Genomic DNA, 251,619 nt, shown 5'->3' on the forward strand with positions numbered 1-251,619 from the left:
GTGATATGGTTGATGAAAAGGAAAGTGATATACAGTATTGCAGAATTGCATGGTATGGATGAGGTAATAAAAATGCAGAAGTATATGTACCAAAGTCTGATATTACACTATAATAATATATCGCACTAGATATGCATAGATAGAAAAACAGTGCAAAGTAACTGCCGTGTAGTGACTGGTGGATAAGTATTGTGATCAGACAGTGATGTTGATGTTATAAAGTCTGACTGCAGATGGGATGAATGACCTGCAGGTGTGCTCCTTCTTGCAAGGTGGGTGTCTCAGTCTGCTGCTAAAGGAGCTGATTAAGCCCCCCACAGTTTCATACAGGGGGTGAGGGGGTTGTCCATGATAGATGTCAGCTTGGCTAACAGCCTCCTCTCACCCACCTCCTTAATGGAGTCCACAATGGAGGACTGTCCCGGGCAGAACTGGCCCTCCTGATCAGTTTGTTCAGTCTCTTCCTGTCCCTCTCTATGCTCCATTTATTATCTATCTGAAAAGTCCCCTTTGACTTCAAGTAAGATGTTTCATATCGCTCACAAGGAAGATGCAAATCCAAAAATCCATATGATAGGATGCTATTCTGTCTTATACCTCGATGATGTTGTCCTGCTAGTCCATGTATTTGTCTGTGTTTTTGATGCCATACTGCATGTAGGGAAGTGCAAAACATTGACGCTGTCTACTGGAGATGTGATCTCCCCTTATGTTTCTGTGATGTGTCACATTTGCCTCCCTTTTGATACTGTCTGATCAGAAAAGTTCAATAAAGTTATTGAGGGTGGGGGAAAATATATTTTGTTACCCATTTCCCTTCAGAGAAAGCAGCAAGCTCCAGGACTGAAAAACAGAGCCAATGAAGAAACTGCAATTCCTGTAACGGCCCTTGAGGCTGGCTTCATTAGTGAGTCAACTGTAATACAATATAAGAACATCAGCTAAAGAGAATTTGTACATTCTTTATTAACCCACCCATTTAGATCATGTAAAGACTCAAAGTTAAGTATAATCCGGCGTTGTTGTTGCTTCGATTTAGGTACAGTTGGATGGCTGTTTGCTAGCTGGGTGTCACCTTAGCTTCGAGCAGCTGAATTTGTCATCTTGGCTGTGCTTGTGGTGTTTGTGCCATTTGGAAATTAGTCATGCAAACAACCTAAGACAACCTAAAAACTTTTATATTTACATGTGAGCACTTAATAGCAGATGTCGTGTCTGTGCTCATCACAGGCTTGTTGGCCTGTTTTTTTTAGCAGCCAGTGCATGGAGGTTAGGATTGTTGGCTTTTCCTCTGCACTGAAAACTGCTGATTGTAGTGATGAGAGTATTTCTTTAGTAACCGGATTAGTTCCACGAGGGTTCCACTAGGTTTTTAGTAGGATAAATAAACAACTCCTGTCAGCTACCACGGAATTCTCAGGGAAACAGTTTCATAAACTATTTAACTGGCCTGCTAATGCATTAGTCTTGGGTGTTGACTGTGACTTTGATAACACATCCCTTGCCAACCAATTGCTCCTCTCCAGCTCCACCCTCTCATCAAAATATGGTCACTTCAGGCTCAAAAACCCCCCAAAACAATTCCAAACTTCAGAAAAGCAGTTCACAAAACAAAGAATGTTGCTTAACTTCCATTACACACATGATTGTAATTATTTGTTTTTGACAGATAGATGTTGTCTTTGCAAAAACTTCTATGAGGTTTGACCTCTGCCTGCTTTTCTTCATTGCAGGAAGTCACTGATGGAGGTGTAAACAATGATGACGGTGGCAGGAAGAACCTCAAACTGTCTCGCTCCTGCTCATAGCAGGTCCAGCATGTCGCTGCAGGTTCAGCATGTCGCTGCACCTCCGCAGGCGGCTCGTGCCAGCACACGCTGGCTGCCAAAGATACTTGTTTATATGCTTTCCATTTCGGAAAGAAAATAGTTCCTTTTTATTTTCGGACATAGCAAGAGTAAACAAGTAGTTCCTTCAGCTCTGCGCCACACCCTCTGAGCACAATCCACAGCTCTTAGAAGTGTTTTTACGCTGATGGGTGCCGGCCGAGCAACTTATTTGTTTCAGATATTTTCCCATGGCAAACAGAGCGAACACAAAGACTTCGTGGTGGCCTGGGGAAACCACAGGGTAGGCGTACATGAGCCTCCATACTCACCCTCTTTTGAAAATGAAATTTATGGCACCTCATAAAAACTCTATTCATGCTTATAAGCACTAAATATAAACCAGTATAAAACAGCAGGGTTCCACTGAGGCCTGTTAAACTTGACCTGATGGAGCATTGTGTCCGGCTGAAGGCAGGCCGTCGGTTGACCGGAATGCCCGGCCTGAACACGAGTCAATCCCAGAGCAGAGCTGAGTGGGATGAACTCTGAGGTAGCTGACCTTCTTCTCGCTCTGACTCAGGGAAACACAAGGCCTTTGTTTAGGTCATTTGTTGACACAAGGGCAGGAAATTCCCTCTCCGCAGACCTTACAAGGCCAAGCAATCGCACTGGAGTTTCTACAATACTACCCAATCTGTGTTGCAGTTGTGCTGGTTTACACCCAGAAACCCCTTAGGAACAAATGATACTCATGATTTATGATCGGGTTTAGACTTACGCCAGTGATTATAATGTTGCATGATTTACTGATGGAAGCTAAAAAGTAAATAGATGGAGTGATGGCTGTTATGTAAGGCTGCATCCAGATTTGGGACCTCACTCATTGTGTGTGTTAGCCACTGTGAGACCCACGGCTGGCACCGAGGGCTCCAGCAGCACCCCTCTGGGTCCCTGTGGTCTGCGCCTCCGCACATAACAGCCACTTAGGCCGGCATTTTCCCAGGCTGAGACAACACACCACGGTGGCAGCGCGAGCCACAGAGAGGGCCTGATTAAAGAGTAGGGACAATGGAGGGAGAGAGACCGTGGTGGCATTTTCCATCTCCGCCGCTGTCTCCTGGGGGGACCAAGTATGTGCCGTGAAACGTTTGAATTATCCCAGAATCTCTGGAATTCAGACAGAGGCACCGCGGAGAGGACCCTCGACCGGGGATCAAAGAGCTTTGAGAGGAGTGCGGTGGACTGGTGGTGAAGTCGAGTACATAGGGTATGAATGTGTGTGAGTGTGTGTGCGTGCTTGTGTGTTTCAGAAAACTGACTTTGAACAGATAAAGACGATGTTTGAACTTGAATCATATTTTCCTTTATGGCTGCATGTCTAAAGATGTCTTTAAAAAAGGCATTGATCATTGAGCAATGAAATACAGGCATGTGGTGTGTGAGTGTGTTGCAGTCCTTTTATCCCTCATGGGATCAGATAATGCAATCATAGCCAATCATTGGGAGTCTAATACAGCGGGCGCCCCTCTTTAGTTTGGAGACGCCACTCTCCTCTGTGGTGGCAGAGGAAGAGGAAGAGAAAAGCGAGAGGGGGAAACCTCGTCCCTCTCTCCCTGTCTATCTCGCTCTGTAATTATCACTTAATGTTCTTTGCTGATCTGGAGACGTCTGTCTCTTTCTGCCCTTTTTTTTTTCCTTTGCTGGAGAGGAAATGTATCACAGTCTGAAATAAATCTGCCAGCCTTTTTATTATTGTATATTTAGCACCAGAACAGAGTAGTAAATGGAGCTGTCCCAGACCACAAGCTTCCGGTAGCGCAGGGCCTCAGCGCTGGCTGGCTGGCTGTCTTTGCCACAGCCAAGTCCAAAGATCAAAGCCTCCTGTACTATATACAGTTAGTTAGTTGTCCTCAAGCATTGACCTCAAGCAAGTTTTCATGTCTGAGAAAGACGGCATGTTTTTGTGTATGAACGACATGCAGAGTGTATAGAATTAGATCACTACAGAAGTATGCCCTTTAGCAAGACAGTTTTTTTCTGAACATCTGTTGTGTGTACTTATGAATGTGTGTAGGAGATTTTGTGTCGATCAAAATATCTCCGTACTGTATGTCAAACTTTGACATGGCATTGTCTGGTGTTTTTCTGATGTCATAAAAGACAGCCTGCGCTCTTGTAAAAGTTTAAAGTTGTGGCCTTGGAAGTTGTCTCATGGCATTCGATGAGCACAAATAGCATCATAACTGGTGACCAGTTCAAAGTGTGTTCTAGACACTTTTTTGTAGGTAGTGCTATTGAAAAGACTATGTCAGTGGCTTTTGCTTGTGTATGCTGGTGCTGGTTAAGCTAGCAGTTATGCTAGCCATGCTAGTGACCAGTATCACCTAATCCGCAGGGCAGTTAGTTTCACAAGGTCTGCTCTGCAATGCAACTAAGTGTGTGAAAATTTGGTTGCTAGCTGGTTGTCTAGCAAGCAGAGGAGGTGAAAAAGATAGTGAACAAATAATAAGCTAAAAGTAAAAATACAGTTTAAATAGCTTGCTAAAAGTGATGAAAAACTACGTAAAATGGTTAGCTGAAATTAATGGATAAACAGTTGAACATTGTTAGCTAAAAGTATTAAATATAGAGTTGAACATGTTAGCTAAAAGTATTTAGAGTTGACAGTTAGCTAAAAGTATTCAATAAAGAGTTGACACAGTTAGCTAAAAGTATTAAATAAAGAGTTGAATGTTAGCTAAAAGCATTAAATATAGAGTTGAACATGTTAGCTAAAAGTATTTAGAGTTGACAGTTAGCTAAAAGTATTCAATAAAGAGTTGACACAGTTAGCTAAAAGTATTAAATAAAGAGTTGAACATGTTAGCTAAAAGTATAAAATATAGAGTTGAAATAGTTAGCTTACAGAATTAAATATAGAGTTGAACATGTTAGCTAAAAGTATTAAAGAGTTGACATAGTTAGCTAAAGTATTAAATAAAGAGTTGAACATGTTAGTTAAAAGTATTCAGAGTTGACAGTTAGCTAAAAGTATTCAATAAAGAGTTGACATTGTTAGCTAAAAGTATTAAATAAAGAGTTGACATAGTTAGCTAAAAGCATTAAAAGAGTTGAACATGTCAGCTAAACGTATTCAGAGTTGAACATGTTAGCTAAAAGTATCAAGTAAAGAGTTGAAAATGTTAGCTAAAAGTATTAAGAGTTGACGTAGTTAGCTAAAAGTATTACGCTAAATAAACAGTTGAAATAGCCCGGGCTAATAGGCAAGAATGTAAACGTTTGCTAAAAAGAAGAAATGACGGTTCAAATAGTTATAATTGGCTTTATGTGATGGATAAATGATACAAAGTTGATACTCTGCCACTCAGAGTGGTAGGTCTTTATTAAGAAACGGTGCAAATTAAGTCCCAACCACAATGGCAGGGCATCAGCTAGCAAACGGTTGACAAATGCCCCAAAGCTGTTGTGGTGGGCAAAACTTGAACAAAATTCACTTTTTGACCAGAATACATGACAGTGTGAGTTTATCAATCAGATGATCTAATCCATTAGTAATACTGATCATGAAGGCTTAAGTTTGGCGTCACTAAGGAAAGAATGCAGACAGAATCCAGATTTTCGTGTATTCATTTTTTTCATCTCTAGTAAAAGTTTAATGATAAAAGCCACTTTAGAGAGCAGTAAAAGATACTGACTCCCTCAGGAGATGAAAATCATTTTGATCATAACCCTCATCCCTCCTCCATCAAAGTCCTTCCTTTCTTTTCCTGCACACTCAGGGTAATCCCCTTCTGGGAATGCTAAAAATTACCCAGCAGTGCGGTGGCGGCAAGTTTTTATGCTGGTTTTTAGGGGCTTATGGTGGCTCTTACGAGCTGCCGTCAGAACGAGGTGTCGGCCGGATGCCTCCCTGATAAGGTCGTAATCGGAGGTGTAAAGTTATATGAGGGATTTGAGAAAGTGAGAGGCTGTCAGGGAGCAGCAGCCGGGGGTTTCTGTGGTACATAAAACAGGGATGGAGCAACATCTCATGGGTTTATGATTGTGTTAGCTCTTCTGTAACAACCGGGCGTCCAATTAATCCCAATCTCTGAGTTTCAATCTGAAGGGGAACAGATGCAAGTGGTTTTTGAGTACATCATCGTAGTGTGCAGTTTCCTTTCCTGTCAGAATCGCATGTTTCCACACTGACAGCCTTTTTCAGACTCTGACTAAAATAGCAAGCTGATAGAGGAATTAAGCATCACATGACTCCATGCTATAAAAATCAGTCTCCTCCATAAACTTGAATGATAGTCAGCTTCCACGTCAAAACGCTCGAGCAAAACTACTTTTACAGTGGCTAATATTAGCTGAGTCTTAACCCCCCCCCCCCGGCCATCGAATCAGGCGCAGTGGCTTGCATGGCTGAGGGGACACAGTGGATTACTCTTTCATTTTTCACTTTCCTCCTCTCTCTCTCTCTCTCTCTGCGGCTCATAAAAGATTGCGTCCTGTGTGTGATGTGGCGGACGAGTGCAGTCAGAATGAACTGATTACGGACGAGGGCCGGCGTGCCTTTGAGTCATGGCACCGAACGACATTCCTGCAGCACTTAAAATAGTAACAGTTGGCTTTTTTTCAGGTTTGTTTTTCTCATTGGAGGACTTTGGGGCATCCTCTGGTGGCTCGAATCATAACCAGATTCTTTCTTTTTCTTCTTCTTCGCCCCCTCCCCGTTTCTTTCATTTTCTTATTGCGAGGTTGTTTAATCTTGTGAAGAAAATTGGCTCAGCGTGGGAAAGACAGAATTCTTTCAGGGATGGGTTTTGTTGTTTTAGAGTTGTGCGCATTGTTTTTTTGTTTTTTTTTTCAGCGCAGAGAAAAAGTGCCAGTTTGTGCCAAAACCTCATGAAGTACAGATAAAAAGGGGTTGAGTGAGAGGGAGGCCGCAACACCGCGACAAAGATATGGGCTGTCGAAGCAAAGAGCTTTACAAATGACGATCTCCAGGGGGAAAAAGGGGGGAGACAAAATAAGGGAGGAAGGGAGTGGGAGAGGAGGAGGGGAGGAAGAGGAGAAACAAATGTGGATGGATTGGTGGGAGGAGGAGGAGGAGGAGGAGGAGGAGGAGGAGGATGGGTATCGGGGGGAAATAACGCAGAGCAGTGAGGAGGGAGGGGAGCAGATGAGAGGGGGAAACATTCCCCCCTGCCCACATTAAAGACATAAAAAAGAAAACAAACAGAAAAACATGTCTGACATAAAGAGGCTGGTTTCCGCGGCGACAGCACAATGGCTGCCTGTGGCTCTCGGGGCCCTCGCCGTCCCGTCTGGGGCCCGGCACCAGCGAAAGTCACCGCAGTCACAGGGCCCATCAGCGTGTGTGTGTGTGTGTGTGAAACATGGTGAATGTCATCATGGGCCTAGTACTGTGGGAACGGCCATGAAAGGGACCCCACTCGGAAGCCACAAAAGTTCCTTTCTGCTTCTTCTCTTCGGCTTTTAGCCTCTTTATTTATCTGTGTGCAGGGGAGCCGGATGAGGAGGGAGGCTCTCTCTCTCTCTCTGTGCTCTCTCTGTGTGTCTCTCGCTCTCTGACAGGCAGCATGACCCATCACTGCAGCCCTCCTGCCCTCCTGACACCTCAAATCACAGCGGCCACTATCTCAAACATATATACTGACTGTGTCTAACCCTGTTTCTCTGGAGGTTTATTCACACCTCATATCGGCTCAATCACATCATTAAAAACACAATGCAGCTCTTTGGAAGCGGCCTATAGGAACAAACCTGTCGTCTCAGGAATGCCTCGTGTATCCAGGTTATTCTGAGTAAATCGTGGAGACGGCCAGACAGGCCGAGCCACAAGTCCCGAGCATTCCTCATGTGTCTGAAGAGAAGATAATTCCCTCATGGGTCCAGCCTGGACAGTGCCAAGCAGCTCCAGTGCCAGTTCCCATGCCAATCCAATCCAGCCCGAGCGACTGAGCGCCCGGTCACGGGCTGACGAGCAGAAAGGACTCATACCAAAGAAAAATCAAGTGATTTTTCTGGGTGCATGTCAGTGACACTTGCATACAGCCGGGCAACATGCAGGGCTCCTTTGACCACAATTGGCCTTTCATACATTCTCTGCAGGAGCACCAGACTGTGAACAAACATTTGATTTTGAAGAATGCTGATTCAATAAATCTGAGGAGTTATTTCTGGGTATAAACTATTCATTTATTTCTATTATTGATATATTTACCATTACCAGTGTCATTCTTATTCATGGCGTCACAGTTACAGATGCAAACACAAATTTACAAAAGAAAGAATCTGAATCAAAGATGTGCAAAAAATGATCATGAATAACACTTCAAAGATTCTGTATGTCCTCTTTCATTGTCATAAATATGTCATTTAAAAAAGTAATTGTCAATAGGCTGAAAACAAGTTTTTTTCCCCCTTTATTATAAGACACCATATTTTGAGGCATATTAGGTAAACATGCTCTAAACTGAGGCTAGCTTATTTTTTACTTTCTGTTTAATTTTAGTCTTTAAAAACAGCTTTGTCTTTTTATTGCCACGTTTTATATCTTATGCAAATCATTTTGTCAATCATCAATTGCCTTCTGTTTTAATGGGGCTATGTAATTTGCCTTGACTGGGACAAACATGCACATCCTTTTGGCTGAATGAATTGCAAATATTAAACAATGAACTTTTGGCTGTACAGGTATTTGAGCAAGATGAGCTTGAGTATTGTTATACCACTTCTGCCAAACTATTAATATGGTTGCAATGCTCTAACAAAGACAGGGAGAAACATAGATATAATGCTCTTTCTTGTACTCCTTGGATGATTTTTCTGGCTTCATTGTGTTCAATAGCTTGAGGATGTAATGTGGAAAAATGGATGCTACAAAGAAGATGTGTTGTTTTTTTATTGCTCAGAACTAATCTAGACCAGAGTCTTTCTAGACAGCAACTAAAGGTTACAGCCTAATACAATGTTTCATTCAAGCAATACATATAAATACTTCAAAGTTTCCTACAATCAGTCAAACATTTACTTTTTTACCGTTAATTTTCTGTGTTTTATAACATCAAGTCAACTGGCAAGTCTTAACAATGACTGTTCCAACCTCAGGGGATGGTCATGGAAATTTCTCAGTAAGAAACTAATGTTTTTCATCATCTGACACCACATGCATGCAGAGATAGTATGACTAGCTGTGTGCCAAATCAGGGGCTGCAAAAGACGTATTTGAAGACCGATTGCGTCACAGCAGCGCGTCAAAGGCTGTTCCATTCCGAAAGCTCCTTCAGATGTGGCCAACAAATATGTCCTCCTTTTCCCGGGTCACGAAGGATCCATCATGTGCATCCTTCGTGGTCCAACGTATTCCGCGATTCCTTGCGCGTCAATTCAAATGAGATGGCGGACTCTCAAGAATTTAATTGTTAAACAAATGAAAAGGGCCTTGAAACTTAAACAATCTTAAAAATAATTGGTAAAGTAACGCGGCGTTACTTATGTTAGCTAGTTATCCAGTGAGCCTTTTGCTAGGTGGCAGGAGCAGCGCTTTGTGACGCCTGGTGACACAAACAGGAAGTCCTCCCTAGACCAGACAGCCTCATTTCAGTTGGGTCTTAGCAGTCTACGTAGGCTACAAATGACTCATCCTTGGTAGACTGCGTCCTTCGAAGGTCGCAGCCCCTGAATTGAGACACAGTTACTCTGTGTATTCAGCAGGCTACATTCTTTATACACTGTTGTAGCCTTAATTCAAGGAAAAAATGTTGCTGAAAGTTGGTCGTCTGTTTCTTTTGTCCTTAAAAAACAGAGCACACATGATCAAAGCGGACCGTGCAGTGAGACATATCTGATCAGTTATTCAATTTGACGTGAAGGCAGAGAAAGTCACAAACAAAATGTCCCACTGAGCCGGTTCCATCTCACAGACTTTCAAACAATAGCAATAGTCATGCATCGGATACAATAATTGCAGCTGAGTGTTTGTGCCTTATAAATTGTGGGTATACACTGTCCACATTCATGTGAAGGGGTTGCGTGTGTGCTCCTATGAATCAGTTGGTGTCCCATGTGTGCGTATGTCCCTGAGCGTTCACACGTTCATATTCGAGCTGCGCATGTGTGCGTGTGTGTGCAAATTGTAAAAGTATGAGCTTGTTAATTTCAATAAGGGACGCTGCCTTGTTGTGGTTTGGAGGGATGGGAGGGAGAGGACTTGAAGTGGCCGACCAAGATCGCCAGAAATCTCCCAGAATTCCATCCCACCAACCAGTGCCAGCTTTCTCTCTCTCTCTCTTTCCCTCTCTTATGTTTCTCTTTTCCCTTCAACACCCCCACAATGAAACCATTTTCATAATTAACGCATTTATTTATTCATTCATCTCCTTAATTAGTTTCCATTTTGTGCTCGAGACTTGCTTCATGCTGGAACAAAAAAGTATGACTGACAGCAGAGTGATTTCATTTTTAAAGAATGGTGATACAGAGAGGAGAATTATTCTTTGAAGAGGAGGGTGGGTGGCTGATAAAAATAACAACAGAGAAGAATTCTGACTTCTTAGATGTCTCTTTTCTTTCAGACTCTTTCTTCCCTGTTTTTCTGATGCTCAAATAAGATCCAGATCTGAATTAAGGACTGATGGGTAATGAAAGGATATGTAGACGGGGGGTTTGTTTGGAGGGATTTCTCCTTTCTGTTCGTCCTGACTCATACTCACCACAGTATAATCCCCCCTGGTGATGGTCACACTGATTACTGACACTTGGCTGTTGAAAACACACGCACACGCACATGTTATAAGTTAGATTATTACTTTACACGTATGATATGATAAAATGTAGGCGGGCAGGGCACGGTTACATTTAATGAAAGTGAGATAAACAGAAAAAGAAAGGCTGTTGGAAAACATCATCTTAAAAGAGACCAAGAAACAGAAACATCTGGAGTAAGAGAAATAAATCAGAATACACATAATTTCATTTACAGAAAGCTTGTTGCAACTTACATGATCAAAATATGTTTTAAAAAAAAAAGACACTTTACTTCAGAAAACAACTAGCACAAAGTTGCTGCACTGCATTGTAGTATGTTTAAAGGAACACACCCTTCCAGTCTGCCAGGCAGGAAGAGACACACTCAGCTGGGCATTGTGTGGAAGGGGGCATGCCACTTGGCCTCTCTCCGTCTTTCACACAAACATATGCACACACTGCTCCGTTAGTCAACGGGCGCCTGGGCTTCGGGTTACCATGGCAATCTGTACCAGCAATCTTCCCACGGTGGCAGCGGAACCGAGCGCTAAGTGTTGCAAGGAACCGTGTGTGTGTGTTTGTGTGTGAGTGAGTGTGTGTGAGCGTACAAAGAGCGCTATCTTGTCCGGCGAAGAGCCCAGATGTTCAGACACTCACTGGGCTGATTCCTCTCTTGACCTCTCAGTACCTGCCCTCGTGTCTGCACACACTGACACACAGCAAGAGAGATTTTACAAAGTTAGGGAGAGTTTGGGTTTAAAATTACGCACCCAACATCTATGTAATTTTGCTTTGTCATTCAGGGGAATTTCTTGTCATAATTTCAGAACAAAGACTTCCAAACTCACATTTTTAAAATCCAGTATTTTACAGTTGTGGTTGGAAAATCTTCATGGACTGAAAATTGCTAATTCTGTAATTCCTAACCAGGGTACTTGTACAAAGCTGAAATGGATACACACTTGAAATCGTTAGCTAAAAGCAATCACGAAAGAGTCGCAGTGAGCTAAAAGAAACACAAAAAGTTGCAAAGTGGCTATAAGTAGTGAATAGGCTAAACAGTTGAAATTGTTAGCTTAAAATTGTTCATAAACAGTTGAAATAGCTAGCTTTTAGTCATGAAAGACAGTTAAATTAGCTAAAAGTAACCACCTGTAGTCAGCCAAAGGTAGCTAAAACTTATAAAAGTATAATCCAAAACTATTGAGCTAGCAAAAAGTAGTTCATTGTTAAAACAGTCATAGTTAGCGAAAAACAAAACAGCTAGCAGATTGTTAGCCTAAACCGGTGTATAAACAGTTGAAATGTTAGCTTAAAGTAATTCATAAACTGCTATAATATCGAGCTAATACTAAAACTTGTGTTGAGTTAGCTAAGAACTTATTTAATATGCCAAGGTTAGCTAAAAGAAGCTAATCAAAAACATAATGTAAAGGTAATGCAAAGCAGCTGAAATTGTTAGCTAAAAGATAAACGGTAGACACTTTGCTGTTAGCTTAATAGCTAGTTGTTCAGACAGTAAAGCTATGGTTAATATGATGACAATGTCTAGCTCTGCTACTCTGTACCTCTGCCTACATGTAAGTACACTATATGTGACAATTAATTATTTTTATCGTGCTAACACTGACGTGGTGATGAAGGTGTAGCCGACTTTAACTCGTCTGGTAGGGCTGTAAGGTGGGGCCTGTCTGATTAGGATTAAACCTACTGGTATAAATTATTTTTCACCTCAGTAAGCACTTCTACCAAAATATTGCATACTGTTTAAGGATTAAAAGAAGTATTAAAAAACATGTTTCCTTTTTACAGATATTTGACGCTGGCAGAGGTCATAGGTTAGGCCTAACTATCCTTTTATCACAACAGTAGTGTTTTCTCCCTCTATTGATCGTCTATCACTCTCACTCCATTCTCCAAGTCACTTACATGATGTTGTGGGAGTCGAGCTTTATGCACTGTCACACACTCACTTTTCACACTCCATCATTCCCACACTGCTCACCTCTCTCCTTCCCTCCCTCCCGCTGCCATTGTTCTACAGAGCAGTGTAATTAAAGGAGCAGAGAGAGAGAAAGAAAGGAGGATAGAAAGAAGGAAGGACGGAGAGCAGGATGAGATTGGAGGCTAATTGACTGAGGATGACTGAGCAAAGGGGGTGGAAAGATGGGGCTGAGGGGGGTAGGGAGGGAGGGTGACAAGCCGGGGAAGGCCAGATTAAAGGGAGGGAGGAGGGACAGGGAGGAGAGGCGGGGGAGCCAAAACTGGCAACCCTGCCCCAACTGCCAAAGTCCTATTTTGTCATTGGGTGGCTGTGACAGAGAGAGGCAGCCAAGAGAGAAATAACAGAGAGAGAGAGAGTGAGTGACTACGATTGGATGCCAGTGATAGAGTAAAAGACTAAAGCAGCTTGTGAATTTTCTTAGTTGCCATGGACCCTTGGGGGTCGATCAAGTGGCAGTGCTGACTCACAGAGGAAAGGACAGAAGACACATGAAGAAACAACAAGTGACAAGAAGTAACTAAGGACAACAAGGCTTTTATAAGTAACAGCGCAAGAGAAACAGAGTGAGGGGCACACAGGGTGAGCGCTTCCTACAGACACAAGACGGTCTTCAGCGTGTTGCCTCCACACGGCAGAGAGAGCGGCTGACAACATTACCCAAAATCCTTCAGGCCGTCACCTATACATCCGTCCGTCAGTCCAGCCAGTGAGGAAGACATGAAGAGACCTCACGACTACAGCTCCCCGGACTCGGACACAGACGAGTTTATTGATGTGGGGCAAGAAGACAGCTTTTGGTGAGCATCCGCCAACCACACCTGAGGTCGTATACGCATGACCTTAAATCACACCTTAAAGGATCATTATACAGTATACAAAAATTATCTAAAGACAAGCTTGCTCTGAACATACTAAGGTGTTTTTTAACCAAAATGTTGCCTTATGTAAAATTACAAGTTGACAGACTGCAGAAAAAATCCTAGGCGTTCATAAATAATGCAGAATGAGTGCATGAGCTCAAATGTTTTCATTTTTTTCACATTTTATTACAAAGTATTAAACGTGATATCATTGCAGCATGTTTTGACACATTTTCCAGCAAACCTGGGGTGTCAGTATTTTGTTTGACTTCAGGCCTCTGTCAGCAAAACTCTCATATTCACATATCCACGTTCCCTTGTTTTAAATGTTTGATTATTATTCTTTACAATGTGAGTAAATGCAGAGGTTGGTAATAGTTATTGCTCACATGACGTGCATAAAACTAAGTAAAAGTAAAGCCTGTCATGTCTGCAGCAATGACACAACAGTGAAAGTGTCATTTCAAAATAAGAGTAAAATTTAAAAGAAAATCTCTTCAAACGTGAAACAAGTTTTATAAAGTCTTGATTCATTGAAATTTTTGAGCGGATAATTTATAAATGCAAATTATTATGACTTAAAATTAAGGTTTTAATTCTTTCAAGTTCAGGAACGTTTAAATGCCATGTGAAAACTGAACGGTCAAATGAACACCAGACAGACAGAGAGGACAATCCCACATCAAATATGCTGAGGATTTTGTAGTAACTGTGCAGGAAGATTTGACACGCTGTGTGTGAGTGAATATAATGAAATAATTCCTTTTATACTTCAGCATGACATTCGAACATTTTTATGTATTGTAAAATTGAAATTCAATATAGGAAAAAAAGAAAATACTGATGTTTTGGAATGCTGATAAAGTTATATTCGAGAAACGTGATAAATTAATCACAGTTTGTTCATTGTTTTAAGGCATTTACATGAAGGAATATGCTGTGAAATACAAACTACAAAGCTGTAATGCAAAATACAGACTGAACAACGTTTCTATTTTAATGACAATAACCCTTTAACCTTTGACAATAATCTCAAGATGTTTAAGTGCAATTGATTATGAACCGTGTCTTCTTCTCTCTGGATTAAAGAAAATGTTGATTAAAGGGAATAGTCACGAGAGTGTATTTGTAATAGTGCATGTCGAGTGTACAAAAACACATTCACATACTGGTTACATCACAGGCACTAAAAGGCGCATTGGATAAATCAAATTGCTGTGAGACACGCAAACAGAAGACAGTGCCGCCTTTTCATGTCAGCCTCATCAAACATGAACCTAAACAAAAACACACAGCTCTACTGGCAGCCTTCATGTAGAAATCTAATAGAAACTCAATAAGTCTCTGGTGGGGCAGTTTGAAGGGAGCTGTCAGGCGCTTTCAGGACTGTAAGAAGAGCGTTCGCAAACAAACACAATCCATATTGAGTGACTGTACACGGAGGAGCTCAGATCCCAGGCTGCATGTTGGAGCCCCATGCGAGCGAAAGCATCGCCCCGAGGCTATATAATCATCTTTCTAAAAGCGCTTTCGCTCAGATGGAAAGAAGAACAGCATGTCATTTTACTGAGACTAATGTCCAGAAACGCATTAAACCAAAAACAATCTCATCTTCCCTCCTCTCCCGGGCACTCCTCTGCCTTTCTGTGCCCAAAAAACAAATTAGATTGAAGCGAGCTGATGTGCCATCCTGCCTCTGTCTCATATTAAGGAGGGTAATAATAACAATATGCAGGAGAATCAAAGTTACTATGTTCCTCTCTGTGCCAATGTCTCATCTCTCTCCCTCTTTTCTCTCTCTGTGTCCATGGTGCAGCCCAGTCACCGGGTCCATGTCCCCTGGCAGCGCCTCGCAGATCCTGGCCCGAAAGAAGAGAAGAGGGGTGAGTGGATTATAGCCTTGGATCTTAATCTCTTTAGTCCTGTCGTTTTTGTTGGCCCTGACCGTCCCTCTGCTCCTCTGGTTGTGCAGATCATAGAGAAGAGGCGCAGAGATCGCATCAACCACAGCCTGTCAGAGCTCAGGAGGCTGGTGCCCAGCGCTTTTGAGAAACAGGTAACAGCTCACAGACCAAGAATCTTTTTAGCAATATTCAATTACAATAACAGAAGTAATAATTCAGTTTTAAAAGTCTGATGCAATTCTCTAAAATGTTGCTCTGTTTTTCCTGCAGGGTTCCTCTAAGCTGGAGAAAGCAGAGATCCTGCAGATGACTGTGGACCACCTCAAACTTCTGCACGCCATGGGGGGAAAAGGTGAGATTTTAGTTTGCTGCTTTAAAGAAATAATCAATTTTCTTTTCTTTCATTTTTTTTGGACATGGACACAAAAAGCGGTTGCAATTATTCTGACAAATATCTTCCATAAAGTAGACAAATAAAAGTAGAAAAATAAAGCACTGTTCTGGAAAGGTCAGCCTTTGTCAGGGTGTGAAAATGGTTGTGCTGTCGTTTGAGGAACTTGTTTCAAGGCTTGTTTTTTTTCACTTGAGTTGTCCATGCTTTAAGCAATTAAACGAGGAAATAGCACACTGAATAAAGCCTTTTTACTTGTTTCCACAGTAGTGCTTTGTTTTTTCTCCTATAAAATGTCCAGGCTCCTCCTTCCAGGCTTTCTTTTCTTCAAATATAAATAATTACTCTCCTCTTGTTGTCTTGTCTGAGCTCACTGACAGCATGTAAAACTAAACTCTGTTCCTCTCTCAGGTTACTTTGATGCGAGGGCCCTGGCAGTAGACTACAGGACCCTGGGCTTTAGGGAGTGTGTTGGGGAGGTGGTTCGGTACCTGAGCTCTCTTGACGGCGACTCCCCGGACCCTATAGGAGCCCGCTTGGTCTCCCACCTTTCCCACTGCGCAAGTGAGCTAGACCCTCTCCTCCTGCAGTCGGCCCCGGCCTCCGCCTTGCCCTTCCCTCCTTGGCCCTGGCCCTCCTTCCCTCAGATCTCCCCCGCCTCACCGGCCTCCCCCTCAGCTGCATTCCCCGCAGGGCGTAGGGATCTAGCTCTGCTGGGGAGCTACCCGTCACACGCCTCCCTTCGTCTCGGCCCATTGGCCGGCTGCCAGCAGGGTGCACCGACGCTCCTCACACCCACAGCCCTTGCCACAGTCCACAGGGTGCCCTCCCTCGCTGCGTCGACAGTTCTGGCCCCCTCTAGACCGACACAGCCGTCCCCTCACAGTGCCACCAGGGCCTCGCCTCTTCCTCTCCACACCCCTTCCTCCTCCTCCTCCTCCTCTTCTACCTCCTCCTCTTCTACTTCATCATCTTCAGCCCCGCTGCAAGTCTCCTTCAGACCGTTCGCACCTCTGGGGTCTCCCACAGCCCAGCGCAGGGGCTTAAGCGCATCATCCAAGTCGGCCCAGGGATGGGGGACTGAGATCGGAGCTTTCTGAGGGTCGACTCGGGTTTCTGTTTGTAACGAATGAACTCTGTACAGTGGACATGGCTCCACGTGCACCATGTAGCGAATATGATACCTTTGGAGAAACAAGATGATTGTCTCTGCTTTTGAGGGACTCTAAAAGCCATATCAGACTGTGGGTGAAGTTTCAGATAATCACAAACAATCATGTATGTCGGAGTAATGAAGGAATGTGAAAGAGATTTGAATACGTTCATGTTCAAACACACAGTGTCAGCAGAGCCATATATATAACTCTCTTTAGAGTGACGCTGCCTTTTTACTGATCTTTAACTGTGATGTTTGTGTTTTTTTTTCGAAACATTTATTACATTTTATTACATTTTCCAGTTCTGAAGAATGTTTGGGAAAAATCTCTATAAAGACAAAGTGCCTTTACCTTTGTTCATGTTTTCTCTGTGTGTTTTTTACCGTGTAAGCAAGAAGAAAAATGTGCTTCTTTCAACACAAGTGACAAACGATTGTTTGAAAGCTACACGTATTATTCATGTTCGCCATGTCTGCAAACACAGCTCACATGTTCCCCAGCCGTAACCCCCTTCAGTATGTAAGCTGTCTCCAGTGATGGCTGATGGGAGCTGTGGTCTTGTGGCTGCAGAGGATAAACATGGTGGGAGCTGGTGATGTTTTTGGGATGCCGCGGCGAGGCAAACAGACCCATCACTTTGCCCTCTAATTGGCAGTCCCCTGTAATTAACTTTACCCTCATATCAGTCTATGTATCTTCCTCTCCTCTGCTGTCTCTTTGCCATTCTTTCTCTCCAATCTTGTGGTACACCAGCGGATATCTTCTCTCCCTGTTTGTCTGCGCCACTGTCTCCTCAACAATGGACAGCCAGTTAAGAAGAGGGCGCGAGGGAGGGATGGAGAGACTGAGAGAGGGGAAAACAAAGAGAAAAGATCTGAAGGGCTTGTGGTTGGGTGACTGATTCGGCGTAGACGTTCAATAACAGGCTGCGAGGGAGGCAGGAGACAGGGTTAAGAGGAGATGAGAGGGATTGTGAAGGTTTAAAAGGACAGGAAGAGAAGAGAGTGTGAATCACCGAGAGTGGGCCAGCACGTAGAGGGCGCCCAGGAAAACCCCCCTGACAATGATGAATGACAGTTCCAACGAGTTGTTTCTCAAGAAGATCAGCATAATTGTGCCGTGCTTCACCAAAACGGCTCCGCGGGGATGAGAGAGCCGAGAAGAGCTTGTGTGTGTTTACTGCTGCAGAACGCTTTGATCTACTTCAGGATGCAATGTCTGTGGTCTGCGGCCCAAAAATGTGTGTGTTCCGCAAAGTGCATATTGTTTATTCGAGTGAGTGTGCTTGTGTGTTGCTTAAGCCAGCCTTCATGTGCTCGCTGCCCCGTGTGTGTGTGTCTGTGTGTGTGTGTGTGTGTGTGTGTTTTGTTTATGTCTTGTGTGAGTGTGTGCGTGTAATGTGACTCTTCTGGGCTGGCGTCAGGACTGAACCGCGGTGGCGGCGTGGCTCTCGTGCAAGGCCGGCCGGCGGTCGGACGGACGGTATGGTGGTGGAATGTTTGTGGAGGGTGCGTGCGTACACACACACACACACACACACACACACACACACACACACACACAGGCGCTCAGACGACACACACAAACACAGACACACACACACACACAGGCTGGCTGGCTGGCTGGCACTATTCTAGCCTCTGAGCAGAGGAGCCAGAGTCACCACCACAGCTTCCAGGAAGGACAACCACAGTCACACTGCACTGCGTTTCCCACGGGGGAGGGGAGGCTGGAGGGAGGAGAGAGGAAGGAGGGAAGGGAGCGATGGGGAAAGAAGGAGGGAAAGAAGGAGGGAAGTGTGTGTGTGTTTTTGTGGGACGAGGGTGTACAGAACAGACAGGCGTTGTGGTTCGAGCTGAATGAGGAAGAGGAGGGTTCAGTGCACAGGGAGGAGGCGGAAGTATGAAGAGTGAAATCAGGAAGTTAGAAATGTCTTCTCTGACGTGTAAATAAACTCATCCATGCATCTTTTTTTGGGATCATATTGTGTGCAACTTAATGTGCTGCCTCTGTTTGTGTGTGTGTTGAACTGTGACTAAGTACATTTAATACTTTCTGTACTTTTTACTCCACTTCATTTATAAGACAGCTGTAGTTAGCAGTTACTTGACAAATAAAAACTGAGATAGAGATACAATTAAAAGTATGATTTTTGCGTTTAAGACATACAACTACACGGTGCTTTGTTACTATTTGTTGGACAAAACAAGCATCATTAAGGTGTCGCTATTATTTGTATTTTCACAAACCTTCATGTTAATAACCATAAATTGCATTCCTATATTAATATATTTTTTAATGATATAATATCTGGTCGTATAATAGTAACAGTAAAAGGGAACATTTACCTGCATGAAGTCCTTTTACTTCATTTCCCTGATTACGCAGCATCAGTACTTTTACTTAAGTAAAGGATCTGGGAACTTCCTCCTGTGCTGTTGTACAAACTGAATGTAACATCTGGTTGAGGAATAAGTTAAGTTAGTTTCTTGTATTGTATCAAAGCAGCAACCTCTGGTGTTGAAAAATGAAGCAAATGCGGAAGTGCAAAAAACTGCAGTTCCTCGAGTGGCCATTTGAGGCTGGCTCCAGAAAACAAGAAATAACATAACAGCATTTAGAGCAGAAATAAACATGTTTACAGCCTGGTACAAAAAACGGTTTTGTAATTCATATTTAATTTTGCTGTTCAAGATAACTGTACGGGGGGTGAATTTTTATATGAAGCCTTAAATCTTAGGAGCCGGGTCACTTCAGTGACAGGTGGATCTAGCTGTCTGTCTGCTAGACGTCAACACAGGCACACAGTCATTGAACTTGACTTTGTCGGTTGTCGGTTTACTGCGCTCGCCATACCTGTCTTGTTAGCTGGTTCAGTGTTTATCATACATTTTTTTATTCATTGGCCAGTAAGTAGGAGTCAGGATTGTTGTTGGCTTTTCCTGGGAGAGATTACGGCCGACCGCAGTGATGAGAAGACCGGTTCTTTTAGGTTAGCTGGTACGTGTTGTTCACCCGCCACTCTCTCATCGGAGATATGGGGAAGAAGCGAGCACCGAGTCCGCTACTTCTTTAGTCTGATAAATAAACAAATGCGGTCAGCCACCAGCACAACAAGAATTTCCTCTGTGGGAAAGTTAAACTACCTCATTCACCTGGTAATGAATCAGCCACGGCTCATCCAAATACAGTCACTTCTGGCTCCAAACGGCGGCGGCCATATCTCGAAATCGAGGTTTCATTTATGCAGTCGAAAAACCAATGGGTGATGTCATAGTGGCTGTGTCCATTATTTATACAGTCTATAATTGTATCAATATCACCTAATGCAGCCTCATCTCTGTTTACAATATCTGAGTTTATGTGTGTGTTTGCATGCTTAAGGCACACACATACCAGAGAGGTTCCCAATAATGAGCAGGAGTGACGTAGGTGTAGAACTGGCAGGAAGGATTCTCAGTACAGGTCCTCTGACATGCCTCTGCATCATCCGTTAACAGATCACTGAGGTCAGAACCATAGAAATCTACTCCGATGAAATTGTTCTTAGCCCAGTATGAAGGAGGAGAGAAACAGGGTGAGACTTCTACAACAGTCAAAGTAAACTGACAGGATAGAAACATTGATATAGATCAAATTTCTTCTTATATGTGTGAACAAGGGGAAGCATTCAGCAGCTAAGAGACAGATGCTGTCATTTCAGACCCGGCCAGCCCCACCTGTCTGCCTCTCTGCCTGTAAAGTCACATCACCTGCCCACCCCCCTCACTTACTTGTTCCCCATTGCTTGATTATCTCCCAGTACATTTAACGAGTCCACTGTCACCAGCTCTCTGCCAGGTTGTCTTTGTGCTTTGTTAGTTTTTGGACCCTGCTCGTATTATGGATTTTGCCTCTGCCTGACCCCTTTGATTTTATTTGTCTGCCTGGACTTTGTATCCTTGTATTTTTGTTGTTGTAAGTAAAGACTTTATTGATTCTACCTTGTGCTTGGTTTTCGTTTGCCTCTGAACTGTGACAATTACAGATAGGAAAATGGAAAAACTGCTAAAACTGTCTTGACTCAGAAATTGCTGCAACTATTGAACAGACTGTATATGTTGAAGAATAAGGTTTAATGTGGAACAAAGGAAAACAGCGAAGTTAGCTTTTATATAAACCCATAAACATGTGTGTTTCTCTGTCATAATGTGTGTTATATTCGATAAGTGGTACATACTGTTGTCTTGCTGACAGGAGCGTGCGGGTATCCCCGATGTGACTCCATCTTTGGCTTTCAGCACCATTTAATTTGGATTGTTCTTCAGGTAACACGTAAAGTTACCGCTTGACACATCATGAAAACAAAACTTTATGTTATGTTTGACGTTGGAATATAAGCTCATTCACAGTCTTGCCAGAAATGAGATGAAAGGATTGACATTTGTTAGCTTAGCTTAAAGAGTGGAGCTCAGAAACAGCTCAGAAAGAGTTGTAGGTAGGCATTAAGTTATAGCCTATAATGTACTTCCACTTTTTGTGCATTTAAAGTTAACACTACTGCTACTGACTTATGTTATTAAAAATATCTAATCATGTTGCATACCTGTTATAAGAAAAGTAGGTACATAGTGGATGAGCAGTGCACAGGGCGTGACAATGTTCAGGAGAGGCAGCAGGCACAAAAATAACTTTGTCTCACATGCTGTCAATACACAGAGAAAACTGTGAAAAAACATGCAATGCACCACAGCCTGCAGGATGCTTCTAAAACCAATGCTATGTTGTTTACTATGAGTGTGTGTTTACCTGTGTCAGATTGTGAAGTGAATATTTAGTGGGAGAATCCAGACACTAAATGATTCCCTGTATTTATCACAGGACTCCTTGGCACAGTCCAGGTGAATTTAAGGTGGCACTTGTATCTAAAAATAGATCTAATAATGTTATATTGGTAGTGACTGGTATGCCATCATTTTTTATTTTTAATCAGACTAAACTAGAGTGAGAGTGAACACTAGACAGTTGACTAATCTAAGGCCCTGTTTACACCTGGTATCAACATGCGTACTGAATGATGAGATCACAAGTGGACAGCCCTATGTACAGTTATTAACACAACCAATGTGCATTGAGCGTGCACTGTGAGCTGATCACTCTTTCAATTCCCACTTAAAGTCTGTTTGTTAAATTGCTAAAGACTAAATTGCTACAATGTTGCATTTTGCCTCGAGTTTGGTTTGTGTTCACACTGTAGCTTTTAGCAGCAGACCAAAAGTTTTGATGTGTGAGGAAACTGCTCTCTGATTGGTCGGAATTTTCACATGGGCAAACCCCCTGAAGTAAACAGAGAGAGAGCACACTCCTCAATCACACTCAACATGATCGCAGACTTTAATGATTAATGTCCGAGTTTTTTTTGGTTTTTTTTACTTTTAACCATCATTGTTCCACAGTTCACTGAGCAGTTTGAATACCTCCGTATTCTTGTGCTTTTCCACAAACATTTGTGAAATTTTTGGTCAGCCCATAAATCTATTTCCTCGTCGCTCCCCCACGTCTGTCCTCTACTCATCTTGCTGCCTGGCTGCGTGGCTGTCTCTGCAAGTGTCAACATCTGTTAACTACCCACAATGCAAAGTTTTTTGGTTTGCTTCCTGTATTAGGTCCTATTTTAGGTCCGATTATGTTCTCACCTGTTCAAACCAGACCGTGGTTAATTTGTAAACGGACCAAGTCCCGACTTTCCTAGCAGTCAATGGTCTGATGGTTTGATCCCATAGACTGTCTAAAAAGATGGACGACATGACAGCTCTCTAAAAGTGAAGCCGAAACATTTCGGGCGCCCTCTGCTGACTGGCTGTAGTATAGGTCATAAAGCCCGCCTCCACCATGTTAACAGGTGGGACATGGGTCAAACTATAAAATCAAAATACACGCCCGATACATTTTTCTCAAACATGGTTTCTGTCATTATAGCTAGTTATTATCATGCTGATTTACGTCCAAGTGTTCATTTTTCGGATAAGTTTATTTTCAATTAGTTATTTGATGCTGTCAAAATGATGATTGACAGTTCTGTTGACAAATTCGGCTCCTGCAGCCAATCAGTTCCGGGTGAGCAGAGCGGAGGACGATCCGCGAGTGGAAACGTAACTAAAACAATCACTACAGTCATTGAAGTTTCCATACCTGTGAACGTTAACCTCAGACCAACACAGAGAAGCTGTTCTGCTGTTAAACACGCCGGCGTGCGGGATCCTTGCTGTTTTTTCGGTAAGTTAAGTGTGTGTTTGGGTTAGCAGAAGTGGCTACGGCCGCTTCACTCGCCGATCTCTACTGCGCAGTCTCTGGCTCCATATGAAGTCGCCATCGCAAGATGGCAGCGCCTATCACAGGGGCTATTTTGGCATCAATTACATACAATGGGAGCAGATGGAGACGCGTTGTCCATCTATATATACAGTCATTGTTTGATCCACACCAGAGTTCGAATGCATGTTCTCACGTGTCCAAATGAACCGGACTTTCCAAGTTAAGTCTGAAAGTCCGGAGCAAAGCTGTCAGGTGTCAAAGCACCCTCAGACCACATTCAGAGGGGGTCTGGGTCACACGGCACAGGAAAGGGATGTGATCCACAAGTAGTTTTCCATAGTTTATAACAGTGCAGCGCAGTTAAAGGACTCAATTTTAGAGAGGACGCAATTTTTCCAGTATTTGTGCAAAGCCCACTATAAAGCATAAACTACATCTCCACATGCATGGAATGACATGGTCAAGATATGTGACCCGTGAGCAGTTCATCATAGTGTATAATTATTAACTACAAGGCTGTGTATGACTAACTGTAATCATATCAGTCTGCAGACAGTAGATTTTCAGTCTGTTTACAGAGGGAAAAAAGGAAAAGAGATGAAAACAGAGAAAAGAGAAAGCAACTGAGGATAAGAGACGCAAAAACTGTAGGCTACGACAAAGATTTAAAAAATTAAAGAAGTGTATGCCCACAATTTATAAGGCATAAATACTCAGCTGCAATTAATAGTTTGGCAGAAGTGGTATAACAGCACCCAAGCTCATCTTGCTCAAATACCTGTACAGCCAAAAGTTCATTGCCAAATATTTGCAATTCATTCAGCCAAAAGGATGTGCATGTTTGTCCCAGGCAAGGCAAATTACATAGCCCCATAGCTCCATGTACATGAAGTGAACATTGAACACGTGATGAAGCCAGTTGTAACCCAGTACACATGTTAATACCAGATGTAAACAGGGCCTGCGATGTGATCGTTTCTCAGCACGTAGTTAACCTATTCATTTTAAGTGAAATACACTTCATGCCTGCTATACACTGTGAGGAATTATAGTTTACGTTTCTGCCATTTCTTAGAGGCCGGTTTAAGCTGGTTTCCATTGCCTTCTAATTACAGCACAGCACTGACATGAAATTCAAAGTACTTTGAAAACAAAGTGACATCATCCCCTTTTACCTGTGCTCTGGTGTTTCAAAGCTTCCATTGAAAAATGTGAAGAATTGACAGAAAGGGTCATTTGTGCAGGCTCTCTGACAGCCCTCATAATCTGATGTAAACAAGGTCTGGTAGTCTGCCCCAGTAAAGTCCACATCGATGTACACATGAGACAAACAGAGTCAAAGGAGAAGTTCTGTATTATTAAACCTGGGCCCTATTTGTACAAATGTGTGTGTCAAAATGACTCATAGGAACAAAAACGGTCCAGTAGATAGCCTCTGCCATAGCCGCGATACAGCTGCAATGGCTGTAACATAATCCAGGTGCAAATGCACGCGATCAAGTACGTCCACTAAAAGTGCTTGTTTTTGCCGCTGACAGGCTCAGAATGTTACTCCCGGTGTCAGACAACATTACGGAAATTATCCCGACAAAGATCTTTTTTTAAAGAGTACAATCCTTTTTGTGCAACCAGAAACGGAGACATTTCTATGTAAAGAAATTAGATGCATGTTAATATGTTAGGTCAACTTACTCGATAGATAGTTGCATGTTAGGTCCCTGTGGTCTTGGCCGCTTCCTCTACCTCTACTACCACCCGCAGGATTTCAGAGTGAAACTTCTCCTTAAGCGAGACTTCTGTTTCTGGTTACATAAAAAGGATCATGCACTTTAAAAAAAAAAACTTTTTTAGGCATAACTTCCGCAATGTTGTCGAACACCTCGAGTAACAATCTGAGCCTGTCAGTGGCAAAAACAAGCACTTTTAGTGGACGTACTTTGATTGGGTGCATTTGCCCCTAGATTATGTTGCAGAGGCCATCTAGTGGACTGCTTTTGTTCCTATGAGTCATTTTGACACACAAATTTGTACAAATAGGGCCCAGGTTTAAAAATACCAAACAAATACCGTACCTTCAAGGTGATTGTCATTATGAATTACTATATAGCTACTAGTCTGAAATGGTTATATGCCTACCAGGGTCTGGGTTTCAAGCTTTAAGAGAAAACCCAGAGGTCACACCCATTAGTTTTTTTTGAGCTCTGTCCCCAGACTTGAGGTAGCAGGAGAAGCGCCTAACAAAGAGAGATGCGGTTTTGAGTCAGCAATCAAAAAATAAACCAGGCAGGAAGGCAACAGTTTTTGACAGGAAAATAGTACCTTAAAGTCGAGGTGACATGAAATCCTTTTAGATCACATCCCCGCAAATAGTGTGCATCTATTTGACAATATAGGCCAAAAAAACCACAGAAAATCAGTTTCTTCGTATTATTATATCAAAATCAGACCATTTTTTCTTCCTGTAAAACAAAATATCACGTGTGCTTATGTAAGCTAGGACCAACCAATTTCAAGCAATCAATCTGCAACATTTAGCCGCGGAGCACAAAGAACGCTCGGTCAGTTAGCTAGCTACTGCGCTGTGGAGAACGTCTGTCTACACCCACTTCTCGACGATCAAATCAAATCTCTCTAATTATATGTCCCGCCTGCACGTCCTGTTTCACTCGGAAATACATCACTATACGGAAGCTAGATACTCTTGAAATGCCGTTTCAGCTCAGAAAGAAAAGCTTCAGAATAAAATATTTCATTGAAAATATTGAATTATCAGACTCTGATGATTTCATTAGGGTCTTTTTTTTTAAACAATTTTGAAAGACTGCATTGAGAAACACATATTGCATAATGCAGATGTTTTCACAGATTAAAGCTGGTTATGAAACAGACTGAAATGAATTCAGATTACTCTATATGTCCTACAAAAACAAACCAGACCATCAGCAACAAGATTGATTATTTCTAAATAGTTATTTTTAATGCCTGAAACTGCTGGCGGGGGGTAGGTGTCGGACGGAGCGATTAACTGCACGCTGCCTTTGTTTACATTTTCCAGGGAAAAAATTTAAAGTGAGTGATACATATAACTGTAAAAGAAAGCAGGAAGAGATTTTTTGTTAAAATCCACCACTAATGTACAGGACAAAATCAGCAAAGAGATAAGATATACGGTTTTGTCCACAGGGGGCGCCAGAGTCAACACAAACCAAAGTTCCTCACAGGAGCTTTAAGTAGTTCAAATATTGTCGCTTTTAATTAAAATAAAAAGTAATATTTATAGTTATATTTATTTTCGGACCTTATGATGTGAAAGAAGTCGCAGGAGGGGTGCTGGGTGCACAGCAGCTGACAATGTTTTGGATCAGGAGAGTGGAGAGATTGTATTAATGTTCCGTAGAAATTTACATTTTCCTTAAGCTCTGGATTACATCCTAAAGAAATGGAAAAGAAATACATTTTACCACATAAGTAAAATAGACAAACATCAGCCACAAACAAACACAGCATATTGCATGGGGCTCTGTAATTTATGTCTAAGAAGCTTGGTATGTTGCAATGACATTTTTTTGGGCTGTACACAAAAGTGATGTGTATTACCATGACTCATGGAGAGACCACAGAGGTAGAGCAGACCCACTAAAATGAATTGGATTTTCATCTTCTCAGTTTTAAAGCCAGTGAGGACTCCTCGAGCACAGCATCAGTCGGAGAAAAGCTTCTGCAGCTGCAGGTTTGTTTTTTCAGTCCCCCCATTTGTACTCCTGAACTATTGAGACAACTGACTGTTTACTCATTTACCAACTAGTTGGCATCAAGCCTGGTACAGTCTGGCATTAAAAAACATAAAAACAACTTACAAAGACAATAAAAAAGAAAGGGTGTAAAAATCTAGCTTAGCATGCTTAGGCTGTTGTATTAAACATAAGTTTTAGCTAAGTGTGCAAGATCATGCTGTAGCTGTATGCAAACTCTCATAACCTGCTGCTGTGAACTCTCTGCTGTCACCACACGTCTCTCAGGGCTATCGGTGCTTTCAGAGTCCACGTGAACTTAAGGGAGTGACTTAAGGTTTTGCTGTTGTGGAGAAATGTTTATTTTTTAGGAATCATCAACAATTAGGTTCAACCATGAGCCAGTATTTTCCGGTTTCAACCCTCATTGGGTCTTCCTCAGTAATGTTGTCCATCTTTTCTATGGTCTGCAGCCTACGCTTAATGTTTACATCTTAAAACCTTGAAATCATTTGCAATACAATATTTGAGCTTCCAACCCTTCGGATGACATCGCAGTGAAACAGCAGCTGTGTGAATGGTCAATAAAGGTAAATACAGTTGAACAAGTGTGAAAATGTTTTCAGTGTAAAACAGGCTTAAATAATTTAGGAGCACTGGATGGGTTTTCCCACTGGAACAGCATCTCATCTCTAGCAAGTCAAGGACCTGCAACTCTTTCACACACACAGGATGAAGAAGGACGCCAGTGTTTGTTTACTGACCTCTGCTGTCTAAATAACATAAGTGCAGGAAGCAAGGAAGAACTGCAGTAACTACTGTATAATGACACTTGATATCTGTGGTATAACATTTATTTTGATTATATATTCATACTGAATCTTTCCATTAACATGTTCCTGTTAACAGTGGCCTAAAATGGGTCTTTGTGAATCCTGACTTTTAAACCACTTAAGCTTGTGACAACAAACACGAGTCTGTTTTATTGCTTTAAGTTTTTCATTTTATTCAAACACCTCTATGTCTGTGTGTGTACAGCACAGTTCCTCTGAGTGAAGCCGGACACGACGTTGCTCAGTTTGGTAACTTTAGGAGGAGAAGGCATAGTGATGACACGCTTGAAATAGCAGCGGCGCCTGGAACATACACACACACACATACACAAAAAAAAGCATCTTAAATCAGCACCATCAATACAGCTGTCATCAAACTCTAAAGTGAGGCACAGTAGTGTCTGATGATCATGTAAAGTGTTTCATGACTTCTATGTATTATACAGAGGCACTGAGAGGCAAGTGAGAAAAAAAATCTGGAAATGCATTTTAAAAGTAATACCGTACCAGTAGTCAGGGTTAAAAAAGCTTTCATTGACGTAGGTGTAGAACTGGCAGTTAGGATCCTCTGTACAGTTCATCTGACACGACTCTGCATCATCCATCAGCTGATAGCGAATGTCAGAACTTCGGAAATCAACTCCTACCAGAGCTTGCTCAGTCCAGCCTGTCAGCAGAGAGAAGGAGTGTTTAACTAACTAACATGTAATACATAAAAAATGAACTCAGAGGTTAGAAAAATAACCGCCCAAGTATGCTGTGTGATTCCAGTCACTGTTATATTATATCACATAATAACCAAATCTAAAATAAAAGTGTTCATGTATACATGCAGTGTTAGAGGAAATGGCCTAGGTTTGGTTTATCTTCTGAATTTAAATGTTGGCTTCTTATCATGAATAAAAAGATGAAACATGACAACAGCTGCTTTGGTACATTATGTTTTTAGACGTCTGGCACAGTCATACATCCATCCATTATCTATACCACTTATCCTGTTCAGGGTCGCGGGATGGTGAAGCCTATCCCAGCTGTCATTGGGTGAGATGCGGGGTACACCCTGGACTAATTGCCAGTCAATCACAGACAACCTTTCACGCTCACTCTCACACCTATGGGTAATTTAGAGTCACCAATGAACCTAACGAGCATGTGTTTGGATTGTGGGAGGAAGCCGGAGTACCCGGAGGGAACCCACACATGCACGGGGAGAACATGCAGACTCCATACAGAAAGGCCCACTTTGACTGACTGGGTCTAGACGACAGACATCAATTCTAATCTAATTTTAAAAGCTGAGAAGGAATAGCAATTCATTATATTGTTGTTGAGACATTACACTCAACACAAAATCATGCGATTACCCCAGTCATGAGAATAAATCATTTTATAACCATGAATCTCTGTATGAATTATTGTGCCAATCCATCCAGCGAATGTTGTGACTGCTTACATCGTTTAAAGGAAAAGAGAAAAATACACCATGAAGCCCATTTAAAGTAATAAATTGTGTCTGATGTGTTTTTTCTGATCAATATGTTTGATTACCTTGTAAAAATTGAAATTTAGTAATTAGTAGAAGTAACGTTAACATTAGAAGTCAGTCGTCAGAGTTTGCAAATTTACGATGGCGGTTACAGCTGACTCGCGCATCGCCGAGATGGCCGCCATAGATGGCACATAATGATATGCATGGCGTCACCCCGTCCATTAACGGGATTGGCTCCTTAGGTTTGTGTCGTCTCAAATCTGCCAGTCTGAAAACGTGTTGTTCAGCCTGTCCTTGGTACACTGCAGTTTAAAAGCAGACAGGCCCAGCCATGGAGATGACTGCTTATGTTGTCCCTGATATGTCTTGTAGCACATGAAAAACACCACATGGAGATGTTTACAAGGTTAAAGCTTGATTTTCACTGGAGGGGGTCTTCAAGTTATTGAATTAATCCAAGTTAATGAGTTGGGTGATCCATATACGGACAATAGTTCAGTTGCTCTGTGGTCTGTGATGGTCTACTGGGAGTGTGTCTTCACTGAGTTTAAATGTTGATAAGTGGTACATACTGTTATCCAGCTGACAGAAGCGTTCTGGTAGCCCAGATGTGACTCCAGCTGTGGCCCTGGTCACCATTTGATTTGGGTTATTCTTCAGGTTACAAGTGAAGCTTTCACTGTAATTGAGTACATTTAAATAAGAATGAATAAAAGTATGTCTTCATTTTGAAATAACATTAAATAGCTCGAGCAGATTGGACTGAAAAGGAAAATGTTTGATCAAAATCTCGACAGTTTATATGCTATCAGGTAAAGTGCCTGAACATCAAAAACATTAATACAACTTTTTTTTTTATATAGGACAAACTTTGCATTTCTTTTAACAAATAAAGTTACATAAATACTGAAAGCGTTTTGACAAACACACCTGACAAAAGCGAAGTAGGTGCAGGATGGATGAGCCGAGCATAACGCCTGACAGTGTTCAGCAGAGGCAGCCGGCAGCGCCAGCAGGTGGTCTCCTGGAATGGAAGTGCTTGGAAAAAGCTTGCCCTGACACACTGCAACAAACATAAGAAATAATCACCTTGCGGTATTTGTTCTTATGTATTGATGCAAAGTTATGCTGAGTGTGTGTGTACCTGTGACAAAGTTTTGACCCATTTGTACTTTGTGGGAGAATCCAGACACGACACCAACTTTCGCTTCGACTATAGAAGTCGTAGGTATTGTCCAGCTGAATTTAAGGTGGCACTTGTACCTGAAACAGAACAAGAAATAACATATTTAAAGAAATGTTGATTAATAAAACCAGACACCCACAGATACTACCAGAAACTGTGATGGTAATATGCATTTTTTATTTTTATTTTATTTTTTTATTTGGTGATGGTCTTATAGTCTTGGTTATAGTCTTCAGTTTAGGATTTCAGGATAACTTTTCTTGTTGCCTACAACTCCATAAGGTGTTAGAGTATCTCACATACGACAAGTTTCCATCTAAATTAAAATCATCTAAATTTACAGAAAAACGGCAAAAGATGTCAATTTCTGCTACCCTTATGCGCATACAATACGATATGATGTATAAATATAAGGTGTTGGTTGATGGTCATAAGCATTGAGTGGAGGGCACAGCAATATGACATAACTAGAGGAGCACCAGTCAAACCTCAAGTGGTTTAAAACATGTAAAAACATGATGTAGATATTAAAAGGTATTTTTTGAGAGAAACTTTAAAAAATATATCATAGTAAATCATTTAACCACATTTCTGGTTGTGGTCTCACAAGCATATTAACAAACAAAGTTGTTAAGCTACACACTCAAGTGTACAACATTCTTACATAAGCTCTTTGTGTTTAACATTTGCACCTGGCATCCTGTCTCCAGAAAATAAAAGTTTAATTTCCACTGTAATGGAATAAATAGTTTACCTGATATTTTCTGGTGTGAAGACATCATTGACAAAAGTGAAGAACTGACAGCCAGGATCCTGTGTGCACGCTCTCTGACACGCTTCATAGTCGGCTGTGAAAAAGAATCTGTAGTCTGCACCAGGGAAGTCTATGTTGTGATACACCTTAGACAGACAGGGCTCTGACAGACAGACAGACAGACAGACAGACAGACAGACAGGGCGTTAAAAGAAAAGTGTGATTGTGTATCACAAATCACAATGCTTTTGATTATGGTTTTAAGTTGCTTAGCACCTACGGGGCTCTGGGTTGCAGGATTTGAGAGAAAAGCCTGAGGTGACGCCCAGCAGAGGAGTCCGCTTATTGGGCTGTCCAGAGGAAGTGGACTTTAGGTAGCAGTAGAAGTGCCTGCAGAGAGGAACAGATTGGGGGGGTTTTTGTTTTAAAAAAGGGGCTGCTCCTCCGCTGCTCCTCCGCTGTCCTAACCTACGTCAGCAGCGTGCACCTGCTTTCAAACACGTTAAGGCCTCATAAGGTCAGTCCTTGTAACACATTGTCCACAAAAGCGCACACTGACCTGATGCAGTCAGCCACATACTCGGTTTTGACTTAGTCTTGTTCAAAAGATAATTTGAGTTTTTGCAAGTCCAAAAAATATGTCCCTTTTCATATAAACATATATGTAGCCCACTTAGTACTAGTTTGCTTGGTTTGTACCTCTGATCTCTGGTCCAGTCTGGCCGCACAAAAGTAAAGAATTGGCAGGAGGGGTGCTGAGTGCAACGTTGCTGACAGTGCTCGGCGTCAGGAGAGTAAAGAAACAGTATGTCTGTTCCTGGGAAATCCTCATTCTGCAGTAACTCTGGGTTACATTCTGAAGAATAATACAAAAAAGCAGACACATTTACAACGCACATTAAATACATCCTACTAGATATAAAGTAGTACATAAGACAAATGCAGTAAGTCCAGTAACTACATTATATATTGTAACACATATAAAGACATATTACCTTGACTGAAGCAGAGGCTGCACATTGAGAGCAGACCCACCAGAATCAAATATGTTCCCATGGTCTCAGTTTTTAATTTTAGAGTCAGGACTGAAGGTGATGAGCTGGTTCTGTCGCAGCAGACTGGCCAAAGGACTCTTTCTCATCCCCTGAATTTGTATGTCTGATCTGTTTGCACAGCCTTTTGTTGACACATAAGTTGATTGGCCCCTACTTACCTCAGTGCAACAACCTTTATGCAACCAGCGACAACAAAGCGAGGTGATATAGCGCTGCAATTTGTTAAAAAAAAAAAAATTTTGTTACTTTATTGCAGGTTTTTACATACAGGTTATCAATTTCTTCACTTATTTTCCTGCCACATTTATAATTTTCTTCTGTGTACAACCAAAGTAAATTAAGGTTTTGCTGTTCCACTCCGTCTACCTCAGCAGGCCGGGAGTCGAGCCTGCGATCAGCGCGTCGAGGACTGTAGCCTCTGCCTATGGGGCACCTGCTCTACCACCTGAGCTAAAGCAGCGGCCCCATCTATCTCCTTGACCCATTTACTCCAGATTTTTTTTTTATTCTTCTGCTCTGTTCTCAGCTTAAGCTGCAGTTTGTTAAATGAACGTGAATATTTAGTTCCAATATTAAAGGTCGGCATTAGAATATATCATATGCCTTGATTATTATGTCTTCTAACCTTTACAACATTTAAACTTAAGCCATAGCTGTGCTTCAAATGAGCTAAATTAGAAAGCCAGGCTGATCATTCACATGTTCATCCAGCATCAAATCAAATCGGACTTTGCCAGTGTTGATAAAAACATTAATCTAAAACGTTGGCCTCTCTGGTCTGTTGGCTGTATCAGAGTCCAGATTTACAAATCAACATTTGGACGTTTTAGCACCAAGACCTTCAGACTGTTTTTCTTTTTGCTGTGCTGACCGATGTTCCACCTCATAGTGCCACAGAAGTTCCTATATACATTATGTCAGTGATCATTATGTCATTAGGTTTTAATCCCAGGGTGGAGGATTAAATGGCTCTGTAAGGTTCTCATAACAAATAGTCCACAGGGACTCTCATGTAACCTGATGATTTAAAAATGTCTCATTATTGACTTGGCATGAAAACATTAGAAAACCCAGAGCTCATGTCCTGTTTGTAGATTGTGTTCAAGCCTAGGGAGTTAAAGGTTCAAAGAGCAGAATGAGGACAGTAAAAGCATCGGCTGTTTAGTTTAACGACCTCTGCTGTTAAAAACTGTAAAAGTGCAGGAATGAAGGTAGATGGGGATTTAACCTCAACTGCTGTGCCCAAAAATGGCATACAAACTTACTTTAAGGGGCCGTTTTTTATGTATAAATATCATGGAATATGAACCTACTGGTACATAGAAATATCATTGTCTTCTGAATACAGGCCTCTGAAGTATATTCTAGGCATAACTGGACTAAAAGAGATTTCCAAGGATACAGACTTTGATCTGAATAAAGCACCCAAAGCTGACTGTCAATTTTTATTTTGGTTTGCAGCATACAACATATCATTTGCAGATTAAGTCTCAAACAATCTGTCAAATATTAACCACAGTAAAAAGCAAATGCACATTCAAAAAAATGCACACAGCTAGAGTAGTGCAAAGCAAGAAGTGGTTACATATTACACAACTGAACAGGAAAAGTGTGTCGGCAGATGAGTGCTTGAATCTTAGACGTCCTTCAGTAAGTCTTGAGTCTGAGGGTTCTCCAGCCAGGTAGGAGGCCAGGTGGATTTGATGCTGGGTCTTTCCTTCAGACAGTTATAGTAACCTGCCAGTTTAGGGTAACGCTCCTCACATAACCTGTAGGAGAGAAAATTTGGTGTGACACTCACATAACAAATTAAATGTTTCTTTGTAATACACAGGTTACATGATTTTTTTCTTCAAGCAATTTAGTCATTTACAGTAATTTAAAACGCATACCCAAAGCGGAAGAGATAGCTGATGCTTGGATAAACAGCCACATCAGCCAGGGAGAAGTTCTTTCCAGCCAGGCAGCAGCCTGAGTCCTAGAAGACAGAACGAAATATTTAAGTCCTATTTAAATCCACTCATTTGCGGGTGGGCAAATCCGATAGACACTAGTGTCAGCTGCTGAACCGAGTAGTATCATTTGCTAGTCACAGATAAAATGTACAAACATGTTAGTTGTGACAGATGGTTATTCACACTAGCTAAAACACATTATTCAATGGGTGCCTTTAAAGGGGAGGGTTACTGTTGGTTATGTGCTGCACGAATTATTGGCTTGGCGCAGTGACTTCCTGGTTCAGCCAGCACATAAAGCAGTGCAAAACTTAGCGTATTTACACTTTTTACACCACACTTTAGGGGGATTTAAATAATAGGATACTTTGTTATAATTAATTGTCATTTTCATTATCGGTGGTGGAAGGCTGATTTGTTCAGCATTAGACAAACAAAGGCTAGCTGTTCCCCCTTGTTATAAGTTTGTGCGCTTAGCTAAGCTAACCAGCTACTGTTTGTAGCTTCATATTTACTGTACGGACACAAGTGAGGTATAAATCTTCTCATTAAACTTTCAGAAAGATTATATACTAAGGTAATTTCCTAATATCTCGTATTTTGTGTGTCTGAGGGTATAGTGGTTCATTATATTTTCATGTGTACCTTGCAGGTACCCTGCAGGTATCCCTCCCACAGCTTGACCTCAGCAGTGAGAGCCTCCTTGTTTCTCTTGATAGCAGAGTCGTGTCTCTCTCCCTCCGGGACCTTCCAGTTGTAGTAGATCACATTGGCTGAAAAAAGCAGACACAGATATTCAGCGGTGACGGCTACTCTCGGCCGTGTTAAAGATTTATCAATAAAATCTCTCCACACATTTTACAACATCTCCTCCCACATTGTGCTTTGGCTAACTGCTTTCTTTTCCTCTGCAGCTGTGGGTGGGGTCAGTTGGGACATTATTATGTAACATCTGTTGAAGGCACTCACAGTGGTAAAAAAAAAAGGAAGCTTAAAGCTGTCTAAAAAATGTCTACTTCAGGGAATGCATTTCTAACAATGCAGGAATGCAGCTTCCTTTTTTCCAGCTCTTGACAAAAGTATCCTGTCTCATGACTTGAGCTTTGCATGCAAGATAGTCTGAGCATGTGATCCTTGGTGGGATTAACATCTGACCTCTTAACATTGCTACCTGTTTAAAGGGGTGCACCATACAGTTAATGCATAGTTCTTTGTCTTAATTGTGTGTATGCACAGCTCATTAGTGTATGCCGTGTGTTTTGAACAACTCAGGCCTCTTGGGGAGGCGAAGCAGTTCATGTTGAGCTTCCTCTGAGGAGTTGGACTGAAGTCTCAGCGGTTTCAATGTGGCAGTGCAGTGTGTGGTGTTGCCAAGAGGACGACCTCTTCGTGGCAACAGCATCAGCTAAGTCATGTTGGTATTACTAAGAAAAAGCTTGAGTAGCGAAACGTAAATGTAAGGACCGTTGATTGTCAGTAACTTGCAGAATTTGCAGGGTTAACAGCATGTCTTGTCAGCTTTGCACATCAGGGTTGACATACCCATTTTGTCGTTGAGCGTAAGAGCTTCAAACATGCGCTGGTACATCTTTGCCTGCTCTGCTGGACAGTCGGGGATCAGCTTGTTTCCCTTGGACTTGAACTGACTCTGTTGTTGGAGACATGAAAAGAGAAGCTATTATGAGCAGCTGCATGAAGCTCCGGTTTCTGTTGCTGTGCGGCGTATGGTTTCAGACGAGGCATTGTTTAACACAGAGCACAAGGAGCCCGCCTAATTATTAACTCCTTGGTGGCAGAATGAAGCATAAAATTTTAACAAGGTCCAAGTCTTACCTCCAGGTACATGCAGGCTGCGTAGGACTCATTCAGGACCTTGTCTCCATGTTTGAAGGAAGGGAGCTGTAGTGAAGATAGAGCGGAATAAAAAGTTAAGGTTGCATCATTATTTTAATAGAAAAATAAATATAAATTCATGCATATTTGTAAAAACAAGGCTGACACTTTTATTATAGTTAATGGAGGGTTTAAAGTGAACTCACCTGTCCCCTGGGATTCATTTTCATGACTTCTTCAGACTTGTGCTCCATTTTCTCAAAGGAGAGCATTTTTTGGTTGTATCCCTGCAGGTTCTTCTCCTCCAGAGCGATCATCACCCTCCAGCATGGAGGAGAGCCGGAGCCCCACAGAAGAGTCATGTCCTTGGCCATGTTTTTAAGAGTGATCTGCTACAACTGGCAGCTGCAGAGGTTGTAAATGGTGGAAGGAGTGAAGGGTGAAGCGGGAATGTGCGTGTGTGCCTGGTTTTATAACAAGTTGTGGCCCTCTGCATCCGGATTGGAGGAATTTAGCCCCATCCCATTTCTGTGTTATCAGCAGAGCTCCGTGACTCAAGACAGTTCAGATAGTTCACACCCGATCCAAGCACATTAACCCCGCCTTCTGTTAAAAAAGGGCAACAGGGCGTCAAAATAAAAGTCTGCACATTTTAGTCACATTAAACAATTTAAATGTAAGTTATCGCTTTAGTTACTTATTTCCACATGGATTAGAAAAAGTCGTATGTGAGGTGCATTGACTTCTCTTGCTCTGCATTAATACTCTTTGGTCTCACTGGAAAATATATGGGTCAGAAAAACATGACTCCAAAACTTAAATAGTTATAACTCCTATAAATGCTATTCTAAACAATAATATAATAATAAATCTAAATAAATAATATATTCACTAAAATCGCTAAACAGGCGGTTTATTGTGAAAATGTAAAATCCTGCTGATTCTTTAAGTGTATATACATCTAATATATTAGTTGTCATCACAGAATTAAATGATGCTATTTCACAATCCTTTTATGACCTAACACTAACATGGCATTTCAGCAAACATTAACCTACTTATATAATGTTTCTGTATTGACCAAAGTCAATCTTATCTTGCTTCCTCATTATGTATTTCGAATGATTGCTGCCGTGATTTACTATTTTATGTTCATGTCATCCTGATATTTGACTGACAACTCATCGTGACTCAGCACTCTTCCCTCACCCCTGCACACACACAGAGAAAAACAGTTCTGGCACCATATTCAAATTAACAATGACATCAGAGCTGAATGCAACAGTCGACAGCCGTCTAATGTTAAAACTGATAATTACATAAAATGTGCAGTTTCTTTGTTCCTCTTCCTCTGAGTCAGTATTTAAGCTCCAGATGCCATGCACTCAACTGTTGCCATAAACACAACAGTAAATTAAGCTGTGAGCGGAAATAAACCGCGGACCTGTCGTGTATTTCACAACAGTTTGCATTCATTGTCTTCGATAGTTTGGTCTGCAGATGCGTTCAGAAAAAACATCTTGTTGAACAAAAGAAACGTGCAGAAATCACATGGAAAGCATGTGGTTATTCTGAAGCCTCTTCCTTCATGCAACATTTGAGAAAAGGATTGCATAATCATTTCTGCACATTTAAGGAACAATCCATGCAGAGCATTGACCCAAATTAATGTGTTTTTGCGTGAGCGCACTGTTTTGCCCTCATCCTCGCCCCTGGGAAATTGTCTCTTCATCAGACTGCAGGCTTCTTTGTTGAATTTGAGTGTCTGCTGAATGTGCTCAAGTCTGTTTAGCAGCCTTATGCTTGACTAGCATGACGTTAACCTTTTGTTAGCAGAGCAAGAAGGACAAAAGCAGTTGTGCTTACAAACAAGTTTATCATGTTACACTTCTTCTGCTTCACATGCATGTATCCAAACATAAAAATAAAAGATGTGTGGTTTTAACATCTATGATTGCTTCTTATTAGTGGATTTTAAGAACAAGTTCAGCTGCCAAAGATGGGTTATGTTATTGGAAATATGATGCAAGTCAACCAGATACATGTTTTCACAGTTCCTAGAGTAAATAGTCTTATTTCTCAGTGAGGTTTTGATAGTAGATAGTGAGCATTGCTGTGGCGCGAGTACTAGGTTTGATTAAGCAGCCCCGTGATGGTTATTTTATGTCTTCCAAAGACAACAGCAACTGCTCCTGTGATCGTCAGCTGATGGTGCAGAACAGGAGAAGCCTGAAGTCCATGCACGGGCCCAGGAAACATCCAGAACGTTCAACAGGTGTCTGATAAAAGGGCCAAGATTAGAAACACGAAGTCACTTTGCACAACTTTCAACTCGGTTAATACACTACAGGTACTCCTGATAATATGCAAGATCTGAACCCAAGCATGTAAAATGCCTCTGTAAAGCAGCTGCAGGAGTCCTATTTGTTTATTAAAATGATAAAGACCAACAGATTCGTGCACGGGATGCAGTATTGAACCAGTGTAATTATGCAAAGTCACGACAACACAGGGTTTTTCAGATACCTTTATGCAGGGCAATCTGGGTTTGGCACAATCATTCAAACAATAACAGCACAGGGTCATGTCCTCAAAGACGCTGCCCACGTCTTTTTTTTTTTACCTGATACTGAAAGTCTTTGCTCTACTTAGTGTCAATATTGCTGTTCATACAATATGTACTTTTTATTTTACTATGTAAGCTTAGATACATCTCTTTATTATTCTCACGCATTCAGCAGTCACATTAGTTTATTTTTTCTTATAAGCCTTCAGCCGGTACTATAAAGCAGGATATGCTGTTAGTGAGGCAACTTGATGATTGGTCTTTGGTTTTATAAGGACAACAGGTGGGTCACTTTTTACCAGGGTTATCTGATAACTTAACACACCTAACCGGCTCCAGAGCAGGTTATGTTTGAGATATGAGATCTACCTGTACAAAAGCACCTGGGTGGTGAACCTGCTTTGTAGTACAGGTTTCAGGTTACAATGTAGTGTATGAGGGCAGTATATAGCACATATTTACTGTAGTGGAAGGTATTCAGTACGGCTGCTGTTGTAGTAACCCGTGCGTTTATTAGTCAACAGGGATTGATGTTAGATGCCATTTATGTCTGCACAAAAGCTTCTATGTTAACAATACCACAATTTGCCTGCATCCTATCTATCTCAGCCTGCAAACATCACATGTTGCATAGTTTGACACAGCATGTGTTTTGTCAGATGGTTTCTACAGTCAAACATTTGACAGAAACAGGACAAAGAGAAAATCAAACTTAAGTATTAAAGTTAGCTTAACAAAAAAATATGACATCCTTTTTTATGTTTTTGCAACACTTATGAACAGTATTTAGAGCATACTTGTATTCTCAGCATTTCTTCCCTTTTTAAAGCCAGAAAAATAAAAGCACAGTATCACATTTTACACTGTTCTTATAGGAACCAGAAACCCAGCAGGCTGACGTGACAGTGAACACTGTGAGAGAATCTCAGACATCTTTGAGTGTGTCTTGGCCCTCTGGGTTCTCCAGCCAGTGTGGAGGCCAGCTGGCTTTGATGCTGGGCCGCTCCTTCAGCAGAGCGTAATACTCTGCAAGTTTGGGGTAACGCTCAGCAGACATCCTACAGAACACAAGACATTTGAGCTGCAGTGTCACAAACATGTGTCTTAGAGAAAATGCTAAAGGCTTCTCTCACTTACCCAAATCTGAAGAGAGTAGCAACAGTTGGAAAAACAGTCACATCTGCCAGTGAGAAGGACGGCCCAGCCAGGTTAGAGCCGGAGCCCAGCTGGAAAGAAAGAGGTGCAAAATAGTAAATAGATATTTGTACTTTAGTATGTGTTGAATTTGTGTTTACTGTACAAACACTACCTTCTCCAGGTAACCCTCCCAGAGCTTGAGTTCAGTGGTAAGAGCCTCCTTGTTTCTCTTTAGAGCTGAGTCATGCCTCTCTCCTTCAGGGACGAACCACTCATAATAGATAACAGCATCTAAAAAAATAAGAAAAACACACATTAAGATAGGTAGATAAGATACGGCTGGCAGTCACACAGGGTGTGAGTGTAGTATTTTTATACTTTAACAATTTATGGTTTACAGATCAACTTGCATAATTCATTTTGTATTGTTTATCTTCTGAAAGCGGGTCACAAGTGAGCAGTTTCATTAAAAAAACATTTAAGTCTCCAAACATATTTGTTTTTGCAGTGGATTAATACACATTTGTTGTAGAGAGTGTATTCTCTTTTATTCATGAGTTAATTTGTCTTACTGAGTTTTTCGTAGAAGGTGAGACCCTCAAACATGCGCTGGTACATCAGTGCTTGTTCTACCTGGCCGTCTGGGATCAGCTTGTTTCCCTGGGACTTAAACTGACTCTGAAATTAAAGGACAAAACACACACACAATAAAGAATTCTTACACTTTATAGTGTCTGTAAAATTGAATGTTGAATGGATAATTTTCAGTTGTTGGACACGCTCACTCACCTCCAGGTAAAAGCAGGCTGCGTAGGATTCATTCACGATGACATCACCATGTTTGAAGGTGGGGAGCTAAAACATCCAACAGGTTTAAATGTGAGCATGTAGGCTGTTCATGGGTTAACGGGTTTTAGCGTTATAATCATATGTGCTGTCTTAATGCTAATGCTACTGGGAGCTAATTAAGGCAAGCTGCCTAGCTGAACGAAGACTCTTGGGGAGGAAAAAGTGGCTTTCCACAATGTGTTTTGAGACAAAATATGGCGGTTAACCAATTTCTTTTTAGGAATTGTGCTTTGTTTAGTGTTTCTAAAACAGTAAGGTTAAAATTTTACAAATATTTAGTGAAAATAAGGGGTATTTAGTGTATTTGTTCCCTTTAGTTGCTAAAGCAAATCGCATAGCCCTGTACTTGCAATTGACACATTAATTAGGTCTTATTTACTGGTCAAATAGCCTAAATTACCCATAATATAATGGGACTTTTAAGGACACTTGAATTATTGTACTGACTTCGGCATGCTAATAGCAGGCCTACACCTAATGGAAAAACCTAATCCCTTTACTTTGTCGTTGTCGCCCTCTGCGGCTTGTTTGTGTGAAATGCATTTGTCAGTAGCAGGAATTCTTTAAGTTTAAATTTTCCGGGGAGAATGCTTGACGAATTTAATTTAAGCCGATTCAAAATACACATCAATATGATTCGTTTAAAGATTTCAGTTATGTCAGGAAGTAAAACGATTGCCCGGTCAGCTGGAAAACTTTACATAATAGCATGTTTGGTGGCGTCACCTTAGAGAATCACAAGTCTATTTAGGTTGTTGTGGGGTTGCAAGTTGCGTGCGCCATTAGTACAAGCTTTCAAAGTAGTTACACGCCTATCGCAACGACATTTGGGAGAGGGAAATGCAGTGTTTAACTTGCATTATTTTAAGGTTATGGTTGCTTCAGCTAGTCCCTACCTGTCCCCTTGGATTTATGTCTAACACTTCTTGAGACTTGTGCTCCATTTTCTCAAAGGAGAGCAGCTTTTGGTTGTATCCCTGCAGGTTCTTCTCCTCCAGAGCGATCATCGCCCTCCAGCAGGGAGGAGAGCCGGAGCCCCACAGCAGAGTCATGTCCTGGGCCATGGTTATAAATTTAAGAGCCTGGAGCTTGATTGTCACAAACACTGCCACAAAAGAGACTGACTCAGTGCGCAGAATGAAATGAATTTCTTCATTCGTTTCACAATTCAAGGAGATATCATACTATATTAAATGAGCGTGTTGCCACCTAGTGGTCAGGAGTAGATACTACACAGTATCCCCTTGCGTCTTTTCCTCAAACCCATATTTAAAAAATAAATAAATAAAATACTCTAGACGAAATTGTAAAAAAAAAAAACATTATTTAAATTATTTATTATTTCAAATTTGTCTTACTAACTTACTTAAGATTTAAAGTGACTTCCAGATAAACAATAACATGTTGAAGTTAATGTTTGTGTGTTTCGGATTTCCTTCAGGACTTCATAACCATTTGGGCTGTCCAGCCACTTTGAGGCTGGCTATAATGCTAGGTGGGTCCTTCAGCAGGGAGTAATATTTGGCTAGTTTCAGGTAACGTCCCAAAAGACAGCCTTAAAGAGACGAAACAAGGTAAAAATGTCACTGCAACAAGGCACTGTCGACTCATTATTCCATCATACACTGCAGAGTCACCGGCCCAGAAACGAAGGGCATATGCAACATTTGGAAAGACAATCACATTAGCCGAGGGGAAGTCTCCTGCCAGGTCAGAGCCCACCTGCACTAAGGATCTGTGAAGAGGATGTGTGTCAGCTCTTTCAGAGGCAGAAGATCAGGAAGGCACCAGGACCTGACGGTATGTCTCCCTCCAGCCTGAGAGTCTGTGCTGACCAGCTGGCCCCCATCTTCACCCAGATCTTCCTCTGAAACTACAGGCCGGTCGCCCTAACGTCTGTGGTCATGAAATCCTTTAAAAGACTGGTGTTGAGTCACTTGAAGGACATCACAGGTCCCCTGCTGGACCTTCTGCAATTTGCCTATCGGGCAAAAAGGTCGGTGGATGATGCGGTCAGCATGGGACTGCACTACATCCTGCATCACCTCGACTTCCCACAGACCTACACGAGGATCCTGTTTGTGGACTTCAGCTCGGCGTTCAACACCATCATCCCTGAAATCCTCCACCACAAACTCACCCAGCTCACTGTGCCAGCCCTCACCTACCAGTGGATTACCAACTCCCTGAGTGACAGGAGGCAGCAGGTGAGGCTGGGAAACATCACATCCAGCACCCAGACAATCAGCACTGGCCCCCCCCCAGGGGTGTGTGCTCTCCCCACTGTTCTTCTCCCTCTACACTTATGACTGCACTTCAGGGCCCCCCTCTCTTAAACTCCTGGAGTTTGCAGACAACACGACGGTCATCTGCCTCATCAGAGACACTAACAAATCTGCCTACAGACAGGAGGTGGATCAGCTGGTCCTCTGGTGCGGTTAGAACCACCTGCAGCTCAACCTGCTCAAGACTGTGGAGACAACTGTGTACTTTAGCAGAAGTCCCCCGCCCTAATCCTCAACAGCACCGTGTCTACTGTGGACACCTCCAGGTTCCTGGGATCTACTATCTCCAAGGACCTGAAGTGGACCTTCCACCTAGACACCATCAGGAAAAAGGCCCAGTAGAGGATGTACTTCCTGAGATAGCTCAGGAAGTTCAATCTGCCTCGGGAGCTGCTGATCGTGTTTTACTCCGCCATCATTCAGTCTGCACGTCCATCACTGTTTGGTTTGGATCTGCCACCAAACAGGACAAGAACAGACTGCAACGGACAATCAGGTCTGCAGGGAGGATTATTGGCACAGGCCTGCCCTCATTCCAGGACTTATACCGGTCCAGGGTCAGGAAACAGATCCTGGGCACAGACTGTTTGAACTTCTCAGAGAGCACAGAGCACTGTACGCCAAAACAAGCAGACACAGGAACAGTTTCTTTCTGCACGCTGCCACTCTGATGAACAGCTAACTCAGCAAGAGTGTCAGGGACAATAAATGTGTAATAGCCTAATCAACTGTACATGTGAGTTGTACAAACATCCACTGTGCATGAGAAATATGTTATTTATCGTCATTGCTTAATTCACCCTCTTATCATGTTCCCACTACATCGAAGGTCAAACCACATTCGCTGTAAATACTACGACCACCTCTGATAACCTGATTCACAACCAAATTTATTTCTGCACCATTGCACCAGTCTCTAAGTATTTTTTTTTAATGTATATATATATATAAATAATTTGTAAAATATATTTGTATCCATAGGTCTGTATATAGCAGTTTTAGATCTACTTTTTTAGCATCTGAATGTCTGTGTTATCTTGTCTAACCTGTACATTGTGAGCAAAGAAAACCTGGAGTCAAATTCCTCGTATGTGCCCACATACTTGGCCAATAAAGCTGATTCTGAAGTGCATGTTTATTTCACTGTGTGTGCTGTTTATGGATGTAAATTGCCTCTTTAAAGCAGCTGCAGGAGTCTTATTCATTTATTAAAATGATATAGACCAACAGATTTGTGAACGGGATGCAGTATAGAACCGTCGCAATTATGCAAAGTCACGACAACACAGGGTTTTCCAGATATCTTTATGCAGGGCAATCTGGGTTTGGCACAATCATTCAAACAATAAAAGCAGTGTCATGGCCTCAAAGACGGCGCCGGCGCCAATGTCTTTTTTTTTGGACTTGACACTTGCTCGACTTAATGTCAATGTTGGTGGTCATACAATATTTACCTCTCATTTTACTATGTGAGCTTTGATACATCTCTCAGATAACACTCACCCATTCAGCGGTGACATATTTGTTGTATTTTGTTTTATAAGCCTTCAGCCGGTACAAAAAGCAGGATATGCTGTTACTGAGGCAACTTGATGGTAAGTCTTTGGTTTTATAAGGACAACAGGTGGGTCACTTCTTACCAGGGTTATCTGATGATAACTTATGCTGCACACCTAACCGGCTCCAGAGCAGGTTATGTTTGAGGCTTCAGGTGACAATGCGGCGTATGCTGGCAGTATGAAGGTATTAAGTACAGCTGCTGTTATAGTAACTGGTGCATGTATTAGTCAACAGGGATTGATGTACGATGCCATTTATCTCTGCACAAGAGCTTCTATGTTAACAATACCACAATTTGCCTGCAACCTAAATCTCACAGCCTGCAAACATCACGTTACATAGTTTGACACGGCATGTGTCTCTCAACTGTCTTCTACAGTCAAAAATTTGACAGAAACAGGACAGAAAGAGAAAATCAAACTTTAGGATTAAAGTTAGCTTAAGCTTCTGCTTTTGCAACACTAATATATTTATAGCAAAATGTAACATTCTTTCCCTTTTTAAAGCCAGAAAAATAAAAGCACAGTATCACATTTTACACTGTTCTTATAGGAACCAGAAACCCAGCAGGCTGACGTGACAGTGAACACTGTGAGAGAATCTCAGACGTCTTTGAGTTTGTCTTCGCCCTCTGGGTTCTCCAGCCAGTGTGGAGGCCAGCTGGCTTTGATGCTGGGCCGCTCCTTCAGCAGAGCGTAATACTCTGCAAGTTTGGGGTAACGCTCAGCAGACATCCTACAGAACACAAGACATTTGAGCTGCAGTGTCACAAACATGTGTCTTAGAGAAAATGCAAAAGGCTTCTCTAACTTACCCAAAATAGAAAAGATTAGCAACAGTTGGAAAAACAGTCACATCTGCCAGTGAGAAGGACGGCCCGGCCAGGTTAGAGCCGGAGCCCAGCTGGAAAAAAAGAGGTGCAAAATAGTAAATAGATATTTGTACTTTAGTATGTGTTAAATTTGTGTTTACTGTACAAACACTACCTTCTCCAGGTAACCCTCCCAGAGTTTGAGTTCAGTGGTAAGAGCCTCCTTGTTTCTCTTTAGAGCTGAGTCATGCCTCTCTCCTTCAGGGACGAACCACTCATAATAGGCAACACAATCTAAAAAAATAAAAAAAACACACATAAGATAGGTAGATAAGATACGGCTGGCAGTCACACAGGGTGTATGACTTTGCTCTAAGTATAGTATTTTTATACTTTCATAATTTATGGTTTATAGATCAACCTGCATAATTATTTTTTATTGTTTATTTTCTGAAAGCGGGTCACAAGTGTGCAGTTTCATAAAAAAACATTTACGTCTCCTAACATGGCCTGGCATTGTAGTTTTTAGCAAAAATACTAATACTCAAGTAAAAAACATATTTGTTTTTGCAGTTGATTAATACACATTTGTTGTAGAGAGTGTATTCTCTTTTATTCATGAGTTAATTTGTCTTACTGAGTTTTTCGTAGAAGGTGAGACCCTCAAACATGCGCTGGTACATCAGTGCTTGTTCTACCTGGCTGTCTGGGATCAGCTTGTTTCCCTGGGGCTTAAACTGACTCTGAAATTAAAGGACAAAACACACACACAATAAAGAATTGTTACACTTTATAGTGTCTGTAAAAGTGAATGGATAATTTTCAGTTGTTGGACACGCTCACTCACCTCCAGGTAAAAGCAGGCTGCGTAGGATTCATTCACGACGACATCACCATGTTTGAAGGTGGGGAGCTAAAACATCCAACAGGTTTAAACGTGAGCATGTAGGGTTTTTAGCGTTATAATAATATGTGCTGTCTTAATGCTAATGCTACTGGGAGCTAATTAAGGCAAGCTGCTGAGCTGAGGAGGAAAAAGTGGCTTTCCTTAATGTGTTTTCAGACAAAATATGGCGGTTAACCAATTTTTTTGCTATGTTTAGTGTTTCTAAAACAATAAGGTTAAAATTGTACAAATATTAAGTCAAAATAAGGGGTATTTAGTGCATTTGTTACCTTGAGCTGCTACAGCAAATCACATAGCCCTGTACTTGCAATAGACACATTCAAAATCCACATAATTAAGTCTTATCTTGTTTAGCCTACTGGTCAAATACATTACTCATAATATAATAGGACTTTAAGGACACTTAAAGCCTTGAGCTGACTTCGGCATGCCAGTAGCAGGCCTACACCGAATGTAAAATCCCTTTACTTTGCAGCTCTGCAGCTTGTTTGTCTGAAAGACGAGTCTGAAGTTTGCTTTTGATTCACAGCTTTGGAATTTCCCATTCCACCTGAAAAGAGACATAACACCTTTAGATGGCGTGGTTCAGTCATTTTAATACTAAAAATGCACTGAAAAACCTAACAAATAGGGGATGAATTGAAAACAAATAGAAATGGTCATTATCTAATACAATCCTGAATTTTGATCACTTTAATTCTGGCGATTTTATTTCATATCAACATCAAAACCTTTATTTCATCTATGAAAACTGAAAAAGGGCAATTTCAGTGGGGTTTTTTTGGGGGTTTTTTACATCCCAGACCACATTAGACCAGGTCCAGATTAAAAACCACTATACTTAGACATGTCAAATCTGGACTAAATTAACAAGGAGACTCCAAAGATTACTTAAAATCCAGTTTTAGTTTTGTGAAACCTTTACTTTATTTGAGAAAACTGATTTAAAAAAAAAAATCTGGATCTGGTATAATGCAGACTGGATTGAAAAATGACTGAACCACGCCGTGTTATGTCGCTTTTCAGGGAAATTCCAATCAGAAGCTGTGAATCGAAAGAAAAAGCAAGAAAACTTGTCAGTAGCAGGAAGTTCTTAAGTTAAAATTTTCCGGGGGAAAAAAACCCTTATTGATTAACTTTATACAAGTCGAATTAAAATACACATCAATATGATTCGATTAAGAGATTTTAGTTATGTCAGCAAGTATAACTTATTTTCCAGTACGCTGGAAAACTTTCCATAATAGCATGTCACCTAACAGAATGTCTATCTGGAATATAACGTGGGGTTGCACGATGCGTGTGCTATTAATAAAAGTTACAAGTGTAATAAGCTACACCTATCACAACGACATTTAGGGGAGGGAAATACAATGTTTAACTAACGTTATTTTAAGGGTTATGGTTGCTTCAGCTAGTTCCTACCTGTCCCCTTGGATTTATGTCCAACACTTCTTGAGACTTGTGCTCCATTTTCTCAAAGGAGAGCAGTTTTTGGTTGCATCCCTGCAGGTCCTTCTCCTCCAGAGCGATCATCACCCTCCAGCACGGAGGAGAGCCGGAGCCCCACAGCAGAGTCATGTCCTGGGCCATGGTTGTAACTTTAAGAGCCTTGAACTTGATTGTCACTATCACTTTCACTGCCACCAAAAATACAGTTGATTTATCTTCATTCGTTTCACAATTCAAGGAGATATCATACTATATTAAATGAGCGTGTTGCCACCTAGTGGTCAGGAGTAGATACTACACAGTATCCCCTTGCGTCTTTTCCTCAAACCCATATTTAAAAAATAAATAAATAAAATACTCTAGACGAAATTGTAAAAAAAAAAAACATTATTTAAATTATTTATTATTTCAAATTTGTCTTACTAACTTACTTAAGATTTAAAGTGACTTCCAGATAAACAATAACATGTTGAAGTTAATGTTTGTGTGTTTCGGATTTCCTTCAGGACTTCATAACCATTTGGGCTGTCCAGCCACTTTGAGGCTGGCTATAATGCTAGGTGGGTCCTTCAGCAGGGAGTAATATTTGGCTAGTTTCAGGTAACGTCCCAAAAGACAGCCTTAAAGAGACGAAACAAGGTAAAAATGTCACTGCAACAAGGCACTGTCGACTCATTATTCCATCATACACTGCAGAGTCACCGGCCCAGAAACGAAGGGCATATGCAACATTTGGAAAGACAATCACATTAGCCGAGGGGAAGTCTCCTGCCAGGTCAGAGCCCACCTGCACTAAGGATCTGTGAAGAGGATGTGTGTCAGCTCTTTCAGAGGCAGAAGATCAGGAAGGCACCAGGACCTGACGGTATGTCTCCCTCCAGCCTGAGAGTCTGTGCTGACCAGCTGGCCCCCATCTTCACCCAGATCTTCCTCTGAAACTACAGGCCGGTCGCCCTAACGTCTGTGGTCATGAAATCCTTTAAAAGACTGGTGTTGAGTCACTTGAAGGACATCACAGGTCCCCTGCTGGACCTTCTGCAATTTGCCTATCGGGCAAAAAGGTCGGTGGATGATGCGGTCAGCATGGGACTGCACTACATCCTGCATCACCTCGACTTCCCACAGACCTACACGAGGATCCTGTTTGTGGACTTCAGCTCGGCGTTCAACACCATCATCCCTGAAATCCTCCACCACAAACTCACCCAGCTCACTGTGCCAGCCCTCACCTACCAGTGGATTACCAACTCCCTGAGTGACAGGAGGCAGCAGGTGAGGCTGGGAAACATCACATCCAGCACCCAGACAATCAGCACTGGCCCCCCCCCCAGGGGTGTGTGCTCTCCCCACTGTTCTTCTCCCTCTACACTTATGACTGCACTTCAGGGCCCCCCTCTCTTAAACTCCTGGAGTTTGCAGACAACACGACGGTCATCTGCCTCATCAGAGACACTAACAAATCTGCCTACAGACAGGAGGTGGATCAGCTGGTCCTCTGGTGCGGTTAGAACCACCTGCAGCTCAACCTGCTCAAGACTGTGGAGACAACTGTGTACTTTAGCAGAAGTCCCCCGCCCTAATCCTCAACAGCACCGTGTCTACTGTGGACACCTCCAGGTTCCTGGGATCTACTATCTCCAAGGACCTGAAGTGGACCTTCCACCTAGACACCATCAGGAAAAAGGCCCAGTAGAGGATGTACTTCCTGAGATAGCTCAGGAAGTTCAATCTGCCTCGGGAGCTGCTGATCGTGTTTTACTCCGCCATCATTCAGTCTGCACGTCCATCACTGTTTGGTTTGGATCTGCCACCAAACAGGACAAGAACAGACTGCAACGGACAATCAGGTCTGCAGGGAGGATTATTGGCACAGGCCTGCCCTCATTCCAGGACTTATACCGGTCCAGGGTCAGGAAACAGATCCTGGGCACAGACTGTTTGAACTTCTCAGAGAGCACAGAGCACTGTACGCCAAAACAAGCAGACACAGGAACAGTTTCTTTCTGCACGCTGCCACTCTGATGAACAGCTAACTCAGCAAGAGTGTCAGGGACAATAAATGTGTAATAGCCTAATCAACTGTACATGTGAGTTGTACAAACATCCACTGTGCATGAGAAATATGTTATTTATCGTCATTGCTTAATTCACCCTCTTATCATGTTCCCACTACATCGAAGGTCAAACCACATTCGCTGTAAATACTACGACCACCTCTGATAACCTGATTCACAACCAAATTTATTTCTGCACCATTGCACCAGTCTCTAAGTATTTTTTTTTAATGTATATATATATATAAATAATTTGTAAAATATATTTGTATCCATAGGTCTGTATATAGCAGTTTTAGATCTACTTTTTTAGCATCTGAATGTCTGTGTTATCTTGTCTAACCTGTACATTGTGAGCAAAGAAAACCTGGAGTCAAATTCCTCGTATGTGCCCACATACTTGGCCAATAAAGCTGATTCTGAAGTGCATGTTTATTTCACTGTGTGTGCTGTTTATGGATGTAAATTGCCTCTTTAAAGCAGCTGCAGGAGTCTTATTCATTTATTAAAATGATATAGACCAACAGATTTGTGAACGGGATGCAGTATAGAACCGTCGCAATTATGCAAAGTCACGACAACACAGGGTTTTCCAGATATCTTTATGCAGGGCAATCTGGGTTTGGCACAATCATTCAAACAATAAAAGCAGTGTCATGGCCTCAAAGACGGCGCCGGCGCCAATGTCTTTTTTTTTGGACTTGACACTTGCTCGACTTAATGTCAATGTTGGTGGTCATACAATATTTACCTCTCATTTTACTATGTGAGCTTTGATACATCTCTCAGATAACACTCACCCATTCAGCGGTGACATATTTGTTGTATTTTGTTTTATAAGCCTTCAGCCGGTACAAAAAGCAGGATATGCTGTTACTGAGGCAACTTGATGGTAAGTCTTTGGTTTTATAAGGACAACAGGTGGGTCACTTCTTACCAGGGTTATCTGATGATAACTTATGCTGCACACCTAACCGGCTCCAGAGCAGGTTATGTTTGAGGCTTCAGGTGACAATGCGGCGTATGCTGGCAGTATGAAGGTATTAAGTACAGCTGCTGTTATAGTAACTGGTGCATGTATTAGTCAACAGGGATTGATGTACGATGCCATTTATCTCTGCACAAGAGCTTCTATGTTAACAATACCACAATTTGCCTGCAACCTAAATCTCACAGCCTGCAAACATCACGTTACATAGTTTGACACGGCATGTGTCTCTCAACTGTCTTCTACAGTCAAAAATTTGACAGAAACAGGACAGAAAGAGAAAATCAAACTTTAGGATTAAAGTTAGCTTAAGCTTCTGCTTTTGCAACACTAATATATTTATAGCAAAATGTAACATTCTTTCCCTTTTTAAAGCCAGAAAAATAAAAGCACAGTATCACATTTTACACTGTTCTTATAGGAACCAGAAACCCAGCAGGCTGACGTGACAGTGAACACTGTGAGAGAATCTCAGACGTCTTTGAGTTTGTCTTCGCCCTCTGGGTTCTCCAGCCAGTGTGGAGGCCAGCTGGCTTTGATGCTGGGCCGCTCCTTCAGCAGAGCGTAATACTCTGCAAGTTTGGGGTAACGCTCAGCAGACATCCTACAGAACACAAGACATTTGAGCTGCAGTGTCACAAACATGTGTCTTAGAGAAAATGCAAAAGGCTTCTCTAACTTACCCAAAATAGAAAAGATTAGCAACAGTTGGAAAAACAGTCACATCTGCCAGTGAGAAGGACGGCCCGGCCAGGTTAGAGCCGGAGCCCAGCTGGAAAAAAAGAGGTGCAAAATAGTAAATAGATATTTGTACTTTAGTATGTGTTAAATTTGTGTTTACTGTACAAACACTACCTTCTCCAGGTAACCCTCCCAGAGTTTGAGTTCAGTGGTAAGAGCCTCCTTGTTTCTCTTTAGAGCTGAGTCATGCCTCTCTCCTTCAGGGACGAACCACTCATAATAGGCAACACAATCTAAAAAAATAAAAAAAACACACATAAGATAGGTAGATAAGATACGGCTGGCAGTCACACAGGGTGTATGACTTTGCTCTAAGTATAGTATTTTTATACTTTCATAATTTATGGTTTATAGATCAACCTGCATAATTATTTTTTATTGTTTATTTTCTGAAAGCGGGTCACAAGTGTGCAGTTTCATAAAAAAACATTTACGTCTCCTAACATGGCCTGGCATTGTAGTTTTTAGCAAAAATACTAATACTCAAGTAAAAAACATATTTGTTTTTGCAGTTGATTAATACACATTTGTTGTAGAGAGTGTATTCTCTTTTATTCATGAGTTAATTTGTCTTACTGAGTTTTTCGTAGAAGGTGAGACCCTCAAACATGCGCTGGTACATCAGTGCTTGTTCTACCTGGCTGTCTGGGATCAGCTTGTTTCCCTGGGACTTAAACTGACTCTGAAATTAAAGGACAAAACACACACACAATAAAGAATTGTTACACTTTATAGTGTCTGTAAAAGTGAATGGATAATTTTCAGTTGTTGGACACGCTCACTCACCTCCAGGTAAAAGCAGGCTGCGTAGGATTCATTCACGACGACATCACCATGTTTGAAGGTGGGGAGCTAAAACATCCAACAGGTTTAAACGTGAGCATGTAGGGTTTTTAGCGTTATAATAATATGTGCTGTCTTAATGCTAATGCTACTGGGAGCTAATTAAGGCAAGCTGCTGAGCTGAGGAGGAAAAAGTGGCTTTCCTTAATGTGTTTTCAGACAAAATATGGCGGTTAACCAATTTTTTTGCTATGTTTAGTGTTTCTAAAACAATAAGGTTAAAATTGTACAAATATTAAGTCAAAATAAGGGGTATTTAGTGCATTTGTTACCTTGAGCTGCTACAGCAAATCACATAGCCCTGTACTTGCAATAGACACATTCAAAATCCACATAATTAAGTCTTATCTTGTTTAGCCTACTGGTCAAATACATTACTCATAATATAATAGGACTTTAAGGACACTTAAAGCCTTGAGCTGACTTCGGCATGCCAGTAGCAGGCCTACACCGAATGTAAAATCCCTTTACTTTGCAGCTCTGCAGCTTGTTTGTCTGAAAGACGAGTCTGAAGTTTGCTTTTGATTCACAGCTTTGGAATTTCCCATTCCACCGGAAAAGAGACATAACACCTTTAGATGGCGTGGTTCAGTCATTTTAATACTAAAAATGCACTGAAAAACCTAACAAATAGGGGATGAATTGAAAACAAATAGAAATGGTCATTATCTAATACAATCCTGAATTTTGATCACTTTAATTCTGGCGATTTTATTTCATATCAACATCAAAACCTTTATTTCATCTATGAAAACTGAAAAAGGGCAATTTCAGTGGGGGTTTTTTGGGTTTTTTTTACATCCCAGACCACATTAGACCAGGTCCAGATTAAAAACCACTATACTTAGACATGTCAAATCTGGATTAAATTAACAAGGAGACTCCAAAGATGACTTAAAATCCAGTTTTAGTTTTGTGAAACCTTTACTTTATTTGAGAAAACTGATTTAAAAAAAAAAATCTGGATCTGGTATAATGCAGACTGGATTGAAAAATGACTGAACCACGCCGTGTTATGTCGCTTTTCAGGGAAATTCCAATCAGAAGCTGTGAATCGAAAGAAAAAGCAAGAAAACTTGTCAGTAGCAGGAAGTTCTTAAGTTAAAATTTTCCGGGGGAAAAAAACCCTTATTGATTAACTTTATACAAGTCGAATTAAAATACACATCAATATGATTCGATTAAGAGATTTTAGTTATGTCAGCAAGTATAACTTATTTTCCAGTACGCTGGAAAACTTTCCATAATAGCATGTCACCTAACAGAATGTCTATCTGGAATATAACGTGGGGTTGCACGATGCGTGTGCTATTAATAAAAGTTACAAGTGTAATAAGCTACACCTATCACAACGACATTTAGGGGAGGGAAATACAATGTTTAACTAACGTTATTTTAAGGGTTATGGTTGCTTCAGCTAGTTCCTACCTGTCCCCTTGGATTTATGTCCAACACTTCTTGAGACTTGTGCTCCATTTTCTCAAAGGAGAGCAGTTTTTGGTTGCATCCCTGCAGGTCCTTCTCCTCCAGAGCGATCATCACCCTCCAGCACGGAGGAGAGCCGGAGCCCCACAGCAGAGTCATGTCCTGGGCCATGGTTGTAACTTTAAGAGCCTTGAACTTGATTGTCACTATCACTTTCACTGCCACCAAAAATACAGTTGATTTATCTTCATTCGTTTCACAATTCAAGGAGATATCATACTATATTAAATGAGCGTGTTGCCACCTAGTGGTCAGGAGTAGATACTACAACGTTATCCCCTAATGGCTTTTCCTTATCATTAGACTTTTTGCCCATTCAAAAAACAAAAACACAATTCCAATTTCTCTTCAAAATTGTCTCTTTAATCAATTTGGCATTTAAATCAACTGCCAGATGTACAATCAAATAGTGAAATCAATGTTTTTGTTTCAGAGATCCTTTGGGTAACGTCTAACAGACAGCCTTAAAGAAGGGAAACAAGGTAAACATGTTACTGAAAACAAAATACTCAGCTCATTATTCCATCATACACTGCAGAGTCACCTACCCAAAACAAAGATCATATACAATGTTTGTAAAGACAGTTACATCAGCCAAGGAGAAGGCTCCTGCCAGGTAAGAGCCTGCAGCCACCTTGATGCAAAAATCAAATGGAAGAAACACCGCTTTTAGAGTAGTGTGTGTATATACTGTGTGTTTATTTTATTGTGTGTGCTACCATCTGCAGGTTACCCTCCCAGAGTGTGAGTTCAGTGGCCAGAGCGTCCCTGTTTCTCTTCATACATTCTACATCAGTGCTTGCTCTGCAGGGCCATCAGGGATCAATTTGTTGCCCTGTGACTTGAACTGATTCTTTCACAAGCAAAGAAATAGAAAACCAGGCCTATTTTTTGTACAGTTAAATATTTCATACATTCTACCTCCAGGTATAAACATGCTGCACAGGACTCATTCAGTTTGTTGTCTCCATGTTTGAAGGTTGGGATCTGGCAGTTTGAAATATGTTTGCACATTTGTTTTGTTTTACTTGATGATTTCTTGATTTGTTAATATTCTGTCCTCTAGGGTTGATTTCCAAGACTTCCTGGGATTTGTACTCATCTTTCTCAAAAGACAGCAGCTTGCGTTTGTAGCCCTGCAGCTTCATTCCCTCCAGAGTGATCATAACTAGCCAGCAGGGAGTGGATCCGGCCGCCCACGGCAGACTCATCGACGCGGCCATGGTCAGAAGCTAATTCAGTGACACTAAGTGACTCAACATTGAACTGCACAAGAATATTGAGCGTGCAGCGTATGGCACTTTTCGAATTAATCCAACGGTTGTGAGCTCTGAGCTGTGAAGAAGAATGACATGCACACTTGAAGATTCATTCAATACTTTTTGTTTTTTTATTGCAGAATGTGTATACACAGCATTTCAAGTGAAAGTTTATGTAACCGTGGTTTCATGTTCAGCTCACCACATGGTATTTACGCAGTGACATTTCTGAGTTCTTGTTGTACTGTTGGAGGAGCATGTATTTCAGCTGGGACTTAAATGATCCACAAACTGTTCAAGTTCATACAAAGTGACACAGAGCTCAGATGTCCAGATCTCCTCTCTCAGCACAGAGCCGCACTTTGAAAACACATATTTCAGCTCTGAACACTTTTTATTTATTTGATCTTTTATTACAATTCACAGAATAGCCTCCTTCCCCCCCCTTCTCTCACACTATAATACAAGTTTCTACAGAAATTACAAAAATAATACATCACATGAACCGCACTAAACATGCACACTGTAGTACTACAGTATTTAGTACCTGGCAGCTGAAAAGGGCATTTACACATTTGACGCAGAATTCTCTGCACGTCCTTCAAAATAGATCATTAAAATTGAAAAAATGTCTTCATCTTTTTGTCTTTTTACACTTAACAGAAAGTTCCTCTGAGATTCAAACGTCCTTTTTCTGTGTTTTGATCAGTTTCAGCTTGAGAAACTGTTAAAGTCGAGTAAGGTGCAAGATGTGAGATTTGCAAATAAATACAACAATTTTGCCAAAATAAAAAACTTCATGATAATCAACACTCATAAGGATATAACTTTGTCGATGAACGTGACACCTGTGAGTTATCTGAGAAGTAGGTGGAGCGTGAAGCAAGAGGGAGAGGTGGCATGAAGGTACAGCGTTGTCCCTTTTAAATGAAAGGCACACATCAGAATGAAAACCTTTCACGTTCCTACTAAACAACTCGTCACTTGTCAAACGTGCAGCTGCAGAAGCAAACATTTGCCTTTTTATAAAAGGATTATTCTTAGTAAGCCTCTTTGTTTTTAGGTCATCTCTTGGGATTCTGGATAAGAGAGCAAACACAACTTCCTCTTCAGCCTGTTAATCTTTGTAACTGAATTCACAGCTTAGATAAATGAAAAATGGTGACGTCACAGCTGCAGACACTCACAAGCAAATTATCCCTTTGGACTAATTTCAAATGTTTAGATAAATAAAAATGTCTCAGTTGAGTTTGGATGCAGCATCACCAAATTTCATTTCTTCTCCTTAATCAACTCATTCTCTTTCTTCACTTCCTTTTCTTCTTTGTGTTGCATTAAAAACACACCTTCATGGCTGCAGCGTAATCACTCAGACACGTCAGGCAAAATTAGCAGCTGGCAAAAACCTAAAGGGGTTTGTGACTGGTGGAAAAATGACCCTGAAACGTGTGGCGAAGGCGGAAAGCTGATGGAAAGTCGCTTTAGTGATTTTAGCTGTTTCCACTGCTGACGGGACAGACGAGAGGCTGGATGATCACATCTATGCATCCGGAGAATCGGTTAGTCCTAAAGCGAGAGCTTCCTCTGGTGTCAGACCGTTCTTCAGAGTCCGCCTCACTGTGGCAAGAGAAGAGAAGAGAAGAGAAGGAGGTTATAACATTTTTTTGTGCTCAAACTGATGGTGTGTCTTAGTTCAATAGTACATACCAAGGGCCTGATTCACGAGAGGATTGCGTGGCTTTTGCGCCTGCTAAACCTGTGCAAATGACGCAAGCACATTCATTCCCCAAGCACACACAGAGGGTTGAATGCACCCTAAAGTGCGCTGCAGAGCGAACAGCGTCACTGTGCTCCGGTGCCATTTGCGCGTATTTAAATGAGTCATTATGCAGACATTCTGGGTAAATTTGGCCCCTTTCTATGCAAATGAGCCTTGTGGCAAAAAGCACCTAATTCACAAAGACCATTATTATAATCGGGAGACCAATCAGTCCGGGACTGTGCGAGGCTCAGCCATAATACACAGGCCCAGACACAGGCAGACAGTCTGGAGCTGTTACGCATGACAGGGATTTATTATATGGACGAGCTGCTGTTGCACGCTGGTTTAAAAAAATGAAGGTGCGTTGCAGTGACAGTGAAACCGGTAAACACCTGTGAAGTCTGGACTTCGCAATAAACTGTTAAAAGAGCCGCCCCCTCCTCTCCCTGCTCATAATCGATCTGTGCATGGGGTTTTGATCCGTCTGTGTGCGCTCAACTGATGCCTGAGAGCGCAGCACCGCGCAGCAGAGTTGCAGAAAGCTCCACTCTGCACGGAACTGCAAAACTTCATGGGAGTGTTTGCACTTGAATATCAAGCAATTTGCTTTGTGAATCAGACCTTGAGCGGAGCAGATATGGTGCTATCAATGGCCGCAGTTCATTCTGAGTGAATTTCCCCCCTAACAGTATACAGTATGTACTTAAAACCAAGCTTCATAATATACTTAATTACTTGTTTATATTAACAACTGTTTTATACTTTTAGATTTTAAGCTCTCCTCTATAGCCACAGGTAGGGGTTACTTTTCTAGTCTGAGTTCACTGAACGTTTATTTTTTAGGTGTCACATTTACTGCTTTGTGGGAACATTTTGTAATTCAACATACAGAACATAAGCAAAAGCTGCTGAGGATAGGTTCATGGTGTATTTAGGACATGACCTACATGACTTGCGGTTGGCTCTGGACCTCCTCCTCTCTCGGGGCTGAGCTCTGGTTCCTGGACCCTGAGTGGCCGACCTCACTATACGCTCCATGATTTCATCTGCTGCGTCGTCCCCACAGATCTGAGGGTCCTCCGCGGCCGGCGTCCACGCCTGCATAGTGCGACCTGAACACAGAGCAGTACGGAACAATCTTACATATGAACACAAAAAGCTTATAAATAAGACTCTTATTCTGAACTTCTCCTTGTGACCCTGTCAGGAACTTCCTGTCGCCCTCACCTCCCCGTCCAGGCCGGGATCTTGTCCGTGTCCGAAGCCCGGGTACTCCGCTGGCCTCCTTGTCGCCGCCGCTGAGGCTGGTCCTCAGCACAGCCTTCATGTTCTCGTGCTCTGCAGCATCCTCAGAGTGGCCCAGACCCTGAGGCTGCTCGCTCTCCTGGCTGCCACTAGGGGCGCTGCTGTTGCTGCTGGAGCCATAGCGAGCACACTGAAGGGGAGAGAGAGAGCAAAAGAGAGTAAGGATCTGACAACCTGTAGTTTAACTGTGTCAGGCTTTGACTCAGACATGCCAAAGCTGAGGCATCCAAACATCCAACCTGTAAAGATCACAACCCCTACTCCCTTCATGAGTCACACAGTTAGATGTTAAAATCATTGAAAAGGAAAACTTTGAGTTAAAGAGGTCCAGTCAGGGTAAGTAGTTTCATGCACAAACACATGCATGTTGATACCTCACTCTCCTCTTCATCATCAGACTACAGGGGAAAGAAAGAGTGAAGAAAATGAAAGTAAAGAAGTGAAAAACAGCTCTGGATGTGCAAAGAGAAGAACAAGTAAACAGAGTCTGAGTGTGTGCTTGTGTAGTGGATTCTGTGTGATGCTCACTGGTGCGTTGACGTCCATGATCATCTTCCCTCGGGTCTTGTTGCGTTCGCGGTGGTCGGCTCGTTTCTGTTTCTGCTGCAGCACGCGGTCTCGGGTCGTTCGGTACTCCAGAGCAAACTCACTGAGGATTTTACTGAACCTGTGGACGCTGACCTCCCTCACGCTGTAGGCCGGGTGACCGAGGTACAGCAGGAACGAATGGAACCTGGGGAACACGAAGACAGTACAATACATTTGAGATATTAACTCTTCAGTTATTAAACTGTGTGCTTTGTTTATTTAATGTGATTGTAGCTTCTTTTATTCTTAATTTCTTCTTATTATTTACCATCAACTCATAGCTAAAAATAATTACCTGTAGTATGTTATAGTCTAGTCTACATTCTATACATAGGTATCAATATTTCACTAGTTACAATCAGAAATTGATAATGCTACTCTGAACTGGAGTAAAGAAAAAAACTCATTTGGTTGCTCTCACCTGTTGATGATCCTGCGGTGAACGATCTTTAGGATGATGATCCTCTCTGCACAGTCTTTGAGGAAGTCAGACATCTTCTGCTTCAGCTGGGGCTTCATCTCATGCTTGGCGATCACCTTCAGGTGGTCCCATGAGGCTTTGCAGCGGCGCTCCATCTGACACAGGTTCTCCTGCAGCTGGTCGAAATCCACCTGATGGAAGAGAGAGATATGAATGAGGGTTTTGTGGAGGGAGGGTCATCCAAAACAATGTTCATCCAAAACAAAATGTAGGAAGTCCAAGTGATTGTATGTCATCCCTCTTTACAGCTGCACTGTTAAACATCATACAGGAAAAAAGTGGAATCACCCAATACTTAAACATTTGAGGGAAAGAAGTGCTAAATATTTACCATCATTAACTACCGGTAATTGAAAGACTTCACAGCATGCATTGTTTAGGAGCTTTTATTGTTTGAAAAAAACACATATAATTTAAACTTGCTGAAATCCTTTGACACATGTGAAGTTAAGTCACGGTTGTTCCCTATGAAATTAATCAAACAATGCTAATCAGGATCAATGTTAGTATTCACTTTACTCCATACTGTAAAACTTACTTAAAAACTTAAAGTGATAATCTTGGAGATTTTCATTTAAATAAATGTCTGTTAAGTCACTATCTGTCACCGACTGATGGCCCACTGATGAAAGCCTTTGCATTCAGTATATAGTATTATTATGGACTGGGTGTCTGTAGCGACTTTCACAGAAAAAATGAGAAGCGATGCCCAGTTAGTGACACGTTTTCCATCACCCAGCAGTGGTTGGTCTGCCAGAGAGGGTAGGCGGAGCTAAGCGGCTGCTTTTCCCATCTCTGCAAGTGTTGCGAGTAAACAGTAATCTATTATGGCTGAACAAACAAAGAAAAGATCGATGACTACAGATACAACTTCAAAAATAAGTGAAAATCCAAAGAAAAAGAAACAAATTCAACGCTCAGATGAAGGCAAAGCGACCGTCAGTGAGGAAAATCAAGAGTTACAACCGGAGCCAACCGTGGACGTCACACATGCAACACTGTCTGGATATGTGGGAAGTGTGCTCCCGCAATTAAAGCAGATGGGGAAGTTATGCTTTCGAACTATGCAAGGCAAGTTTATTTATAAAGCACCATTCATACATAAAGCAATTCAAAGTGCTTTACACAACTAGCTTAAAAATGTTTTACAGTGTGATGATGAAATTAATTATATATGCAAGCTTTCCCTTAGTGAATTCGGATATTACCTTAGCAGATCGGGTGATGGCTCCGATCTCCGAGTAGAGGTCGGTACTCTGAGGGAAGTTCTCCACCACCACAGAGCACACGTGATGCAGCAGAGACTGCTTGTGAACCGTGTCCTTCACCTCTGGAACCTTCTCTAAATACGTCATCTCGAAGCCTTTAGCCTGGACACAAGGACGCACAGATTACTTACAAAACCTTCTTATGTAATGACTTTGAAACTTTTACAAAAAAACTCTTAGTGGTTTATCAGAACAAAAAGCAGGGAGCATGTCTGTGGAAGTGTTACAGCTGCATCTGCTCCTACCAAACTCAAGTAGCTAATATGTGATGTAATTTTCAATCAACAAATTACAGGCTTAGAAAATCCTCACTCCATTATTATCACTAACTATCTCTTCAATACCTACAAACTACTACAAACAAAGGCAGCTTGTCATTATGTCTCCATATAATGATGTGACCCTGTAACAGACGTGACTCACATTAGTGCCATTGAGGAAGTTCCCGATAGAGAGCAGCGTGGAGAGGATGTAGCGCAGAGTTTTGTTCTTCTCCAGCTGCTCCATACCCTCCTTCAGATCCTGCAGCGGCTCTGCTACTTCCTGAGAGGAGGAAAACACACACAAACACAGACACACACACATCATTTGTTGAGTCAATTATGGCTGACAAACACATGTGTTTTATGCGTCTGCAGTTACATAAGCGGAGCACAGGTGCACCTTGTGTGCCACCACAAATCATCTGTGCTTGTTTGCGGTCATGAGGGGTTGTTTAAAGGTTCTTGTCTCGGTCAGCCTTCTCCATCAAACATGCTTCTGATTATATCAAGTGTTTGTTGTTGTGCAGGAGGTTCTCTTGTGTGCATGTGTTTGTGTGCCTGCATGGTATGCTGCCCTCCATTAAGCTTCCCACAACCAAACCGTCCCGCAGAGTCAAGTCAGGAACACCGCTCTGCCGAACCTGCGCTCGGGAATCGTTCCTTTCATGGAGAGATTAAAGACGACTGCATCCTGCGGAAAGCCGTAAAATTTACAGGAGAGAAACGCAGCGGCTGCATGTTTCTCATTCTCTGCGTTTCGACTTTGAACTTGTACTCCTGGGCGCATTCTCCGCTCGAGCAACACATGGTGTGCCAGAAAAAGATGAGGTGCTGCTAATAAGGGTGCATATTTTGTTATGTTATGATGTAACTATGTTGATGTTTAGCGGATGTTGTTTGTACTAAAAGGGATGTTGATACTAGGCATAACACACACACTTAAATACACACATGCTGTGCACATTTACTCAAACCTTTATGGTGCAGAGTTCTTTTGGCTTCACATGTGAATGTCTGTTTCTGCTTTCACAAAAACTAAATTTGCTTGCTCACAATGAAATAAATGTGAGTTTGAGAAATCTTCCTTTATCTTTTTTCAAACTGCCCCACGTTTAAACAGACCTTCTCTGTCGCTTCGTAGTCCATCTTGAAGGCCCAGAGTTGGAGTCTGGCGGAGAGCTCGCTGATGGAGGACAGAGTGAGGAGGAACTGCTCCGCTGAGCCCAGAGGGAGATCAGGGTTGGCCAGCTGGGCCTCCTGGATCTTCTGCTTCTCCTCCTCTGTGGGGATCATCGTCAGGATTTTCTGAGGGCGAAGACAGAGTGATGTCAGACAGGACAGCAGTATATGACTAAAGCGGGGTATACACTGCATGATAATCGGGCCAATTTTGGGCCCAATTCCTCCCTTCAGACAATCGTAAGCAAAGTCCAGATTTTTGATGGTTCTAAAGATTATCTCTCCAGATGTTCCTGTGGTGTGAGGGATGGTAGGAGTGATTTTACTTCCCCGGATTTGCTGGGAAGGCTGTCATACAGGCTGTTTACTCTAAAGTCTTGTTTGACCGTGAGAGTTTTGTGAGATTTCTAGTTTCTGGTTGTTGGTGAATGGAATCTGTTAGTGTGTGGTGTGCTGTTTTGGTGTAATCATTACACTCAACACACTATAGGAACTATACTGTTAAATCTATGATTATATATCGCCATGTGTGGGATCTCTCACATTTTCAAGATCTGTTAAGATTTGAAAAATCTTTTAGTGTGGGCCAGGCATAACAGGGGTTATATAGAAGTTTCAATCATCGTCATCAGGTATCTCTCACCTCGATGCCCTCCTTGTTGAGCGCGTACTCGTCAAAGTTAAGGATGGCCGTCTTGATGGTGCGGGGAGGAGGCAGCACCGTCAGACCGATGTTGATGGCGTTGCTCCTCTTGGAATCCAAAACGATGATCTCCTGACGCTTCCCGTCTGCTGCTGTTTTCTGTTAGGCAAAAAACACAAAGCAGTTCAGTGATGGGAGCACCTTTTTCTCCCTCCGTCTCTTTGCTCTGTGTGGTCTGCTTTATGCGCTTGTAAGGATTAGAGGATCATCACTCGGGTTACATTAACTGCAGCTGTGGAAACTATATGGTTAGAAGGAGCAGGAAATGCCATTACAGGTGAGGTCGATACAGTGTGTGTTGATGTGGGTGTTTTTATTGGTCTGCAGTCTTTGTGTCACTGTATATGAACATGTGACCTGACCAATACTAGAGGCCAGCGTACGCTATAAAAGGAAGGAAGTTGTTGTATGTCACCATGTAAAAGTGTAACAGAGTAGGTGGTAAGACCTGGTTACTGGATACTGGCCATATGGAGCCTTAAGACTAACACTGCAACACTTAGACTATTGAGCGGTTACATGTTAGCGTTTATGCTGTTACATGTAAGACTAACATCTCTAAACTTCCCTTACTACTTTACATTTCTCAAACAAACTAATATTCATTCAAATGTATTTGTAGTACTTAAAAATACTGTATAATACACGATCCCGTAAAACTGAAAAGATGAAAGTTCTTGATTTTTTTCTATGCATCGTGCTGTAGTAACCGGAAAGACAATGGATGAAAGACTGATCCTTGCTGTGTGTGACTTCCCGCAGTTTTATAACCACTTTTTAAACAGTTATAGGGACATTAACAGGAGGGCCTTTGCATGGCAGAGTATCAGCTTCAGATGAAAATGCTTCATAGTTTTAGTCACATTTTAGTACATTTTACCCTTCATAGTTTTAGTCCAGTTTTAGTCAGAACGTGTTCTCTCTTTAAACTAATTAAATTAGCTTAATACAGGTTCAATGTGCTGTGAAGCGCTGTCCTTGCATTAATTGTTTGCTGACAATGTTCTCCGGGTAGCTGAGGTTATGTGTGTAAATGGTAACTTCTGTAACGTACTGTTATGCATGTAAAGACAGAACGAAGCCGTGGAGTTACAGTATTTCTCATCTCTCTTTTAACCTTGAAAACTAGCACATAGAAAACACAAATATACCAATTTGTTCCAGCCATGTGGGTTAAATCTTATGTGAAGTTGGTTGAAGCTGTTTTTAATAACTAAAACACATACTTCACATTCTTATTGGTCAGGTAAGAAAACCATAGAACTTAAAGGAGGGACCAAACAAGAGTCAGCCAATGCAATAATAAAGCTGTGCTATTCCACCTCGGATGGCTTCAGCATTCAGGTGGTCCTCTATATCTTTCACTCTCTCATTAAGGACAGCTTTGCTTGAGCCATTCCGATACTAGAGCTGCAGACCACCGTCATACTGACACATTACGTGCAGACCAGAAGCCGGGCCGAGGTGAGCTATTCACTTTATCGTCTGTAATGGAAGTTGTGGTTTTGAAGCGGTGGCTCAGGAGTTCAAAGTGTAAGAAGCCTGCTTTTAGCTTCCCGTCTTAGCAGACCATACTTTTCTTATTTAGAGGCTTTAGGCGAATCGTGAGGGATTCAAAACTTTCATGTTTGATCAGGATCAGAAGACACGTGACTTCGCTTACCACTTAAAACAACAACTTTAAAGTGCTGAAGATAATTGACACTAAACCCTGGGCTGTGTGGCAGGCGAAGGAGCGGTGTTTTGATGAAACAGCAGCCACTGAAGGACAAAACAGAAAGTATCGTACCCCTGCCAAACTTCTGCCGTTTACACGAGAAGCTTTTTTGAATATGTTACAAACATAAAGTGGTGCATTAAGAATTTCATACACAAATTGTGGTTTACCTTTGTTACTGGTATTTCCTTTGATTTGGACTCAAACAGGTGTTCCAGTTTGGCCGTGTCCAACTTTATGGGTTCAAGTTTGGACCAGAGCGAGTCTCCACTCCGCTTGTAGTCCCTGTACTGAGAGTCTGTCGGACGCACCTGATCGCAAACAGAACAAGACAGGACTGGGTTAGATAGACACATGTTTTAGACAATAATAAAGGTAAAGAAACGCTAACTGTACCAGCTCTTAATGGTAACTAGCTAATGGAAATGTCTTAGCCTTAAAAGAACCCTTCGTCACTGATACTATTGGTCATCTATTTCTGACAAACCAGAATCAATGTTTGTATTTTTACTCACCTCGCTCCAGAAGAGCCGGATTGTCTTCTTCTTCTTGTTAAAAAGAGGCGGCTCCGGCGGAGGAGGCACTGGAATTGGGGCATTAAAACAAGGAGGAGGGGGGGGTCTCATAATCCCTATCAAGGGAGGCGGAGGGGGACAGCTGCCAAGCATGGGTGGCGGTGGAGGGAAGCGTGGGATGCAGGGTGGAGGAGGTGGTGGGGGTGGGAGGTCGCCACATCCTCCCATCAGAACAGCGTCCAGAATGTCTTTGTCATCGTCCTCCGTCAGGTCGGTGAAGTTGATGTCCCCGATGCGCAGCTCTCGAGGGCTGGCCAGGAGCTGGTCCCAGATCGTGTCTGATTCCTTTTTGGGCGGGGGAGGCGGGGGAGGAGGGGGCTCATTTGCTGGGACATCCATGTGAGGTTGTGGTGAAACCAGGTCCTTGATCAAGTCTCCGAACCGCTCGGCGAACGGTCGGATGGTCCCGCGGTGGTCCGGTTTGTCCGCTCTGTTGTTGCCTTCCTGCTCAGCACCTTGTTGCTCATCAGCGCCCTCCTGAGTGTCTTTGTCCTCCCCCTCTCCTTTCTCTTTCTCCTTCTCCTTCTCTGCATCCTCTTCCTCCTCCTCCTCATCGCTGGGCTTCTTGTTCTGGGAGTAGAGCATGTCCAGCATGAAGAGCTTGCTGTTGAGGAGTTTGCTGCTGTGCTCGTTCACCTCTGCCTCCTTAAGGCCTGAGGAGGAGGACACAAGAATTTAAGCATGAGTACACTCTGTATGCAAATGCCATTGTCAAGCAGGCTTTTAATCAAAGTACTTTTTTAGTATCAAGTGAATTCAGGCCACAATACAGGTAATCATTACAATAATTGCAAGAGAAAGCTGAATTAAATGGACCTTATTGTTGTAACTCAACATGTAAATTAATATTAAATCTAAGTCACAATCTAAGCACAGAACTACCCACCATTCTCGCTGCTCCCCCGCTCCTCCCTCTCCAGAGTGCTGCTGGCCGAGGAGATGCTGGAGGCCGAGCAGTTGTCCTTCTCGTTCACTTCTTCATTCTGTCGTTCCTTGTCGCTCAGAATGCCACTGTCCTCCTCCGCCTCCTCCGCCTCCTCTGCCTCTTCCGCCTCCTCTTTCTCCTTCTCCGGTTCCTGCTCACACTCTACGCCTTCCTCCTCCTCCTTTTCTGCCACTGCTACTTCCTCCTGCACGGCCTCCTCTTCCTGTACTTCCTCCTCTTCCTTTTCTTCCTGTTCTTCTTCCTCTTTCTGTGCTTCCTCCTCTTCAGCAGCGGTCTCTTTCTCCTCTGTTTCTACACTGGCACTGGAGTCATCAGCCTCTCCTGTCACAAAGAAAGCAGCGTTATTTTATTCTCTCAGTTTACTATGAATAATTCTCACGCCGCGATTTGACTTCCTGTGATCAGTCACACAGAAACACACTGTCCAGTTTATGACTTGTCTGCAATGAAATACTGTTTGAAACATGCGACATGCTGTCTTTGACTCTAAAGGCGGCTCTGTTTAGGCTTCACCTATGACTCCCCTGTATCAACACACACTCACACACCCATACACTTATGTCAACAATATGGCAGCGACAGTAAGCCTGCTTGTTGTAGAATCAGGATATGAACAGGAAATGAAGAATTAAGTTCCTGTTTACATCAAAACATACTAATGTACGTGGCACAAACACGTAACTCAACAGTACAGTCCCTGCAGTGATGCAGGCGGGGTTAGAATAACACGACACCGTGACGCCTCGAACACGTCTGTTAGAGCCGCAGCGCCTCAGCTCGTGGCAGTGCATGCTTTTACCTCCAAAACAAGCTTGTTTTCTTACGCAAGAAGTTTCGGCATCACACTTTCAAAAAGGTCTTTCAAAAACCAGTTTGACCCTTTCACCCATATCCTCTCTGTGTGTTATTTTCTGTCTACCCCCTCTGATGGTGCCCCCTCCTCTCCCCCCAGTATTTTCCACAATCTGCCTCACCTCTCCTTCTTTAGCTCACGCCTGCATGCTAATTCAAACTGCAGGCTGTTAAGAATTCAAGGTTAAGAATGATTGCTTTGGAGCGCACTGTGGGAATTAAACTTCAGACCTTGTGGTTTTAATTTAGTCCCATAAGTATTAACAAGAAGAGTTCAAACTCAAACAAAAGTGCACTGAAGTAAAAGACCTTTAAAGCACAACTTAAAGTGATAATCTCGAAGATTTTCCTGTAAATAAATGTCTGCTAAGTCACAATCTATCGCTGAATGAGGCAACACAATGGTGATTGAGCCGATGGGCCACTGATGAAAGCCTTTGCATTTACAGTATTACTTTCGCGGAAAAAATCACAAGTGGCGCCCAGTTAGTGACGCGTTTTCCATCACCCAGCAGTGGTTGGTCTGCCAGAGAGGGTAGGCTGAGCTAAGCAACTACTTTTGCAGTCTCAAACAAAGAAAAGAGCGATGACTACAGATACAACTTCAAAAATAAGTGAAAATCCAAAGAAAAAGAAACAAATTCGACGCTAAAACAAACAAACTAAAAAGGAAAGTGACCGTCAGCGAGGAAAATCAAGAGTTACAACCGGAGCCAACCGTGGACGTCACACATGGGACACTGTTTGGATATCTTGGAAATGTGCTCCCGCAATTACCGTTTATCGCCATAGGTGTCGCCAAAGAGAACGAAACTGAGCCCTTCGAGACTGTAACTTTAAGGTTAGGAATGATTGCTTTGGAGCGCACAGTGTGGGAATTGAACTACAGCATGTTGTGGTTTTAATTATAAGTCCCATGAGTATTAACAAGAAGAATTCATTCATTCTTTAAGTGCGATAAAGTAAAAGTCCTCTAAAGCACAACCTTAAAGTTATAACCCCCAAACTTTCAGTGAGGTCAAACTACATGTTTTGACGCAATTCATGTCTGAATTTTTTAACCAATAGCTGATGTATTTACATCCTCTAATAACCTTTCTATACAGTACTTTTTTTATTGTAATGGATTCTTAAATGTGTGGGGGGTTACGCAAGCCCTTAGCGGACGTGCATCCATACATTTTATTCGTTATCTCGTGATAACGTGATAAATAAGTTAAGATCTTGACACAGAAATAACTCGTTATAACTCGTGTAAATATAATGTATGGATGCATTTCCGCTAAGAGCTTCCGTAGAGGACACACAGGAAATACTGCACACATGTTACCCTGTGTTACTGTTTGCAGTTTTATATCAGTGATATTAGCATTGGCAGCATTCAGCAAAATACTTAACAAAATCATAACAAACACGATACATGATGTTTAACTTTACATGACAATGTTTTGTTGACTTCAGTCCTATATCTCATCCTGTAAACATTTTTGACTTGATATTAACTCACAGTCCCCAAAGACACCATGTTATAAGTGTTTTTAGTGCTGCTATATGACAGCTACTCCATCAAACAGTATCTCAGTTGTCCTACCAGTCTCAGAGGCGTTGGCGGGGGTCTCAGGTTCGAGATCAGCCTCTGTGTCCTCCTGGGAGGCGAAGGAAGACGGGGTGCTGCTGCGGGATGACGAGGGCCAGGCTTCCGAGGGTTCAAAGTTCAGGTTTAGGTCGGGGCGAGTCCTTGACACCCGGATGCGCTCCCTCTCGTACTCCTCCGCCGCAAGTCGCTCAACGTTCTTATACCTGAAGGAGAGGAGGAGAGAGAGGGCGGATCAGAGGAGGAGAGAGGCAAAAATACACTTTCTGTTTTGCATATTTTTCTGCTGTGTTGCTCTGAGTGTTGGCCTAAATTAAACCTGTAACCACGAGCTATCGCAAACTTGTTTCACCTCCCCAAACTCCTCTACCTCGGCCAATTAACGCTCCGCAAAACATTCAAAGCATTCATCACTCATTTCCATTCTGCTCTCCTCTCCTCTCTCCAAAGCCCCAGCTATCACCAGCAGTCCAAATACGCAGCCAGAGGGAGTTAAAAAAAAAAGAAGAGATGTTGTTAGGGAGGAGGGTGTAGAGAAAAGGAGAGCGACAGGAGAGAATAATGGGAGAGATGGGGAGAAGGTAATGTTAGTTTGGCTGCTGAAAGGCCAAATATCAGAAGTGAATCAGAATAAACCTGTTCAAGATGTTCCTCCATCAGCTCTCCTCCCTTGTCCTGTTCCTTCCTCTCCTTCTCCTTTCTCCCCCTAGCAAACTTTACCACTCAATCTGCCGGCCAGAAAAGAGATTTAGGGCACTGTTTCAACCCCCTCTCTCTCTCTCTCTGTCTGTCTCTCTCTCTCTCTTTCTTTCTCTGACCCCTCCTCTTTCCCACCGCACCATGAATGTGTGGAGCTTCTGTTCAGAGTTCATTAGCATCAGGCCACTTCAGAGGTCTGAAGGAACTGGATACCAATATATGTGTGTGTTTGTGTGTACGTGTGTGTGATTAAGAGAGAAATGGAGCGAGTGAGCCAACTGTGTATTGTGTGCTGCAGCTTACATCAAAACCTGTAACGTGTAGTCTGTCCTTTCACACTTAGAATGAGCTAAGTGATTGTTTGCAAAACACTCTTACATGCCAGACTGTCAATGTAAGCACAGTATATGTCAATAAACACTCTTTGATAAGCTGTTAACTGTACCTGTCTGCTTCATTGTACTTAACCAATACGTCTGTAGAGTCAAATATTTACCTAAGCATGCTAATGTGTTAAACACCTGTTAATCTCTTTTTACAGTGACGTGGATTTTAGGGATGGTTTTGGTTTCTGTTTGTACTACACTTGTAGTCTGAGTAATATTGACCAATTACGTATCAGCAGGCTGCGGTGTACAGGAAAAACAGTTCGTGTGGAGAGCAAAAAACAGGCGGAACGTAATCCGCTGTATTGACATCCCAGCTCCCATCAGCGTCACCTGACGACGATTTAGCTTCTTATTAATCTCTATAAACAGACGTCTGCAGCAAGTTCAGCTTACAATCTGTTCTAGATCTAAAATTCAACTTGAGATAAATTCCCTTGACTCTGTGTCACGAAAGCCGTTTAGCATTCAGATTTCCCGACTTCCTTGAATGCATCGTAATCGATCCGACCTCCGTTCAACAAACAAGCATTTTAAGTAGTTTTCTTCTCCTCTTGAGGACAGACCTGACAAAGCTTCGTTTTTACTTTTAACAATCCTGCATCATGATGTTGAAATTTCAGCAAAGTTAAGACCCGTTAATTAAAGTTAATCACAAGAAAAACGGTTTCTTTTTCTGTAAACAATGCAGCACGCGGAAAAGGAAGTCTTAACTGGAAGTCGTTTATCGCTAACTGCCGGCTACATGCCCGGCATGTTCACCGTTGTCCCCAGAGGCTATATTGTCATCAGACTACAGCCGATGGGATCCAAGATTGTGGATGGTATAATATTATGACGGAGTGTTATGGCCACATTAAAGAAAAAAAAAAATCAGAGAATACGAGAAAAAGTCCTAATTCTATTGTTAGCCTAAATATTATAATGAAGGAAAATATCAGAAGAGCAGCCAGCCGTCTGCACTAAAATGAGGAACGTGTGAAGTATAACTTCACAGTGAACATCTTGTGAAGTTATGCTTGTAAATGATGCACAGAAGGCTTAACACAACTTTAACCGGAGATTGATTTATTGAACACACCCGGCACTTTCGGAACATCATCACCACTTTGTCATAACTATCAGGACTGAAAAGTGATTTTATTTGAAAATGACTCCTGATTTTAGTCATTTTAGCGCAGGCGGCTGGCTGCTCTTCTGATATTACCCTTCAAAGTAAGATTTAGGCTAACCATAGCCTAAAATTACGTCTTTATTTTTGTGATATTACAACTTTATTCTTATTAACTTACAAGTTTTTTTTTGTAATATTACGTATTTTTTCTCGTGATCTCAGTTTTTTTTTCTTTAACATGGCCCTAATACTCCGTCGTATAATATTGACTATGTTCACCATGTTAGTTTGGCCTATGTTAGCATGCTAACGTAAGCTATTAGCGATTTGCATTAGCAACAAAGCAATTAGCAAGACATGGTACAAACGAAGCAGAAGAGAATGTCATTAGTTTTGCAGGTGAAATACACCAACTATATAACAAAGTAAAAGGAGGGGGTGTTCAGTGAGGCTTCAGCAACCATAAATATTTGCTACATGCTCCAGGAATCCTGTTTCAATCCAACACTAGCATGCACACCATTAACAATCATTTATACACTCAGTTGTCTGTCATCAAGGCAATCATATTTTAGGAAAGTTTTTTTGTGTGCAGGTGTTATGGGACTGTATTCTGTCAGACAGATGTGTCCCTCTGGGGGGTGAGCTGGGGTAAGACTCGTATTTTCCTGATAACCGTATCGTCCAAATCCACAATAAATACATCAACCTCTCCTGTGGATACATCCCCCACGTGCTCACTCAGCAGCTTGTCTCCCTCTCGGGCTTTCTGTCTACCTCTGTCTGCGTTGTGCTTGTTTCTTGTCTGTTGTTGAGTTCAAACAGTTTAAGTGTCTCCCTCTATTTCTTTTCTCTTTGACCCTCGGGACATGTTGCCTTATTGTATTTATTGTAACAGGACTTGGCATAGTCCACAGACACTGTCAAAAGAAGATTCGAAAATAGGGAAGAACATTATGGACCATATGGAACATTATGTTTTGTTAATACATATCCATCACGGCTATCTCTATAGCTGCCTAAATCTGATTATGACCTCACATACCCTCTTAAGTAAATCAATGCTTGTCTGTGATTCCCATTTGCACACAAAGACACTTTTATTAGCCTCATGAAAATTCTCCTTGTGTGTGTATAACCTACATGTGTTCAGCGTGTGTCTTTGTATGTATGATTTCAGTGTGAAAAGCTTCAACAATCCTTGGATCTGATTCTCCCACAGCATGCCGCCTCACAATCAAACCCTTAGCAAAGTGCAGCAGCTTAAATACAGCTCCTTAAGAGAGGAGAAAACAGGCAGAGAGAGCAAAGAGAATCGGCTCAGTCTCCCTGTAGCCTCTGGCAGCAAAGGGCAACTTTTTAACCTGAAAACAATTACGCTATTACCGAGCTTCCCAAACCACAGGCTGAGACGTATTCCCCGCAGGTTCAGCTGTTCTCTCAGTGTGTGTTGTTTTGATTTAGTGCACACACTCACCTCTCCTCCCGCGCATGCCTGGCCTCTTCCATCTTATCCACAAAGTCACGGCTGTGAGAGACACACAAGCAGAGAATTTGAGGACATAATGATCATACCCGACACTGGAATGGTCTTCTGTAGACCTGTTTTTCAACGTTTGAAGTGAGGTCACTTTTGAAGTGCAATATGGAAATAGTTTCAGGAGCTTTAAACATGGTGTCAGGATATTTCTGCAACCCATGTTTTCATTGAAACATACATGAAAGATGAAAGTGCTGCACTTAACTGGATTAACACTGTATTTTACCACTTGTATGTAATCTACGATCTGACTGAAACTGCTTTGAAGTCAGTGATGAGTCACCTGTGCTTGTTCCTCTCCTCCCTCTCTATCCTCTGCAATCTCTCCTCTCTCTCCACGCGGCGGCGCTCTCGCTCAGCCGCCAGAGATTCCTGGTGTTGTCGGTATGAGGACGACAGAAGTCCGCCCAAAGCGGGCCTGAGGAAAAGAAAGAGAAGAATGGGATTACAGCAACACACAATCAGAGAGATTCTTTGTGTTTTTAAAACTCTCAGCACAGTGTGATCATGAGCTTCTTCCACAACAGGTTTCCTCCTTATTGTTTGTTATTTTACCATTATCAGGGCATTGAGATGAGGGTCTGTGATGCTGCATCGCTGTTTTTTCATCTGCTAGTTGTGGCTGCACCAATACGTGATACAATTTGATAACATTTAACTGTTTACATGAACATAAACCAAACTCAAGTTCCCATGCAAATACAGAGCTTCTATATGTGTAAGTATATATTTAACAAGCCATAAATTATGTTTAAATGACTGTGTTCTCCAGGGAGGAAAGAGGAGAAGCTAAGTAACCAGGGAACACGAGAGGTGAGATCATATTCACTTCAGCATGTCAGCACCATGAATGTGCAACAGGGCTGCACACAGGCCATACTTGTAACACATGTGCATGTTTGCTTGAATAAATGCATGTGTTGATTTTCTTTAGGATGCGTATGCATGTCGGAGCATCTCACCTGGGGCTGGTGGGCGTGCTTGGACCGCTGGGGGAGGAATAAGATGTGACACCTCCATTTCTGGGTGAGAGAGGGGGTGAGAAAAGGGGTGACAGTGAGTGACCTCTTCAGTCAGCTGGTTACTCGACACCCTACTGACTCCTCAGTTCAAAACTGGTGTCGAGAAACGAAAGTGACACCTTGTTACATAACAGGAACGCTGTTGGTGCAACACTAGAGTGACCCCTATTAGTCGCTCCTGTAGAGTTTATACACTTATGGTTCTGGAAAATTCCAGGCAAGGTGTCTCTCCTCGCGTAGAGTTCAGTGTGAATCTGAAAAGACCTTGGGCTAACATATATTTACCTTGACAGCTCATTTAGCCAGTGTTAGCAGGTAAACATTTAGCTGTCTGCCAAAGGGAAGTGTAGTAATTTAAGCATTAAGTGCCTGATTGAAGTTCATTTTTTGATATATTGAACTGAGCACAATCATTCCTGAATTTGTTGTAATTCTAGCATCCAAATGTAGCTTTTCCATTACAAGCTATGTATAGGCAACATGCAGGTCACATATACAGTCAAATCCAGAAAGAACAAACAATAAACCACAACAGTACTACACATTTAATATGTTAAAGTAGACACTAAATGGAGGGAAGGATAGAGACTTCTATTGAATGGCTCAAGCAAATAAGCAGGAAGTGAAACTACAGGTGAAAAAGGCAGCTGTGAAAACATGACTGTGTTCACACTGCTCTTGAGAAGAAGGGAAAAAGCTGTGGCAGTGGAAATCCAAACGAGGATTGCAGTTGTGAACTATAAGAACTAAGAAGTAGAGGTGTGAAGGAACAATAAGAGTGTCGACAGACTAAAAGGTGTGAAGCTGTGCAGTCAGCGAAGTGAAAAGAACTGGTGAAAAGGGGACGTGATGAGTAATAAAGGTGATGCAAAGAGATCCGAGTGCCGGGAAAAAAGGCCAGAAACAGAAGTGAAACTGAAAAAGGAAAAGTGCAACGTCCAAGAGATGCAAGGAGAGCGTTCTGTGCTTCAGGGAGTTCCTGTCGCTGTCTGACCTGGGAGACGTCGTCTTGGGTGACTCCTCGCTGTTTTTGGACGGAGCCGTTGGCTCCTCATCGAGGTCATAGGAGAAGAGGTGGAAGGGCGAGTGGGGTAGGTAGGGAAGGCGGTCGGAGGAGGGACGGCTGCAGCCCCGTGATGGCGGGCTGACCTCTTTGGTAGCTGGGACGGTGACGATGGACCTCTTCCTGGCCAGCAGGGAGGCCAGGAGGGAGGGTTGGGCTGGCGGGCTGAGAGGGGAGGAGTCTGAGGTGGAGGGGGAGTGGATGGTGGGTGCTGAAGGGGGTTCAGTCCGATTACTCTGCTCCTCCTCTTTTATGTTCTCCTTTCTGGATGTGATAGTGATGGACTGGACGGTTGTTCGGTGGATTATGGATGGAAGATGTCTAGCCGGGCTAGGAACAGAGGAATGGATTGAGAGGAATAAATGGATGAAAGCAAACGTAAGAGTAAAAGAGAACCCCACAGTAGGCCACAAGGAGAAAAAACAGTTACACAACAAAAAACATGACAAAAGAAACATCTAATACCTTTGTGGGTTTCTAAATATGCCCTCTAGAGAAACCACAGGATATTATTACATTTCCATGTTACCACCATTTCCTAAAATACCTGGGGGTGGTCTCTTTAGACTCTGTTTCAGCCCCCTGCTGCTCATCCGAATCAGACTCAGTCACGGGAGTCTCCTCCTCCTCCTCCTCCCCTTCTACTCCATCCTCATATTCCTCCTCTCTGTGAAGGCGAGGGGATGAGGATGGATGGTGGAACATTTAAGGGAAGGATTGAAGGAAAGATGATGCGATACGTGAGAAAAGCATGCAAACTGAAATCAACATACTTATGAAGAAGAGATGGAGCAGAGGACAGGGAGAGACGGAGGGTTGGACGAGATTGACAACAAGGGCATGACATACATCAGACAGACATGAAGTGACAGAGAAGCAAAAGTATTGAGACTAAAGTAAACACAGAAACGAAGGCAGTGAGAGGAGGGATGTTTCTCATTACACACTCTGTGCTTCCAGGTCAGTTTAAAATGCACAAGAAGACCAAAAATGATGACATGGAGGAGGGATAGGACTGCTAAGAGGAGAATACGCAACAACTGACTTGAGAGCAGTGCCACCAGACTGCTTCGTCGAGTGAAACCAGATGAGCCTTGTTGCAGCAGAGCCGGCGTGAGCTGCCAGGTGTTGTTCCACAAGACTAGAGCCATGTGTGTGTGACGAATGAGAGTGCCAATAAAAGTTGTCTTTGTTTTTCCTGTGTGTGCATGTATAATGTGAAGCAGGATGCGGTCCCCGACAACATTCATCAATCATTTTCATAAAAAGCAAAAACAAAAGGATTTCTTATGCAGAATTTCACCTCTATTTTAAAGTACACACGTGTGTGGATGTATGCACCGTTTCAACGCTAACTGAAGCATGGGAGGTAATCTGCTTCAGTCACGTCACACACGGACAGGATGAAGAGATGACGGTGGAAGCATATTAAGTGAGTAATAGAGTTAGAATGGATGAGAGCACGTCGAGAGGAGATATATACCTGAGTGAACAGCTACGACCGGCTCCAAAGTCCCATTTTTGTGCACACACACACACGCACACACACAGCCCTGGAATGAGCCTGTGCTGGTTTAATATTGTGTACACTTGAATTAGACCTATAAGAACAGCCTGAATGTTTGTCTTTATTTCTTTTAGTGAAGCACAAGTCTGCACCAGTGTTTCAATGCAGAATAAAAATCCCACTCTGAGTGCTTTATGTGATATGAGACACACCAGTTACAGCATGTAGGTGAGGAGCAGCAGCTGGAAAGACATAGGCCACAGAGGTCAGCAGTTGACCGTTTTCTGAGTGACCTTTGAACTTACATGGATGGAAGGGAACCTGACAGTGCTCTGAAGCAGAAAGTGTTGGTACAAGACAGTTAAATCTTGAGTTCAACTCAACGCATCTCAAATATATGCATCTCAAAAACCAACTCTTCCCTCTGCTCTGTTATGTCACTTTGTCAATCAACTCTCTATCTCCTTCTCTCACCTCTCGCTCATGTCCTCAGCTCTATGCCCACTGAAAGGCTGGAAGCCGGCTCTCTGGGGGGACGCAGGGCTGCAGGGGGAGGCGTGACCGGACCGCCCGAGAGAAGCTCTGCGGCTCCGCCTCCTCTCCAGGCCTCGTTTTTTGTCCCCGCCCCCGAGGCTGACTCTACGACGGTCCCGGCGTACCATTGGCGGAGGCTGGGTGTCATCGTCGCCGTCTTCGTGCCGTAGGGTCATCTGGGGGGAAATTTAATTGGGTGTGAAGTTGGAGAATTTTAGTATCAAGCAATGGTTCTATAAATACTGTATGGAGTCATATTCACTGGATGTTAGCAGCACTTACTAGCTGAAATCTGATATTTAATTAAAGGCAAATATCAGCTTGCAATATTTTCCCTGTGATCTCATGACTTTGTTTCCCACAAACCTCATAGATGTTCAGCTGCTCAACCAAATCCAGATCAGTGCCCTTCCTCCCCAAGTGCCTCTGGGCCACCGTCTCCATGCCCTGCTCCTCCAGACCGTCCACCATATCGTAGAAGGAATCCTGGTCAGGCAGTGCTGCAAGGGTCTACGGAAAAAGAAAGATCATTACTGAATCCTGTGATGTGAAATATCTTACTTGCTAAAATATCGCAACTTGCATGTAAAGTAATAACATACCGTAAAAAACTTGGTGTATAAGATGCGCTTTTAGTAAAAATGTTTTCATCTAAAGAGTGGGCCTCCTATATACATGTGTGACCAATATACCAGTAGAAAATTCAGAGAGAGGTATTTTTATTGTGTTCCTGTATTTTTCCCAGACGATGGAGCTATAATCTAGCTAAAATTGTCGGTTGCTACGTGGTGACGTCACACCTCCGCATTAAACTGTTTCCGTATTTATAATATGCCGCAGTGCTGTTTTGTTTTTTCCTCGCTGTTTTAAGCTAACGCTTATCACAGACATGCACCGCCATGATCACCGTTGCAGCCGCCACCCTCACAACAATCAACGTTACCGTAGGCTGCCAGCCATCCTGCTAGCTACCGGGGCCAGCACTGTTTAAAATGAAAATAAATAGAAATAGTGTTGAAATAACGTATAAACATGTTTTTATTAATAAATAGCTATATAAAACCTTTTTCTCTCTGGGATACCCCCAAAAACAGACTGTCTGTTATATTCTGGTGCGACTAATATTCTGGATTTCATGGTAAATCCCCCAAAAACATCCCTGAAGCATTAAATACCAAAGCACTTAAATCAAAAATGAAATTAATATGATTGAGAATAGAAAAGACATGTTTTAAAATATAAATCTGCGATAGTATTCCGTTTTTTTTCAGTACTAAATGTTAAAAAAGTATATTATCATTTATCATAGAGGCCCTACAGACATCACACCTTATTGATGAGGGTCATGGCGTAGACCAGCAGCTCTGTGTCCACTCCATCCTTCTCATGTAAGATCTCCATAGTGTTGGACCATGGCTTGCATCCTGGAATTTAGCGCATAACAAATAAAAACATTAATGAATGTGTCACTCTCTTTCCAACCCCCTCTTCCTGTGTTTCAACCAAGGAAAAATAAATGAGAACAAGTTCCTCAGCAGTTGGTCGTGGTTATGTATACCTGTCTTGGTGTCCACAGAGGTGATGGCTTCTATCAGCAGCGGGGTGTTGGACTCGGAGTACTCCACGAACACCAGCAACAGCTTCAGAGCTGTTTTCACAACCAGTCGGAACTAGAGGGAGGGGTACGAAGTTACAAACTCATACAGACATAACATTACAAACAATGTATATATTACAGACCGGGGGCCATCATTGAATATACTATATTGAAAATGGATAAAATAGAAATTTCGAACATTAAATAAAGAAATGGAAACAACGTAATGTTTAGCTTATGGGACAAGAATCAAAACTTTGGTGCTTTGAAAGCAAAGTAGAAGTATATCTACCACAAAACCAACAAAAGACACAACCCTGAGGTCAGGACACAGAATACAATCAGTAGCAGATGTTTTTGTCTGTTTTTATAGGAGTCAAGGCTAAAAATAATCTCATCAAACAGTGACTGGCTCGCTCAGAGCTGATGACAGTCTTCTTACACTGTAGACGTGTGTGTTGAGGTTTTTTGTTTGTCTTTCTGGTTTGTCGACTATACCTTTGAGCCAACAAGTGCGTAGAGCCACTGGATTGTCTCGACATGCCCAATGACACCGTTCATTCCGTCTACATACAGCATGATCTGCCCCAGAGCTGAGAGAGGGGGAGACAAAAAGTGAAAGACAGAACAAATTAAGAAAGATGTTCCGACTCTGACTGTAAACAAAACAAACACACCAAGTGGCATCTGTGTGCAGCACATGGGTTCATCTACAGTTGCTATAAATAACAGGAAAGGCCATCATGGATTAGGGGTTTCCTTGCTCATATTTTGTGTCTTTATGGCAGACAAAGCAAAAAAGAAGAGCACGGCAGGATGTGGAAATGATCCGGAAAAGTTCTCAGTTGAAACATTTTGCTTAAAGTATTTACATCTCAGAAAGATTCTGTTGTTTAAGTTTAATATCCACAGTACTTGTCATTGCATTGCAATTTTGCAGTAGCAGCACTTTACTGGAGTTTGTCCAGACTATGATCAACTCCATAACTACATTTTTACCACATTTTAGAGGAACAATATTGTAATTTTCACTGCTTGTATTCAACAGCCTAAGTTACCAAGGACTTTCAAGTAAGAATTTTAATACATAAGATATGATCAACTTAGAAATTATGTAATTTTGTTGTAAACTAAACAACAGTATATATTCACCTAATTATAAAACAAATGAACCTCGAACATTTAAATTCGTTTTACTAATACCTCTTCTGTTAAACAAACAACTTAAACAAAACTTTACTTGTGATGCAAAATTTCAATATTGTGTTATTATTACTTTAAAAAAATATATATTTCCATCGTGAGGTTTTTGATGATAAAGTGCTCATACAGAAAAGCTCTCGTTCCTCTTTTTGTTATATTAAAGTTATATATAAAACACAGTAGAGCAACACAGCAGTTTCTGTTGAAGGTGTCATCTGTTGCTGTATGTCAAAGCACAGTGCAGGTCATATTTCAGACAAACCATGACTCAAGGTTGAAGTGAATTCTCATATCTCGTACTCGTATATTTTTTTTCACCAAATGTTAAATCTAAGTTTGTGTTTTTATTTGAATTGTTTTATGACAAAATTTTGTTGTTTAGTTTTTAGTTGGATTATAAAAAAGACTCAACAGAGGCATTTCATATTTAAAGCTCCTGTGAGGAACTTTCGGTTTGTGTTGATTTTGGCGCCCCCTGTGGACAAAGTCGTATCTCTTAACTCTTTGCTGATTTTGTCAAATCTCATCCTGCTTTCTTTAACAGTCATATGTCACTCACTTTAAATTTTTGCCCTGGAAATTGTAAACAAAGGCAGCTTCCAGTAAATCGCTCCATCTGACACCTACCCCCCGTCTGCAGTTTCAGACATTAAAAATAACTATATAGAAATAATCACTCTTGTCGCTGATGGTCTGATTTGCTTTTGTAGGTCATATAGAGTAATCAGAATTAATTTCAGCCTGTTCCATAACCAGTAAAATACTCCTCACAGGACCTTTAAGTTGCTCTTTATTTAGAGAGTCAATGCTTTTGATAAGCCATCATTTAAGCGAGTTAGCATAACATTTAATTACATAAAAAAGCTTTTTTTCCCCCACGCTTTTCAGCCTACCCCAACTCAAATTCTGATTAAACTGATTCCTAAGCACAAACAAGATGTGATATATTTATTGGAGGAGGGTCTGGATGTTTCCTCATAAATACCCAGTCTTAACTTTCAGGACTCTTACTATTTGTGGGGGTTTTTTTGTTTGTTTTTTTGTCTAGTGTGGTATTGCTCTTTTGCTACTTATTATTTTCTTACTTAGTGCCTCAAGTAAAGAAAAGGAAAAAAAGACAGATTCAAAAGTGAAAGTGAAAGTTAAAAGACACTGTCGCTGGCATTCGCAGATCAGACGCGACGCGAGGAACAGAAGGACCTTAACCATGCCTTTAGACTCAGATTTGAAACTTGAAGTTATATCTTCACTTTTTGGACAAAATTTTCAACCTTATGACAAGAAAAGAGGTTGGAAAAGACCGGGTAGTTTATCTGTTGATGAGTTTCATCTGCACAACCTCACTGGGAAACGGGCTCGGGCGGGGCAAACTTTTATCGACGAGAAATACTTTTTTGACTCCGAGTTTGACTGCGACTTCACAAATCTCTCTGACTCGTCTCAGTGTAAGAGAGGTGATGAGGTTTACGAGCGCCCGAAAGGTTGGTACCGCATAGCCTTAAACGTCAAAGGTAAATATCCAGACGGAGACACCTGGCTGGGCGACAAAAGATGGAGGAGTCACTCTGTGCCTGGAGAATGGCCCGTTTCCTACCACGGGACGAGCTTAAAAGGAGCCACAGGCATCATCAGGAGTAACTACAATGCAGGAGATCGAGCCATGTATGGAAGAGGAATCTACTCGACACCGGACATACATGTGGCTGAGAGAGAGGAGTACGCCAAGACCTTCACATCAAAGACGACGGGGAAAAGATACAAAGTGATCCTGCAAAACCGGATCAATCCCAAACTGAGAGAGATCTGCAGGCGTCGTGACTATTGGCTCATTGGTGTTCCTAAAGGAGCATCTGCTGAGAAGGAGAGAGACATAGTGGAGAGCTCGATTCGACCTTATGGAATTCTGATCAAGGAGCTAGATGAGGATGAGGATTATGATGAAGGTGATGGTGGATATGATGAAGATGACAGTGATGAATGCAGTGACAGTAGAGATAATGATGGCAGTGATTATGGGAATGAGGATGGAGATGATAATGAAGATGATGAAGAGGATGATGATTATGAAGATGATGGGGAGGATGGCAAATATGATGAAGGAAATGTCACTTGCAGTTGTGATGATGATGATGATGATGATGATGATGATGGTGATGATGGTGATAACCATGACAGTGAAAGTTATGGTGATGAAGGAGATGATGATTGTGAAGAGGAAGATGATGAAGACAATGACAGTGATTCTGGTGACGACATTTACAATGAAGCTGACGATGCAGTCTATGATGGCAATATCGATGACAACGATGATGATGAAAATGGTGAAGATGATGAGGACGATGACCACTTTGATGACAACGCTGTCGCTGATGGTTCGTCGACGAATGACGATGGTGAGCAGAACAATGATGATGATGATGGTGAAGATGATGAGGACCATGACCACTTCGATGATAACGCCGACGGTTCCTCGACGAACAACGATGCAGACGATGGGGAGCAAAACGATTATTATGATGAGAACGACTGCTACAATGAGGTTGATGGTTACGACTGTGGCAGTGAAGATGATTATGACTGGAGTTAGAACTTATCATGGATGTATATTTACAGTCAGTGGATGGTTTATAACTCTGTAGCTTATACTTGACCCTTATATACACTTTGTTTGTGCACATTAGCTTTGGTTTAAATTTTGCATTCTGTTCTAAAGTACTGTCTAAACATTGATCCAAATAAGTTTGAATGGTGAATCAATAACACCTCTACATGTCTGTTATGTCAACGAGTTTCTGGTTTTGACAGCCACTTGCATGTTTTATCCAATAATATAGTTAACGACATTGATCAGTTATTTCTGTTATTTTTATTTCATTTAGAATCTGATAGCATGTTGTGCATGTCATTCTCTAATGGACCTAAACATAAAAATCCTTTAAAGGCTGCATCACAAAAAAAAAAAATGTTCTCAACCTTAATACGAATGATAGGCTGGGATATTTTTTGTCAAAAAATAGTTTATATTTTTTGTTATTTTATACAAGGAATTATTGTATCTGTGTTTTATTTGATCTCTTCTCACTGTCTGATGTGGGCGGGGCTGAAGAAACTCTCTTAATCTCTTCACAAATAATACCAAAGGATGCCTGTCTCCTAACTTTTACTTGGACGTTTTTTTAATTGTTATAAAGATTACAAAAGTTTTATTGTTATAAAGAAAAACTGATTTGAAAGCAGGTTTACAGGCTTTGAGTTCTAGCATTGAAGCGTCAGTGCTCTGATGCCTTCTATCTTTACTTCTAACTTTTCATAATCAGGATTAGCTGTTAAAAACTTTGTTTGTTAATTGTTTATTTGTTACTGTACATAAATAAAGATGGAAAACAATCTTCCTGTTATTGTTTTCTTGGTGGTGGGATGTTGAGTATGATACAGATTACACAGGTGTCTTGTAGCGCAGCACAAACTCATGAATTCAATCCAGGAGTCACCCATGAAAGTCGGTATGGTCACATGTTTTAATACAATAATTTGCAGAGTGAACTCCGCTTACACACAGTTGGAGGAAGAGACAGAGAGGACAACTTTGCTCCTAACTTGCTCAATCATGTATATGTGCCCAATGAGCCAGTGACTTCCCCTGCATATACTTAGTTTTATCTTTGCTATAAAAGGCACATTACAATAAGCAATATCTGATGACTTGTATTGTATAAAACAAAAGCACTGTGTTTATTCCAGTAACGTCTTTACTTCAGTTTCTCCCTCCATATCTGAAGAATCTCAGCTGCTGCGTGTGCACACATACAAGTTTAACAAGTTCAAGCATATTTGACAGCTTGTGTCATGTTCAGGTACTCTTACTCACAACCCGCTTTGTTACACCTGAGGCGCATGCTTGCGTTTCGTTCAGATATATTATAATGATTTTATACCTAAGTAGCTGTAATTGCCCTCTGCTACAGTGTTTTCACAGGTTGGGGGGCTGCTGGGGGGGTGAGAAATAGATGTTTTGTTCAGCGATGAAGGATCGTGTGACAGCTGCTCAGAGCTGCCCCTGTAAGATTCAACATGTGGCTTCAAATAGTGAGTCATCAGAAACAAGAAACAAAAACTCTCCATTAAAATGATGACTATGAAAGTCAGTATATGTTTCCATATGAGTTTTTTTATTGCAATACTCACACTTCCTTTAATATATCAATGTAATTGTTATTTTCTTGTAGTTATTTTTATGTTCTCATTATTGTGTCACTCACTTTTGCTCTATTTTTATGTGAAGTCTTTCAAACACTTAAGCACCACCCTGACTGTATATACAGAGTTGTGTGTCATTGTAAAACTGTTCAGATAATATAAATCTAAAAATGGCTCAGGTGGAAATTAAACGTGTGTCTGTTCCGTTTCCTCAGAAATACTCAGTCTTAAGTTTCTAATTTGACAAACAGCCCTTGCTCCTTTGTTACTGTGTGTGAGATATAGTTTTTTTTCCTCTTCAAAAAGCAGAGAAGTGAAAGTGAAACTTAAAGTTACAGGGAACTCTGTAGCAGGCTTTCACAGATCAGACGCGACACGAGAAGAGAAGGAGACTTAACCATGTCTTTAGACTCAGATTTGAAACTTGAAGTTATATCTTCACTTTTTGGACAAAACTTTCAACCTTATGAGAAGAGAAGAGGTCAGAGAACAGCAGGTAGTTTATCTGTTGATGAATTTCATCTGCACAACCTCACTGGGAGAAGACGGGCTCGGGCAGGGGACACTTTCATAGACGAGAAAGACTTTTTTGACTCAGAGTTTGACTGCGACTTCACAAATCTCTCTGACTCGTCTCAGTGCATGAGAGGTGATGAGCTTTACAAGCGCCCTATAGGTTGGTACCGCATAGCCTTAAAGGTCAAAGGTAAATATCCAGACGGAGACACCTGGCTGGGCGACAAAAGATGGAGGAGTCACTCTGTGCCTGGAGAATGGCCTGTTTCCTACCACGGGACGAGCTTAAAAGGAGCCACAGGCATCATCAGGAGTAACTACAATGCAGGAGATCGAGCCATGTATGGAAGAGGAATCTACTCGACACCGGACATACATGTGGCTGAGAGAGAGGAGTACGCCAAGACCTTCACATCAAAGACGACTGGGAAAAGATACAAAGTGATCCTGCAAAACCGGATCAATCCTGAAAAGAGAGCAATCTGCAGCCGTCTTGACTACTGGCTCATTCGTGTTCCTAAAGGAGCATCTGCTGAGAAGGAGAGAGACATCGTGGAGAGCTCGATTCGACCTTATGGCATTCTGATCAAGGAGCTAGATGTGGATGATGATGATGATGATGAAGCTTATCGTGGTTATGAGGAAGAGAGCTATGTTGATGGCGATGAGGACGATGACGGCAATGAGGACAATGACAGCAACGATGATGGCAGTGATGATGGTAATGCCACTCACAAATGTGATGATGATGACGAAAGTGACAATGACAACAACCTCAGTTACCACATTCACACTCAAGATGACGATGCATACTATGGTGGTAATAGTCAAGATGTTTGCAACTGCAATATATTTTGATGAAGCTGCTACGATTGTGAGAATGACTACTACAATCAGGTTAATGGTAATGACAGTGGCAGTGAGGATGGTGATGATGAATAGAGTTAACTGATGATGTCATAGACGTCTAATAAGAGTCAATGGATGGATTTAAAACTATTGCTCTTAGGACCTTGTTTATATACTTGGGGCTTATATATACTTTGCTTATGCACATTATATTTGGTTAAAAAATTGCATTCTATTAAAAAGTACTGTATAAACATTAATCCAAATGAAGAATCATTCACCTCCACATTATTTCTGTTATTCATTTAGATTTGACAGCATGTTGTGCGCGTCCTTTTCTTATGGACCTAAACATAAAAATAATTTAAAGGCTGCAAACAGTTAAGAAAGTATTTTTCCAACCTTACTATGAATGATAGGATTGTACATGAAAAAAAAAACTTTTTTCGTCACAAATAGAAAATATGTTTTGCTATTTTTATACAAGTGGTAACTGTATGTGTGTTTAATTTGATCTTTTCTCACTCTTTGATGTGGGCGGGGATGTAGAAAAAATTTCAATCAGCACAGCTTCACTCAGCTATGAGGAAGAACATGTTAATCTCTTCATAAATAATACCAAAGATGCTTTTACCTAACTTTTACTTTTACATTTTTGTGATTTTTCTAACATGTGTCGAATGAGAACAAACTGATTTGAAAGTAAGTTTTCAGGCTTTGAGTCCTGTCTATCCTGGGTTTGAAAATATTCACTGATTCTTGTAGTTACAAAACAGTAATGATTTAAGACTTTGTTAATTGTTTATGTATTACTGGACATAAATAAAGTCTGTAAACTATCCTTCTGTTATCTGTTATTTCTGCACAGACTTAGTTTTATCTTTACTTTTAAAGGCACATTACAATAAGCAATATCTGATGACTTGTATTGTATAAAACATTAGCACTGTGTTTCTTCAGTAACCTTTTTACTTCAGTTTCTCCCTCCAGATCTGAAGAATCTCAGCTGCTGCATTAAACAAGCATATTTGAGAGACTGTCATGTTCAGGTACTGTTACTCACAACCCGCTTTGTTACACCTGAGGCGCATGCTTGCGTTTCGTCCAGATATATTATAATGATTTTATAAATAAATAGCTGTAATTGCCCTCTGCTACAGTGTTTTCACAGGTTGGGGGGCTGCTGGGGGGAGGTGAGAAATAGATGTTTTGTTCAGGGATGACGGATCGTGTGACAGCTGCTCAGAGCCGCCCCTGTAAGATTCATCACGTGGCTTCAAATAGTGAGTCATTAGGCAATTAATAGAAACACCACATAATTATGCCAGTCATGAAATGATTATCTGTGACACATGTTTGGTGTCTTTAGACTCAGATTTGAAACTTGAACTTATATCTTCACTGTTTGGTGTGGAAACTAGTAATGGCTGTGTGTTTGAAGGTAAGAAATAGAAAGCAAGGACCTCTCTGGGAAATAAGCGCACTGCTCTTGGAAACTTTAAAGCATTTGTGTTTTTGTGTGAAGAAAGAAAATATCCGCATTACTTAGAGAAATCAGATTCAGTATATGTGTCTGTATGAGTCTGTTTTTAGTGCACAACTGTGTCTCACACTTTCTCTAATATATCAATGACATTTTTTTTTATCATTACTGCATTGCTCACTTTTGCTCCACCACTCTGACTGTATAAAGAGTAGTGTGTCATTGTAAAGAGACTAGTGTGACTAGAGATAAGATTGTAGTAATGTTTGTCTCTCATTTATACAACACTGACATGCTACATCTACATCAGTGGACCCTAAAGTAGGGGACCCGAGACACAGGGGTACTATATACTATAAAGTATATATATATATACTATATAAAGAAATAGTCTTGCTCTGCTCTGCCAGCCTAAGGGCACTGTGACTTTGAGGGTCACAGGCTAAAAAGTTTGGGAACCCCTGATCTACATCAAGCCTAATTTACTTTTTTTTCTTTTTTTGTTAATTCTTTTGATAGTTTTTGTTTTTTTGTGACTAACCTTGCATCATTATAATGTTTATTAAAGTTCTGTTATAGAAATAATATCCTTTGTTATATTAATTGTTTCTGTATGTGTTTTTAACACACTCAATACAATTTTATAGCAAACTGTGAATAATGTTTACTAGAAGTTACAATACATTACAAGTCTTTAGAGCATTTCGTTTAATTTTCTAGCATACACTTCCTGTTTTGTTCTGTTTTAGTTTTTGTTCTCTTTTTTTAACTTATTTTTTTCTTAATAATGCATTGTATGTCATCTTTATGTGAGTGAGATACCTCTTAATATGTAGTTCTGGTAGTTCTGGTCGGCTTCTGCTCCGACCTTGATGAGACATGTCAGACCTTCAGCCATCACAAACTCGTGGACCAGGTCTTTGTCATCCTGGAAACAACAACAGAGAGCGAGGGAGAGAAAGCATGCGTTACTGCAGTGTTCACCAGCAGCATACGGTCACATGGACACAAAATCCCTCTTTAATTTCTAATTTAGTGGATTTAGATGAATTTAAATTGAATTCTCCTTTACTACCACACGGTGTCAGTAATGTTCAGGATTAGGATTAAAGTTGACATGACAAACTTTCAACTGTGACTGGTTCAGTCCAGCTGATGCGCACACTCCACATGTCAACAACTGTGAGTTTTGCAATCTGTTGCTTTTGACACATCATCTCTTATAACAACAACAACACAACTCAAAGGATGCAACAACACTTCTCGGTAGTGACCTAAAGGACTCCTTAGCTAATGCTGCGTTCAGGTGCACAGTCACATTTTAGTGGACACAAAGCTTTATGCAGCAGCAGTGGAATGATGAGCGGACACTTTTACACTAGTGCATTAGCCTTTGTCGATACATGACTTCTATGCTAGTTAGCATTGTAATGATGAATTTAAAGGTGCCTAAATGCAGCTGTATTTTAGACCTTTTGTTTGCTAAACTGTGTGTCAGTATATGAGGATTCTTGTGTGTGTGCTCCTGAAAAAAGCCTTTGTTATTTTAGGTGGCTTACTCCTCTCATCTTAAAATAAACACACAAACACATATGCAACCACCCACACCCCCCACACACACACACATACAAAGAGACCTACACACGCCCACACAGATACACACACAGGGAGAGAAATGCCACGTTGATGGAGATCCCTGTCATCATGGACGCACACAGTGGCCACAATAAGCAACTGTGCTCTGCGACAACAAACTGACAGTAATTGCATTTGAAATATGTGTGTGTGTGTGTGTGTGTGTGTGTGTGTGTGTGTGTGTGTTACCTGAAAGATTTGCTTTAGAGAGAACAGTGCCCGTCTCAAGTCCCGTCCATTGGAGTTATACAGTCTTTCTGGAGAGAGAGGGAGACAAAGAAGTGGTTATAATCGAACACAAAGGTAACTAGAGTGACGTTACAGAGCCCAGGGTGCTCAAACAAAACATAAAAAGTGATGAAAGGATGTTTCCAGCTGAATTAAATCTGCTTGCATTGCTTATTAACCTGTGCACCTTTCATCTCCCGGCAGTCTTTGTGTGTTTCATGACTTGATCAATAAAAATAGTTCATAAAATGAGTCTCAGCTGTGCAACAGTTACACAATAGTTTGATCTGTGAGAGGAAGGCCGAGGACGATGGATCCAATCACTCGCCTCTCTCTGATCACCTGAGGGTGGCACTTTATCACACACATTCACCGCGTCCTCACTCGCAGAGTCACACGTGCATGAACTTTTTTTACACACACAAACTACATGCGCGCGCACACACACACACACACACACACGCATTGGAGTTTCAGTGGTGATTAGAGCTGTATTGGAATGTTAATGAGCTGCTGGCCGGGGTTCAACGGTGAGGTATTCAGGGCACGACATGGAAAGCACTCAGAACAAGCGGATACGAGCTCTTAAACCACCAAACTGATATGTAGTCTTATTATAACAATCACTAAAGACAAATCCCTCAACAGCACTGATTTTGCAGGGGCTTTAAATGTTAAGTGTAAGCCTATGAACTACACTTGGTACTTTACTTATCTCATATAGCAACATTACAACACTACCTTTATAAAATGTCTGCAAATTAAGCTTTAAATAGTTAAAATGCAAATATGATATCAAAGTTAAAAGACTCGTTAAGCCTCCACAAAAATCATACATGTGAGCACACACATGCAACGTTAGCTGAGATGCCCCTGTTTGTTCTCAAAGCTCTGAATGCTACACAAAACTGTAGCATTAGCTAGTGCAATATTTTGAAAGAACTTAACTCTTTGTGGCAACGCTCAATGCCTGCTGCCAAAAATAGATCATAAATATCTTGTACTATACTAAGTGACCAAGTGCAGCTCAAGTAACCAAATGCTATTTGGTTATTTAAACACACATCTGCGATTTCTACGGTTGGGTTGCGGAATTAAATGATTATTTATTTTCATAACAAATGTCTGAGCAATATTTCCAATTTTGGGTTGTAACTCATTTGTAATATTTTTAAGACGCTAACTATGTTGATCTTTGGACCCTAAACTACATAGTTAGAAGTGGATTTGTTATACAAGTGGCTTCAAACTGGGTTCTTTTTTTCCCCCTTTGTACTCTGTGATGTGCTTCATCTTTTCTTTAGCAAGTTGTTAGGTTATTCTAGTGCAATTCACATAGGTATGGTGAGGTATTTAATCAAAAATGACAAGCTCCCTCATTCTTGTAAGATAAGATACTGTATGAATACTGAATATATATATATATATAATAGTTGACAACATGTAAAAACTACTGCTCTTATGAATCCTGTAATTTACATTTTGTGTAGCACTGTAGGTCAGTGGTTAATGCTATGAAGGGTATTAATTGTATGTTTTTTCCCTAGTTTTTTGAATATGCATACTTAACAGAATTTGGAGTTGCATGTGCACACGACTACATTAATGAGCACTCGACAGACAGACTTTTCCAAAAACCTCTTTAAGCTCAGGGTCTGTTAAGATATGTGTCCATACTGTCCATTTGTGCACATGAACAGTTGTGCATTTAACTGTGTGTCAGCAGGGGGTTTGGGGACCTGCGTGGGTAAATCCTTTGTTTGCATGTAGACAAATCCTTCAGTCCATTAGGAGGGTTGATGGTTAAAACTGTACAGAAGTCAGGTCCTGCTGACTTCTGTACCGTCTGGACCTCTGCGGTTACTGTCGCTAAGCTAGACGGGGCTATCCCGACCCAAGGCCAGGGTCAAAATCATTATCATTCCCCACCCAGACGAAGAACTACACTCTGTCTCTCCATCTGCTGGACCCTCACTGTGAGATCAGCCGCAGCTTTCATGAAATACATCTGTGATAGTCTGCAACAAAGATAATCAAATCATCCAAATCGTAAGTGCCAGGAGGCAACTGGCACTGTAAATGTTTGGGGGAAAGTGACTCCAAACTCACCAAAAAAGGCAAAGAATATGGTTAAGAGGGAAAGAGAGGAAGAAACATTTATGCTAAGAATAACAGAGATTGACTGGAGGAAGGACAAAAAGACAGGGCAGCACAGAAAAGAGAAGGAACAGGAAAGGGAATAAATGGGAAGGGAAGGAAAGGGGTGACCACTGAATACAAACTAGTGTCTTATTTTAAGGAAGAAGGCAGAAGTAACTCTTGTTGTATGCACCTAAAAGACTTTATTCTGGCATTAAAAGAAAGAAAGGCTCTTTAATTCGCAACAACGTAGATTAATGTGACACTAAAATGGGCTTAACTTTACTTTTCCAATATGGACGACACTGAGGTGTCAGAGGCAATGACCTTCACCTCACTGAACGAATCATAACAGAGTGCAAACTGTGGCTCAGCTTTGACTCCGCTCTTCAAACAGCTAGTTTGATGTCATTATGTTGTTGTTGGTTTCTAGGGTTCCCTGGAAATCACTCGAGGATAGAGGGAACACTCCGTCTGGCCCTTAAGGGTCAATGGTTTATTCAGTCGCTCACGTGTGATGTCCATGTTCTATCAGGCCATGAGTCGGGCTGTCAGGGTAACCTTTACCAAAACGTCTGCTGTCCGTCAGGGGCATGTCAGCAGCTGTGATAAGCTTTACACTTGGCCTGATTCTTTCTGGTGGACGGCTAGTGATGCAGCCAGGTGTTAAAGTCGTGGACACACTTTTGCTAGAGTGCATCATACACTTCACGCCTCTTATCCTCACAGTTACGGCCATGTCTTACCTTCCTGGCTAACATACTGTATACTGCACAAGCCAGATATATTCAGTTTTTATAAGGGCTCAAAATGAACTGTAGGACTACAAGGACCAACAGGCTATTGTTGAATATTGACGTTAACGGAGTAAAAATACATGACATACTTGTTGTGATAGCTGGATATAGATGATGTACAGTACAGCCACGAGCTGTCAGAACACATTGTGCCAGGGCTGAATTACATGACAGAGAACAGAGGCAGGAACAAAGCTATTAGCAGTACAAGCAGCCTTTGCCAACATAACACCTGCATAAGTATGTCACATGTTCAGGATAGTGGGTTTAGTAGTAGTGTTGTATTGTAAAAGCAGGATTTTAGATAAGGTTAATGTAATGGTTTCAGGCACGGTGAGAGGAGACATAACTGACAGTAACATTACAGTCAGGTCAACTGTGCTGACCTGACGGACCTTTGCTGTTTGTGCCTATAAGTTAAATTAGTTTTTTGGCAAGTGGAAGGGGCGGGACATCAGTACCGCCTCTGGTGGTATTTTGGTCTCACTTTTGTACTATAAGAGGAGCTGGAGATGCATCGTCTATCTTTTTATACAGCCAATAGTGTCAAACATAGACTGTATAAAAAGATGGACGACATATCAGCTCCCTAAAAGTGAAGCCAAAATATTTCGAGCGCCCCCTGCTGACTGGCTGCAGTATAGGTCATAAAGCCTGCCTCCTCCATGTTAACAGATAGGACGTGAGTCAAACTATAAAATCAAATATATTTTTCTCAAACATGGTTTCTGTCATTATAGTTAGTTACTAACATACTGATTACGTCCAAGTGTTCATCTTTCAGACAAGTCAAGATGATTGACAGCTCTATTGACAAATACGGCTCCTGCAGCCGAGACTAGAGGAGGACATGTAAGTAAAACAATCACTACACATCATTCATTGTCACTGAAGTTTCCATATCTGTGAACGTATGCTTCAGACCAACAAAAGAAGCTGTTCTGCTGTTAAATACGCCGGCGCGTGGGATCCTTGCTGTTTGTGTTTTGGTTTGCGGAAGTGGCTACGGCAGCTCCACCTGCAGATCTCTACTGCGCAACTCTGGCTCCATATGACGTCACCAGCGCAAGATGGCAGCACCTATCACAGGGGCTCTTTTGGCATCAATTTCATACAATGAGAGCAGATGGAGACACGCTGTCCATCTATACATACAGTCATTGGTGTAGACCCATAACTGAGTGCCAGCTAAAAGGTCCTGTACATCAAGGGGGAGGGACATAAACTAGAGGACAAAACACTATTTTGTTATTGTTGGGCCAGATACTCGCACAAAGGTTACCAGTAGACATTGCTGGAAAACACTGGAACATCTATTTTAAATGTAATGGGACCTTTAAAACAGTCAGAAGTACTTTTGTTTTTAAACCAACAACCTTACAGTGAGTCCAACATCAATGTCGTCACGGCAATGCCCTCTGATCCCCTGCTAACAAAGTCCTGTCAACATAATGACCCGTCTGCTCCAGAGTAAACACAGTTTGACATGAAAATAATCAGGGGACCATTTTCCCATTGGCACAAAGGGCTCCAGCCAGAGTGATGGTGCTTCCAAGCAGGAAGTAAGTCAAACAAATCGCTCTCACCTTCAACCTCTGGGTCCAACTGTTTGGCCTAACACCACTGCTGCAGCTCTCTAAAAGGGAGACTGAAACAACAGCAAAACACAAACTGGGAAGATAACACATCTTAAGATTAGGTGGAGAGACGGCGCAGTAGAGAAAATAGTAAACTGGTGCTTTGTGAATGGAGGATTTGTCTGTCCACGTGTCTTTTTCTGTCATTCTGCTTTTTTTCCTGGCTCTAGCTTTTATTATTGTCACAAGAAAAGCTGCAACACTCACTGGGATGTGTCATTGTGGCTTGTGTGTGTGCCTGTGTGTGTATGTGCGCGCATGCATGTGTATGATGGTGTGCACGGGCCTGTGAGTAAGCCAGAGCCAGTGTTTGCCGAGTGCAGACAGACAGATGAAGGAAAGACAGAAAAGGAACGTTTCATTTATAGGTTCGTTTGGAGTTTTACTGTTTTGTTTTGGAGAAGTCGTACTTTCTGTCCACACTGTTTCACCATGACCTCACAATCACTGCAATATGTTCGCCTTTACGACTCATTTAGGCCCATATTCCGTCTTAAGATTCACCAGCAGGATGATTTATTTCAACTTGTTTCTGATGCAGTTACTCCTGTTTATAGTTTCTGTTTTTATCCAAGAAGATTTTACAATGACACTTGTTCTTCTTGTCTTTTATGACATGAAACATCACACATCAGCTATAAACTGCCCACCAACTGTCTTTACTCGTGAAGAGCCTCTCCCAGTATGTCGGGTAGCTCTATAATTAGAGCTTTATCAGAGGAGTGACACGGACAGCAGAGTCCAGTTACTGCTGGAGCTTAGTTTACACTCACATATGGTTTAATCACATCCTAAACACCACGAGTGAAGACCAAACAGATATGCATAGATTTAATACTGTCTATTGTGCGTCTCGCTATTCTTTTAATGCGTCAAGCCCTACAGAAAACTATAAATCTCAATAATGGGTAAGGAGTGTAAGGGGAAAATGATGCATTAGTCTCAGAATATAGCAGATAAATACAACAGAGGCTCCCGTATGTGCATTAGAATGTGCGCATGTGTGTGTATGCGCAAGAGTGTCCTCTGCAGTGGAGCAGGGATTCCCTCAGTCCCGAGGCTGTCTGCTCAGTCGTTCCCGAGTGGTCAGATCCCTCCCTCCCCTCCTGCCATAATGAGATTAGTGCTGTGACCCTTCAGCTTTGACTAATCCCTCAACATTTACTGCACCATCTACACGTCGCCAAACAGAATAACACACAGGCCAGCTCGGGCTACGCTGGGCCTAATCCACAGCAATTATAGTCCAAACCGCACGCTATTTTGTTGTACTGCTGGAACACATCAAACGAGAAATCCGAGAGTCCGCAAATGTCTGAAGTCTAATTCTGCTCAGTCGGCCTACCGCTACTTTGCCTAATCCTCAGAATTAACAATAGGCAGCGGGCTCAGCAGATGTTTCCTAAAGGAGAGCTTGAGAAACAAAAGGTGACGTTCTGAAGGCTGACGAGAAATGTGAAGAGCATTTGATCTCTGAATGGTATCGAGTAATTAGTTAGCACTCTATAGCTCTATTGGTGACTTTTCTGTCTCTTTACACGCTGTTGCAGTTTTCTGGCCCCAAACTTTACTGACTCTGTTCACTCTCACCACTGTCATTGTGATGTTTTTAGCCACCGCAGCAGCTTTGCTCGACAGAAAAAAAGTCCTTAAACCCGCTGTATGCTACCTGCCCAGCACCGGACAATGAGCGGACAAAGTTAGAAACTTGTAAGTGGTCATTGTGGAGCATTCTGAAGCATTTAGCAGCTGAAGGGGCAGAAACTGTAAATCCCTAAAGAGTTCCTGAAGACCATAAAAGGAGCTAAAAGCAGCAGGAAATTAGACTTGCATTCATCAGGTTGCCATATGACTCATAATAAATCATGTTGCTGTGTATACGCTGAACGTTGCAACTAGGCAAGTCTTTGCTAATAAGTTGGTAGCAACTTGAAAGGTGATGATGTCAATTTTTTGTCTTTATAGCTGGTTTCCACTGCTTCCATCCATCCATCCATCCATCCATCCATCCGTATCTATACCAGTGGATCTCAAAGTGGGGTCCACAAACCATAGGGTACAAGGGGTAAATTATAAAATTGTGCTGTATCATTAAAAACTGTTGTCCTTGTTGTTGCACTTGTTGCGTGTCCATATGTATGCTCTTATTAGGCATATCAGTGTTTTGTTCTGTAATGCAAAATCTGTTCAAAAATAAAGTGCTAAAAAAAAAAGAAATTTGACCAACCCTCCATATTTCCCCACAAGTGCCAAGTAACTCACGTCACCAAACTTTCTTTGATATTCAAAATATTGATCTCGAGGTCTGCATTATTGATTAAACTGAGAGCATCCTTTACTGTATTATCTGCTTGTTACTGATGTTTGTGTCAGCGCTGTGGATGGAGGAGGATACAGCAATCAGATATAATATCAACCTCAGCCTGTCTGTGGATCTCAGCTGTAAAAGACCTCTTTAAAAGTGGACTTCTGTTGTCCCATAAAATCTGTAGCTTTAAGACAACATCTCAAACTGGACTTAATAGTGTGTTTGTTTGGTACCTTTTTCAGCTGCTCATTTCAGTGCACAAGATAATCTAACAACATTTTAAAGCCAAACTTAAAGCTGTTCTCTCATTATTTTTGCATCACACTTCTATAAAGTTCTTTTGATAAAAAAGATGATGCCTGTACCCACAAGGGCCTGCAATTGATAACAGATCCTTTGACCCTTGACCTTCAGCCCTGCACTCCTTATGTGAACCATCTGTCATTATCGTTCGACTATTTTACAGGTGCAAATATTTCCTTGTAAAAGTGGAAATAAAGTAACATAACCTGACAATGTTTTGAACCTTTTGATCTTAACCACTGAAATACACACGATAGTCCAATAGCTTGTTTTAAAGGTTGACAAACATATTTTCAAATGTGATTGACAACTTAGCATGCTAAATATGTAATTGCAAAACATATCTATAACTATAAATCACAGAAAGTAAAATAAGAGGTTGGTTTTTGCTGATGGCTTGGTGATGATCAGTTTACAATAGGTTATATTTGTTGTCAGGACTGACAGTTGCACTGAACCACATTTGAAGTAAGTTTGAAATGTATTTCTTGTATTTTTTTCTATTGATTTATATCAGGCATGAAGTGTTTATAGCCCTTTCAGAAGACCACAGACCAAAAAGCTGAGGTCGATTGGGCCTTGACATTCAGCTGCCTGATGAGAGAAAACCTAGACATTATCAATACATTTAAACAGACATTTTATTTTGTCATGAATGCAAGACATTCAATAAATACAATACAATAAAGGACAGACAAAAACCCAGAAGTGTTTCTGCAGGTGATGCTTGGGCTTCATGTCCTTTTGTCTTGTAAGATTTAAATCTTGCTCCCGAACAGTCGACGGAGCCAAGAGGTCACCCTGTTCGTCTTGGTTTCCACTCTGGCTGCTGCCTGCTGCTCCTGGAGACGCATCTCCAGCTGGGTCAGCTCTCTCTCTGGCTCTGGCTCCTCTCTTCTTATCGGGATGTTCACGGAGTATGGTGTCTCATCTCCAGGCTTGGTGTTAACTGCAAAGCTCACAGTAGGTCGGAGTTGGTTTAAGATCTCTGTGGCAATGAGTCTGCAGGCCAACAAGGAGACCTGAGCATCCTCCATTACGTCCTTTCTGCTCAGGCGGTTCTTCTGCAGAGCCTCGCGCAGTCGGGCTTTGACTGGCCGGCCCAGTTCCCGGCTAAACTTGGCTTCGAGCTTCGGGTCTTCAAGCAGTTCAAGTTGTTTGAGGAAGACTCGGTTTTTCTTGTACTTTTGAGCCTCCTTCTTTAGCAACATGTAGATGTGCTCCACCATCTCATCTTCAATGTCCTGGCTCTTCTGGCTCCGAGGTGTGCAGAAGTTTGGAGCTTTAAAAAGCTTCACCAGGACACTTCTGATGGTGGACTCCTGAACCAAAGCTTTGTCTGTCTGCACATTTGGTTCTTCAGTGCGACACTCAGCAGAGATGAGCTGGTCAGGAGGTGGTTGGAGGCTTTCAGCTCCACATTCAGGACGTTGTTCTTCAGTGCTGGAGTCCTGGTCCTCACTCTGACAGATAGGAGGTTCCTGCAGCATCAGGCTGATTTCAGCTTCAGGTGTCACCTCCTTATCAGAGTCGGTAACAAGTTCCTCTTCGTCGAACTGAAGAGGCTCGCTCTGATGTTCCTGGTTCTCCAGGATCTCCTCGTCCGCTTTTTTCGGGAAAGCCTTCTGGAAGACCATGGTGCGTCTTATCCAGGATCCATACTGCTCAAACAGCTCCTCCTTGATGTTCTCAGGAAGAAACTGTGAGAACAGCGGGCTCTCCTCATCACTCGATATCTGGGGTGGAATCCAAACACCTTCAGCCTCGTCCTTGTAGGCTTTAAGGACGGCCTCAGTGATTTTTTGAGGGATGAAGGTGAGGAGTGCTGGGTCTCTGCTCACCAGCAGCTTCCTCACTTTGTATGACGTCCCAAACTGTTCCATGACGCTGCACTGGAGAAGCACAGCAGCTTCCCAGGCATCGCAGGAAGGAGGAGGGAGGTCTTCATCCATAGAGACACCAGGGACTTTGCTTAGGGTCTCTAGAGTTGCTGCACTCATATGAACACAGAGTGTCAGCAGTTGTTGCTGGTCAAGATGAGGTCCTTTGAAGCTCCTCAGTGGGTTCAGCCTCAGCAGCAGCTGGACGAGGAGATCCTCAGCCAGGCAACTGCTGATAGCGACCACAGCAGGGAGAGGAAGGCTCGAAACGGCTTCTTCCACAGAGGAAGTGAGCACCTGTGATGTACAGGAAGTCATTGTCTCGACAAAGAGATCTACAGACAGTGCAGTCCTTTGGAGAAGTTGGTAACCGGTGAAGGTTTGCAAAAATAACAGTTGAAAAAAAAAAGGGTAAAGATGATCAAGACGTGGCTTGTAGTGAGAGGGAGTGTGTGAAATGACAGTTTTGGCTCCTTCAGTCCTGAACTTATAGACTCTGAATTCTGACATTAAAGTCACATTCTATGATTTTAAAGTCACATTCTAATTCTACATCACATTCTGTTCTATCCTGGCCAGGTCACAGCTGATTGGCTGATAAGAAAGGCCCTAATAACCATAGTGTTGTTTTATTGTAAATAATATGAATGACAATGATCTAATGTCTTAAGCTCAATCCGTTGTCCTTATGTAAAGAAAAGAGCAAAGCAAATTGCACTGATGATATTCAAGCGCAAACACTCCCATAAAGTTTCACAGGTCCGGCAGTTTGTTTCACGCAAAAGGTGGAATTGTTGTCATGATCAGTGTAAACTCAGAACGTGACAGCCCGTATATAATTTTGCGCCACAGTTACCACCAGCTCTCTGCAGACGGTAATATTTTCACTCTAACTGCGCGGTGCTGTTAGCGCTGGCGTTAGTGTGTGAGGTGCATTTTGCCACATTTGCATAGAAAGGGGACAAATTTGCCCCAAATGTTTGCATAATGACTCGTTTAAATATGCACAAACGGCACAGAGCACAGAGACGTTGTCTGCTCTGCAGCGCACTTTAGGGTGCATTCAACCCTCTACGTGTGCTTGGAGAATGAGGCTTTTTGTGTCATTTGCACAGGTTTAGAGGGTGCAAAAGCCGAGGTCTCAGCAGTTTTATTAACTTCTTCTAGTAGAATAAGTATTTTCCCAATAACATGACTTGTCAGTGGTTGAAAAGGGATGCTGCTTTCTTTCCCACCTCAGCTCCACCTGATATCTGTTGTCATAAACAGGAATTTAAGGCTCCAAAACACAGACGTGGTATTTATGGTAAACCCAGAATCCTTTTTCCAACCAAAGCTTAAATGTTCGGCAACATTAAGAGTATTCATAATGCTGAAGCTTGCTGATTGAATAAAAAAGGATTTTATATAAATAATGTAAAGAGGCAAACCCAAGATTCAACAACCTCCACACACACAGTGTGCATGTGAGCCTGCTGCATGTACTGTATTAGTTCAGAGGGAATTATTCCAGTGTGACACACCTTCATGTGGGCACAGGATATTTACACATAAGCACACACTGAGGTCAAACATGGGTAATATTTTTCAGGATGGTACAACTGTCTACGGGTCAGGCGAGGGAGAGGCGGGTCACAGCTGGTGGTCCTGCATTTAAGCCCGGTTATAACCGCTGACTCGTGTTTCTGGAGGATTTCATTGCACCCCTCTAAAAAAGCCTCCACGCGGCTGTCTGGGCCAATCAGTCAGTTGGCTTTCAAACCGGGTCTTCGGTGGGATCTAAAATAAAGAAGTGAGAGGAGCATGAGGTGTAATGCCACGCTGGGGAGCTGTATTTAATCCCAGGAAGTCTTTCCCCCCCTCTATGCTGGTACCACACTAAATATAGGAGGGTTGGGTGTCAGACCCTGGAACAAGCCTGGATACTGGGTTCAGTGGTTGTTCAGGTCATGAGGTGCACAGTGTGTACTGCTCTGCAGTCCTTCAGATGAGGAAAAACTGAGTCAACTGGATGAGAAAATACCGGTTATTCAGTTTCACATGTGTCATGTGCAAAGGTACAGTTGGCTGGTATTTCCATCTTGTGTGCACACGTGGAGCAGCATGTCCATTAATCTGTAGTTAAAAGAATAAATACTCCATCAATCTGTCATAATGGAGTATAGTTTGGACAATAACGCATGATTTCAGTCCGATGTCAAGTGAAGTCAAAGGGAAAAGTTGGCAGGCAGCAAAGGCCAGGCTGCAGAGGACAACTTGGTTATTTTGCGACTGTCTATTTTTTGTCTGTTGGTCTTGGCCTACAGTACGAGCACTGGACGCTGCTGATGTTACAGATGACGATAGAGGCCCCTGTGAGCTCTTTGCATCTGTGTGGTTGTGTGTGTGCATGTGCATGTGTGTGTGTGTGTGTGTGTGTGTGTGTGTGTGTGAAAGAGGGAAAGAGAGGTAGAAAAGGAGAGTAAGACCTCCAAGGTTTCACTGTGAGAATCATGAGATTTCAATAATGGCGACGGACATAGGCAGAGATTACACATGCACCCACATGTACACACACACACTCAGGCATACGATACAACAACAGAGGCCCATATGCAAACATACTGTGGGAGTAAATGAAAACAAACTTTTATATGAATGTCATAAATCCTGTCCTGTGGAAACAAATGGCTGCTGTATTTCATAGTTAAAACACTGATATACACAACATACACCATCACACACACACACACACACACACACACATTTAAACCTCTCCAGACTGAAGCCTTGAACCCTCATGAAGGCCATCAGCTGTGAAAGAAGCTCAGAAGCAGATGTCTTCAGGAAGGAAACTTGCCGCCACATAAACACAAGCAAATAAATAAAAATACACACACACACACACACACACACACACACACACACACACACACACACACACGCACACAGTCCAAACACACTCCAAGAACGTGCCCTGTGCCCTTCATTTGCCCCCAGCACCTCTCATCAGGCCACAAACACACACAAACAAACAGGAATAGTTGCCCACAACACAAACACATATCTACCCAGCATGCCCCTGTGTTATCACTGTGATGACAGGCCTGAGCCCGATGAGCAGCTAGTACTGCTCTATATTCAGGCACACACACACACACACACACACACAAAGACAGAAACAAGCTGAGTTACTATACTGTTTCCACCGAGACTGTGCCACCTCATGATATGCTCACATTTAAATTTCAATATACAGTATAGTACAATAATATCATCAAATTCTAATAAAGATATACTGTTTGAACTTAGGCAGAGCTAACAAGCTGCTTCCTGATGGTATGTTTACACTAGTATAATATGCATCTTGAGGGGTTATGGTTAAATATCTCAGTCAGAGGATAAAGAACACAAACCACACGCATCAAATAAAAATAATTAAATATGTTAAACATCATAGAACTACTTTTTGGGCAATCTGAGCAAAGCAACTAGCTATGCCGGTCACAGACTATAAAAAAGATGGACGACATGACAGCTCCCTAAGAGTGAGCCCAGAACATTTCAAGCGCCCCCTGCTGACTGGCTGCAGTATAGGTCATAAAGCCCGCCTCCTCCATGTTAACAGATGGGACATTGGGTCATTATAGTTCTTATCATGCTGATTTATGTCCAAGGGTTAATTTTTCGGACAAGTTTGTTTTTAATTAGTTATTTGATGCTGTAAAAAGGATGATTGACAGCTCTGTTGACAAATACGGCTCCTGCAGCCGATCTGTTCCGGATTAGCAGACAGTGTTAAATTTGTTAACGAAAATAATGACAAAAAAAGTTCGTCAACGATCTTTTTACTTTGACGAAGACGAGATGAGTTAAAAATAGACAATAAAAAGCCTGACGTATGTTTTGTTTTAGTTAACGAGACGAGACTAAAATGTTAGTGGTGGGCTGTCAAAATCTAATCTGTCAAAATACAAGCAATTAATTCCTGTAACTGGGTAACCCGGTGGGAAGGTGGTTGTGAACTTAACCCAGGCTTTCTGCTTCAGGCTCTGTGCTCTCTCACAGACAAAGGGGTGTTTTGACTCAAAGTAATGATTACAATGTGATGACTTTTTATTAACTTAAACAAGACTAAAACTATTTAGGCTAAAAATGACTAAAATGTGACTAAACCTAATAAGCATTTTCCTCTCAAGACTAAAACTAAATCTGAAATAGCTGCCAAAATGAACACTGTTAGCAGAGTAGAGAAGAAACGTCGAGAAGAGACGTAACTAAAACAATCATTACAGTCATTGAAGTTTCCATATCTGTGAACGTCTGCTTCAGACCAACACAAAGAAGCTGCTCTGCTGTTAAAGACACGACGTGCGGGATCCTTGCTGTTTTGTTTCGGTAAGTTAAGTGTGTGTTTCACCTGCCGATCTCTACGTCACCATCGCAAGTGGCAGTGCCCGTCACGGGGGGTACTCTGACTCAAATTTGTACAATGAGTGTAGATGGATTTTGTGCACAACAACAAGCCTGCTAATCTCTACAACTCTAAACAAAATTGTTGATCACAGAAGCTGGAGAGCACTTTTAAATCCCTTTCTTTTAAAATCCATCCAACTGTTGCGTGCAACTGACATAATGTCACCGAGCTGCTCTGTAATTGCATTTTTATCTGTGAAAGTGCATTGTATTAAAGTGTGACCTGATTCCCTGCAGCGTGCAGCCGCACAGAAAAGCTGATTGTGGGAAATGTTGTGGTGTTCAATCCCAACATACAAGAGTGCACGTGTGAAACAAGCGCCCAGTGTTTTCCCTCGCTCTCCCCTCACCCTTTGTGTCTCTCTCTCTCTCTTCCTCAGTCACTCCTCACGTTTGCTGTGTCATGTCTTTGTCAATGGACTGGATTCACTGAGCATGTGCAGTGACAGACAATCAGAGAGATTAAATGAAAAGCAGAACTTTGTGTTGCTATATTTTCTCTATTTTGGAAGTTGTCCCTCATAGCAAGAGCTCATGATTATGTAACACTATGTAATAATCCAGACAAGCCAAATTGTCATTTAAATGTCTAAACTGCTCCTTTATTGGCTTTAAAAATGTACTTTGGCAGCGTGCTTGATAAACAGTCATCCGAATAATGGATTGAGCATACAGAAAAGGGAATCCTGATAAATGAGCGAGGACGACGGAGAGACAGGGAGAGAGTGAGAAAGGCAAACAGAGGAGAAACAGGAGAAACCAGAGTCAGACTCACAGCGGCCTGAGCGAGTAAACAGAGAGGATATTGGAGGATATGTGCTGCTTGCTGAGAGGATTATCTGAGTGAAGTCTTGCTCTGACTCATACCACACTTGCCTGTTATTATACTCCTCTCTTACTTGTGTGTGTGCACGCTAATTCCTGTGTGTGAGTGTAACGCAGCAGGCAGGATGACATATGACAAAAGCTACTGTGAGGGAGTTATGGCATAGTTAAGTATATTTACAGACAGAGATGAGACTATGCTAGGTCAGCTTTACGAGAAGGCAGTCTGTCTGTTGGTCTTGGCTTACAGTTCACTTTGTAAAAATGATGTTAGAGGGAGCATTAACTCATTATGTGTGTGTGTGTTTTTGTGGAGAGGGTGAGTGTTACAGTTCACAGAGAAGAGTACTTGGTGAGGTGCAAAATAGTTTCCAAAGCAACCCCTGGATTCAATGGGAAGTTAACCTGTATATGAAACACTGCAGAAACCATTTGTTTATGTTGGACTCAGCCATAACATTATGACCACAGACAGGTGAAGTGGATAAAGTTGATTATCTCGCTACAATGACCCCTGGCAGTGGGTGGGATGTTAAGCAGCAAGTGAACCCTTTGTCCTCTGATGTGTTGGAAGCAGGAAAAATGGACAAGCGTGAGGATGTGAGCGACTTAGACAAGGGCCGAATTGTGATTGCCAAACGACTGGGTCAGAGCATCTCCAAAACTGCAGCTCTTGTGGGGTGTTCCGGTCTGCAAATTGCTAAAAAAGTTAATGCTGGTTCTGATAGAAAGGCGTCAGAACACATAGTGTTTATTAGGTATGATTACATATGGGGCTGCGCAGCCGCAGACCGGTCAGGGTGCCCATGCTGACCCCTGCCCACTGCAGAAAGCGCCTACAATGGGCACGTGAGCATTGGAACTGGACCACGGAGCAATGGAAGAAGGTGGCCTGGGCTGATGAATCACGTTTTCTTTAACATCATGTGGATGGCCGGGTGCATGTGCCTCACTGACCTGGGGGAGATATATCAACAGGATGCACTATGGGAAGAAGGCAAGCCGGCAGAGGCAGTGTGATGCTTTGGACAATCCTCTGCTGGGAAACCTTGGGTCCTGTCATTCATGTGGATGTTACTTTGACACGTACCACCTACCGAAACATTGTTGCAGACCAAGTACACCCCTTCATGGAAATTATATTCCCTAATGGCAGTGGCCTCTTTCAGCAGGATGATGCGCCCTGCCACACTGCAAACATGGTTCAGGAATGGTTTGAGGAACACAACAACGAGTTCAAGGTGTTGACTTGGCCTCCAAATACCCCGCAACTAACAGGACTTAAAATGATCTGCTGCTAACGTCTTGGTGCAAGATACCTCAGCACACCTTCAGAGGTCTAGTGAAGTCCATGCCTCGATGGGTCAAGGCTGTTTAGACGGCAAAAGGGGGACCTTCACAATATTAGGCAAGTGATCATAATGTTATGACTTATCGGTGTATAAGAAAGTATAAGAAAAGTAGAGGAGTTTAAACAAAATTAACTTGCTGTCCTGTCAGTCTTGATAAATTATTCTTTATAAATAAATTATGATACAGAAGCACAAAATTTGATGGTAGATCCACAGTGTGAATTAGATTCAGTAGAAAACAGTAGCACCTAGTTCCACCTCAGCCTTCTTTTTTCCCTCTCCTCACCTGTAAGTCAGCGGACCACAGTGACATAACTCGCAGAGCGGCTGGCCAACAGCGGCTGCTGCTCTGTCTGGCAGGTGCATTTCCTCCTTGCTTTGTTTTTCCCCTGTGTTTCCTTCCCTAAGTGATTTACCATTTCCCTGGAAATCTTCCCTCTCTCGTCTCTCTCTCCACACATCCCCTAAACCCATCATCTCTCAAACCCCACGGCTGGATGAGATGCCAAGCCCGCAGATTCTCCAGTGTGTGTTCTGGATGTTGAGCTTGTGGTAATTGTAATGTTTTATTGCATTATGTAATAGCTGCAAAATGATTAAAACAGACCAGCCAGAGGTTCGTGAAGACACACTCCGCTGCATATATGAACAAGCCCAGACGTAATACTCAGACACAAACACACACACACACACACACACACACACACACACACATACAAACACACACACACATATGTAGATATATTTCTAACTTTCATACAGTAAGCACACGGAGGGTTGGGAAAGCAAACCCCACACAGCAGCGTGTTGTGCCAAAGTGCAACAGTTGGGCTGTCAGCATAACTAGAGCCGAGGGAAAACCCTGCCACATCCACAGAAAGCACAACACTGTAACATAAAGACAGGACCCACTGTACCACAGCGACTGAGAGAAGCAGCGCTGCAACTGGATTAAAATCCATAAATAATCCTGTTGTAGTTTTTCCGCTTCAGCAGTGCAATATTTACTATAGTGATTTTTATCTGCTTATGACTTACTGCAGCCGTGTCTCCTACAAATTATGTTCATATACAAATAATTTGCAACATTTTAATGGAAAAGTAATGCCAACAGAATAACATTTTTTATAAACATAATAAAGAAATGCTGATAATTAAAAAAAACCAAGTAAAATGTTTGACGACATATTTCCTATGTCTTCCAACACTTTGCACTCACAGGGACTGCAGCATTATACCTTTTTCTATGGTTATTTATTACAGAAAAGGGCAGCAATGACCTGATTTTGTTTGTAAAACTCTAATAAGGCCACAATCTCTCCCTAACCAAAGTGCATTTGTTGCCTAAACTTAACCACTGTCCGGAGTGTGGAATAGAAAACTCCGAGTCTTGTGTGTTCCTGCACTTTGTATGCACACCTGCATCTACCTTAAACACTTGGACCCCAGCGTGGTAAATAATGTTTCCTTCACATGTCACCACAATGTAAATGAGACAGCAGTGCTATGCAGAAATGTAATCTCTAGGACGCAGGGTTGCGTTCCACAACAAAGAGAGAATTGGTAGCGATTTCAAATGAATGTATGATGCTGTTAGCTAACAGATGAATCTGAGCTTTGTTACGCGTAATGTTTAAAATCAAATGATGGCTGGTTGTCATGATGTTATGGGTTAAAGGTTATATTAGTACATGCCATATGTTTGTTTACATGAAGAAAACAGGAAAGGAATGCCTCCATGCGTGATTATAGCCCAGTATCACAAAGCATGCGTAAAAGGGCTGTACATATCATCAAAACAACACGTGATAAAACCAACATGTGAAACACACAAAAATATGTACATGTTATAAAAACTACATTCAACAAAGCATTACACATACAGTAGCTACACACACAATAGGAGCAGTAATAGACAGTATTAGCACTATATAAAGTGAGAGGATGTATGTAAGAACCATGGCACATTTTTTAGGGTAGTCTAAGCGAGGTTATAGGTTGATGCAAAAAGAGATGTTTCTAGTTTTACTCTTAAAGCTGGCCTCTCGAATTTCGGTAGGAAGGCGATTCCAAAGACGAGGTGCTTGGTATGAGAAGGCCCTAACGCCTACTGATGTTTTATTTATTTTTGGAATTTAGAAGCTCTTTGGATTGTCACATGTTCATGTAAGAAAGATGTTTATTTGATATTGAAATTTAGAGATTTTTTGTTTTGTTTGTTTTTGGTAAATATTGCTAATAAGGTGCACAGTATGACCAGGGATGTGTTATAAAGGGTTAAATAAAAAGAGACATTTTCATTTGAGCTCAGCTTTAAAAGAAGAAAAAAGCTGCACAAGTGTTTAACAGTCAGAGACAATCTGATGAGAGCTCCTGCAGAGCAGGAACAGAGAACAGCTGCAGGATGGATGCGAGTTACGGTCTTTTCTACAGCAGCTACTGCAGTGAAGTTATTTCACCACTTCCACTGCTCTACACCTCATTCCCTGAAGCCTCATCAGGCCATCTCTCCGTCTCCCACAGCAGTAACTAAGGCATGACTCATGTGGGCGCAATGTTCTCAGTCGGCTCATCAGGGTCTCAGCTGCTGGTGAGGGCAGAGAGGAAAGTATGTGAGTGATTTTCTCATTCCTTCTTTCTCCCTGTGAACCAAGATAGACGTGTATTCTGAATGCTGCTGATTTTAGATAATAGTGAGGTGGTGTAAACAAAATACGCACATATAATCCAAGACACACATTTGCACAGCAGATATCACGGCTATGCACAGACACAACAGATTGAGTGACGGGTCTAAACTTGCCGATGACCATTCAAACAATTCGTAAGCATCACAAAATATCCTTGTTGACTCATGAGGAACAACTCGTAGAGCTGCAGCCACAGGTGTGCATGAAAACAAATGAAGCGGAGCAGAGTAAATATAGATTTAGAGGGCAGAGGGAGCCAGCCAGGAAAAGAAAGAAATGCATGGGTTAAACAACTGGAGTGTTTGAATAAAACCAGTTTGGAGAAATGGGGACAAAGTAGACTTAAAAAAGGATGAAGGCGAAACGCTGCCAGATTGAAAAGTAGTTAAAATGTAATGAAATGTGTCTGGAGTTTTACGACTGCACAGCCACAGATGTCCTATACCCCCTGCCCCCTTTCAGCTTACCCATTACCAAGTATTATCTCCCTGTCACACCATGCCATTACCGGGCCTTATCTCCCACAGCGGGGGGACACCGACACAGTAAATCGCTGCTCAAACCAGCTGTGGTCATCTCTTTCTGCAGCATCTCAAGGCCATGCTGCTGTCACTACCACCGCACCCCCATCGACAAAGCAACACTGAATAGTGACTGCTGCTCGATCACTGGAGACCACCGTGTCAGTGAGCTGTTGATTTGTGTAACTCACACTGAAGCCATCAAATCCTCATCATACCTATTCACAGTGAATTACAGTTAACCCTTATTTTTGTGCTGTACTCTATTATTACTTGTTTTATTAATTGAAAGTAAGACAAAAACATACACACTAAGGATATTACACAATGCTTAAGGTGTTGTGGTGATTGTGAACACTGTGCTGAAAGGGAAAGTTGGGGATAAAAAGGCGCAACGATGCAACACAATCTTCAACTCTGTCTTTGACAAGCTGTGAATTTGTTATGTAACAGCACAACCAGAGAAATCAAAGCAAGTCAGCCTTTACTCCATCGAAACCTCCAGCCCCCTCCTCTCCTGCACAATACTGCGGGGGGTGATTAGAGATGGATAATTGGGGTGTAGAAATCCAACAGTATAGGAGCCAAATTTTGGGGGGAAAAGGGGCTAAATTCCAGAGCTGAGTGCCAAAGGGATTGAACGGCCTCCAAAACACATGCAAGGTCTTTTGTTCTGCACTCCGACTCTTTTGTTTCACCTGCTGTAGCACTCATTACAGGGAGCTTTACCTGTCAGACGGCATACCCTGTCTATATTTGATCACTTAAACTGTATTTAATTACTGCACAGCCCTTCACTTCAGGAGAGGCTGGAAAAAGAGGCCACATGGGAAACTTAAGCTTTGAGATTACAGGAACATTCTGGGACATAATGTGCAGTTTCACAGAGTACAAATGACAAAATTATAGTTTGTACGCAGCTAGTGGAGCTTTATTCCTGGTGTTGTCATTAATCTTTAATGTTTTTCTTTGCCTTGAAAATTTACAGAGCCCACTGATGATGCCAAAGAGATGAACCCTTTGGATTTAGGACAAATAGCTATTGCACTGCCTTTAGTTAGATATGTGAAATTTGCACATACAGCCACATTATAATATTAGTCTCAAATTGCACTCAAAAACAGAGATGGCAGACATGCTTGTTCTTTTTACAGGACTACGGTAAAAGCATATGACATATAAGACTGTGTACAAAATCGTGTACTACATACTACATACTGCATAATGTGTTCAGCGGTAGTATGTAGTGGTTCAGATATATTTTGCAGTATGCTACTCCAGGCACCAGTTTCTGGTTATGGAAAACATAAGTAAACAATAGCCTGACAAATGCAAGCCACCGCTTCTTTAGCTATAGCGCCCCCGAATGTTTGATTGCTGCTGCCATCCGTCATTTCAGCTGCCGTTATGACGATCCAGCGCTTTGTATTGTGGGATACAGTAGGCGAGGTAGACTGGTCTGATGCATAGTGGAGATTTTTCCCGATTCCGTACGACATCCGGGTATTTTTGGCATACTTCAAATGTTGCTTCTGCTTGCATACGACATGCTACCTGTTGGCAAAATCAGTAGGGGAGACCGGGGATGGTTGTAACATTTTTGGCATTTCTGTCTGTATCTTGGAGCTCTTTTAAAGTAACAATCTCAAACTTTTTCATTTAAGTAAATGTATGTTAAGTCACTATTTATCACCAAATTACTAATTAGTTAACACAAAGGTGATTGAGCCTATATGGCCCACTGATGAAAGCCTTTGCGTTTGCAGTATCGTACTTTTATGGACTGGGTGTCTATGGCGACATTCGCAAGTGGTTAGTGACCATAACCCAGCAGTGGTTGGTCTGTCAGAGAGGGTAGGCTAAGTGGCTGCACTTCCAGTTTCTGTCAGCATTGGGAGTAAACAGTAATATACTATGGCTGAACAAACAAAGAAAAGATCGATGACTACAGATACAACTTCAAAAATAAGTGAAAATCCTGGGGTGCTTTTTAGCTCGGTTGGTAGAGCAGGCGCCCCATGTACAGAGGCTACAGTCGCAGTGATCGCGGGTTCAACTCCCGGTCTGCCAATCATTTGGTGCATGTCATCCCCCACTCTCTACTCCCAACATTTCCTGTCTATCTTCAGCTGTCCTAAAAATAAAGGCAAAGGCCAAAAAAATAAATAAATAAGCGAAAATCCAAAGAAAAATAAACAAATGCGAAGCTCAGATGAAGCCAAACATTCTACAAACTAAAGTGGGGAAAATCAAGGGTTAGAACCATGACAAAGGGAGCCAGCTGCAGACCCCTGGTTAAATTAGGAAGAGTACTCCAATTACCAATTCTCGTCAGTGGGAGGCCCTCAACAGCACAAAAATGTAAATCTTCACGATTGTATCTTTTAGCATGGTTAAAGTGCATGGTTAAGTGTCAAACATGAGGGGTGAAACATAACAATTTACCCCATAGTCTGGGTTAGTTGTGACATAGCCTGGGGTGAATTGTAACATGAAATAAGAATTGTGAAAAAATTAAAGATATATAAAGTGTTTTATTCAACACTCAAATTACTTTTTTTTAAATTACTAAACTATCAAGAGTCACAGTGGTACTGTATGACACTCGAGGAGTACAGGTACACTAACATATGTACATAGTAATAAAACTGACAAAATGTGGACAAGCTTCAACAATTGTTGAAACATTAGTGTGTGTGTGTGCGTGTGTGTGTCTGTTTGTATTTGTTTGTGTGTGTTTGTAGCATATGTCTCTCCTGGATTGCAGATTTATACTATAAACATGTTTATAAAATGTTACTCACCATCAGAGTCACAGTGGTGACAGATGTAAGGCATATGCCTTCGCCACAGATCTGATGGACTTTCCCTGCTCTTGAACATCATTTGATGCTCTCTTAAAAATGTTGTGAGGCACACAGGCACATCTGTCTTTCTAATAAACATATAAATACAATTTTGTTTAGGGTAGGCTGTAACATTTTCCTTCATGTTATTAGAACTAACCCAGACTCCTGTTGCTTTGAACTAGCCTACCTTACAGCTAACAGCTAAAGCATTAGCACTAAAAAATAAAAAAGAAAGATATCTACATAGACATATAATAAACATGATTTAAGTTTGATGAATGTAATTACATAACAGACGGTGCTATCACAAAAAATAAATGAAGTGAAAAACGTACTTTCTTATCGAAAAATGATATTTTTCCTTATAAATCTGGCTGTATCTGCTACTTCTCCACATGAGGAACAAGGACTAAACTGAGCCGTGTTTCCCACAGGATTTTCTGAGACTATGGTGGTTGGACCCCAAACCTTGTAGGGGGGTCTGGGGGCATACTCCCCCCTTAAGAAATTGTTTTACATTTTAAAGTTAAATGGAACAATCACTTTGAGACCAAAATTAAGAGGTTGTATAGATATGATGATGAAATAGCAAACTCTATTTTCCTCTAACAACCCCCCCTTATCACATTTGGTTTGGCAACTCTGACACCCCCATGAAAAAGTAGAGAGAGTTTAGGTGGAGCAACACGTTTCTTTAGGCTATAAAAGTAAATACAAATAGATGTGTGGTGTGCAATTACTTCCACGTTATGTCATCTACCATGTTTAAATGTATGTTTAATCAGCATCATCAGCTCGGTGACGGTAACTTTTGGAAACAAAATCTCGCTGTATCCCACTTCCCACACTTGTAGACAAATTAGACTATGGCAGGCCGTCTCAGTCTAGGTAATTAATGGGAAACACTGCTGAACACGTTTAGAGTGAATCAGGTGATTCTTAGCTTGTTCCTGATTGGAGAAATTGAAAGTGTTAGAACTATCCCCGGTCTCCCCTATGTACTTCTAGTACGAGTCATTTTATATAACACAACAAGTTCTTACTTATTGCTTGACATACAGTTCACAACGAATCTGTTACTTCTATCAACGTTATTCCTTCCAATTCGCCTGTAACTTTCTCAGTGAATCTTTTTTTGCCCCTCTTGCTTCCTGTAGTCAAATTTAGTGATCCGAGGTTCAGCACTGTGCTGACTTCCTCACATGTTTTTGTGCTGTCAACACTTTCTAAAGATAACACCTCCACTTCACCCCCACCCCTCAGCCACCTCCACCCGCCAGCTACAGTCCACAACAGTTCTGCTGCTACGTGGATGGCTAAAATTAACTCTTAAACAAGGGGTTCTGATTTGCACTGTGATGGGCCTGCACACCACAGAGAGACGGGGGGTAGGTGTGGGACAGGGGGCACGTAAGCAGATATTAAAAAGAACAAATGAAGGATAGATATAAAAGTAGACAGGAACAATTTTGCCAAACTCTAATCTGAGGACACTGAGGACATCTGCTCTGTGTAAAAAAAGATAAATTCCTGTAAAATTGACCTCAATCTTCCAGCGGGCGCCATGCAGAGTGCTGAGGAGAGCTGGATCATTAAAGTGCCATGAGGCCTTTACATTGCCTGCAGAGAACTGCTTACGGCAGCAGTCAAACTCAATGGTTTGCTGACCACGCCAATGTCTTCTCCTTTTCATATACAACAGAAAAACTCATTATCTCGCCCATATTATCACTCCCTCGCTCACACACACATGCACTACAGAGCATCCTTAATCCCAGGCTGGCCAACCTGACTGTAATTAGATCTTTCCGATAGCATCCGTGCCAAGAAATGCCAAGCAGGGCTTCTCACTCAGTTTTTCAGCCTGGTGGCCCTGCAAGACGTTCAATGAACGTCTGAAGAAGGTCGCACACCCTAAGATCTCCCTGACATTTGACCTTAATGCAATCAAATCCTGATCCTTGTTAATCAAAGCTAAAGGCTGATGAGGACAGTAGGATTACAAAAATCTGTAAGGAATTGATTCTTTCCTGCTTTTCAATCACACAAACCAAATCATTACCATGCACGTGGCACAGTTAGCAAATGATGCACTTAATTCAGACCTATGACACGCAACCTCACTATAATGACCGACTGATGTGGGTTACAGATACTACAGATCACAAGCAATTTGTAGCCTTGATTGTGACAGACTTTTCATTTAGAGCATAGCATAGTGACCACTACTCAGACGATTCGAGGGTCAGGGCCCCGGAAGATTAGAGAGCGTTAAACGGACAGATGAGCGGAAAGCTGAACCGACTCATTGAAGCGACTGTGAGAGGGGGTGGAAAATGGTCAGCGGATCTCTAAAGTGAATGGATCACTCTGTCTCACTCGTGTTATCTGATTATACATCTGTTTAATGCAGCAGAATTACACAGTGCCACTCCAGAGTATCAAGTCAAGTAAGGATCTGGTTGCTGCCCAGCATCTGTGCCATGTTGAAAGAAAGCTGGATTGCGGTCTTAATAGTGAGCAAACTCTGTCATCAAGCCTTGGCCCAATTTAAGTTTCACGCTGCCCTTCAAAAGGAACTCATATGGTGAAGCAGCCTTTGCTTTATAAAAAGAGCACTTTTCGTTCAAAGATGCATTTCAAATTATGCTGTAAGAGACAGAAAATATAGCCTGGCATTGGTTTTTCATCAAACCAGGAGGATCCATGGGAAGCTCCCTCATCAAGCTTGTCTGTGGGTGTGTGCAGTACATGTGCACAAGCGTGAGAAAGAGATCTAGTTTTCATCACTATTTTTTTTATGTTATTACTGCTCTGTGAAAATGTAAGTTATAATACCCTTTGTACAGTGTGTGCACGTTTTTCTCCTAAACACCTCCAGCCCCACTTCTCGTAACCTTTACCCCCATAATGTTTTCAACCAATCCGAGGCACTGATTCAAGGATCCAGAATTAGCACTGCTATCGCTGGCCTGGAGAATGTTGACCATGCGGATAAGTCATGTAGGAGCGGGAGTGAGGAGCACAGATGGAGGGTCGGAGTAAGACAGAGCAGGGGGATCCTAATGGATATGAAACAACAAAGTTGCTGTATCATAAAGTCATTGCAGTTGATTCAAAAGAACATATGATATGATATCTATCCAGAAGTTGCAGAGATATTTGCTTCTGGACCAACTGACAGATGGACTTGACAATTCTTTAGATTGGGCAGTAACAGTTATGTGACTGTTGTGTCTATATTCCTGTGACATGATTTGCGGGTGGAAGGCTGTATACAGTTGATAGTTCCATAAACAGTTGCTTGGAAACTTAAAGACCAGCTCCAGTCATGTTTTAAGAGATATAAAATGATCTGCTTGAAATAATAAATTGTGTCTGATGTTTTTTCTGCAAAATATCTTTAATTACCTTGTAAAAATCCTCCCAATGCATCTCCTCCTTCTCCCTCATTTAAATTTCTTAAATATGCATAGTCCCCGCCCAGTATGCACATTTCCAAACGCCCCCTCCGTCATGAAAACAAAACACGTCTCTGCCGTCGTTTAGTGGCAACTTGTTGAAACTTAGCTAGCTTGAAATGTAGTAATTAGTAGTCGTTACGTTAACGCTAGTAGTCAGTAGTGAGTTTGGCTCGCGCATCGCCGAAGTGGTTGCCATAGGTGGCACATAATCATATGCAAAGCGTCACCCCGTCCATTAATGGGATTAGCTCCTTAGGTTTGTGACGTCTCAAACCTGGCTGTCTGAAAATGTGTTGTTCAGCCTGTCCTTGGTACACTGCAGTTTAAAAGCAGACAGGCCCAGCCATGGAGATGACTGCTTATGTTGTCCCTGATATGTCTTGCAGCACATGAAGAACACCACATGGAGATGTTTACAAGATTAAACACTTGACTTTCACTGGAGGGGGGCTTTAACAATGTATATCTTGAATTCATTAGTGTAAAAAGCACGTAACTACAGGTTACCTTTGGTTTGTTGGGGCCTGATCTACAGGGATGATTTTGTTGTCATCATGAAAAGTCAGTATCAAAGGCTCCTTGTTGTTTGACAATATTTTGTCTTCGATCTTATCATAAAATATTTTTCGTCAGTAACCTCTTACTTTCAATGATAACCCCTCCTTCCCTTTGTTTCTTCCTCCCTCTGCCTCTTCACCATTACAGACTTAGGAGAGTCAAGGGTACAACACTGAAGACTTCACCAGACCGAGAAGGGAAAAAGAAGAGCTGCACAGTTCAACTGTATTAACACTTGACATAAAAAAAACTTTCATTTTCCCTCTCTAGACCATGTAAAAGCCCCCTCTCCCCATAACTGTTCAATGCAATTACTGACATCATCACAAAGCTATGTTGAATTTGAAATTTGGCATATCAGTCCAACCTGCCTCTGACTGGGAGGTCTCAGGTCTGACCCCTGCATGCACCACATGTAAACCCCTGGGCAGCCATCTGAACGTGTAGTACAGTGTGTTCTTCAGCCTGCTGATGTGACATGTGATGCTGACTGAGCATGTGTGAGGGTCCAGGGAGAAACTCCTGTTAAACACATATATAAACATGTCACACAGCACTCACCGATGCAGGCGTGTACACGCACGGTCAGCTGGGTCCGTAGAACAACACTGTGCTTCTTCCCCCTGGCCCTGAAGAAGACAGAAGCAGACAGATTTATTATCGATTTAAAAATATCTTTATGAAAGAAAAGGAGACTTGCTTCTGCACAATAAGTTCTCTAACTGCAAAACATGGACTTGTTTTATGTATTTCATGCCAACAAATGTGGAAATTGCATAATAAAGGAGATATAATCATCTCACATTGGCTACAGCTTTAAAAATAAGATAATTATTTACAGCAAATGTGTTTTTAAGAAAGAATTTGAGACTTGATGTGATCAATCTTTCTATATGATGCAGTTCAGACAAAATGTTTTACTTAAAGGGCCAGTTCGCCGATTTTCAAACTCAGTCCCATTAGCTATTATGGGGAGCTAATGCCATTATGGTAGCCTCTGATGTCATGTCTCGTTCAAAATGGTCAGGTTTGAAATGTAGACTTCAGACCCCATGATTTTTTTAGACGCTCCACCGGTATATTCTCGTCTTATTTCCGCTCTGAGCCATTGCCTGTAGCGATCAATGTCCTTGACTGGAAAACGGTAGTATTTCACTCCAGCGTCTCGTTCCTTTCAGAGGGAGGGGCGCAATGCACGCTGGGAGTTAGTAGGAATGCAGAATGAGCAAAACCAGTAGCTGTTTGAACAACTTCCTCCACAGCTATGGTGCCAATTAAGAATATTATTGCTTCCATTGATTACAGCAGCTTTGACTGACAGTAGCTTTTTTCCAGGGGCCAATAGCTCCTTTAATAATAACAGTACTTTGAGTTTTGGTAATATGGAGTCGATAAAAAGAAACATAAACACTGATATGAGCACCAAAAAAGAAACATGCTGAGCTAACGTTAGCAGCAGGTGGCCTTTCCTTACCTCCTGCGTCGTCCAAAAAGTATCCCAGTAATCCTGCTTATTTTATGTTAAACTCCTTTGATTAGATCTTATTTTTATTTATTTTTGAACATATATTAAAAATATCTTTGGTCATTTGTTCCATCAGCAGTTGGGTTCTTAAATAAGCTGTTGGCATTGTTGCAATTGCACATACTAAGTGTGACTATCATGATGACATCAATGTGAGTTATGTATTATTATATGTAGGTATTTATGTCTCCTGTTTCTTTTTTTCTTTTATGGGGTGTATTGCTTGTGTGAACTACTGTTGCAAACCAAATTGCCCCTTGGGGACAATAAAGATTTTTCAATCCAATCCAAAAACTGCCACAAATTATGTGATGGAAAAACACTGACTGCTGACAATTTCTTCTCGTTTGCTATCATCACATGATCATTTACCTGAAATCAGTTTGTTTTGCCGCACTTTAACAATGGGTGCTAGTGGCCATCATAATCTGTATTATTGCTTTGTAGGCAACTTTGTTCGAGAATAAGAAACAAGTCAAACATCTAAATAATAAATTATGATATCTGTCCAATGCAATCCCGCTGATACCGGGCACTGTATTTTAGGCTGTGTCAGAGGCATTTCCAGTACTGTCATTAGTATTGGAACAACAATGCGGTCGCAGTTGCATGATGGGAATGGTGCAGACAAACAGTGGATTTGTGCCCCCATACTGATAATCATCTGAGCCTTGAGGACAGACAGCAGAAATACAGGAGTAGACACAACACACACACATACCACTGTGATCACACATTCATACACAGCATATTTCCAGTGGGAAAACAAAATGAGCACACACAAACATGAATGTGAAATATGATGGTATTTTGAGAACAAGTCAAACTCTCTCTCCTAACCTTAGTGGTTATCCTCCAATCTGTAGGAGCTAATCATCGACCTCCATCACTAACATGTCGATAGCATGCAATCCAAGCAGGGAAAGCATGGCTCTGATAAAACACACCGCTGCAACAACACACATCCAAACAAGAGACCAGCTGGCCTCTTATCCTGCTTTTAAGCTGCGTTATCAGCTTTGCTCGGAAATTGAGCAAAATGTTAACACGATCTGTTGAGATGCTGATAGAAATTAGTTTTTCTGGAAATTAAATTTTTCTTTCCGTGCCTGTCTGATTATGTTTTATGTGAGAGTAAAAGTCGAATCAGGGACTCAGTGAGAGTGAAGCCAATCGGCACAGCGGAAGGGAAATTAGACTCAGTATGCAACCATGATGTGCAAGTATGAAAGATAATTTATATAGGGTGTTATCTTTTAGACTTCAATTATTCAAAAGCCTATTTGAATGTATTATTAATAATACAAAAGGTGCTTTAATGATTCAGAAGAACTCTGCATCCTAATCTATACAGCAATGTCCTCACTATTTTTCTCTCCACTTTCTCTTAGTGAAAGCAGACTCTGAGCTGTCCGCGTCAGAGGACCTTGTTTACTGTCAGCTGTGGTGAGCAGTGTCCTGCCACAGCTGGGATCACAACACATTTTTGATGCGTGGGAACATAAATTCTGGGTGAAAATCACTTTACACCAATTTACTCTTCATAACACTTTTAGCTCGAGTTTGTCAGTACTTTTTTCCCCATGTGAACAGTGTCCATAAGGCCATGAACAGACCAGGCAACATTAAATAATAAATGTGAGTATCAAAAGTGATAAACAGACACATCTCTCTGATTCACAACCACTATGCCTTCTGACTGTACAGCACAAGAGAAGTATGTGGTGTGAGGCTGATATACTAAGTGTGATTAGTTTATCATTTTTGTCACTATATAAATAGTCCACTTCTGACAGAGGGAGGACAAGACAGTCTGAGTCACAAACATCCATCCTGAACCTTAGCGACGTTTGGTGTGATTCATTTCCTACTCTCAGCCCTGTATGACCTTGCTAAAAGCCATGTTTGAAAGGATGACACACATACATACCAACTCAAACCTGTTTCCCGAGATGTCAACCACTTCCGAAGCACACACACACACACCTTTATTCACCTGTCCATCAGCTGTCACATGGCTAATCAGGCACATAGTAAAGACACAAACAGATAAATGTACACATGGAAACGAGGCACATACAAACAGACTCAGAAAAAATCAGGCTGTGTGGGTCTGCCATCACTTATCATGCTGCGGCCCCGGACTCCAAACAGATAAACATACCACAACACTCCACAAACACACACTGTCACACACTTGTATGCAGCAAGTTAACCTCAGCCATCCCTGTGTATTTCTCAGAGTCTGTAAAACTATACTTTATCACCCATTTTGGAGCCAGCAGCTGTAAACAAAGAGCATTACTAATATTTTGCCCCAACCTCCTCAACAGGAGGTTTAAACCCAATTTATCTTCTGTTCTGATACAGGGAACTTATTCAGCACTGACAATGTTTCTTTAAGTCAGGTGAAAGAAGATAATGCTAATTAAACAGCTAATTAGCTAAAGCTTCAACACCTGGTCAGCTAGCAAGAAACACCACCTCATTGTCACCACTGGATTTTAACCACAGTTAGCTAGCAAACATGTAATGTTACCCACAGTAGGCCTACTTGTTTGCAAGCTACTTGTATGGTTTGTGGATACAACTAGTTATCTGGCTAGCTTATGTTATGTACAATAGGAAAACATAGCTGTTAAGGCTAGCTATCTTTATCAGTTAGCTAAAAATGTTATGGCTAGATAACACTAATTAGAAAAGAACTCAAGTTACGTCCAATAACTATAATTTTTGGAGACAATTCTTGCAACATTATTTGGTAATTTATGTTCAGTAACTTACAGTATAACTTCCCTTGTTGAATCAGTTGCAGCTGATATGTTAGCTTAAAGTTGTCTCACTGTGTAGTAGCCACGGGGTAGCTTTGGTAATTTGCTGCCAGGTGTTACAAATCTAATTTGATTGGATCATCATTGTCAGAGATCCTGGATTAGTTTTACATGAAATGTCTTCACATAAAATGAAACATCAGGCTGGAAAGCAATTTATAATTTAAAATATTCAAAAAAACCTCAGGGTGAAATTATGATTATTCTTTTTTTTATTGTCGAGAGCTAAATGATAACATTTATTTAGTAATTATTTGCAACACTGAGGTGCCATTCAACATAAAAATGCTGAACATTCAATAGACTACATGACTGATTTGATTAAAGGTGTTTATGAATGTATAAGGCTTATTACCTCAGTACAGTTTTGTGAGAAAAACCCCGAGCCAGTTTCCATTCTTCATTTCACAACAGTACTGTTACAAAGTGGTCATGCTGTGTCTTTTGACAGATTATAGGTTTGTTAACTGGGAAGTTTTGTCACTAAGAAGATCAGAATATATATTTTTTGTAAAAAAAAAAGAAAAAAAAAAGAAAAACAGTGACAAGCTAAAGCTGTGGAAAGGAGGCACATCTGTCCTGCTTTCCAGAGCGCTTCATACTTTCCGTGAACTCGTTCTTCCAAGGAACCCAGCAGCTTATGATTCTTCCCATTTTATAAGAATGAAGCAACTCAAAATAATCTGTTTCAGAGAGAAGGAAAGGACAAGAGGAGTAAAGAATATAGATGTAAATCAGTCTCACCCTGTGTCGTCCTGCTGAAAGCCCTCCAGCTCGTCCCTTTGTTCAGCCAGAGAGGACTCCAGATCCAGATAGGTGCCATTGTGGGAGAGCTGCAGCGTGCAGTCATCAAGCTATGGAAAAGAATGAAAGCCATATTTTCATTAGAAAAGTCCTAATAAATGAAATGGACCTGAACTAGGATTGGATTTAACCACAATGAAGAAAACTAAAGGCCAACTTCTAAATCAAGAGTGGCTACCAGCTTAAATTGGCATTTATACCTAAATAAGGGATGGAAAATATGATGTGTGTGATATGAAATTTCCCTGGCCAGGCCGTGAAATGCGTACATGAATCACCCACAGGAATGACATTGGTCTCTGGGCCCACTATTTTTTAATACCCCCTCACTAAATCCCTGCATGTGTTTCACACCCTTTTTTAAAACAATTTGAGCCCGTAAAACGAAGCCAGTTACCAGGGCAAAGATTTGAACACAAGTGTGTACGGTGATCCATGGAAAGTGGGAGAGCCTTATGGGGCATGGATCTGCTTTCAACATTACAAAGCTGTTAAGGGAATTAACTAGGAGAGACGTAGCTATAAAGGCTGCAGAACATGAAAACAAAACCAGAGGGAAACACAGAGAGAAGATTTTATTACATCCAAATGCATGTGGCTGTGGGAAAAATGACACTTGAATAATGTTTAAACTTGAGCACATTTAAGTCTCTGTATGTTTGTGGAAGGAGCAATCATCTTCATTCCCACACATACTTTAACTTTGGTTCTGTTTTGCACATCTAAAGAAAAGACTAATGTTGCACCAGGCCATGTGCAAATTCATGATCTAAGATAGCGCTGCAGAGTGGCCTACGTCAGAATTAACCCTCTCTGCTGTGTAATGAGAAACCCTGCTGAGTTAGAGACCAGGTGCAAACATATCTGCACACCACTGGCACTGATGTTTATGAGTACAGTCACAAGTTGATAGCAGGTGCGAGCAGCTTCAACTCATAAAAGGTAACATACATCATTGAATACATCAGCTATGTGCTTTGCGACTTATTGTTAAAGCTGCCAATGTATGAATAGGTCAATGAGATCAGAGTCATGAGTTGAGGTAGCATTTAGCACCTCTACGATATTGGTAGGCCTAACCTAGCATGGCCTCTGGTGTGCTGCCAGGCGCCCCCCTGGCCGTCTGGTCAAGCTGCATGACGACACTCTCTGACCAGCAGAGACCGCAGATCACAAGACCTGCTGCTGCTCTCTGTCTGTCCCTCCTTTCACTTGGAAACAGAGAGACGGACTGTCGGATGGACTCACAGCATAAATATAACCTTGCTATATTTACTCTGCTCTGAGGCAGCATGCGCAAAGCAGCCCAAGGGTGGGTGTGTCTGCTGGGCCTCGGACTTAAAGAGGGCCAATGCCAATTCCAGAGACTTACAATGGAGAGGCTGACTTTAATCCATGTTGCTATGAACTTTGCAGAAACACACTTACATATCATAAGTTCTTTTTGAAATCCCAGTCTCAAATGAAGGAGTCATGCATCATAAACAAACTTCAGGTGACTTTGGGTCCTGCTTTAGTTTTCCCTCACCCCCTTGCATCAACCTTAATCAATCTCTGCAAAAATCTGATCAACAAGACAAAACACAGCTATTGGACCCATCTCTAGTTAGAGAAATGTCAGGCTACCATTACTATGTTATTTCATGTAAAGTAGCTTAAACAGAGGCAGTCTTGCAAAATAAGGTTGAGAGCTAAGAGAAAAGATAACAAGTGGACTTTGAGTGGACTTTTTAATAAGCTAAATGCTGGGGCGCTGGTTTGGCTCGGTTGGTAGAGCAGGCGCCCCATGTATAGAGGTTACAGTCCTCGTCGCACTGATCGCAGGTTCAACTCCCAGTCTGCTGATCCATTTGGTGCATGTCATCCCCCACTCTCTGCTCCCCACATTTCCTGTCTGTCTTCAGCTATCCTATGAATAAAGGCAAAAAGCCAAAAAAATAATCTTTAAAAAAAAAAAAATAAGCTAAATGCTAACTATAGCATTCCAACATACTTCCATCTATCCATCCATCCTTTATCTATACCGCTTATCCTGTTTAGGGTCGCGGGGCGGCTGGAGCCTATCCTAGCTGTCATTTGGCGAGAGGTGGGGTACACCCTGGACTGATCGCCAGTCAATCCCATGGCTGACACATAAGGCATGTCCCAATCCAGGGGCTGCAGCCTGCAAAGGAGGCAGTCTTCGGAGGGTGCTCCATTCATAGTCTGCGTACACCATTAAAGCCGAACTGAAATGAGACGGTCTACGGAGCATTTCCTGTCTGCGTCACCTGGATTGGAACACTGCTATAGAGACAGACAACCTTTCATGCTCACTCTCACACCTACAGGCTATTTAGAGTCACCAATGAAAATAACAAGCATGTCTTTGGACTGTGGGAAGAAGCCGGAGTTGGAGGGAACCCATGCATGCCAACATACTTGCTAATGCAAAAACACTGATGTTTAGTAGATGTGATTGTAACCACATTTAGCATGCTCGCTGTGATAATTAGCGCTAAACATAAAGTGCAGCTAAAGATGATGGGAATTGGTCATACACAAAAGTATTAGACGTTTTTTGACATAGGAAATGTTGACCTAATGATGGTGCTAGATAAAAAAGTTCAGCTGAAGGGGCAGGTGCCCCATGTACAGAGGTTACAGTCCTCAACGCACTGATCGCAGGTTAACCTCCCAGTCTGCCGATCATTTGGTGCATGTCATTCCCCACTTTCTACTCCCCATATTTTCTGTCTCTCTTCAGCTTTCCTATAAATAAAGGCATAAAGCCAAAATAAATGATCGTTACAAAAAAAGATTAAGGCATTGAAAGGAGTGCATGAATCTTTGTACCAAATTAAATGTCAGTCAAAAGCATGTGTCAACCTCATGTTGGCATGAGAGGAGAAGTCAAGGGAATTCAGCATGTGGGAAATATAAATGTCACCTAAACATTCAGTAGTTGATGACATATTTCAGGCTGGACCAAAGAGACGCACAGACATATTGCAAACAAACTTAGCTATCCCTTTAGCATGCAAGGCTGCTAGAATGGCTGAGAAGGGCATTTAAGAGTAACCCAATGACTGTATACAGTCTATGGTCTCACCCCAGTTTAACCGGCTATTGAACCCTCTTGTGCTGCCATTGTTAATCACATTTCTCATGCCAATATAACATGAGATTTAGTAAATCTCTAATTGAGGTTTTGCTAAAACAAGTGGGGGTTAGGTGTGGGGTGTTTGTGGTTGGGGGTTGGGGAGGTGGGGTATCAGGCCTTGTCCCCCTGCCCCAGTTTTCACGTTGGAATAAGACAAAGGCATTTCTTGTGCCCCCTCTGCTAGCATTATTCAGCACGTTTGTTTTATTGTGTCTCTGGAAATTCCTCGTTCTGTCTAACACGTGTCCCACCACAGAGCTGCACCACCACCTCCACCCCCAGCTCCCTGCTTTTCTTCGCTTTATCCACCGTATTACTCAATCATACAAATACTGCTTATACAGGGAGAAGCGAGCCCCCGGACCACTCAGTAACACAATTCATTAACAGCTCACCCTCCACAGGGAGTCTCTTTCCTAAAACACTTGGGTTTGGGTTAAAGTAGTAACAACATAAAAAAACACATCATTCTGGATGGAGGTGGCAGAGAGGTGGCTCCAGAATGAACCACAAAGTCTTCACACTCAAGGCTCCGCGACGGGCCAGGGAAACACTTAGTGGCAAGTATACTTTACACTCATTTAATCAAATTCTCCCAGAAGAGTGAAGCAAAGAAAAAACAAGTGGGGGTTTGGGAGTAATTACTTCCATGTTAAAACAACAGAAAGCCTGCTGGCGATCACGCTGGGTTGACAGTTAACAATGCCCTTACGTAACTCAGACGATGAGTTTTTAGGAACTTTTTTGTGTCCGAATCAGAGCCACAGAGGATCGGGCTCTTTGAAGAGCGCTGAGGAGGGTGTGTTCTACACGGCTATTAAACCTCCCAGTGTTGCTTTAATGGGAACCCTTTGCTAATGAAATAAAAGTTGTGCTGTGAAGTCTGGGCTTTGTTGTTTTTCAAGGGGAGTTTTTCTTTGCACAACTGCTGCATGACTGATGGTGTTGCTTCTGCATTTAGCTGAACATGAACATGAAAGGGGGCATTAACTCGTCTTAGTAGCTAATTTGTCTTTAACATTAAATGTTCAACTTTTTTCAGCCTCATTTATTTCTTAAAACCAAGAAGAGAAAAGTGAGAATCTTTCTGTGGCCGTTTGGATAAAGTGACACATCCCTTCTACACAGCCCAGTGATACACAGATTTAGCCCTGGCAAGCTAGCCCCAACCTTATGTGTGTGTTTACGTGTGTTTGTGTTTGAGTGTACGATATGGTGCATGGTCAGAGAGGTGGAAGAGCAGATGGAGGAAGAGGTCAGGAAAACCACAGCAGCCAAAGTGAGGAGAACAAAGTGTCGCAGGGATCCAGGCCCTGGCCACAGGAATTCTGGGACAAGTGACCTATACTTTACATGCAGGCCCAGCCAGCCATACACAGAGACTTACCATCACAGCATAATAATACAGTAGGCTTTCCTCAGAGAATAGCACAGAAGGTTAAGATAAAAAGAGACTGCTTTCACAAAGAGAGACTCAGGAAATTGTCATACTCTTGCTAGCTTTGACATTTTTTAATTATATAATAACGCTGAAGCCTCTAAAACACCGACTTTTAACATCTGACGGGCAAATTTGCAACAGTTTGGTTCCATCCCTGTAATCTAAACTCAATATCCATTTGCCGGGGCGCACAGCCTTCCTAACTGATGTGAACAAAATTGCAAACACGAACGCAGGACATGCCATCTGTGCCTGTATAGGTTGTAATCATAAGCTTTTCTGTGCTGCGGGCCATTTTTCATTTGTTTTGTGGCTTTTAAAGATGGGGCAGCTGAAGATCTACTCGGTCTGGAAAACCACTCAGCTGTTGAGCGCTGGTTGGCTGTGAGCGCAGTGTGCCAGCAGTGCAGCTCTCTCCTTCTCTCTGCGTGTCTCACTTTTAGGTTCAATTTAAGTCGATCTCAATTTTCAGCTTCAATTATGGAGCTTTATCTCACAAATCAAGAATAAAAACAAAGTCGCATCCTCTCCACTAGCCTCTGAGGGTGTGCTTAACCTTCTCAGCGAGGAATGTGTTGCTGTTTTCATCTGGTTGCTTAAATTCACTAAGAATGGCACACAGACACTCTCTCTCTCTCTTGCTATCACACCCCCATCGTAATCTGACTCTCTAAATCTGATCAGCTACGATTCAGACTCTCTCCGGACACCAGAGCTGTTGACTGTCACTCGCAGATGAATGAAGCAACTCAGGATATATCCAGTTGCACTAATGCCTCTGCACACCTGTCACTGTGACATGCTAAGCAAAGTGCAAAATATATTTAGCAATAAGAAAGGATTATTCACTTTGAGAAGGGGATGTATTCTTATTGCTAGGCCCGTCAACAGAGAGGTCAAAGGTCCACAATCTTTCTCAGTGGTAGCTCAGCAGAGCGGAAGTGTGCCACCATGGGATTAAATCAGAATATTTACTCAAAAACAAGTGAAGCCCATGTTTAATGTTGCTGTGGGCTTTCAGGCAAACATGTGCAACCTTGTTTCAGTCCTGGTGGCTGGAGAGCCAATCACTTGTGCTTGCATGTGTTCTCAAAATAGCCTCTGAATGGTGGGTATGGAAGTTTATTTGCAGAAGGCTTAAAATGGAAAACAGCAGTCTTAAAGGTTGCAAAACAACCTTGTGTAGACCTGATTTCAACCTTTGAATACATTTAAATAAGATTTTCATGTAAGATGTGTTGTTTTCCTTGAGTTTCTAGTGATCCTATATTATGTAATAGTGGAATATATCACTACAAAATCACTATATTTCCTTTACAGCACATATTATGATTTGTTTATCAGGGTTTAGTCTAGAATTAGCTGTTGACCAGGCTGGTAATCCTACCTTGTGTGGAGCTTTGAGCAGCCGGTGGACGCCTGCGAGCTGGTTGATGAGGGGGATATCCTCCCTGAAGGTGTACAGCGGTGGTCTAGTCGGTTCTGGGAAGTTCGTGCTGTTGAACGGATCGGTGTCATCTAAAAACTGAACCCTGCAGACAAACGTGGCCATGGTGCATCCATGCAAGTGCCTCCTCTGAGAGGAGCAGCCCGGTTTAATGGGAGCCGGACCAGCTGAGGCTGTGGTCGCTGAGCGCTCCTCTCCTGGTAACGACAACAAACCCGGGTCGCCAAGTGCGCCCTGCGCGCAGCCTGTCCTCCCGCAGGACAAGGGGAGAGGTGTGTGGGGGGGTTGCTGGAAGCCGGAAAGATGCCACAAGAAGCCGGTCAGTGTCTTTTCTCGCCTCGTGGCTTCTGTTGTGCTCGGCCGGGGCTTCTGATGTCGCTGTGTTATTCTCGGAGGGGCAGGTGGCCAGTGTTAAAGGGGAGGCGGCAGGAGGACTACAGCTCGCTGCCTGAGAGTGAAGGATCAGCGCAGCTTGGGACAGCCGGTCTGCTGTCTGTCTGAGTCCCAGTAAATCCTCCCCCCTCCCTCCCACCCAAATCTATTTTCCCCTCTGCCTCACCTCCCCCTCCTTTCAGTGTCCCCGGCTTAGCAGTGGCTACCGAAATGAAAAGAACTGATCCTAAAAAAGTATTTGGGAAAACATGAACACATAAAATCGATGTAGTTCAAATATCCATCATGAAGTTAGTGGTTAAATAAACTATATGGCACTGTTATAAAAAGTAAATATGAGCCTGCTATTGAATGAATAGACTATGAAAAAAAGAAGATGTAAAAAGCTTTTTGTGTAAACTCACTAAGGACAACAGAGCTCCAGATAAATAATACTAGGATGGATATCTGCTGTTCAGAGTTTTGCTGCAAGTTGAAGTCCTGTTCTAACCAATGGCGCCCTCTAGTGGCTACCAATTTTCAATGCAAGTACGTATTTCTGTCAGTGCCACTGATTCAACTAAATCGACCAACTTTTGTACTTTTTCTACAGGTAACAAAACTTTTGTATGCTGCTGTTTCACTACCAGTTCCTCTTTGTCTTGCTCTATAATCAGTAGCAAGTTTTATCAACTTTGGTAAGAACAGCAGGAATTCCTTTCAAACAATTTTGTGTTTTGCTGTGGTCACAGGATTTTTTTTTTGTTATCACCAGACTACTTCACAAATACCTATAATAAATCTATGGTAATAATTGCAGAATTTGTTGCTGTTGCTGAATATGTCTTTCACTTTAATCACAAGTTATTGCCTTATATGTACATCATTTGCCTTATAATGTATATATACCTAGCTAAATGTCGAATATCCTTAATATTTTTAAAATATTTTTTTAATGCTTCATTGCTGCTTCCTTATTATTTTATTATATTTTATGATATTTTAAGATAAGATGAGGTAAGATAAGATAGAACTTTATTAATCCCAAAGGAAATTATAGTACCAGATAGCTCCAAAAATACAGTACAAAATTAGAGGAATACAAAAAACAACTCAAATATAGTGAAAATATAAAGTGTATGGGTTAATGCAAAAGAGACAGTGCCTAAAAGAAAAACAATACTACAATAGTCATCTGCAAAAATAGGCAGGAAGTAATGGTGGCAGTTAAATTGATATTAGTACTGACAGTTATAATGTAGTAAGACTATGTTACCCTTTCTAATGGAGCCTTTCTAATGGTACTTGTATAACTAGAGTGACAATACAAATCTTGAATCTATTGTGAACTCCTTTTATAGTACAAGCAAATATGAGAAAATTGCAAATGGACTGAACTTGCCATGCAAGGCCCAAGGTCTATTTCATATGATACCCAATTGCCTCAGGAATAGGGGTCCTTCAACACAAAGGACCTGGCAATTGAACCAGTAACCCTCGAATTGGAGGTAGACCCACTATACCTCTGACCCGCAGCCATCTCATAGATTTAGAATTTTTTAAATGTATTCTTGGGAGTATAAGGCCTTGACCTAGCACTTCACATCACACGTTTGGCAGTTTGATCCCCACAGCCCCTCGTGTTCACACGTGGAAGTGTTCTTGAGAAAAACTCTGAACCCCAACCACTCTCGATGGTAAGGCTTGTGGGTTGTAGGTACATGGCTGTCTGCCATCAGTGAGTGAGTGTAAGAATCAGTGCTTTATAAACACAGTCCATTTCCTACATTATCCATGAATCTATTATGTAACATGTGACAAAAATTACCTCTTTGTTACCACATGAGGGCAGAAAGCCACTTCTTTTAACACTGAGAGAAAAGAAAGTCACCAGCACGTGTGAGGTGCAGGTGATGATAATGTGCATCTTAAGTTAACGACTGGTTGTAAAGTAAGGACTAAAGTACAAAGATTTGTTCATACATCCTGACAACAACTCATTAAATGTTCCCTTATCTCTGGTTCTCTAACGTTTTCCTGTGTGGTTAGGAATTATGTCTAAACATAGACCAGTAATCCCCAACAATAAATCATCAGCATGAATGAGTTGATCTGCTAAGTGTTATATGAATGAGTTATTATACATAATACCTGCAATCACAACCTTAGTCAGAACCTCCCATTTATATCAGCGATCATGTTTAGACGTCAATGAGTGATGAATACTTTTGTGTATATTATTGCTGATGGTTAACAGACAATAACCTTTAAGGCATCTCTGCACAGAACCTAAACAGACAATTAGTTAAAATGTTTTCTCTTCTTCATTCTGATGGGAGCTCAGGTCAAAGGGCAAGGTGTGATCATGTTTTTACAGTCTTCATGACCCCCCTCCCTGTGCCAGCACAGTGACTTGGCAAATGTGCTTAACCTTATGAAGTCATCAGCTGTGTCAAAATGGTTGAGAACATACAGTGTTGTATTTGTTGTGAACAGCAAACACTGCAAACTAGCAAAAAGATGTTAGATATGAGCCTTCTTTTGCATGAAACAAGCTAATCTGCCTTTAGCTAGATACAAGAGCAACTTTCAGCAACATCAGATTACTTTAGATATAATTATTCTTGTTTCTAGATAACACAACTTCACACAGAAGAAAACATCCTAGCAAATATTCCCAGTATGGGCCTGTTCTGTCACGGTTTACTGTGTGCATTTGCCCTTTTACAAAATGTTATTTGGCAAAGCACAGGTCATGCAACAGAGAAAAAAAATTCTATTGAATTACTTAAATGCTTATATTAAACCAATCTAATACCTTGAAGGCACAACAATTGCAGCGCTAATTATAATAGGTTAGAAAATACATTTGCCCAAATTTAAAAATGAAGTTATACAGATGATTGGTTGTTTATCTCTAGTGGGCACACCTTGGTTTCACTGTAGTTGTTTACTGACCCTAACCCTTCTCCAAAAGAAACTTGTTAAATACAACAGATACATGCAGTAAACAGATAATCCTCCATGGGGAGAAATATATGACCCAGAAGACCTTAGGATGAGACATCAAAAATGGAGGTTGTCAGTCTGTGACCCACATGTGTTTTTTAATGGATATCTTTGCCCCAGAAGAGGAATATTTACTGGAATAAAGCAACAAATAATGATGCGTATCAAATGAGATACCACAGGTATTTAAAATAATGTATTTGTATGTATGTATTTGTAAGAATTCATTATACATACACAACCTGCTTTATGAGAATAATGGATGAGTAATTGGCTTGAGTGTGAGTGCCAAAATTTCCACACACGCACACTGTCACTCACACACACACACACACACACACACACACACACACTTACACAAACATACCAGATACAGAGAAATGTAGCAATTTATTTTCAGGGATATTTTATGGCGGTTACACCCACATCACCTCTACCTTCCTTAACATGTTATGAGATGCAGAGATAAATGTGATGCGTAAAACACAGACACACACACACACACACACACACACACTCAGTGATAATACTCTGTGAAAGGCAGCAGCACAGAAACCTCCCAGTTTCCCACCACCAAGGAAGACATTGCCTGACACTGCGTGACATTCTGAGTCTGCAGACTGCACTAACTCCACAGACAACATGAGACTGGTTCTTCCTAACCCGGGGCTGGACGACAGGATCCCCTCTCATGAGGACCTGGAGAGGATGGAGAAGGAGACGGCTGCAGACAGGCCCAAGTGGGACAACAAAGCCCAGTATCTGCTCACCTGTGTGGGCTTCTGTGTGGGACTTGGTAACGTCTGGAGGTTCCCATACCTGTGTCAGAGCCATGGAGGAGGTAAACTCATCTTATCTGTAGCTAAAATATAAAAGTATTACATTTTTAACAGTTCTTATTATGAAAACTGAAATTAATTTTGAAATTAAAATATTGAAAATATTTATGACAGCTAACAAGTAAAACTGCACATTGAAGGATCTTGACTTTTGGACGTCATGCACTGTATTTGCAAATAATGCATCATCATGCGTGTGTCAGAAAATTCTGCATTCAATTATAACTACACAGAATTACTCTGAGTCTGATAAGCTTTAAGTTTCAGTTATATACCAGCACTTAAATGTACATAAACATATTAAAGCATCACTTTTGTTAGCTATAATTCATCACAGTTTTGTTGATTTTGTGTAAGATTTTTTAATAGACAGGATAATGGTGTGAGGTCAAATATAAAACCGTTTTAGATGTAAAAATCAAACATACTCCATTATCCAAAGTAGCACTATAAAACCATCATGCATCACCGTTAGCTCCACATCTGCACTTAAAGTGATTAAGGTTAAACATTAACCTGTGAAGTTAAATGGACATTACTGCTAAAATGGTTATTTTACATCAAAGAACTACTGATGTGTTAAACGACTGTACGATCTGTATTTTACATTTAGCAACAGAGATGTGCTTTGAAGTTGGTGATAGGATGATCTAAATGACTAACTTGACAAAACAAATATTGGCAAACTAAGTTTTGTATTGTATGAGGAGACTTCTTTGGCAGATTCATGAAGTTTGAGACTGAGGTGTTGCCTGAGAGGTACACAGATAAACTTAGCAGATAATGTTCATATCTCAAGATATGAAAACTCCTAACAAACAACACTCAGAATTTATCAGCCAACAGCACACATACCATCCCAGAACAAGAAGAAATGTTGTATGTTGTATGCTGAGTCAAGGTTTTGCACCTTGAATAAACTCATGATAAAAAGACAAAGAGTCGACAGTAATGCTAGCAGCTCTTTGAGGCTACATGAGCACAGTTTAACTTGCTAAATGCTAATGTCAACATGTTAACATGCTCACATTGACAACTATGCTAATGTTTTGCAGGTGTAATATATTTTCCTGTGAAAACCATAAAATGTTGACCTGGCGGTGGCGGTCAGGGATTATAATTAAAAGACTGTCCTCTAGAGAACATGAATATCTATAAATAATTTGATGGAAGCATTCGTTAGCTGTAGAGATGTTTCGGACAGACACAAGCTAGCTAAAATTAGCTAGCTAAAAACAGCACTTTCAACCAAATGTTCTTAACTCTCCCTTGTGCTGGATATGAGGAGCTTTACTTACTTGTAGCCTGGAATGTTTAGATACAGAACAAGGTTGCTAGCATGAGTAGTATCACCGTCCAGTCTTCTGCTTAGTAGTTCAGTTAAGGAAAAGAAACTCCTTTGAAGCTACGGTAACCTTAGTTTTTCACTACTTCTACATAAATCAGTTGGTTTATCTGCAAACAGAAAAACAACACCGATTGGATTTGTTTTAGCTCAGTTAGTTAGCGTTTAGAAGATGGAAAGTTTTCACTTCACAGAACTCCGAAATGCTGGTAGAGGTAGAATATGCTAAATATAACAAAATGGCTAACACACAAACGCTTTATGCATCGGGGCGGCTGGATAAAGAGATTCTTTTTTATCTTTAACTTGCTGTGAACCCTCAGGCACCACTGAGATTAGATGAACACATCTCAGTGGTGGAAGTGTGATTTCCCAACAATCCCTGTGCCACTGATGTCCACCTAAAGCATGAGCTGACGGTTAGGAGAGTGTTTATTAATCTCGAGTGGTTAACATTTAACTTGCTTTAGCTACTACTGAGAGTGCTTCAGCGGCAACAATCTGTGGTTTGCCCCCACCACAAGAGGCCACAACAAGTCAGTAACGGCACAACACTATCTGCAGAATTTCTTATGGCTATTGAGAAAGGATCATAATTACATGTGACTCAGCTTTATATCAGCTAATTTAAATCTCTGCTATCTACAAAAGTCCTGATTAAGGAGTGCACGTTCAGCCCTGAACCTACGACATGCAGAGTCATGCATGATAATGAAGACAATAAAATGTTGTTTCTTCCTCTTGTTTATACCCACCATCCTGCATGTGATGTTGTTTCATGTTATTTGAGGTTATGACAGATAGATAAGTGTGTAACATGAACTGGGAAAGCTAACTGCTTAAAGGTATTTTGCAGACAGCAAAATAGGTAGCACAGTTTTTTTGCTGTGAGGCAGAAACTTTAGGTGTTTTTAACAGTAAACAAACTGAATCTAAGCTAACACACACATCTCCTCTATATTTCCAGTTATATAAAATTGATCTAAGCTTGTGCTGGTGTGTCCCCAGGTGCTTTTATCATCCCTTTTATGATCCTGCTCGTCCTGGAGGGTGTCCCGCTGTTGCACCTGGAGTTTGCAATCGGCCAACGCCTTCGAAAGGGCAGTGTGGGGGCATGGGCGGCTATAAACCCCTACTTTTTTGGAGTGGGTGAGTGCTGGCCCAAGTGGTCTGGGATTCTTGTCTTGAGCAGAAAGATGTTTGAACAAATCTAGCCAGCTTTCATCAGTATTATCACTGGCTTTGGTTATAAGTACCAATATTAGTCCTGTAGGTTAAATCATTCATTCATTCATTCATCAGCATTTATTAGTAATATACTCTTCCCTTCATGTCACAGGTATTGCGTCCATGACGGTGTCGTTCTTGGTGGGCATGTACTACAACACCATCATCGCCTGGGTGATGTGGTACTTCTTTAACTCTTTCCAGGACCCCCTGCCATGGAGCCAGTGTCCTCTAAATGAAAATCTCACAGGCATGTCTCACCGGCCCTTTTTGAATTTGTTCTTTCAATTCAGTCAAACTGTTAGCAATGTAGTCAAACAATTGTTCCCACTTTCTGTAGGTCTAGTGTCCGAATGCGAACGCAGCACTCCAGTGGATTACTTCTGGTACAGAAAGACATTGAACACCTCAGATGCTATAGAAGATGCTGGAGGTCTGCAGTGGTGGATCGTGTTGTGTTTGGCGACTGCTTGGAGTGTGCTCTATATCTGCTGCATTAGAGGGATTGAGACCACAGGCAAGGTAGGATGTCTATGGCAATAATATGTGTGATGAAGCAAAGATCTTTATGTCATGCATCAGCAATAGAACAGACAAAATATATTATACTGTTATGCATTGCATATTAAGGCCAGCACATCTATGGTACAATCAAATCAACAATTTCTTGTCCCTCCTTTAAGTTTTTTTTAGGTCAGGTCAGCCTTTTCTTTTTACAAGAAAATAGTGGCTTTAACCAATACCATAAATGGCAGCTCAGTTCCAGTAAGGCTCCTATAAGCCAGCATGCACAACTCCAAAACCCTGACCACAAGTGCAGCTGTCATAATTATATACTTCCACCTATGGGGGGCAGCTATGGCTCAATGGTAGAGTCAATCGTCTCCCAAGTGGAAGGTTGGCCATTTGATCCCTGACTCCTCGTCTACATGTCGAGGTGTCCTCGGGCAATACAATGAACCCCCGAACCAGAACACCGAAATTGCTATGAATGTAGTTAGTTCCTGACCGGAGATTGGCACTTTGCATCCTTGCCATCAGTGTGTAAAGGGTGAATGTGCCGTGTAGTGTAAAAGCGCTTTGAGTGGTCAGAAAACTAGAAAAGCACTATGTATAAAGCCCCTTTCCCACTTGTAAAACCCCCCGCGCTAACACCCACTAACACCCGGCTTTTTTGTTTAGTTGGAAAGGTTACAATCGGCATTCAGACCTGCGTCAAATGACTCTGCAGTAGACCCTGGTAGTTATCGCTTCGTCCCGATCAGCACTGATGGGAACACAAAACCTGTGTCGACACCCTAATCTCCACCCCCTTTCCGGCACGTCTCCGTCCAAGCAGCACAAGAACATCCTTCCAAATTTGTCAGCACCGAGTTTGATAAATAGACTGAATGAGTAATAGATACAACAAAAACGTAACATCTTCACTGGCCTCCATGCTGCTTACCAAAGAGTATTTTTTAAGTTCTTTGTGCATACTATTGTTTACTAACCCTCCAGCGTGTTTGTGATGTCAGACGGTGACGCAGCAGAAAGTAACATAATCAATAAGAGAAGCCAGATTTGAGTGATATGTTTGTTTTTCTTAAAATGCACAATGTTTATCTTTCCTTTCTTTTTCAGGCTGTGTACATCACCTCCACGCTGCCCTACGTGGTCCTCACCATCTTCCTCATCAGAGGACTGACTCTGAAAGGATCTGTAGATGGAATCAAGTTCCTCTTCACGCCAGATGTCAGTATAGCCATCATTAGATTATTTCTCCCTTCCAATAGCTCGGTAGATATTTGACTCTGATGATGTTATCCATTTCTAGCTGAACGAGTTAGTGAACCCACAGACGTGGTTGGATGCAGGAGCTCAGGTTTTCTACTCGTTCTCTTTGGCCTTTGGAGGTCTCATCTCTTTCTCCAGCTACAACCCTATTCAGTAAGTACACAGGTCACCTACTGATTGTTATCTCATCAGTCCAAATATACAGAATAAAGTGGTCTGCGTCCTTTATTGTATACAAGAAACTGCATACAGCAATATGAAGTATTCATATTTTAAATTTCCATCTTAGATGTTTAGAAAAATATATTTATTGTGTTTAAAATACATTTGAAAATCCTTTTTTCTAGCAACAATTGTGAGCAAGATGCAGTCATCATCGCCCTGGTCAACGGCTTCACATCTATCTATGCTGCCACTGTCATATACTCCATCATAGGCTTCCGTGCAACAGAGCAGTTTGATGCCTGCCTGAACGGGTTTGTTCATGTATTACTGGATCAATTTATTTTATTAAATCAAAGTAAAACTACAGCTTCACTTGACCAAATCAACATTACATAGTATGAACCGTTTTTTACTCATAAATGTCCTCTTCCAGAAACATCATGATGCTGCTGAATGCGTTTGATCTCGCTGAGGGCTCCATCACAGAGAGCAACTATGACCAAATGCTACAAAACCTCAACAGCACAGTCTCAGGGCCAGAGGTCATTGGAGGGCTGGGACTCAACACGTGCGACCTGCAGGAGATTCTCCAAGATGTATGATTATATTATCCATTATGACATGCTTTATTAAGTCCCTTGAGTTTTGCAGCTGATTGTTCTCTTGTATTCCAGGGAGTGGAAGGAACAGGTCTGGCCTTCATCGTGTTCACAGAGGCCATCACAAAGATGCCTTTCTCTCCTCTCTGGTCCGTGCTCTTTTTCATCATGCTCTTCTGTCTCGGGCTCTCCACCATGTTTGGCAGCATCGAGGGAGTCGTGGTTCCTCTGCAGGACCTACAGATCTTTCCAAAGAAGTGTCCTAAAGAGGTGCTCACAGGTAAACGATTCTAGAGGCTCAATGCACTAGCATTAGATTATACTGTGGAAAAAATGTTGTTAATAAGTGATTTTGTGTTTCAGGAATTGTGTGCTTCGTATCCTTCCTGATCGCCCTCATATTTGCTCTGCAGTCTGGTAATTACTGGTTAGCACTCTTTGACGGCTACGCAGGCTCCATCCCTCTGCTCATTATCGCCTTCTGTGAGATGGTAGGCGTAGCCTACCTGTATGGAATAGACAGGTAAGTGGTTAGCACAAGTCCAACCGAATATTGCTGAACTTATTTTGTCAAAATTCAAGCACCACTTCCTGGCCATAATTGGAATTATGGGAGCACACTTCCCAATTTAACCAGACATCTACAACTGGCTTTCTTTGTCATGGTTTTCACTGTTGATTTTTTTTCTTCATTTTCCTTTTTAGACTGTTTGCCTTCATCTGAAAATCTTTGGATTTTCACTTATTTTTGAAGTTGTATCTGTAATCATCGATCTTTTCTTTGTTTGTTCAGCCATAGTAGATTACTGTTTCCTTACAGAAACAGGAAATGAAGCCACTTAGCTCCGCCTACACTCTCTGACAGACCAATCAATTTCCGCGAATGTTGCCACAGACACCCAGTCCATAAAAATGCTGTATACTACAAATGCAAAGCTTTTATCAGTGGGCCATAGGCTGTGTTAACTCATCAGGTGATAGTGACTAAAAAGACATTTATTTAAATGAAAAAGTTTGAGACTGTATCTTTAATATGTAGTTACATCAAGTGTTAACTGCACTTCCTGTGTCCTGAGACCAATCTATTTCCTTTGTCAGGTTCAACAAAGATATTGAGTTCATGATTGGACACAAACCCAACATCTTCTGGCAGGCCACCTGGAGATTTATCAGCCCTGCGATTGTCTTGGTCATCTTTGTGTTTTACTTAGTCACCCAAGTCAGAGCCGAACTGACATACATCACCTGGAATCCAAGCTCGGTATGTTTCTCTGCTGTCATTAGCCAATTAATTTCTTCAAATTATCCTTAATACATGTTTTCATTCTGAAATATCTCATCCTTGTTGTGTTAACAGGACAAGTTCCCAGTGTTGGAGACACTGGCATATCCCAGCTGGGTCTACGTTATCATCTTCCTCCTGGCGGGAGTTCCCAGTCTTATGATCCCGGGGATTGCTTTGTTCAAATTATTCCAAAAATGCTGCTGCAAGAAACATTAACTCAACCTCGTATCTTCCACAAAGTACTAAAATGAAAACTACTTCACTGGTGTGTGCTGCATGACACATGTAAACTCACATTAACACACAACTAAAAGTGTCAAAAACATGGCACATGTATGCCGATCTTTCAGGGCAAAAGGGACGTGTACCTTAAACCTACAATTTAGAGTAGACACAAAAAAACACAAGGGCCAGTGCAATAGAGATTATTTATTTGAGTACTTTTCTTTGTGAAAAAATACAGGTTTTATCTTCAGTTTTTTTTCTGTGCTTAAAACTAGATATTAGTGTTCAAATCTTTGTGCATGTTGAGTTGATGAGTTTGCTATATTTATGTATTTTGAACCATTATACACTTTCTATGTGAATATTGTTGTATATTTCATTAGAGGATAATTAAACTGCTGCTGTGTAAAATATTTTAATACCTTTTAGAGACTACTTGAAAAATGTGATAATATCTGAATGTTGAATGTTCACTTTCACCAAAATATATTCCATTTATTTGATGCGATTAAATGTGATATTTTCTGTTTATTTTATTGTTTATGTACTTGTATATAAATAAATAAATAAATGTTGCTCTTACTTGTGTCAGGTTTCTGTTCAGGGCTCACTGGATGTCTCTCAATGTTATTAGCTAAGCTGTGTTGAAGGATGGCATAGTGTGTGCCAAAATGTTTTCACATTAAATTTGTAACATGACATTTACATTTTCTAACTTTGTTAATGCATTAAAAATGCCTTTAAATGACAACAAGTTATTTCTTTATTTTATCGCTCACTGTCCAACTTCTGCAATGACTTCTTTTTCATGGCCACTTGGTTGTGAACACAAAATTGACATATCCTCACTTAATAGCAATGTTATGACCAATTCATCTTTGCTCAAGTCCCAAGTGAGTCTCAAGTCATTTTTCTTGGGCAAGTCAAGTCAAGGCGGGTCAAGTCAAAAAGCATGACAATGAATTGTATCAGTATTCATTATTGATATTCAGTGAAATAAATGTAATCAAAGCAAAAACAAATCGCTTATTTATTAAATATTCCCTCCCTGTCAATTTTAAACAGCAAGACGGCTAGACGACAACGTCAAACAGACAAATACATACTTGTTAGTTAAACAGAAACTTGACAACATTGAATTATATAATTTTATATTTAACACCTAACATTCAAACTTATGAACTTACTAACAAATGTATGAGTCTAACCCGAAAACAAATTTGTGGAGTTTGTTAGCATGTTAGCTTAAAAAGTTATCATGTCAATCAAATTCAATCAATCAAATTGTATTTGTATAGCGCCAAATCATAACCAGAGTTATCTCAAGACACTTTACAGAAAGAGCAGGTCTAGACCTACTCTTTGTTATGTTATTTAAAGAGAGGCCCAACATGAATCACCATGAGTAGCACTTAGCAATATGCGGCACATTGGCAAGGAAATCTTCCTGTTAACAGGCAGAAACCTGTTGAACTCATATTGAACAGCCAACTGCCTCGACTGGATGGGCCGAAAATGGGATAGAAGGAGATGCAGCAACAACAACTTATGTTCTTGTTACAACAACAACATATGTCCATGTTTCATCAACAACAACAGGTTATACATACTTATGGTTACAATGCCAATGATAGTGGTACACTATAGTGTGAAGATGCATGTGCAATTTTAAACATATTTTTAGAAAGAGAAAAAAGTCAGTCTTCTCTCTCTCTCTCTCTCTCTCTCTCTCTCTCTCTCTCTCTCTCTCTCACACACACACACAGAAATTGATGACCCACGATAAAGATCAGTGTTACATGTGATTAGAAAAGAACAGGGTAGGCTCCTGCTTACATGTGAATTGACGCATGTGTTTTATTACAGAGGTGCAGCAGTTATACTCACATAATAAAACATTTTAATCTTGGGTTTGGTTTCACCATGCACTGTTTGACATCACAAAATTCTGCACGCTGGTGCCCCATGGCATACAGCTGGTGCCCTCTAACAGATCAGCCACAGCCACAGATTGTTTAGCTTTGATAACTTGACGGTTGCCAACCCCTCGCTCCTCTACAGCATCACCCTCTCATCCAAATATGGTCACTTTTGGCTCAAGAAAACCAATTTGAGGCTTCATTTACACAGTCCAGAAACCAACCATTATTTTACAGTGTATGGGCAGAATGCAATCTGCCGTAATGCAATCCCTGCTCCCATCAGCGGTTATCATCATCATCAACACGTGGATAAGGAAGTGTTGGCTAGAAGCCCTTTATTGCACAACAACCGCAGCGATAGGAGCAAAAGCAAACGTGCAGCATAAAGTAACATGTACAGCCCATATACACGCTCCACGTCTCCACGACTTCATCCATATTTTTTTTTTCTTTGTGAATTTTCATTAAAAAGTTATCCAAAAACTATCAATGCCAATTCTTCCAGCCCGTTGTCTGCCATGTTTGTTTACTCTAAAGTTGCGTTAGACTGCAAGAAATTTTGCGAGATTTATGGTTGTGAGAGTCGGACTCTGGTTGTTGGTGAGAGGAATCGGTGAGGTGTTTTGGTCATATCGTTGCTCTCTACACACTAATACAACAAATCTGTTAAATCTATAATTATTTGTCGTCATGTGTGGGGTCTCTCAAATTTTCAACATCTGTCAAGATTTTAAAAATCTTTTAGTCCGGGCCAGGCAAGCAGTTGGTCATTTAAACATTCAACAATCACAGAGCAACGTAATCATTAATTTTGATGCACATGGATGAATGTAAATCCAATATTCACTTAATTACAGTGTTTTTTGGTCTCCATTTACTTCTGAGGGAAATATCTTGTTCTTTAGCCGCTAAATGCTGCACCATGTTCACTAGCTAGTTGCTAATGGTGTCATTTGATGTTAAGCAGCTAGCATAAAATATGACGCATATAAAACCCATGCAGAGCCTTTGGAAAGGTGCTCATTTACAAAGAGAACCTGGAAAATAAAAATATTTCACCAGATGTAGTTCCCTTAAATGTGTTAGTTGTTAATGTTTGTATTTGTTAGCAAAAAAATGCATTAAGCAAGGTTTTTAGGTGCTTGAACTAATTGTATCTTTACAAAGTAGTAAGTAGGGGAGACCGGGGTATCTTGTCACACCGTTAAGTTGTCACATCGTTAATATTTCACCATAAGAGGGCGCTACTTAAAAGTCGAATATTAGTTTTGTGCATCCACTTGGTCTGATGTCATATCCTGTCTGTGACAAGCAAAGCATGCTGTTCACTGAGGTGGGGACTTCTTAACCATTATACACATTATAAATAAATAAAAAACTTTGTTATAATCTTCTTCTAGTTAAAAATCTTCACAATTATATATTTTTAATTGGTAGAGGAGAGAGTAAAGTATCTTGTTATACTTTTGCTAATGACCTGCTTTAGGCTAGCTTTAAGATATAGCAAACAATAGCCAACATGGGCAAGTTATCACATGCGACAACTGGCCCCAAAAATCACTGAGACCAGTTGCCAGTATACATAGACAGAGAGTCTGCTTGTCAACTGTTGTCATATGTAATTTTGCACTTTGTGAATGTGTTTTTAAGGAAGGGAAGGAAGGAAGGAAGGAAAGGAGAAGAGATGGTCAGGAATTATATATTACACCCATGAAGGAGGCACTTCTTGCCTACCCGCTTTTGTCTGCCTTTTACCTTTTTACAAGATAAAAGAGTAAAAGGCAGGCACAAAGTAAAGAGAAGAAGATTCTATTCCAAAAGATATGTGGGGGGACCAAATCTAAAAATCTATAATCTATCTAAAAGCAAATCTAAAAAACCAAAGAAGGCAGTCATAAAAGGAAAGATTCCAGATGCGAACAGCCGTCGAAGATAGACTTGGGTCGCAGTGCCACGGCCATGTTCCAGGATTGATTTAAGTTCAATGATTAATCAATCTTTTTTTTCTGTAGCTGAATTTAATTTTGAGTTTGAAGTAAAAAAAAAAGAAAATAACCCAACAAAGAATTGTTTCTTTTTTTATTTGTTGAAAAATCCAGTGTGACACCCTACCCCACATAGTGTGACAATTTATCTGCTGATGGGGCAAGCTGTCACATGTGCACACTCACTATTTTTATGCCTATAACTCTGTACTGAAATAAGATATGAAAATGAAATGAATACATAATATATGCCTGAGACTTTGTTCTTTCATTTGGTATGCAATTTTTAACACTATGATGTATTGATCCAAAAATATATAAAAGAGTATGAAAAGTGTGACAAGATGCCCCGGTCTCCCCTACTGTATTTTATTTACTATTATGTATTGTATTAAAGTAGTGAGGTACATTCTGTACAAAGCCTTTTGCACATTATCACAATAACCCCTTCTATTGATTTCCGATCTCTATAACCGCTCTGTACAAACACCTGTCTCTGGTTAATAATTGTATTGAGGAACACTGATAAGATTTAAATAGACTACAGATTGCTTAACAATTACACTGCAGAAAAAAAAATTCAAAATAGCAACACAAAAACATCTCATGGCACCGTAATAATCCGAAATTAAACATTGACCAGAGAATATTTCAATTGAACTTGGAGCGAACGTGGAACGATCGTGCTTACGACATGTGAGCACGTCTCTATGCAATAAAACAATGAGATGTCTCAAGGACTTCAAGAGGCATGGCCTGATAGTGAAGATAAGCGCTGATGGAAAATGTGTTGTTCTGTCAAACAAACCGACACAAAAACTGTATTAATAATTAATAAATTATCACATTTAAATGCTTCTATAACAACCAACACAACCCTCTTCTCAACTTTTTTTAAACTTGAGACATTTTTAACTCTTGTTCATCCCATCTGATTTCCACACCTCCCTCTCAAACTCATGAATACTAAACTCATCCTGTCAGGAAAAGTGTTGATGGTCCACCACATGTGATGTATTAACCATTATCAAGAGGGTTGTACATTATTCCGCTCAAACATGCTGACATTACATAATGCAAAACAGACTGTAATGAGCTACTGATAAGCGCAGCTTGGGTGCCACTGGTCAAAGTCAGAGAGAGACAGTCGACAGAAGAGGTTACATGAGGAAGGATTTAACCCCGAGACGGTTTGCAGGAAAGTAACAACAGTAGCAGTAACCAACAACTTGTTACTTCAGGGACACTCAATCGCTACTTTTTTCCAATTTCTGAGTCCAGTGAAGTTCTCTAAAAGCCACAATGAAGCTAAAGATCCCAAACCCTGGACTGGATGACCGGATCCCTTCTCACAAGGACTTAGAGAGAATGGAGACTGAGGAAGCAGGGGACAGGCCCAAGTGGGACAACAAAGCCCAGTACCTGCTCACCTGTGTGGGCTTCTGTGTGGGACTGGGAAATGTGTGGAGGTTTCCTTACCTGTGTCAAAGCCATGGAGGAGGTGAGCTGGGATGAGATTGGGCTTCCCTCTCTTTTGAGTTCTTTGAGGGAGACATAAAAACTTAGTAGCTGACAGAAAATGTGCAGTCTTAGATCTAAGTGTGACCTGTTTTCAATAACAAAGTAAGTTTAGTCAACTAATGCATTTAAAGGTATTCATTCATTTAGACTGACTTTTCCTATCAAAAAGCATCATTTTTAAAATTGTGAGTGACCTAAGTTTAGCAGAATTAATTTAGCACATTTTACACAAACTAAGAATACAAACAAATATATGTTGCAAATGTGAAATAAGAATGTCTTGGCACCTGTTTTCTCTGCTCTTCCTTTGCTTAAAAAGTGATAGAAATGGCCGTTTTTACCAGACATAGACAAAGTTAAACATTAATTTATTTTCACTTCTGGAATTATAATCTTTAAAACTATGTTGGCATCTTTTGGAGTTTTGTTAACAAGTCGACAGCTGAATATGCACTCACTTTATTAATAGATAGTCACCACATTCTGATAATGTGACTTTTCCACCTCTAGGAGCCTTTATGATCCCATTCCTCATCCTGCTGGTCCTGGAGGGAATCCCACTTCTGCATCTGGAGTTTGCTATCGGTCAACGTCTGAGGAAAGGCAGCGTGGGAGTGTGGAGATCAATCAATCCATGCCTGACAGGAGTTGGTGGGTAAACAAACGAATATACCCATTAAATTTGTGTTGTATTTTGTTGTTAGTTCCACCTCATCAGTTTGGACTGAAATATCCAAACAATTGTTCGAAGGATTAACATGAAATGTTGTACTAAGCATTCATGGTCCCTAGAAGATGAATGCTGTGTACTTTAGTGACCCCCTGACTTTTCATGACCCCCTAACTAAATGTAAAGTTTACTTTCATAGTTTTAGGTAATGGTAACTATTAAATGGATTGACATGAAATTTAATGCAGACATTTATTATCCCCTCAAGATTCATTTAATCACCCTGAAAACAATCTTAACTTTTCATCTAGTGCCATCACTTTACTGTCCCTTTGTCTGAGTGTCCTGCAAATCCATTTACATCCCATTCAGTCTTTGCCCTATTTATGCTAACCGCTAATAAGCAAATATTAACATGCTAACATGCTAACATGCTAACATGCTAAGCAAAGATGACAAACATGATTAACATCACAATTTCTATCATTAGCATGGGCAAGTTGTATTGCTTTTCTGGGCACGTTAGCATGCTGGACTTAGCATGCTGAATTTAGCATGTAGCTCAAAGTACCACTATTGGCCTCAGTTGTGTTTTTAAAAAAGTGTTACCACAACACTTACCATTTTGTTTTGGTACAGGTATTGCATCCCTGATTGTCTCGTTTTTGGTGGGCATGTACTACAACACCATTATGGCCTGGATCATGTGGTACCTCTTCAATTCCTTTCAGGATCCTCTGCCTTGGAGCCAATGCCCGCTCAATGCTAACAGGACAGGTACGGCTTCATGGATCACAACAACAGTGAGAGAGGGTCCAAAAAACATACATGCTGTTATAACTATAAGATCCTAACTTCTCTTTATCCGTCTCTTGCAGGTCTGGTGGAGGAGTGTGCTCGGAGCAGCACTGTTGACTACTTCTGGTACAGAGAAACTCTGAACACGTCAACGGCTATCGATGAGTCTGGAGGTCTGCAGTGGTGGATGGTGCTAGCCCTGATTTCTGCCTGGACTCTGCTCTATGTTTGCTGCATCCGAGGGATCGAGACCACAGGAAAGGTCTGAAGTTTCATTACACCTTATCTAATTTATCAAGATCAATGCTTTTGAGCCAACATGTTTTAAATATGCAGGTTGATCTTTAGCTCATTGTGTCATTATCTCATTTCTCAGGCTGTGTACGTCACCTCCACTCTGCCCTATCTGGTCCTCACCATCTTCCTCATCAGAGGACTGACGCTGAAAGGGTCTTTCGAGGGAATCAAGTATCTCTTCACACCAGATGTAAGCACCGCTCCGAAGACATCAATCAAATATCATGCAAACTTTTAAATGCAATAATTTTAATAATAGTTTACTCACTTATCTGTATGTATATTGTAAAGGCTATAGCTAGCAGGGCAATTAGCTTAGTTTAGCATTTAAATTATGGAATATAAGATGCAGTCTGTTTTGGGGGTATTCCAGAAGGAAAAAAGGTTTTCTATAACACCATTTCCATTTATTTTCATTTAAAACACATAAAAAACAAATTACTGCCTACCATCTGTTTTTACCATGTCGAGTTTGCAGTCCTGCTAGCTACCGGTGCTGCAGCTCGCGGTAGCTGGCAGCCTACGCTAACGTTGATGGTTGTGAGGGTGGCAGTTGCAATGGTGATCATGACAGTGCATGTCAGTGATGAAGCGTTAGCAACAATCAAGTTACACAAAATATTATTTATATTTATTTACTTTAGCTAGATAATAGCGCCATCGTCTGGGTAAAATACTGTAACACAATAACATACCACTCTCCAAACCAGTATATAAGACACAGCCGACTTTTTAGATGAAAAAAAATCTCAGCTCACTTTTAGGCTGCTGTAAACAAATTCTTATTCTGTTTCAGGTAGATGAGTTAATGAATCCAGCGACCTGGTTGGATGCAGGTGCTCAAGTTTTCTACTCCTTCTCCTTGGCTTTTGGAGGTCTCATTTCCTTTTCCAGTTACAACTCTATTCAGTGAGTAACCGCCCCAAACTACACATTTATACAAAGAACCTTTTGAACAGATCTCCTTACATGATATAAATCCCTTACAGCAACAACTGCGAGCAGGATGCTGTTCTCATCTCCATCATCAATGGCTGCACCTCAGTGTACTCCGCAACAGTGATCTACTCCATCATCGGCTTTAGGGCCACGGAAAAATACGACGACTGCATGGGACAGTGAGTTTTGGATTGCACAAAAGATGCCTTAAAAAACAAAGTAAACAGAACAATTGCAGACTGAAATTATCTTGTGCTTTTTTGTAGCAACATCTTGCAGCTGATGAATGCCTTCAACTATGAGGAAAACACCATCACAGAAAGCAACTACTATGAGGTTCTGAACCACCTCAACATGACAGATCCAGGTATCATCGCTGGATTGGAAACAAAGGAGTGCAACATGCAGAATTTCCTCAGTCAGGTCAGTGGAAAACATTGACCAATTTTGTTAATCATAAGAAATCAAGTATTAAGACTTTGGCTAATATCCGCTGTGTAATCCTTTTAGGGAGTTGAGGGAACAGGTCTGGCCTTCATCGTGTTCACAGAAGCCATCATCAAGATGCCTGTTTCTCCTCTCTGGGCCGTCCTCTTCTTCGTCATGCTCTTCTGCCTCGGCCTCTCCACTATGTTTGGTAACATTGAGGGAGTGGTGGTTCCTCTGCAGGACCTCAGACTGCTGCCCCGTACTTGGCCCAAAGAAGTTTTCTGCGGTAATTTTCTATTGAATATAAAATACTTTCATTGAGATTAAACATTCAACCTAGAGATATGAGTGTAACCATTTTCTTGGCTTCTGTTACAGGTCTGACTTGCTTAATATCTTTAGCTTTTGGGCTCATATTTTCTTTGCGCTCTGGAAACTACTGGCTAGCTCTTTTTGACAACTTTGCTGGCTCTATCCCCCTCCTGGTCATTGGATTCTGTGAAATGGTCTCTGTTATCTACATCTATGGCATAGATAGGTGAGTATTTGCAGGAAGTGATTTATGGTACAATGTCCAAGGTTAGGCCTGATAGGCCTGATAATGGCTTTTTGTCATGAGCTTAATTAGCAAATGTTACATGTTAAATGCGTTATGTGTTAAATATGTTTGCATGCTCAAAGAATATGCTAAAGAAATATAAGTACTTATCTTCAACATTCAGGCATTATATTAGAGAGTATATTAGCATGCTGACATTAGCACTTAGCTTATAGCCTAAATACAGCCTAAAACAGGCTTTAACAGGGCTGTTGAATCCTTGCAATACATGCATGAGGCAAAGGCAAGCCAAAGAAGGGGTCTGACATTCAGTGAGGCGACTCCCAACACATTTCAAACAAAGCAAGGAAAAACAGAGCATTGTTTTCCGACCTTGGACAGAGATAATGTATCTTCATAGAGCAGATAGAGAAGAACAGAGCATGTCATGTGGTGTGGCAAGACCTTGGTGATGTGGAAACATGTCATTTGTGCTCAGAGTTACAATATTAGTGCTGATTAAAGATACAAATATTTAACTTATGAGTAATAAAATATGCCAAACATTGCATTGTGACAGCGTTTCCAGTATTTAGGTTATTTTAAGACACAAGATAAGGTTTTAAATTACAGCAGCAAAGTTTTGTCCAGTGCAGCATCAACATGTTGATCAGACACAAAGCCACACAGGCTGCTTCATTTACTGTATCTAATAAAAGTGCAAGGTCATGTTTTATGGATGCTTTCACGCACACTCAGCTGACATTACATCTCCCTCTTATTGCTTCCCAACAGGTTTAACGAGGACATTGAGTTTATGATCGGCCACAAGCCCAATATTTTCTGGCAGGTGACATGGAGGGTGGTCAGTCCACTCATTATGGTCGTCATCTTGATTTTCTACTTTGTAACCCAAGTCAGCAAGAGCCTTACCTATTTGGTTTGGGACCAGGAGGCGGTAAGTGTACTCTAATGTACATGTCTTATCATACTTTTATTATTGATAGTGGCAGGAATACAGTATGAGAAATTCACCACTAAATGATTCTTAATTACCATTAATAAACCTCATTTCACACCGTAAGTTAACACATTTCTGTAAATTCTAACATGTTCCTACATTGCCTCCGTTTACAGGAGAAGTTCCCCAACCTGGAACCACGTCCTTATCCCTCCTGGATCTATGTCATCATTTTCATCCTGGCTGGAATTCCCAGTTTAGCCATCCCATTTTTTGCTCTTTACAAATTCATCCAGATGAAATGCTGCAAGAAGAAGACCTACAGTGACGACAACGTGGAAACTATCTCTGCCAAAATACAAATGAATGAAAAAAAGTTTTAAATCCCCTCTATTTTGAATATTAAATAACGAAAGAAATCTGGACTTTTATTGTTGTTTGTATAGCCATTATGCTTACAGTATTTTTCCTTTTTCCTTCCTGACGCCCTGTGCAATTTTAGAAAACACTATAGTGACTATGGACATGTAAAGTTGGAGTAAATTTTGAAGTATTTTCTGTAAAAAAAAATGTAGTTTTAGAGAAAAATGGTAATTTTTATTGCTGTTCTTGACATTGTAATATGGATTTGCTGCTGTTTCATTATTCATATGTAAGTGTATGTTGTACATTAAAGATATAGTTTGGCATTTTGAAAAATGCACTTGTTTGCTTTCCTGCCCAGAGTTCAACGAGAAGATTGATACTAGTCGTATGTCTGCATCTATGCTTAACGTAATGCCAGCAGCAGGTTAGCTTAGCATAGAGACTATCAACAAAAACAAACAGCAGGCCTGGTTGTGTTCAAAGGTAACAAAGGCTCACCAGTACTCTCAAAGTTTACACATTAAACCTTCTGAGGGGTTTTAAATAAGTGATTTAGGACATGCAGAACAAAGAGCCTTTGTTTACATTTTCTCCAGGAAGTTAATCAGTGAATTTTATGTAAAACAGCAAAAAGAAAACAGGAGAAGCTTTTACTTGCATGCATGTAGAAGACAGGATTATATTGACAGTGTAATATTTATGTATTTAAAAAAAGAGACGTGACTGATCACGATCCATTAAGGTCATGGTGGAAATTACTGTAAAACAACCGGCCTATAAGGCAACATTAATGTTGGCTTTGCATCTGAGTTTGATCTTTCTGTGGGCTTGTTATTATGAAGAAGTAATATGTAAATAATGTTACTAGGGAATATTAACAACTTCATCTACAAAAGTACGATATCTTTAGGACACAAGGCTTACTGCTTTTGTCCACAGGGGGCGCCAAAGTCAAACAAATGAAAGTTCCTCACAGCTGCTGTAAGTTATATCTTACAACATCTGTACTAAACACAGAAGTTTAAACATCACCATCTGTGGTTGAACTAGGATGGCTACTTCTTCTTGCTTCCCTTTTTATGCAGTGTGTCTTGAGATACCTTTGTTTAGAATTTGGGGCTATATAAATTAAAAAATAATTGATTGAAGCTTACTCGATGTATTTTTAACAGACGGCTATGAGAGTGGTATCAATGCAATCTTACTCTGAACGTTTAACTACTCTCTTAGTAATGTATGTTTACAATACATGTGCCTAGCATACAGAAGAAAGTAAGAAATGCAAATATTATAACTTTATATTATAATAATACAATTTTCAATACAAGCTACATCTCTTGACAAAGGCTTACTGTGAGGATTTAATGGATTTTTTTTTTGCAAACAATGAAAATAGTGAAGATAACCGTGCCTTTTTGACCAATTTTGGGTTGTTTATAAGGCTTTTTGGCATATTTTGGAGGGCTGATTTAAAGTATTTTTGTTTACTGTACAATTCCGCGCTTCCACTGCTGTCAGCCTGCACCCTGTTAATAATACTCCACAAACAAAACAAGACAAAACTGCTTATAAATATTCTGTGTGGAATCTTTTTTCTTCGTGAACCAATGAAATCTCCACTTTAGTTTCCTATCTTGACACTTAGAGTAATAGCACCTATTAAAAGCATTTTGAATTGAATTGTTGAAATGTGCTATATAAATAAACTTGCCTTGCCTTATATAGAGTAAACCCTTTCAAAACACTTAACACTACATTTTGCAGACCAGCCATGGCTTGCCACATATGAATGAGTATATACACTTTAGCACAGAATGTGCAATAGCTAATCTGTGGCCACTGATAGTTAAAGATCATAAACTTGCTTTGAGTGCTCATATGTGGACATCCACACATAAAGACTTTCCCTATGCTTCAACTGTAGTAAACACTATTTTACTGCCTCAGTGCACATGTGGACACCATGAGAGTGGTACTTCCTAACCCAGGGCTGGACCTCCGGATCCCAAACTATGAGGATCTTGAGAGAATGGAGAAAGAGGAGGCTGGGGACAGGCCCAAGTGGGACAACAAAGCTCAGTACATCCTAACCTGTGTGGGCTTCTGCATTGGACTTGGTAACGTGTGGCGATTCCCTTACTTGTGTCAAAGTCATGGAGGAGGTAAGACAACAAAAAAGGGTAATGGAGATCTGTGGTTAAGTGGTTGAAAGATTATTTGACAGATTAGGTCTTGTTTATGTAACTGGAAGATTTACAGTGACTTTTTGCAAATGAAAGGCATTTTTGCATTTAGATTTCATTTTGCCTGAGGAACATTCAGAGTGCAGAATTATTGTGTCTGCAGAGGGTTGCAAAGGTCAAAGCTGTAGCCAAATATCTAAACTGTAAACTTAATTAAAATGCTAAAAGAGTCACTAAAAGAATCATCTTTGTACCTAAAAGTTAGATCAATCACATATTAATGACAACAAGACTGTGTTGTGAAATCACCATCCAGTTGTATTAATGATTCCGAGGAGTGTGGGGTCTTCTGAAGTAATGGCTGACATTTGTCATGACATACTGTATGAGCCACAGCCTCGGGTCGGGCTGTTCATTGCTCAAGTTGAATGGAAATTCTACGGAAACTATGCATTCATGCCACATACATGTGTTTGATTTTCCAAATGTGTCCGTGTGAAGTGGGTCACTCTTTTGGCATGCCTTCAGATTTAGCCACAGGGGGGTGGGACAGACTTGAAAGGCTTGGATATTTTAAAGGTATAATCTGTTTTGTCACTCATTAACTAGAGGCCTCAAACCAATACAGTTCAAACACTGTCCATCATCAGCTAAATTGTCACCATGACATGACTTGGCTGGCAGACCAACATTGCCAGCGCCACTATGACTTAGATTCAATCTTGAAGATTTCAGTTTCGTTGTCTTTGGCAGCACCTTTGGCAGTAAACAGTAATTGTGGGAGGACACTTCCTAATTTAAAACATTCGCAGTTGGCTCCCTTTGTTACGGTTGTAACTCTTGATTTTCCTCGCTGACGGTTGGTTTCCTTTTTAGACTGTTTGCCTTCATGAGCGTCGATTTTTCTCTTTGGATTTTCACTTATTTTTGAAGTTTTATCTGTAGTCATCAATCTTTTCTTTGTTTGTTCAGCCATAGTGAGTCGAGTCGAGACTGGAAAAGCACCCGCTTAGCTCTGCCTACCCTCTCTGGAAGACCAGCCACTGCTGGGTGATGGAAAACGTGTCACTAACTGGGCACCGCTTGTGATTTTTTCTGTGAAAGTCGCCACTGACACCCAGTCCATAATAATACTATATACTGCAAATGCAAATGCTTTCATCAGTGGGCCATAGGCTCAATCACCATTGTGTTACCTCATTCGGCGATAGATGTTAATTAACAGACATTTATTTATAAGAAAATCTTCGAGATTATACCTTTAAAGTCTTGGAATATCCTTAACCCCAAAGGAAAGAAAAAACAAGAGATGTTTTAAAGAGTCAATAGCCCCTTTTACACAACATGTTCAAGGCGGGACTGTTGCGTCTCTGGTACGCCTTGTCATCTGTGTAAAAGTTACAAAGGAGTTATGAAGGGGGGAAATCACTCAGCTGCTGCAGCAGCGTGTTAACAGTGGTACCGCCAGGATGGAACAATGCCGTGTGTGCGTATGTGAAGCTCTCGCTGTGTTTTTACACGTCACGCTTCTTTTGCTTCCACAACACTGTAACGCTATGTACAATCACTCACTAGGACACCAGTTTGATGGCGTTGTGTAGTTCAGTGTAAAAGTATAAAAGCGGCGGAGCTTCATTAGGGTGCTGTTGCTGATTCTGTGTAAAGAGGGCTAGTGTCACTGAGACAGAACCGTCACATGGGCTGTGCGAAGTGTGCAACCACACAGGGCCTCGCGCCTCTAAAGGGCCTCGCACAGGGTCCGCAGCAATGCTTCAAAAGTAGCCCTATTCCGCGGGAAAACTGCAGACCTGGCAACCCTGGCTTCACATCCTGCATTTTATTTTCACTATATATAATAATTTTGTTTGCGTTGAGACACCGTGATTCTAAAATGAAATTCATGTTTGTCAATTCCATTATGCATACTCAAACTTGGTAGTGCGTGCTCCATCTTTCTGCTCACTGCAAGGACGAAAGAGAGGCACGAGAGCGCGACACATTTCGTAAACACAAGTCGGATGCTAAGAAAAGGAAAGTAATTTTTTTTAGTAAATTTTAAAAAAGAAAGAATGTAATAAGCCACTGCGAGGATCGCTGGATAAATTTGTCAACACTTCGCACAGGGCCTCGCACCCCCCCTGCGACGGCTCTGCACAAAGATGTGAATACCTCTCTATGTCATGAAGCTTATCAGCAGGATTTAGAGATATCTACGTCCTAGAATTCTCTGAGCAAAAAAGGGACAGTAACACTGCCAGATTTTTTGTCCTGAATGTCATGTTCGCATTCAGCATGTGTATGATAAAAAAAATTCTAATCTCACAACCATTATTTACCTAGGTGCCTTTTTAATTCCCTACTTGATCCTGCTTGTGCTGGAAGGAACGCCCCTCCTGCTGCTGGAGTTTGCCATTGGCCAGCGTTTGAGAAAAGGAAGTGTGGGAGTTTGGAGGGCCATAAGCCCTTATTTGACTGGTATTGGTAAGTAAAAATAAAAAACACGTTAGTTAGTGTCTGACTTCTTGTGTGTGTGATGTCATAGGTAATGATGCTGTCTCTCAGGTATAGGCTCCATGTTGGTGTCATTTTTGGTTGGACTGTACTACAACACATTAATAGCCTGGATCTTGTGGTATCTCTTCAATTCCCTACAAAGCCCGCTGCCCTGGTCCCAGTGCCCTCTCAATGACAATAGGACAGGTATCATTTTTTTATACACATTCTCACCCCAATCATACATACACACACAATCTTTTTTTTCTTGATGTATGTATATTTGTTTTACCTGCAGGCTTTGTACCAGAGTGTGAACAGAGCTCCACTGTGGATTACTACTTTTACAGAGTGACTCTAAATAGTTCGGCCTCCATAGCTGACTCTGGTGGAATCCAATGGCCAATAGTAGCCTGCTTGCTAGCTGCCTGGTCAGTTGTTGCTATCTGCTGCATAAGGGGCATCAGCACTTCCGGCAAGGTTTGTTCCTTCAGTCAATGGACTGCAGTTAACTACAATTACAATGACAACAGTGGCAAATTCAGTAGCCTGCTCGAAGTTTGTCAACATCTTTGAAACAGTGGATAATTCATTTCAGCTAAAACTAGATAAAAGCAGTCTTCTTATTTCTCGCTGGTGACTATTGATTGTCACTTGAAGTGGTGACTGTCTACAGCAGTTTTACTGTCGCTAGCTTAACAATTAAGCTAATAAAAGCATCATTAGCTAATTGTAAATATTTCCAGTTGAGCCTGTAAAATGATCCTAAATATGGATATAAATTGATACTTTATTTTTCCTATTCTTAAAAAGTTTTTGTGATATTTTATTTTGCAAATAATGCCATATAAAATGGCCAAAACTTTTGAAGTAACACTCACACACAATAACACAATCGCAGTTGTTACATTATCGACTTTAGTTTAATGTCTGCTAGCAATTACAATTGGTAATTGGGGAGGGGTTTAGCAAATAGTCAATTATGATATAATACAATGTTAATAAAACTTATTCCAATATCAATTATGATTTGTTTTTTCTTGTCTTCACCTCAGGCAGTGTACATCACAGCTATCCTGCCTTACATAGTGCTGGCCATCTTCCTGATCCGAGGATTGACCCTTAAAGGCGCCTTAAGTGGACTGAAGTTCCTCTTCACACCAGATGTATAATTAAAATAGTTAAAACAAGAGTTCTATTTTTCATTAAACTATTAAAACATCACAATGCATGCCACACTCTTGCAGGTGAACGAGTTGATTAAACCAACAACTTGGCTGGATGCTGGTGCCCAGGTCTTTTATGCCTTCGGTTTGGCATGGGGAGGCCTCATCTCCTTTTCAAGCTACAACCCTGTTCAGTAAGATACATTTAAGAGACCTAAAGTACTTCCTAACTCATTGTTATTGTTTGACTTTGCTTACTCACATTAAAAAGAGTTATTCTAAGATTCAAACTGAACATATTTCATGGTTCTTTTGCTAATTTCTTTTCTAAAGCAACAACTGCATGCAAGATGCTGTGATCCTGTCTGCTGTTACTGGCTTCACCTCAATCTATGCGGCCACAGTCACCTACTCCATCATTGGCTTCAGGGCCACAGAGAAATATGACAACTGCATCAGCAAGTGAGTATAACTACATTTAATTTAATGGTTTCTACAAGGTAAAGTGGACTTTTTCCAAATACAACGAATAGACTTTTCAAATTTACAGACTGAGCTACTGTCTACCCCAAAATGGAATTATAGACAGAATAATACCTCTGTAAGTAAGTTGTGGGAGTAGGTCAAATCTGCCATAAAACATAAAGCATAACAGCAAATGCAACATCATTCACCATTAGGGATCTTCTTTAATACTGGACCAAACTGGCATTGAGGGCATATTAAGGGGAATATTGTGCAGCAACTTTTCAGAGCATCTAGGAAACTTTTGAAGGAATTCAGGGAATTTCCACAATAGGGCCCAGGGTCTTAATTAAGTTCAGGGGGAATTAACCCCTTAACACTTGGCGGGGCTTGCAGTACTGAGCACTTCTGATTGGTCAAGTACTTACAGAATTTTTAAATGGAAAATGGACTGTACTTATATAGCGCTTTCCTGGTTTTCAAAACCACAGTCCTTTTACACTACCTGTCACATTCACCCTTTCACAAATGCCTCAGAAGCAATTTGGGGTTTGGTGTGCTCAAGAACACCTCGACATATGGACCGAAACAGTCAGGGATCGAACCCCCAACCTTCTGATTGAGAGACAACCGGCTACCCCTGAGCCACACCCGCCTGACCTGTCCAGCAGCTAGAAACGACTCAGATAGGAAAACTGCACATTGTCTCGCTTAATGCTGAACTTTGTGCATCACTGTTTATATGGCAGATTTGAGCCTTTTTTTTATTGGTCGGGCTGGGGTCAAGCTTCATTAACTTCCCATGGACACACAGAACACACACAGGCCACTGTATGGAATGTAATGAGCACAGAATCAATCCCACTTCAGAGATAACAACAAGTATGTCTCACCATGAACAGAGATACTTTGCGCACCACAGAACAGGAACTTTAATGGTTTATTAAATCTCCCGACACAATAAAAGATTCGTCAAAAGACTTGGACAGTCAATATGTGTTGGGAGGATTTCCAGTAGCACCAGAAACATTGTTTAAACGTAGGACTGTACTAGCGCTTTTCTAGTCCTCCAGCCACTCAAAGTGCTTTTACACTACATATCACATTTAACCCTTAATACTTATATTCATGCACTGATAGCAAAGGCTACTATGCCAATCTCCACGCAGGATCTATAGACATTCATACAATTTGAGGGTCAGTGTCTTGTCCAAGGACACTTCGACGTCGACTGCAGCAGTCAAAACCCCACACATCGAACCCTAAACTTTCCAACTGAGAGACGAGCCACAGCTGCTCTATATGTGTATAATACATTTACCTATAAGTGTGTTAATATGTGTTTTTGCAAAGAGAAGGGCATCAGAGAAGCGCCATGATGGAACATTGTCGGTAGTGCTATTGGTTCCAACACGGTATAAATCCGTACTGAATATTAACACGGTAAACATTATTGGGGGAATTATTGCAGCACTAAATGAAAATAACAATGTCTATGGTTGACATTGACTATGGCAGCCCTTGCCCCATCTGGGCCACATATCAGTGTTTTAACAACAGCATATGGACCACTGCAAAAACAAGTCAAGCAGAGAAAAAACACACAAGGGTCTGGCCAGAAGGAACAGCCTCAGCATTGCAGGATTGCTTCCTGCTTACCGATTGAGATGTATTCAGGACAGCAGCCTTCCAAGATGACCACAATGACATAGAGGAGTATGCAGACGCTGTAACTGGCTGCATAGCTAAGAGCACAGAGGATGTCACTGTCACTGTGATTAAAACCCCTTCACTACACGATGGCGATCAAAAACTTTGAATGATGGCAGAGTTTTGTTCTGAAGGCCTGTGATGCAGCCTACAGAGCTGTTCTTCACTTGACCAGGACTGCCTTTGCAAAAGGGATCAAGAGATTGAAACGTGCCTATGCGGGAAAAATACAGGGACACCTCTGTGATACTGGAGACACCAGGCGGAAGTGGCAGGGGAATCCAAACACTGACAGGGTACAAGACGAGGCAGCAGGTATATGACACTGACACCTCTCCCCTGGACAGGCTAAACAACTTGTTTGCATGCTTTGAAACAGCCAACACAACACAGGGGAGAGCCAGTCCCTTCTCGCTATCTGACCAGCCTAACAATTAATTCAATGCGTGGAGGACCCTATCCAAGGTTAACCCACGGAAACCAGCTGGTCCAGTACAGTACTCACTTGCCTGTTGGTCCTAAACACCACCTTGTGTCAGTGGATTCTAGATTTAATGACACAGAGACCTCACTCTTACTGTGTTGGCAAGACCATCTAAGGCTCAATCATGCTGAGAACTGCTTCCCCTCAAGGCTCTGTGCTCACTCCATTGCAGGAGATGATTGTCGACTTCAGGGGGTCACAGCCAGAGCGCACACACCTCAACATCACTGGCACCACGGTAGAGAGTGGGAACATGAGGTTCCTTGGAGTGCAGATCTCAGACAATCTCACCTGGTCTAAGAACACAGCTGGGATGTTAAACGGGCCCATCAGAGATCGCACTGCCTGAGGAAACTGAAAAAAACATTACGCCCCACCAACATCCTCAGGACCTTCTACAGGGGCACAGTTGAGTTTGTGCTCACATATTGCATCACCACCTGGTAGTCCACATGCAATATCACAGGCAAGAAAGCCTCGCAGAAGGTAGTGGGGGTAGCAGAGAACATCATTGGCGCGTGCGTCCCTACCCTCCATCCAAGAACTGTTCCAGAGCCGCTGCCTGAAAAGGGCACTGAACACTGTAAGGGACCCACTACAGCCCCTCCACACACTCCGTGATCATTGATCAGGAGATATGGCAGCATCAGAATTAGGACCAAAAGACAGCTAAAAAGCGTCCTCCCATGTGTTGTGAGGCTGCCAAACGATCATTCCACCTGATTCTACTGAAATGGACACCTTAAACTTACTACACACTTGCACTTGTCTGCCAGTTGTCCACATTAACTTATATGTGACATTTTTTTTCCTTAGTAACATCATGACATTATTGAATGCATTTGATCTTCCTGAAGACAGCATCACTACAAGCAACTATGAGGCAGCCTTTAATCACCTCAACAGCTCCTATCCTGATATTGTTCCTGGCCTGGATATCAAACCCTGTGACATGCAGAAACTTCTCAGTGAGGTGAGTACATTAATGAATATATATCCATTTCCAAATTATTCTGCATTGTGACGATCATTTGTTTTTGCAGGGAGTGGAGGGAACAGGTCTGGCCTTCATTGTGTTTACGGAAGCCATCACTAAGATGCCTGGTTCTCCCGTCTGGTCTGTCCTCTTTTTCATCATGCTTTTCTGCTTGGGACTCTCAACCCTGTTTGGTAACATTGAAGGAGTGGTGGTTCCACTAAAGGACCTGAATGTATTCCCTAAAAAATGGCCCCATGAAGCACTAACAGGTAACTTACTTTTACAAATCAACCTTATTAATTTTTCTGCTTTTTTTCTCCCAATGAAACATTGTCAATTTGTGTCTGGTTTCAAGCTGCCTTGTTTCTGTATGTGTTTCAGGAGTGATATGTTTGGTCTCTTTCATCATCACCCTCCTGTTTGCGCAGCATTCAGGGATTTATTGGGTAACTCTCTTTGACAACTTTGCTGGATCCGTTCCACTTCTGACAATTGGATTGTTTGAGATGATAGCTGTCGTTTACATCTACGGCATAGACAGGTTCGTATTTGTGTTGTCCTTCTGTGTTGCTTTGTATCTTGATATTTGGTACACAAATACTGTACACTATTAGCAGGCACAGATAGAACAATGTAATTAATACTATTTAATTATAATTACTAATTGTTTTGCAGGTTCAACGAGGACATAGAGTTTATGATTGGATATAAGCCCTCCATCTTCTGGCAGGTTTCATGGAGGTTCATCAGTCCTCTAATCGTTCTGGTTATTTTAGTTTTCTACCTGGTTACCCAAGGACAAGAAGAGCTCACCTATTTAGTCTGGGATCCCAACTCTGTAAGTAAAAGATCTGCTATAACATCATCTTAAGCATCCCGACTTTCTGTTTCCCTTTTCACTAATGTTGTCTTGGTGAAAAATGCTCAAATTATATGGCATGCTAAACCATTTTGGATCAAAGTTGTTCCTTTGTTCTACAGCGTATCATAAGCAACATTAGCCATACTCCTGCAGACTTGGACATCCATTGCATACCAAATGCACTTATCATACTTTGCTTTGCTTGACAGGATGAGTTCCCTTCTCTAACATCAGTACCGTACCCTTCATGGATCACTGTGATCATTTTTCTTTTGGCGGGAATCCCGAGTCTGGCAGTGCCTGCATATGCATTATGTAGGCTGGTGTTTGTGTTCTGCAGGAACAAATGAATCAAATTTCCTAAATTGTAAGCAGCCCCTTTAGAATTTTTTGTTTGAAACAGTGTGTCCATTAATACTCATGCTCGGATACTTGAACAATAATTTTTTTGTTTAATGCTCTTCAGTAAATATTTATATTTATGCTTTGTGCAAATTCAATGCTGCTGTATCTATATACTTTATTTATACATCAATCTTACTACCCTGCTCATTTGGTTTCTTGTTGTATTAGATCTTTCTTAAATTAGAGAGAGGACAGCATACAGGGTTACAACCATGCCTTTAAAATATTTTTGTTTCTGACGAATATTTCTTAGTCTTTATGACTTTACAACACATTTATATCTAACAATATCTAAAAATGTCATTGTATCAACATTGTTAGCTATGTTTAATGTTTAATTTGATTAAATAAATGAATGTTAGCATAAAAAAATAAGGGCAGAGTATGTGATGGCTAATCTGTTGAATTCCCCAGATAATGCAAAATACAATTCCCTTACTTGTGTGAAAGTCATGGATAAAAGGGTTAAAGGAAATCTTCAGATCAAACTGTGTATCTTCTTGACAAAATACCTTGTCATTTCTGACCAGTGATAAATACGCAGACAATCGGGCATGCTAAAAAAAATATCTGGTGAGCTGAAGAAACAAGCCAGGAATTTCCGGTGGGTGCAGAATAAGAGGTGTTGCACAGGCCCTAAGGTGGCCAGCCTGGAGGCAGGGAAGAGGCGGAGAAGGAGCCCTCAGGCAGGCAGCCTGGAGGCAGAGCAGAGATGGGGCAGGAGCCCTCAGGCTGGTGTCCTGGTAGGGAAGGGAAGGAGGAGGCCTCTGGTGAAGCCACTGCTTAGGACACTCAGGAGGTCGTCTTGATGGCTGGAGCCTCACTAGAGAACGTTAAGGAAGTCAACCATCCGGGGTTTAGACATGGCAACTGTTGATTTGGGTGCAGGCAGGTTGCAACATGAGTGGACCAGAGCAGGGCTGAGCAAAACGCAATAAGCTTGGGTGTTGGAACGGAGGTCAGAAGCTTTGACACTGGCAGGTTAGTTTGTGAATCCAAGGAAAGGGGATGCTACTGAAGCACTACCACAGGAGTTTTTGCTAGACCAGATGCTAGCAGGCAGAGATGCAGGGTGGAGGTGATCAGACTGTGAAGCATGCTGGAGGCTAGCAGTCTGGAAGCTAGGATGCATGGTGCAAACAGGGTTATGTGCAAACTGCTCAAGGCATACTGTTGCAATTGTATGTGAACAGATGATTCACAGGCAGGTTTGGTAGATAGTCAGGCAGACATAAGGATATGGTTTCCCAGGCTCCACCTATATGGCTTGTCATGGAAATCCTACCTTACAGCTTAACTTAGAGGATGTCTATCATAATAAAGTTGGGGACCTATTCTGATTGCAGTTGCTGAACTGTTTCACTTAGGGCAGTTAAGGCATCAAGAAGATCCATAAAGACATCAGTCCTCATGTTGTCAAGTTTAATGTGTTCAACACAACAGTGACCTGTTCAGTAGGACTAGTTGTTCCTATCCCTTAGTTGCTCAACTAAGGCATACTGCTGCCTAGACTCTGCAGAGTGATCAAGTGAGCAGTGGCATCTTTGGGTTGTCAAGTGGGTGCCCTCCTTCTTCAGTGTTTCACTCCTGGAATCCTGGCGTCCCAGCTCTGGAGAGGTCCTTGATTGCTTGTCAGAAGGCCTTGCCTTGCACCCCATCTCCCAGAGAAGCCTTAATGTTGATGTGGCTTTGAAGCTTCTGCAGTCTTCAACCAGTTGGACCTTTGGTAAACAGCCTCCCTGTTGGCCATAACCTCCGCCAGAAGGATAGGTGAGCTCCCTGTCTTTTCACAGTGACTGCTGCAGGGTCCTACCTTATGGGGCGGGTGTGGTCCTTTGCCGAAACTGGGCATTCCAACCCTAAGTTCCATCAGAGTTCTACCTGTCCCAGCTGGTGGAGTTACATTCACTCTTCTCTCTTAAAGAAAAGCAGGAGGTTGAGCAGCTCTAGTCCATGTTAAGGGGCATTGGCTGGATACATCAGAGAGACTGATCAGCTCTTTATTTGCTTCCAGTTTAACTGTGTGGGCAGACCATTGTTGAAGCCTAGGCTGTCTCACTGGGTTGTGGACACAATCCAGCAGGCATATGTGCTTCCGGGATTGCCAGCCCCACCTGGGGTTCATGCACACTCAACCAATGGTATTGCTGCTTCATGTGCCTAGTGGCAGGGGGGCTTCTCTCACCATGATATGTGCCTTGGCCATGTGGTCATATCAGCCCACATTTGCAAGTTTCTACTGTCTGAATGTAGCAGCCAGTCCCTCCTTTGGTGAGTGAGTGCTGGGTGTGACCCGCCAATGAACGGTTATTCCTTGTGGTGCTATGTGTTTTTCACTGGTTGGTTGTCTCCTCAGTCAGCTTAGCAACTTCCAGGCTGGCCAGAGTGGCCACTCCATTCCTAAGTTGGCCCTGCGTCTTGCAGGGCCTTTATTTGTGTGCCCAGGGTCAGCCTTGCATCTTGCAGTATGACCTCAGCAGCCCTTCTGCCTCTCAGGCTTGGCCTTTGCATCTTGCGGACCATGACCTGGATGTATGTATCAGAATCAGAATCAGAAATACTTAAATATTGTATATTTGTAAATACTCGGTTTGAACCTATTGTTTCACGACTTGGGCTCGTGGGCAGTACTGTCTCCTGACAGGTTTTTTAAAGAGTTCCTTGTACATATGGAATATGTAATGGAGTGGAGAGATGTCAAAACAATAGAGAATGCTTGGTAAAGATGTAACATTGGTTGTCTGAGAGAAGATCTCTCCAGCTTATACGCCGCTTGGAGACGGTTCCGATCAAACTTTCACTGATTCCACGCCGGCACAGGTGGTTATAGATTAACTGTGAGGCATAGCCGGGCAAGCTGGTGTGTCTTAAAGAACTATCCACGTACCCTGATGGCAGGGGGATCATTCCCGGTACATATGGTGTATGTAACGGAGAACCAAGATTAAAACATAACCAGGCTTTCTCTGCTTGCTTCTTGTTTCTTTGCAAGCACATCTTGACATGAGGTCTTGTGGGACCCCACTTGAGGAACATCTATCAAGGGTTTCTTCGCCTCCTTACCAAGAGCTTTCCATTTGTTGTAGGTTATGTTCAAGCATTGCACAGCTTTTTTTAACCTGCCATCATGCAGTTATAGACTATTTTCTTTATGATTTTGGGTTCTCTAGCTTAAATGTCCTAATAGTAAAAAACCAATAAAATACCTTTAACTTGAACTTAACACGAGAACACTTAACCTTTTTTCACTTAAAGAGGCCCTTTAAAATTGCACTCTAAAATGACTAGTAAATATCTTTGGTGAATGCAGCAATGACTTCAAATATGTTCATAACACTTAACACTCATAAAGTCCCTTTAAAGTAGTTAATGAGGCTACTTCATTATTCACATGCATTTTTAATGAGTTATTTCCTAATGATGTAACCCTGCTGTTTTCAGATTCATTTTGCCATTTTCTTAAGTTACTAGTGCATGCACAGTTTTATATTTTCGATGCTAGAGTTGATGAATCTCTGCCAAAATTGCCAATAGGCTTATCAATGGTTCCATCAGAGAAGAATAACAGGGGAAAATCAGTCATGTAGAATGGGACTTCATTTGAAAAATGCAGTATGCAAACATTCTTATCATCCTAAGTCTCAGAGAATGGACCATCAGTGACATTTTCCTTTTTTGAAAACGTGGTCTCAAATCAATTTTTAAAGCGATTTCCTCAAGAAACACTAAAACGATGAACAACAATTGTTTAGAATAAAAACATACTTACAGGGCATGGCTTGAACTGGGCACTGGGCCAAAAAATTACAATGACTTTTTGGAAAACTACAAGTCTTTATATACAGAACACTTGGCTTTACTTGAGCATTAAAATTTTTACAGGGGAAAAACATCATCATACCTTACAGAAAGAGGGCTTATCTTGAAAGGAACATATAACAAAAATATGTATGTATATGCGCGTTTACACAGTGATGACAAGGTGACAGTTAAGTAACTACCTGAATAAAGTCTAGGAGGCTTCTTGCCCTGAGGTAACACTTCTTACCATTCTTACTACCATTGTTTACTGTGTCTAATGATTGATTAAATTGAATGAAGAGTGTGCACAGGTTAATGTGTAGACAACATTAGATGACGGAAATGATCCTGAACTTGTGACATTGTCTTGTTCAACACTAAGCTCTCACTTCCAAGAGCGACACTGTAACATCTTGGCTTCAGTGGGGGCGCCATGAAACTGTTACTTCCTAACCCAGGACTAGATAATAGGATCCCTTCCTATGAAGATCTGAAGAGAATAGAAAAAGACGAGGTCGGGGACTGGCCCAAGTGGGACAACAAGGCCCAGTACATCCTAACATGTGTGGGCTTCTGCGTTGGGATTGGCAATGTGTGGCGATTCCCTTACTTGTGTCAAAGTCATGGAGGAGGTAAGCTCAGATGAAAAGGGTAAAGTTATATTTTGGATGAAAAATAAATGATTGTTTGAAAAATTATAGTGTGGATTTGAGACCCATGACTACCCTACCTGAAAGGGGCTTTCAGACCAAGGTTGATATATATAAAATGTGAAGCTTTCATTTTCAAAAATCACTTTTCCTTTGTGCAGACATTAATGTTTCTCAATAAATGTGATTATGTTAAATGAGTCATATGTATCTGAAATACTGTAAACAGAGTCACCCACAATGATCTTCTAAGGCTTATTTAACATTTTGAACAAATCATTTCTGAACCCAATGTTCAAGCTGTAATGATGATATCAAATTAAGGATGGTAGAAATGGAAAAGATTACCATGAGAACAATCATGTTGTCGGTTGCAAGAATTACCAGGAAGGTTTTATTAATATCATATAACTTTGTTTGTACTGTTGCCTGAATGCACATAGTCGTGGAGCTCTCTAAAATATATAGAAGGGGTCATCACAAGGTTTATTATGTTGGTTTTCATTGTTCACAGGCAGGGACCTGCGGAACTACTTTACTGCCTAGATAATGCATTGATTTGCTTGCAAAGGATTTTCATTTAGGGAAAGTCCTATGATTTTCATAAATCCAACTCTACATATATATATCTATAGATATATATGTATGTATTTGTGCTTATAATCATACATATTCCAGGTGCCTTTTTGATTCCATACCTGATCCTGCTGGTAATTGAAGGAATGCCTCTCCTGCTGATGGAGTTTGCCATAGGCCAGCGTCTTAGGAAAGGCAGTGTGGGAGTTTGGAGGTCCATCAACCCTTATTTGGCTGGTATTGGTAAGTCAATTTGGCTCTTGACCAATTTTCGTCAAGCTGAAGTAAAAAAAATCCATTGGTATTACAACAACATAAAGTTGTAAATAAATATCTTGGTCCCTGTTTATGATAATACTTATTGATCTTTCCCACACAGGTATAGGCTCTATGCTGGTGTCCTTTTTGATCGGACTGTATTACAACACATTAATAGCCTGGATCATGTGGTATCTCTTCAATTCCTTTCAAAGCCCGCTGCCTTGGTCCCAGTGCCCTCTCAATGACAATGGGACAGGTATTTGATAACACACAGAGATACTCAAGCACATTAAGAAATCAAAACTCCATTCATGAATAAATCATTTGCAAATTTCTGTTTGTCATTCCAGGCTTTGTACCAGAGTGTCAGAAGAGCTCAACTTTGGATTACTACTTTTACAGAGTGACTCTAAATAGTTCGGCCTCCATAAATGTCTCTGGTGGAATCCAATGGCCAATAGTAGCCTGCTTGCTAGCTGCCTGGTCAGTCATTGCTGTCTGCTTCATAAGGGGTATCGGCACTTCAGGCAAGGTTTGTTCATAGACTGTATAAATATTGGACTGTTGACTATATAAATATTGGACCATCATAGCATCACCCATTGGTTCCTCGAGTTCAGGATTTGGCGGTCGCCATGTTGGTTTTCTGGAGCAAGCAGTGACAATATTAGAATGAGAGTGTGGTGCTGGAGAGGAGGAAGGGGTTGGCAAACGGCAAGTTATCAAAGTTAAACTTTCTTTGACCGTGACTGATTCATTAGTGTTTGAATAAGCTACTTTAAAATCATGTTTCCCACAAAGGAAATTCTATTTGTGGTAGTGCCTGCCCGGAGTTTTTTATTGGCTGAAGGAGTTGCAGTGAGCGAGTGGTGGACGAAAGACACGTTTCGGTTACTTAAAATAAATTGTCTTCTTGTCACCGCGGCCCACCTTAATCTCTCTGGAGAAAAGCCAACAACAATCCTTTTTTTTTTTTTTAAGATTATTTTTTGGGCTTTTGCCTTTAATTGATAGGACAGCTGAAGACAGACAGAAAATGTGGGGAGTAGAGAGTGGGGGATGGCATGCATTTAATGATAGGCTAACCGGGAGTCAAACCTGCGATCAGTGCGATGAGGTCTGTAGCCTCTGTATATGGGGCGCCTGCTCTACCAACTGAGCTACACCAGTGCCCCAGCCAACAACAATCCTGACTCTTTTGCACTGGCTTACAAATAAATTAATGTATGACAAACACTGAACCAGCTAACAAGCCAAGTATGGCATACAAATATATCAAATTACAATTTAACTTTAACTTAAAAAGCTGGAGCACAGACTTCTTGGACAGACAGATAGTTCCATAAATCACACAGCAAGCCAGATTCTTTGTCCAAATTTTACATTAAAAGATCCCCAAAAGGCAGCAACAACACTGTGTTGATGTGTCTAGCACACAGCCATCAGGATCCTCCTGTCCCTGAAATGACCCTGCTCCTATAATTTAAGGCTGAACAACATTAAAATGGGTGAGTCATATACAAATTCACCCACCTACATTCTCATGTAGAGACATGAGCTATAAAGACCAAAACTGTTTTTTGCACCAAGCTGTAAACATGTTTATTTCTGCTGTCAAATTACCTTTTTTTTATATGGGCATTAATGGGTGTTTTTTGGCTTCTCGAGTCAGTCTCAAGTGGACACTCATGGAACTGCAGTTTTTTACACTTCCCCATTGGCTTCAGTTTTCAACACCAGAGGTTGCAGCTTGGGTTTGTTCCTTCAGTCAGTGACAATTCGCCAAGAACGCCTCCCTTAGTTACTATTGGTACTCCTGTTCAGTGACACTGAACACTGAGGCAGATAAGCCTACTCGAAATTTGTTTCCATTTTTGAAACAGTGGGTATTAATTCATCCATAAGTAGATAAAAGCAGGTCTCTTTTTTTTCGTCATATGTATCACTTTGAATTTGTGGAGAAATAAAGAGGAAATGAAAACAAGGCTTTAAGGTTGAAGATTACCGATGCGTTTGATTAATCCAACTATAGCACTTGTTAGATAACAAGCTTAGGTGGGAAACAGCATCTCAAGTGTTAGCTAATAGAGCAAAACAATGCCATTGACACAACCCTTAATATCAGGATAAGCTTGTACACAGGAGATTAGTGCTAAACTTTGGATGTAATAATCTTGAACAGGGACACATTTTTATTTATGTGATATCATGTTATTTAGCAACATAATGTAATAAACAAGTAAGTAAGTAGCAATAAGTAAACACCCAGTTAATGCTGTTAGCAGGCTAGTTAGCTGGAGAGAATCACAGTTGTAATATAATAGCTAAAAGAGTTTAGCTTAATGGCTGCTAAGCTATGATTGGACAATTTATATTTGTGGGAGGTTGTAAGCGAATGCTAAATATTGCTATGTTACAATTACAGATAAAAATTAATCTGATATCCATTATTAATTTTTTTTTTTTTTTGTCATCTCAGGCAGTGTACATCACAGCTATCCTGCCTTACATAGTGCTGGCCATCTTCCTAATCCGAGGACTGACCCTTAAAGGCGCCCTAAGTGGAATAAAGTTCCTCTTCACACCAGATGTATATTTCAAATTGAAAACAAATATATTGTAAAAAAGTGTTCTATTTCTCATTAAACAAATGAAACAGCACAATGCATATCTGACTCTTGCAGGTGAACGAGTTAATTAAACCAACAACTTGGCTGGATGCGGGTGCCCAGGTCTTTTATGCTTTCGGTGTGGCATGGGGAGGCCTTATCTCCTTCTCAAGCTACAACCCTGTTCAGTAAGATACATAAGCCCAAAGGGGTTTCCTAAGTCATATTTTTAGTCCAATTTTGCTCCCTTTAATTAAAAAGCGCCTCTTAAACTGAACATATTTCATGGTTCTTTTGCTTATTTCTTTTCCAAAGCAACAACTGCTTACAAGATGCTGTGATCCTGTCTGCTGTTACTGGCATTACCTCAATCTATGCTGCCACAGTCACCTACTCCATCATTGGCTTCAGGGCCACAGAGAAATATGACAACTGTATCAGCAAGTGAGTACAGTTAAGTTCAATGTTTTGAAAGTATAACCTTGATTTTTCTTTTTTTTTTTACAAATAAGATAATTAGACATCTACAACTTTAACTCTTCAGTTAAATGGCCTAATTATATGTTTGCCTCCCTCAATATTTAGAACCCACACAATCATAAAAATCTAAAAGTAACAGAGGACTTTTATTTTGAAAAAAACAACTAGAATATGACCATGGACTGTATAAATTATGGATGTAGCCATTGAGGTGCAATGTTGGTTTTCTGGAGCCAGAAGTGACCATATTAGAATGAGCACATTCACAATAAAATGATTGCAAATATTGATATCTCAACAATGCACCATTAAAATAGTGGGAATATACTGCACCAGTGACTTTAGACCAGTTTTTTGTTAGTCAATTGCACAATCACTTTCTGCTGCCTCAAGATAGCAATGTGCCACTAATGCACCTGGCCACACCTAAGGCTGCATTCACACCTGACAGATTTGGTCCAGGCTTTCGGAGTAAAAAGTGTGGTTTGTTTGGACAGGTTAGAACGCGCTTTCTAACTTCTAACAGTCCATTTATCTAGAGTAACTAATGTGTGACACATTTTCTCCCTAGTAACATCATGACATTATTAAATGCATTTGAACTTCCTGAAGACAGCATCCCTACAAGCAACTACGAGGCAGCCTTTAATCACCTCAACAGCTCCTATCCTGATATTGTTCCTGGCCTGGACATCAAACCCTGTGACATGCAGAAACTTCTCAGTGAGGTGATTATATTTGTGAAAATCTATCATAAATTATTTTTCTTTTTTTTTTTTGCTCATCTGCATTGTGACTATAATATGTTTTTTGCAGGGAGTGGAGGGAACAGGTCTGGCCTTCATTGTGTTTACAGAAGCCATCACTAAGATGCCTGGTTCTCTCGTCTGGTCTGTCCTCTTTTTCATCATGCTTTTGTGCTTGGGAATCTCAACCCTGTTTGGTAACATTGAAGGAGTGGTGGTTCCACTGAAAGACCTGAATGTATTCCCTAAAAAATGGCCCCAAGAAGCACTAACAGGTAACTTGGTTTTAAAAATCAACTCAATCCATTTATCCACTTTTTATCTCCCAATGAAACATTGTCCGTGTTGTTGTTTGTGTCTGCTTTCAAGCTGCCTTGTTTCTGTATGTGTTTCAGGAGTGATATGTTTGGTCTCTTTCATCATCACCATCCTGTTTGCACAGCATTCAGGGATTTATTGGGTAACTCTCTTTGACAACTTTGCTGGATCCGTTCCACTTCTGACTATTGCATTGTTTGAGATGATAGCTGTCGTTTACGTCTACGGCATAGACAGGTTCGTATTTATTTAGTCCTTCTGTGTTGCTTTGTATCTTGATATTTGGTTCAAAATTACTGTACACTATTAGCAACTTTATGATTTGCTAGCACAGATAAAAAAACTATTTCATTCCTGGCTTACATGAAGACTTTCATCACATATTCGAGAAACTTTCCAAACTGATTAAAGTGACTAATTGTTTTGTAGGTTCAACAAGGACATAGAGTTTATGATTGGATATAAGCCATCCATCTTCTGGCAGGTTTCATGGAGGTTCATCAGTCCTCTAGTCGTTCTGGTTATTTTAGTTTTCTACCTGGTTACCCAAGGACAAGAAGAGCTCACCTATTTAGTCTGGGATCCCAACTCTGTAAGTAAAAGATCTGTGTGATCAGCTATGATATCATCTCAATGATCTCGACTTTATATTTCTATTTCACTAATTATATGGCATGCTAAACCATTTTGGATAAAAGTTGTGCCTTTGTACTACAGCGTATCATAAGCAATGTTAGCCATACTCCTGCAGACTTGGACATCCATTGCATACCAAATGCACTTATCATACTTTGCTTTGCTTGACAGGATGAGTTCCCTTCTCTAACATCAGTACCGTACCCTTCATGGATCACTGTGATCATCTTTCTTTTGGCGGGAGTCCCGACTCTGGCAGTGCCTGCATATGCATTATGTAGGCTGGTGTTTGTGTTCTGCAGGAACAAATGAATCAAATTTCTGTAATTGTAAGCAGCCTCTTTTAGTGCTCAAATGACCAATGTTTGACTTGAAACAGTGTGTCTATTTTATGCTCTTCAGTAAATATTTATATTTATGCTTGTGTTTTGTGCAAATTCATTGTCGTTGTACCTATATGTTTTATTTTATGAAAAGATTAAATCAAGCTCTGTATGAACTGTAAATTCTTGACCAAGTACCTTGTCACTTCTGAAAATTGATAGGTACACAGACAAATGGGTAACAAGAAACAGGCAGGCAGGTCCAGGATATGAGTCAAAAAATAAGAAAGTCCAAAAAAATGTCTGGGAGCTGAATAAATAAATCAGGAATTTCATGTGGGTGCAGAGGAAAAGGTGTCACACAAGCCCTAAGGCAGCCAGCCTAGAGGAAGGGAAGAGAGTGGGCAGGAGCCCTCAGGCTGGTTTCCTAGAGGCAGGGAAGTGAAGGAGTAGGAGCCCTCAGGCAGGCAGTCTGTAGAACAGGCAGAGGCAGATGGTCCTGGTTGGCCAACCAGACGGGTGAAGCCACTGCTTAGGACATACAGGAGGTCGTCTTAATGGGTGGAGCGTCACTGGAGAACGTTAAGGAAGTCAACCATCCGGGGGTTCGACATGGCAACTGTTGATCTGGTTTCAGTCTGGAAGCTAGATGCAGGGAGCAAACAGGGTAGATAATCAGGCAGACAAATGGGTATGGTTTCCCAGGCTAAACTTACTCCTATCCCTATCTGCCCACGTGGGAGCACAGGTGGGTACTTCATCCAGAGCCACTGACTGCCCCTTTAAGCAGCTCTGGAGAGGTACTTGTAAGTTTGGCTGAGGGCCTTGCCTTGCACCCCATCGCCCAGAGAAGTCTTAATGTTGCTGTGGCACCCTGGCTGAGATTCTTGGTAGATAGCAGGACATTCTAGGGGGGCTTGGTGGTGAAGCTTGCTTAGAATGTCGCCATTTCTCACATCTCTTTCCAGCAGATCTTCTCTGCCACAGCCTTTGCACACCTGGTTGTCTCCTCCTGCTGGCATATCTCTTCCACCACAAACTTGCATCTCTGTCTTGGAGAAGCCTTGTTCCAGGCTGGCGTACTGTTCCCAATGCCTAAGCCACCTCTACCATGCTGAAGTTGGTCCAAGGTGACCTGGTGCTTGAGTGCCGCTTTTGCCTGCTGGCTCACTTTTGATGGGCTCCGTTTTTGACCAGTAGCCAAGGTGGGGCAGCATCATCTCTAGTCCTACTTGAGGTAAGATGAGTTAGAGAAGAGAGAGAGGACAAAAAATGGCTCTAAACTGGCGCTGAGTGATGCAGGATTTCTGTTATGCAGAAATACTAGATAACAAAGTAACATTCAAAACACATCAGCAGGGGCAAAGAATTTCAGCGTTTTTTCTTGCCCATCCTCACTGACTATCACAGCACCCCCAGCAACCACCATGCTTTCTCTGAAACAGGACCTGTTCGTAGCAGCGCACTTAGAAGAGACACGGATGAGACTTATATACTGAAATGACAGAAATCACGTCAATTGAAATCACAGAAGTAGGAGGTGCTGAAGCACACCTGGAGCTACAGTGTCTGGAAAGGCTGCTGTCTATAGCAGCAAGCCCTATTTAACCTCCCTTCTAAGTCAAGCCCTTCAACTCTTTGATGCATCACATGGGGGCAATAAGGGATTTGGCTTGCTTCGTCTAGCTCAGTGGTTCTGAAACTTTTTCTGTCATGCTCCCCTTTGGAGAAAGAAAAATGTCCAGGCCCCCCCGCCCCAACAAAATAGTCACAAATGGGTCCATTCTTTTAAGTAATTCGCTGTGCAAAAAAAAAAATTTCCATTGCTCCATCAGACTTTTTGAAATAGAAATATTATAAAATGTGCAATAACTTTTTCAGAAAAATAACAATAAAGTTCAATCTGTGCAAAGAAAAACAAGAAACAGATTTTTGCTGCAGCTGCCAGACTTTTCAGACATATAACACAGACAGCTCTCACTTCATCTCATACCATATTCGCTGTAAATCCAAGAGCATGATAAGCGTTGTCATATTTTCTGGACTTCTTGGATTTTGGCGGTTTGGTCAACGTTAACGTCGGCCGACGTCATCTTGTTAGTATCTGACGCGTCAGGTATTTTTGTTTTCGCTCCTGTAATATATTTGTCCATTGGCAATGCTAGACTTTTTCTCTGTGTCTGAATGTGAAATCTGGAAATCACCAGGGCAACAGGTTTGTGTACTGTGCCACCCGAAAATGAGTCCAGGTTGTCCGACGTCAAAACATAGTTCCACCTGCTACATTTTCCAAACAAAAAACACCCACACAGGAGTGGTGACATGCCTCCCCTGTCATGCCGCCAGGGGGGGGCACGCCCCACAGTTTGAGAATCACTGGTCTAGCTGGAGAACTCAAGGAAGTGATGAAGCACTGAGTCTTCTGTTGCTGTTGTCTTTTATACTTAGTCCTGGCAACCATGCTCAACCACAGTGTCTCACACACTGTATCATAAATGCCTTTTTATAATACAAACTAGTTTTTACTCCCACTGAATTTTAGAACACTCCGCTTTCAAGTTCTGCCACTTACACCAATAATGGTTCTACTCTGTCTACTTTAAATCTTGTTCATGCTTCATAAATAATAGCCCAAGAACACTTGTATACAGCATTTTTGGAGGCCCTTTAAATTTGCACTTAAAATTACATAGGGCTCAATATGGGTCCATCAGATAAGAAAAAAGGAGGAAAAATCAGTCAAGTAAAAGCTGACTTGGTTTGAAAATTGTCCTGAAAGAAATATAGGTAAAAATAACGAGTGTATGTGTGTGTGTGTGTGTGTGTTTACACAATGGTGACAAGGTGACAGTAAAGTAACTACCTGAATAAATTCCAAGAGGCTTCTTGCCCTGAGGTAACACTTCTTACTACCATACCATTGTTTACTTTGATTAATGTTTGATTACATTGTATGAAGAGTATGCACAGGTTAATGTGTAGACAACATTAGATGACGGAAAAGATCCTGAACTTGTGACATTGTCTGGTGCAACACTAAGCTCTCACTTTGGCTTCCACGAGCGACACTGTAACATCTTGGCTTCAGTGGGGGCGCCATGAAACTGTTACTTCCTAACCCAGGACTAGATAATAGGATCCCTTCCTATGAAGATCTGAAGAGAATAGAAAAAGACGAGATCGGGGACTGGCCCAAGTGGGACAACAAGGCCCAGTACATCCTAACATGTGTGGGCTTCTGCATTGGGATTGGCAATGTGTGGCGATTCCCTTACTTGTGTCAAAGTCATGGAGGAGGTAAGCTCAGATGAAAAGGGTAAAGTTATATTTTGTGATCAAGTTGTGTAGGGACTGTCGGATGAAAAATAGATGATAGTTTGAAAAATTATAGTGTGGTTTTGAGACCCACGTTTACCCTACCTGAAAGGGACTATGAGTATTGCACAAATAGTAATAAAAGAGGGCGGATATAATATATATACGAACTGTGAAGCTTTCATTTTCAAAAATCACCTTTCCTTTGTGCATGCATTCACGTATAATGTTTCTAATTAAAAGTGGTTATGTTAAGTGAGTAATATGTATTTGAAATACTGTAAACTGTGTCACCCAGAATGATCTCCTAAGGCTTATCTAAGAGTTTAAACTGGTAGTTTCTGAACCCAATGTTCAAGCTCTAATGATAAAAGAATGTTAGAAATGGAAAAGATCACCATGAGAACAATAATTTGGTCATTTGCAAGAATTACCAGGAAAGTATGATAAATGATATCATAATATCTAGGTAGTACTGTTGCCTGAATGCACATAGCTGTGGAGCTCGCTAAAAGAGCAACCAGAATAAAACACAAGCAAACAACCCACCAAGCCTCACGCACCATCTACCTGCAGGGGGAAAACACAACAGAAAAGGCAGGCAGCGATAGGAGGGGTCACAAGGTTTGTTATGTTGGTTTCACTTATTGTTTCACTTGATTGTGCTTATAATCATACATATTCCAGGTGCCTTTTTGATTCCATACCTGATCCTGCTGGTACTTGAAGGAATGCCTCTCCTACTGATGGAGTTTGCCATAGGCCAGCGTCTTAGGAAAGGCAGTGTGGGAGTTTGGAGGTCCATCAACCCTTATTTGACTGGTATTGGTAAGTCAATTTGGCTCTTGACCAATTAGCGTCAAGCTGAAGTTAAAAAATCCATTGGTATTACAACAACATAAAGTTGTAAATAAATATCTTGGTCCCTGTTTATGATAATACTTATTGATCTTTCCCACACAGGTATAGGCTCTATGCTGGTGTCCTTTTTGATTGGACTGTATTACAACACATTAATAGCCTGGATCATGTGGTATCTCTTCAATTCCTTTCAAAGCCCGCTGCCTTGGTCCCAGTGCCCTCTCAATGTCAATGGGACAGGTGTTTGACAACACACAGAGATACTCAAGCACATTAAGAAATCAAAACTCCATTCATGAATAAATCATTTGCAGAGTTCTGTTTGTCATTCCAGGCTTTGTACCAGAGTGTCAGAAGAGCTCAACTTTGGATTACTACTTTTACAGAGTGACTCTAAATAGTTCGGCCTCCATAAATGACTCTGGTGGAATCCAATGGCCAATAGTAGCCTGCTTGCTAGCTGCCTGGTCAGTCATTGCTGTCTGCTTCATAAGGGGTATCGGCACTTCAGGCAAGGTTTGTTCATAGACTGTATAAATATTGGACTGTTGACTATATAAATATTGGACCATCATAGCATCACCCATTGGTTCCTCGAGTTTAGGATTTGGCGGTCGCCATGTTGGTTTTCTGGAGCAAGAAGTGACAATATTAGAATGAGAATTTGGTGCTGGAGAGGAGGAAGGGGTTGGCAAACGGCAAGTTATCAAAGTTAAACTTTCTTTGACCGTGACTGATTCATTAGTGTTTGAATAAGCTACTTTAAAATCGTGTTTCCCAAGGAGGAAATTCTATCTGTGGTTGTGGCTGCCCGGAGTTGTTATTTATTTATCAGACTTGCAGACTTGCCGCTTGCTCTCACAAATCTTCGGTGAGCGAGTGGTGGGTGAAAGACACGTTCCATCTAACTTAAAATAACTGTTGTTCTCGTCACTACGGTCCACCGCAATCTCTCCGTGGAAAAGCCGACAACAATCCTGACAAATAGCTGACAAATAAATGAATGTATGACAGACACTCAACCAGCTAACAAGCCAGGTATGGCATGCCAAAAGCTGGAGCACAGACTTTTCAGATAGCAAGATACTTCCATAAATCACACAGCAAGACAGATTATTTGTCCAAATTTTGCACGAGAAGATCCCAAAAAGGCAGCAACAACTCAAACTACACACAAAATTCTGCTAAGAGGTAAAGTTCTGAACTGTGTGGCCGTGTTGATGTCTAGCAGACAGCCATCAGGATCCGCCTGTCACTGAAATGACCCTGCTCCTATAATTTAAGAAACGAGTGAGTTATATAAATATTACCCCCCCAAGCGGCCCAAGCTTTTATCAGAAACATCCAGCTACTGTTGTTAGCATGCTAGTTAGACGGACAGAATCACAGTTGCATTACGATACTGAGTTTAGCTTAATGGCTGCGTAATTACATTTGTGGGAGGTGGTAAGCAAATGATTAATAATGCTATGTTACAATTACAGATTAAAATGTATCTGATATCCATTATTAATTACATTTTTTTCCTTGTCTTCACCTCAGGCAGTGTACGTCACAGCTATCCTGCCTTACATAGTGCTGGCCATCTTCCTGATCCGAGGACTGACCCTTAAAGGGGCCTTAAGTGGAATAAAGTTCCTCTTCACACCAGATGTATATTTCAAATTTTTTTAAAAAATGTTAAAAAAAAATGGTCCTCTTTAAACAAATGAAACAGCTCAATGCATGCCTGACTCGTTTGCAGGTGAACGAGTTAATTAAACCAACAACTTGGCTGGATGCTGGTGCCCAGGTGTTCTATGCCTTCAGTTTGGCATGGGGAGGCCTTATCTCCTTCTCAAGCTACAACCCTGTTCAGTAAGATACATTTACAAGACCAAAGGGGTTTCCTAATCCATAGTTCTACTCAAACATGCTCACTTTAACTAAAGAGAGAGCCACCTAAACTTAACATATTTCATGTTTTTTGCTTATTTCTTTTCCCAAGCAACAACTGCTTACAAGATGCTGTGATCCTGTCTGCTGTCACTGGCTTCACCTCAATCTATGGGGCCACAGTCACCTACTCCATCATTGGCTTCAGGGCCACAGAGAAATATGACAACTGTATCAGCAAGTGAGTACCGTTTAGTGCAAGGTTTTGAAAGTATGACCTTGACTTTGTCAAATTTTTCAAATAGGATAAATAGACAAAAACAAATTTCATGAATATCCATTGACAACTTAAAGTCTTCATTTCAATCAATAATTTGATTGGTGGCCGGCAAGGGCAAACGTGCTGCAACAGCCAAAACGATTTTGATTAGAAGAAACGAGCTGCGAGTTCAGAAACGATGTAAATTCAAAAACACAAGCAAAAGTCCAAAACAAATTAAACGACAGAAACGCGCTGCGAATGAAAAAACCTGCTGCAAAAAGCCAAAACAAATACATTAACGTCAAACGCGCTGCAAATACAGAAACGATGCAAGGTCAAAAACACACACACACACACACACCCAGAAAACACATGCAAAAGAAAAACACTGCAAATACAGCCCTCACAACAGAAGTGTTCCAGGCCTGTAGGGGGCGCTCGGTGTGACAGGTTTATTATTAACGGGAGAGAGAGGGAGACGAGACAGTGAATTTATTACTTCTCAGACTTTCTAATGTTAGACGCTGCTGGAGCAGAGAGTCTCTGTTGGTCATGTACTTCTGACAACTTTAAAACATGAGCAAAGAATTCACAACTTTTGTTGAGACACGGCTCCTGATCAACTGATAGCTTTGCTAAAGTAACCGCTGCTAATTGTACCTTCTGTTAGCCGTGCAGCTAGCGGTTCTCGAAATCGAAATTGTTTGGGCTGTTGCAGCCCGTTTGCCCTTGCCACCTTACCACCATATCTGATTCATTAGCTGGTGTAGGTGATAGTTTACCCTTGTAGGAGACTTGCCACTTGCTCACCAAGGAGGGAAGAGTGGGTGAACAACCCATACCTGTTACATAACATAGATGGTCTTCTCATCACTACAGTCAGCCGTCTTCTCTGCGGGGAAACAAATACATCAATGATAATCACTAAACAAGCTAACAAGTCAGGTATGGCGAGCGTTACTGTTGAACCTTGTGCATCACTACATAGATTTTAGCCTTGTTTTTTAATTGGCCGGACTCAGGTCACTGTCGTATAGCTGGAAGCACAGGTAAAAGGCTATCTGCTGGGCATTGCTGCCTGTCGCACTTCCGATGGTCCCACTGGGACAGCTGCAGGGTCATCAGCCGGGGGCCACCCTTCATTGATGTTTCGCACCATTACGCCGGAACATCTGGTGGAGCAACAGTAGAGATGCCTCCCCACCGCCCCCCTGCAGCTGTCCCTAGGACCCTTGCCTTCCCCACGCCTGATCCTTCCTCCTTAGCCAGAGCCAAAAGCTACTCTGCTCTGCCTCCTTAGCCAGATCTTTAAGGACCTTCTTGAGTTTAGTACCCAACACTCCCATGCTCCTCAAGAAGTGCTGAGTGGATGTTCCTACAAAGCCTCTGCTGCTAACTTCCACAGGGTACACTACAGCTGACCACCCTGCTTCTCTGCATTCAGCTGTCAGCTCCGTGTATTTGTCCTTTTTCCGCTCAAAGGCTGCCTCCATCCCTCCCCCCCATGGGACAGTGAGCTCTGCCATGATCACTGTCAGGGCTGTGGTGGACCATATTGACAATGTTAATGTCGTTTCGCCAACACTGAGATTTTCCCTTCCATGTTCAGTAGGGCGATGCCTCTGAACTGGTTGATGTTACAGGAATCTTGCTCTTTTGTGATGAAGGTGGTCACTGCTCTGCTCCACTCTGATGGGATGGCTTGGGTCTTCCAGGCAGCCCTCATGAGTTTCCAGAGTAGCTTCAGCACTGTGGGGCAGTTCTTATATACCCTGTAGGGTACACCATTCGGTCCAGGTGTGCTGAGGCAGATCTCGCCTTGTAAACCACCTGTTTGATCTCAGACCAATTTGGTGGTGTTGAACTGTATGAAATATAGTTGTAAGCACATTCAAGTTAAAATCAAACTTTTCTCTATTAACGGGTATATGAGCCGTGTATTACAGTGAGAATTGCTTGAAAATATCAACCTTTCCTCTCAAGTACAGTCCATTTATCTAGAGTAACTAATGTGTGACACATTTTCTCCGTAGTAACATCATGAAGTTATTAAATGCGTTTGACCTGCCTGAAGACAGCATCACTACGAGCAACTACGAGGCAGCCTTTAATCACCTCAACAGCTCCTATCCTGATATTGTTCCTGGCCTGGACATCAAACCCTGTGACATGCAGAAACTTCTCAGTGAGGTAACTTTGTTAATAGATATTTATCCCATTTCCAAATTATTCTGCATTGTGACTATAATGTGTTTTTTTGCAGGGAGTGGAGGGAACAGGTCTGGCCTTCATTGTGTTTACAGAAGCCATCACTAAGATGCCTGGTTCTCCCATCTGGTCTGTCCTCTTTTTCATCATGCTTTTGTGCTTGGGAATCTCAACCCTGTTTGGTAACATTGAAGGAGTGGTGGTTCCACTGAAAGACCTGAATGTATTCCCTAAAAAATGGCCCCAAGAAGCAATAACAGGTAACTTGGTTTTAAAAATCAACTCAATCAATTTATCCGCTTTTTATCTCCCAATGAAACATTGTCCATGTTTGTTTCTGCTTTCAAGCTGCCTTGTTTCTGTGCATGTGTTTTAGGAGTGATATGTTTGGTCTCTTTCATCATCACCATCCTGTTTGCGCAGAATTCAGGGATTTATTGGGTAACTCTCTTTGACAACTTTGTTGGATCCGTTCCACTTCTGACTATTGCATTGTTTGAGATGATAGCTGTCGTTTACATCTACGGCATAGACAGGTTCGTAGTAGTTACTATTTTAGCAACATAATGTCCTTTTGTGTTGCTTTGTATCTTGATATTTGGTGCAAACTTATTGTGCACTATTAACAACATCATGCAATGCCATCAAAGATAGAAGAACTATTTAATTCCTGGGTCACATGAAGACTTTCATCACATATTCGAGAAACTTTCCAAACTGATTAAAGTGACTAATTGTTTTGCAGGTTCAACGAGGACATAGAGTTTATGATTGGATATAAGCCATCCATCTTCTGGCAGGTTTCATGGAGGTTCATCAGTCCTCTAATCGTTCTGGTTATTTTAGTTTTCTACCTGGTTACCCAAGGACAAGAAGAGCTCACCTATTTAGTCTGGGATCCCAACTCTGTAAGTAAAAGATCTGTGTGATCAGCTATGATATCATCTCAAGGATCTCGACTTTATATTTACATTTTCACTAATGTTGTCTTGGTGAAAAATGCTCAAATTATATAGCATGCTAAACCATTTTAGATAAAAGTTGTTCCTTTGTTCTACAGCGTATCATAAGCAGTGTTAGCCATACTCCTGCAGACTTGGACATCCATTGCATACCAAATGCACTTATCATACTGTGCTTTGCTTGACAGGATGAGTTCCCTTCTCTAACATCAGTACCGTACCCTTCATGGATCACTGCAATCATCTTTCTTTTGGCGGGAATCCCGAGTCTGGCAGTGCCTGCATATGCATTATGTAGGCTGGTGTTTGTGTTCTGCAGGAACAAATGAATCAAATTTCTTTAATTGTAAGATTCCTCTTTTGAATTAGTTTTAATTAAAGCACTGTTCCTATTAAACTCAGATATTCAAAGCTCAAATTGTTTAGTTTTATACACTTGCTCATGCTCATGTTTTGTGCAAATTCAATACTGCTGTCTATATGCTTCATTAACATCTTACTACTAATATGGCTTGCTGTTGAAATTTTCTCTCAAATAGTATCTTGAATTTTTTGTATATTACTTTCCATCACATCAGTAAAAATGATATCTAAAATGTTCTTCTATCATACAACAATAAACAACAAATGATTAATAAAGTTGTCTAATGTAATGGGCAATGTGCGAGCATGAAGCTGAGCTCTGAAAGCATGAGTTGTCTGCAACCGGGACACAAGGTGAGGGGAGGCATCGTATCAGTTGGTCTTTAACAGCTTCTTTTGTCAGATCAGAATCAGAAACTTTAGCTTTGCAAACACGTACAAGGAATTTGATTCCACTTAACAGGACAACCTGTCCACCACCAGGTGGTGACTCACAGGCATGTTTGGTAGCAGGCAGACAAATGGGAAACAATAAAAAGGCAGGCAGGTAGGCTGGCAAGTTTGCACATTACAGAGACAGTTTTTGACAGCAGTGGTAAAGTGCTTTAATCTTTAATACAGAATGTAATAAATGAGGCCACGTGGTGAACTTAGAAGACGCTTTAAAAAAAAGGAATAATAAATACAAACATGGACTAAGTTAAGTACATTCCAGCCAAATTAAACTTTGCCTCTTTGTGTTATTGTGCCTGATCATCTGGCAGACTTTTATCCTTTCATGATAAAAGACTCATAAAAGCATCCTGCTGATATACCTGTCAACGTGCCGATATCTTTAATATTGAATGAATGACTTGGAAATTAATCAGTGGGTCCATCAGAAAATGTCATGACATTTTTAATGTGGACTAGGTTCGAAAAATGCAGAATGCAAAGTCTCAAATCATCCAAAGCCTCAGACGTTGCTCCATTAGTTTTTGAAAATATTGTGCCAAATAAATGTTTGTTTTTCCCAAGAGATGCTTTGAAGAATTTACATAAAATTGTTTAAAATGACTGATGATTACAGGGTGAGGTGTTAACTTGCCACTGGAACAAAAGCAGGCATAAGTATGTTTACATAGTGATGGAAAATACAAGGTTACAGTAATGTATCCTGAAATAGACCCAGGAAGCTTCGTGCCCCGAGGTCATTTCAATGTTTATTATGGTTGTTTGATTAAATTGACTGAATGGTAGCATAAAACGTTAGGGCAGAGTACGCACAGGTTAATCTGTTGACAACATCCGATATGGAAGAGATCATAAACTTGTTTGACATTGTCCGGTGCAACAATAAGCTCTCACTTTGGCTATCGAGAACAATAGTGTAACTTCTCAGCTTCGGTGTGTGTGCCATGAGGCTGTTACTTCGTAACCCAGGACTAGATGATAGGATCCTTTCCTATGAGGATCTAAAGAGAATAGAGCAGGAGGAGTCCGAGGACAGGCCCAAGTGGGACAACAAGGCCCAGTACATCCTAACATGTGTGGGCTTCTGCATTGGGATCAGCAATGTGTGGCGATTCCCTTACTTGTGTCAAAGTAATGGAGGAGGTGAGCTCAGATGAAAATGGCACAGGGAGATGTTTTGTTCAAGCTGATAGTTGACTGACAATTGTGGAATGTTTGTTCACATTTTTTCTGTCTTTGAAATATATGTTTCACAGAGAGACTTGTGTTACCTTTAAGACCCTTTATTACGATGCTGAGAGTGAATATCTGAACTGTTAACCTTTATACTCAAACAATTAGCTGTCCTTTGTTCATACATTTGTTTTGTTTTTTCTAAGTTACTGTGTTAAGTGACCCATAGGGGATGAATCAATGTTCTAAAGCTAACGAAACATTTAAAACTAGTAATTTATTTTCAGATATAATGCAAAATACACTTTATGGATGGTAGAAATGGAAAAGATGTACATGAGACTTAGAGCAATCATGTGACTTGACTACAACACAAACATAACAACAAAATATTGCTTTGTGGAGGTTAATAATATTGCACAATGTTGTTTAATAATTATAAATATATATATATATTTTTGACCTTAAAGAATGGACTTTGGCAGATAAAGGGCTTTGTTTTGGGGGATTTCTGTATTATTAAGGTCCTATATTGTAAAGATATTCACATTTTATAGTCATAACATGTAATTACATTACATATACATTACATTTTATGGCTACTAAAACAAGCAAGTCTTCAAGCTATCTTGCTAGCAAGGGCTAAATCATGAAAAACCCTTGCAAGTTTAACCTCAATTAACCTCAATAAAGGTTCCATAGTTGTGAGAATTTACCAAAGAAGTATCATAAGTCAATAGCAAGATAAGAAAGACTGTGGTTATATTATAATTTATACTTCTAGGTATCACTCAGGCCTAAAAAAGCTGTTGTTTATTAAAAAATAATATTAAAAAAACGGATTCCTAAATACCCTTAACAAATTCAAAAACTCATCTTCGATCACATCAGACAAAGCGATGCCTTTGTTCCTACGTCAGAGAGTTTGAAGGAGGCAGGAGATTTTTTTGTCAGAAAACCCAACTTACGCATGTACAGGACAAGATCAACTCAGATGCAATACGTATCGCTTGGTCCACAGGGGTCACCAAAATGGGCAAAAACCAAGAGTTCCTCATAGGCGTAACACAATATACACACATTACCGTTTCAAAGAAAACTTTATGCATTTAGGCCATGTCTACACGTACATGGGTATTATTGAAAACTGAGTTTTTCATTTCACACAAACGCGGTTATAAAAAATCCCTGTCCAGACGAAAACAAAAAAACACAAAAGAAATGCCATTATGAGAATGCTACGCCAACAGGCGGCGATATAACCCGTTCATGCAAAGAAGAAGAATCGCAGCCAATCAAAAGTCAGAAAAAAATCTATCTAGACGCCTTTGTTCCTCAATATACTAAAAGAGTAACATATGTGTGTAAACATGTAAAAAGTCCTGTTGAGCATCACTTTTTAATATCACGTCACATCACGTTTTTGTCACGTCCGTCATTTTGCAAGGAATCTCGCCTCATTAGTGACGCGTCACCATGGAGATAATGGCGCACAGCCTGACGTCACAAGCCAAAAACTCTGATCACCCCGTCTACACGTCTCTGCAGAAACTGAGTTTCTAAAAAATCTTCACCCTGGCTGGAGTTTGAGATCTGTTTTCAAAAACAGTGTTTGTCTGTGGACGAAAGGCCAAAACGCAGAGAAAAGGCTACGTTTAGAAAAATACCCATATACGTGTGGACATGACCTCAGAGGCCCAGCACAGATGTTGCAGGAGCAAGAAAATGACCCCCCAAACTCCCCACACCCAGGCAGAGAGGGAAGGGTACGGCAGCCAACAAGGGCAAACATGCTGCATGGCCTAAAAGCTTTTCATTATTCAAATACTTCAAACTTTTAAATACTATTTACAGACCCAACATAAATCCCATGAGCAAGCAACTGGCAACAGTGGCAACAAAAAACCTCGAGCAGAACCAGACTCTTTGGTTAAAAGCCATCTGACCACTGGCTGCGCCAAGAAAGGGGGGTGGAGATAGTGAAGCTGGGAGGGAGGCGCTGGTACTGGATAAACATACAGTATAGTGGAGAATATCATTTGAAAAAATTGATTTAGGCCGCTGGAAAGACCAGCCTGTGGGAGAAGATATTGCCAGGGAGGGAGAAATTTTGCCAGTCGTCACATTTACCCAGCATTCCCCTCTGAGTCCCACCCAAAGACTGTATAAAAAGAAGGATGACATGACAGCTCCCTAAAAGTGAAGCCAAAATATTGACAGCGCCCTGCAGTATAGGTCATAAAGCCCGCCTCAGATGGGACATGAGTCAAACTATAAAATCAAAATACACGCCAAATAAATTTTTCTCAAACATGGTTTCTGTCATTATAGTTTATTTTTAATTAGGTATTCGATGCTGTCAAAAGGCTTCTGCAGCCGATCTGTTCCAGATTAGCAGAGCAGAGGACGAACAGCGAGAGGAAACATAACTAAAATAAGTATTACAGTCATTGAAGTTTCATATCCATGAACGTTAACCTCAGACCAACACTGAGAAGCTGTTCTGTTCTGTTCCATTCTAAATGACGTCGCAAGATGGCAGCGCTTATCACAGGGGCTATTTTGGCATCAATTCCATACAGTGAGAGCAGATGGAGACACATCGTCCATCTATATATACAGTCATTAGTCCCACCCCTGCCCTGGGACTGACAACTTTAAACCCCTCCGGTGGTCTGACGCACCACCGGGGAGGGTTGAAGGGATGCTGAATCATGCTGTTGTTCATTAATTTTCAGGTGCATTCATGATTCTCTACTTGATCCTGCTGGTGCTGGAAGGAATGCCTCTCCTGCTGATGGAGTTCGTCATAGGCCAGCGTCTCAGAAAAGGCAGTGTGGGAGCGTGGAGGGCAATCAACCCTTATTTGACTGGTATTGGTAAGCAGAATAGGCTGTAGAAAACTTTGCCCAAAGCAGAGGCTATAATAAACCATTTGCACCATAGCAAGACAAAGCTGTAAATACATACCTGGCCACCTATGAGTTTAAAATCTGTTAATGTTTCTTTCTTACACAGGTATAGGCTCTATGCTGGTGTCGTTATTGATTGTACTGTACTACAACACAATAATAGCCTGGATCTTGTGGTATCTCTTCAATTCCTTTCAAAGCCCGCTGCCTTGGTCCCAGTGCCCTCTCAATGACAATGGGACAGGTATTTGACAATACACAGAGATACTGAAGCACATTAAGCAATAAAAACAGGATTCATTAATAAGACATTGACAGAGGCCTGTTTCTTGCCCCTCCAGGCTTTGTATCAGAGTGTCAACGGAGCTCAACTATGGATTACTACTTTTACAGAGTGACTCTGAATAGTTCAGCCTCTATAGCTGAATCTGGTGGAATTCAATGGCCCATAGTCGTCTGCCTGCTTGCTGCCTGGACAGTCATCTGTATCTGTTACATACGGGGGATCAGCACCTCAGGCAAGGTTCGTCAACTTTTAGTCAAACGACTTTCGTTCCTGACTGACCACTGTAAAAACTATTTTATGTTTTACTTTTCTTGTCCCAACCTCAGGCAGTGTACGTCACAGCCATCCTGCCTTACATAGTGCTCCTAATCTTCCTGATCCGAGGACTGACTCTTAAAGGTGCCTGGAGTGGAATAAAGCACCTCTTTATTCCAGATGTATGTTTGAAATCTCTATCTTGAAAAAAGTCAATTATATTTCTCACTAAACAAAGACACATCACAATGAATTCCTCTTTCTTTCAGGTCAGTAAGTTGACTGAACCAACCACTTGGCTAAATGCAGGTGCCCAAGTGTTTTATGCCTTTGGTTTGGGATGGGGAGGCCTCATCTCTTTCTCAAGCTATAACCCTGTTCAGTAAGAGCCATTCAAAAAGACCTGTTGTGTTTTATAAAGAAGCAGCTGTTAGCCATGGAGTGTCCTTAACTATCTTTTTTTTTTTTTAGCAACAACTGCATGAAAGATGCTGTGATGCTTACGGCCGTAACTGGCTTCACTTCAATCTATGCGGCCACAGTCACCTACACCATCATTGGCTTCAGGGCAACTGAGAATTACGACAACTGCATAAGCAAGTGAGTAGTCACGAAGTATGGGTTTCATTAATTTTTGAGCCCAGCAGTGCATATTAAAGCCACATTCTGCACTTGGAAGTGAATAGAAAGGGGTACTAAATCCATCCCACCATCCATCCATTTTCTGCTCTTTGGTTGCTGTGGCAGCAGGCTAAGCCAAAGTCCTAGGTCTTTCTCAAACTCCAACCAGTTAGATGTGTGCCAAAAACCTCCAAAGATAGGCTCAACTATTTTTGATGTTAAGGAGCCGCTGCTCTACTCCAAGCCACCTGTGGGCGTCACTCTTTACACTAAATGTAAGGATGATCTGCAGGGCTACCATACACAAGATGCTTTTGTTGGCCTTTTGTACCCATTGCTTCGGTCACTACAAAATGCTGATGACCATCGATGAGAGTTGAAGCATATAGACTGCATCAACTGGTAAATCAAAAGCTTTGCCTAGCAGCTTAAGTGCCTCTTCATTACACAGTATGCTACAATGTCCAAGTTACAGCCCCGATTACCAAGTACTCTTACTCATGAACAAAACCCTGATAAACTTAAAGAGCTTCCCCTGGGGTCTCTTATTTTGGACACCAATGTACTTCCAACCCAGTAGAAGTAATTCACCATTTTTGGGTAGAAAACCATGGACTCAGACTCACAATTATTGACTCTCATCCCAAAAGAGAACAGTGACAGAGGCATTTCTAATGTCCCAGACACTCTCATCCTGTGTTTGAGATCCTTTCTATTAATTAGTGACAACGGGCTACCCTGGCAGAGTCCAACGCTTAAATGTTTCACGGACGCACCTGGAGCTCACCTTTCCTGTCTCTCTTCTGCCTGTCATTGTCTGAAATAAAGGAAAAATGGCCAACATCATACTTAACAGAAAACATGACTTTCTAACAAGAATACACTCAAAATTCCCACTCCCGGGTATATAAATATGACCTTTGTACCCCATACTCCTACAGTACTCTGAACAGGGTTCCCCAGAGGACATGGTGATAAGCCTTATCCAGTTTTATTAAAAAACGATTGTAGACTGGACTAAACTCCCATTGCCCCCCAGTTCTATCCATGGAGGAATAGAACACATTTTTTTCTCAATATTTCATTTACATTTTCTCTTGGATTGTCTTTTTTTTTTTACTACTGTTCATTTGTTTTTTTACACTCATCATTAATCAGTGACATTTTGTGCTCCCAGTAACATCCTGACATTATTGAATGCATTTGACCTTCCTGAAGACAGCATCACTACGAGTAACTATGAGGCAGCCTATAATCATCTCAACAGCTCCTCTCCTGATATTGTTCTTGGATTGGACATCAAATCCTGTGACATGCAGAGACTTCTCAATGAGGTGAGTACATTGATGAATATCTATTACATTCTATGTTGTTGTTTTTCTTGGATTTACACTAGAACAAATGTTTGTGTGTCTGTGCAGGGAGTGGAGGGAACAGGTCTGGCCTTCATTGTGTTTACAGAAGCCATCACCAAGATGCCTGGTTCCCCAGCCTGGTCGGTCCTCTTCTTCATGATGCTTCTCTGCTTGGGAATCTCAAGCCTATTTGGAAGCTTTGAAGGAGTGGTGGTCCCACTGAGAGACCTAAATATGTTTCCTAAAAAATGGCCCCAAGAAGCACTAACAGGTATTCTCTTTTGAACATATCGACACATTAGTTTTGCAACCCAAGGTGAATTGATTAGCAGATTTCTGCTATAACACACATTGTTTTTTTGTGTGTGTGCGTGTGTTTCAGGGGCTACATGTTTTGTGGCCTTCATCATCTCCCTCCTGTTTGCACAGCATTCAGGGATTTATTGGGTAACTCTCTTTGACAACTTTGCTGGATCCGTTCCACTTCTGATCATTGGAGTATTTGAGTTGATAGCTGTTGTTTACCTCTACGGCATAGACAGGTGTGTCTCACGTATTTACTTAACATGGTATTGTATGATATTGCACATTTTTACACAGTTCTATTAATAATGATGATACATATGCATTGTAACTCTAGTCTGTCTTTTATTTGCTGCTGCTATCTTGACTAGAACGGCCATGTAAACTAGATTGTACAGTAAGATACAGTTATTCTTAATATTGTAACCTACTTAAAACCCTCTTGTGTGGCAGGTTCAACAAGGACATAGAGTTCATGATCGGGTATAAGCCCAACATCTTCTGGCAGGTTTCATGGAGGATCACCAGTCCTCTCATCATCCTGTTTATTTTAATCTTCTACCTGGTTACCCTCGGCCAAAAAGAACTCACTTATTTAGTTTGGGATCCCAACTCTGTAAGTACACAAGCTCTTTGATCAGCTATCACATCATCCCAAGCAGTGCTTTAGGTTGGCTTTTCTTTAAAGTTCTCTTGGTGCAAAATGTGCAAAAACAATGTTATGCATTTCTAGGCAGTTGTTGTTTTTCTATAATACAGCAATTTATCAACAACTTGTCAGTAGATAAATATAATTCAGCCATTGGACAACCATTGCAACAGTAATCAAAACGTTTTGTGATTTACAGGACGAGTTCCCATCTCTGGCATCAGTACCGTACCCGTCCTGGATAAATGTGATCATCTTTATTTTGGCAGGAATCCCCAGTCTTGCAATGCCTGCATATGCATTATATAGGCTGGCCTTTGTTTACTGCAGAAAAAAGTAGTATTTTAGTATTGCGCATATTTTTAAAGCATTATATACATTTTTATCTATGCATACTGCTGACATTTTGTGAAAATATGTTGCTACTTTATCAAGTGACAATATAGCATGCTGCTTTCCATCCATCCAGGTTTTTCCATGTTTATCCTTGCTGTCGCAATTATTTCTACCTCTGTGAATTCTGATTTTGCCCGTATAACTTTAAAATACCTGACTTATGAAATGCACAACGATAACGTTTTACCAATATCTGACAATGTCTTGAAGGTAAACAAAAAAGCAAATGAGAATTTTTCTAATGAAAACGTCAGACATGTAGGCATTGCCTGGAGCTGGGCTATGACAGAAGGAACTGTCTACAACTTGGAAAACTTGCATAAAGAATGAGGACTACTCAAATACACAAGTACGATGAAGCAATGAATCAGTTGGCCTTGAGCAGTAATAGTTATTTTCTTTTATTATAAATATTCTGTATATTTTATTATAAAAATGTTATTATTTTTATTACTATTTTTTGGGCTTTTTTTAGTCATTTTTAGTCATTTTATTTGAGAAGGTGTAAAGCAGCACAATGGCCAAGAGAGGGAAACCTCACACTGACAGATCAGAGATATGTAGAAAGGTCAATGAACTGGTTGAACAAAGCACAACAATCTAAGGACAGAAGGATCTTTGACAGCAAATTTTAAGGTGATTTAGCTTAAAAAATATCAACTGATCACTACTACTGGAATAATAAATCCCTTATTTTCTCATCCACCTATTGTATTTTGTCATCTGTTGCGTTATCGTTCAGTCAGTCAAACTCATTCCATTACTTCGTGGATTGAACAACTTTCCACAGTAAAAATACAATATGCAATAAAAGTCAGTTACCCTTGTAATAAGTTACTTTTATAACAAATCATACCTTCTTTATGCTTTCAAGTACTTTTCATCTGAATTGAACTTTGCCTCTCAGTCATTTGGTGCACGTCATAAACTGCCACACTGTTATGCTTTAATGATTAACAAAAATAAGGAAACAAAAAGAAAACTACACAATAAACCGGTCCATTTGTTGTTGTGTCCAATGAATGAATCCTACTGGATTCTTGTAACATCTTTTTCGGATCAGTTGGTAAAGCTTGGTACATGCTTAAGATGCAATTGTTTGGCCTTTAGGCTCAATGGTGTCATCAGTGAAGTCAAAATCAGTAAGTGATATTAGATATCGACTAGACATGAAGCTCACAATAACAAAGTCTCATATGAACCAGTGTCTCAGACACCAGTGACATTTTAGGGTTGTGTTACCAGCAGTTGCTCTCATGATCAAAAACAATCCACATTACACAAGGGGATTGCAGGCAGCTACTCATTCTAAAGTTATCTATGCAAAATATTATTCACAGCCATAAAAAAATGTGAGTGTGAAAAACGTGTGTATTGAATAACAGCCAATAAATTACAGTGTAGTTATTTATAAGTAGTGGATGTCAGTTTGTCCTCCTGTTCCTCCAGTCATACTCCACCTTCTCCACTGAGAGTCCTCAGCATTTCCCTCTTTTCCATATCCATACACCTGTTACCACTTCTAATCAGTCCATACATCTCTCACATTCCTCGCTCACTTGTCCCTACATCCTTCATCAGCCTCCCTCCATACCAATCCATTTTATTTGTTTTCCTGCCACTTTATGCTAGTTTCCATGTGCTTTCTTGCTGTCTTACTATGTGTTTTCCCTTGGAGTTTTTGTCACTGAAACCTTGACCTACCTTCCTACCAACCTGTTACTGCTCTGCCTGATTGCAACCCTGCCAGTATTTTGGATTGGATTAAATCTATTTCAAACATATAAAAAAAAGCAAGAAGGTCATACAGAAAACAACAATTACAAAAATAGAAAGCATAACGCAGTATCAGATTGTCAAACGCTTGATGACTCTGTATACACATCCGAAAAAGAGTGGGAAGAAGTACACACTTATTTAATCCTAAGTCATTTTTAAATCATTTTCCAGCTTCCTTATATAGAAACTTCAATAATTATTCACTTAAACTTACCTATATTTATAGTTTTAATACAAATGTATTACTAATATGTTCATATCAAATATATCATTTCATTTTTTACATACTTATTTACTGTAACCAAAAATATGAACTCACTATTGATATAAAAGTATATAAATAACAAACCAAATAAATAAACAGTAAACACCCGGTTATAATCAAACACCTTCTTCCCTGTACCTTTTTGGACTGGTTTGGACATCTCTTGAGCTCATCATTCAAACTGCGCCATGGCTTCACCCCACAGACAGGAATACAAAAACTTTTCTTGGTTGTGCGCACTCTAACATTTTTAAAGTTAAATGATCCCCTTAAATTATCACTTCCTTCTCTTTCAGTGAACATTTTTTGAATAGGTAGGTGCTTATTTTTTGCTTTGTACAAATAATTTGTGCAGTTTGAAATTTCACCATATCTGCAAATTTTAATATTTCTAACTGTAAGAATAATGAGTTTGTATGATGCCGATACCCAGCATGAACTATGCGTATTGCTCTTTTTTGTAGAATAAACAGTGACTGTATTGAACTTTTGTAATTATTGCCCCAAACCTCTGCACAGTAACTAAATAAGGTGAAATCAGTGAACAGTAAAGAATGTGGAGGGGTTTTTGATCTAGAACCTGCTTTGCTTTGTTTAATATTGCGAGGCTTCTTGTCACTTTGGAATGTACATATTTTACTTGGGTTTTTTAAATTTTCATATTTCTGATGTGATCACCGCTAGTTAGTGCTGCAAATCATCACAAGAACAAAATATATATTTGTGTACTCAGCAAACAAAACAAGTTTCAATATTTTTGATATATTGCAAATGTCATTGAATAATTTAGGCCCCAACACTGACCCCTGGGTGACACCACAAGTGATGTCCAAACATGAAGAGCAACAATCTCCAAACTTCACTAACTGTTGCCTGTTGCTTAAGTCACTCTTAATCCAGTTTAAAACTATACCCCTGATGTCATAACGTTCCAGTATATTTATTAATATGTCGTGCCAGTACTTTCTTATGTAAATTAATCATTGACTTTCAGCGGTCTACCTGTGTCCATCTGCATTTGGGTCCCTTCCCTGCAAACCTTCACAGAATGACGTGGCCATCCATGGACCCAGATGATGAAATGTTTTCTGTGTTGTACAGGATGTCACTTGTATATCTATGTATGGCTGGAAATATGCCTTCAGTAGTAAAGATAGGGTGAAAACCCAAATCACTGGCTTGGTAGGAAGTGTCTTCCATCAGCTGTGCTGTAGCAGTCCTCTGTGCCTTAGCTGCATTCCTGCTTACCTGGTTCCTTAGCCATGAACCAGGAACCTGGTTCCTTAGCTGGTTCCTTAGCCTGAAGAGTTTCCCAACTCTGGTGCTGGTCCCAAGAGCGATTCCACCTCAATCACTTGCCCCAGAGCCCCACTTCTGTCATCCAGAACCCTATTGCCTCTGTCAATGACAAGAGTGGTTGTCTACCTTGTAACAGCCAATCATTGCCCATTGCCCATTTGGTCAAACTCCAGGTGTCCCTCAGAGCTGTTCTGCTTGTTTGGTCCAACTGATGTCTGTGTCCAAGAGTGGCTCCACCCATCTCGTCAACCTGTTGCCTGTCGAACTAATGCCTCCCTCCTTACCTCTGCTATTACCCAAGGCCTTCTGCCTGGGGGTTCCTTTTCTGCCTCTGTCCTATCCCCAAGGCCACCTGCCTAAGAACTGATACGCAGACTGTCTGATTGTGGTCTCTTGGTCTGCCTCTGTCCAGTCTCTTAGCAATCTGCCTGGGGTTTCCAGCTCTGCCCCTGTCCAGTCCCCAGACTGACCGTCTGAGATACCCAGCTTCATTCTGAAGATCCTATGCCACTTGCCCCTGCCCTTTTCCAGACTCCTTTTACTCTGCAACAGTATATGGTTCCTGAGTTTCCCCTGGTCCTAAGCTGCAGCAGTCCGCTATGTCTCTGCAGCTGTATTTCACTGAGCCTGAGCTGCAGGAGACTTCAGTTTCCATGCTGCAGCAGCATGGCACCAAAAGCTCACGTGTCAACCCTAACCCTCCTTAGCCCATGCCTCATGCCATGCCCTCCACCGGTCCGCCTACCCTGAACCCTGCCTTGAGCTTTAGCCAGATCATCAGTTATGCCTTGGCCCAGGTACAGCCTCCTGCGCCTTACAACAAAGCGCCGTACACATATTTATTAGGGAATATTAAGCATGCCAATAAATTTAATAATATATTTAACACAAGGACACTCATCAAGGTAAGGCCTCAAGATAAGATAATAAAGCAGGACCCAGCCAAGGGCTCTTATCAGTTAAGTTAATATTGTGTTTCTGTGTTGAATCCAAAACAAAGCCACAAATGAGTTGCTTTAAACTGTTAGGTTAAAGTAAGACAGGAACTTTTGGAGGGCCCAAAAACCCTTTGCCCAGGTTTTCATCTAGCCTTGGTAAGCTGCAACACATGTAAAACTAGAACACATTATGTCCTTCTCAAGGTAAAAAAACAGCATGACACGTGATCTCCATTCATAATTTTATTTAAGCAATAACTCTGAGCAGAGCCTCAGTGCCATCGTCAATGACAGCACTGCATTGCACTATGCCATTGTTATCTGCTTCATTATCAGCCTCAGGGACACACAAATACGACTACTGCATGAGACAGCTGGTTTCAAAATGGGTAAAAGGTGAGTTACTCCCTGGACCAGTAGATTCAATCCTATAACTTTTTGCTGTGAGGGGACAGTGCCTACTATCATGCGTTTGTTTAATATGTAAAATGTTTGATTTAATTGAAAGGCTGAATTGTTGTATGAAAACATAATGCAGAGTATGCACTGGCTAATCTTTTTGTTGCACCAGATAAAGAAAAGGATCATAAACTGGTTTAGACATTGCCGGGTATATAAACTAAGCCCTCACTTTGGCTTTAGAGAACGATAGTGTAACATCTCTGATTCAGTTGGGGCACCATGCGGCTTGTACTTCCTAACCCAGGACTGGATGATAGGATCCCAAACTATGAGGATCTAAAGAGAATGGACAAGGAGGAATCAGGGGACAGGCCAAAGTGGGATAACAAAGCCCAGTACATCCTTACCTGTGTGGGCTTCTGCGTTGGGATTGGCAATGTGTGGCGATTCCCTTACTTGTGTCAAAGTCATGGAGGAGGTAAGCTCACGTGAAAAGGATAAAGGAATATTTTATTATCAAGCTGTGTTAGGACTGTCAGATGTAGTGTTTTGGGATCCAGGACTACCCTACCCGGATTGACTTGAAAGAGTGTAGCAGAATTAGCATAAAAAGACAAGGGATGATATTGGTTAACTAAACCGTGAAGCTTTCATTAAAAAAAAAATCACCTGTCATTTGTGCACAAATCTTATCAAAAGTGGTTGTCTTAAGTGAGTCACATGCATTTGAAATACTGTAAACCTGAGTCACCTGGAATAAGACACTCTGTAAAGGCTTATCTACTGGCTATTATGTAATGGTAATTTTTTAACTCAATATTCAAGCTCTTAAGTTAAGAATGATAGAAATGTACAAGATTTCCACGTGCAGGGCTTCAAAACAATTGCCAGAATTTATCAGGAAGGTTTCATAATACAAAATATAACTATATAATTTACATAGTGCCATTGCCTGAATTCACATAGCAGGGGAGCTCTCTAGGGGGATTAGGTAGGCAAGCAAGAAGCAAAGAACCCACCAAGCCTCCACCAGGGGGAAAACACAACAGAGAAGGCAGGCAGGCATAGAAGGAGGGGTCATTACAAGGTTTATTTATTATAGTACCTATTGTTCACATGCAGGGACACGTGAAACCACTTTACTTGACAGATTAAACATTGATTTGCTTGAAAAACATTTTCATTTTAGGCTTTTGATTTTCATAAATGCAACGATATACATGTGTATAATTGTGCTTCAAATCATCCATACTCCAGGTGCTTTTTTGTTTCCCTACTTGATCCTGCTGGTGCTGGAAGGAATGCCTCTCCTGCTACTAGAGTTTGCGATTGGCCAGCGTTTGAGAAAAGGCAGTGTGGGAGTTTGGAGGGCGATCAACCCTTATCTGACTGGTATTGGTAAGTAAATTAGGCTTTAGAACAATTTGCCTATAGCAGAGGGTTAAAAACAATAGCGAGCAGTACAGCTTAATACAACTTAATATCTGGCTCCCGTGAGAGTGATATCAGTCAATGATTCTTTGTCTTACACAGGTATAGGCTCCATGCTGGTGTCGTTATTGATTGGACTTTATTACAACACATTAATAGCCTGGATCATGTGGTATTTCTTCAATTCCTTTCAAAGCCCGCTGCCTTGGTCACAGTGTCCTCTCAATGAAAATGGGACAGGTATTTGACAATACACAGAGAGATACTGAAGCACATTAAGCACTAAAAACAGGATTCATGAATAAGACATTGACAGAGGCCTGTTTCTTGCCCCTCCAGGCTTTGTATCAGAGTGTCAACGGAGCTCAACTGTGGATTACTACTTTTACAGAGTGACTCTGAATAGTTCAACCTCTATAGCTGAATCTGGTGGAATGCACTGGCCGATGGTAGTCTGTCTGGTCGCTGCCTGGACAGTCATCTGTATCTGTTACATACGGGGGATCAGCACCTCAGGCAAGGTTCGTCAACTTTCAGTCAAACAACTTTCATTCCTGACTGACCACTGTTGAAATTATTTAATGTTTTACTTTTCTTGTCCTGACCTCAGGCAGTGTACGTCACAGCCATCCTGCCTTACATAGTGCTGGCCATCTTCCTGATCCGAGGGCTGACCCTTAAAGGCGCCATGAGTGGAATAAAGCACCTTTTCACACCTGATGTATGTCTCTATAAAAAAATAGCCAATTATATATATCTTAAAAACCATAAGACGCATACAAATGTATACCTCACTCTTGCAGCTTGCTAAGTTGACTGAACCAACAACTTGGCTGGATGCAGGTGCCCAAGTGTTTTATGCCTTTAGCTTGGCATGGGGAGGCCTCATCTCCTTTTCCAGCTATAACCCTATTCAGTAAGAGAAATTTACAAAACATTTAAAAGATAGAATGCTAAGCCATGCTGTGTCCTGACTTCATTTTTATTTATTTTCCTAAGCAACAACTGCATGCAAGATGCTGTGATCCTGACGGCCGTGACTGGCTTCACCTCAGTCTATGCGGCCACAGTCACCTACACCATCATAGGATTCAGAGCCACAGAGAAATATGACAACTGTATCATCGAGTGAGTGGATCTGGGTGTTGATATTTTTCAAGTCCTAAATTTACATTCAACCTTACTTTGCATTTTTAGAGCATTTTAAAGGTGCAATCTACAATGGAAGTGTAGCCTAAGTCCAAACTTTAAAACACAGGTTTGGAGAAATCTTTTAAGGGAAATAATATTTATGATACTTTAAATTATGTTCAATTTATTTTTACATACCTCAAATTTATATTGTGAATAAATGTATTTTTTGACTCCAATAATGTAAGTAGTGATATTAATGTTTCTTTATACTCACATGTTTCTCCCTAGTAACATCATGACGTTATCAAATGCATTTGACCTTCCTGAAGACAGCATCACTACGAGCAACTACGAGGCAGCCTTTAATCACTTCAACAGCTCCTATCCTGATATTGTTCCTGGATTAGGAATCAAAACATGTAACATGAAAAAACTTCTCAGTGAGGTGAGTACATTGATGAAGATCTATCCTATTCCTAAGTTATTACTGCTTAATGCAATTTGTCTATTGAATTTTATTGCAGGGAGTGGAGGGAACAGGTCTGGCCTTCATTGTGTTTACAGAAGCCATCACTAAGATGCCTGGTTCCCCAGCCTGGTCTGTCCTCTTTTTCGTCATGCTTTTCTGCTTGGGAATCTCAAGCTTGTTTGGCAACATAGAGGGAGTGGTGGTCCCACTTAAAGACCTGAAACTCTTACCCAAAAAATGGCCCCAAGAAGCACTAACTGGTATTATGTTTTTGTAGTTAAAATACTCTATGCATTGGCTTTTTTGTTTAAACACAAATTGACCTTTTTTGTGTGTGTTTGTGTGTTTCAGGAGTTACATGTTTTGTCGCTTTCATCATCTCCCTCCTGTTTGCGCAGCATTCAGGGATTTATTGGGTAACTCTCTTTGATAACTTTGCTGGATCTGTTCCACTTCTGACCACTGGATTGTTTGAGATGATAGCTGTTGTTTATATCTACGGCGTAGACAGGTGTGTAAAAATAATGTATTTGCCCTGATAATATATTAACCCTGCTCACACTGTCGCGATTCCACTCCACATTAACAACCTGCTCACTATACATTATCCCACTTATTACATGGCTTTTTACTTACAAAATCAATTATTTTACACAAAATATTAATTTGGAAATTATTCTAATTTTAAAATGATTATCTTTCCTTATTCTGTTTAAAAATGTCTGTCACACAAACAGTGACATCTGTGTCCATAACGGTTAATGGTTAACTCTGTAGCCTTCTTAAAATGAGCTGACCAAGCTAATATTAGTCACATTAAAATGAGCTAACCAAGCCAATATTAGTCACATTAAAATGAGCTAACCTAGCTGTTTTTACTCACATTAAAATAAGATAACCTAGCTGTTTTTACTCACATTGAAATGAGCTAAGCTAGCTGTTTTTGCTTACATTAAATTGAGCTAAGCTAGCTGTTTTTACTTACATTAAAATGAACTAAGCTAGCTGTTTTTACTTACATTAAAATGAACTAAGCTAGCTGTTTTTACTCACATTAAAATGGAAATTTCTTCTGATGTGAAATAAAAGTGTTGACGGGACAGCAGGAATCAGTGCAGCATCTGATTGAGGTTTTCTGTCTCGACACTGTCACTCTGTTGAAATGTTCTTTTCCATTCACCATCTTTAAACAAAGCCACATCCCTAGCAATGGTCTGTTCTTCATAACAAAGGTCTGTTATCGAGAAAGATCAGACCTTGGAATGTTGTAATTAACCAATCAGAATCAAGTATTTAACACAGCCGTGTAATAAGATATTTTAAAACATGTATGTGTGTAATTATTGGCATGTTATTCATTTTATGTTATTTACCTTTAATCTCTGTCTTCTACAGGAGTCAAGATGTTCCTTTGAAATGGATAAAAAGTACTTTACTCGTACTATGAGTTATACTGTATGATCTAAATAAAACCCTCTTGTGTGGCAGGTTCAACGAGGACATAGAGTTCATGATCGGATATAAGCCTAACATCTTCTGGCAGGTTTCCTGGAGGCTCACCAGTCCTTTGATTGTTGTGGTTATTTTAGTTTTCTACCTGGTTACCCAAGGACAAGAAGAGCTCACCTATTTAGTCTGGGATCCCAACTCTGTAAGTTCACAAGCCCATGAATGTAATCTGGATTTATCAGTTCAGAGTCAGCTGTCATTATTTGTGCCTCTTTTTCTAATCAGACCTCTTTGTAAAATACAAATTTGTAATATAGCAAACTTTAAATGCTAAATGTTAATAGTACAGTAGTAATGATATATTATACTGTCTTTTGGTTTGCAGGAGGAGTTCCCATCTCTGGCATCAGTACCATACCCTTCCTGGATCAATGCTGTTATTGTTCTTTTGGCAGGAATCCCCAGTCTGGCAGCGCCTCTGTTTGCATTATGTTGGCTGGTCTTTGTGAGCTGCAAGAAAAAAGTGGAAGTTAGGGGGAAAGGTGATAAAAAGACATTGGAATTAACAAATGCATAATAATGCTAGATTAATTTAGGTTAGTTGTCATCTCCTATCAAAAATGTGTTTTTTATTATGTCCAATTCTCCTAAGATATCTGACCTTAACAATTCTGATTTGCATCTATGGCCCCTTTTAGCCTGTTCAAGGTTGGACCTCTGTTACACCTCCCCATCAGTGTAAAAGTCCCGGAGGGGGACTGGTGCAGCAGAGGTTGTAACAGAAGTGTAAGAGAGTAGAAACAAGTAAAAAGTAACAGCGTGTGTTTACATGTGTGTGTGTTTACATGTCTCGCCTCTTTACACGTAACTCTATAAAATCACACACTGCGACAAATATGACTGTTGTATGGTACAGTGTAAAACTTAAGGTGGTGTAACAGCGGAGTTTAATTCAGCACTGGTGTGGAATCTCTGTGTAAGAAGGGCTTGTGCTCGTCACTCTGGGAGAGGTAGATTTTGTACGTGCAAAAAATCGAGTGGGCAAACTTCTCAGCACAGAGAGCGGTAGTTAGCATTAGCATCGGAAAAGTTTTGATTGCAAACATGGTGGAGTGTGGAGTTTGGGGAATTTAACGAGATCCTTAAGCCTCCTCGCGTGTCTACAAAGACTAAACACTGTAACATTGTTGCCGATATTAAAGTAGTCAGCAACTTTGCCTCTGTTACAAGCTAACAAGCTAACAAACTGCATAAACAAAGCTATTAAGTACATACCAGCATTTTAAAAATGTATGGATGAATCTCCATGTTTAATGCATCCTATTTGAATGTGCATTGCTCTTTCCCACACAAGAATTAAAAATGTGCTTCCAGCCCCCTTTTTACATTTTTTTATTTATTTATTTTTTTTTACAGTAATTATTGCAAAGTTTGTTTGTTTTTTTCATATCTAAATGTTTGTCTGGGGGAGGGGACTTAAAATGACTCCCAAATGTACAAAATTGAATATTATTGATGCACATATTTCTGTTCATGCTTTGTGCATTTTCATGGCTTACCTATGATATAGCTGTACAGTATTTTTCATGCTACTGACAAAGACATAATAAATTTCATAAATTGTATTGGCAGATTTTCAAATCTCCTTTTTAAAAGGGTTGTACGACTGTAACCATGCATTACTAACTAGAGAGGCCAGATAAACAAAATAAAACCCTCTTGTGTGGCAGGTTGTGGTAGAGTCGGTCCTCTTTCAATTGGAAGGTTGGTGGTTCGATCCCCAGCTCCCTCAGTCTACATGTCGAAGTGTCCTTGGGCAAGACACTGAACTCCAAATTGCTGGATGTAAATGACAGTTGGGCAATTTACATAGCCTCTGCCATCAGGTATGACTGTGTGTATGAATGGGTGAACATAACATGTCTTGTAAAAGCAGTTTTGAGTGGTCGGAAGACTAGAAAAGTGCTACATAAGTACAGTCCATTTACCATTTAGTGTCAACTGTCACTCTAAATGTCTATTTTTCCTTTCAGTTATCAGGCCCATCTAAAATAACAGTTTGCTTCACTCCAGGGCCTGTGGCTTAAACGGGCCTCATCAGATCTAGAATCTGTTGGAGGTTGGCGGAAAAAAAACATCTGATAGGATGAGATTTCTGAGTTTCATCAGAGAGCAGCTGTTTTTAACTCATTGTCTCATTGGAAACTACGTATTCCAAAGACTCCAGGTTGGACAAGAACATGCTATTCCACGCTTTAACCTGTAGAGAGCTCAAACTCAAACCTGCAGTACCTACAAAATCTGGTCCATGGCCTCTCTTTCTCTCGCAAAGAGGATAATTCCCAGGCCAGACCAGCAGGTGGCAGAAACAGACAACATTTTGAAATTATATCCAGAGGGAAAAGATGACAATCTTGCCTTTGAAAACGTTTGAAGCAAACAAATTATGTACACTGAACAAAAATATAAACGCAACACTTTTGTTTTTGCTCCCATTTTTCATGAGCTGAACTCAAAGATCTAAGGGCTTTTTCTATGTACACAAAAGGCCTATTTCTCTCAAATATTGTTCACAAATGTGTCTAAATCTGTGTTAGTGAGCACTTCTCCTTTGCTGAGATAATCCATCCACCTCACAGGTGTGGCATATCAAGATGCTGATTAGACAGCATGATTATTGCACAAGTGCACAGGCAGGCCACAATAAAAGGCCACTCTAAAATGTGCAGTTTTATCACACAGCACAATGCCACAGATGTCGCAAGTTTTGAGGGAGCGTGCAACTGGCATGCTGACTGCAGGAATGTCCACCAGAGCTGTTTCCCGTGAATTGAATGTTCATTTCTCTACCATAAGCCGTCTCCAAAGGCGTTTCAGAGAATTTGGCAGTACATCCAACCGGCCTCACAACCACAGACCACGTGTAACCACACCAGCCCAGGACCTCCACATCCAGCATCTTCACCTTCAAGATCGTCTGAGACCAGCCACCCAGACAGCTGCTGCAACAATCTGTTTGCATAACCAAAGACTTTCTGCACTAACTGTCAGAAACCGTCTCAGGGAAGCTCATCTAGATGCTTGTCGTCCTCATCGGGGTCTCGACCTGACTGAAGTTCGTCGTCATAACAGACTTGAGTGGGCATTTGCTCACATTCGATGGTGTCTGGCACTTTGGAGAGGTGTTCTCTTCACGGATGAATCCCGGTTTTCACTGTACAGGGCAGATGGCAGACAGCGTGTATGGCGTTGTGTGGGTGAGTGGTTTGATGATGTCAACGTTGTGAATCGAGTGGCCCATGGTGGCGGTGGGGTTATGGTATGGACAGGCGTATGTTATGGACTACGAACACAGGTGCATTTTATTGATGGCATTTTGAATGCACAGAGATACCGTGACGAGATCCTGAGGCCCATTGTTATGCCATTCATCCACAACCATCACCTCATGTTGCAGCATGATAATGCACGGCCCCATGTTGCAAGGATCTGTACATAATTCCTGGAAGCTGAAAACATCCCAGTTCTTGCATGGCCAGCATACTCACCGGACATGTCACCCATTGAGCATGTTTGGGATGCTCTGGATCGGCGTATACGACAGCATGTTCCAGTTCCTGCCAGTGTACATATAACAGTGTATATATAACATATTAAATTCATATAAGATGGTTAACATGTTATAAGACACCACTTACATTGATATGGATGAAAAAGAATCTTATCTAACCTGCACATGTTTGGACTGCGGCACCTGAAAGCAACCCACATAGACATAGGAACAACATGAAAACATGACCAGCCAAGTGAGTGAATGCAACTGTTCCAAAGCATAAATAGGCACTCTGGTTTTGAGAGTAAAAGAGTTACTAGGACACATCGTTTGAAATACAAGATAAAGCATGAGTTAAAAAATATCAGAAATTGTGTAACACGTAGAGTTTAAATTATAAACCACATTTCAGTTGTTCGCGTCCCTCTCCTCTCCCCGTCCCGCTGCTCCTCCTCTCTGCTACCCCGGGAACAGATCGCTGCAGGAGCCATATTTGCCATAGGAGATGTCAATCATAGCGTTACACCCCCTTTTTATAGCATCAAACAAGTCATTAAAACTTAACTTCTCAAAAAAATGAACACTTGGACATTGATCAGAAAAAATGTATTTGATGTGTATTTTGAATTTATAGTTTGAACCATGTCCTATCTGTTAACACAGAGGAGGCGGGCTTTATGACCTATACTGCAGCCAGTCAGCAGGGGGCGCTGTGATGTTGCCCAACTTTTTATACAGTCTATAATTTGAACCTATTTAATCAAAAACAGAAAAAACTAACATTATTAATTTAACTCTTCGTATACATCTCTATAAGCTTATATTAGTGTCATAATACTTTTCATTGTTATGAATAACTCTCACTCAAATAAACCAGCCTGAAACACAGGTTTAAGTTCTCAGTTAACATGAGCTTGTGGTCTGTCAGGAAATGCAGACATCATGGTTTTATTAATACTTAGTGTTCTATTCTGAGCCTCAGATAAGAAATTTGTACAGCAACACTATAAGATCAGTGCTTTTGATTCTCCCTGTTGGTTAAACAGGACTCTCATGTCCTGCCTTGTGCAGACAAAACCTGCAAGAGCTTCAACAGAAGCAACAAAAAGATCTGACAGCCCTCCTGATCAAACATCCAGCCACTAAATGGTTAATGGACTGTACAGATATAGTGCTTTTCTAGTCTTCCAGCCACTCAAAGCGCTTTTATACCACATGTCACATTCACCGTTTCACACACACATTCATACACTGATGGCAAAGGCCTAAGTGCCTTTTAATGACTGTAGTGATTGTTTTAGTTACGTTTCCCCTCGCCGATCCTCCTCTACTCTCCTAATCCGGAAACCATCAGCTGCAGGAGCCATATTTGTCAACAGAGCTGTCAATCATCTTTTTTACAGCATCAAATAACTTATTAAACCAAACTTGTCAGAAAAATGAACACTTGGACTTAAATCAGCATCATAAGAACTAACTATAATGACAGAAACCATGTTTCAGAAAATATTATTTAGCGTGTATTTTGATTGTATAGTTTGACTCATGTCCCATCTGTTAACATGGAGGAGGTGGGCTTTATGACCTATACTGCAGCCAGTCAGCAGGGGGCGCTGTAAATATTTTGGCTTCATTTTTAGGGAGCTGTCGTGTCGTCCATCTCTTTAAACAGTCTGTGGCTGTGTTCGAAATGCCGTATTACATACTACATACTACACACTACATACTCTATACTGCATACTGCGTTCGGTGGTAGTAGTATGGAGGAGCTTTTCAAATTAATTTTGCAGTATGCTACGCCAGGCGGAAGTAAACAACAACCGCCGCTTCTTTAGCAATAAGCCCCCTTCTGCTGGAATGCTGCTGCTGTCCGTCATTTCAACTGCCTCTGTGACATTCCAGCGCTTTGCATTGTGGGATACAGTAGGCGAGGTAGACTGGTCTGATGCATACTGGAGATTTCTTCGAAATCAGTACGAGATCCGGGTATTTTTGGTATACTGCATACTACATACTACATTTTGGCCAAATCAGTACGTACTGCTAGTATAGTATGGCTGCGAAGGATCCACTGGGTACATCCTTCTCGGCCCAAACATATCCAAAAATGCATTGCGCGCCAATTCAAACTAAATGGCGGACTCATACGCAGCCGAGGAATAAACTTTTAATTGTACGTTTTTGGTTTCAACTCATTCAAATAGCTAGAGATACAAATGTTTAAGAAAACGAAAGGGCCCTTGAAACAAATAATCTTTAAAATAATAGCGACGTTCACTATGCTAGCTAGTTAGCCTGCTAGCTACCGTTTGCTAGGCGACAGGAGCTGTGTTTGGTGATGCAAGGGTAGCTTTAACAGTCTATGCAGGCTATGAATGAAGCATCCTCCGTGGACTGCCTCCTACAAAGGATGCAGCCCCTGGATTGGGACACAGAATATGCATTCATACTACATGGAAGAAATTTGGGGTTCAGTGTCTTGCCCAAGGCAATGTGACTGTAGGGATCAAACCCCCAACCTTCCGATTGAGAGACAACAGACTCTACCACTGAGCCACAGCCGCCAGGATTGAAACAGATTTAGATTAGAAAACCTCTCGTGCTCTGGACTTCTTGTGTTTAGAGATGGCTTCAATAGCTTACCCTCGTCGAGTTCTTGTGACGACTCAGTGGCAGAGTGGGTCGTCTCTCAATCGTAATTCTTGGTGGTTTTATTCATGACGCTGAACACCAACTTGTGAGTGCGTGAGTGTCATTAGTTAGATCCTGACGGGCTGTTTGACACTTTGCATAGCAGCCTCTGCCATCAGTGTGTGAATGAGTGTGTGAGTGGGTGAATGTGAGATGTAGTCTAAAAGCTCTTTGAGTGGTCTGAAGACTAGAAAAGGTGTATTTTCGGGGCAGTACATTTACCATTTCTCACATCCACAGACTCATTATAAGGACAAATATTCTGTGACACCTCTGGCACTACCTTTGGACTGTATTAGTTAATCTTTTGCTTTCATTTGCCTCTACTTCACTACTCAAATTGTTTTCATAGTGTACTAATTATATTCTAACTACTTTTTTCCTTTGCTTTGAATGTTTATCGTAAGTGTATTTTTGTTTTTGTTTTTACTTGTGTGTTCTTACCTGTTAGATTGCAATAGTCAGACTTTGCTGTATGAGTCAGATTATCATAAGAAAGGTTCTTTTAGGCCACTGTACATTTCAATATCAATAGGTTATCCATTATGTAAGGCTTATCAAGCTCCCATTTTTAACTAGCAGGGAGGGTTAGTCAGGAAATTACCATGGCTGATGTTTTCCACCCTTCCTGGTGGCCTGGTTTCTTTAAAAAAAAACCCTAATAAATCTGTATCTCTGGCTCAAAGCTGCAACTGATTGGACATTTAAGGACAGCCCACAAAAAAAAGAGGGAGCAAGAGGACGAGAGAGGAGAAGTGGGCATCACTCAGACGAAAGCAATCAAGACAGCACTTTATTTGAGATACACTGAGCTGAGATCAGGTGGAAAAGTCTGGACTATATAAACATATATACTACCTGACTGAAGTATTAGGATTATTAGCGCTGCTGCCTTGTAACAGAGCTGGAATTGTGCTAAGCTTTTTTGCCTGCTGAAGATGGCCAAAACAAAAGACTCTGGGGTGGAGGAGAGACCCAAGTGGGACAACAAGGTTCAGTACCTGTTGACATGTATCGGCTTTGCAGTGGGACTTGGAAACATCTGGCGTTTCCCTTACCTATGTCAAATCTATGGAGGAGGTGAGATGCTTTCATATGGCCTGCATTGTATTTCCCAGATCTTACATGGCCCCATATTTTGATTAAGTTTACTGTTAGAGAGTGTTTAACCAATAATGTATTTTTTTCATTGTATGCCTCAGACGTTTTTATCAGGTCATGATATACTTTAATATCTTATCCATAATTGTATTGCAACAGCACTTGTCTTAGTTTAGCCATTAACAAATTAACTAGGCCAGTCATTGTCAGTGTGCTGGAAAGGGTGAACCTTATCTTTCCTTCATTGATAACAGTGAACATCAGTGGATTGTTTCTGCTCAACAGCAACACTTCCTGTATTTACTTCCTCATAGTTTACAGTGAGATATTCAAAAGGTCTGGAAGCCACAGGCTCCTCACCTGGGTCAGGGTTAAGTCAAGTAAACAGCCAATGCTCTAAATGTGCATCAGGTCTATCAACTTCTCATATTGACTCTTGGATTCCTGGTTCCCACAGACTGTTGCACTCAGCCGAGCCTCTGTTTGACCTCGGCTTAGTTACCTTCAGCTCTAGATCTTTGTTTTATGGAGCGGTGGTTGATTTAATACAGTTTTTACATTGATAGAGATGGATTGATGGATAGATACTTGGAAATTATAATGTTACAGCAAGAGCTGTTTATCCAGGCATAGCACAGGAAAAATAATAACAGTTAATGCACACTAACACTAGGAACAATAAGATGATGTAATAATACTAAATAAAAAAAGAAACATAGTATATCTCTGCTAATGTTGTAGCAGAGGTGATGTGTTGTAATCTACTTTGGGCAAGAAAAATGTAATGTATCTATCCATGTGACAGTGAAGCTGAACCGGCAAGTTGAAGAAATACTCCACTTTAACAGCCAGAGTCTCTTGTTTTTAAAAATAAAAAATCCATAGATCACTTAGCATCTAAATGTAGGCTATTCTAACCTTTCAAGGCTTTACAGTATGCCAAAACATTGCCTTAAATTTCTCATTATGTCTTGATTAAAGCCGCTGTTAGGAACTTCCGGTTTGTGTTGATTTTGGCGCCCCCGTGGACAAAGCCGTACCGCTTAACTCTTTGCTGATTTTGTCCTGTACATGCTTAAGTGGTGTCATATGTATCACTCACTTTAATTTTTTGCCCCAGGAAAAAGTAAACAAAGGCAGTGTGCACTTATTAGCTTCGTCTGACACCTGCCCCCAGCCAGCAGTTTCAGGCATTAAAAATAACTATATAGAAATAATCAATCTTGTCGCTGATGCTCTGGTTTGCTTTTGTAGCATAACCAGCAAAAAACTCCTCACAGGAGCTTTAATATAATTAAAAGTGGCAGTCATTTCACATTTATCTACATGGTGCAAATAGCCTCTCATGAATCTTATTGCAAAATTTATCTATAAACATGTTCATTAAGACAATCCAATCTGTCTCTTTCTCTCTAACTGGGAGGTACACTAAATGTAACTTCATGTCTTCAGGTGCATTCCTCATCCCCTACCTGATAGCGCTGGTGTTTGAGGGCCTCCCCTTGCTCTACCTGGAGCTGGCCATCGGACAGAGGATGCGCAAGGGCAGCATCGGTGTCTGGAACTCCATCTCACCACTGTTGGGTGGAGTCGGTGGGTGGACTGGAATCATGATAAAAAATGTGTGAGAATTTTATATTTCTCAGAGGTTGTTCATAATTTAATTCCCTTGTGTAGGAATTGCCTCCATGGTGGTGTCATTCCTGGTGGGCATTTTCTACAACACCATCCTGGCCTGGGTGCTCTGGTACTTCTTTCACTCTTTCCAAAACCCGCTGCCGTGGAGCCAGTGTCCACTCAATGATAACCACACAGGTAACAAGAGAACATTTCAGCTGCTCACGATGCATTCAAATGTCTCTGTGTGTGATTGCTACTACCACCCTGACAGTCACAACAAAGAAGCTCAATACTACACCAAAATTCAAATGCATCAGTTTTGGTCTAAGAAATTAGTTTCGGAACAATAAAGTTGAAAGACTATCACCAAAGGGAGTGGTTTACAATCATGGTCTACGTGGCATTTCAAGTCAGATTTAATAGGTAAATAACAGAATTGCTTTATGGCACTAAAAGATACTGCCTCATCACATAAAGTTAAATAAGCAGGCTTTTCTTTCAAGTTATCTTTAAGAGTGTTGCTCACTAACAGATTGTGAAAAGCAAGTAACAGCCTGTGTTGTTTTCAGTTATCACACCAAGATATGTTTCATGTAGTGATGCACGATATTATCGGCACATAATCGGTATCGGTAAAACAACACTTCAATTATGCCTAAATTATTCTCTAAAAAAGCTTGACGTAATGCTACGCCATTAACTTTGTGCGAGTGTGTGCGCCACGTGCACCACGCCTCTTCTGTCAAGCGTGAAGAAAGGTGCAAGATGTCTGCAGTATGGCTGTTTCAAAGTTTCTGAAACGGGCAGCAAGGTTGCTATTTGCAATGGTTGCTCAGCATCTGTCATGCGAGGAGGGGCCAAATCTCATTAATTCAACACTATAAATTTAATCGCCCATCTCAAGAATCTGCCAGTGGGCCACTAAGAGTAGGCATGATATCAATTCCACTAAAGGGGAGACATGATGTTCTCTGCAATTAGGGTTGGAAAATATCCGCATATCAGATATTGGCAAAAAATCCAATATCGTGCATCCCTAGTTACATGGTGATAAAAAGTCGTTTTGAACATTTTGAATTAACTCTAAAAGTTCTTGTTTCTTGCAGGACATTTATAACATCATTTCTGTTTTTTCCACCTAATTTTATCCATAAAGCCATTAATGTGGAGTGTGAGAAGAGCTCTCCAGTAAATTACTTCTGGTATCGTCAGACCTTGAACATCACTCCTGACATCGAGACCAGCGGCTCCCCACAGTGGTGGTTGGTCATCTGTCTGGCCAGCGCCTGGTGTGTGGTCTACATCTGCTTTATCAAAGGGATAAAGTCCATTGGAAAGGTCTGTTTAACTTGTGAAGATGTAGAAGAAAAATAAAGGAAAAAGAAAAAAACAGTTAATGATGTATGTATACTGTTTGCATGTTTCAGGCCGTGTATGTGACAGCCACATTCCCTTACCTGGTGCTCACTATTTTCCTGATCCGTGGCCTCACTCTGCCTGGAGCTACTGATGGACTACTCTACCTCTTTACTCCTGATGTAACTTTTTTTCACTTGTTGGCACCACAGATGATGTAAGATTGTATCCTGTTCCCCGCCACAATGACCTGATGTGTTTTTATGCTTGTTTCAGTGGGAAATACTTAAAGATCCTCGGGTGTGGCTGGATGCTGCAACCCAGATCTTCTTCTCTCTCTCTGTGGGTTTTGGAGGTCTCATAGCTTTCTCCAGCTATAATGAAGAGAGGTACGGGGTTATCTCCTTACTTAACTCCTTTTGTAAAATTGGAGTAAAACATGTGATGTCTTACAATGCTTTGTTTTTGTGTCTGTTAGAAACGACTGCGAGCGGGACGCTGTTTTAGTAGGAGTTATTAATAGCGCCACATCTCTCTACGCCTCAATTTCCATCTTCTCCATCCTGGGATTTAAAGCTACAACGGCCTTCAACTCGTGTCGACAGGAGTACGTGTGCACAGATATTCTGTGATTCTAAACCTTCTGTTTTTTCTTACTGATACAATCAATTTATATCCTGTCTGCAGAAACATCATGACTCTGACCAACCACTTTGAGCTGGAAGACCAGAAAATGACACTTGACAACTATGATGAGATCTTTGAACAGCTACAAATTGCATTTCCAGAGATTGCCAATATGACCCTGAGACTTTGTGACCTGCAAACATTCCTTGACCAGGTATTATAACTTTGAAAAAAAATCCAAGCTAGTACATTGCATTCTTCGGATTTTATCGCATATTTCTAATGTCCTGGTTGTTCTGTGCTTTTGCCTCCTTTCTTGCCTGTAGAGTTGTACATTGTGTTCATGTCAAACATGTACAGTCCCTTCCTGCTACCTCCCTTATCACTTCCTTGACTCTCTTTCATCTCCCTACCCCAGGGCGCATCAGGTACCGGTTTGGCTTTTATCGTGTTCACCGAAGCAGTGATAGAGATGCCAGGCTCGCAAGTGTGGGCTGTTTTATTCTTCGTCATGCTCTTCAGCTTAGGCCTCTCCTCCATGTTTGGAAACATAGAGGGAGTACTCACACCCATCAACGACCTACAACTACTGCCCAAGTGGATCCCTAATGAGATCGTGACAGGTACCTACAAATCAGCTTAAACTGTTCCAAAGTCAAAATGATTTCCAATGAATTCCCTCTCTGAAAAACTCTTTTTTCACTTCCTCAGGGATCATCTGCTTGATATCCTTCTTGACGGCTCTCCTCTTCACACTGGGTTCAGGAAACTACTGGGTGGAGGTCTTTAACAGCTACGTGGGCTCTGTGCCTCTGCTCGTCATTGCATTCTTCGAGTTCATGGCAGTCATTTATATCCATGGAATGAAAAAGTAAATTTTACTATTACTTTAAAGTCTAATGAGATTTAAATACTAATTAGATTCAAGTACGTTTTAACATTTCCTCTGGGCCTCTTGTGCTACGACAGTTTCAGTGAAGATATCTATTTTATGACTGGGAGGAGGCCCAACATCTTCTGGAGGCAATGCTGGCTGTGGGTCAGTCCTCTGCTGCTCCTGGTGGTGTTGGTTGCTTATGTGATCGTCCAGGCACAGAATTATCCCCACTATCCTGCATGGAATGCAACGAGGGTAAGCAATACTGACCAGGAAATGTCAATAACATTAAGTATTACGGTATAGTGCATATACCATAGATTTAGTGCTGTTGTGTGTGAAGCACAAAAGGGAATGGAAAACTTACCACGGACAGCATTTAACGCTGCCATAATCAATATTTTCAGATACATAATGGATGAACCCAAAATAACAAACACTGACAAACCCAGAGATGGTTTTGGACCTACATTTGGTTGAAAATTCACTCTATACGAAATAAATGCTAACTAATGCTAATGTTGCTCCGCTGGTTCAGAAAAAATCCCTAAAAAATTTAAATTAAGATTGAATGTGATACTAAATAACTTAGTGAATTTTTGTGTACTCTGCATTAACACAGATACATTAATGTAAGGAGAAAAAAGGTATCCCTTCCGTATTTCCCTAGGGGCTGGTGGAGAACAAAAACAGAGCATAAAAGAAAGTCAAAATTGGACTTAAAGTAGTCATCTCGAGATCTTAGTTTGTTGTCTTTGCAGCACATGAGTGATTTTCCTCGCTGACGGTCGCTTTCCTTTTTAGACTGTTTGCTTTCATCTGAGCGTCGAATTTGTTTTTTTTTCTTTGGATTTTCACTTATTTTTGAAGTTGTATCTGTAGTCATCGATCTTTTCTTTGTTTGTTCAGCCATAGAAGATTACTGTTTACTCGTAACACTTGCAGAGACCGGAAAAGCAGCTGCTTAGCTCCGCCTACCCTCTGGCAGACCAACCACTGCTGGGTGATGTAAAAACGTGTCATTAACTGGGCGCCAGTTAGTCGCCACGACACAGTCTGTAATTCTGCAGATGCAAAGGCTTTCATCAGTGGGCCATAGGCTTACTCACCGTTGTGTTACGTCAGATAGTGACTTAACAGACATTTATTTAAATTAAAATCTTCAAGATTATTTCTTCAAATCTGACAGGCTTTCTGAAACATCATTCTAAATGAGCGTCTATGTTGCTATGTGTGCTTGATGTGTTCGCTTGTATCCATTTGCCAAGGACATTGGCTATATATTTGACGGTGTTGTTTTTACCTTACCTTCTTCTCACGCAGTGCTTAAGTAGCAAATTAGACAATTGGTGGTAATTAGTGATAGTGGTTGAAGGAATAGTTTCATAATATTAGACATATATTTATTCCCGATATTGTGAAAGGGAGATGAGAAGATTGATACTCTCCTATTTGTTCTCTGAATATGATATAATATACTATATAAGCTGGGGCTGAAAGAAATTAGCAGTGAAAGTGAAGGGAAAACAGCTAGCCTGGTTCTGGCCCAAATGTCAAAAATATGCCTCCTAGCACATCCGAATTTTACTCATTAACTTTACTATTAACTTTATTTAATCCATGCACAGTTAGTTATAAGTGTTTCCTTTTTCGAGCACAGTGACTTTAGGTTATCATGCTAAGCTAATAGCCGGTTAGCTCTAGCCTTTTATAAGCTGTTTTTTTTATTGTGTCTGTTTTAAGGAACCCTTCCCTGGCACTGAAACACTGCCCTACCCAGACTGGGTGTTTGCCATAATCATCCTCCTCTGTACTGTCCCTGTGGTTTCCATCCCTCTGGTGGCGCTCTACAAACTGATACAACGTGGAATCAAGAAGTCCTCTACACGCTCTGACCTAAACCCCTACAACAATGGTGGCTTTGAGATTGAAACACAGGAAAATAGAGCTTAAGAAATGTTGCAATAACAATATTACTGTGTTCCTGAACTGAAAAGGACATCCTCATAATTATTTCCCAATGCTGTGGACTTTCGATTTAACTCACTGCACATCTTTCTTGCTGAACTGTTTTTTTTAGTGACCTACCAATTATTTTTTATGTTTACTTTCATTGTGCACTGACTTGACAGATGACAACTCACATTTGTTTCCTCAATAACACATCTGGATTTATTCAACAGTGAAATTCTTTCTTTTGTACGTTTTTATTTAGTGTACATGGTGTAAATAAGATTCAACATAACACATGGTACTGAAGCTCACGCTGTCTTTTACAGAAACTTACATTTGAACAGTCACTCGCTCATTTCAATGGTCACACAACATCATTGCATTAGATGTTAAGGTTAAGGAGATCTCTTAAAGCTTAACTACATGTAGGTTATTTCCGTGTGACGTAATGTGTGTCTTTGTGGAAAACAACAAGTGTAAATCAAAGTCCAAAGAGACAAACAGCTGTGGGACAGTAGCAAGATGATTTTCAGTTATCCAGCTTTATTGATCTGGTTGTTGTCGTTTTATAGCATGTGTTTATGACTCAGGTTTATCACTTGAGTGTTTAATATCGGTTACTAAGGCAAGCTTTCCTGTTATATAACAGATCTAAATCTTTGGCACACTGACAGATCAGATAAATCCTCATGACTAATTTCAACACCCTGCTTTTCCCACTCCCTCGAACCTGATGATGAGACAAGGGTGAAAAAAAAGTTTTTTACCATGTCATAACTTTGAAAATAGGTACATTTTGAAGAAAAATATAAAAAGAACATACAACATAAACATTCTAGCAAAGCTAGACTGGGCTGCTTATTTCTACCTTTTAGCTGAGGAGATTTGTGGTTGTGATGGAAGATGGAATACGGGCAAGCTGTTCTACACCTGGATGGCCAAGAAGTCCACCGGGATCCTGGGGTTAGTTGCCTGTCGGACCCTGGCCAGCCTCAGGTCCCCCAAACGCCGCTCCAGACTGCGCTTCCCTGTCAGCAGGATGGCAGCAGATAGTACGACGGAGTATTAGGGCCACATCAAAAAGAGAAAAAAGAGAGATTACAAGAAAAAAGACGTAATATTATGAGAATAAAGTCATAGTATTACGAGAATAAAGTTGAAGTATTTGAATAAAGTTGTTATTTTATGACAATAAAGTCGTAATTTTAGACTATTGTTAGCCTTAATGTTATAAATATCAGAAGAGCAGCCAGCCACTTGCACTAAAAGGAAGTATAACTTAACTTTAGCCGGAGCTATATTTATTGAACACACCTGGTAGCATGGAAGCATAGCATACATGTACCACGTGAGAACATGCGAGATCTCCTGCCTAGTAATCACACTAGACAGCTATATATCAGTATAGGTTTCACAAATACGAAATACTTAATCTTTCGGAACATCAGCACCACTTTGTCATAACTATCAGGACTCTGAAAAGTGATTTTATTTGAAAATGACTTGTGATTTTAGTCATTTTAACACAGGCGGCTGGCTGCTGCTGTGTTTACTTGAATGTTTTGATCTCTGTAAAATCAAATCAAAGAAAGCAATAAATGATTTGTATACATGTAAGATTATGTAAATCTGTATATATCTGAAAGTAAACATTTAAAGAGCAACTTGCAGGTTGGAGATCCCAGTCAGTGTGCTGGAAAATGATTTAGTAATTACATTTTCAGCGAAATATATGAATTAATACACTACATTGGCTTTTGGAGTCATTTTTTATACGTTTTCTATATTTCCGCATCAAAACAGACAACCGGATGTGACGTAACAGAAGGGAGTCCCGCCGATGAATGATGGGTTTAATATTAATAAATATGGGTCTAAATGCCAATCTCATCATTGAAGAACTTGTTAATGAATATGCATACGACGGACCACAGGCTTATAATTATGAGCCTGTGAGGTGCCAAAGAGACCAGGAACAGGCCAGAATGAGGAGAAATAACAGCCACAGGAGAGACAGTGAGTTGTAGTGCGACAAGAACCAGTGGAGCACTGGGCAGGTGACTAGCTAGCGAAATCTAAGGCTGTGCTCACATCACAACACAAATGAGGTGAAATATTTTAAGCTGGTAGTTTGGGAAATGTCTTCCATGTCTCAATGAGGATAAACTAGGGGCCTAGCATTCTGCAAAAACATCACTAGCGCTTTGAGTCTTGAGTTGTAGAATGTTAAATCTTTTTAAAAGAAGGGTTTAAATACCTCTTTCACAAAGCAGCAAGATGATGATTTGAGAAAGAAGCTGTGCCCATTGTTTACATGCACGGCCCAGCAGTGATAACCTAATATCTCCTGATATCTTCATTTATTCTGTTTAAATTCTCTGCTGTGATGACATAACTCTTCCCCTGGTTGATTTTAACACATTGCATGAGCGGACTTTCAATACAAGACCAATGCTGTTTATCGTTTTCACTGCTCAGCGTCCTAAGAGCAAAAAACTCCCTTGACGTCAGCTGTTTTTTGTCCCTCTGCTCACAGCGCTCTCAGTTGAAAATAGTTCAACACCACTGCGCCCTTCAATATGACTTCTCTTTACCGACCAATCAAAATCAAGAAGGGGCGGGACTTCAGATATCAACTTTGTCAATAACAACGGTGGACAGGCGGATCGTTTTCTCGTTTTTTTTACGAGGGTACAATTTCCAGGTCTAGAGCTGCTGCTAATGCCAGGACAACGAAAAATTTCATTGAATTAAAGCAAATATTAAGCATACAGAGTGATTTAAAACAGGCTGAACGATCACTACCAAGTGAAGCAGAAGTGCCGCCAGACAACTTTCATAACCTAACAACAATAAGCGCTGACAAGGAGCGCTCTGAATTTGAGGTCCTGGGCGCTCCCATTGCAAAGGGCGTTAATGGAAATATGGCGTTAATGGAAATATGGCATACAAACACAATTAATAACGTAGTTGGAAGAACATGACAATAGTGCTCCCACAGGATAGGTTGTGGTGTATCTGTGAGTATTTCCAGAGGGTGCATACGTTTGTGCAGGTGTGGGAGAAGACCCTTGTAGAGGGGACGGTGTTGTGACAGCACCAGTAAGAAGGAGAGACCGAAAAGCAGCTCAACTGCTTCATACTGCAAAATGCCAGTCTGGGCCTTACTGCCTAAAGTCAGTCCTGGATGCAGAGCAAGAGATAAAAGAAATTATGAAAAGTTATGAGATTAGTTTTGCTGAAATTGTGTTTTTATGAAGAGGAAAAATTACCTTTGTTGCTGATCCTGATAAGATGATTTGCGTACTCAGCCATGTCCCATATCATCTGCAGGAAGTTCATGGGGTTCTTAGCAACCGTCTGACCAAAGGGCAAACTCTGAGCACACACATGGAACCTGAAAAGGATTTGTGTTCATTACAACCTAATTAAAACTATTAAGATGGGTAATGGAAACAAATTATTCTCAGTGGCCTTATAATTAATTAAATCTGAATAAGTAATAAAAAGATTAATTGAAAGTGGTATGCAAACATTAGACAACAAACATTGCTGAATTAAGATTGTGCTTCAAAAGTAAGGCATCTGCATTCACCTGCATGCATGAAGCAGCACCAGCTTGTAGATGTTCTTGTAGACTGCCTGAAGAGAGTTAGTCTGAGGAGGAAAATGTATCCGTCATCATATTTAGCACAAGACACAACCTGTCTTTAATATAATCTGCTACATTGTATCTCTCTCTGATTTTTTCTGTGAAAGTCCCACCAGACACCCAGTCTGTAATACTGCAAATGCAAAGGCTTTCATCAGCGGGCCATAGGCTCAATCACCATTGTGTTAACTCATTTGGCGATTGATAGTGATTGAACAGACACTTATTTAAATGAAAATCTTCAAGATTATTACTTCATCGTCTGGGAATAATGAATGTCTTTCCAAATTTAAAGGCAATCCATCAAGTATATTTGTTTAGATATTTCAGTCAGGGCTAAAGTGGCAGACTGACCAGATGATAACAAAATAATCCTTAGAGCTGTGCCATAAGCAAGACTAAAAGTTTTATTATATGATGGTAAGAATTTAATTGCAGCATACGTAAATAAAGACAAGCTACAAGGTTTATTTTTTGTCCATTTATAAAAAAAACAAATTAGCTCCTCTGTTTGCAGCTCTTAATTCCAAGGTGTTTTTCTTTCACCTGTTACCATTTTATAGTAACTGTACCTTGGTTTCCTGTAGTATTCTGCATTTATATTATTGACACCAACATATATTGGGGATTTTTTACAGCAGGGGTTCTCAAACTTTTTTGTGACAGGGACCCCTTACAGGGGAGAACATTTTCCAAAGACCCCCTCATGATCATAACACCAATTTAGCATATGATTACTACCATTTTACGATTATTTTTGTTATCAATTAATGTAACGCTTATTTTTTTTGATTAGTAAATTAATCTAACGACTAATTTATCAATTATTCTACAGATTATTTCTTTAAGATTACTTTTTTTGGTCTCCAATTTCCACGTCACTGTGTGATGATATCACCCAAAATAACCCAAAAAATAGTAATAGACTTTTTGTCAGATGCCTGATCAGAAAAAAACAAAAGGATTGCTACGACACAGATTAATTTAATCACTGTATGTCAAAGCATCCCTTTACCTGAACTGGAGAATCAGTATTTTTACTTAAGTACTTACTTAAAACGAGCAAGGTGAGCTAATTAAACAGAACGTACTAGGCTACTTCAAAACATTAATCAATTACTGATGTCAAAATTGTGTATATTGTTGTCATTTTGTGTTCTTACTCTGTGTTTGTTCCTGTGTGAAGCCCTTTGTGGATGTAAAGGTGCTTATAAATAAAGTAAAGTTCAAATTTTGTGGATTCTAGTGTCCATTCTCTTTTCTTTACATCAGGACAACGGATTGAGTTTAAGACATTAGATTATTGTCATTCATATTATTTACAATAAAAAAACAATGTGGTTATTAGGGCCTTTCTTATCAGCCAATCAGCTGTGACCTGGCCAGGATAGAACAGAATGTGATGTAGAATTAGAATGTGACTTTAAAATCATAGAATGTGACTTTAATGTCAGAATTCAGAGTCTATAAGTTCAGGACTGAAGGAGCCAAAACTGTCACTTCACACACACCCTCTCACTACAAGCCACGTCTTGATCGACTTTCCTCTTTTTTTCTTCAACTGTTATTTTTGCAAACCTTCACCGGTTACCAACTTCTCCGAAGGACTGCACTGTCTGTAGATCTCTTTGTTGAGAAAATGACTTCCTCTGTGGAAGAAGCCGTTTCAAGCCTTCCTCTCCCTGCTGTGGTCGCTATCAGCAGTTGCCTGGCTGAGGATCTCCTCGTTCAGCTGCTGCTGAGGCTGAACCCACTGAGGAGCTTCAAAGGACCTCATCTTGACCAGCAACAACTGCTGACACTCTGTGTTCATATGAGTGCAGCAACTATAGAGACCCTAAGCAAAGTCCCTGGTGTCTCTATGGATGAAGACCTCCCTCGTCCTTCCTGCGATGCCTGGGAAGCTGCTGTGCTTCTCCAGTGCAGCGTCATGGAACAGTTTGGGACGTCATACAAAGTGAGGAAGCTGCTGGTGAGCAGAGACCCGGCACTCCTCACCTTCATCCCTCAAAAAATCACTGAGGCCGTCCTTAAAGCCTACAAGGACGAGGCTGAAGGTGTTTGGATTCCACCCCAGATATCAAGTGATGAGGAGAGCCCGCTGTTCTCACAGTTTCTTCCTGAGAACATCAAGGAGGAGCTGTTTGATCAGTATGGATCCTGGATAATACGCACTAAGGTGTTCCAGAAGGCTTTCCCGAAGAAAGCTGACGAGGAGATCCTGGAGAACCTGCCCGACAAAGAGGAACCTGTGACCGACTCTGATAGGGAGGTGACACCTGAAGCTGAAATCAGCCTGATGCTGCAGGAACCTCCTATCTGTCAGAGTGAGGACCAGGACTCCAGCACTGAAGAACATCCTGGATGTGGAGCTGAAAGCCTCCAACCACCTCCTGACCAGCTCATCTCTGCTGAGTGTTGCACTGAAGAAACAAATGTGCAGACAGACATAGCTTTGGTTCAGGAGTCCACCATCAGAAGTGTCCTGGCGAAGCTTTTTAAAGCTCCAAACTTCTGCACACCTCAGAGCCAGAAGAGCCAGGACATCGAAGATGAGATGGTGGAGCAAATCTACATGTTGCTAAAGAAGGAGGCTCAGAAGTACAAGAAAAACCGAGTCTTCCTGAATCACCTTAAACAGCTTGAAGACCCGAAGCTTGAAGCCCAATTTAGCCGGGGACTGCGCCGGCCAGTCAAAGCCCAGCTGCGCGAGGCTCTGCAGAAGAACCGCCTGAGCAGAAAGGACCTTATGGAGGATGCTCAGGTCGCCTTGTTGGCCTGCAGACTCATTGCCACAGAGATCGTCAACTGCCTCCGACCTACAGTGAGCTTTGCAGTCAACACCAAGCCTGGAGATGAGACACCATACTCCGTGAACATCCCGATAAGAAGAGAGGAGCCAGAGCCAGTGAGAGAGCTGACCCAGCTTGAGATGCGTCTCCAGGAGCAGCAGGCAGCAGCCAGAGTGGAAACCCAGATGAACAGGTTGACCTCTTGGCTCCGTCGACTGTTCAGGAGCAAGATTTAAATCTCAACACAAAAGGACATTAAGCCCAAGCATCACCTTCTGGGTTTTTGTCTGTCCTGTATTGTATTGTATTTATTGAATGTCTTGCATTCATGACAAAATAAAATGTCTGTTTAAATGTATTGATAAAGTCTAGGTTTTCTCTCATCAGGCAGCTGAATGTCAAGGCCCAATCGACCTCAGCTTTTTGGTCTGTGGTTTTCTGAAAGGGCTATAAAGACTTCATGCCTGATATAAATCAATTTCTTTTTTATAGAAAAAAATACACTAAATACATTTCAAACTTACTTCAAATGTGGTTCAGTGCAACTGTCAGTCCTGGCAACAAATATAACCTATTGTAAACTGATTATCACCAAGCCCATGATGACACAACGTAAAAAAAATAGATGATCAAGAACTAAACTTGGCTCCCTGTGGTGGTCAAAGAGCAGACAGCATTTATATTTTAACAGTCCAGCTGCTTCCTCAGGACAGAGGAGATATCAGAGTTTGTATTCAGGCCTTCCTAATTTAACACAATGAAAGCTTCACTTTAAAACAAGCTATTTGGACTATTCTCAAATTTTTTGGGGCCAGGGGCCCCTTACAGGAGAGAAAAATTTCCAAGGACCCCCCCCATAATCGTAACACAGATTAAGCATATGCTTACTACCATTTTAAGGCTGCACCTAACGATTATGTTTTCAATTAGTAATGACTAATTTATCAATTATTCTAAAGATATTTTTTTAAGACGTCACTGTGTGATGATATTAATACTGAGAAAATGTATAATGATAAACAAAAAAGTTTAAAATAATAATATTTTTTGTCAGATGCCTGGTCAGAAAAATACTGGGTAAAAGGATTGCTATGACACACCGATTAATTTAATCACTGTATGTCAAAGCATCCCTTTCCCTGAACTGGAGAATCAGTATTTTTACTTAAGTACTTATTTAAGACGAGCCGGGTGAGCAAATTAAACAAGAGAACGTACTGGGCTACTTCAAAACATAAATCAACAATTATTGAGAAAGAAGGCTACTTCAGAGGTCTACTTCTTACCCTCCCCTCTATTAAAAGTTGGAGTTGGAGATTTCCCAACTGGACTTGAACGCATCCCTCCTCTCCTCTCGCTGTAACTAGTGTCATGCAGTGCGCATTGGTCAAGCAAGTACGAGAGAGAGCGGCAGAGTGACAGGCTGATATTGAACATTGTACAGGGGCTTCATTCAAAACGTTTGAGGCTCAGGCCAGTGCTCCCCATAACGTCCTCATCTGTAGACATGCTGTTTGTAATGATACAGCACAATTTTATTATAAATTATAATTATTTTGCGAACCCCCAGGCTATGGTTCGCGGACCCACACTTTGAAAACCACTGATTTACAGTGTAACAGAAATAAATATTTTTAAACCCTTATGATCCTGACCTTCAGGTCCAATAACAAAGCATGGAACTTGAGTCTGAGGACAGCCATCAGTTTCCTCCTCATTTGCTGTCCAGCTGAGTGAAAAGAGCCCAGGGTAAGGCTGTAGCGCAAGGACAGGCCTGCATAGCTGTGAGAGATGGAAAGGTTAGTTAATTTTTTGTGGAAAAAAAGTAATGCAAAGCAGATAACATGTTTACTGTGTCCTTTGGAAGACTACTGCATGAATCATACATGCTAGACAGGGAGTCGTCTCTCAGAATGTTTATGAGCAGGTATAAAGTACGACAGGGGATTGCTAACTCAAATTGCAGGAAACCATAACGATTGCCAAAAGTTCAATAACTTGTCCTGTAAGCAGCACACTTAAAGCAATAATTCCACAGTGTAATTACAGCTGACGGGGTGCTTTACCTAGAATAATCTTTGTAGATATCCAGTGAGTGCGTGTCAAGAAGCAATCCGCACCAGGGGAAGAGGCAGCGAGGGGGCAGCACGCGGATGTCGGGACAAGAGCCCACGCTTCCCGACACCTGAAAGTTAACCACCACCTTCTGCGGGTTCACAACCAGACCGTACTGTGGTACTCCGGCCAGCAAGACTCTATGTAAAAGTGAATGAAAGAGTGACAGTATTTACTGCTGAATCATTTCCTTTAAAAAATAACCATGTGTCGCCCTAAGCGATGTTGACTTTACCACTATTAAAATAAATTAAACACAAAGGACAAACCTTTAGCTATAACTAAACAAAACTGTTAATTTTATTTATGTTTCTGTAAACATTTCACATTTCCCATAGCAACATATAAGTCAGAGAAGTAGCCAGTGGTACTGTTGACAGATCAGATGAGGTTCTAGGGAGGGTTATTTCAGAGGTTCCCTGTTAGGGCAGTTCCAGCCTGTTGCAATAAATCTGGGTGTTTTTTTATTTATTTACTTAACTTAATGTGAAAACTTGAAACAGAGTACACCTGACATGCTTTTACTTCCTTAAACAGGACTTCAGTTTCAATTTCATGAAGGCTTCTGGTGTGTTTTAGGAACGACTTTATGATGTTATTGAATACTTTCAAGGGTCTTTGTGGCCTGCCTCGAGGGAACCTGCTTACGACTAGAGGGGACAGAGCCAAACCAAGGAAATAATACTATTGTTCCTTGAGTTGTTAGATTAGATTTGACTTTGATTTGATTTTTCATTTATTTGATATCAGTATTTTACTCTTAAATCAAATTTATATAACTGGCTAAAATGATTGTTGCTAGTAGCAACTGTTACTGGAAAGTTCTTTAGCAGTTGCTGCCTAACTGACACTGTCACAACATTTTGTCATATCTGTATCTAAGCAAATATTAGACCTAAATCTTTATCTACTTCCCTAAAGCCCCTTGTTGGAGTATTAATGTGGGTACAAATTTACGACAGCTGTATTGTGTTTGTTGATTTGTATTGAATTGTATACCAAGCCAATTTTAAACTAGATGTCTAAAGCTAATATGTTGCTACATCATTCTAAGTAGTTAGCTAACTTTTAAATGACTGTTGAGCTAGCTGTTTTTTTGCTCTTTTACTTGTATTATTGTAAAGTATGTATTATGTATTATTTATGACTATGTTTTATTTCCTATGGGGGCTTAATTTAATCTTTCACTATTGGTAGCAACAGTTGCTACCAAATACCATTCATGGTTTCTGGTAATAGTTGAAAGCTACTGTCATTAGAATTTGGTTAAAGTAACACATTTTGATCATTGCATTTCCCTAACAATAATCAATGGAAATAACGTTGATTGCTTATCTGTGACTGTGAGCGCCTGGCCCTTTGTATTGAATTTTTTAGAAAATTTGTCCGGTCTGAATCAAACAACCAATCAGGGTTAGCTTTCCACATAACTAGCCAATCACAGCGACTCTGTACAAACTAGCGCCATACGGCTTCTACGTGACTTGTGTCAGCAGCGTACACGCAGAGGCTGTGTCAGTCAGAAGCTATGGCAACTTGTGGTAAATTTCTTGTACCAACAACGGCATATACTGCTAAAGAAGCAAAAAGAAGGAAGACTATGGAGGAGAAAAAAGCTACAAAGAGAGCCCTAAATAAAAAGAGGGATCAGACGAGTAGGAGTGTAAAGAGCTGTAGAACGATGTGATGCAGAGGTTGCCCTGTTCCTTCTCGACAGCTGTTAGAGTAACATCTAATGGCAACACTAAGCTCCAACACCTAGTGGTAAAAAGGTGGTCCACACCAAGAATGATAACTGTAATGGTAACTTTAGTAGTATTTGAACATTTTGCCAGCAATAAAGTGTACTTCTTGGAATAAACAGCATCTCTCCTCTCTCTCCTTGGCTTAATGCTGCAGAGAGACGCACTGCACAGCGGCTTCAGAGAGGACAAATGTTTTTAACATTGGAATGTTCATGTTGCTTACTGCCAACTTAATGATCAGGTCTCATCAAAAAGTAAAAATAAGTTGGTTGAGAGCTTGTTCCATGTTATCATAAAGTCATAAGAACAAGCTCTGAGTCATACCTGAGAAAGGATTCTGCTTCATGTAAGCCTGGAGTTATCAGAAGGAAGTCATCCACCAGCCTCATTAAACATCTAACGGGAACAGAGAGAGGTTAATAACACATACGGGAAATAAATGTGTTACTATATGGAAAGACTGCCCTCTGCTGCTAAAGATGTGTAACTACATCTATGAAGGTTGAGCTTAACCGCCTGCTGTACCCTTTTCTTTCAGTGATGTGTTTGAACAGACTGTTCTCCATGTGACCGTAGCATAGACAGCAGAGCAGACTGGACACGACCGAGCCCTGAGGAATCCCCCGGCACTGTCGGTATGTTCTGAAACACAAAAGGCCAAAACAGGAACTCGATTAAGATCGAATTAAGTAGGTACTGTGTACAGAAAATTTGTGATGACTTTGTATAAACGCATTTTCTAGGCTCTTTGAATTTCATAACATCTATAAAGTAGCTTTGGCAAGCTGGTCACATGTCGGTTTATTTAACGTCTACAATGCTTACTTCTTCCCAAACTGAACAACACTGCCAGTTAGCATTTGGGTGAAGAACTGCAACGCTTCACTGCCATGAAGATCTGAGCTGAAATGCTACAATAAAGGAAAAAAAGATAAGATAACATGCATGGTTTAAAAAAGTGCCAAGCATCCTTATCTAAGGAATATGTGACTCTGACCTGCTCCACCAGTATGGTGTGATGAACTTTGCCTCTTTTCTGCAGCGACATCACAAACCCTTTCATGTTGGTGGATCCCATGTTATCCTCTAGGAAATCTGCCTGTATTAACATGCATAACAAATAAATATGGTGTGTATCTACATGCACATGCATATAGCTTACATTTGCAGGATGGTACCTGTCTGGTAAAGGACTTCTTAAGACCCTCGTGGGAATCAGCCCAGATCTTGGCATAGCGCCGAATGGTGAAAAGTTCATCCTGCACAGGGGACAGAGCCTGGCCAATCACCTCAATGAGTTTGTCATGAGGTAGACTCTCAAACGCTCCACTCACATCCACCTTAAATGTAGAAAAAGGGCAGAATGAAGGACAAACAAACTGCATTTAACCATAAAATGTACTCTTGTACCCATCTACTGAAAGTGTGTTAGAACTACAGCCAATTCAGTTCAGTGTATTTGTAACATGTTAGCATACAATAACAGTTAAATGTAATGTATAAAAAACATCATCAAAATTAACTGAGTCTCTGCCAGGACATATAAGTTAGCAAAAAAGCAACCTTGACAAAGTAGAGGGGTTGTGGCTTCTCCTTCTGGGCCGGAGCTATAGAGCGCAACACCTTGTGGATGTCCGTCATCCCCCACACTGTGGAGCCCAGGAGGGAGGGAGTGGAGCGCACACAGGCCTGCAGCATGTCTAACAAGTCCCGCAAACGGCTCTGGTAGAGCTGCAGGGGGGAAAGAAATGACCTAAAAATGTTTACACGATCATAATCATATTATTATATTTATACCAATACTGCAATGTTTGAAGTAGGCATATCAAATTCCCTTATTACAATTATTATTATATTATTGTCATATTACCTTATGCCAATGTATTTATCACAGCTTTAATATTAAAGTAATATTCTCAAAGACTTTCATGTAAATAAATGCCTGTAAAGTCGCTATCTATCGCCGAATGAGGTAACACAATGGATATTGAGCCTATGGCCCACTGATGAAAGCCTTTGCATTTGCAGAATTACGCACTGGATGTCTGGCGCAACTTTTGCAGAAAAAAATCACAAGCGGCGTCCAGTTAGTGATGTGTTTTCCATCACCCAGCAGTGGTTCATTTTTGCCACGCTATTCCACTTACTAAAATGTTATAACACACCTAATGGACATACAAAGCAGCGCTTTAATGTCATCATCAAAATGTACCCTTGTTTTGGAATCTGCTCCTATGACTCGCGTTATAGGCCTCATGCCATCTGTCTTGGGGATGAAGCGGAGGCGGGAGATGACAGTGGATTTGGGGAGAGATGCCACCTGAGTTGGAGTCAACTCCTTCATCTGACCCTTGGAGAGGTGACCTCTACATCATAAAAATAGTATGTGAGCTTGTGAGAGCGTGAGAATATGAGCAAGAGCCATCCTTAGGTGTGTGTATGTGTGTTTACCTGAAGGCAATGTCTTGCAGTTTTGCCCAGACTTCCTGTCTGTAGAACTTGACAGCATTTTTCTGGCCCACACTCTCAGTGGCATAGAAACAGGCTCGAACCAGGCCTACAACATAGCCATCCAGAAGCCAAGCCAGGAACTGACCCAGGATCTGTGTCCGGTATGAGAGCTCACTGGGAGGGATCCTGCCTGCAGAAGAAACTAGTTTGTTTAAGTCAGCCAAAATACCTGGAGCAGGAGAAAACGTATGCCAATCCTACCTGTTTTACTGAGCTTCAACCAATCACAGTCATTGACCTTCATCTTCCACATCAGCTCAGCCAGTGAAAGCCTCTCCAACTTTCCACTGCGCAAAAAAACTCTGACCCTGCTTAAGAAATGAAGTCTGTTGTGGTCAGAGCCCCACAGCTCCTGAGGGATCACAGCCGAGAGGCACTCCTTGATGAACAGGTAGACCCGATGAGGTGCACAGTGCTGAGGCAAGAGGGAGCTTAATTCCCCTTGTCCTGCATCTCTCTCCTGCAACACCGGGCACATCCTCTTTAGTATTCTGCTGTAAGGACATTTCCTGTGTTGACGCAACAGCTGACTGAATAGGGGGACCATGTTAAAAAAGCGTCGGGGGAGTTTTTTTGGCTTCCTCTCCAGCCCATTTAGATACGCCAGCCCCTCAAAAAAGACTGTTCTTATCAAATCTTGTCCTTGTATCCTTCTACATCCATCAGCACTCTTTTTCTTTCTGTTAAGAAGGAATCCACGCATGCCCCTTCCCCCATAGAGGAATCCCAGAGTGCGGATAAAACATTGCGATGGAGGCAGAGGGGGGAAAATCCCTGATCTCCAACTAGGTCCTCCCTCCAAGGGAAGTGCGGTTGGTTGCATTTCAGCAGGCTGTTTTGATCCAGCAGTGACATTTTCTGAATGCTTTATAGATAATGTTCTTTCCACAGACATGTGTTGCTCTTTCTCCACTGATTCACAGCAAACCTGTTGGATTTCATGAGTTTTTTCTTGCTGGCCTACCCGTCTCTTCTTTCCTGAAGTCATATTCGCCTCCTCATCATTCTGATCAGTTTCTCTCTTTCTTTTCCCCTTCTTTGGCCTTCTGTTCCTCTTCTTGCAAGTGGTAAGATTCTGAACCTCCTGTCTTCTTTTCAAAGTCGCTGCACCTTGATCCGTTTTAAAATTCGCTCTGTTACGTTTCCTGGACCGGGGCTTGAGATAAAATCCAGTGGAGGCAGTTGTCATGGAAATCCTGTCATAGATAGGAACGCCGCACACCTGGAAAACACATGATGGAGGGACAGCCACAAATAAAGAACAGCTCTCCAACAGGTAACGTGTGATGTCTGTGCCAAGACGAATGGACACTTTTCTCCACAGGTCACTGCCATGGATGTAGGCAGCGCTTTGAGTGACATCTCCTTGGAATTTGAAGTGGTCTGCATCCCGCTCCTCCTGAGCCAGGGACAGAAAATTGTAGCCATGTGCCAATACATTCCTTTTTCTTTTTCTTTTGAGAGTGTTTAAGACAAAGGCCAGAAGTTCAGGCAGAGTACAAATCTGTGAAAAACATGAAACAAATCACATCAGTCAGAAGTTAGAATGTCTCGTTTGCGTTACGAAATGAAATCATAATTATGGATGCACGATATTATTGGCACGTCATCGGTATCTGCAGATTATGGCTGGAAATTAACATTTTGGCAAATATAACATTTTTCTGCCTATATTTTTTGCTGATAAAACAACACTTTAATTATGCCTAAATGCTCGATGATTCCCTACAAAAAGAAAAGGCATTTTGTACATAACATATGTTTTAGTATTTTTCTTGTATTGCCCAGTGTACACTTTAAAAAACACTGTATTATGTCATTTCTGCATCTGCCAGTGGGCCACTACAACAAGAGTAGGCATGATATTGATTCCATTCCAGGGGAGACTTGATGTTCTCTGCAATTAGGTGGAAAAAAACATGTGCCTAATATATCTGTATCGAAATCGGCAAAAAAGGATTGGAAAATAACGGCATATCGGATATCAGCAAAAAATCCAATATCATGCGTTCCTAATCATATGTCCCTTTCCGAAAACAAATCAAATAAAGTATTTTATCAACCTGATACAATTATATTTTAAAATAATAAATTATGATACGATATGTATATTTAAGCAAACACTACAAAGTAACAATGACGTCACATACACAACTAGCGTGACAGCCCAAGGCTCAACTGAGGCACGTGTCCAATACGTGTTTTAAGTGAGGGAAGAATTACCTGGTTGCAGCTTGGTACCTGTTGTAGTTCCTTGTCAAAGCAAACAATAACACCCTGGACGAAAGATTTGAAGCGGTTGGTGTCGCACTGTTCAATGAGCACTATTCTCTGTCCTTCTTTAAACACGATGCCTTTTACAAACTCGTCCAGAGTCTGTGTGTGCTGATACAGCGACCGGAGAATGTCCATCGTACGGGACATATCACTTGTAGACATACTGCCGGCATGAACCTGCTGTGTTATATTCTGGGCATGGTAGACGGGAGGTAGTTGATAGGTATGTTAAGCTGTTTTTGGCGTTTAGGGTCCCGCGTCATCCTTAGCCAATGAGTGATCAGTTTACTGTGAGTGTCCAATCAGGTAACCTCTTACTCCAGCTAATAAAAACCAGTTGACCAATAGCCAACAAGAAAATGAATGTTGTCCTTTTTCATCAATAGATGTCAAGTACTAGAAAGAAACAGTAAATTACATTTTTTAAAAAGGGCCCTGTAGAGATTTTTTTCCCCACAGAGAGAATGTTTAAATAATATTTCTGAAACTTTTCTTCGATTTCCTGTAATAAGACATAATTTAAGGGGACTTTTACTTCAAATAAAACATGTACCACTTCATGTTGTAACAGCACTGAATAAAACGCCAAATTTAAAGATAAAAGTAAACGAGAAACTTTGATTTAGTTTCTTGTAAATTGCATAAGGTCATACTGAAATATTTTTTGCATTGACTGTGCTTGGGCATTTACTCTGTGCACTTTTAATAGAAAAGTCAGAGATGGTTTTGGATGGACGGAATTATTAAAATCAAATGTTTTTTAATAGTACATCTTTGGTACAGTCTTTGTTCCTCTGTGTCTGGTAGACAGTCAATTGTATGGTGTAGGACCACAGAGGACCTACACTGTAGTTGCTTGAAGGCAGCATCACGGCTCCTGCTGCCCTCTGCTGGTGAGCACGAGCTACGCTCTGATTGGTAGATAGACGCCCCCCTCGCTTGGACTGAGCGCGCGAATGTACCTACGTGTTTCACAGTTGGCTGCTCTGCGTTAGCTTGGCGTCGCTCGCTCAGTGTATTAAACCGAGCACACTAGAGGAGAACCTGAGACAAGGGTCTTTGTCATATACCTGCAATGGCCGACAAGGAAGGTAAAGTGACGGCTTTTACTATTGTCAGGGACAAACAAGGCGGCTATCTAAGAGGGTCTTGTATCAGCTAGCTAAATGGCTAGCTTAGTTAGCAGCTAGCTGCCGTGGCTCCTGAGCAGGCCTTCAGCAGTTATAACAAAAGCCGGGGAGCTAAATTTTCGTTTGAGCTATAAAATTCTCGGTTTCAGATTGCAGCTATTGTTTCCGCATTGTTTGCACCCAATTTACGCTATCTAATATAAAGCGTGTGCTGCCAAACAGTATAATTAGGATGCTAATGTTAGCTAGATAACGTCAAGCTAACGGTGAAATGTTTCTGAAAACATGCTTGATACTGCTCCGGACTAACCATTAGTCAGGCGGTGGTTAATAACGTCACATGTCGTCTGCTTTGTTTTGGGTGACTGTCCTTAATGCGTTGACCATCGCGGTGATGCACTGCGTATCCTCTAACATTTAATTGACACCTGCCCTCAGTGAAACCAAAACACACATCTTGCAGTGTTTAGCTTTATGGAAACTGGCATGGCTGTGGATGACCATTCTGTCATTATGTTCTGTCCCCTCTCAGCAGGTGCATTTGATGATGCAGTCGAGGAGAGGGTCATAAATGAAGAGTACAAGATCTGGAAGAAAAACACTCCCTTCCTGTATGACCTGGTTATGACCCATGCTTTGGAGTGGCCCAGCCTTACTGCCCAGTGGCTGCCTGACGTCTCCAGGTACACTTTTTTTCTACACACTAACATAAATGTATATACCAACTTGCACCTTTTTAATATTTGTAAATGCCATTAATGACAAAGCATTATTTTTCTTTACCAGGCCGGAAGGGAAGGACTACAGTGTGCACCGGTTGGTGTTGGGCACTCACACATCTGATGAGCAGAATCACCTGGTCATTGCCAGCGTCCAGCTGCCTAATGATGATGCCCAGTTTGATGCCTCACATTATGACAGCGAAAAAGGAGGTTGGAGACCTGTATATTAACATTCTGTATAAGTGTTAACAATTAGGGCATAAGAAACTATTTAATGGACAAAGGGTCACCTTAACCTTTTAAGTGTTGTTAATAAACAGCACCTAAAAGGTTAAAATATTGAAATGTAATTGTTGCATTTAGCATGCCTTCAGTGAGGTTCAGCGCCCTGTATTATTGTACTACTTTTAACAGATCAGGTGCTGTTCTCCAAACAGTTGCCTTAAGACAGAACCATATGCAATGCCTCCATGTCGTGTTTTAATACTGTTGCATATTTCCATGTATTTCCCTGCAGAGTTTGGAGGCTTTGGATCTGTAAGTGGCAAGATCGAAATCGAAATTAAGATCAGTCATGAAGGAGAGGTGAACCGTGCCCGCTACATGCCCCAGAACCCCTGCATCATTGCTACCAAGACCCCCACCTCAGATGTGCTGGTATTTGACTACACCAAGCACCCCTCCAAGCCAGGTATAAAGATAACACAGTACAATTATGTTAAAATATCCTCATTACTGCACATCTGACTTGGTTTATGCTGTGGAAGAAACAGACACGTCACATTGTCATTTTTCCTTAGATGCATCTGGAGAGTGTCGCCCTGATCTGCGCCTCAGAGGCCACCAGAAAGAAGGCTATGGTTTGTCCTGGAATCCAAATCTCTCTGGCTCTCTACTTAGTGCTTCAGATGACCATGTAAGAGAAAAATCTGGTTTCATTGCTGTTACCATGTATTGCCTTGCATATTCCCATATTTTGTTTTTAATGTAAGTGGCATGTATATTCCTAACAATAGACTGTTTGCTGCATTTGTATGCTCCACAATATTAATACATTTTTATCGCTTATCTTTCCTGCTCTGTAGACAGTCTGCCTGTGGGACATTAGTGCTGTGCCAAAAGAGGGGAAGATAGTAGATGCAAAGACGATCTTCACTGGCCACACTGCTGTGGTGGAAGACGTGTCCTGGCACTTGCTTCATGAGTCACTCTTTGGATCTGTAGCCGATGACCAGAAGCTCATGATGTAAGACACTTGATAATGACTTAAATCTGAGGCAGATCTAACTGTTCAACTGAAAATTGATATGTTGTTGCTTAATCCATGTTATGTCTGTCATTTATTATTTTTTGTACCTCAGTTGGGACACCCGTTCAAACAACACCTCCAAACCCAGCCATGCAGTGGACGCCCACACAGCAGAGGTCAACTGTTTGTCATTTAACCCTTACAGCGAGTTCATCCTTGCCTCTGGCTCTGCTGACAAGGTAATGCAACACATCTTACTTCTAGCTATTAAGTTTAATTTAAAACATGGGGTTTAACTCTGTGATATCTGCATTTAACAACTGTTTGACTAAATGAATACTGATAATATTGCTACTCTTTTGGAACTGCAGTGATTAAGAAAATCTGGTAGTAAATGATAAAATCCCTCTCCTGCTCACAGACTGTGGCCCTTTGGGATTTGAGAAACTTGAAACTGAAGCTGCATTCCTTTGAGTCACACAAGGATGAGATCTTCCAGGTAAGATATTTATTTAAGGTATCTTGTGTTCAAATATGTCTAACCAATTTAAGAAAGGGGAAAAAATTGGGTCATATTTAGAGCTTAATGATGAATCTTTTAACCCTCCTAATTGTTTATTAGTCACATTACAGGATGTGCAATGTCTTAAAACACGGCATGGTGATACTATTTTATTGCTTGATTCAAAACAAAAAACGCCTGTTTCTCGCCTTTATGACTAATAAGAAAAGTCCACCTGATGTCACATTAGTGCAGCTATTCACTAATGCACACAGACAGTTGACCGCTGTGCGTGTGTGAGTCATCTACCTGTAAACATTCATCTAACACTGCTGCTATTACAGATGTGACGGCTCAGTGTGTGTATTCCTGTTATCATGGGGAACCTCGTCCCGGTGCTTGGCAACGCTTGGGCCACATAAATGGACCATTTGCGGAGCGGACGTGCCGCTGAGTGTTTACTTATAGCCTATAGTGGTTTAATTTTCTTCTGCAGTACATGTGGGGTGTAGTGTTGTGTGATTAGACCGGTATTAGGAGAGGTGAGCTTTCGTTTCCAAAAGTTACACTCACCTGGTTAGTCATGCTGATTTACAACATACATTTGAAAAACATTAGAAATGGTTGACGACATAAAAGTAAACTGTGCCGTACAAGTCTATTTGTAAAGTATATTAAGACGTGTTGTTAAAACTTATTGGTCCACCTCCACTCTCTCTACTTTTTTATGCGGGTGTCAGAACTGCTGTCAGCGGGCTAGCAAAGTGTGGTAAAAGTAGCAGAGGGTTTTTGTTTTGATAGCAGCATCTCATTTCATTGAGTTTGAAATGTATAACAACAATAAATCATTTAATGTATCAGTTTGTTTCCTGCTCACGCAGGCTGCGTGGCTGCTCTTACCAGTTAAGATAGGCGCCAAAAAAAAGCAATAGTTTTCGCCATACCCAGCCTTAGTGTTCCAGACAAATTCTTGTGATTATTGTATGTCTAGGTTTCAATTCAGGGTGACCTAATTGAACTTCTCTTGCTGTTACAGGTTCAGTGGTCTCCTCATAATGAGACCATACTGGCATCCAGTGGAACAGACCGTCGCCTCAACGTCTGGGACCTCAGGTAATCAACATAACGTCTCATCCCTGATCCATCTGCCTGTGTCACACTCATCTTTACAGTGCCACTGTTTTGTAATCTGTCCTGTGGTTTGTCTTGTGCTGATGGGCCCTTTTTAGGGTCAAATGTGAAGTTTAAACTATGTGATGAATTACCACCATTGGCAAAATAGAAGACGTATGAAACGTGATACAGACTTGTTTATTCTGTAAAATGATTGGAACAAAATTTAACTCTTGTCTAACTTTTTTTGTTTGTTTTAGCAAAATTGGAGAGGAGCAGTCGCCAGAAGATGCAGAGGATGGCCCACCTGAACTATTGGTGAGTCATTAAAGCTTGCCTAACTTCTGGGGTTGAGATTCTCTATTATTGAAACCATCTTGTATCAAGAATATTAAAATGTTCTCTTTTTGGTCTTCTAGTTTATCCACGGAGGCCACACAGCCAAGATTTCTGACTTCTCCTGGAACCCCAACGAGCCCTGGGTCATCTGCTCTGTGTCTGAAGACAACATTATGCAAGTCTGGCAAATGGTAAGATATCTGAGATCACATTTAACTAAAGCATGTTAGCTGTGGACAGGAAGAGAAAATGAATAATTCTTCGTATTATATTTTCTTAGAAGGAAATTCCCTGAAAAATAATATTGGAGATGGTGCATTTTTTGGGCAATATGTAAAGGTCTCAGACACAACGTTGCTATCCGGATCACTTGTCTCTGACTAAAACTTTAAATGTGTCAGAGCAGGCCATGATGAATTTTCAGGGAAAGTCATATCATGTGAGGTTCCTGACGTATCAGCAAGTGACAGCAAAGAGAAACTGATGAACAAAGATACATTTTGCGCGTTTGAGTCAGGGCAAAGGAATGAGACAGCAGAGAAAAATGGTAAGTGTACTAACACAGTTGTTTTTATTCCCTTAATTCTGCAATACTTTTATTCTCGTCTTTCTTTTCACACTTTAGAGTGATTTTAGAAAAGCTAGTATTCAAACCTTAAAGTTATAATCTCAAAGACTGGTAATTACGGGAGCACACTTGCCAGATAACCAGACAGTGTTCCACGTATGACGTCCACGGTTGGCTCCTTGTCTTTGCTGACTGTTTGCCTTCATCTGAGTGGATTTTCCCTTTTTTTTTTTGAAGTTGTATCTGTAGTCATCGATCTTTTCTTTGTTTGTTCAGCCATAGTAGTTTACTGTTTACTCGCATTACTTGCATACACCGGAAATGCAGCCGCTTAGCTCCGCCTACCCTCTGTGGCAGGCCAACCACTGCTGGATGGAAAACGCGTCACTAACTTGGCGGCAATTGTGATATTTTTTCCCCCCGCAAAATTCGCCACAGACACCCAGTCCATAATGTTGCTAATGCAAAGGCTTTCATCAGTGGGCCATGGACCATTCATGCTGTGTAAGCAGGTCTCTCTTGAGAATGTGTCTCAATAAGATTACCTGTCTAAATAAAGGTAAAATAAAAATCATTGTGTTACCTCATTCGGCGATACATAGTGACTTAACACATTTATTTAAATGAAAATCTACGAGATTACTTTAAACTAACTTAATCTTCTCTCTTTTTGTCCTGAAAGAAAAAAATTAAACTTACTTGTGAATGTTTAAACACCTTGACGGTATGTGGCCTCATGACTGACAAACTAATTCTGTTTTTAGGCGGAGAACATCTACAACGATGAAGATCCAGAGGGTTCGACAGACCCTGAAGCCACAGCATAAAGTCTCCGCTCTGCTGTGCGTCTAAACCTACAACCTCATCACAAACTGCCAAACTGCCACCTCAGTAGTTCCGTGCAGCTACTTCTTCCCATCCTTCTTTACTTTACTGGTGGGACACTGTATGCCGTAAATCACTGTAAATACAAGAAAGATAATAATCATGTGTAGCCCTGTTACCTTTTGGAGTGCTCAATTTGAAGAACTGTCTATTAATTGAGTAATTTATTGCCTGATGAATCTCACCCATGTTTTTCACAGTGCGTAAAAAAAAAACTATATTTTTGTAACCAAATTGGCTTTCCATTCTACACTGAAATGTTTTAGTCAAGGCTTTTTAAATAATAAATAAAACGTGTTTATAGAGCCTGGGGTTTTGATCACATTGACAACCGACAGTAAGTTGTAAATTACAAAACCTGCTGTTAGAAGAGCCTAAACAGCTCCATCTGAGCATGTTAGCAACAAAGCAGGAAAAACAGAAAAGTAATTGCAGTCTAGCTTTTTGACATGATTCACAGCCCAGTGATCGATATTGTGACAGGTTGGTCGTGTCTAGCTTACGGTCCTAAAATTGTTTCATGTTTTCTTTGCTTCTGTCTGTTTCCGAATTGGTCTGGATACTGATTTTCTCACCAGCTACTTCTAAAAGAAATTACAATTTTGGAGTAAATCTGTGTTTGAAATGTTCATAGGTAGTCCCACCTCCACACACCTTAGTCATTTAGCAATCATTTAACTGTTTTTCGTGATATAGATTAGTGGTTGGACTTTTTATATGTTCAATATTTGTACAGTGAGTGCATTCTTAATAAAAATGTGTTTCATTTCTCTTTGGGTCCACTTGATGTATTGTCAACATTTCTACCAGCATTGCTACTTACATATTTAAATAATAGGGTCAGAGTCTCGCTAAGCTTGGAAATATTTTTAAACAACCCTAAATAATCCTTTCAGTGAAGGAGTTGGCTAAGCCTCAAGACACTTAACTCCGACCTTTTTATGTGTCTGGCATGACTTCTTGGTGCTTTCACATCTGCAGAACCTATTTTCACTCTTGCTCTGTGTCCCATTGTTTAGTTCTTCAGCCACCTTGCCCTTATAAGTACAAGAACCCTCTCCGCTCTTCATGCAGGGACATTGACTCATTAGTTGCACTTGGAGTACATCCAACACAAAGCCTTTATTCAAACAAAAGCATTTCTACAAGCAGCAGTCTATTTCATTGTACAGACTTCTAAAAAAACGTTGCAATTGTGTTTTTATATTTTTTAACAGCACGTCTCGTAATGTGTGTAAAGTGCATTGATGGAACCTTGAGTTCACTATGTTGTGATAAAAAATAAGTTTGTCATTAAGTCACAAAACTCTTTGAAATAAACAACATACAATCATTTTGTCTCCTCATCCTCACACGTATGGTCCTCCATGGCAGCCCTGAAAGAACAATGTATTTTTTTATTTTGTATAAGAGCTATTTCACAAAAGCTTTTGAAATTTGGATCATGAATAGATGATCTATTCTCACCTGTAAAGGAGTAGATGTTTATTGAGGCTGTCTCTCAACTCCTTGATCTCTTTGTTTTTCCTCTTCTGTATCCTTAGCTCCATATTCAGCTCTCTGCTGCTCTCCTCCAAAGTGCACACTGTCTCCTGGAAAAAAGGCATGTCTTCATTGCTTTGGGATCAGATCATTCTGCCGTTTACTCACACACATTTGGAAAACAAACGTTGTCTTTTTCATAAGTTCCCCTGCTTTTTGCCTCTCTTCAATTTAACCTTTTTTACAATCTTCTTTTCCCTTTTTAAGCACACTCTACCTGCCATCTTGCTTACCTTGTACTGCCCCACATCTTCTCTCCTCTGGATGTAGGTTAGTCGGAGTTTCTCCTCTAAACAAGCCCTCTGGAGATTCAGCTTTTGGATCTCCTCCTTTAGCGGTCTCAGCTGGGCCTTAAGCTCCTGGGCCTGCTCTTTGGCTTTCACCAGTGCCTCTGCTGTTACCTCCCTCCTCTTTAGCAATGTGACCATAATGGGTTCATATCTAACCAAGACAACCATTGACAGATATATGAAAAACAGTCATTAGGTAATAATGTCCCAACAAAACATTACAAAGCATGATTATTAGCCAAGAATACAGTCATAGACTATTACAGTACCTGTCCTCCAGGGCTTTCAGCCCACCCTGCAGATACTGCTGAACATCACCACAGGAGTGCCTTCTGCACTGGGTCAGCTCGTCCTGGGTGTTGGACGTCTGACTGGAGCTCTGGGCACAAAGCGCTGCTTGTAGGTGTAAGAGCTGTTGTTGTTGGGCTGCCTTTTGCTGTGTGCCCTCTTCTGTCAGCTGGAGCACCAGTGACTTCAGCTTCTCCTTGAAGACGGGAAGAAAGACATTTTTAAGTAGAGGTTTACTTAGAAATGTGATCACAAAGAAGAACTCTCAAGAGTAGTTTCTTACCTCTTCCCTCTTCAGCAGCCCCACATCTCGATGCTGGGTGTTCAGGGCCACCTGGCTGTGAGCACAGTCCCTTGCCATGGCGAAAAGCCTCCTCTTCAGGTTTCTGAGCTCCCCCTGCAGCCCTTGTCTCTCCAGGTTTACCTTCCATATCCTCTTCTCCTCCTCTGCTCTCTCCTCCCTGAGGCTCTGAATCTCTTTCTTCCTCTCCTCCCTTCTCCCCTCTTCTTCCCTCTTCATTACGTTCATCAGCTCTGCCACTTTGACACCAATTCGCTCCTCGGTTTCCTCTTCATTTTTCTCCTCTGCGTCCTCTCCATCTTTATTCCCTCTCAACTCCAGCACCTCGGCCAGCAGTTCCTTCCTTCTTCTCTCTAACTGCTGCACCTCCTCAATGCACTCCTCCATCTGAGACCCGAGTGCGCTTAGTTCATTTATTCCAGATCCCAGATCAAGGGTGTCCATCTTGAGCTCCTGTGCGTCTTCAGCTGGAAATTCAGTGTTGTCTACTTCAGTCCCTGCCATGTCTCCCTTTGTGAATGTGCCTTCATTTGTAGACATATATCCTGTCTTTGCTGCCTCACAGTACATTAAAGGCCCGGAGAATCCGATCATGTTGTCACAGCTTAGCGCAGCAGTATTCTGCTGGCTTCCATTTGTTGCTGAACCTTCTGTCGCCTCATATCTGCTTTCCTTGGAAACATCATCCCCCCCTCCATCTTGTCCAGCACAGGATTCTGTTTGCATCGGCTGGGTCTCCAACTGAATTTGCCCCCTCTGTTGAATGGGCACCAGTGTTGTACCCCTACAAAGATTAGAATTCTTAGTGATGTGAACATATTCTTGGGTTGAATCTGTAGCCCAGTCTTGGGGCTCAAAGTCCATCCCTGTTTCTTCCATACAGCTCTCCAGCATGGCCAACATCCCCAACAGCTGACCCTCGTACTGCACCATAGAGTCACTGAGTTTGTTCCCCGCTGAAGTGAGAGGCATTTCTCTTTGGCAAGAAACGTCTGTGGCCCCTCCGCACCTGTCGATAATCGTGCCCAAGCCCTTTGTATGACCTTGTGCTGGCTGGTCTTCTGTACCAGGTCCATCCATGTGGGTGTCGATGTAGCTTGTGGAAAGATACGCTTGGGGAGAGGTACTTGTTTCACTAAAGCTCTCCGTTGTCACTTCGTCTTTTCTGTGGCATTGAATTCTTTCAGTTGGGTTTGTTTCTGAGAAGCCAAAAGAGAGACCAGTGAGCTCTTCGCAGCTTTTCAGTAGGTCATCCATCTCCTGTAAGTACGGCTTAATCAAACATGATGGATTTATTTGTGCTCCCGAGAAGGTGAATCCGGATTGTGCTGTGTTGCAGTCTGTTTGTTCCATGATTGTTCTGTCTGGATCTGCATCTTCTTCTTTAATGAAGAGAGGCTGGAACCCAGTTGATGAAATGTTATCGTCCAGGTCTTCCATTGGTTTAATTGGTGTTTAAACCGTGTCACCCCTTAATTAAAAGCAGATGAATGTGTTAGACATTGATGATGCAAATAAAGCATGATTGTAGGAGATGTTGGCTGTCCTGCATTGATGACATGTCAACAGAAGAGTTGGATTCAAATTTTCCAGACATCTGTGTAAGTTATACTGGTGTCATTATGCAGGCATGCAGAGCTGGGCACGGGGACAGTACAGCAGATTGTATGCCATCAGCAGCTGTCCCCCTGGGCTTGATGCCCCAGTGACCAACTGAATGATCGGACACATCTCAAACAAGCATTCTTGTGCATGCACACGGACACCACACCACTTCTAATATAAACACATGCAAACCGCTTTTGTTTGAAGCTCCAACAAGTGGCATTAACCAGATTACATTCGAGAACAAATTATCATAACACGTCAGTGTGCCGATGGATGGGTATTTGGACTCTTCCCTGGTGAATAACTTAGCTGTAATTCCATCCTTTGAGATGTTTGCCAGGACCGGGCATAGACTAAAGAGTAAATTTATCAAATTGACCCAATACTGTCATCGCCAGAAATGAGTCATGTAGAAAGGGCATGAAGATAAGTGTGACATTCATCAGATAAGTAGCTGCTGCCTCTTTTAGAAAAAATCAAGACAGAGCTCTTGCATTTATATAAAACTAGGTCAGATGATACAATTAATATTTAGTACTAAAAACTACAACACAAAAAACTCCCTTTGTTGTTTGGCTTTGTGTGTCCCCAGTGCCCGAGACTAGACCGTGCTATTTTATGCATGGCTTAGCAAAGCTCAGGGGAAGACATGACAGTCACCAGCTGTCTTGCTGCAGGGCAGGAGTGGACACAAGTCACATTCCTTTAGACCTCCACCATCCAAAGACAGTACTAGACTATATTTTTTAAGCATTTAGAAAACTTACTTTTTACTCTTAAATTAAACATATTGGGGGGGAAATCCCTTCTTTTAAGCTTCATGGGATTTATTTTGTTGACTTCCAAATTAGCTCACAGTTAGTTATAGTTATTATATATTACATAGTTATTCGAGTCTTGAAAGCAGCAAAATTGGTTTGTGTTTGGATTCTTGCAAGCATTTCTGTTCATATTTGATCAACACAAACCATCAACATATAATTGTACTTACTTCTGCACTTGTTTCTTCTGCACTTATGCGGTATCCTCTGAGTGAAGTCGTTAGAAATGAGTTGCGGTTCAAAGACAGAACAAAGTGAGCGGCTGAGAGTGAGCGGGAGCAGATGAACTGAGAGAGGAGGGGGAGGTAAAGTCAGTTGAGCCAGCCTCTCTCTCAGTCAGTGTGCTGCTATGTGTGACCATGACTACCTCAAGTCTGTTTAGGTTTATTAATAAACACTGGGCTAAAATGGACCTCAATAAATGCTGAATACCTTGTTGCCATATGTTATCATATATCTTTGTTGATCTTTGTTGATGACTTGTGTTTTTTGTCAGAATATATGCATTTTTGATGTTCCAAGTCACATTATCTCAAAACAGAAATAACAATCTGTCTTATTCCAAGATATCACAGTTATCTTAGATTAAACTGAAGGTGAAATGCCTTTCAAAGTCAAATTCAGTTGGTAAAATCATCACTTTTTGCATCAGTAGAACTTGGAGCACACATGCATCTCTTACTTTTACTACTATAATCCTATTTTGATTGGTGGAGTTACAGCTGGATTCATTTATTATGGCTGTTTAGATGTGTGTGTGTATGTGGATGGTTTATGCTGTGTGTGTTTATGATGAGAGAGAACATGGCTTCAGGATTCCACCCGCGCCTCCTCATTATCGAGTGGTCTTTAAATAGCACTTTTCTGGCAGCTTCCCACGAGAGGATTGGTTTCCATCTACACTTTTGACCCCAACAAAGGACCACAGGTGGTCTTGTGTAGTCTGAGGAGAGGGCAGAGGGGACGAGACAGGGTTGTTAAAAGTCATGAGAATATTTGGAATGTTGAGAAGAAATTGAAAAGTTTCCCGGGATAAACAGGATGACGCTGGAGATGCAGAAATGTTGAGAAAGAAAAGTCATAAAAAACAGATTTTGGAATGAGCTTCTTTTTGCTCCCAAAACTATGATTAAAATGTTGCTGCCTTACTTTGATTAAGTGGCACTTCATTTGGAATCCTTTTAATCCTTTTGCCTTTTCATACTTACATACTTTTCATACTCGTCACCTAAGCGGTTAGATCCCTGACTCCTGCAGTCTACATGTTGAAGTGTCCTTGTGCAATACACTGAACCCCAAGTTGCTCATGAAGGCATAGCCATTGGTGAATGAACATATTTGAACGTTGTTAGTTAGATCCTGATGGCCAGATTGGCATTTTGCATAGTAGCCTCTGCTGTCAGTGTATTAAATCAAAGCAAATCAAGATTTATTTGTATAGCTCCAAATCATAACCAATGTTATCTCAAGACACTTTACCAAAAGAGCAGGTCCAGACTGTATTCTTTTTTTATATTATTAAGAGAGAGACCCAAAATGAATCCACCATGTAGCAACATTTGGATGCAGTGGCAGGAAAAACTTCCTTTTAACAGGCAGAGACCTCCAACAGAACCAGACTCACTGAATTCATCTGCCTCGAGTGGATGGGCTAAAAAGTTAGACAGAAAGAGATGCAGGATAGACACAGGCAAAGAAAGCAACAGAAACATATGTTCTTGTTACCTCTAAAAACAACAACAACAGATAATACAGACTTAAGGTTACAGTGTCAATACTAGTGGAAAAAATGTTTAATATTAGTAAGAACGGCATAGTTATGAAAAATACAATAATATAGATACAGAATAATGATAATGGAGGAGACTGATATTAATAGTAGCAGTTGGAGCAGCTTTAAGACCGAATCTCCATGTAAAAGGGAGATTGTGACTTTTAGTGTAAAAGCGTTTTAAGTTGTCAGAACACTAGAAATAGGGCAGTCCATTGCTCATTATATAGGAACACATACAACAGTCAGACACCACTAGATGGCATCAGAGTTCAATTTTGATTAACCAGTAAAGAAACAGTTTCAAAGTAACGACCCGGTCTGTCTTAAGGATTTTATGAACACAGCTATTAGCTTTATAAACTGTTATTACAGCATTATAGCACTGATATATCACTTGTATCATCTAGTGTGTAACATGGTTAGATTTCAGACAGCATACAAGATTGCATTAATGCTTTCACTCTTCTCTCTGTTTTGAAAGCTAATGGCTGCTTAGCAGAAAGATACGGAGGTGGAAAGAAACTATGGATGCTTGTTTATTCTTTTTGTCTAAAATGAACAAATACATCCGAGGTTATTTGACTGCAAGTCTCACATCAGTATTTGTATTAGTCTTTAGTCTTTTTTTCTAAGTGCACTTATTAGCTGTTAACACCCTACAAAATAGTGATTGTCATGTCTTTGACATTCTGATTCAGTGTTTCCATGATGAGATAACGTCCCTTGTGCTTAAGGAAATATGTAATGTTTATCTAATTCAGCCATGTTGACCTCTGTAACTCTGTGTCTTGGCAAGTCTAGCTTCAAGAGAGAGATAGTAATTTACATGGAGTTACGTCCAGGGATTATCTGTTTAAACACTATTGTACTGTTGCTTGGATATATAGAGACTTTGATACTCTTCCTCACTTGCCTGCCATGAAAACTCTTCAATCTTTTCAGCTCTTCTTTGTCTCGTTTCTCTCTTTCCTTCATAGAGGATAGTGAGATCATAAATGTGTGTGGGGGTGTGTAGTAGGATAAGGGGGAAACCAAATATTTCAGGGGGCGTTGTGGTTGATGACTGAATGTCCCACTGAGATTGGCCATATGCTTGACATTCATTTGGACAGGTCTGTTACTGTCTGCTCCAATGTGCAGTACTGTCCAAACTCACCAGAACATCCTGTCAGTGTGTCCTACTCCTCTTCTCTTTCCATTCATTAATCTGTCTCGCAATACATAACTATATGGACCAAACTAGAACAAGGTTTTTTTTATTTTTGTGTGGGACTAATATCCTTAAGGAGGCAGAAATATAAAATATAAGGGGTTTCTGAAGTTCATATTGTTCAAAATCTCTGCCATATAGGGCTGGCAGTATGGTTTGTTTTCTTAGCTCAAAGTTGGGTTTTGACCGAGAACCTGCAGAACTTTATGGAGTCACTTTATGTTCACTAAAACTGTTCTGGGACCGGTTAACATCTCTGTTAATCATCTGTTTTTAAGCCTTGTCCACCAACTGTCACTTGTAGAGTGTTGGACACATGAAGTGCATCTTCGTAGAGCTTTCAAAATAGAATGTGCACATGGTCCGTTGTTTGCTCTTAAAAAGTTTTCCAAGAATAGCTAGTGTTTTTTTTGTAAGCGTACTTTATGTGTGGTCCCATTCTGGTTGTACTTATAGTTTTACTCCGTTTTGGTGGTCTAACCACATTCTGCCTTCAGGGAGTCACTTTAATGTGTTTCCTTTTGTGATTTTAAAATGACTTAACGTTAAGTTATAGCTGCTAAAAAGCAGCAACTACAATGTGTAGTTTGTGAAAATAGCACACTTCTAACACCCAAGCAAACAACCATAATTACCCTGGCAGCCCCAGAAGTGTTTTATTTAGAAAATAGTTGCACTTATTCAAAATGTTACCCACCACCCACACAAACTCAGCCAATATAGCAGCAGTGGCTGTTTTTGACTGCGTCTGACATGTATTGTCTTATTACACGGCTGTGTTAAATACTTGATACTGATTTGTTAATAATAGAATTCTGAGGTCTGTTATTTCTCGTTAACAGACCGTTGTTATGAAGAACAGACCATTGCTAGGGATGCGGCTCTAATTACAATTGGGAGGACTAACTGTCATCATATCAATCCGCTGAAAGAAGTCCGGTAAATTTGACGTCGGTTTGTTTAGAGAGGGAAAAAAAAGAAAAGGGACAAAACAGCGAAGAGAAAGCAATAAAGGTTGAAGGAGGTAAAAACTGTAGGCTTCGACAGAGAGATCAACAACAACTGAAGACGGCACATGAAGTAAACATTAAACAGAACACAGTACGGATACGGCAGTGTTTAAAGATGGTGATTGGAAAAAAAAAAAATCAACAGACTCTGACAGTGACGAGACAGAAAACCTCAATCAGGTGCTGTGCTGATTCCTGCGGTCCCGTTCAACGTGTCTCACTTCACCATCAACAGAAATGTTTCAATTTAATGTGAGTAAAAACAGCTAGCTTAGCTCATTTTTTAACGTAATATTAGCTCGGTTAGCTCATTTTAAGAAGGCAACAGAGTTAACCGTTGCTATGGACGCGCTAACACTGTGAGTATAACTGACTATTTTTAAAAGGAAAAGGAAAATCAATAAAAATACTTGATTTCATAAGTAAAAAGCTGTGTAAAAAGCGGGATTCCGCGATAACTTGCTCACTACACATTATCCCTTACGTTTAAAATCATTAGCATTAGCATTTGGAATTCAAACGTCAGAACAGCTTGGATGACTTACACCACATAAAACAAGTCTTCTACTGCTGATAAACTTTGACAACAATGTATTGTGGTTGGGGATAACACTGCTTTATTTTCCCATGAAGCTTTTCTCATTTGGTAATGGAAATTGAGCTGATAAAAAACTCTTGTGTTCTCTCACTTTGTTGTTCCCTGCTGCCGGTCATGTTGTGCATCACAGAGCCTTGTCTCACCAGAGTTAAGTGCGTTTTAATGACAGTGACCTATCAGGTGTTTATTTTAAAGAGAGTGCCTCGGCTACACAGTTGTCACCCACCGTCTTCTTTTTGTCATCAGCCACCCAGTGTTTGTACCAGTAGGCATTTATGTTCTTAAGGGATCACTTATTATAATGGAGCAGGGGGCCCATGTCCTTCTTCTGTGTGTTTTTCCGCTGTTCAGGATTAGCAATGTTTCCTCTATTTAAAGATGACTGACGTGCTTACCCTTAAAAAGACATGGGGCAGCAATAGCTTGTTCCCATAGCTCTGTGATTACCTTTTTTTATATCTCATGGAAAACTTGGAGTGTTTTGAAAATAGCCCTCATTTTAAAGAGTCAATCAGAGCCCATGTTTTTTAGTATTGCGTCAACCTTCTCCTATAATCTTGTATTGTTCAGTGTTTCACAGCCACGATCAGTTCCCGGGAAGGGACACTGCAGATGAAAACAGCTGATATAGAGAGATGAGACAAGCTTACTGAGATGAGATCACACGCTCAGTCAGTGAGGATCACAGTGTGGCTGCAGTCATGGGTGACAGACTTGATCTACAGAGGGAACAGCGTCAACAATGAAACCATCAGGAGATATTTGATGTTGATCTGTGGATCTCTAACCAAAGTCTCTGTATTTTAGATTTCAAGAGAGTTTACATCAGTGTATTGGTTTTTGCTCAAGTTTGAACAAGCTGTTTGTGTGCGTGCCAGGCTGTGTGTACAAGACATTCAGCTTTTGTTGTAGTCTTATAATACTGTCTTTGGAGTATCTCCTGCCAAATTGGAGACTTGATTCATTTTATGTTAAGAAAATATTTGGAGTTTTTCTGCATCATAGTGGTGGGAGGATATGGTGACTGCTGAGTCAGTATTGGAAGAACCAGATGTGGGGTTTTTTTTCTGTTTTTTTGTTATGCTCGTGTTATAGCCCCTGGAATGGAAAAGTTGCTCTATCCATCTGTTGGCCCAAAGGCTTTTTCTGACTGAAATATCTCAACAACTATTAGATAGATTTAATTTAAATGTGTTACAGACATTTCTGGTTCCAAAAGGATAAAGCCTTCTAACCTTGGTGATCCTCTGACTTTTCCTTTAGTGCCACCATGACAAAGACTATTTTTTACAGCAAGATATCTTGACAACTACTTGATTGATCACCACAAAATTCGTTAAAACAATCCATTGTGCCCAGAGGACAACTCCTAATGACTTTGGTGATCTACTGACTATTCCTGTATTCCAGGTTTCCACTTATCCTGTATAATATCTAAACATCTATTTGATAGATTGGCATAGAATTTGGTTATGTTTGGGGATTCCCTGACTTTTCCTGTAGCGCCACCATGAGGTGAAAATGTATGGTTTTGAGTCAAGTGTTACAACTTTTGGATGGATTGCCATTTAATTTGATATATCTCAGGATTTTTTTTTATTCCTCATCTCGCCCAATCATCAGATAAAAAATACTAAGACCAAAGGATTGCAAAACCAATGGCATGACCATACTTTGAGTTCAGTGCTACTTAACGATACCAAATGTTAGAATGTTAACACACAAAATTAAGATGCTAGCATTTAGCTAAGTAAATAACTCCTCACAGAGCTGCTAGCATGACTATGGCCTCATCGTCTGTTTTCAGCATAGTAAACATTGATCTCACTTGGATCCAGCCAAGGAAAGAGTCAAAAACTCAATTTTATCCAGCAGACTAGTATTCATAAATTGCACCATCCCTCTAGTCTCACTCTTCTCCCTCCAGTAGTAGCTCAACCAGCTCTTGTTTGGTGCCAGTTTTTGTACAACCAAGTCATGAAGGCTCTATGAGGACACCTGAATCTTACTCCTAACCCAAACATAAAAACCTAGGATGTATAGCAGATATTGTTAATGCTATGAGTCATTGGCTAATGTGCGTGTACAGTTTGTGTAAATGTGCCCATGTGAATGAGTGTGTTTGCATTCTTTAGATGAGTTGCAGTTTTCCGTTTTATGTTAATGGTGTGGTTTAAATGTTACTTTGAGGTACTACAGTAAATATTAGGGTGAACGGTTACAATAACACGTTTTATGACGTTTTAAAAGTTAAACAAGTTCTCCCACAGTCTAAAAAGCCTTCCACTTAGATTGCACAACTTTCTTCTTAATCCTGTTTTTTTTTTCGCTTTCAGAAGTGTTTTCAGCCGAGAAATAACCACTGAGTTTTCAGCTCCCTTAATTAGATGTTGTGTGAGTGCCAATCCTGTTATTTTACTAGAGTTTCGACAGAGGTCACTTCAGGTTTCCTGGCTGTGACGTCAGCTCCTCATTTAAAAGACCCCCCAGAGAGAGTGAAAACAGGCAGATAGTCCCCCGGCTAATGGAGAGAGGGAGAGACAAAGAAATAGTGAAAGAAAGAAAGAGGCGGTTGGATGGATGGATGGAAACTTGTGGCCTGTTTTTGTCCATTCCCAAACAACTCAGCAACCACACCCTCTCAGGAATTCCTGCTGCAAAAATATTTCTTGTCATGTTGTTAGAGCAGCAGTTCTCCACTACCAAAACAAGTTTAATGTTTTTCTTACTTGGATGTATATGCAGCCTAATGTAACCACACATGTTACATGTTTGGTTCTTTTAAAGACAACATTTGGTATGTAGTGCTGATTAGTTCTAAAACATAGACAACATAACAAAATGAATAAAAATGAGACAGATGAATATTAAACCAATCAATGAGAAAAAGTTTTATCCTTAATAATAAAGAGATTTATGTAATGAATGTTTTCTGGAGTAACCGACGCGCACTAATAGTCGAAACGATTTGAATTCTACATTGACAATCACAATTAGCTTTGAAATGTGATCACAGCGTTGCATCCTGGTAGCCTGCAGCTGTACTTTTGTGGAGACCATAGCACTGCCAGAGTAGGAGATGACACAACTGAAGCAATTTCAACAAAACCAGAAAATCCTCTTGCTTCCCAGAACTCACTGGTGTTCCATTATTTTGCCCCCCTCTTGAGAGCCAACTGTCTAACAGTTGTCTTGTTATAATGACTGTTTGCATGCACTTAATATTACGTTTCTGGCCCTTATTCAAATAACATAAAAAAATGATCTCCTAAGTTGTTTACATAGCTAATGAATGCAAACAGTTGGCTATTTAGTTTGTTTACAAAGCACAGGGTTGATATTAAACAAGAGAGCATGTGTCACGAACTGCAGTAAAAACTCCAAGTGAGATAATGAATGTGCTGCATACGAGTCCAAAGAATCCTCAAAACCAGAATAGCATCAGCATATCCTCCATTTATAAGGCCTAATTCAGGATATTCATACAGAACACACTGCTTTATTGTGTTAAGCACTGTAATTGACATGGTTTACATAATGGCTATTGGTTTAAACTCGATTGTTGATTTTATAAATCATTGAACACATAAAATAAATAATCAAAACTCAAGAAAAAAATAATGTATATATTGTAATATCTTCATAATAATAATGGATAATTGAGGTACAGTTAAATGTATTCAAAGCATAGACTGTATTAATAATGGACGTAGTCTCAGTGACGTCACCCATTGTTTCGGAAGAAGCCGGCGCTGGGGGTCTTCATATTGTAAATGCCAGAGCCAGGTAATCCAGAGGCAGGCAAAGAGGCGGAGCACGACCGGGCCTATGGCTAAGCTCTATGGGCGGGCCGCATGAATCAGCCAGTTACGGCTATGAAGCTAGGCTATATGCTCCTCAGCGTAGTTAGCTGTTATTAGCCATAGACTGTATAAATAATGAATGAGCTATTTGACTTTGCCAGGAGAAGATTCTGTCGGTGACTGACTGCAGGTGTTTAGTTATCAGACTAAAAAAGTAGCAGACTCGCTGCTTGCTCGCCCGGGGAGAGAGCCGCAAGCAGACACGTAACGGGAAACGTAAAATAACTGGTCTCTTCATCACTACGGTCCGCTGTAATCTCTCCGGGGAAAAGCCAACAACTCCTCACTCCTATTTACTGGCCGACGATGAATTAAATGTTTGATAAACACTGAACAGGCTAACAAGCAGCTAAAGTGAGTACAGTATACCTGCTACTTAGTGCTAACAATATTTCAATACAATAACACTAGAATTTAACTCACCGAAAAGCTGGAGTTCAGACTTCTTACACGGCCAGAAAGTTCCATAAATCCCACAGAGAGATTATTTGTCCAAACTTTGAATGAAAAAATCCTCAAAAGGCTCCAACAACACAAACAGGTGAAGTTAAGCTCAGTGTCTGTGTGTCTGTGTTGATGTCTAGCAGCAGTAGCAGGATCCACCTGTCAATCAAGTGAGCTGGCCCCTATAATTTAAGGCTTGATATAATTAAAAGGGGTGTGTTATAGAAAAATCTTGAACAATAAAATTAGCTATTTACAACAAAACTGTTTTTTGTACCAGGCTGTAAACATGTTTATTTCTGCTGTAAAAATTGCCATTTTCCCACCTGCTGTAATGTTATTTCTTGTTTTCTGGAGCCAGCCTCGAGTGGGCACTCCAGGAACTGCAGTTTTTTGCACTTCCGCATTGGCTTCATTTTTCAACACCGGAGGTTGCCGCTTGATTCAAAGTCATTGCTTTAACAAACGTGAAATGGTAAATTGACTGTACTTATATATGTGAGGGGCAATTACACTTGCCACTCACTGAGTTTGGTGAGGTAATCAGCTAAGTGCAGAGTCAGGTGTGTGTGTGTGTGTGTGTGTGTGTGTGTGTGTGTGTGTGTGTGTCTGTGTATGTCTGATTGCCCCTGATTGACACCAGGTGTGGGAAGTCTACAAATATCCTTGGGTTCCAGTACTCTGTGCTGACTCATTATCTCACCATCAGAGGTAGTGAGAGGTTCTCTTGAGTGATTTCCCATTCTCCGTGAATTGCTACAATTTCTTGTTTTCTCAAGTTGTTTGTTGGTGCTGGGTTTGTCTTTTCTACCCCAGCCTTGTGTGTTTTCTTGAAGGCAGCCACTGTGCTCATGTTAGAGGTGTTTCCCTGGTCACCCTGAAATTTTCGTTTCTTGTAAGCTGCTTGGCAGCCGTGGTTTAGTTTGTCTTTAACTTGACATCATTTTGGTTTTCCCCCTCTCCTATTTAGTCACTTGCCATTTTGTGGTTATCCCTCTGGTATAACTTTAAGACACCCCTGATCTGCAATTGTGTCCCATCATCCTGACAATACAGTGCTTTTTTAGTCTGCAGACCGCTCAAAGCGCTTTTACACTGCCAGTCAAATTCAAACTTTCACACACACACACACACACACACACATACACATGCACACGCACACACTGATGGCCTAAGTACCAATCTCCAATCAGGATGTATACACATTCATACCCAATGGCTATGCCTTTGGGAACAATTTGGGGTTCAGTGTCTTGCTCAAGGACACTTCAGCATGTGATTGTAGCAGTCAGGGATCAAACCCCTAACCTTCTGATTGAGTGATGACCCACTCTAACACTGAGCCACAGCCGTCCCTAAATCAAAACTGAAAGTGAAATAAAAAGAAAAACTGTGAATTTGGGAAATTCTGACACCCCTTTACTAAAACCTAAACTTAATAAGGTGTTGACCTTAGTAAGTGTTAGCAAGGTAAGATAGCGTAAAATGCTAACAACCAACAGTCAAATGGACAGCTAAAAAATAAGTTATACAATTGCAGACTATTGTTATGTGTCAACGTTTCTGAATGTTTTTTTATAAGGGTACATTGTGTGTTCAGTCTGTGCGCGTATATTCATGTATGTATGATTTTCAGCCAGTGTGTTTTGGCTTTGAACCCTCTTGATTCTGAGAAATACTTTACTGTCCGCTGTGCAGACATTCTCACTCTGATCATTGGACACACTGGGCTTTGTATGTTTGCTCTGACTATGCTTTATTATTTCATCTGTTATAAAAACGGTCCAGTGTAGGCGGTCATGGAACATTAATAGCATTCACTGTTCCCTTTATTGAATGTATGTCTGTGTATGTATGTCCAAAAGGGTCATGTCAACTTAAAGAAAGAACATCAACAGGCGCGCTCTGACTTGTCCAGGCAGAAGCAAACACCCAAAGGCTAATAAAGTTTGATGGACAGCTAAGGGGTCACAAAGCTGATCTATGACAGGGTTACACACACATGGAGATCCCTTCCTCCTCCTCTTCTCTAGATTGTATCAGACAAATAGAAACACTGATCAAGGGTCAACATATCAGCTCAGTTTCTCCTTTACATCACAGCTTTTAAGTTCAAAGCAAAGCACAAATGTATGTTTAGGGGCAACTTCAAAGCAGCAGTTTTTCAAGAAAAGACATTGATAGCACCCAACATAAATAACAATATGGTAATGTATGCTGCATTATTTTGGGATTATAGTTATGTTGTCACTTAACTTTGGATTGACAAAGTGTTGCTGTTTTATCCCAAACTGCACTGTTGAAGAATATCACTATGTTTTAGGGCAGAACTAACAGCCATTGAGAAAATGACCCTCTTTGTTGTCTGGCTCTTGGACGTAAGTGTTCCCCAGAGGCACCATAAAGCAGACAGCTCTTACAGCTTCTTTTTCAGCAGGTTCAACACATATTTTCTCTTTCCTCTCTGCCTCATCACACTTAACCCAGTCACCAGAGACACGACTCAATAATATGTTGTTGTTCTTCCTTTCCTCATTAAAGTAATAAAATGGCCATTTCCTTCACACTGTACAACATAATAACCAAGTCTTTTTGTGCCTCCATTAAAGGCAGGGCAGAGGAATGTGGTCGCTAACCGTCCACAAAGGGCAACAACACGCCTGGACAGGGGACACTGGAGTGCAATGGGGTCTTTTTCTTTTTCAATGTTGAACTGTCTTGGTTTATACACTGCAAAAAGAGAAATTTACTGAAGCCCTTAGTGAACAGGCGTCCATACATTTTACTTACTCCATTTTCCTGTGAAAAGGAGTACATTTCTGGTCGCTTTCTCAAGATCTCAACTTATTTTTCTCGTTATCTCCGGGAAAAAAGCTGGTTTTCCCAATATTTTTTAGGCCGTGTTCTCCAAATAACAAAGCTTGTTTTCTCGTGATAACGGTATAATTTTCCGGCGATCTAGAAAACAAAACAATAGGCTGGTCTCTGTGATATTACGGACCAGGACATACCATGCTGCCATTGCACACACTAATGAGGGAAGTTAAGCGTATTTCTATGTTTGTTTTATGCTTTTACAACTCTGGGGATGTGAGTAATGATCAGCTGATGTAATGGTGGCGCCACATCGTTATCTCGTGATCAAGCGATAAATAAGTCGAGATCTCGAGAAAACGCCCAGAAATAACTTATGACGGGAAAACAGAGTAAATATAATGTATGGATGCATGTCCACTAAGGGCTTCCATAGAAATCCAAGAAAGATGAAATATATTTAATAATTTCAATAAATACTTTTTTTCTCTGACAAGATATTTCTGCACACCAAGCCGTTTTTATGTTTTATGAGTATTTTCCAGTTGAAAAGACTTTTAAGAGACGACTATGGCCACTTTTAAAAAGACATTCAAAACTGGTTCACGTTTTTTCAGACTATTTGAATACGTTGATTAAACGTTTATGTTTAGACCAGATTTCACCAGGAAATCTGCTCCTGTCAAAAGATGAATCACACATTCATACACATATCAACATATCTTGATTATAAGTGGGCAGTGCATCACAGTCACCAATAAAAAATGCATTTCAATTGCGGTCGGAGTTGGAATTGAACTCACGAGAGCTGCGTTCAAGTCCAGCAATTGTCCCCATTGGCCACCGACCTTACATAGCTCACACTTTTCCGTTACGCATAAATTCACTACGTCACCATCGGGGGTAGTTTTGCCTTGTAGTCAGAGCTGCACAAGTACTTGCACATGCTCAGTCTTCTTTTTTCTTCATCTGTGGGGAATGTTAAAAACTGCTTCCTTTACGATGTCTCCGAACCTTCTTGTTAACATCAAACAGCCCAAAAAGCGTCTAGAGGCCTGTATTTTTGTATGAAAAATTAAGTAGGCTACGTTGAAATGAAGTTTCTGCATAGACCAGATTTAACCACCGCTGGAATATTACTTTCAAGAAATTCCGTTGCAATCTTTGTTTTCGTCCTCCATTCAACCCTAAGGTGAACAAGTTATAAAAATAATTAAACAAATATGTGTTTTCTGACACGTTGATGTCGTAACCGTATTTTTAGCCAGTTTAAAAACTGTTGGAATTCATTCTTAGACGTTAAAACCTGATTTCACCCTGTTTTCAACCAAATTTTAACGTTGAAATCCCGGTTGGTGCTCTCTGTGTTACAGCATTTTACGTAATTGAAGCTTGTCAGTCATTTGTTACCTTAAGATATTAGAACTTATTACTACTAGGATCCTATAGCTGTTTCTGAGTAAGTTATTGCTTGAAATTAGAAATAGCATACTAATAAAGCAGTTTTGATTAACACTGCCAGGTAAAAAAAATGCTTTGCAGAAAATTTTGCTTATTGTTTTTAATATTTTCCCACTTACAATGTTATTCATTGTTTTTGTCAGCGTACTTTTTGCAGTGTATTTGTGTTCATTCCTCTTCAGTTTCCCTTTTTTCAACCAGAACTCACTGCCAGGGACTGTAACATCTATTCTAGTTGTCGGCTGGTGAGACAAAGCTGTCTCTGTTGCACAGTGGAATCCCCTCTGTGTGTTTCACAGCTGAGTATCAACCTGGAACCTCTCCCTCTTCCCTCTGAAACCATTATTACATGCCTCGATTCTCTCTCTGTCCTCATTTCTCTTTCTCTCACCTCCCTTTCCACCCCTCCCATCCTCTCACTTGGTTGATGTTATAAATAGAGGACTGTGGAATGTAAGTTTGGAAAGTTTTCGGTGCTTTTGATTTGACAGTGGTTCTTAGGAATGCATTTCTAAGGTTTGAGTATGCACACACATATTATAGAGGGGATTTAACATAACACATTAGTGCAGTTGAGATCTGTTATGGTGTTTTTTTGATGTACTTTCTGTGTTGTGTGCTCTTTTTAGAGAAATGGACAGAGAGAAGCAGTCGGTGCAGAAAGAATGTGTCTGGTCCAGGACAAAAGCAGGTCGGGAATGATAATGCTGGTACGAGAGAGCTGGGCTTATCCCAGCGGGTAGAATGGATTTCCTGTCTGCAGCCTCCCTTCAGTTACATCCAACACACACACATACACACACACACACAGGTCATTGACAGAAAGTTTGTGTTGCTGTTAATAGGACGTCTGATTGTGGTACTGACAGTCTCAATGCTTCAACTGTGCTTGAGCCAGTTACCCCAATTTCTCTGCTAATTGATCTTAAGATGTTGTTTTATCCATAACATCAGCTCTAGTCTGGTACTACACATTTTATTGGTGACCATATGATAATATTAGAGTAAAAATCCTTACAAACTTTGGGTGACTTTGCATAGAGCATGATCATAAAGTAAAGATTCTGATTAATCCATACCTGTAAAGCCTCAGCTGTGTTTATGCCAAAATGTGAAACTAAGAGGGCTACAGTTATAAACAAAGTTTCTGCAAAACATCATGCATGTTAGTGATCTCACTGTGAGTATGCTGATATTAGCATTTAACTTAAGGACCCCCTCCAGTGACAATCAAGTGTTTAACCTTGTTAACATCTCCATGTGGTGTTTTTTATGTGCTACAAGACATATCAGGGACAACATAAGCAGTCATCTCCATGGCTGGGCCTGTCTGCTTTTTAACTGCAGTGTACCAAGGACAGGCTGAACAACACGTTTTCAGATTGGCAGGTTTGAGACGTCACAAACCTATGGAGCAGTTCCTGTTAATGGACGGGGTGACGCTATGCATATCATCATGTGCAACCTATGGCAACCACTTCGGCGATGCACGACCCAGCTGTAACCGTCATTGTAAGTTTTGCAAACTCGCGACTGACTGCTAACGTTAACGTTACTACTACTAATTACTACGTTTAAAGCTAGGTGGTAGGGACGTGTTTTGTTTTTGCGACAGAGGAAGCGGTTAAAATTTTCATAGTGGGCGGGGACTTTGCAGATTCTGGAATTTTTAATGAGGGAGAAGGAGGAGATGCCTCAGGAGGATTTTTACAAGGTAATTAAACATATTTTGCAGAAAAAACATGTCAGAGACAATTTATTATCTCAAGCAGATCATTTTATCTTGTCTTATGTCTAAACACATGACTGGAGCTGGTCTTTAAAGTGCTGTACATAATTAAAGCCTCAGCAAGCAACTAGCATGGCTGAAGTCTGTTCCAGTTTAATTCACTAGCCAAAAAATCACATAATCATTTTATCTTACCCAGACACCTTCCTTTTTAGAAAAAATACGACATCAGTTTAAATTATCCCTGATATGGGATTTGATCTACACTGACAGCCCGACTTGTGAAACAACTTTCGTGCTTTCATGTTTAGGACTTCTTCATACCGTTTGAACTTTTTTGGCCGGGGTTATGTAACTCATTCTGCTATATTTATCATCTATACAGTACATAACAAGTTCCTCTATAATCATGTTGCTATGAATAAACTGAATTCCTGCATGTCTCTATTCGTTGATGTAGAGTTTGTTGCAACTACAGTGGAAATCTTTGCTCAGAAATCCCACTGCGTTACATATATCTTATTTAGACAAGACAGATTTAGACTTAAGACAATCTTAAGTTGTTAGCATATGAGCCTTCAGAACTAAAGTATTAACAATATTTAATCTTTCCTCTAGCAGGAGGACATTAACATAGCATGAGAATGTGGCTACAACAGTTGAGCTAGAGAAGAAGAGGTGGAGGAACACAGAGGGAAACAGGACTGGTGATACATTCCCCAGTGGACTCAGTGTTCTGGTGTTTAATGGTTTTGTACCTCTTACTGCACGCGCACACACACACACACACACACACACCCACACACACACACACACAGACAGACTGTACTTCTCCCTTGCAAACATACAGAGTTGCTGTTTTGTGTCACCATGGAAACGTTGAAACATTTCAGTCTGTTAGGCATGAGTGAACTAAACTATGACTCATTTTGACCCCTCCCAACTCACCAGTACACGCTTCCAGTATGGATTCCCCAACCACATGCTCAGAACACAGCCCTCATCACTCACAGAGAAATCATGAATCATCACTCTCCAAACTTTGTAACCGAGAAGAAGAGAAGTGCCGGTAAATTCACTTTTAATGTATTTTAAGGCAAACAAAAGAAAGTCATTCATGAAGTCAATCCAACAGGATATTTATTGTATAAAGCAAATTGACTCCATATGTATTCTTGGCTGAAGATGCTCCTTATGATTCTCCATTTTGTTTGCTCATGAGATAAAGCAAGAGCCTGCTGGCTTGCACTGAGGTTATATGATCTACTTGAGGGATTTAGCCCATTAATGTGAAGCATATGAGGTCCATGCTGACAGTGATATCCTGAGGACATGTGCCAGAGATAGCCCAGGAATCCCAACAGACAGGTAATTTAGCTGCCTCATCTCAGGAGCTAAAAGAAGACAGTGACCCACAGCTCACTTACAATAGATGAAACAGGTCTTGTGAATATGACAGTGCAAGAGTTAGATAATATTTTTTTACACATCCAGATGATCGAGATTAACATCTGTTATCTTCTGATGTCATCTGGATTTAAATTATTTCGACCTCAAACCTGTGGACCAGCTGGAGAAGTGCTGTGAGTGAGTCTCGATCAACAGTTACTTTTGTTGGTAAGTGCTTTTAAAGGTTTGTATTGCTTTCTATTCTAGTTATGGAAGCAAAAAACCGAGGAGTTCAAACAAACAGGCTTTTCATTTAAATAAATGTCTGTTAAGTCACTTTCTATCGTGGAATGAGGCAACATGGGTGTTTGGTGCGACTTTTGCAGAAAAAATCATAAGATTCGCCCAGTTAGATGCGTCTTCCATCACCCAGCAGAGGTTGGTCTGCCAGAGAGGGCAGGCGGAGCTAAGTGGCTGTTTTTCCAGTCTGTGTTGCGAGGAAACAGTAATCTACTATGGCTGAAC

General features: G+C 41.1%; 16 protein-coding genes and 4 pseudogenes across 16 annotated transcripts; 11 read left to right on the forward strand and 9 right to left on the reverse strand.

Moving 5' to 3' along the window:
- The first annotated feature begins 13,025 nt into the window (after window positions 1-13,025).
- On the forward strand, window positions 13,026-17,233 carry heyl (hes related family bHLH transcription factor with YRPW motif like). Its single transcript, XM_069681846.1, has 5 exons — window positions 13,026-13,388; window positions 15,268-15,334; window positions 15,424-15,507; window positions 15,626-15,707; window positions 16,158-17,233. Exons 1-5 carry the CDS (start codon window positions 13,309-13,311, stop codon window positions 16,844-16,846), a joined length of 1,002 nt encoding a protein of 333 aa, XP_069537947.1. The 5' UTR covers window positions 13,026-13,308; the 3' UTR covers window positions 16,847-17,233.
- A 10,713-nt stretch (window positions 17,234-27,946) lies between these two features.
- Window positions 27,947-32,246, reverse strand: LOC138609430 (coagulation factor XI-like). The gene is made up of 9 exons (XM_069682076.1): window positions 32,186-32,246; window positions 31,890-32,046; window positions 31,471-31,580; window positions 31,191-31,353; window positions 30,395-30,513; window positions 30,181-30,313; window positions 29,823-29,929; window positions 28,269-28,428; window positions 27,947-28,064 (listed from the first exon to the last, which is right to left on the reverse strand). Exons 1-9 carry the CDS (start codon window positions 32,244-32,246, stop codon window positions 27,947-27,949), a joined length of 1,128 nt encoding a protein of 375 aa, XP_069538177.1.
- Window positions 32,247-33,677: 1,431 nt separating this feature from the next.
- On the reverse strand, window positions 33,678-36,485 carry LOC138608538 (glutathione S-transferase A-like). The gene is made up of 6 exons (XM_069681149.1): window positions 36,240-36,485; window positions 36,034-36,099; window positions 35,743-35,848; window positions 34,846-34,973; window positions 34,138-34,223; window positions 33,678-34,014 (listed from the first exon to the last, which is right to left on the reverse strand). The coding sequence occupies exons 1-6, from the start codon at window positions 36,405-36,407 to the stop codon at window positions 33,882-33,884; spliced, it is 687 nt and encodes a 228-aa protein (XP_069537250.1). The 5' UTR covers window positions 36,408-36,485; the 3' UTR covers window positions 33,678-33,881.
- A 2,062-nt stretch (window positions 36,486-38,547) lies between these two features.
- On the reverse strand, window positions 38,548-41,710 carry LOC138608630 (glutathione S-transferase A-like). Its single transcript, XM_069681203.1, has 6 exons — window positions 41,482-41,710; window positions 40,526-40,591; window positions 40,309-40,414; window positions 39,909-40,027; window positions 39,737-39,825; window positions 38,548-39,657 (listed from the first exon to the last, which is right to left on the reverse strand). Exons 1-6 carry the CDS (start codon window positions 41,647-41,649, stop codon window positions 39,525-39,527), a joined length of 681 nt encoding a protein of 226 aa, XP_069537304.1. The 5' UTR covers window positions 41,650-41,710; the 3' UTR covers window positions 38,548-39,524.
- Window positions 41,711-44,159: 2,449 nt separating this feature from the next.
- Window positions 44,160-47,805, reverse strand: LOC138608759 (glutathione S-transferase A-like). The gene is made up of 6 exons (XM_069681322.1): window positions 47,574-47,805; window positions 46,089-46,154; window positions 45,879-45,984; window positions 45,417-45,535; window positions 45,245-45,333; window positions 44,160-45,165 (listed from the first exon to the last, which is right to left on the reverse strand). The coding sequence occupies exons 1-6, from the start codon at window positions 47,739-47,741 to the stop codon at window positions 45,033-45,035; spliced, it is 681 nt and encodes a 226-aa protein (XP_069537423.1). The 5' UTR covers window positions 47,742-47,805; the 3' UTR covers window positions 44,160-45,032.
- Window positions 47,806-50,240: 2,435 nt separating this feature from the next.
- Window positions 50,241-53,886, reverse strand: LOC138608750 (glutathione S-transferase A-like). The gene is made up of 6 exons (XM_069681312.1): window positions 53,655-53,886; window positions 52,170-52,235; window positions 51,960-52,065; window positions 51,498-51,616; window positions 51,326-51,414; window positions 50,241-51,246 (listed from the first exon to the last, which is right to left on the reverse strand). The coding sequence occupies exons 1-6, from the start codon at window positions 53,820-53,822 to the stop codon at window positions 51,114-51,116; spliced, it is 681 nt and encodes a 226-aa protein (XP_069537413.1). The 5' UTR covers window positions 53,823-53,886; the 3' UTR covers window positions 50,241-51,113.
- A 369-nt stretch (window positions 53,887-54,255) lies between these two features.
- On the reverse strand, window positions 54,256-54,934 carry LOC138609432 (glutathione S-transferase A-like; annotated as a pseudogene).
- A 154-nt stretch (window positions 54,935-55,088) lies between these two features.
- fhod3a (formin homology 2 domain containing 3a) lies at window positions 55,089-124,849 on the reverse strand. Its single transcript, XM_069681374.1, has 28 exons — window positions 124,685-124,849; window positions 118,655-118,764; window positions 114,116-114,183; window positions 87,738-87,805; window positions 86,736-86,841; window positions 78,164-78,258; window positions 77,627-77,738; window positions 77,398-77,492; window positions 76,435-76,578; window positions 76,009-76,244; window positions 73,959-74,357; window positions 72,905-72,964; window positions 72,226-72,360; window positions 71,880-71,930; window positions 68,201-68,409; window positions 65,698-66,078; window positions 64,752-65,464; window positions 64,407-64,547; window positions 62,460-62,618; window positions 61,760-61,942; window positions 60,798-60,917; window positions 60,315-60,476; window positions 59,047-59,237; window positions 58,566-58,770; window positions 58,412-58,435; window positions 57,960-58,167; window positions 57,680-57,844; window positions 55,089-56,587 (listed from the first exon to the last, which is right to left on the reverse strand). Exons 1-28 carry the CDS (start codon window positions 124,847-124,849, stop codon window positions 56,511-56,513), a joined length of 4,782 nt encoding a protein of 1,593 aa, XP_069537475.1. The 3' UTR covers window positions 55,089-56,510.
- On the forward strand, window positions 83,429-85,110 carry LOC138609251 (uncharacterized). The gene has a single exon (XM_069681883.1). The coding sequence runs from the start codon at window positions 83,465-83,467 to the stop codon at window positions 84,437-84,439; it is 975 nt and encodes a 324-aa protein (XP_069537984.1). The 5' UTR covers window positions 83,429-83,464; the 3' UTR covers window positions 84,440-85,110.
- Window positions 124,850-128,767: 3,918 nt separating the features above from the next.
- On the forward strand, window positions 128,768-135,577 carry LOC138608404 (sodium-dependent neutral amino acid transporter B(0)AT1-like). The gene is made up of 12 exons (XM_069680981.1): window positions 128,768-128,966; window positions 131,318-131,458; window positions 131,649-131,786; window positions 131,877-132,058; window positions 133,160-133,270; window positions 133,353-133,465; window positions 133,660-133,788; window positions 133,911-134,073; window positions 134,152-134,356; window positions 134,440-134,599; window positions 135,175-135,337; window positions 135,434-135,577. Exons 1-12 carry the CDS (start codon window positions 128,768-128,770, stop codon window positions 135,575-135,577), a joined length of 1,848 nt encoding a protein of 615 aa, XP_069537082.1.
- Window positions 135,578-140,795: 5,218 nt separating this feature from the next.
- LOC138608400 (sodium-dependent neutral amino acid transporter B(0)AT1-like) lies at window positions 140,796-146,029 on the forward strand. Its single transcript, XM_069680973.1, has 12 exons — window positions 140,796-140,994; window positions 141,525-141,665; window positions 142,324-142,461; window positions 142,563-142,744; window positions 142,859-142,969; window positions 143,576-143,688; window positions 143,769-143,897; window positions 143,985-144,141; window positions 144,229-144,433; window positions 144,526-144,685; window positions 145,481-145,649; window positions 145,829-146,029. Exons 1-12 carry the CDS (start codon window positions 140,796-140,798, stop codon window positions 146,027-146,029), a joined length of 1,905 nt encoding a protein of 634 aa, XP_069537074.1.
- Window positions 146,030-147,975: 1,946 nt separating this feature from the next.
- On the forward strand, window positions 147,976-156,704 carry LOC138608397 (sodium-dependent neutral amino acid transporter B(0)AT1-like; annotated as a pseudogene).
- A 4,289-nt stretch (window positions 156,705-160,993) lies between these two features.
- Window positions 160,994-167,148, forward strand: LOC138608422 (sodium-dependent neutral amino acid transporter B(0)AT1-like; annotated as a pseudogene).
- A 3,109-nt stretch (window positions 167,149-170,257) lies between these two features.
- LOC138608419 (sodium-dependent neutral amino acid transporter B(0)AT1-like) lies at window positions 170,258-176,971 on the forward strand (annotated as a pseudogene).
- Window positions 176,972-178,399: 1,428 nt separating this feature from the next.
- LOC138608381 (sodium-dependent neutral amino acid transporter B(0)AT1-like) lies at window positions 178,400-185,352 on the forward strand. The gene is made up of 12 exons (XM_069680960.1): window positions 178,400-178,601; window positions 181,370-181,510; window positions 181,650-181,787; window positions 181,885-182,066; window positions 182,156-182,266; window positions 182,354-182,466; window positions 182,556-182,684; window positions 183,883-184,039; window positions 184,127-184,331; window positions 184,443-184,602; window positions 184,817-184,979; window positions 185,212-185,352. The coding sequence occupies exons 1-12, from the start codon at window positions 178,403-178,405 to the stop codon at window positions 185,350-185,352; spliced, it is 1,839 nt and encodes a 612-aa protein (XP_069537061.1). The 5' UTR covers window positions 178,400-178,402.
- A 5,018-nt stretch (window positions 185,353-190,370) lies between these two features.
- On the forward strand, window positions 190,371-195,234 carry LOC138609433 (sodium-dependent neutral amino acid transporter B(0)AT1-like). Its single transcript, XM_069682077.1, has 13 exons — window positions 190,371-190,569; window positions 191,349-191,489; window positions 191,625-191,762; window positions 191,862-192,043; window positions 192,133-192,243; window positions 192,326-192,438; window positions 192,522-192,650; window positions 192,945-193,101; window positions 193,181-193,385; window positions 193,477-193,636; window positions 194,614-194,776; window positions 194,960-195,116; window positions 195,227-195,234. Exons 1-13 carry the CDS (start codon window positions 190,371-190,373, stop codon window positions 195,232-195,234), a joined length of 1,863 nt encoding a protein of 620 aa, XP_069538178.1.
- A 6,522-nt stretch (window positions 195,235-201,756) lies between these two features.
- Window positions 201,757-208,352, forward strand: slc6a18 (solute carrier family 6 member 18). The gene is made up of 12 exons (XM_069682078.1): window positions 201,757-201,898; window positions 203,372-203,512; window positions 203,597-203,734; window positions 204,696-204,877; window positions 204,967-205,077; window positions 205,172-205,284; window positions 205,374-205,502; window positions 205,583-205,736; window positions 205,941-206,145; window positions 206,234-206,393; window positions 206,492-206,654; window positions 208,143-208,352. Exons 1-12 carry the CDS (start codon window positions 201,757-201,759, stop codon window positions 208,350-208,352), a joined length of 1,848 nt encoding a protein of 615 aa, XP_069538179.1.
- Window positions 208,353-208,634: 282 nt separating this feature from the next.
- On the reverse strand, window positions 208,635-223,606 carry tert (telomerase reverse transcriptase). Its single transcript, XM_069681456.1, has 17 exons — window positions 223,391-223,606; window positions 222,096-222,671; window positions 221,369-221,999; window positions 221,108-221,297; window positions 220,869-221,022; window positions 220,220-220,387; window positions 219,835-219,996; window positions 219,654-219,755; window positions 219,482-219,567; window positions 219,182-219,298; window positions 218,981-219,052; window positions 216,863-217,051; window positions 216,452-216,578; window positions 211,948-212,009; window positions 211,625-211,749; window positions 211,398-211,535; window positions 208,635-209,380 (listed from the first exon to the last, which is right to left on the reverse strand). Exons 1-17 carry the CDS (start codon window positions 223,604-223,606, stop codon window positions 209,277-209,279), a joined length of 3,219 nt encoding a protein of 1,072 aa, XP_069537557.1. The 3' UTR covers window positions 208,635-209,276.
- Window positions 223,607-224,411: 805 nt separating this feature from the next.
- rbbp4 (retinoblastoma binding protein 4) lies at window positions 224,412-230,724 on the forward strand. The gene is made up of 12 exons (XM_069681202.1): window positions 224,412-224,535; window positions 225,107-225,257; window positions 225,361-225,506; window positions 225,814-225,987; window positions 226,097-226,212; window positions 226,382-226,542; window positions 226,658-226,784; window positions 226,967-227,044; window positions 228,084-228,160; window positions 228,421-228,478; window positions 228,580-228,690; window positions 229,832-230,724. Exons 1-12 carry the CDS (start codon window positions 224,520-224,522, stop codon window positions 229,892-229,894), a joined length of 1,278 nt encoding a protein of 425 aa, XP_069537303.1. The 5' UTR covers window positions 224,412-224,519; the 3' UTR covers window positions 229,895-230,724.
- A 340-nt stretch (window positions 230,725-231,064) lies between these two features.
- Window positions 231,065-235,027, reverse strand: sync (syncoilin, intermediate filament protein). Its single transcript, XM_069681201.1, has 6 exons — window positions 234,973-235,027; window positions 232,356-233,771; window positions 232,054-232,268; window positions 231,728-231,935; window positions 231,420-231,544; window positions 231,065-231,328 (listed from the first exon to the last, which is right to left on the reverse strand). The coding sequence occupies exons 2-6, from the start codon at window positions 233,724-233,726 to the stop codon at window positions 231,283-231,285; spliced, it is 1,965 nt and encodes a 654-aa protein (XP_069537302.1). The 5' UTR covers window positions 233,727-233,771; window positions 234,973-235,027; the 3' UTR covers window positions 231,065-231,282.
- Between the last annotated feature and the right edge of the window lie 16,592 nt (window positions 235,028-251,619).

Source organism: Semicossyphus pulcher, unplaced genomic scaffold (assembly GCF_022749685.1).
Source record: "Semicossyphus pulcher isolate SPU_LCO1_2020_fin unplaced genomic scaffold, fSemPul1.0.p SCAF_5, whole genome shotgun sequence".
Lineage (NCBI taxonomy): Eukaryota > Metazoa > Chordata > Actinopteri > Labriformes > Labridae > Semicossyphus > Semicossyphus pulcher.

Coding starts and splice junctions, on each gene's coding strand:
- LOC138608538 (XM_069681149.1), bottom strand. CDS start 36,407: ATGGCCAAGGACATGACTCTTCTGTGGGGCTCCGGCTCTCCTCCATGC. Junction 36,100..36,239: donor AAATGAATCCCAGGGGACAG/GTGAGTTCACTT, acceptor TCTTCACTACAG/CTCCCTTCCTTCAAACATGG. Junction 34,015..34,137: donor AGCTATCTCTTCCGCTTTGG/GTATGCGTTTTA, acceptor TCTCTCCTACAG/GTTATGTGAGGAGCGTTACC.
- LOC138608630 (XM_069681203.1), bottom strand. CDS start 41,649: ATGGCCCAGGACATGACTCTGCTGTGGGGCTCCGGCTCTCCTCCCTGC. Junction 40,592..41,481: donor ACATAAATCCAAGGGGACAG/GTAGGGACTAGC, acceptor TGGATGTTTTAG/CTCCCCACCTTCAAACATGG. Junction 40,028..40,308: donor CACCTTCTACGAAAAACTCA/GTAAGACAAATT, acceptor TTATTTTTTTAG/ATGCTGTTATCTATTATGAG.
- heyl (XM_069681846.1), top strand. CDS start 13,309: ATGAAGAGACCTCACGACTACAGCTCCCCGGACTCGGACACAGACGAG. Junction 15,335..15,423: donor CCCGAAAGAAGAGAAGAGGG/GTGAGTGGATTA, acceptor CTGGTTGTGCAG/ATCATAGAGAAGAGGCGCAG. Junction 15,508..15,625: donor CCAGCGCTTTTGAGAAACAG/GTAACAGCTCAC, acceptor TTTTTCCTGCAG/GGTTCCTCTAAGCTGGAGAA.
- LOC138608381 (XM_069680960.1), top strand. CDS start 178,403: ATGAGGCTGTTACTTCGTAACCCAGGACTAGATGATAGGATCCTTTCC. Junction 181,511..181,649: donor CCCTTATTTGACTGGTATTG/GTAAGCAGAATA, acceptor TTTCTTACACAG/GTATAGGCTCTATGCTGGTG. Junction 182,067..182,155: donor GGATCAGCACCTCAGGCAAG/GTTCGTCAACTT, acceptor TCCCAACCTCAG/GCAGTGTACGTCACAGCCAT.
- tert (XM_069681456.1), bottom strand. CDS start 223,606: ATGTCTACAAGTGATATGTCCCGTACGATGGACATTCTCCGGTCGCTG. Junction 219,299..219,481: donor GTTGTTCAGTTTGGGAAGAA/GTAAGCATTGTA, acceptor TTTGTGTTTCAG/AACATACCGACAGTGCCGGG. Junction 212,010..216,451: donor CTTTGTTATTGGACCTGAAG/GTCAGGATCATA, acceptor TTTCCTCCTCAG/ACTAACTCTCTTCAGGCAGT.
- LOC138608759 (XM_069681322.1), bottom strand. CDS start 47,741: ATGGCCCAGGACATGACTCTGCTGTGGGGCTCCGGCTCTCCTCCGTGC. Junction 46,155..47,573: donor ACATAAATCCAAGGGGACAG/GTAGGAACTAGC, acceptor TGGATGTTTTAG/CTCCCCACCTTCAAACATGG. Junction 45,985..46,088: donor CAGCCTGCTTTTACCTGGAG/GTGAGTGAGCGT, acceptor CTTTAATTTCAG/AGTCAGTTTAAGCCCCAGGG.
- LOC138609430 (XM_069682076.1), bottom strand. CDS start 32,246: ATGGGAACATATTTGATTCTGGTGGGTCTGCTCTCAATGTGCAGCCTC. Junction 30,314..30,394: donor GGGTCAAAACTTTGTCACAG/GTACACACACAC, acceptor TGTTTGTTGCAG/TGTGTCAGGGCAAGCTTTTT. Junction 29,930..30,180: donor ACCTACTTCGCTTTTGTCAG/GTGTGTTTGTCA, acceptor ACTCAATTACAG/TGAAAGCTTCACTTGTAACC.
- LOC138608750 (XM_069681312.1), bottom strand. CDS start 53,822: ATGGCCCAGGACATGACTCTGCTGTGGGGCTCCGGCTCTCCTCCGTGC. Junction 51,617..51,959: donor CACCTTCTACGAAAAACTCA/GTAAGACAAATT, acceptor TTATTTTTTTAG/ATTGTGTTGCCTATTATGAG. Junction 51,415..51,497: donor GGGAGGGTTACCTGGAGAAG/GTAGTGTTTGTA, acceptor CTTTTTTTCCAG/CTGGGCTCCGGCTCTAACCT.
- slc6a18 (XM_069682078.1), top strand. CDS start 201,757: ATGGCCAAAACAAAAGACTCTGGGGTGGAGGAGAGACCCAAGTGGGAC. Junction 201,899..203,371: donor ATGTCAAATCTATGGAGGAG/GTGAGATGCTTT, acceptor TCATGTCTTCAG/GTGCATTCCTCATCCCCTAC. Junction 203,735..204,695: donor ACTCAATGATAACCACACAG/GTAACAAGAGAA, acceptor TTATCCATAAAG/CCATTAATGTGGAGTGTGAG.
- LOC138608400 (XM_069680973.1), top strand. CDS start 140,796: ATGAAGCTAAAGATCCCAAACCCTGGACTGGATGACCGGATCCCTTCT. Junction 142,462..142,562: donor GCTCAATGCTAACAGGACAG/GTACGGCTTCAT, acceptor CGTCTCTTGCAG/GTCTGGTGGAGGAGTGTGCT. Junction 144,686..145,480: donor TACATCTATGGCATAGATAG/GTGAGTATTTGC, acceptor GCTTCCCAACAG/GTTTAACGAGGACATTGAGT.
- fhod3a (XM_069681374.1), bottom strand. CDS start 124,849: ATGGCCACGTTTGTCTGCAGGGTTCAGTTTTTAGATGACACCGATCCG. Junction 77,739..78,163: donor ACGCACTTGTTGGCTCAAAG/GTATAGTCGACA, acceptor CCCTCCCTCTAG/TTCCGACTGGTTGTGAAAAC. Junction 58,168..58,411: donor ATGATGAAGAGGAGAGTGAG/GTATCAACATGC, acceptor TCTCCCCTTCAG/TGTGCTCGCTATGGCTCCAG.
- rbbp4 (XM_069681202.1), top strand. Junction 225,507..225,813: donor TTATGACAGCGAAAAAGGAG/GTTGGAGACCTG, acceptor ATTTCCCTGCAG/AGTTTGGAGGCTTTGGATCT. Junction 228,691..229,831: donor TTATGCAAGTCTGGCAAATG/GTAAGATATCTG, acceptor TTCTGTTTTTAG/GCGGAGAACATCTACAACGA.
- LOC138609433 (XM_069682077.1), top strand. CDS start 190,371: ATGCGGCTTGTACTTCCTAACCCAGGACTGGATGATAGGATCCCAAAC. Junction 190,570..191,348: donor GTGTCAAAGTCATGGAGGAG/GTAAGCTCACGT, acceptor TCCATACTCCAG/GTGCTTTTTTGTTTCCCTAC. Junction 193,102..193,180: donor TGAAAAAACTTCTCAGTGAG/GTGAGTACATTG, acceptor ATTTTATTGCAG/GGAGTGGAGGGAACAGGTCT.
- sync (XM_069681201.1), bottom strand. CDS start 233,726: ATGGAACAAACAGACTGCAACACAGCACAATCCGGATTCACCTTCTCG. Junction 232,269..232,355: donor GGCTGCTGAAGAGGGAAGAG/GTAAGAAACTAC, acceptor CCCGTCTTCAAG/GAGAAGCTGAAGTCACTGGT. Junction 231,936..232,053: donor CTGAAAGCCCTGGAGGACAG/GTACTGTAATAG, acceptor TGTCTTGGTTAG/ATATGAACCCATTATGGTCA.
- LOC138609251 (XM_069681883.1), top strand. CDS start 83,465: ATGTCTTTAGACTCAGATTTGAAACTTGAAGTTATATCTTCACTTTTT.
- LOC138608404 (XM_069680981.1), top strand. CDS start 128,768: ATGAGACTGGTTCTTCCTAACCCGGGGCTGGACGACAGGATCCCCTCT. Junction 128,967..131,317: donor GTGTCAGAGCCATGGAGGAG/GTAAACTCATCT, acceptor GTGTGTCCCCAG/GTGCTTTTATCATCCCTTTT. Junction 131,459..131,648: donor CCCCTACTTTTTTGGAGTGG/GTGAGTGCTGGC, acceptor TTCATGTCACAG/GTATTGCGTCCATGACGGTG.